Source organism: Coregonus lavaretus, assembly GCF_964263955.1.
Source record: "Coregonus lavaretus genome assembly, chromosome: 12".
NCBI classification, from domain to species: domain Eukaryota; kingdom Metazoa; phylum Chordata; class Actinopteri; order Salmoniformes; family Salmonidae; genus Coregonus; species Coregonus lavaretus.
The window spans coordinates 12,214,579-12,502,936 of record NC_139999.1 but is presented as its reverse complement, the minus strand read 5'-3'; the positions used below and the strand labels follow the sequence as shown (position 1 = coordinate 12,502,936).

Sequence of the window (288,358 nt, the reverse complement as noted above, 5' to 3'; positions counted from 1 at the left end):
AGATGGACCTTGATACCCTCATCGCCACGTCCATTCGTCTTGACAACATGTTGAGAGACCGACGGTGTTCCCAACACCTCCCGGAGCCTCAACCCTCACCCCATCTGAGCTATGGAAGCCGGCCTGCCTCTGAGTCCTCACCCATGGAGGTGGGCAGCACCCCCTACATCACCACAGACCACAGATCTCCTGGCGGCTCCCTATCTAGGCGGTATGACTCCCGTTGCCGCTCTGTGAGTGTTCCGTCATTACCTGTCACCAAACCATTGTTTTTAGTTCCCCTAACGGTGAATGGTACTTCCTTCTCTTCGCTTTCCACGGCAATGATAGATTCCGGATCAGTGGGGAACCTTCTAGATAGGAAGCTGGTCTCTGAATTGGGGTTGCCCACCGTGCCACTACCTTCTCCGCTACACATCACCTCGCTGGACAATAAACCACTTGGATCAGGTACCATTACGCACGTCACTCTCCCCATCACCATTCTCACACTACCAGCGCACCACGAGGAGCTGTCCTTCCACATCGTCATGTCACCCCTTCACCGGATCGTCTTGGGATTGCCCTGGCTCAGACTACACAACCCCACCATCAATTGGATCACCAAGAGGATCACAGCCTGGTCCCCCTCATGCCAGAGGACCTGCCTGCCGGTGGTTTGTTGTTCCAAATCAGTGGAGAGTCCGGAGTCCACCCTCCAGCCCAACATTCCACGTGAGTACGCAGATATCTCTGTCTTCTCTGCCTCCAAGGCTAAGTGTCTCCCTCCTCACAGGCCCTGGGACTGCGCCATTGACCTGATGGAGGGACAACACCCCCCGACGAGTCGCATTTACTCCCTCTCCATAGCGAAGACTGAGGCCATGGAGAAGTATGTGGCGGAGACCCTGAAACAGGGGTTCGTCAGACGCTCTGCCTCCGCCAGCTTCTACTTCATGGCCAAAAAAGACGGAGGACTGAGACCGTGCATTGACTAACAGGGGCTGAACGCAGTCCCCACCAAGTACCGGTACCCCCTCCCTCTGGTTCCGTCGGCCATCGAGCAGCTGCGAGGGGCCCGGTACTTTACCAAGTTGGACCTGAGGAGTGCCTGCAACCTGATCCGAATACGGGAAGGAGACGAGTGGAAGACGGCATTCAGCACTACCTCAGGCCACTATGAATACTGAGTCATGCCCTACGGCCTCGCCAACGCACCTTCCGTGTTCCAGTCCTTCATCAATGACGTGTTCTGAGACATTCTAAGTAGACCGGTGGTGTACATCGATGATATCCTGATCTACTCGGCTATGTTTGAGGAGCACGTCAGGTACGTCAGAGCGGTCCTACTCCGCCTCTGGGAACACAACCTGTTGGTGAAGGGGGAGAAATGCGAATTCCACCAACAGGCCATCTCCTTCCTGGGATACAGGATCAGTCCTCAGGGGGTGTTCATGGAAAGAGCGAAGACGGACGCTGTCAGGTCATGGCCAGTCCCCACCACCATCAAGGGCCTACAGAGCTTCCTGGGCTTCGCAAATTTCTACCGGCGTTTCATCAGGTCCTTCTGCTCCATAGCCGCCCCGCTCACCTCTCTCCTTAAGGGGGGGCCTCAGAAGCTGGCCTGGAACCCTGAGGCTGACGCTGCCTTCAAGAGGCTGAAGGAGAGGTTCACCACAGCGCCCCTCCTAAAACACCCAGATCCAGCTCGTCCTTTCATCCTGAAGGTGGAAGCATCTGAGGAGGGCAAGGTAAGCCAGAGAAAATGTATCCCTGTGCCTTTTTCTCGAAAAAGCTTACCCCCGCAGAGAGGAACTATGGAGTTGGAGACAGGGCGCTGTTGGCGGTGGTCCTCGCTCTGGAGGAAAGGAGACACTGGCTGGAGGGCGCAGTCCATCCATTCCGGATTCTCACTGACCACCGGAATTTGGAGCACATATGGGCAGCGAAACTGATGAACTCTCGTCAAGCCAGGTGGGCCCAATTTCTTACTCGCTTTCATTTTATTCTGTCCTACCACCCAGGATCCCAGAATGTGAAAGCCGACGCACTCTCCAGGATGCACCATACCGGAGAAAGGAAGTTCTGGGGGGTCCTATCCTGCCTCCATCTCTCATCGTGGCACCTGTCGTTTGGGATGTGGACGAAGACATCTGCCTGGCGGCTCAGGAGGACCCAGCGCCTGCCAAAACCCCTCTGGGGCTCGTGTATGTACCCACCATGGTCCGTGACCGCATGCTGATCTGGGCGCACACCACCCTTACGGCAGGGCACTCCGGTATGATGCACACCCTACATTCTCTCTCACAAAAATACTGGTGGCCCACCTTGGCTTCTGATGTCTCCCGCTATATCAACTCCTGTTCCGTATGTGCCCAAATGAAGACACCGCGGAACGCCCCGGCAGGCAAACTAGTTTCTCTCCCAGTGCCTCAGCGACCTTGGTCACACCTGTCCATAGACTTTGTCACCGACCTCCCACGTTCTGATGGCTTCACCACAGTCCTGGTGGTCGTAGATCGGTTCTCCAAATCATGCCGTTTTTTGCCACTAACTGGTCTTCCTTCTGCTCTCCAGTTCGCTGAGGTCCCGTTCCAACAGGTCTTCCGGCATTATGGACTTCCGGAGGACATCGTCTTGGACCGTGGCCCCCAATTCACCTCCAGAGTGTGGAAGGCTTTCCTGGAGAAGATCGGGGCCACGGCCAGCCTCACTTCCGGGTATAGGCCTCAATTGAATGGGCAAGAGGAGCGCATGAACCAGGAGCTGGGGAGGTTTCTTCGTTGCCACTGTCAGGACCGGCAGGGTGAGTGGGCGAGGTTTCTACCCTGGGCAGAGTATGCCCAGAACTCCCTCGTTCACTCCTCCACTGGGCTCACTCCCTTCCAGTGTGTCCTGGGGTACCAACCGGCCCTGGCCCCTTGGAAACCCAGCCAGACCAATGCGCCCACTGTCAACGAGTGGATCCGCAGGGCCGTACAGGTCTCGGACGCCGCCCATGTCCATCTCCAGAGGGCCATTCGTCGGTAGAAGGACCAAGCCGACCGCCACCGCAGTGAGGCCCCCGTATTCCATCCTGGTGATCGTGTCTGGCTGTCCACAAAAAACCTCCCTCTCCGCCTGCCCTGCAAGAAACTGAGTCCCCGGTTTGTGGGTCCGTTTAAGGTCCTCCAGCAGATAAATGAGGTATCGTACCGGCTGCTCCTTCCCCCTCACTACCGTGTCTCACCCACTTTTCATGTGTCTCTCCTCAGGCCGGTGGTTCCTGGTCCTCCCCCCGGGGTACGCCCACTCCGCCCCTGGACATCGACGGGAGTCCGGTGTATGCGGTGAGGGACCTGCTGGACTCCAGGTTCTGTGGGGGACGGCTCCGTTACCTGGTGGACTGGGAGGGGTATGGACCTGAGGAGAGGAGCTGGGTTCTGGCTGGGGACGTTCTGGACCCCAACCTAATTCGGGACTTCCACCGTCACCGGCCCGCTCCTCGTCCTCGGGGTCGTCCTCCTGGCTGGCATCCTGCGGCGGGAGCCGCGGGTACTGTCACGTCTCCTCCCGTTGCTCCACACCGGTCTGAGCGCACCACATCGGCAACACCGGAATGGAAACCCAACGCACCCTAATCACCTCCAGCGCACCTGCACCTCATCTCATCACCACCCCTATATAGCCCTGGACTGTTCAGTGTTGTGTGATTGTTAGTGTCTTGTCGTGTACTTGCTCTTTGTTGTTCTCTTGCTCAGAGTTAAATAAACCTTTACATTGTTGATTCCTGTGTCTGCGTCCTGCCTCTTCGTATCCTCAGTATTCGTCACAATATATTTATACTGAACAAAAATATAAACGCAACATGCAACAATTTCAATGATTTTACTGAGTTACAGTTCATACAGTGCCTTGCAAAAGTATTCATCCCCTTTGGCGTTTTTCCTATTTTGTTGCATTACAACCTGTAATTTAAATTGATTTTTATTTGGATTTCATGTAATGGACATTCACAAAATAGTCCAAATTGGTGAAGTTAAATGAAAATAACTTGTTTTAAAAGATTCAAATAAATAAATAACGGAAAAGTGGTGCGTGCATATGTATTCACCCCCTTCGCTATGAAGCCCCTAAATAAGATCTGGTGCAACCAATTACCTTCAGAAGTCACATAATTAGTTAGATTGCACACAGGTGGACTTTATTTAAGTGTCACATGATCTCAGTATATATACACCTGTTCTAAACGGCCCCAGAGTCTGCAACACCACTAAGCAAGGGGGCACCAACAAGCAAGCGGCACCATGAAGACCAAGGAGCTCTCCAAACAGGTCAGGGACAAAGTTGTAGATCAGGGTTGAGCTATTTAAAAAAATATCTGAAACTTTGAACATCCCATGGAGCACCATTAAATCCATTATTCAAAAATGGAAATAATATGGCACCACAACAAACCTGCCAAGAGAGGGCCACCCACCAAAACTCACGGACCAGGCAAGAAGGGCATTAATCAGAGAGGCAACAAAGAGGAGCTGCAAAGCTCCACAGCAGAGATTGGAGTATCTGTCCATAGGACCACTTTAAGCCGTACACTCCACAGAGCTGAGCTTTATGGAAGAGTGGCCAGAAAAAAAGCCATTGCTTAAAGAAAAAAAATAAGCAAACACGTTTGGTGTTCACCAAAAGGTATGTGGGAGACTCCCAAAACATATGGAAGATGGTACTCCGGTCAGATGAGAAAAAAATTGAGCTTTTTGGCCATCAAGGAAAGCGCTATGTCTGGCGCAAACCCAACACCTCTCATCACCCCGAGAACACCATCCCCACAGTGAAGCATGATGGTGGCAGCATCATACTGTGGGGATGTTTTTCATCGGCAGGGACTGGGAAACTGGTCAGAATTGAAGGAATGATGGATGGCACTAAATACAGGGAAATTCTTGAGGGAAACCTGTTTCAGTCTTCAAGAGATTTGAGACTGGGACGGAGGTTCACCTTCCAGCAGGACAATGACCCTAAGCATACTGCTAAAGCAACACTCGAGTGGTTTAAGGGGAAACATTTAAATGTCTTGGAATGGCCTAGTCAAAGCCCAGACCTCAATCCAATTGAGAATCTGTGGTATGACTTAAAGATTGCTGTACACCAGCGGAACCCATCCAACTTGAAGAAGCTGGAGCAGTTTTGCCTTGAAAAAATCCCAGTGGCTAGATGTGCCAAGCTTATAGAGACATACCCCAATAGACTTGCAGCTGTAATTGCTGCAAAAGGTGCCTCTACAAAGTATTGACTTTGGGGGGGTGAATAGTTATGCACGCTCAAGTTCTTTTTTTTGGTCTTATTTCTTATTTGTTTCACCCAAAAAAATATTTTGCATCTTCAAAGTGGTAGGCATGTTGTGTAAATCAAATGATACAAACCTCCCAAAAATCCATTTTAATTCCAGGTTGTTTGGCAACAAAATAGGAAAAATGCCAAGGGGGGTGAATACTTTTGCATGGAAATCAGTCAACTGAAATAAATTCATTAGGCCCTAATCTATAAGTTTCACATGACTGGGCAGGGGCGCAGCCATGGGTCGGCCTGGGAGGGCATAGGCCCACCTACCTTGTCCCAGACCTGTTGTTTTCAACTCTCTCTCTCTACTGCACCTGCTATTTCAACCTCTAAATGCCCTGCTATGAAAAGGCAAGTGACATTTACTCCTGATGTAGTGACCTGTTGCAACCTCTACAACCATTGTGATTATTATTTGACCCTGCTGGTTGTCGTGACGTGACTTGTGATGACTGTTATTTATCGAATCAACTATGTTTAATTGTCACTCGATTAAATTAATAATGTAACAATTATCTCATTAGGAATTTGGGGCACCACGGAAGAAGTTGTTTAACGAGTTATCATCTCCCGAATTAAACTCTTAGAAGATATATATAACAATCACTTATTAAATCATTACCTCATCAGTCTCATTCTGAACGTTACATAATCCTTGAACCTGCAAGAACCCAAACCGTATTGATTAATCAGTAATACACAAATTGGCTTAGTTATTTATTTACTAACTCATTAAATAATAACACAGAATACAAACACACACATGGTATAGGTTACTGATTACTAATGTAATACAATGAAAACAGGTCCCTAGTGGACTGGACTAACAATAGCATGACTGCTTGATTAGGGGAAGGAGGGGTCACTAGAAAGAAAAGTGAACGGGAGCGACAGAGATTCAACTTATCGTTGTAACATTTGGAAACCACCGCTCATTCGGATAAGAAATGCAATGCATATTTACGCGTAGCTGTCCTTGATCATCGTCTCTCTGTTGAACCACTTTCTCAAAAAGGGTTTGAGTGTCCATATCCCACTTCGGTGAGACTCGGCTTGTCTTCGAATGGAGTGTTTGATAGAATAGATACTTCAAATGTACCAACGGTTGTCTGAGAGGGATTGTCCTTCCCAACTCTTTAGAGAATGTTCTAGAATACTTTACATGCCAGCTGCAGACTGATATGATAAGGTCTAGTACGTTTATCTGCTTTTTCTCATGTAGAGATTGAGAGTTTCAGAGTTTCACCATTTAAAACGTATGGACTAACGTCTCATGTTTTCTGGTCTTTCTGGTCTAACCATTTTAAGCCATGTAGCCACCGCTCCACGCTTCCTGGTCTAAATGTACATTTCGTTCCCAAGGCTTTTATCCTAGGGTAAAAAGGGGCATTCCATCACGCCGACCCAATGTCTGTGCTCACTTGGGCGTGGTTACTGACTGGCAAAAGTTTATATGAAAAACAATTATCTCATTTAGAAGGATAAAATCACATTGCTATCTTCACAAACGTATTCTCATACTTAATCATGTATTTTATACAACATTTAGATGTAAACCTGATAACTGAAATGTGTACACTTTCAGAGATACAGTTATTTAGTAATACCATCCTTAATGACATCACAAAACAATAAACAATAAGACATGATTATTCTTTGGATCCCCACCAACAATTCCAAACATTTGGATCTCAACAACAATGTTCCAATGTCCAATCTTTTGATGTTAGAGTTTTTAGGCGGCAATCTGTCCCTGTAACACAGAGACATTCCGATCACCAATACTACATTTACATTTAAGCCATTTAGCAGACGCTCTTATCCAGAGCGACTTACAGGGCATAATATTTTTTATTTTTTTATACTACTAGGGACCAACAAGGAGTTGTTTGCTGCAAACCATTTAGGATTGGCGCGAGGGTCATATAACCCCCACATCAATCCTTCCTTTGTTCATAAAAATGACCACGGGAGAGAGAGAGATCTGTAGACTGTTGCTTCTCTGTATTCTGATCTTGGGCTTCTCAAGTGGGACAATCACATGAGAGTCATGACATGGTCATCTATGAACATTTGAACATCTTGGAGAAAAATCTGGCCTTAAAGGCCATGTACTGTTATAATCTCCTCCCGGCACAGCCAGAAGGGGACTGGCCACCCCTCAGAGCCTGGTTCCTCTCTAGGTTTCTTCCTAGGTTTCTGCCCTTCTAGGGAGTTTTTTCTAGCCACCGTGCTTCTACATCTGCATTGCTTGCTGTTTGGGGTTTTTTCACTAACAGGGATGTAAACACATTTCTGCACAACATTTTAGAGAAATAATATTTTTGTGCATATGGAAAATATCTGCGAACTTTTATTTCAGCTCATGAAACATGGGACCAACACTTTAAATTATGCGTTTATATTTTTGTTCAGTATATATAGACAGTATGGACAGTATATGAATAGAAAAGGTGTGTACAGTAATAGTTATATAGGATGAGCCATGACTAGAATACAATATATACATATAAAGTGGGTAAAACAGTATGTAAACATTATGAAAGTGACCAGTGTACAATGACTCTATGTACAGTGGGGCAAAAAAGTATTTAGTCAGCCACCAATTGTGCAAGTTCTCCCACTTAAAAAGATGAGAGAGGCCTGTAATTTTCATCATAGGTACACGTCAACTATGACAGACAAAATGAGGAAAAAAAATCCAGAAAATCCCATTGTAGAATTTTTTATGAATTTATTTGCAAATTATGGTGGAAAATAAGTATTTGGTCAATAACAAAAGTTTCTCAATACTTTTTTATATACCCTTTGTTGGCAATGACACAGGTCAAACGTTTTCTGTAAGTCTTCACAAGGTTTTCACACACTGTTGCTGGTATTTTGGCCCATTCCTCCATGCAGATCTCCTCTAGAGCAGTGATGTTATGGGGCTGTCGCTGGGCAACACGGACTTTCAACTCCCTCCAAAGATTTTCTATGGGGTTGAGATCTGGAGACTGGCTAGGCCACTCCAGGACCTTGAAATGCTTCTTACGAAGCCACTCCTTCGTTGCCCGGGCGGTGTGTTTGGCATCATTGTCATGCTGAAAGACCCAGCCACGTTTCATCTTCAATGCCCTTGCTGATGGAAGGAGGTTTTCACTCAAAATCACACGATACATGGCCCCATTCATACTTTCCTTTACACGGATCAGTCGTCCTGGTCCCTTTGCAGAAAAACAGCCCCAAAGCATGATGTTTCCACCCCCATGCTTCACAGTAGGTATGGTGTTCTTTGGATGCAACTCAGCATTCTTTGTCCTCCAAACACGACAAGTTCTATTTTGGTTTCATCTGACCATATGACATATGACATTCTCCCAATCCTCTTCTGGATCATCCAAATGCACTCTAGCAAACTTCAGACGGGCCTGGACATGTACTGGCTTAAGCAGGGGGACACGTCTGGCACTGCAGGATTTGAGTCCCTGGCGGCGTAGTGTGTTACTGATGGTAGGCTTTGTTACTTTGGTCCCAGCTCTCAGCAGGTCATTCACTAGGTCCCCCCTTGTGGTTCTGGGATTTTTGCTCACCGTTCTTGTGATCATTTTGACCCCACGGGGTGAGATCTTGCGTGGAGCCCCAGATCGAGGGAGATTATCAGTGGTCTTGTATGTCTTCCATTTCCTAATAATTGCTCCCACAGTTGATTTCTTCAAACTAAGCTGCTTACCTATTGCAGATTCAGTCTTCCCAGCCTGGTGCAGGTCTACAATTTTGTTTCTGGTGTCCTTTGACAGCTCTTTGGTCTTGGCCATAGTGGAGTTTGGAGTGTGACTGTTTGAGGTTGTGGACAGGTGTCTTTTATACTGATAACAAGTTCAAACAGGTGCCATTAATACAGGTAACGAGTGGAGGACAGAGGAGCCTCTTAAAGAAGAAGTTACAGGTCTGTGAGAGCCAGAAATCTTGCTTGTTTGTAGGTGACCAAATACTTATTTTCCACCATAATTTGCAAATAAATTCATTAAAAATCCTACAATGTGATTTTCTCAATTTTTTTTCTCAATTAGTCTGTCATAGTTGACGTGTACCTATGATGAAAATTACAGGCCTCTCTCATCTTTTTAAGTGGGAGAACTTGCACAATTGGTGGCTGACTAAATACTTTTTTTCCCTACTGTACATAGGGCAGAGCAGTATCTAAAGTTCAGGGCAGGGTATTGGGTGGAGGCCGGCTAGCGGTGAGTGTTTAACAGTCAGATGGCCTGGAGATAGAAGCTGTTTATCAGTCTCTTGGTCCCAGCTTTGATGCACCTGTACTGTCTCCTCCTTCTAGATGGTAGCGGGGTGAACAGGTTGTTGATCAGGTGGCTGAGCTCCTTGATGATCTTCATGGCCTTCCTCTGACACCGGATGGTGTAGATGTCCTGGAGGGCAGGAAGTGTGTCCCCGATGATGCGTTGGGCTGACTGCACCACCATCTGGAGAGCCCTGCGGTTGTGGACGGTGCAATTGCCATACCAGACGGTGATACAGCCCGATAGGATGCTCTCAATGGTGCATCTGTAGAAGTTTGTGAGGGTCTTAGGGGTCAAGCCAAATTTCTTCAGCCTCTTGAGGTTGAAGAGGCTCTGCTGTGCCTTCACCACACTGTCTGTGTGAAGGGACCATTTCAGGTCGTCAGTGATGTGCACACCGAGGAACTTGAAGCTTTTGACCCTCTCCACTGTGATTCTACAGACCCTACTGAGTACTTCCCCACCCCACTTTTACATTGGCACAAAAAATCGTTTTTCCTGTACAGTGCTATATTTGTACTGTATAGTGTCCAGGCACCCCATTTTAAGCTGTTTGACCACAGTAAAAGGCCAGAACACTCAGTATTATTCAGAGCCTCATGAAATGACACCATAGAAGATTCTACAGACCCTACTGAGTACTTCCCCACCCTACTTTTACATTGGCACAAAGAATCAGTGGTTTGCATTGGGGGCATTTTATTTATTTACATGTTTTACATTGGAGCATGTTTTAAAAGCCAGATTTAATGCAAATATCACTTAAATATAAACAAATATGAATAATTGTTACTGTTTAGACAATTATTTTGCATACATCACGAATAAATACAGGTTAACACTTTTCTACTATTACGTAGGGGACTTTTATTTGGAACGGTTCAGAAATTACGTGACCCGGAAGTACTTTTTCCAGTGTTGCTGACGAGATGCTGATCTGCTCAGGCTGTGCGGGTGAGAACATGGCAGGCATGAGTGCGACGGGTCCTCGGTCGGCTTCGGCCGCTGGACCGGTTCAACAAGGACTTAAAGAAGCCCTGATTGAGACGTTAACAGCTATCCTGTCCCCGGTTCAAGAAGTGCGAGCAGCCGCTGAGGAACAAATAAAAGTGTTGGAAGTGACAGAGGGTAAGCATGGATGCTATCATTGCGAGACCAGCTGATGTCAAGAGAGTGGAATGGCATGATGATAAATTCCATGCATATGGGCCTGTACGGAAAGATACATTGTAGCTAGCCAGCCACAACATACAACACAATTACTGTCATGTAACTAACTAACGTTCGCTTGCTATGATAAAACAGAATATGTAGCTAGCTAACTAACTAACTAGTTAAGTGGTTCTCTCATATTCAGTTGGCTAGCAAGTGGCGCAAATTAATCTTGTTAGCTAACTAACTTATTCCAACTAGCTAGTTAGCAGCTAACACGTTAGCTAGCTGACAGAACAACCATGTGTGTGAAGCACACTGTACCCCCAGGATCCTTGTTTGCTAAACTTAGCAGCAATTTGATTCCATTCTCTGTGTTGAAGTGTGTCTACACATGATGGTGGTGGACCAAATCAAGAAGACACTGGCTGAAATTAAAATGGCAATTTGACTAATACAAAGAGCTAGCTTGCTAGATGGGCTGACTATGTAACGTTACAGCAGATCAGACATTTTTTAGATAACGTTAGCTACCAAATTACTTGTGTAATGTTATCTCGGGCCCTGCGTTGCACTTGTACTTACATAAAACTGAAAAGTGTTCAGATGAATCTATAATCAAAGCTCAAATCGTGTTAGAGTCGCTATAGCAACCATTCAATCTGGAATGTCACGTTTTCCCGCGAATTTGATATCTTAGTATTCCCGCCTTGCGACTTCCAGCCTTTGTACACTGACATCAAATGTTTGTATAACGAACCCTGTCCTGACATCATCACTCATCAGTCGTTTTTACAACTTGTTTTAATATTTCAGCAAAACAACAACGTATTTTTCCTTGTTCCCCCTTTGAATGAATGAATGAATGTTCCATCTGTCAAATACGGCACATGCCGTTCAACCCTATTATCCAATGCATGTTGAATGAATTATAGCTACCAGATATGCTATTTAGTTAGGCCAACTTTTAGAATTTTGAATATTGTCTTAATTCTAGACCTTCAGTTACATAGCATTGTTTAAATATTTCACATGTAATGTTAATGGGGAGCTAACATGGCTGCCATAGAATGTTGAAGTGTCATGTAAATGCATCATCATAATGCAGAAACTGCATTGGCCCAATTCTAAATACATGACTCTAGCTATATAGCAAAATGCAGTAACTAACTAGCTAGCTACCCTAAACCAGCTTGCCACTAATCCAAAATGCAGTGGGGGGTGAATATAGGGACAGTGTGTACAGTGCCTTTGTCTGTGGCGTTCCTCCAACATGGCTAAAAGGCTGATTGTGCATGCTGTCTGTCGGGATCCACTGCAGTGTCACAGTAGCAAGAATGGGCCCGGCAGGCCTCTTTCTGAGGGAGCTTCTCTATGTAGAACTAGAGCTGTCAGCACTAACATTGTCTCCTGGACTCTGATGTCACTCTCAGTTAAAGCCGGGACAGAGCGTGGCACATTGGAGGGATGAGGGTCTAAGTTTAACTGACTAGCCTAAAACAGATTGGAAGAGTTCTCCAGTGCTTGTTGTAAATGCTCAAAGGTGCTTAATCGATGTAATGTCCTAAGTGCTGACCGATTAACCAAAATGTATTTTTTGGGTTTTTAAACAACGAATTGACCGACGTTTGTTAAATTATTTGAATTCCTTTTCATTCAGTTTTTTCCTGAGCTCGATGTGCAGTTTCTCTAGAGATACATGCCCCGTGTACCTCAGTTGGTAGAGCATGATGCTTGCAACGCCAGGGTTGTGGGTTCGTTTCCTACGGGGGGCCAGTATGGGGGGTAAAAAATAAAATAAAATGTATCCATTCACTAACTGTAAGTCGCTCTGGATAAGAGCATCTGCTAAATGACTAGAATGTAATACATCTGATCAAGCCCAAACTGTGCGATGTAGTAGGGAGTTGTAGTTTCCAACAGTCCAATATTCTACATAGTTTAGCACATAACTTGGTAATTAACTACAATGACCATAATCCATTGCACGCCTACTTGTCCGGTCTGTGTGGGGCACGGAGCTGGAGAGAAGAACGTGCGATCGAGAGGGATAGAGAGCAGTTGCTTCGCAGGGTATCTCTACCTGAAAATACATGATCTGTGATTGATAGTTGGTATTCAGCAGTCATAAAAGTATGCCTTATTAACTTTGAAGAACTACATAAGTGATTTTGTCAGACAGCATAGGCAGCAGCTCTATAGAGATGAGATGATGACTTGGAATGAAATAATAAAGTCATTAAATAAAACAAATGTAATATACACAACTGAAATACTTTATTAAAGTAATGTGAATAAATGATGGGAAATAAGTGATAAGCTGTAATGGGCAGTCACTACCATCATGGGACTTTCATTAATTGTTTTATTCTGTTACAGCATTCGTCCCACAATGCATAGTGCATTTAATGTAAAACATTTTTTATCGAAATCGAAAACCGTGTTTATTTTGTAATAATCGAACTGACCTCAAATCAGTAATCGCTCAGCACTAAATGTGATACGTATGTTTTTTTCTAAATCATATGAACATTTCGGACATTTTGCATCATAGTTTCTGATAGTGCACGTCACGTAAGGCTAATGTGATCTGATGATTGATGTGTTCCTGATGATCTGTCCACTGTGTGTTGATGTTGCTCCATTTGTGTTGAAGAGTTTGGAGTCCACCTGGCAGAGCTAACTGTGGACCCTCGGGGAGCTCTGGCCATTCGTCAGGTTAGTAAGCAGAACTGTCATTCTTGTTCTATTCTAACTAGAAGTCTAGTTCTATGGTGTGTGAGACCACATCTCAGTATCTAATTTACACTACTATATCAATAAATTATATGTGTGTGTGTTGTGTTCAGTTGGCCTCAGTCATCCTGAAGCAGTATGTGGAGACTCACTGGTGTTCCCTGTCTGAGAAGTTCAGACCCCCAGAGACCACAGACCGGGTAAGCAAAGCAACACATCATTCTTCCAACTAGATGAAATGTATCAGTTTTGATGGCTGGCTATTTGAAAACCTATTGAGAAAGAGGAGTTATGAAACCACTGTTGCTGCCTAAAATCTCTCTCTTTTCTCTCTCTTTCTCCTCTCCAGGCCAAGGCAGCCATCAGGGAGCTGTTGCCTGGGGGTCTCAGGGAGGCCATCAGTAAGGTGCGGTCCAGCGTGGCATATGCTGTGTCGGCCATCGCCCACTGGGACTGGCCCGAGGCCTGGCCTCAGCTCTTCACCATCCTCATGGACATGCTGGTCAGTGGCGATGTCAACGCAGTGCACGGGGCCATGAGGGTCCTCACAGGTAAATGTACATCCCAAATTGACCCCTTTTCCTGTGCACCGCTTCCACTCTTACCTGTTTGTATGCATGTATCGCAGTGTATTCACATCATCCCTCTGGCCTTTTCTCACAGAGTTTACCCGCGAGGTGACAGATACTCAGATGCCTCTGGTGGCTCCGGTGATCCTGCCCGAGATGTACAAGATCTTCTCCATGATGGAGATATACAGCATCCGTACCCGCTCCAGAGCCGTGGAGATCTTCTCCACCTGTGCCAACCTGATCTGTGCGATAGAGGAGCTGGAGAAGGGAGCGGCCAAGGCCCTGATCTTCCCCGTGGTGCAGCAGTTCACTGAGGCGTTCATTCTGGCCCTGCAGATGCCTGATGGACCCTCCTCAGACAGTGGCCTCAAGATGGAGGTCCTCAAGGTGAGAAGATGACCACAAGGATTTATACACCCAGGGAGGCTAGATGAAGTTGGAGTTTTGTGATCTGGAGGTCAGATGTTATTATCGGTTGTCCTGATCCATCCTTCTCTTCACCTTTATCTCTCCCCGCCAGGCCGTGACGGCTCTAGTGAAGAACTTCCCCAAACCCATGGTGTCGTCCATGCAGCAGATCCTGCCCATCGTCTGGAACACCCTGACAGAGAGCGCCGCTTTATATCCTTCACACTGCTGCAACTATGTCCTCTCCTCTTCCATCTTACGGTAGCTCAGTGTCTATTCATTCCCGTAGCATTGGTTCACATCTGTCAATAATGAATGGCAATGTTTCCTATCTGAATGTGAGCTATTCACCTAGCTGTAGAGGATGATCAGGTAAACACTGGTCTGTGTCCTGGGAATGGGGTTTCCTTAACCAGCTGTGCACTTATGTCAGAACAGAGGTCAACTACACAGAGGAGGTAGACGACCCCATTGACTCTGATGGTGAGTACAACCTTACCGTCTTGTTCTTATTTTCATGCATTTAGATCACTTGTTATAGTTCATGATTGATTGGCCATCATGATTGATTGGCTGACTGTATATGTACTTTTTAAATTGTCAAATCAATCAATATGTTACATGGGCTGATCTAGAACATATAGTAGATAGAAATAGAAAGTAGTATAGAATATAGATAGTAGTATAGAATATAGATAGTATAGAATATAGATAGTAGTATAGAATATAGATAGTAGTATAGAATATAGATAGATAGTAGTATATAATATAGATAGTAGTATAGAATATAGATAGATAGTAGTATAGAATATAGATAGATAGTAGTATAGAACATAGATGGTGAGCTATTACTATATAATTTCCTCAAGTCCTCTTGATCTGGTCCAGAAGGGGTGTATTTACAGTACATTCTGAAAGTATTCAGACCCCTTGACTTTTTCCACATTTTGTTACGTTACAGCCTTATTCTAAAATAATGACAAAGCGAAACAGGTTTTTAGACATTTTAGCAAATATATTAAAGATAAAAAACATACCTTACTTACATAAGTCTCCTGTAGCTCAGTTGGTAGAGCATGGCGCTTGCAACGCCAGGGTTGAAAATGTCAGCATCCCGGAGTCGCCTCTTTCACAGTTGACGTTGAGACTGGTGTTTTGCGGGTACTATTTAATGAAGCTGCCAGTTGAGGACCTGTGAGGCGCCTGTTTCTCAAACTAGACACTAATGTATTTGTCCTCTTGCTCAGTTGTGCACCGGGGCCTCCCACTCCTCTTTCTATTCTGGTTAGAGCCAGTTTGCGCTGTTCTGTGAAGGGAGTAGTATACAGCGTTGTACAATTTTTCGCATGGAATAGCCTTCATTTCTCAGAACAAGAATATACTGACGAGTTTCAGAAGAAAGTTATTTGTTTCTGGACATTTTGAGCCTGTAATCGAACCCACAATTGCAGATGCTCCAGATACTCAACTAGTCTCAAGAAGGGCAGTTTTATTGCTTCTTTAATCAGCACAACAGTTTTCAGCTGTGCTAACATAATTGCAAAAGGGTTTTCTAATGATCAATTAGACTTTTAAAATGATAAACTTGGATTAGCAAACACAACGTGCCATTGGAACACATGACTGATGGTTGATGATAATGGGCCTCTGTACGCCTATGTAGATATTCCATTAAAAATCAGCCGTTCCCAGCTACAATAACCATTTACAACATTAACAATGTCTACACTGTATTTCTGATCAATTTTATGTTTTAATGGACAAAAAAATTGCTTTTCTTTCGAAAACAAGGAAATTCCTAAGTGACCCCAAACTTTTGAACGGTAGTGGATGTATGTGTGTGTGTTTGTATATGTGTGTGTATATATAGATAGATATAGGTAGATATATATCTATGCATGCGCCATTTTAAGAAACGCTTTTATCCAAAGCTACTAAGTCATGATTGCATACATTTTATGTACGGGTGGTCCCGGAAATCGAAACAACTATCCTGGCGTTGCAAGCGCCATGGTCTACCAACTGAGCTACCAACTGTGCGTTTTTCTTCCAGGTGAGGTTCTGGGCTTTGAGAACCTGGTGTTTAGTATCTTTGAGTTTGTCCACACGTTGCTGGAGAACAGCAAGTTCAAGAGTACAGTGAAGAAGGCTCTTCCTGAGCTCATCTACTACATCATTCTCTACATGCAGATCACTGAGGATCAGGTACACACTCCCTCACTCCTCTGTGTGTGTGAGAGAAATTAGTCTATGATGCAGGGTTCGCACAAGGTGCTTGAGATGTTTAAAGTACTTGAATTTGGCACTCTGAAATTCAAGTACTGGAATACCTTGAAAATCAGACATTTCTGAAGTTGGTACTTGAATTAAAATGAGAGGAGAACAGAAAATGATCTAATATGAAAAATATTAGAAAAATGTATTGGACTTACTAATTAATTTCCAGGCAGACTACTGAGTTTTATTTCCTCAAGTGTTTCATGCTCTGGTTGCCAGGCGAGCATTGGTGAGTCGGCCCTGAAGGGGGGAAAGACACAATGCTGCATCCTGCGCTGGCGCCAGTTCTACATTGACTTTTTCTCTCCAGAGCTTTTTTGCCTCAATCGAGGGGCGCCCGCGATATTCCGCTTTATCAAGCAGCAGCTGTGCTCCTGCCGTTCTGATGGCTGTTCACGTGCCGTTTTCCTCACACAGACCTTCAGCCGAACGGCGACACTACAGCTGGCAGTCGGAATCAAGACGCTTTTTCGTAGCTATTAAGTAGTAGATTCCCAATAAAATTCAATACAGTCATTAAGCTGGAATTGTGTAGTAATGCGAATAGGGAATGTCTGTTCGCCGGTAGGCATGTCCCAAAACTCTGCTCATCACTACTCAAATTACAACATCATCAGTACTGACTTACTGCTCATGTATTTAGTAAATAAGTAGTAAAACACATATTATTGAGGGAAACTTGTAAGGTAGTGATGAATGGTACGTTTCTTTTTTTTATGAGGTTGTGGCGATATACTGCCATCTGGTGATGACTACAAACAATTGCATAATAGGAACTATTACAAATTGATGTTCCTTGAAAATAAATGTTAGTGCTTGAAAAAGTACTTGAAAGTCCTTGAATTTGACTTGCCACTGTCTTTAGGAACCCTGATGATGTCATGGTTGTATGTGTTCCTCATCAGTAGTCTATGATATCACGGTTGTATGTGTTCCTCATCATCAGTAGTCGTGTCTCTGTAGATCAAGGTGTGGACGGCCAACCCCCAGCAGTTTGTGGAGGACGAGGATGACGACACCTTCTCCTACTCCGTCAGGATCTCAGCCCAGGACCTGCTGCTGGTGAGAACTTTAGTCTGTGGGCAAATATCAAATGGTACCCTATTCCCCATAGTGCACTACTTTTGACCAGAGCCCTAGCGTGTGTGTGTTTCTCTGTAGAACTAAAACCCCATAGTTTAACTCCTCAGTTACTTCTGCATGTTTACGTTCTGGTCAATGTGACCTTTCTGGAGACAATACTTCTCATTCCAACCTTCCTCCTCTTCCAATAGGCTGTGGCGACAGAGTTCCAGAATGAGAGTGCGGCAGCGTTGGCGGCAGCAGCAACAAGACACCTGCAGGAAGCCGAGCAGGCCAAGAACAGCGGCAATGAACACTGGTGAGGACCACACACACACTGGCTGCATGACATGGCAAACAGTGGATGCCTCTTAATTAATAGTCATTAGTGGCTTCCTCTCCTTGTCTCCAGTTTGTCCTTGGCGCTGAACTAAATAACCGTTAGGTGAAAGCAATATGGATGCGTTTCAGGAATTTGCTTTAATCTGTCCAGGTATTGTCATGTCAGTGCAGACTGAAGAATGAAAACAAGGAGAGGAGATCACTTTCGACCAATGTCCCCTTTAAGCTGCGCGCAGGTGCTCACTTCTCCGGGACTGCCGCGCAGAAGAAATATCAGCCCGTGCAGAGAAGCATGGGGTTGAACTTCACTCAACTTTCAAGAGTTTTCCTCCTTAGTTAACACTATCAACATTTCCCTTTACTGTGGGAAATTCTGATAAAATCAACGCAATTTTAGCCTCTTTCAATGCAACATTCCAAAACAAAATGACCTATGCAAGAGATTTTGTTGTAGGCAGAACGGATCGAAGTAGGATTCTATTGCATTGACATTCTCCGACTCAGCCCCTACTCTACACAGACGGGTGTGGCATAACCAATCAGTGCTGCAGTAGGCCTATATGCAAATAGACCATTACCATATATGGAACTGTGCCATTTACTTTGAACTGGACTGTGTTTACAGCATGAGTGGTTGTGAGTAGATGCACTTGTTTTGAGATCAAAGGGAGAGCTGCATGTAGCCATGTGTCCACATTTGTTCAAATCCTTTGCTAGTTAGTGAGTTATTAGCCCAGTTATACAGTGGGGAGAACAAGTATTTGATACACTGCCGATTTTGCAGGTTTTCCTACTTACAAAGCATGTAGAGGTCTGTAATTTTTATCATAGGTACACTTCAACTGTGAGAGACGGAATCTAAAACAAAAATCCAGAAAATCACATTGTATGATTTTTAAGTAATTAATTTGCATTTTATTGCATGACATAAGTATTTGATCACCTACCAACCAGTAAGAATTCAGGCTCTCACAGACCTGTTAGTTTTTCTTTAAGAAGCCCTCCTGTTCTCCACTCATTACCTGTATTAACTGCACCTGTTTGAACTCGTTACCTGTATAAAAGACACCTGTCCACACACTCAATCAAACAGACTCCAACCTCTCCACAATGGCCAAGACCAGAGAGCTGTGTAAGGACATCAGGGATAAAATTGTAGACCTGCACAAAGCTGGGATGGGCTACAGGACAATAGGCAAGCAGCTTGGTGAGAAGGCAACAACTGTTGGCACAATTATTAGAAAATGGAAGAAGTTCAAGATGACGGTCAATCACCCTCAGTCTGGGGCTCCATGCAAGATCTCACCTCGTGGGGCATCAATGATCATGAGGAAGGTGAGGGATCGGCCCAGAACTACTCTCACAGTTGAAGTGTACCTATGATAAAAATGACAGACCTCTACATGCTTTGTAAGTAGGAAAACCTGCAAAATCGGCAGTGTATCAAATACTTGTTCTCCCCACTGTAGATACTTTGTGGTCAGCAATGGGAGAGTGATTGCTTCCTACACAAAACATGTGCATTTCTAGACATCTTTGAAAAGGGAGTCCAGTAAACGGCCCTTTAACACACAAAAATGGCGTTCTTTGTATTTTGAGACCGGCTTGAATAAACTAAGTAGCCATTAGGCAGAGGGTAGGATAATTTTCAGATTTTCTGTAATAATGGTATGGGAATAATAATGCATTTTATTTTGTAAAGTGGTTTCTTGCATCAAAGAACACAACAACATTTTCAGTCATCTCCTTGTCTGAAGAACAAGTTGATGAACAGGTTCATGTCAAGCCCTGCATGTTTTTTTCAAAAGTCTCATGGAATGTAGGCCTATGTTGAACACCACACATTGGCTGCTACTGTAGGCCGAATGATAGGACAGCTATTTCCATGTTAAAATGTTATGGGATGCATTTTCTCCATAGTTTTTTATGGTAGGCCACTCTGGTAGGCCTACATTTATGATAAAATAGCCACAGTAGCCTACTTGGCCACTGTCTGAAACTGCAACTTAAAGCGGGTACAGCCTCAGTGTTCACAGTAAACACGCGCTGGAAGTTGCACAGAATTTTCACAATGTTCAAGTTTGCGCTCAGCAGACCTGAAATTTGCTCAGTGCCTAATTTTTTTTGAGTGAACATTGCTTGCATTGAGTTGCACGCCATAGCTAAACCATCACCATGCAGTCATACTGTAGGTCAGCTCTCTCCTTACTCCTGTGTTGTACCCTCCTGCAGGTGGAAGATCCATGAGGCCTGTATGTTAGCTCTGGGCTCAGTGAAGACCATCATCACAGAGAACGTGAAGAACGGACGTGTTCAGTTTGATATGCACGGCTTCCTGGCTAACGTCATCCTGGCTGACCTCAACCTCACAGGTTAGTCAGTCTGGGATCTGTAGCTCCGCTCCGGGCAGCCGTGTTCCGTTATATTGTTCTTTCAAGAAATGTCTGATTTAGACCGGGGAAACCAGGTGGGTGGACTCCCTAGGCAATCATTGACATTGCGATCAATTGATTACATGATCAATGAAGAGTGAGGGAGAAACAATAACCTTCAGACATCGTAGGCCTGGAGGACTGGACCGTGACTCACGGTACATTACGTGCCTATATAATAACCTCCTGTCCCCTTCCTCTCTCCCCCCCAGCGGCCTCTCCGTTCCTGCTGGGCCGAGCCCTGTGGGCGGCCAGTCGCTTCACAGCAGCCATGTCCCCTGAGCTCATCCAGCAGTTCCTCCAGGCCACCGTAAGCGGCCTGCACGACAGTCAGCCCCCCTCAGTCCGCATCTCAGCCGTACGCGCCATCTGGGGGTGAGGGAGATCAAAGTTCAACACTTGGGAAAGCTTATACCTTGATAGTTCTGGCAAGCTGTAGATTACACTCCTTCAGTCATCATCATAATAACAGTAAGCTAGGCCAGGTAGAAGCAGTGATGGCATACAGTAGATAGATGGATAAATCCCTCTTTAGTTTGTCACCCAACTAGCCAGACAACACAAACCGTCACTACACCATTACAGTAAATGTGTTGGTATGCAGGTGGTAATTCTGTGTGTGCTCTCCTCAGGTACTGTGACCAGTTGAAGCTGTCCGAGAGTACCCACGTCCTGCAGCCGTTCCTTCCTGCTGTTCTGGAGGGGCTGGTGCAGCTGGCAGCCCAGTTCAGCTCCGAGGTGCTCACCCTGGTCATGGAGACCCTGTGTATCGTCTGCACCGTGGACCCTGCCTTCACCACCAGCGCAGAGAACAAGATCTGCCCCCTCACCATCGCCATCTTCCTCAAGTATAGTAACGGTAGGTAACTATAGTAACCTTGGCAGTTGGCGCTCTTGTCTTTTTATTATTAGTGTATCATAGGTGCATTGAGGTATTACCATATGGCTTACATCTATCCAATCCTAACAGATCAACACTTGTGCCTCCATATCTAACTCTCCCTCCTCTCCCCAGACCCGGTGGTGGCGTCTCTGGCCCAGGACATCTTTAAGGAGCTGGCCCAGATCGAGGCTTGCCAGGGCCCCATGCAGATGCGCCTCATCCCCACCCTGGTCAGCATCATGCAGGCCCCGCCTGACAAGATCCCCTCCGGTCTGTGTGCAGTAAGTCACCGCTGGCTTGGTGCCACCAGCTACTATGGAAGTCGTTAATTTACAGCAGCACTGTGTGTCGGGGTCTAACAGGGTTGGTGTCAGCTCCATTGGTAGTGGTCACCAAGCCAGGGCCTAGAGAATTAGGTTACAGGGGTGTGAAGGCTTTTATTCCAGCCAGGTACTTAAACATATGATTGAACTAATCAAGTAATCATTTCCTTGACTTAGTTCAATCTGGTGTGTTAGTGCAGGGCTGGAATAAAAGCCTGCACTCTCCAGGACCATGGTTGGTGACCACTCTAATCTGGCCTCCTTATTTACTATCAGCGTTTAGGGTCCTAGTCAGTCATATAGTGACAGTTGTCTCCTGTGTTCTCCCTGACAGACCGCCATAGACATCTTGACCACGGTGGTCCGACACACCAAACCCCCGCTCTCTGAGATGCTGGTCTGCCAGGCCTTCCCTGTGGTGGCCCAGTGTACCCTCCGCACGGATGACAACACCACCATGCAGGTACACACATACACACACACTGAGGACCCAAAGATGTTAATACCAACTGTTGTTATACCAGTACACTTTGTAATTATATATTTTCCCCCCCTGTATGTATTAATTCATGGAAATTAAATGAACTCTAACCCATCCTCTTCAGAACGGTGGTGAGTGTCTGCGGGCGTATGTGTCAGTGGCCCTGGAGCAGGTGGGCCAGTGGAGGGACACGGAGGGCCACAGTGGTCTGTGGTACGTGATGCAGGTGGTCAGTCAGCTACTTGACCCCAGGACATCAGAGTTCACCGCTGCCTTCGTGGGCCGCCTGGTGTCCACGCTGATCGCCCGCGCCGGCACCGAGCTGGGAGAGCAGTTAGACCAAATCCTCAGAGCCATCCTCAGCAAGATGCAGCAGGCCGAGACCCTCAGCGTCATGCAGGTAGGAAGCAACACTTCTGTTTGTCTTTCTCTGGAACTTTGCTCTCTAAATCTGTCAGAGGGAATTCAGTGTTCTCAGGGATGTTGAGGTTTCAACCCGCCAAGCTGTCAGTATTCAGTTTATACTCATCTGTTGTCTAGTGACTTGCGTCATGGTTATTCAGCAATTACTTTGACACCCATATAGACCCTGCTAATATTGGACTCCTCTCCCCACTCTCTGATAATCTCTCTCCTCCTCTCCCCCCCAGTCTCTGATCATCTCTCTCCTCCTCTCCCCCAGTCTCTGATCATGGTGTTTGCCCACCTGGTCCACTCTCAGCTGGAGCCTCTGTTGGAGTTCCTGTGCAGTCTGCCGGGTCCCACGGGGAAACCAGCCCTGGAGTTTGTCATGGCTGAGTGGATGAGCCGACAGCACCTCTTCTACGGACAGTACGAGGGCAAAGTCAGGTGAGGGCTTAGGGCCGTCCCTGGAGCATCCACAGTCCTCAAGATGGATGGTAGAGTAGAATATGACTGTTTTCCACCTGGTGAAGAAAAGGTGTGTTCCTCTCTGTATTCCCCTTTCCACCTTTATGAAAAGGGATTTATCCTTTTTTCAGTTTATAATGTTTGTGTTTCCCCCTCTCCTGTTGTCCCTGTGTAGTACGGTGGCCCTGTGTAAGCTGCTGCAGCACGGCCTCAACACCAACGACAAGCGTCTCCAGGACATCGTGGTCAAGGGAGAGGAGATCTTTGGCCCTGACGAGGGCATCCGCACACGCTCCAAGTCTGCCAAGAGTACGACCCGCAGCTCACTTGACTAATTTAGCATGTAGTACGCAAAAAATCGAATATAAGAGAATAAAACTGTTCACATTTGCGCATGGTAATTAAATTGTCTTTATGAAAGAATGACCCTCATAAGCACCCTTCTCCCCCATTGTCTTGTCTAATGTATGACAAAGACAAGGGGTGGATTGGCTATATGTTTCTGTTGGTGGGCCAACTCTTTGATCGTATGGACATCTTACAGTGTGGCTGTAAGGTCTCTGTCTGTCTTTCCCCAGATCCAGAGAAGTGGACCAACATTCCATTGCTAGTGAAGGTCTTTAAGCTGATCGTCAATGAGCTGTCTTCTGTGGTGGAGGCCAACACGACCAGAGCGGCCGCAGCAGACTGGAGTCAAGGTCAGGGCTATGGCGGTCATTACATTCTGTCAGCCGGCGATTGTCATTCAAGTAACTGCCGGTCTCACAGTAATTTACCGTGAATTAACATAAACACCTTTAGCATCTCTGGCTTCCACACATAGCCTACAACCCACTGGTGCTGACCTTTTTGAAACATTTACATTTGTAAAAAGTCTTAATATATCCATTTAATATAGCCTACAACATCGCATCATAAATCCATTATTTATTTTAGGCAGATTTAAAGAAAATGTAATCCTGATGTTAGGCCCTGATCTGGCTATGCCATATGGCTGTGGACTACACTAGTTCATTTAGCAGGCAAGATTTGCTTAGAATTCCCATGGCATTATTTTATAGTATGAACAATACAATTGAACATAGCTAAATAGAAAGCATATTTTCCCCAAACGATTTGAGGTAGTGCGCATATGCAGCTGTTCTGTGTTGAGCAGTTAACAAAGAAACAGGTCCTCCTATTATGCTTAATTTAGAGTTATTTATGCAACTTTAGTTGTGATAAACGTTGGGCTATATGTTTTGATTTTTAATACATTCTAAGGCTGCATGATGCGACGAATGACGATTTGAAAAAAGTCTCATGAAAGGGAGGCGCTCTGTTTCTTGCGCAGGCTGCACACACTTCATCAGTCTCTCATTCACAATTTGTCAAGGACTTGATAATATGCTCACGCAGTATTCTCAATTTAATATTCTCTTTACGTATAGCCTACGAAGACACATGACTAAAAGTATGTGGACACCTGCTCGTCAAACATCTCATTCCAAAGTCATGGGCATTAGTATGGAGTTGGTCCCACCTTTACTGCTATAACAGCCTCCACTCTTCTGGGAAGGCTTTCCACTAGATGTTGGAACATTGCTGCAGGGACTTAATTCCATTCAGCCACGAGCATTAGTGAGGTCGGGCACTGATGTTGGGCGTTTAGGCCTGGCTTGCAGTCGGAGTTCCAATTCGTCCCAAAGGTGTTCGATGGGGTTGAGGTCAGGCCTCTGTGCACCCCAGTCAAGTTCTTCCACATTGATCTTGACAAACCATTTCTGTATGGACCTCGCTTTGTGCATGGGGCATTGTCATGCTGAAACAAGAAAGGGCCTTCCCCAAACTGTTGCCACAAAGTTGGAAGCACAGAATCGTCTAGAATGTCATTGTATGCTGTAGCGTTAAGATCTCCCTTCACTGGAACTAAGGAGCCTGAACCATGAAAAACAGCCCTAGACCATTATTTATCCTCCACCAAACTTTACAGTTGGCACTATGCATTGGGGCAGGTAGCGTTCGCCTGGCATCCGCCAAACCCTGATTTGCCGTTGTTGCTCCTAGACATTTCCACTTCACAATAACAGCACTTCCAGTTGACCGGGGCAGCTCTAGCAGGACAGTAATTTCATGAACTGACTTGTTGGAAAGGTGGCATCCTATGACGGTGCCACGTTGAAGGTCACTGAGCTCTTCAGTAAGGCCATTTTACTGCCAATGTTTGTCTATAGAGATTGCATCGCTGTGTGCTCGATTTTATACACCTGTCAGCAACGGGTGTGGCTGAAATATCCGAATTCACTAATTTGAAGGGGTTCCACATACTTTTTTTTATATATAGTGTATATGTGTGGAATTATTTTTTATTTAGAATGACCCACAATATAATACAATGCCAGGTAGGCAACAACGTTTGTAAAGCGGGTTAATGTGCTTAATGTTTTAGAATTTAGCAATAAATATAGCAGGACTACAAAAAATGGCATCCGCTTGTATTATATAGTGGCCAGTCAAAACTCTGTTGAATTGAAATACATTTGCCAAAGTTATAGAATTACTGCTGTCTGTTCAGAAATACATTAAATCATTCATAATAGCCTACTACACCATGAGAAGGTCTATAATTTAGCCGCAGACGATCAATAGCTTCTTTTTTTACTTTTTTTGCCTACCTGTGGATTGTGTTTAGCCCAATAACAAGGCATAGCCTACAGTCGAGAATGCGCATCAAATACAGTGAACAGCATGCAGACAAAACAGGCCTTTTGCAAGATTTTAAAATACTATTGTGGAAAACCGGTTAGAAAGCAAATGGCTTCTGCAGAAAAGAGAAGTAAAATCTGTATGCTGTAGGCTAAGAAATATTTGATCATCTTCCAAATATTGTTTTACGAAGTAAAACTAGAGATCGGCTTTTGGCATGAACGCATCGGCCATCACCAGCGAGTGAGCTGCGCATCATTGGGTGAGTCAGTGAATCTGGAAAGCATTTTTAGGACTATCATTTCCTCATATTGTAGCCTACAGTATGTACCTCTCCCCACACACCTAGGCCTTGGCTATTGATGGATTCAAGACAAGGTCGTTTTTATTGATCTCAGTTTGTCAGTGTCAAAGTAGCCTGTCATTTAGATAATTTGTACAGTAATAAAATAGATTTACAATTGCATGAAATGCGTTTATAAAAGGCCACATTTTTCCAGGATCCTAGGCTACTAAAAATGTTCCCCATGTGTGCAAATTCTGTAAGTGCATCAACTCTACTGCTCTATGCCACTACGCAAATGTGATGATATGCATGCAATGCTTTATTATAAAGGTCAATGTTTGTTTTCGTTAGATTTCTTTTTTTTTAATGTGTTCCGGTACCTCAGAGCTCCCCAGGTCAACCCACTCTCAAGCTCAGTTTTTGTTCCGGCACCTCCCGATTTGACAAATTAAGCACTGGTCTTTACATATACTAAATAATGTGTGTGAAATTAGTTTTGATTTAGAATGGTCCATTATCATGCACCTGTCGGAAGAGGGGTAAAAAAATACATGTCATCCATATGCACTTGAATAGCAAATGGAGGACACTTTTCCCGTGGTTCATTTTCATGCCAGCCAGGTAGGCTACCCTGGTTGTAAAGCGAAGCAATGTGCTTAATATATGGAATGTTGAGAAATAAATATAGTAGGCCTAGCCAATAGAAAAATGACAGGATCCTCCTCATTGTAATAGAGGCCATCAAAACTCTGTTTTCTCATGTAATTGCATAGCCTATAGAAATGTTGCGGAACAGGAACACTTATTTTATTCCATGCACCAACCAGCTATGAGGAGCTAGCTCTCGCTGCGCAACAGGGGATCCTATTCCACTCAAACTCTGAATGCCAGGGCTCTCATGAAGTGTTTGATTTGATTTTCGATTGCCTTTGCATTGATGTCAGTGACAGTAGAGCGCTGATGACCATCAGAGCGCAGTTTTGGAGAAGCCTAGTTACCGTGACTCAACGGTCACATGGAAGTTGACTGCGGTCCTGACTGCAGGTGTAACGGTAATACGGTCACCGTAACAGCCCTAGTCAAGGTGATGCATCACAGCTATGCCACAGCCACACGTCACACATGTCAATGTCTCTTTTTGGCCTTGAAGATATAGTTCAGCCAAATTACACAATTATACTGAACAAAAATATAAAAGCAACATGTAAAGTGTTGGTCCCATGTTTCATGAGCTGAAATAAAAGATCCCAGAAATTGTCCATATGCACAAAAAGCTTAATTCTCTCAAACGTTGTGCACAAATTTGTTTACATTCCTGTTAGTGAGCATTTGTCCTTTGCCAAGATAATCCATCCACCTGGCAGCTGTGGCATATCAAGAAGCTGATTAAACAGCATGATCATTACACAGGTGCACCTTGTGCTGGGGACAATAAAAGACCACTAAAAAATGTGCCGTTTTGTCACACAAGACAATGCCACAGATGTCTCAAGTTTTTAGGGAGCGTGCAATTGACATGCTGACTACAGGAATGTCCACCAGAGCGGTTGCCAGAGAATTGAATGTTAATTTCTCATTTTAGAGAATTTGGCAGTACGTCCAACTGGCCTCACAACCGCTGACCACGTGTAACAACACCAGCCCAGGACCTTCACATCTGACTTCTTCACCTGCGGGATCATCTGAGACCAGCCACCTGCACAGCTGATGAAACTGAGTTTGCACAACCAAAGGATTTCTGCACAAACTGTCAGAAACCATCTCAGAGAAGCTCATCTGCGTGCTCGTCGTCCTCAGCAGAGTCTTGACCTGACTGCAGTTTGGCTTCGTAACTGACTTCAGTGGGCAAATGCTCACCTTCGATGACCACTGGCACGCTGGATTGTGCTCTTCACGGATTAATCCCGGTTTTAACTGTACCGGGCAGATGGCAGACAGCGTGAATGGAGTTGTGAGGGCGAGTGGTTTGCTGATGTCAACGTTGTGAACAGAGTGCCCCATGGTGGCGGTGGGGTTATGGTATGTGCAGGCAGGCATAAGCTACGAGCAACAAACACAATTGCATTTTATCGATGGCAATTTGAATGCACGGAGATACTGTGACGAGATCCTGATGCCCATTGTCGTGCCAAATAAAATTTTTAAATGGTGTTCTATGACCAACAGATGCATATCTGTATTCCCAGTCACGTGAAATCCATAGATTAGGGCCTAATGAATTTATTTCAATTGACTGATTTTCCTTATATGAGCATGTTGCGTTTATATGTTCAGTGTATACAGTGGGGAGAACAAGTATTTGATACACTGCAGGTTTTCCTACTTACAAAGCATGTAGAGGTCTGTAATTTTTATCATAGGTACACTTCAACTGTGAGAGACGGAATCTAAAACAAAAATCCAGAAAATCACATTGTATGATTTTTAAGTAATTCATTTGCATTTTATTGCATGACACAAGTATTTGATACATCAGAAAAGCAGAACTTAATATTTGGTACAGAAACCTTTGTTTGCAATTACAGAGATCATACGTTTCCTGTAGGTCTTGACCAGGTTTGCACACACTGCAGCAGGATTTTGGCCCACTCCTCCATACAGACCTTCTCCAGATCCTTCAGGTTTCGGGCTGTCGCTGGGCAATACGGACTTTCAGCTCCCTCCAAAGATGTTCTATTGGGTTCAAGTCTGGAGACTGGCTAGGCCACTCCAGGACCTTGAGATGCTTCTTACGGAGCCACTCCTTAGTTGCCCTGGCTGTGTGTTTCGGGTCGTTGTCATGCTGGAAGACCCAGCCACGACCCATCTTCAATGCTCTTACTGAGGGAAGGAGGTTGTTGGCCAAGATCTCGCGATACATGGCCCCATCCATCCTCCCCTCAATATGGTGCAGTCGTCCTGTCCCCTTTGCAGAAAAGCATCCCCAAAGAATTATGTTTCCACCTCCATGCTTCACGGTTGGGATGGTGTTCTTGGGGTTGTACTCATCCTTCTTCTTCCTCCAAACACGGCGAGTGGAGTTTAGACCAAAAAGCTCTATTTTTGTCTCTTCAGACTACATGACCTTCTCCCATTCCTCCTCTGGATCATCCAGATGGTCATTGGCAAACTTCAGATCGGCCTGGACATGCGCTGGCTTGAGCAGGGGGACCTTGCGTGCGCTGCAGGATTTTCATCCATGACGGCGTAGTGTGTTACTAATGGTTTTCTTTGAGACTGTGGTCCCAGCTCTCTTCAGGTCATTGACCAGGTCCTGCCGTGTAGTTCTGGGCTGATCCCTCACCTTCCTCATGATCATTGATGCCCCACGAGGTGAGATCTTGCATGGAGCCCCAGACCGAGGGTGATTGACCGTCATCTTGAACTTCTTCCATTTTCTAATAATTGTGCCAACAGTTGTTGCCTTCTCACCAAGCTGCTTGCCTATTGTCCTGTAGCCCATCCCAGCTTTGTGCAGGTCTACAATTTATCCCTGATGTCCTTACACAGCTCTCTGGTCTTGGCCATTGTGGAGAGGTTGGAGTCTGTTTGATTGAGTGTGTGGACAGGTGTCTTTTATACAGGTAACGAGTTCAAACAGGTGCAGTTAATACAGGTAATGAGTGGAGAACAGGAGGGCTTCTTAAAGAAAAACTAACAGGTCTGTGAGAGCCGGAATTCTTACTGGTTGGTAGGTGATCAAATACTTATGTCATGCAATAAAATGCTGGATTTTTGTTTTAGATTCCGTCTTTCACAGTTGAAGTGTACCTATGATAAAAAATTACAGACCGCTACATGCTTTGTAAGTAGGAAAACCTGCAAAATCGGCAGTGTATCAAATACTTGTTCTCCCCACTGTATATTTACTTCCTGGTAGGCTATAGCCCCCGTCTCCCCTGATCTGCATCAGATGTGCTCATAAATGTGCTGCTACTCACAGAATGTTTCAGAGATCTCAAGTTATGATTGACTACTGCGTGCATTTCATCAAATGCTCTGTCTAAACACCAATAATAATGTGTGCCTCTGGTTCTTTCCCTGTGTTTGGTCCGGACTACGTTCTCACCTGCAGCGAACCGCACCACGGTACGAATTGAATCGGACCGAGACCATCCTTTTTGAACGAATCACGGTGCTTTGTTTAGTGCATTCCCCAGTGCGGATGGTGTTCAAATGAATACCAGTCCAAACGAACCAAACTAAGGGGGAAAACGCGCCAGAGTTTGGGAATAATAACTGTCATCAAGGCAAAGGGTGGCTATTTGAAGAATCTCAAATGTAAAATGTATTTTGATTTGTTTAACACTTTTTTGGTTACTACATCATTCCATATGTTATTTCATAGTTTTGATGTCTTCACTATTACTCTACAATGTTGAAAATAGTAAAAATTAAGAAAAATCCTGGAATGAGTAGGTGTGTCCAAACCTTTGACTGGTAGTGTATGTGTGTTTAGTATTGTGAAGGCAAGTAGGCCCCATTGAAGATAATCCCAAGCTGTTTGGTTGTGTCACTGCAGATTCAGGTGGAATGTGGGAGGACCAGGAGGCAGAAGAGGAGGAGGATGAGGAGGATGAGGAGGATGAAGGGCTGGCCGGGCAGCTGCTGTCTGACCTCATTGCTTCCAACAAATATGGTGAGAATAGACCAAAAATAAGTTGATGCTGGATAGTAAACAATGCTGAAAAAGACTTCATATAGTGGAAAAATGTAAAAGCCCTTATTATTTACGGTTTATGTATAGTAAGAATGAAAAATGCATCGACTCGTTGTGGCTACAAAATCATCAGGGTGACAAAACGACTTCCCTCTCTCTCAGGCTCTTCCAGAGGTCTACTCCATCAGTGTAGTAGGCAGCCATCTTGGTTTTGGGGCTCTATCTGCCTTGTTTCACAGGTATCAAACTGTCTTTTTTTAATCTCTCAGATGAAGACTACTATGAGGATGATGATGAGGAGGATCCAGATGCCTTGAAGGACCCCATATATCAGATAGACCTTCAGGTAATGCCTCGCTAATCTGCTCATCTCTCATTCAGATTTAGTTCACACAAACATTACTACTTAGGGCGGATGTGGTTGTGCTCCAACTAATTGACCTTGAGGAAATGTTATAAAGTTGTATTGAACAGATTTCAACGGTGTCTTTGCAGTTGTATTTTAATGTCTTAAATTCACTTTGTTGTACTTTGTGTTCCAGGCCTACCTGACAGATTTCCTGACCCAGTTTGCCCAGTCGCCGTGCTACAGCATGTTCTCTGGCCATCTCAACGACGCTGAGAGGAGAGTCCTGCAGACTATTGGCATCTAAACCTGCCCCATCCCCTTCCCTACATCAACCCTACTAGAACACTCTCGCCCAATCACCAACCCCTGAGTGTGGGAGAGGCTCTGATTGGCCAAGCAGTTGTTGATGCTTTACCTACATCTCCAACAGAAGAACATGGGGAGGTAAAGCAGGGAGAAGAGACAGACATGACTTACCCATAACCCCCTGTCTCTCTATTCTGACTTAAAGGATGACCAGGAAAAGACTGCAGACTTGTGGAGGGATGTGACGGACGAGGTTGGAGAGAGGGTGGTGAGGGACACCCTGGTTTGTTCCCAGAGAGGGCTGGGAGACAGTTGTGGGAGACACCTCCTTAGTGTCTCCTCGCTCCTCTGCCCTATTGTACTTGTGGGAGGACTTTGGAATGTGACGGAGGGGTTGATGTTTTGCAATGGGACAGGCAGACAGGGCGGCTGTGATATATGAACAGAGTCTTTACTGTGTCCCATTTGTAACTCGACCCACTTATTTCTGTGCTTCTGTAAAAATAAAAATAAATCTTCCAAGAGACAAAAGAAAGTTCATGACGACGGACAGACAAAGAGAAACATATCTTTGAGACTGAGTAAGAAACATTGGTGGCCTTACTTTCAGAAACCATTGACTTTTCTGATTGGGATGAAAACCTTGAGGACTTCTGGTCGCTACTGGGGCCTGGGTGGTTATGGGGGATTCCCACCGTTGCCATGGTGACTCACAGCCCTTTCATTTCCTTTTACCCACCAGTTGGGATTACATTTCTCAATAAAAGTCCCAATAGGACACCATTTTTTGTTTCCATCGTTATTTGGTCACTTTCCCAGATAGTGAAAAATGGCAGTACAAGAGACATTTGTACTCCTATTTTAGGGTGTTTTCACACTTGGTCCCTTTCAGCCAATTTTTGGGTACTCAGTGCGGTTCACTTAATTTGTTGTGCTAAGTGCACACTCCAAAGAAACTTGGACCCCTCAAAAGAGCATTCGAAGCGAACCGAACGGAGACATCTCGAGAGGTGGTCTAAGTTCGGTTTGCTATAATTCCGTGGTCCGGTTCCCTATTTTAGAGCAATGTGAACACAAAGCTCCCCAGGTTCGCTTGTCACTATTCCTGCACCACACACTAGACTACTGCAACAGCGTTTCCCCTGCCATAACCCCTCACATTGGTGCCACAAAAGAGAGAAGATGATGATGTGCAGGTTCGTGGAAAAAATGTGTGCTGTTTTTGGATATTCATTAGCAATTGTCAAGGATGCACAGAAATGCCCAGATATGTGTGGCATTTTGTACAGACACTATGTTCAGATTATTTGTTTGCAATGTGTTATCTATAAACTAAGGGAGCTTCATAAACTGTTTATTCGATTTTGGGGTTTGAATAGTGTGAAGAATTAGCACTAACCACAAAGTCAACGCTAGCTCTTAAAGGGGCAGTAGCCTACATTGAGTGCAATTTTCAAGTACAGCATTATTTAATCTGCAGTATTCTGCTATATATTGTTACCAATCATATTTAAATGTTAATATTATATTTGGATTATAATTATCTAATATTTTAACTAAATACGATCTATTAGCTTCCAAAATGTAAGTAGGTATATCTAGCTGTCCGATAACACGTTCTGATGGAATGGCTTGCCCTGTACTTTGTAAAAACCCAGAGTGCATTGAGTGAACGTCGGAAAAAGATCTTGGTTCCTTTCTAAACAAAGCAATGTGAATACAAAAGAGGACTCGGGCCACAAAATAGGTGAAGTGAACTGGCAAAAGAGTTGCGCATTCAAGGGCAGAGTGAATACAAAGAGAATGGAGTAATTTTGCTTCTTTTGTTGAATCTTTCCAAATCCTGATTTGTGTTCGTTGTCTGTAGTCTATGGCTGCTCATACCGTATGTTGTGATTTCTGTTGTTGGTTTGGTTGACATTTCCTTTAGGGCCTTGAAGCATTTGACACTTCATTGCAATCTCTTTCCAGAAGAATTTGGTGAGTGTTTCTTCTTCAAATGAATGATGTGCTGTCATAAGTGTTGGCAGTCACACTGTGCCTCTAATCAAATGTGAATTATAAGGACATAAAGCTGACATGCATTACATAAATATAATTTTTAGTTGTTCTTAGATTATCCTGCTTGTAAATTGGCTTTTGTGTAAGAGAATGGCAAATGCAGGACTTATATTGGCATAATTGTTTTATGATTGCAACTTTTATTAATATTTTGAATAATAGAAAAGATGCTAAAACTGAATAACTTGAAAAAAATGCACGAGTAATTATAGGAAATATAGAACAACCATTGTATTGGAAATACTGATTTTATTTTGTGAACTACTGGTTTGGGGTAATTTACACATTTTTATACAGCGTACCCGTCTAAAAAGAACAGTCAGCTCAGCTGTCACTAAACGCAACAGGAGGGTTCTCATCCTGTGGACTGTAGGATGCTGTTCTGTCTGTTATCTTCCAAAAATGCAAGATGGAATAATGTGCAATGTATTCCTTCCACCGGAGGCGGGGGAGGCGCTAAGGAATCCCATTGGGTCTCACTGGGTGAACGGCGTCACAGGCGATGTTATTCTACCCAGATGTTGTTGATCACTAACCTATCATGTAATTCCACAATTTGATCATGATTATAGAGATTGTTATTTACAGCGGCGTATGGCGCGAAATAGCTGTTAAATCTGCCATTGGTTTTGCGGAAAAATCAACATTTTAATCATTTTGCACAGTATGTTGACAGTGGGCAAGATGTCCCTTATCGCTATGGCTCTGCCGGTGATCACCGTCCTTCTCTCCGCCTGGCAGGGTAAGTATTGACAATGCTGCTTGGTTTTTCTAACAGGCCGCACTAGGCTACATTTCTCGATACATTTTGTACGTGTTGCAAGAATGTATCCATCCGTACATTGTAGCGGTCGAATCCACTCGACACCTAGGGCTTAAATGGATCCAGATGATGTCTGAACGTTCCAAGGGGTGTCAAAGCCATAGAAATAATATACATGAATTATATTTCTATGGTCCAGACAGTATTAATGCATTTTTTGTTTTCCGCCTATTTTACCAATATTTATTTATAGACCTTTTGATATGTTTATTAAATAAATTGATTTTTCTATTTAAGAATTGCTATTCAGATATGGTGGTCTCAAATGTGAAACGAATGATAGACAGATATTCCCACGCCTACGTAGACAACTGTTCTTCTGTTAAAGGCCTAACGTTATCTATTATTATTTAATTTCGTAGTTTTATCTTGAATAGATTGACCTGTTTATTGAAAATGAATTAAGTGAATTTTATTAATCACAAAATAAGCTGTAAATCAAACAATATTAGAACCCATTGGTGTCAAAACAATACATAATTGTCAGAAGTGATCAGGAGAACAAATCTCATTTTAATTTGATTGATCAGTTGATTTAATCTAATTTACTGTTTTAATAAATGACATTATATATACAGTATATTGCACTAAATGGGGATTGACCTAATTAAATTCACATGGTTTCATATGACATGGGCTCAAAGAGATTCCTCTGTAGTCCCTTGGGCCAGAAGGAAATGACATTATTGAAGGAGGAACTTACTAATATGGGTTGGGAGGGACCTCTATGCAGGTGGCACAATGACTTATATCACCAGGCCCAAAATGACAGCCTGCTGCCTGTAACCTCTGATAATGTTTACTGTGTCATTCTCCAACCTCCTTCAAGTGTAATTACACAGTAGTTATGCGGCTGTTTGGTGTCTAAATCTATTAAGAACCCTGAGTTGTCTCAGGACGAGTGTAATCCGCTTTCTATTGCCTCTGTAAGACCACCCTTCTAAGTGTGTCTCTGTCTCTGTCTGCAGTGGGTGCCAGTGATGACTGCTTGTGGTATGTGGATAAAAATGGCACTTGGCACAACGGGGTCCCCTGTCCCCTCATGACCTTCTGTTGTGGGAACTGCCACAAGCGCTACTGTTGCCTGGATGGCCTCAAGAGGATTACTGAGAGGGAGCAGAAGCGCTGCATGCTCTTCCAGTTCAGGTGTGTGTAGGGGTGTGTGTGTGTGTGTGTGTGTGTGCGTCACTGGCTAAACGTCAGAGCCTCTTACAGTTAGTGAGTGCACACATTTTTCATACTGGCCCCCCGTGGGAAACGAACCCACAACCCTTGCGTTGCAAGCGCCATGCTCTACCAACTGAGCTACAGGAGGGCCATTTTGAGTTATCTCTCTGTATTCCCTCTCGGAGATGTTGCAACACTGAAGATTTTACACAGCATTAAAAGCTTCCATCACGTAACACTGAGCACACTGGGAGCGTTGACACCCAACTGGAGGTCAGGGTGTTGTCCAGTAAGGAGAAAACATTTAAAATGGAGTGAAACACGGAGGTACTACTTTACTTGTCCAATAAGAAAAGTTTCTTTTTTTGTTTTCCGTTCGTCCTACTGAACATGATCCAGTTAAGGTGAAGCAGAAGAACCCTCTGCACCTACTTCTATGTTACAGTGGGGGGAAAAAGTATTTAGTCAGCCACCAATTGTGCAAGTTCTCCCACTTAAAAAGATGAGAGAGGCCTGTAATTTTCATCATAGGTACACGTCAACTATGACAGACAAAATGAGAAAAGAAAATCCAGAAAATCACATTGTAGGATTTTTAATGAATTTATTTGCAAATTATGGTGGAAAATAAGTATTTGGTCACCTACAAACAAGCAAGATTTCTGGCTCTCACAGACCTGTAACTTCTTCTTTAAGAGGCTCCTCTGTCCTCCACTCGTTACCTGTATTAATGGCACCTGTTTGAACTTGTTATCAGTATAAAAGACACCTGTCCACAACCTCAAACAGTCACACTCCAAACTCCACTATGGCCAAGACCAAAGAGCTGTCAAAGGACACCAGAAACAAAATTGTAGACCTGCACCAGGCTGGGAAGACTGAATCTGCAATAGGTAAGCAGCTTGGTTTGAAGAAATCAACTGTGGGAGCAATTATTAGGAAATGGAAGACATACAAGACCACTGATAATCTCCCTCGATCTGGGGCTCCACGCAAGATCTCACCCCGTGGGGTCAAAATGATCACAAGAACGGTGAGCAAAAATCCCAGAACCACACGGGGGGACCCAGTGAATGACCTGCAGAGAGCTGGGACCAAAGTAACAAAGCCTACCATCAGTAACACACTACGCCGCCAGGGACTCAAATCCTGCAGTGCCAGACGTGTCCCCTTGCTTAAGCCAGTACATGTCCAGGCCCATCTGAAGTTTGCTAGAGTGCATTTGGATGATCCAGAAGAGGATTGGGAGAATGTCATATGGTCAGATGAAACCAAAATATAACTTTTTGGTAAAAACTCAACTCGTCATGTTTGGAGGACAAAGAATGCTGAGTTGCATCCAAAGAACACCATACCTACTGTGAAGCATGGGGGTGGAAACATCATGCTTTGGGGCTGTTTTTCTGCAAAGGGACCAGGACGACTGATCCGTGTAAAGGAAAGAATGAATGCGGCCATGTATCGTGAGATTTTGAGTGAAAACCTCCTTCCATCAGCAAGGGCATTGAAGATGAAACGTGGCTGGGTCTTTCAGCATGACAATGATCCCAAACACACTGCCCGGGCAACGAAGGAGTGGCTTCGTAAGAAGCATTTCAAGGTCCTGGAGTGGCCTAGCCAGTCTCCAGATCTCAACCCCATAGAAAATCTTTGGAGGGAGTTGAAAGTCTGTGTTGCCCAGCGACAGCCCCAAAACATCACTGCTCTAGAGGAGATCTGCATGGAGGAATGGGCCAAAATACCAGCAAAAGTGTGTGAAAACCTTGTGAAGACTTACATAAAACGTTTGACCTGTGTCATTGCCAACAAAGGGTATATAACAAAGTATTGAGAAACTTTTGTTATTGACCAAATACTTATTTTCCACCATAATTTGCAAATCAATTCATTAAAAATTCTACAATGTGATTTTCTGGAATTTCTTTTCTCATTTTGTCTGTCATAGTTGACGTGTACCTATGATGAAAATTACATGCCTCATCTTTTTAAGTGGGAGAACTTGCACAATTGGTGGCTGACTAAATACTTGTTTTCCCCACTGTAGGTGACACTGTCTCATGATTGGTGCCCGTATTCATACCACAACTCAGATCAACCCATAGAAACTCATAGCAACCCATAGAAACTCATATAAACTAGGATTAGGTCCCCACTGTCCATATACCTTCATGTATTATGATCTAAAAGGCAAATCCGATACTCTGAGAAGCTTCGTGAATAGCTGAGCTGAGGCAGAGATGGGACTTGAAAGCTGTTCATAAACCCTGAAACTGTGGGCTCAGAGTTACACTGGAAGAAAACAGTTGGTAGTTGGGAGACATTGATGCTTCTCTACTTAATGTTTAGAACGAGGTAAATCATCTCTTGCTATTACTCTGTGAATGTTTTTAGAAAGAATCAAACGTCTTCCCATCCCTCCCTCCCTCCTAGCCCTACCACCATCGCCGGCATGGCTTCGTCCGTCTTGCTCTTCGTGGCTATCATTGCTACCATGGTGAGCTGCTTCATGTGCTCCTGCTGTTACCTCTACCAGCAGCGACAGCAGCGTGGCAGGATGCCCTATGATGGTAACATGATGGATTGATATTAGCACAATGTGTTGATGTGATGAAGTACTGTATATGGTATGTGTTGTTTTTGGCAAATGTCTAATTTGGAGTTGCAGTTGTGTGTGTGGAGTTGTGTGTGTGGAGTTGTGTGTGTGTGTGGAGTGTGTGTGTGTGGAGTTGTGTGTGTGTGTGTGAAGTTGTGTGTGTGGAGTTGGGTTTGTGTGTGTGTGGAGTTGTGTTTGTGTGTGTGTGTGTGTGTGTGTGTGGAGTTGCAGTTGTGTGTGGAGTTGCAGTTGTGTGTGTGGCGTTTCAGTTGGGAAGGGTTTTACGTCTGCCTACTTTTGTATTTTATAATGTCAGGCGTATTATAATGTGAAAAGGATTTGGGGCAAAGTGAAAATGTGGGTGGGGATTCATTGAATTAGTGAGATCCCAGTGTACTGTATTTCCATATTAACTCACTGATAAGGAAGCTCACTACAACCTTTATGCTTCAACCTCAGCCCAGCACATCCCTATGGCCAGCTACCCCGTGGAGCCAATGTATGACGCTTACGGCAAGCCGCTGGTGATGGGACATCCTGGTTACCCAATGGCACCTCAGTACCATGGCATGCCCCAGCCATACCCCATGATGCACCCCGGCCCGTACCCCCCGTACCCCATGGCAGACCCTGGCTACCCTCAGGGAGGTAAGAGGACAACCACACTTAGTTATTATTACTGAGTGACATGATTTTGATTAAAAATACACGTTTTGTCCTACCTGTGGTATACGGTCTGAAATACCACGGCTATCAGCCAATCAGCATTCTGGGCTCGAACCACCCAGTTTATAAATAGTAATTGACCTTTTTACTGTTGTGTGTTACAGCACCCCCTCCTTACTCGCCACCACAGTACACTACCCACCCCGGTCCCTGATGGGATGATAACATGTACATGGTGGGAGAGGAGAAAGACGAAGGAAGGACTGCGTCAGAAAGAGAAGGCGACCACGAGATAACTCAGCTCTCCTAGTGGTTGCCCAGTGAAAGATAACCAGAGGCACTTTCCTTTATATTCTAAATCCTTTAACGGAACAGAGCATGTGTTGAGTTGGGTTATCCTGTCTGTCCTGACACTGAACTGGATTCCTATTGACAGTCTGTGGAAAATGTCACACCAAGTGAGGTAACCAACCTGTATCCATGCACTCACTACCATTTGTTTGACATTAATTCTCTGCTTAAGACGTTTGACTTGAGGAATGGTCAACATCTGTTTTCACATGTTTGCTTGGCTTTAATCTGGTAGTGGACAGACTGAGGTCATACCTGCCTGCAGATAACAGGGTGTGTGGGAGCTGATTTGATTCTTATGTTGTATAAAAGGCAGAATGCTCAGAGTTGATGGCTCCTCTCACTCTTCTGGATCCCTTTAGCCAGCTCTCACTGCAGGTTCACATTCTGTGGGGATTTCTTTGCCCTCGCACGCTCAGCTTGTCTTTCGTAATAGAATAACATTCACTTTATTCATATTAGAATGTCAGTTATACATGTTCTGCTACATCCCAATGTGTCATCATAATCAGTTGTCAAAGTTGATGTATTAGTGGAATCTGTGTAAATGTTTATTTCCTGTAATATATCAGGCCAATGTATATTTAATAACTTAAATAACAAATCTGAGCCTTATGTCATCATGAATTCAAGATGAACGATTTCAATACGTATTTTGTAAAATATATTTTATGTTTAAGGTTTACATATTAACAAATAATTATTATCGTTGTAACATACTATCGCAACTTTTAAAAACATTGTACCATTAAATGCTTTGAGCATTTGTTTTACATGTTATATTTATGATTATTACATTTCTCTGTGAGCCATCGTTGTGCCCCTTGTGCGATGTTTGAACTGCACAGTAGGACATGACGTGTAGGGCATGTGTTGTACAGTTTAGTATTACCAGCCAGTGAAAGGCTCATCCAGGTCAAGTGTGTTGGATAAGGTGACATTCTATTTTACCCTCACTGAGATTCTTGATCGATTTTTCCATTGAAAACATAGTCGTTTGAAAGCACACTGAGATTCTTGGCATGAGAAAGGTGGAACAATCATGCGAAAGATCTAGTGATTCTCCCTATTCAGCTACTGTATATCAATGTAAAACAATGATATACTATTATTTATAAACACTATTGTAACTATTTCACAATTTGAATTACTGAATTACTTTGATATTTATTGTCAACATGTAAAGTAATATGCACAGTACATACTTGACTTTCTACTGGATTTGCTGATGGATTTGCTTAATGAATGCACTTATTTTATTGTGAACATTTTACAATTTTACCAGTGTAAATCAAATCTGTTACTAGTAGAACTGTTACTAGATCTTACTTGTTGGTTGTCTGTTGTTTCATGGATGTTGTAATATAATAAGTGCTGTTTTTTTCTAATAACATAAATTATAACTTTGGATTGTAAAATGCTGTAGTAGCGGTCATTAATTGCATGCTACTTATTCAAATACCAGTAGTTAAAAAACATATTTTTGATTTGTTGCCTTGGAATCAATGATATCATTACCTTGAGTTTGTGAAACTTGAGTTTATTTGGAGGTTTTGGTGATGAAGCCCTCAAGGTGGTTTCTGAATCTGTTCGGAAGGCAGAAAAGTAATAAGTATGTTAAGCAGAGGCGATTTTTAGCATGTATATCTTGGTAGGGCAAACCATTAAAAAAAATATTATGCATGCTATCAAAGCCACTACACGACACTAAACGATACATTAATTGCACCATAACGGTGACAAACGGTGCCCACAAACTGTTAGGGCCTACATAAAGCTGTCCCGACAGCAGAGTCCCAACAGCAGGCCCAACACCTTACCACTGCTACACTTGGCTATCAGCGGAGCCTTGTCTGGCAGCGAAACAGTTCACTCAGCCTCCTTTACTGCCTTTAAAAAAAAAACATAGTTGATATGGCTGACTTGCTTAAACAAATGTGGTTTCTACTGACAATTGAGATGTACAAACTATGGGACGACGAGCGGATAAGAGTCAATCCGTAATTTTCATTAAGATGTTGATGAGTGAGCTAGGACAGACGTAGTCAATATTACTATTTGTTCAGTGCTATTGAAATGTACAGCGACAGAATTCAGAACATGGGCCGTTCTTACAGTATTCTCCCTGTACACCAAGTCAGAACCATAGGATAAATAAAGGGGGTATATAAGCAGGCAATGAAAGCTCTTACAATATTCAATGATTACATTTCTCTAAAACAGGCTATAGGCTACATGTGCACCACCAAGTCACAACAGTAGGCTCAATTAAGAGGGGGAAAAGGGACCAAATTATTAGGGTGAGGCACATGGGCTACTAACAGCTTACTACACAACATACACTTAGTATTACTTTCTTAGCTACAGTATACATATCTCCCTGGCATATTACATCATTTATGCAGCAGCGTACAATACATTTTTGGACTCGCCTTGTTGTGCTCTGCTCACTTGAACAGGAAGGTGGCGCTGCGGTCCTTCGTGGGCAAATTTTGTCATCAAAGTCTGGCATTCTCTGGATTTAGGGTGCTTTCAAGACAACTGGGAACTCTGGGGAAAAAAACAAGGTCGAATCATGATGAGGTCAGTGATCTTCAGGTCGGAGCTCTAGAAAGAGGCCTGAGTTCCTGACTTACAATTCCGAGTTGGATGACCGTTCAAAATGTAATTTATCCTTTTAAGCTTGGAAAAGAGACCCTTAAACCCAGACTTGGACCACACATCCACTCCACTGAATAGCAGGCTAGTGATTTGCTTTGCAATGCTTGCAGTTAGCCACTGATTCCTTCCAAACCACTCATTGTTGAATTTGCGATTTCCAACTTGTTGTGTAATGTTTATGTCCAATGGCTGATGAGCACCGATAGATTTTTATCTATAATTTCTCTTCATATGACAAGGATTAAAAAGGATTTGCCAGTAGATTGTTGACTTGATTCATGATGATGACTGCTAGCTAAGATTTTGAAAGTATGATGTTGACATGATCAGTCCAATCAAAGCTACTGTAGATATAACGTGATTTGATGTCATTTTATCTGTGGCCAATGACCTTGAGCCTTCTTGGATGGGCACTTCTACTGTAACTATGGCAGCACCCAAGGGGCTTGAATTTTCGAGCTCTACCTTTAGATTTGGCAGTGATGTAGTGTCCCTATGAGTGAAAGAACACTGAGCAAATCACGGCGCAACTAGAGAACATTATCAACCCCTACGCTCCGTATTTTCCACTTTCTGCCCCACAACCACAGAAAGCACTGAGCTAGGCTGAAACACCTGCATTTTGGAGCTGCCTTACTCAAGAAAGCAAAGCAGAGACAATGTTTGTATGCAGCTTTATTAAGTCAATGATTATTTTATATTTTTTTTACATTGTTTGCAAACTGATATGTGACATGTATTAATGACAAAATAGTATGTAAAACAGGCAACACAAAATAAAAATATTTGTTTAAGTTAAAAAGTTGGGGCTCTAAACAGGTGGGTCATGATAATGATGGAAGTTTACCATTTTGACCAGTAGATGTCCTCAATTTGTTACTTTGCCACCAAGTGAAAAATCACTTTTCTTTTAGTTCATAATGCGACTTTTGAATGTACAGTATTTCAGCACAGTGTTTGACTTTTCGTGTTGGAACAATGTTTCATATGTGTTTGCGTAGTCATTACCTCGTTATTAGTCATCTCATGAAACGATGTAATATAACACCTCAATAGCATGGACACATCTTATAATACAAATTCAACTTACATTTTTAAAGTTTGTTTTTATGAAGTCTGTTGATTGAACACCGAACCATCTTGAAGTAATGCTGTAATCATGAAAGAGGAAGTAGCTCTGTGTTGTACCATGCTTTGGCATTTCTGTAAACCACCGCCCTTCCCATTGCCTTTAAAGGACTATGTACCCTACACTAAATATGGACATGCAGTTTCACAGGATTTCAAAGAATGTCCCAGCCTCACAGACCAACTTTCATGATAGGCTAACACTCCGTACTGGTACCTGACTGCAAGCCCAGTCTCAAGTCCTCCCTCTTAGCACCAGGATTGATGCCTCTGGTGGCGTCTCAGTGAGAGGGACACCACCTTCGGCCCATTGGGAAATTCTGCAGGCTCCTACACTAGGAAAGCACAATATTCTAAAGGAGATACCATACAAATCGTAGGCTACAAACCATTTTCATCTGTTCTGCTCCGAGGGTATTTTCTTTGAGTGTTCTCCAGCCAGAGGCAACCATGTCCAGGAGGAAGGTGAGGGGACTGACGCGAACGGGGCGGCAGGTGAGCGAGGACCCTGATCTGGACAACCTGCTGTCCAACCTGTCCCCTGAGGAGATGGAGGAGCTGGAGAAGGAGGTGTTGGTGATCCCGGACCTGGATCCCAACGAGGGAATAGTCATAGAACAGCCTGCCACGAACACTGTCCGGGACCGGGATGCTAAGCTGGACAGCCGAGAGCGTCCGGGGAAGCTCAGCCAAAAGGAACAGTCTATTGAGGTATGATAACTGAACATCAAGTCAGTGGAACCCCACAGTTAATGTTTATTATGTGTGAGACTGAGCAGGTCTAAAGTGTGCCTTCAGAGATGCTTTACTGACACAATTTGTCACCTTAGGTGTTTATCCTATGTTTATCTACCTGGTTTATCCCTTAACTGATAAATCTGTTTAATCTCAGGGATGTTGACAAAACTGATATTAGTGGAAGTTGATCACATCCTCTCAGACCGAGACTACTCTCAACCCCCTCACATCAGCTCCACCCATTTCACATAACTGTTATACTATAATAAAACTATTTTTGGTTAATAGGACTGGCTGTTGGAAGCCAGATAAACAAATTAGAATTCACAAATGTCTAATAGATGAATAGTACATTTAGTTTTGTGTTTCTTGAACAGGTATTTTAATGATACTTCTGACATTTATTCCCCTGCCAACTGGACATTGGAAAAGATTTGAGCAGCTCATAAATCATGCTCCACTGCTTCTAATACTTATGCCAGGAAAAACCTTATTGTATACCCCTCAGAGGCTTTCACATTCTTCACTCAAGTCTCCTTTGGTAAACAGAGGAAATGCTTAAAGATACAGAAACGTCAGATTGTAGTAGCTTTGTAGTTTATAGGTCAAAGATTTGTTGTTTTTGCAGCTGACAGCTTTTTGACATAGGGCCCACCAGGTAGGGGGAAACCAAGCCAGGAGCTAGCCGTTGGAGGTGTATAAAGAAAGGGCACTTCAGATGATGGAGCCTGGGCCCTGTGGAGCATCTTAATCCCAGCCTGATGGAATTCTTTGGTTGATTGCTCCTATGTTCCTTACTGCCTTTTAAGGACACATCTGCCGGGGCCACAGCCTCGCACAGCAAAACAGATGGAGCAAGGCTCACAAATCAAACACTTAGCTACTTTGCAAATGTATTTCTGCACTATAAAAAGGCTCCCCCATGCACACTGTAAACACACAGTGTTTAACGTCAAGTTTACATTACATGCTGTGGTATTATATCATAGTTTACGTCATACTGTGCTCTCAGGGAGCCAATATGTTATTCTTCATAAATAGGCTTGAAATAAAACTAGACTGGTATTGCCAAGACTCGTTTTAATATCTAATATTTCTAGAGAACATGAATGAGCAAATGCATGTTTTTGTGTAAATCATTCAAAAACAAAGGGTTACAGGGTTACAGGGTTACATAATCAAGGATACAGACTGATTTGGAGCTGGAGCTTGATGACAGGCCTGTGATTAATCATCTTCATAGGGCTGTTGCTAGTTGACATCATAGAATGGTGGCCATGCAGGGATGACCATAACAGGCAAGGCACATTCAGACAGATGAAACACACATGAAACGTAATATGTTGATTCGAATGGGATTATACCATAGAAAACTATACTGAACAAAAATATAAACGCAACATGCAACAATTTCTAAAGTTTTACTGAGTTTCAGTTCATAGAAGGAAAATCATTAGGCCCTAATCTATGGATTTCACATGACTGGGAATACAGATATGCATCTGTTGGTCAAAGATGCCTTTAAAAAAAAGATTGGGGCGTAGATCAGAAAACCAGTCAGTATCCATCAGTGACCACCATTTGCCTCATGCAGTGTGACATCTCCGCATAGAGTTGATCAGGCTGTTGATTGTGGCCTGTCACATTCCTCTTCAATGGCTGTGCAAAGTTGTTAGATATTGCCAGGAACTGGAACACTCTGTCGATCCAGAGCATCCCAAACATGCTCAATGGGTGACATGTCTGGTGAGTATGCAGGCCATGGAAGAACTGGGACATTTTCAGCTTCCAGGAATTGTGTACAGATCCTTGCAACATGGGGCCACGCATTATCATGCTGAAACATGAGGTGATTGCGGCGGATGAATGGCACAACAATGGGCCTCAGGATCCCGTCACGGTATCTCTGTGCATTCAAATTGCCATTGATAAAATGCTATTTTATTCATTGTCCATAGCTTATGCCTGCCCATACCATAACCCCACCGCCACCATGGGGCACTCTGTTCACAACGTTGACATCAGCAAACCACTCGCCCACACGACGCCATACACGTGGTCTGCGGTTGTGAGGCCAGTTGGATGTACTGCCAATTTCTCTAAAATGACATTGGAGGCGGCTTATGGTAGAGAAATTGATATTAAATTATCTGGCAACAGCTAAAGGTGCTCCTGTGTAATGATCATGCTATTTAATCAGCTTCTTGATATACCACACCTGTCAGGTGGATGGATAACCTTGGCAAAGGAGAAATGCTCACTAACAGGGATGTAAACAAATTTGTGCTCCAAATGTTAGAGAAATAAGCTTTTTGTGTGTATGGAAAATGTCTGGGATATTTTATTTCAGCTCATGAAACATGGGACCAACACTTTACATGATGCGTTTATATTTTTGTTCAGTATATTACTGTTTGGATTGTTGTGAAGATTCTTGAAAGTCTTGTCAATGTACAGTATACTCTTCAGATTCACTTTACTGTGGAAACATCCCTACTAAATGTTTCTTCTCCTGCAGGGAGAACCCAAGAAGGAGAGCCGGAAACAAGAGTACCTGAGGAAGATGGGCCTGAGTCAGGATGGAAAGGAAGGAGGAGGGATCAGGAGGCAATCAAATATCTCCACTGAACGAGACAAGATGGTGGAGAGAAATAACAAAGGGCCGGACTGTACTAAAGAGGACAGAGCCAGCCTGTCCAGTAGATACAGGAGAGAGGAGAGCAAAGACAAAGACGTGAAAGAGACCACTAGAGAAAGCTTCAGAAGAGTTGAGAGTAGCAACGCTGATGTGAAAGATACAACTAGAGACAGATTCAGGAGAGGGGAGAGTGTAGAGAAAGAAGATGCCAAAGAAAGAGAGAGAAACGAGGATAGCAAGCTGAAGGAGAAAAGAGACAATAGATTGAGCACCAGTAATAAGACAAAAGAAATGATCTCCAAGTTACAGGAGAAAAAGGAAAAAGAGGAGATCAAGGAGAAAGAAAGAAAGGAGGAGAGTAGGAAAAGAGGTGAAAACAAGACAAGGGGACTTGTATCAAAGTTGGTGGAAAAGCAAAGTCACGTTGAAGAGAGTAAACCAGAAGATAAGAAAGCTAGAGTGGAAGAGAAGGACAAGCCTGAGAAAGACAAGTTTGACTTGAAACTTGAGCGCCAAAAGTCGGCAAAAGAGGAGGAGAGCAGAAGTGAGAAGCAAGAGGAGAAGGAAGATCCTCAGGAGAAAGAAGATGGTAAGGGTAATGAGAAAGACATGGTGTTAAAACGTAAGGAAAGTATGAAAGCCAAAGATAGGAGGAGTATCAGAGATAAGGAAACAGAAGACAAAAAGGAAACAGAAGAGGAAAAGGGAAAAGACTGGAATGAAGGACTAAAATCCATCAAGGGTGAGGAACAACGTGGGAACTGTGTGGCGAACAGGAGCACACCTAGCAAGCCCAAAGTAGAGGAGGAAGAAGACGAGGACTCCAGCATGTTCGATGACCTCATGGAGCAGGTTCGCAGCAACGACCCCACCATGACCGAGCTCAATGTCAACAACTCGGAGGTCATCAAGGCGAAAACACTCATCCAGTTCGCAGAGGCCTTGAATAAAAACACCTACATTAAGACATTTGCCTTGGCCAACTGCCGTGCTGACGACCATGTGGCCTACGCCATCGCGGGCACCTTGCGCAGCAACACGTCCATCACAAGCATCAACCTGGACTCGAACCTTCTCACCCCCAAGGGTATAATGGCCCTGATCCAGGCCTTGCAGAAAAACACTACACTCACCGAGCTGCGCTTCCACAACCAGAGGCACATCTGCGGAGGCAAGACAGAGATGGAGATGACCAAGATATTGAAAGACAACACCACTCTCCTGAAGCTGGGCTATGGCTTTGAGCTGGCCGGCCCACGCATGACCATGACCAATATCCTGAGCCGCAACATGGACAAGCAGCGACAGCGGCGCCTACAGGAGCAGAAGCTGGCCCAGGCCAACGGTGAGAAGAAAGGGGCGCTGGAGGTGCCCAAGGCTGCTGGGGGATTTCTCCGGGGTTCCCCCAAGGCTTCCCCTAAACCCTCCCCACATCCCTCACCAATTCCCTCCCCGAAGTTGACTCCTAAAGGAGGACCAGGAGGGGGACCTCCTCCACCCCCTCCTCCTGGGGGCCCACCCCTACCTCCACCCCCCATGCTGAACATAGACTCCCTGCGTAACTCCCTGACGCCTGCGTCACAGAGGAAGATGGATGATAAGGCCAACAAAGCCGGTGTTAACTCCAGGGACCAACTTCTGGACTCCATTAGAAATGCCAATATGAGGAAACTGAAGAAGGTAAGATGGGGCAAGGATCAATTATTGATAGACATAGAAAGAGTTGTAACACATTTATATATTTATATTTATATGCATATCCATACACCATCCCCTCTCTTCCTACAGGTTGCGGTACCAAAGCTGCTGCAGTAATCCTCTGGAATGGAGAGCATAAGCCAAGGAAGAGGATGTACATAGATCTCACAGGTGGTCTTGAGCGGGGATCAAAACTCCTACACATCCCATGCACAGACAGACACACAGTCTGACCACTATGCTACGGGATTGATAAGGCAGGCAAGCAGAGAATGAACAGATGATTTCTATTGGATGCACGGCTTCCACTGTGCCATGAGTTCTCTCCTTAAACTATACACTGGACCGCAGGGACCCCGTGGAGGGAGAGCAGAGTTTTTCAGCAGGACGTGCCCTGAGGTCCTATTTGTCTGCCTGTCTGTGTTGATGCTTTGCCTGTTATTTGCACTAGATTATTGAAGCCGTTCATATGGTATGTTGACAAGCATATGTGGCATGATGTGTACAGTATAATGTGGGGGCGTGGTAACTGATAAGCAGGTCAAACAGTTTTCTGTTAATTCTATACAGAACTACTTTAACATTCATTGAAAAATTGGACTGTAATTTGACAGTTTATTTATTTGTGGAGGGAATCACCTCATGGCTTGTGACATGGAATTTTGCCAAAACTGCTGATTCTCCATGACATATTATCAGGGAATTAAAATGGGGTTAGACTTCAACAATTCACAGGGGGAGGAGAGAAGGTGGTTTGTAATGTGTGCCATTGCCAAATCTCAAGACTGACATCTCAGGCAAAGTTTTCACATAAAAAGCAACCTATAATCCCAGTCTTCTTTGAAAGATTCAGGAAGGAAGTTCAGTCTTATTTGGATATAAGTATGGTCGCCCTTTTAGTAATAACAACGTTATGTATAAAGCTAATTTCATACATTTTGCTTAAAGTGCAACAACAACAAAAAATTCTAACAGAAAAAAAACGAAGGATGTCAAAACAGTTTATTTTATTAACATGTCAGAGCAGTCTTGTTGAGCTATGCAATACTTTAAAATGGGATGTGATGATGTTGTACAGAGTGGCTCGCTACTCTAAAATGTGTATGCATAATGTGGTTTCTCTGTTATATTGGACTTAACTAACTTTACTTACAGAGCCTGTATACCTTTAATAAAAAAGTACTGATATGTTTGCAATTGAAAGTGTAATATAATAAACTTTATTTTAATAACTTTGCAATCAAGTACAACAAGAATAAAGGTAAAAATACTTTGTCTAACAATAAAATACAGGATGGAGTAATATCTGTCCATTATTTGATAGTAATACAGTACTGATACAAAGAAAATGCTAGGGATACATTTACTGTATTTTGTTTAAATTTTAAACTTCTATTAGATAATATTTTCCTTTCAAGGGGACATTTCCCTGGTTTTCATCTTAATATAATTTCTACTGCTTGAGAAGTATTCAGTCGGCTATGTCTGTCTATTGCTTGGTTGACAGAATCAGGAATCATTTCAAGCATCTATATAAGATATGTTGTCTTGGTAGAGCCCTGTAACCTGCAATGATATCGAAGCTGAAGGGAGGACAGTGTGTGACTGAATGGACTATTCTGTGTGCCATGCCAAGTATACAATGTCAAATAGATCCTAATAAACTGTTTGTGTACACACACAGAGAGCATTGAAGTGTTCCTTGGGAACAGAAAGCTAATGATCAAATGCACTGTTGTGTGTATGCTGTAATGTCAATCTGATTTCCATTTCTGTACCCATGCCTGGCGGACAAGACTAAATGGAATGTGACCTTTAGTTGGAGAGTACAGTACAGTATATTCTACAGGTTCTTTCCCACAAGATCATGTCCTTCACACAACCAACAAAAGAGAGGGGACTGTCTTCTACCAGTGCTTGACTTGGGCAGGAGGTCACTGGAGCGGAGTACCGGCACCTCAATGTTTCTACTTCTAGAGCTCCTGCACCTCTTTTAGCGTATTAGCTCAAAAGTGCCTAAATATAAACAGTAGTGGCAACCCGAAGGAGTACCGGCACCTATTTCAGTCCAAGTCAAGCACTGATACTAGTTCTGACAATATCTGAGAAGTTGTGAGATGGCTCCTTTAAGGACATCATGTTCAAGGCAGTGGAATAGCATTGCTCTCTCACGGCCAGCACACTGGGGGTTGAAAGGGATAGCGACAGGTCAGTTTACATCTCGACTGCCTGGCTTAAACCTCTGCATCCATGAAATGCCTATATTTGGTCATTTCTCAATGAAGACTTGAACTGTGATTCATTCCTTTCTCGTTCCTAATAATGGGAAGTGGGCCAGCGTTCTGTCTGGCTCTCCCCATGAATGCTGGTCTGACGGGGAGAGGGAATGGAGGGGAGTGGGGTAGGAAGGAATCTGAAAAGATTGTTGGGTTAAATGCAAACAGTGGTCTATTCCTGAAATTATCAGCTTGTGTAATCACATTTTATAACTTGGGCCCTGAGTTTTTCCAGACCATATGATCTGACAAAATTGACATTTTAGCAGACGCTCTTATCCAGTGCGACTAGTGCCTTGCTCAAGGGCACGTTGACAAATTGTTTACCTAGTCGTCTCAGGGATTTGAACCAGCAACCTTTTGGTTACTGCTCTTAGCTGTTAGGCTACCTGCCGCCCCAAATTGGGTGGAAAATCTGACCTGTAGGCCTAGAGTCTTTGATGTGACTTTACCGTTTTTTCCTGGTCAGGTCACGTGGTCAGGAAAAACTCGGGGGCCCAATAATTGAAATTAGATTATTAAGAAAGAGTTTGGTCTTTGGAGAGTCTTTAAACAAAAATAGTTTTTGGACAGCTAGATGACAAACTAGTTATCAGAAAATTAATTAAAATCCAAAAGGGCCCAGAGTTTTTCTGACCATAATAGGGCCCAGAGTTTGTCCTTGGCTTTCTATTTTAGTGACGAGTTATCGACGAAGATAAAACTAAAGACAGTACAGTAGGAAGCTAGAAACTGTTTCTCCAATAGAAATCCGCGATCATGCGTGTAGGCGATTTCATGGTGACGTCACGTTGGCTAGCTAAACTCATGCCCAGAAACACGTCGTCTGGTCAGACCATAGACTATGGCCGTGTTTGAGAGCATAAAACCGTAATGTATAATGGGTAAATTGTGACTGATCTACAAATTTTAATGAGTAGTTATTTATGATGCAAGGTGATTTGTGGCCGCGGAGAACGACAGGGTGTTGACCCTGGACAACACCCTGTCGTTCTCCGCTAACATCAAGGTGGTGACCCGATCCTGTAGGTTCATGCTCTACAACATTCGGAGAGTACGACCCTGCCTTACACAGGAAGCGGCACAGGTCCTAATCCAGGCACTTGTCATCTCCCGTCTGGATTACTGCAACTAGCTGTTGGCTGGCCTCCCTGCCTGTGCCATTAAACCCCTACAACTCATCCAGAATGCCGCAGCCCGTCTGGTGTTCAACCTTCCCAAGTTCTCTCACGTCACCCCGCTCCTCCGCACACTCCACTGGCTTCCAGTTGAAGCTCGCATCTGCTACAAGACCATGGTGCTTGCCTACGGAGCTGTGAGGGGAACGGTACCTCCGTACCTTCAGGCTCTGATCAGTCCCTACACCCAAACGAGGGCATTGCGTTCATCCACCTCTGGCCTGCTGGCCCCCCTACCTTTGCAGAAGCACAGTTCCCGCTCAGCCCAGTCAAAACTGTTCGCTGCTCTGGCACCCCAATGGTGGAACAAGCTCCCTCACGACGCCAGGACAGCGGAGTCACTGACCACCTTCCGGAGACACTTGAAACCCCACCTCTTTAAGGAATACCTGGGATAGGATAAAGTAATCCTTCTACCCCCCCCCCCCCCCCCCCCCTTACCCCACCCCAAAGAAAGAAAGAAAGAAAACATATTGTAAAGTGGTTATCCCACTGGCTATAAGGTGAATTTTTGTAAGTCGCTCTGGATAAGAGCGTCTGCTAAATGACATAAATGTAATTTGCAGATCAGTCAGCCGGAAACCGCCTGCACTGTCGGCTGCAATGTCGAACAAGCCCTACAAAAAGGGTCTAACGGTTGTTCCGCGCCGAACTACGCAAGTGCAAAATGTCAAATCAAATGCACTCCTTCGATATAAAGTTGTTTTTTATAAAAATGTAAACGTGTCAGCTTGTCATGTTCACGAGATTGGAGTAAAAATATGTTCAACTACTTAAGACATTGTCTCAAATCTAAGTTGTGCATTTAGATTTCGAGAAAACTGAGAATAATTGTTCACTTCTCTCATTCGGCTTGTTTGACATGGCAGCCGACAGTGCCGTCGACTGTCGACTGATCTACAAATCACCTTGCATCATAAATAACGACTCATTATTATTTGTAGATCACAGTCACAATTTACCCACGATACATCACGGGTTTGATGCGCTCGGTCTCGAACACGGCCAGTGACTTCTCAACCCCCTGTCTGGTCTGCTTCGCAAGCATTCCCGGAAGTCTAGCGATGTTGCGCCTCTGGGTTTATAAACTCTGTGATTAAACAATAAATAAAAATGTAATAATGCAATAGCTAAATTATTTATTTAGTGATGACGTCGTCGTTCGTCCGGTTGTTGTTGGCAGTTACATTAGAGGGAACAAGCACAGACACAAAATCAAAAGTGGCTATATCCTAAAAATTCATGAAAACAAAAAAAATCGCTTTTTGGTATTAATTTAAGGTTAGGTTTAGGCATAAGTTTAGCAGTGTGGTTAAGGTTTTAAATCACATTTTTTGAAGATAAAATGGGCGGGGTTTATGACTTTGTGGCTGTGGTAACTAGTGACGACTGAGGGACCAGTGAAATAACAAAATGGAGGAATACGCACGGGAGCCATGGTGAGTCTTGGCAGCAAGCTAACTAAAGTGCAAGACAGCTTTACCGGTCTTGTTATTATGGTGTCCTAACATAATATATAATCTGTTAAAATATACAATCAATATATCGTTTATCAAAATGAATATTTAAAACCCCCAAATCCGAAGATATTCAGCTAAGCTAACGCGATGCTAGCTAATGAAATTAGCTAGCTATGACAGCTAGTAAACCATGTCCTTCGTTGCTAGCCCACTTCAGTGACCTTGTTGAGCGTTTAAACGTTGGTGTTTGGTGGTGGTGACGTTACATTCGTATAATTTCACGCATACGTTGTGTGATCCACATTATTCACCACAATTTAGTCGGATTAGATATTTCCCACGTTCACAGGTAACTAGCTAGCCCTGCTGCGTTAGCCTGCTCACGCTAACTAGTGATTGTGGTTGCTCAATCTATTCAGTGTGATGTAATGTCTGCATGCTCCATCCACATGAGAAAGTATAGCTACCTAATACATTAATATATCAAATTAAGTATAATAATAACTAACTTGCTATCTCACTAACGTTAGTCTACTCGCTAAGGTGATATGCTAGCTAGCAATTGTAAGGGCTAGCTAACAAGTACCGGTAATTTGGAAGGTATGTGTTGCTAGCTAGCTACCTGCTTAGCTACATTTCAAGCTACTACATTAGCTAAGGTTAACAAGTTAGGTAGTTAGCCTACCGATATCTAGTGGCAAACAAATATTTGTATAGCCAGTTTATACAACCCTTCAGACTACTTTACCCGTGGCTATGTATCATGCATTTTAAATGCTCCCTAGCTTCGATCCAATAGTTTTTTAGAGTTTTTACACATGTAAAAACTATCTTGGTTGCATCGAAGTTAAATGCACCCATGACCCTGAAGTGAAAAACTGGTAGAGACCTGTCACTGGTGTGGTTAGACCTGTCACTGGTGTTTATTGAACACACTGTGTTTTTGCAGTCCGTGGAGAATCGTGGATGACTGTGGTGGTGCTTTCACCATGGGGGCCATTGGAGGAGGGATCTTCCAGGCAGTCAAGGGCTTCAGAAATTCACCTTCAGTAAGTAAATCCATGTAAATAAATTCCCCCTTGTGCAAAATTAAGTTGACTGCTATGTTTGATATAACCTTTGGAATATGAAGGAACAGTTACATTTTAACTTATGAAATTGCCCGTCAGTTTACAGCCCTGTTTGACAAAGAATTTAGCGCAGTGCTGAATGAGTTGGGCATAGTGAATCGTAGCTCTCGAGAACCCAAGGTGGCTTACAGTCGTTCCCCGTCTTGGGTTCTCAGGGGATGGTATGGAGGACAGCTGGCTCCATGTGAACTACAATCCCAACGCTTTGTTTTAACATTTAGAAACTTTATTAATCCTCGCTAAAGTTACTGTTTTGGAAATCTTTGGAACTTAACTTTCATATAAGTGAGAGAGAATCTTTCAAATACAAAACATACACATTGCGCAGTTTAGCAAAGTTGCACCCAACTGTTTTCACACACCGCCTCTGCTACGGCACATCTTCTCACCTTGCGCTCGCATTTCCATTGTTCCATTCCACTTTTCTGTGGATTGCATCTGTTTCTCAAAATACAGCTGGGTGCAAAACGTTCCTAAACTGCGTACAGTAAGTGTATCTTTTGTATTTGAAAAATTATTTCTCGCTTATATGAATGTTAAGTTCCGAATGTTTCCAAAATGGTATCGCACGCGAGACGTATTTGCGTGTTAAACAGTATTTGGGCAGCGTCAGGGCATTTGCCTCACATGGCTAATGGAGACGTCTAATGGTTCAATGGAATGGAATTGGAGTCATGGAAAAGGGTTAAGTGAGGCGTGACGAATGAGGAGTTTTGATTCATCTTCTTTCTGTTCTCAGGGGATGAGCCACCGATTGAAAGGTAGCATGACTGCCATCAAAACCAGAGCCCCACAGTTGGGGGGTAAGTGCACATTCAAATTCAAACGTATTTGCCATATTTAGTTCTTATTTTATTCTCTGATTGCAAGGCATTGTTGCTTGCTCTGTCTGAAAGTGTGGATTCTGTTTTTGTTGTAGGTAGCTTTGCAGTATGGGGAGGCCTCTTCTCCATGATTGACTGTGGGTTGGTAAAGGTAAGGGAGAAAGAGGACCCCTGGAATTCCATCACAAGCGGGGCCATGACTGGAGCTATCCTCGCAGCAAGAAGTGAGTGATAATTTAACCCTATCAGTCCCGAGACCCCAGCAAAATCGCTTTTTGTTTATCTGAATTTCATTTATCTGCATGTCCAGCCCTTATATTTAGCCTCCCAATGAAGTGTTTTACCATTTTATTTTCAGGACAACCAGGGCTACAAGTAGAACACAAAACAATTTGACATAAATAATTGCATTCATAAGTTTTATTAACAAGTGTCAATAAAAAAATGTCGGCCAAAGCAAAAACCTGATAAAAATGAATTTATATGAATGCTGTAAGTACAGAAATTGTTTCCTCACTGGGAAATGAATATCCAACTAGTCAGTGACAGCTGTGCAGAGTTTGTGACGGCAACTGTGAGCTTATTACAGTATTATAGACACTATGATGATCTTCTATGTAGAAGAACCCCTTACCTTCTAACAACTCTTGTGTAGCGTGTGAGCGTCATATAGCAAAACCTGTCTCTGCTTTTCATAGATTTTTATAGTTTGTAGCTCAAACATTCATACTCTACAGAAATGTTTGTAAAAAGACCCGGCCCCTTGACTTTTTCCACATTTTGTTACGTTATTGCCTTATTCTAAAATGGATTTAAAAAATATTTTCTCAGCAATCTACACACAATACCCCATAATGACAATGCAAAAACAGGTTTTTAGAAATGTTTGCAATTTGAACTAAAATTAAACAGAAATATCACATTTACATAAGTATTCAGACCCTTTACTCAGTACTTTGTTGAAGCACATTTGGCAGCAATTGCAGCCTCGAGTCTTCTTGGGTATGACGCAACAAGCTTGGCACACCTGAATTTTGCACAGCTATTTTCAGGTCTCTCCAGAGATGTTCGATGGGGTTCAAGTCTGGGCTCTGGCTGGGCCACTCAAGGACATTCGGAGACTTGTCCCGAAAGCTACTCCTGTGTTGTCTTGGCTGTGTGCTTAGGGTCGTTGTCCTGTTGGAAGGAGAACCTTCACCCCAGTCTGAGGTCCTGAGCACTCTGGAGCAGGTTTTCATCAAGGATCTCTCTTTACTTTGCTCCGTTCATCTTTCCCCCGATCCTGACTAGTCTCCCAGTCCCTGCCGCTGAAAAACATCCCCACAGCATAATGCTGCCACCACCATGCTTCAACGTAGGGATGGTGCCATGTTTCCTCCAGACATGATGCTTGGCATTCAGGCCAAAGAGTTCTATCTTGGTTTCATCAGACCAGAGAATCTTGTTTCTCATGGTCTGAGAGTCCTTTAGGTGCCACTCTACCATAAAGGCCTGATTGGTGAAGTGCTGCAGAGATGGTTGTCCTTCTGGAAGGTTCTCCCATCTCCACAGAGGAACTCTGGAGCTCTGTCAGAGTGACCATCGGGTTCTTGGTCACCTCCCTGACCAAGGCCGTTCTCCCCCGATTGCTCAGTTTGGCCGGGCGGCCAGCTCTAGGAAGAGTCTTGATGGTTCCAAACTTCTTCTATTTAAGAATGATGGAGGCCACTGTGTTCTTGGGGACCTTTAATGCTGCAGAAATGTTTTGGTACCCTTCCCCAGATCTGTCCCTTCGACACAATCCTGTCTCGGACTCTACGGACAATTCCTTCGACCTCATGGCTTGGTTTTTGCTCTGACATGCAGTCAACTGTGGGACCTTATATAGTGTGGCTTTTCAAATCATGTCCAATCAATTGAATTTACCACAGGTGGACTACAAGTTGTAGAAACATCTCAAGGATGATCAATGTAAACAGGATGCACCTGAGCTCAATTTTCGAGTCTCATAGTAAAGGGTCTGAATACTTATGTAAATACGATGTCTGTTTTTTATTTTTAATACATTTGCCAACATTTCTAAACTTGTTTTCGCTTTGTCATAATGGGGTATTGTGTGTAGATTTGAGGGGGGGGAAATAATTGTATCCATTTTAGAATAAGGCTGTAACTTAACAATGTGGAAAAGGGGAAGGGGTCTGATTTACTTTCCCAATGCACTGTAAATGTTGTATTTTAGTATATTGGTTTACTGTCAAGTCTTTTTTTCTGATTTCTATATTGTTCAGATGGACCAGTGGCCATGGTGGGCTCTGCAGCAATGGGAGGTATACTGCTGGCGTTGATTGAGGGTGCTGGAATCCTGCTCACTAGATTTGCTTCATCACAGTTCCCAACTGGTGAGTGTCACTGAGGAACGCCGTCTTATGCTGTAGTTGATTCACAGGGCTGCATAATAAAGGCTTATCGAGAATGCAAATGACTGCCCAGTCGTCTTTTAAATAGATTATTCCTGATCTCATCTCTTCTCCTCTTTCTATAGGTCCCCAGTTTGCTGAGGAGCCAGCCCCCATGCCTGCCCCCTCCTATGGAGGAGACTACAGGCAGTACCAGTGAGAGGCCCCTCTCCCCCTCTGGGCCTTTTTGAATTCCTTGCTGAAGTTACACCGGGGAAATGGAGGGCAAATACTACACAATACGCAATTGCACCTAACATTATGGACTGGGTCAGAACTGAAGGGCAATGTAATACCCTACCCTGCAAGTGTGCCAGATATACTGGAGCTGATGTTGAGTCAAGCACACTGCCATGGCTATGTCAATGTCAAGTCAAAGATGGACTCTTCTAAACTTGTATCATGTTTTTCCATATGTATTTAAAGGCTTTCCTGCATTTGGTATGTTTTGCTTATTTGCCTTATTGTTCATTGTGTTCTGTGCTTGTGCTCACCATTTTGGTAAATGAAAAATGTAAACGGGCGTTTTATTAATTGCTATTATTGAATGGTATAAATGGCAAACAATTCATTTTTTTATAGTGACTTATTTATTTTGTAGTAGTTGATAATTATATGCTTTATAGTTTTACAGCAGGAGAGGAGCAAATTACTGCTGGCAAATGATGTTTGAGACAGAAGGATGGCGGTGCAAAACTATGGACAGGACAAACCTCACCAATTGCTCAATGATCCTCATGCAAGGGGTTGATACAACGTATCTGTATTTAAAATTGAATTAAACAAGAATAAAATTAGTTAAATACAATTATTTTGTAGCTTTTATTTCAAATTATCACAGAGTGCAACTTCATTTTCGACACCGAAAAGGCTTGAAAAGCTGTTTGATACCTGTTGGTGTATGGTTATTGAGTATGCTCATAATGACTGTAAGTCGCTTTGGATAAAAGCGTCTGCTAAATGGCATATTATTATTATTATTATTATAATCATGTGGATTGTGCAGCTACTCTTCCTGGGACCATACAAATCATGAAATGTGACATAAGAACAAGAAATATAACTAAAAGGTTCTGTACTGAGAAAAAAAAGACAAATTATTCTAGACCCCATTTAGATTCCATACCGTCTAGGCTCAGTTACATACAGTATACACAGTGCACAAAACATTAAGGACACCTGCTCTATCTATGACAGACTGACCAGGTGAAAGGTATGATCCCTTATTGATGTCACTTGTTAAATCCACTTCAATCGTGGTCAAACGTTTTGACAATGACACAAGTATTGGTCTTCACAAAGTTTGCTGCTTCAGTGCACTGTTTTTAGATATTTTTGTCAGATGTTACTATGGTATACTGAAGTATAATTACAAGCATTCCATAAGTATCAAAGGCTTTTATTGACAATTACATTAAGTTTATGCAAAGAGTCAATATTTGCAGTGTTGACCGTTCTTTTTCAAGACCTCTGCAATCCGCCCTGGCATGCTGTCAATTAACTTCTGGGCCACATCCTGACTGATGGCAGCCCATAATGGCATAATCAATGCTTGGAGTTTGTCAGAATTGGTGTGTTTTTGTTTGTACACCCGCCTCTTGAGGATCGACCACAAGTTCTCAATGGGATTAAGGTCTGGGGAGTTTCCTGGCCATGGACCCAAAATGTCGAGGTTTTGTTCCCCGAGCCTCTTAGTTATCACTTTTGCCTTATGGCAATGTGCTCCATCATGCTGGAAAAGGCATTGTTCGTCACCAAACTGTTCTTGGATGGTTGGGAGAAGTTGCTCTCGGAGGATGTGTTGGTACCATTCTTTATTCATGGCTGTGTTCTTAAGCAAAATTGTGAGTGAGCCCACTCCCTTGGCTGAGAAGCAACCCCACACATGAATGGTCTCAGGATGCTTTACTGTTGGCATGACACAGGACTGATGGTAGCGCTCACCTTGTCTTCTCCGGATGCCCCAAACAATCGGAAAGGGGATTCATCAGAGAAAATTACTTTACCCCAGTCCTCAGCAGTCCAATCCCTGTACCTTTTGCAGAATATCAGTCTGTCCCTGATGTTTTTCCTGGAGAGAAGTGGCTTCCTCGCTGCCCTTTTTGACACCAGGCCATCCTCCAAAAGTCTTCGCTTCACTGTGCATGCAGATGCACGCACACCTGCCTGCTGCCATTCCTGAGCAAGCTCTTTTATTTATTTATTTATTTCACCTTTATTTAACCAGGTAAGCCAGTTGAGAACAAGTTCTCATTTACAACTGCGACCTGGCCAAGATAAAGCAAAGCAGTGCGATAAAAACAACAACAACGCAGAGTTACATATGGAATAAACAAAACATACAGTCAATAACACAATAGAAAATCTATATACAGTGTGTGCAAATGTAGTAAGTTATGGAGGTAAGGCAATAAATAGGCCATAGTGCAAAATAATTACAATTTAGTATTAACACTGGAGTGATAGATGTGCAGAAGATGATGTGCAAATAGAGATACTGGGGTGCAAATGAGCAAAATAAATAACAATGTAAATAACAATATGGGGATGAGGTAGTTGGGTGGGCTAATTACAGATGGGCTGTGTACAGGTGCAGTGATCGGTAAACTGCTCTGACAACTGATGCTTAAAGTTAGTGAGGGAGATAAGTGTCTCCAGCTTCAGAGATTTTTGCAGTTCGTTCCAGTCATTTGCAGCAGAGAACTGTAAGGAATGGCGGCCAAAGGAAGTGTTGGCTTTGTGGATGACCAGTGAGATATACCTGCTGGAACGCATACTACGGGTGGGTGTTGCTATGGTGACCAATGATCTAAGATAAGGCGGGGATTTGCCTAGAAGTGATTTATAGATTACCTGGAGCTAGTGGGTTTGGCGACGAATATGTAGTGAGGGCCAGCCAAGCTCTGCACTGGTGGTGCCCCGATCCCGCAGCTGAATCAACTTTAGGAGACGGTCCTGGCGCTTGCTGGACTTTCTTGGGTGCCCTCAAGCCTTCTTCACAACAATTGAACCTCTCTCCTTGAAGTTCTTGATGATCCGATAAATGGTTGATTTAGGTGCAATCTTACTAGCAGCAATATCCTTGCCTGTGAAGCCCTTTTTGTCCCAATGATGACGGCAAGTGTTTCCTTGCAGGTAACCAGGGTTAACAGAGGAAGAACAATGATTTCAAGCACCACCCTCCTTTTAAAGCTTCCAGTCTGTTATTCTAACTCAATCAGCATGACAGAGTGATCTCCAGCCTTGTCCTCGTCAACACTCTCACCTGTGTTAACGAGAGAATCACTGACATGATGTCAGCTGGTCCTTTTGTGGCAGGGCTGAAATTCAGTGGAAATGTTTTTTGGGGATTAAGTTCATTTTCATGGCAAAGAGGGACTTTGCAATTAATTGCAATTCATCTGATCACTCTTCATAACATTCTAGAGTATATGCAAATTGCCATCATAATGTAGCTCAGTTGGTAGAGCATGGCGTTTGCAACGCCAGGGTTGTGGGTTCGATTATCACGGGGGGCCAGAATGAACACAAAAAAAAAGTATACACTCACTAACTGTAAGTCGCTCTGGATAAGAGCGTCTGCTAAATGACAAAAAAAAAAAATTAACAGGCAGCAGACTTTGTGAAAATTTATATTTGGGTCATTCTCAAAACTTTTGACCACGACTGTAGATGAAGGGGTGGAGACAGGTTAAAGAAGGATTGTGTGCCATTCAGAGGGTGAATGGGCAAGACAATCGATTTAAGTGCCTTTCAATGGATATGGTAGTAGGTGCCAGATCACCGGTTTGTGTCAAGAACTGCAATGCTGCTGGGTTTTACATTTTAGTCATTTAGCAGACGCTCTTATCCAGAGCGACTTACAGGAGCAATTAGGGTTAAGTGCCTTGCTTAAGGGCACATCGACAGATTTTTCACCTAGTCGGCTCGGGGATTAGAACCAGCGACCTTTCGGTTACTGGCACAACGCTCTTACCCACTAAGCTACATGCTCAACAGTTTCCCTTGTGTATCAAGAATGGTCCACCACCCAAAGGACATCCAGCCAAACAATGGAGTCAACATGGGCCAGCATCCCTGTGGAATGCTTTCGACACCTTGTAGAGTCCATGCCTTTGAAGAATTGAGTCTGTGCTGAGGGCAAAGGGGTGGGGAACTCAATACTAGGAAGGTGTACTTAATGTTTTGTACACTCAGTTTACATGTCAGTACACACATACACACAAAATATTTAGGTAAAATAGGGGAGCGGCGTTGTGCCATGAGGTGTTGCTTTATCTGTTTTTGAAAGCCAGGTTTGCTGTTCATTCGAGCAATCTGAGATGGGAGTTCCATGCAATCATGGCTCTATATAATACTGTACGTTTCCTTGAATTTATTCTAGATTTGGGGACTGTGAAAAGACCCCTGGTGTCTGGTGGGGTAGGTGTGTGTCAGTGTTGTAAGTTGACTGCAAACAATGTGGAAACATTTTTCAACACAAAGTTTCTTATAAAAACAAGAAGCGATGCAGTCAGCCTCTCCTCTACTTTTAGCCAAGAGAGACTGGCATGCATAGTATTGATATTAGCCTTCTGATTACAATGAAGACCAAGACATGCTGCTCTGTTCTGGGCCAACTGCAGTTTTTCTAGGTCCTTCTTTGTAGCACCTGACCATTTGACTGGGCAATAATCAAGATAAGATCAAACTAGAGCCTGCAAGACTAGATTTGTGGTGTGTGGTGTCAAAAAAGTAGAGCATCTCTTTATCACGGACAGACTTCTCCCCATATTTACAACCATTGAATCAATATGTTTTGACCATGACAGTTTACAGTCCAAGGTAACACCAAGTAATTTAGTCTCCTCAACTTACTCAACAGCCACATTATTCATTACCAGATTCAGCTGAGGTCTAGAACTTAGGGAATGATTTGTACCAAATACAATGTTTTAGAGATGTTCAGGACTAGTTTATTACTGGCCACCCATTCTAAAACTGACTGTTTAGGGTTGCAGTGATTTCCCCAGCCATGGTTGCTGAGGTGCACAATATTGAATCATCATTATCCATAGACATACACGCTTTACTTAAGGCTAGTGTTAGGTCATTAGTAAAAATAGAGAACATTAGAGGGCCTAGAGAGCTCCCCTTTAGTACACCACACTCTACATGTTTAACATTAGAGAAGGTTCCATTAAAGAAAACCCTCTGTGTTCTATTAGATAGATAGCTCTGAATCCACGATATGGCAGAGGTTGAAAAGCCATAACACATACAGTATGTTTATTCAATAACAGGTTATGGTCAATAATATCAAAGGCTGCACTGGAATCTAACAATACAGCTCCCACAATTTTCTTGTTATCAATTTCTTTCAACCAATCATCAGCCATTTGTGTCAGTGCAGTACATGTTGAGTGCCCTTTCTTTATTAGCATGCTGAAAGTCTGTTGTTAATTTGTTTACAGAGAAATAGCATTGTATCTGGTCAAACACAAATTTTTTCAAAGGTTTGCCAAGAGTTGGCAGCAAGCTGATTGGCTGGCTGTTAGAATCAGTAAAGGGTGCTTTACCATTCTTGGGTAGCAGAGGTCAGAGGACAAACATTTTCCTCCAGACTCAGATTAAAGATATGACAAATAGGAGTGGCAATATAGTCCGCTACCATCCTCAGTAGCTTTCCATCTAAGTTTTCAATACCAGGTGGTGGCCACGCTCGCCATACATCATGCCACTTGATCTTATGTAACCTCAATATATATTTTTTACACGATTTGCTTTGGTGTTGCATTGCTTATGTTATTCAGGAGACTGCTATCTCAGCCTGGAGAACTCTCAAGGCCTAAAACCAGAAAACCTAAAACATGTCACCCTCTAGATGGCAGTATACACTAGATATCCTGAAAGTTGTCCATGTCTCACAGTTTTATTTTCAGTGAAAATTGACTGCCAGGCGTTGTTGGAGGTTAACTCATGTGAGCATTTTTCTTCCTTTATTTACGTGAAACACAAACCTGTCCTCAGCTACAGGAAATCTGAAGTGGGGTTCTGTAAAGGCAGTGCAGCCCAATAACAGTTGGAAAAATTTTTTTCTGCTCTTGGAGGAGCATGATAGAAAGTCGTCAGTCACCGCTGTCACATGCCATCTCCATTCTCTCAAAAACCTGAACATCCATCTGCACACAATGTGCTGGTGTGCCTCTAACTCTTGCACCAGTTTGACTATATTGTCAATGTTCAAAACCAGCCTGGTTCACACAGTCGGTCACATATGTGCTGTGACCCGGTTTGTCTGTGAGGAGGAGGTCAAAGGAGGGTGAAACTAACAGAGATGGTTTGATAATAAGATTGACATATTTGCTTAAATGCTTTTGGCTGAGTTTACTGATTGGGTTTGGCAGGGACTGTCATGGCCAAGGGGCCATTTATTTATTTTTTATTTAACCTTTATTTTACTAGGCAAGTCAGTTAAGAACAAAATCGTATTTACAATGACGGCCTACGCCATGATGTTAATAAAACATATATATAAATCCTGCATGGAAAATATATCCACAAATCAGTGAATAGTGAAGCATTGCAATTATAACCTGTGAATTACCCACCTTTTCTTCCCTTCTATGGCACATCCACTACCACCACAAACGGAACACGCGCAAAATGTGACATTGCCCTTTTAAGAAAACCGAGAAATAGTTAGGAATGACTTCTACTGTGCACAGAGCCCGGAGGGGGAAACCAGAGACACAAGAGGAAGCGAGACATCCCACTCCCTCAATGCTATCGCATTGGTTTCTATGGAAGAGCCACCCCTTTAAGTAGACAGGAACTGACACATTTCTTTCCAGTGGTAAGTGGCCTGAGTGAGCCATCTTCATTTATCCAACATCTTTGGATATACACAGACTGGCGGAGTGGAGCGAGAAACGGTGAGTGTAAAAAGGCTAACTTTATTTGGCCACCAAGACTGTCAAAAAGCCACCTGCGACAAAAATGTCGGCGCAACAATTTGAGGTTAGTTAGAAAGAAAAACATGACACATAGTCAGTGAATATGCTGCATTTAGCTACTGAGATTAGGAATTGAAACACCCACTACTAGAAGCTGTATGCAGTGCACTCCCATTTTAGTCAAGGCCAGGCGGAAGGGCAGGTAGCTAGCTAACTATAGGGTTGTGGAAAACACATGCTACGTGTTGCTAGATAAGATGGCTAACAAACTTGGAATGTATTTAAAAATAATAATAACTTTATCCAAAGATGTGTACTCTGGTTTATATTTTGTATTGTGTGCCGAGGCACAGGAATGCACGGAGCTACAGCTACGTTAACTCGTGAAGCGTCGACCAATCAGTCGCGTGCTAGTTTGCTAACTATTAGCATGCTAGCAAGCTAATAAGTTTAGCTGGCATTTGTATTTTGAATTCGTTTTAGACCTACTTGATTGCTACGACACAAGTGTGCTAGCTAGTTACCGTATGTATAGCTAACGTTCGTTATGTATTAATTTGAGTTAATCAAGTTGATTCTAAATAGTTAGCCAACGTTAGTAGACCTGCGTCAACTGTTAGCTAGCTAGAGAAATTACCTTAAGTGTCGATTGTTAACTAGCCTATCTACTTGACTTGTTAGTTAGCTGTTTGTAGGCTCAGGGTATGTTAGCTAGCTAACTGGCCACGGTGCAAGAGGCCAAATCATAGCATCATCACAATAATGTTTAGGTTGATATGTGGATGTCTTTTGGTTCTCCTGATGTAGCCAAGAGACTCCCTTCCGTAAAACATCTAGGAGGGTGTCACTGGCAGGAATTACAGTAGGGAAGTCAAATGAATGGGCTGCTGCACATAACTTTTTCTAGAGGGTCCGGTTAAACTGTGCATAATTACATTTTAAAAAAATCTCTAAATGGTTAAACTTGGGAGAAATGTGTCATTATTGAACAAATATGTACGTTTGCTTGATTTACTATCATGTTAAATAAAGATTGAATTATTTTCCAATATCTCATTAATGTATATTATACGCTACTTTCCATGATGTGGACAGTACGTTTTACTACATTACACAAACGGACGTTTTGACCACATCGAATTGGGGGGAATTACATATCCCTTTTACATCAGATTGGTAATGTTAGAATAACAGTTTATAGTGAACACAATGACACAATATAAATTGTTTAAAACAGTGTTTGTACTGTTGATTTTGTCATACGCGCTGGGGGTCGCAGATCTTAGAACTCGGCTATTATTTTCTTTCTCATGGCACGGATAATTCGGGGTGGTCTCTAAAAGTAGCTGGCCACACACCAATACACTGAATTGACCGTCAAACTATCACTTAAATAGCAGCCAACGTGAATCGTTATAGTTAACTAACAGAAAAAAACGGTTTCTTCCCTTTTCTGTGATGGCAGCCTCCCGAAATCAACATCCACCATTCCAAAATATAGATAAGCTTTCTACACGTTCTCATCTAACCAATCATGTATAGGTTATTGTGGCCTTTGAATAGTGTTAGTTTAACCCTTTAGACCCCAGTAGAATTCTAGAATGCTGCTGTAGAATACTGAGGATTTTCAAGATAAAGCTCATTTTCTCACACATTTCAAACAAACAGACATAGCTCAAAAACATAGAACAAATAACAATTACAAGTTAACTTAGTTTTAAAGAGCACAACCGTTTCTTTAATGACACCACATTCATGTAAATAGGAATAACACTCATTTTGTTTTCCATTGTGTAAAGACACTCACTATCAAAAAACGATTAACACTGATCACGACAAAAAAAACTAGTATTTTAAATTGTAGTACATTTGACTAAATTACTCACTCAAAATGTACCAAGTATAATATATTATAATATTCAGAAAGTATTTCTAAACCCACACAAAGTAGGCTATTGGATTGTCAAATGATTCTTATTTCTGTAACAATGTAAAAATGCTATTCAGAGACGTCCTGGTGCCACACTCTAGGCTCACCTCTTCCTGCCACTATAGGCCATATCACAAAGTGAATGCACAAGCTGCATTTTGAATGCTTTCATGGACCTGCGCCTGCGGTTTCTGGGAAGGGGCCTTTGCAGGGTTCCCCACACACAATGTACGCATTTATGATGGCAATGTTGAGCATCCCCCAAAACACATACTTCCACAATTTTCTGCCTGTGCGTCCAACATTGTAATAGCTCCTCAGTTGGTCAAGATGGTCAACCCAGTCCATTTTCTTGTTGTAATCCATTACAAGCTCTGGAACAGAGAAGTTCCTACCACTTTTAAAAACAACTCCAAAACCCCTGCCACTGCCACTTTAGGCCCAGGCTGTGTGGTATAAGGGTTAATGGTGTGCTCTTCCTCCTCCTCCTCCTCCCTCTTCCTCCTCCTCTTCCTCCTCCTCTCCCTCTGCTTCGCCCTCTCCATGTTCCTCTCCCTCCACTCTCCTCTCCCTCCTCTTCACTCTCCTCTTCCACTCTCCTCTCCTTCACTCTCCTCTTCCTCTCTCCCTGTACTCTCCCTCCTCTTCCTCTCTCCCTCCACTCTCCTCTCGCTCCACTCCTCCCTCCTCGCTCCACATCTCTATCCCTCCAATCATCTCTAACTCCTCTTCCTCCCTGCCTTTTTCTGCTGAGCCCTGACTCTCCACATCAATTCCTTCGCGTTCACTGACCTAGAGGAACAGAGTAACAGAGGGAGAGGAGCAACAAATAGGATGCAATTGTGGTCAGGAACATCATCTCTCTCTCTCTCCCTTCCTCTTTCTTTTTTCAACCAATCAGACTTTCTTCCTAATAGGGGGTTTCCATAATAAATTGTGTGATAGTTACACGCCTCCCATTCCACACACACACACACTCTCTCTCTCTCTCCTCCAATCAACTCTTGCTTTCTTGCCTGACAGACTAACAACAGAGTTAGCCAATGTTAGCCGATTAATTAATGAAGCTGGGACAGTTTCCAATTGAATTGCGTCGTAGAAACAGGACAAAACAAGCAACTTGTTAGCTGGCTGTGCAAACAAATATCTAACTCATCATACTGCGCGGGCATCTACTACCCTAACACGACAGCTAAGCTGTCAAATAATATCAAAACTAGGCAATGTATAGCCTATGAATATCTGCAACCTAGCAAACATGACAAACCATAATCATGGCTCAACAGAAACAAATTACTCTAGCCTTCATTTTGGTGGCTAGTTAGCTAGTTGTCTGTATGGCTAGCTAGTGAAAGTGACAGTTGAGGTTGACGCTTCGTGAGTGCAATCCAAATGTAACTCTACACACAACTTTTCTTGCCTGACAGACAAACTAGTTAGCTAGCTAGCTATAGCAAGCAGCTTTGGCCGTTTCCATATGAATTACATAGGTAGAAACAAGACAAAACAACCAACTAGTTAGCTGACTAAATACAGCTAAACACTGCAACTATTTCCATGAGAGAGAGAGCAATCATTCGAGCTCCACCGCTGACGTGCTAGCCTGTACAAATTAATTTAAAGAAAGGCTGTCGACTACCGCTATGAGTTCTAAAGGGTTAGCGCTACACCCCCAAACATTTGCCCCGTTCTATTGATTTCAGTGTGATATCAATGGAAGTGATTAACAAAAAAAGTTTGGCGTTACACTTACTGCGTTGGCGACCCATTTGAATCAAAATGCTGTCTTCTGCAAATTGACCTCTAACAGTGATGAACACATTAATCCCAACGTCCGTGCATTTTTTTGAGCGGTGTTAGTTTTAACAGGACATGCAACCTCATCTCCCCCTCCCGCACAATTGATTTCAACTTGATTATCGATGAGTGAATGACAAAACAGTGTTGCGTTTCTCTTTCTGTTTTGGTGATCCCGTATCAAAATGCAACATTCCAAAATGTAGCTGACTGTGTTCTGCAGGTTGTCCTCTAACCACTGCACATCGACTCTGTACCGGTACCCCCGTATATAGCCTCCCGACTGTTATTTTATTGTACTGCTGCTCTTTAATTATTTTTTATTTTTTACTTATCAATTTTTTACTTAACACTTATTTTTCTTAACTGCATTGTTGGTTAAGGGCTTGTAAGTGGTCCTCTGTAGCTCAGCACGGCGCTTGTAACGCCTAGGTAGTGGGTTCGATCCCCGGGACCACCCATACACAAAAATGTATGCACGCATGACTGTAAGTCGCTTTGGATAAAAGCGTCTGCTAAATGGCATATTATTATTATTATTATTATTATATTATAAGTAAGCATTTCACTGTAAGGTCTACACCTGTTGTATTCGGCGCATGTGGAAAATACAATTTGATTTGATGAAAAAATATCTCCAATTTCCATGAGGTTTTTGAGTTGTGGTAGTTTCAATCATCTACTCAAACTGATACTGTTCAAATTGCCACGATAAGGTTCTCTTCCATTATTACTCATTCAAACAACTTTACCCAGAAATCCCCCTACTAAGATGTCAGGAAATTACAGAAAAATACCCCACACAGTCAGCATCAGCCAAAGAGACAAAATCACAAGGTTAGAAGAGCAGAGAATCTATCCTATTATGAGCTACAGTTTCTATCCAAGTAATTCCATACTGGCCCTTTGTTTTTGACAAGAGAAGAGTCCCATGGAACTGGCATACCATACCCCCCCCCCCTCCCCCTCCCAATTGATGAGTGATTTATTGGCACTTGTCAAAACAATAGTTTTTGGTGAGTGTGCAGTTTATATTATATACAGTGCTCATAAAAAATAAAATAAATACAAGTAATATGATCAGGGCCTAAAATTAAGACCCGCCAAATGCGGGTAGAGTTTTGGCGGGCAAGATGTCTATTTCACCAGCCACGTAGGCGGGTGGTCAGGGCTCCACAGTGCAAGCATTCATTCCAATACTACATTCTTAGTATTGGAATGAATGACTATCAAGATGACACCGTTGGAATTCTCTGGAGGCGACAAAAAAAAGGAGAAACAGAAACGGGCTCATGATTATGGCTACTACTGGTAACCCAGGAAACCAGTAGTGTGGTGTCACAGCTCACTGTTGGCAACCATCACACATCTTCACTATCTGATCTTGTTCTTAGTCAGTGATTGCATCAGCAGTTCGCTTAGACCCCCTCTGACTCAACTCACCATGGTTACTACCACCAGTTGTTGCAGCCTTGGTTAAATTCAATGACTGACTTGCCCATAGTGGAGGTTGCCCTCAACATCAACCCTAAAACCTCTAGGCCTGCTGTGAGCCAGAAGACAAAGTCGCCACATTAGAATGTTGCAGAGACAGAGAAGGACATCTGGGCTAACGCTTCAGACAAATGTTTCAATGTTAATTTAGGCTAATCCCGTTTTCCACAGTGTTTCCATGGGACTCTTCTCTTGTCAAAAACAAAGGGCCAGTATGGAATTATTTGGATAAAATCTGTAGCTCATAATAGGATAGATTCTCTGCTCTTCTAACCTTGTGATTTTGTCTCTTTGGCTGATGCTGACTGTGTGGGGTATTTTTCTGTAATTTCCTGACATTTTAGTAGGGGGATTTTGTTTGAATGAGTAATAATGGAAGACACAACCTTATCGTGGCAATTTGAATAGTATCAGTTTGAGTAAATGATTTTGCACCATTAAATGACCATAACTCTTCTGACTCCAACCGTATTCAGTGCTAGCTTTGCTAGCAGAGGGTAAAAGGGGAGCGTAATGAACGGATACTTGCTATGGAAGTGCAAAGTGGTGCCTTGCATTATAGGAGTGTAGTTTCCACTGGCCAGTCTGGTCTGGAGAGATAGAGGAACCTGCCAGTCAATGTGTTGCTGAGTCAGGGCCAGGCGCAGTGACAGCTTCACTATCATTGTCACCGGATTACCAGCAACATCATAGAAAATCCCCCCCCCCCCACACACTCCAAATAGCCTACTGAATTCTAGGCTAAATGTCAGAGTACCTATCTGCTACTACAGTATGGCTATTAACGAAATTTGAATTAATCTTCCATCCGTAATCCATATACAGTTTAGTCTAATTTGTGACACATGGCTAAGACATTGTGGAGTCTCTGTCTCTGTATGTCTGTCCAACTCCTCTTCCCAGTTTAAGCCTTACATGGAGACATACCTCCGTCCATAGAGTGTGAGTTGTATGTTGGTGATGTCATGGTTTCAGCATGTTTGTGGTGCGTGGCTCACTCTCCTTATTTCTTAGTTACTATGAGGGATAGACTATTTAGCAGTGGAGGCTGCTGAGGGGAGGACAGCTCATAATAATGGCTGGAACAGAGTAAATGGAATGACATCAAACACATGGAAACAATATGTTTGATGTATTTGATACCATTCCACCAACCTCCTGTGCTGTTTAGGCTATTTGTTTTGTGATGAGATATTGAGGACAAGTAGGGAGGGAGAGATTGAGTTTGTTAAATAGATGGCCTCATGCGTGTGAGTGCAGTGCACGTGTGTGCAATTGAGGGAATTCAGTAGGTCGTCCCAGTATGAAAGCTGGGAGTGCAGTCAGAAAGCATCTGTACTGGAGCAGACTTTCTTAACCTCTACGGGATCGGTGTCCCGTATACGGGATCGGTGTCCCGTATACGGGACTGATGAGCTAACGTGCGCTAATGTGATTAGCATGACTGTTGTAAGTAACAGCAAACTTTTCAGGACATAGACATGTCTTTAAATGTGCCGAAAGCTTAAATTCTTGTTAATCTAACTGCACTGTCCAATTTACAGTATCTATTACAGTGAAAAAATACCATGCTATTGTTTGAGGAGAGTGCACAACAACAAAAAAACGTATCACGTCAACTGGTTTGATACATTCACATCTGAAGGTAAATAATGTACTTAAATTCAGTAATCTTGCTCTGATCCTAAGGGTCCCAGAGATAAAATGTAGCATAGTTTTGTTTGATAAAATCCATTTTTATATTCAAATGTAGGATCTGGGTTCTACAGTTTGAACCCTTGCTGTCTCTGGCTCCACACCCACCCTGCCCGGCCATCTAGATGTGTGAAAGTTAGTGTATAAACTAATGATCCATCATGTATGACATTTCTGGGAGTGTGTAAACTTACATTTTGTATTACCATATCATTTTTGTATGTTCTCTATAGTTATGTACTTGAAAATGTATCAACTGACCAATTCGCCACATTTGGGCAGACTTGATACAAAATAGTCCAGTATTGCAACGCTTCACTGGATCGATCTGAAACTTTGCACACACACTGCTGCCATCTAGTGGCCAAAATCTAAATGTACGCCTAAACTGCAATATTATATTGTGGCCTTTCTCTTGCATTTCAAAGATGATGGAACAAACACAAAAATAGAAAACACATGTTTTTTTGTTTGTATTATATTTTACCAGATCTAATGTGTTATATTCTCCATTAATTTCACATTTCCACAAACTTCAAATTGTTTCCTTTCAAATGGTATCAAGAATATGCATATCCTTGCTTCATGTCCTGCGCTACATGCAGTTAGATTTGGGTATGTCATTCTAGGCGAAAATTGAAAAAAAGGGTCAGATCCTTAAGAGATTATCTATGCATAGTGACATATTACCTCAATTATCTCGACTAACCTGTACCCCCTGTATATAGCCTCGTTGTTATTTTATTGTTGTTTTTTTACTGTAATTTATTTAGTAAATATTTTCTTAACTCTTATTTTTCTTAACTACATTGTTGGTTAAGGGCTTGAAAGTAAGCATTTCACGGTAAGGTATACACGTTGTATTCGGCGCACAAATTTGTTTTGATTTGGTCATCTATTTGAAAATAGGCCTAGTTGTTGTAGTTTACAGTTGTTTTTCACACATAATTTGAAGTGGAAGTGTATTACGCTACCAGTGACATTAAATCCACATCTTCAGCATGCGTCAGCGCTAATAATCATAAAACCTAAGTCTCTGTCCTCTGCATTTAAAATGATTACAGTTTTCACATGATGACTACGATGTGTGGAACAAAAACTCCACTGACAGGTAGACTGTTTCTTCTCAGAAGAGCATAGACGTGTGTGTGTACTTTCCCTGCCCCCCCCCCCAAAAAATTTTTTGAACTCCTGTATGATGAGGAGGATTAGTCTCCATAAATGATTCATTGGTCTCATATCCAATGAGGCTGTCTCTGGTGATGGTAGTCGGGAGCTGAAGGTCTAGGAGCTCCCCCTCCGTTTTTAGCCCTAGTTGGGCTTGTGTTGTCAAAGGAAGGACACTGAGGAGCATTCCAGATGGACGGTATTGTGGTTGTGGTTCTACATTGACAATAAATAAATGATGTATTTTTATTGTCTATTACACACAAGGTCCAACCGAAACTTGACTTTCGCTTTTATCCCAACCCCTCTGAATTGGAGAGGTGCAGGGGGCTGTCACATTGGGTGCCCGGCGAGCTGCTGTTTGTGGGGGGTTAACTGCCTTGCTCAAGGGCAGAACTAAAGATTTTTCACCTTGTCGGCTCGGGTTTCGAACTAGCAACATTTCAGTTACTGGCCCAACGCTCTAACCGCTAGGCTATCTGCCAACAGATTTAGCCAGCTAGCCTCTTCGCTTTACTTTAGCAGAAAGATGGGCCTGAATATTGACCCAGTTGTCAAGCCCATGCGACGTAGGCAATGGATTTCAGTTGCTGTATTCATAAACTGAATCCGACGGGGTGTGCTGCCTGCATGCATAACAGCCAGATGGTTGTGTCATAGGAGCAGGCGGCCAAAAACTCAAGCATCTCCATTCACACCCACAGCTGGTTTGTGTTAGCTAAAGGCTGAGGTCATATACTCCTCACCTCGGAGCTCCACTTATGGGTGTTCCCATTGTTATGTTGCTACTACGATCTTACTGGGAAAACTCAGTTTACAATACTTTTCTGTCTCTTTCTCTTGTCTGTGCAGACTGTTGGGCTGTCCCGTGAAGAGATCCCGCCATGCGTGAATACAAGCTAGTGGTACTAGGCTCGGGAGGCGTGGGCAAGTCCGCTCTGGTGAGTATTTTACTCTGGCCCTGACCACTGTTGTCTCCATACCAGTATATGCGATACGATGATACCAGATTTTCCTTGGTAAAAAATAAAACACGAAGCAGACTAAACTCTATGGTCCTTTTAAAACCTACTTTTGGAAAAGATTGTGTGCTATAGCTAAACACATGTGACTCTGGGTGACAACATAAAGCTGTCTGCTTAGTGCTCAGTCCAGCTGTCTGTCTGTTTTGTGAACCAACTAGCACATGCCAGGGTTTTTCAAATCCAGGCCTCAAGGTCCACAGCACCGTGACTGAATATTCCTGCCCCTAGTGATGCATTGCGAGTTATTGATCTGACTTGTTGTGGCCCGTGTCCTCTCTTACAGACAGTCCAGTTTGTGCAGGGAATCTTTGTGGAAAAATACGACCCAACAATAGAAGACTCCTACAGAAAGGTAAGTGTCCCATAAGGGAGGAATGGCCAGGAATAAGCTGATTGCTAGCATGTTGTGTTGTGCTCTCTTTCCCTCCCTCCCTCCCTCCCGCTCTCTGTGCCTCCTCTTTAATATAGTGTTTTCTTCTCCTCTGCAGCAAGTGGAGGTAGATGGACAGCAATGTATGCTTGAAATCCTCGACACAGCCGGCACAGTAAGTGGCTGTTGCTCAGCTCCAGTCCTGTAACCCAGGCTGACCCCTGAGTCTGTGTTTTTATGAAACATTTCTCAGAACTACCAAGACTAGATCAAATGATCAGCAGCTGCTAAATAAATTCATAGAATGGATCACTTATTGTGAAATTGAGAGGCGTTGAGAAGAGGATAGCGGTGTGTTGAACTATAATGACAAATGACATCTGAGTTTAAGAGACGGAGCGGAGCTTATGGTTTACTTGTCTGTCCTACAGGAGCAGTTCACTGCGATGAGAGATCTGTACATGAAGAACGGTCAGGGCTTTGCCCTGGTATACTCCATCACAGCACAGTCCACGTTCAACGACCTGCAGGACCTGAGAGAACAGATCTTGAGAGTCAAGGACACAGAAGATGTGAGTATCTACAGGAGATGACGTAGCATATTACCCAGTGTCCTTGTACCCAGTGTCCCCCTTGGATTGTAACTAAGGCCCAGCTTTATTCCTAATCAGGCCACATGATCAGTAAAAACTCCTGCCGCTAGCTAAAACCAACCAGTATATTTGCCACAGCCCGATATAACATTTTCCCATGATCATGAACTAGTCTTTGCGGTGCGATCATAACTGAGCTCATACAGCAAGAATGAGAAAAGGAAATATAATACAATTATTATTGCAACCCCTCCACATTAACCACAGTACCATTATTATAGCAACCCCTCCACATTAACCACAGTCCCATTATTATAGCAACCCCTCCACATTAACCACAGTCCCATTATTATAGCAACCCCTCCACATTAACCACAGTCCCATTATTATAGCAACCCCTCCACATTAACCACAGTCCCATTATTATAGCAACCCCTCCACATTAACCACAGTCCCATTATTATAGCAACCCCTCCACATTAACCACAGTCCCATTATTATAGCAACCCCTCCACATTAACCACAGTCCCATTATTATAGCAACCCCTCCACATTAACCACAGTCCCATTATTATAGCAACCCCTCCACATTAACCCCAGTCCCATTATTATAGCAACCCCTCCACATTAACCACAGTCCCATTATTATAGCAACCCCTCCACATTAACCACAGTCCCATTATTATAGCAACCCCTCCACATTAACCACAGTCCCATTAACCACAGTCCCATTATTATAGCAACCCCTCCACATTAACCACAGTCCCATTATTATAGCAACCCCTCCACATTAACCACAGTCCCATTATTATAGCAACCCCTCCACATTAACCACAGTCCCATTATTATTGCAACCCCTCCACATTAACCCCAGTCCCATTATTATAGCAACCCCTCCACATTAACCACAGTCCCATTAACCACAGTCCCATTATTATAGCAACCCCTCCACATTAACCACAGTCCCATTATTATAGCAACCCCTCCACATTAACCACAGTCCCATTAACCACAGTCCCATTATTATAGCAACCCCTCCACATTAACCCCAGTCCCATTATTATAGCAACCCCTCCACATTAACCACAGTCCCATTAACCACAGTCCCATTATTATAGCAACCCCTCCACATTAACCACAGTCCCATTATTATAGCAACCCCTCCACATTAACCACAGTCCCATTATTATAGCAACCCCTCCACATTAACCACAGTCCCATTATTATAGCAACCCCTCCACATTAACCACAGTCCCATTATTATAGCAACCCCTCCACATTAACCACAGTCCCATTATTATAGCAACCCCTCCACATTAACCACAGTCCCATTATTATAGCAACCCCTCCACATTAACCACAGTCCCATTATTATAGCAACCCCTCCACATTAACCACAGTCCCATTAACCACAGTACCATTATTATAGCAACCCCTCCACATTAACCACAGTCCCATTATTATAGCAACCCCTCCACATTAACCACAGTCCCATTAACCACAGTCCCATTATTATAGCAACCCCTCCACATTAACCACAGTCCCATTATTATAGCAACCCCTCCACATTAACCACAGTCCCATTATTATAGCAACCCCTCCACATTAACCACAGTCCCATTATTATAGCAACCCCTCCACATTAACCACAGTCCCATTATTATAGCAACCCCTCCACATTAACCACAGTCCCATTATTATAGCAACCCCTCCACATTAACCACAGTCCCATTATTATAGCAACCCCTCCACATTAACCACAGTCCCATTATTATAGCAACCCCTCCACATTAACCACAGTCCCATTATTATAGCAACCCCTCCACATTAACCACAGTCCCATTATTATAGCAACCCCTCACATTACCACAGTCCATTAACCACAGTCCCATTATTATAGCAACCCCTCCACATTAACCACAGTCCCATTATTATAGCAACCCCTCCACATTAACCACAGTCCCATTATTATAGCAACCCCTCCACATTAACCACAGTCCCATTATTATAGCAACCCCTCCACATTAACCACAGTCCCATTATTATAGCAACCCCTCCACATTAACCCCAGTCCCATTATTATAGCAACCCCTCCACATTAACCACAGTCCCATTATTATAGCAACCCCTCCACATTAACCACAGTCCCATTATTATAGCAACCCCTCCACATTAACCACAGTCCCATTATTATAGCAACCCCTCCACATTAACCACAGTCCCATTATTATAGCAACCCCTCCACATTAACCACAGTCCCATTATTATAGCAACCCCTCCACATTAACCACAGTCCCATTATTATTGCAACCCCTCCACATTAACCACAGTCCCATTATTATAGCAACCCCTCCACGTTAACCACAGTCCCATATACTCTCTCAGGAGGAGGATACCCTTTTTTGGTGATCTGTAGAACCCCTTTCCTCTAGCTCTCTCTTTTCATCTCTCTCTTTCCTGTTCCCCCTCTCTCTCTCTGGGGGTGGGACTAAACTCTCTCTCTGTGTGCCAATAGAGCCCTTGGACTTTGTTGTGATTGACTCTTTTTATTGCCTTTTGCTCGTTCTTTCCCCCCTGGCTTGCTGTTCCATGTGGTCTGGTCCGAGGCTTTGTTTCCCCCCTGGCTTGCTGTTCCATGTGGTCTGGCCCGAGGCGGGTGATTTCCACAGGGATGATCTCCACTGAAATTGCCTAGTCATCAAAAACACACAGGATGGGCCGGGGAAACCTGTCTGAGGCACTTCAGATTAGAAAGCCATTACATGATGGAGGTTAGGAATTGATTGTAGGATGAGCATCACTGGCTGTCAACCGGGAGGAAAGCCCATGCGATCCCTTTCCTCATCGTTTTGTCTCCAAATACTCCCAAGACTAAACACTTGTGCTTGTCTGCCAACTACTGTACTGCAGCTGTCTGTGGCTGCTATCATTCCTCTGATTTTAAAGAGCGACTGCACACCGATTCCGCATGTGTTTCTCAGTCTGAGGAAGTCTTGAGGGTGTGGTTCGACGTGGCAGTTACTGATGTTTGTCCCCCATGAGACCATAGGAATAAAGCCAGTATGACTTCCTCAAAATAGTCTGAATGAATCCAACATCACTCAAGAAATCTGTAATAAATCGACGTTTTTGCGGAGGTTTTATTCGCACAATCTACCTAAGGTGTTTGGTGCAGTATTTATCAAGTAAGAAAATGTGTTACGTGTTGTCTTATGTAAACAAATTCCAATCCTCTGCACTGCTGGGCAGGGCCCGGTTTCTCAAAAGTTCATAGTTAGAACCTCCGCATGGTTAAATCTCAGAGCTGTTTCCCAAAACTATTGTTATTAAAGAGCCACTGAACACGCCGATTGGCACGTATGTTTTTCTGTTTCTCATTAGGAAAAAACCAGATTTCAGTCTTGGTGTGTTTCCTGACCGATTTAGATGACTGACGTTATGACCTATTATCCTATTTACACTTTGTAATACATTTGGACACTAAAATAGCTCTTTCTGACTCGTATCGATGCCACATAGGCCTTTTTCAAAGGGATTTGTTGTTTTTAAAGGCAGTCGCTCTTTAACGTTGCACTTGAAAATGCTCGTAATCTAACGTCTGCCTCAGTCCACTCATAGAGCAGCTAAGTGTGTCGTTAGATGCTTTTTTGCTTTCCTGCGTCACTTTATACACAGAAGATCTCCGCTAAACACAGAATCACATGATTTATAAATCTCTCTATGACCACTGATAACTTCAGAACAAAGTTGACTACAAATACAAAGTTGCCAATGTCTTTGCAATTGATACAAACAAGCGACATAAAGTGCCTTCAGAAAGTATTCATACCCCTTGACTTATTGCACATTTTGTTACAGCCTCAACACACAGTTCTCAATAATGACAAAGTGAAAACATGTTTTTAGACATTTTAGCAAATTTATTGAAAATCAAATACAGAAATATCTCATTTACATAAGTATTCACACCCCTGAGTCAATACTTTGTAGATGCACCTTTGACAGTCATTACAGCTGTGAGTCTTTCTGGGTAAGTCTCTAAGAGTTTTCCACACCTGGATTGTGCAACATTTGCTCATTATTCTTTTGAAAATTCTTCAAGCTCTGTCAAATTGGTTGTTGATCATTGCTAGACAACCATTTTCAGGTCTTGCCGTAGATTTAAGTCATAACTGTAACTCGGCCGCTCAGGAACATTCACTGTCTTTTTGGTAAGCAACTCCTATAGATTTGGCCTTGTGTTTTAGGTTATTGTTTTCCTCTAGAATTTTGCCTGTGCTTAGCTCCATTCCGTTCATTTTTTTTAATTCTGGGAAAACTCTCCAATCCTTAACGATTACAAGCATTACCATAACGTGATGCAGCCACCACTATGCTTGAAAATATGGAGAGTGGTACTCCGTAATGTGTTGTATTGGATTTGCCCCAAACATAACACTTTGTATTATGACAAAAAGTGAATTGCTTTGTCACATTTTTTGCAGTATTGCTTTATTGTTGCAAACTGGATGCATGTTTTGGAATATTTATATTCTGTACAGGCTTCCTTCTTTTCACTCTGTCATTTAGGTAGTATTGTGGAGTAACTACAATGTTGTTGATCCATCCTCAGTTTTCTCCTATCACAGTCATTAAACTCTGGAACTGCTTTAAAGTCACCATGGTCTCATAGTGAAATCCCTGAGCAGTTTCCTTTCTCTCCAGCAACTGAGTTAGATTGGACACCTGTATCTTTGTAGTGACTGGGTGTATTGATACACCATCCACAGTGTAATTAATAACTTCACCATGCTCAAAGGGATATTCAATGTCTGCTTTTTTTTTTACCCATCTACCAATAGGTGTCCTTCTTTGCAAGGCATTGGAAAAACCTCCCTGGTATTTGTGGTTGAATCTGTACTTGACTGAGGGACCTTACAGATGGTTGTGTGTGTGGGGTACAGAGATGAGGTAGTCATTCCAAAAATCATGTTAAACACTATTATTGCACACAGAGTGAGTCCATTCATCTTATTATGTGACTTGTTAAGCACATTTTTACTCCAGAACCTATTTAGGCTTGCCATAACAAAGGTGTTGAATACTTATTGACTCAAGACATTTCAGCTTTTCATTTTTAATTAATTTGTAAAAGTTTCAAACATTATTCCGCTTTGACATTATGGACTATTGTGTGTAGGCCAGTGACAACAAATCTAAATTGAATCCATTTTAAATTCAGGCTGTAACACAACAAAATGTGGAAAAAGTCAGTGTGAATACTTTCTGAAGGCACTGTATAAAAATATGCTTAAAATGAAAACAGAGACTACTGCATTAAGATATAAATGGTCTACACTAGGCTATAGGCCCATTTTTAATTCATATTGAAATACATTTCATGTTCAATACATTTAGTTATATTTTGCTACGGTCTAATTTGTCTCAATATATTTCATGATGTGTAGCCTAATGTGTGCAATGATGTGCCAAGTTAGTGATTTCGTGCATTTTTACTGGGTAAGCATTAGAATAAGCCACGTCAATATTTGCAGCAATATTGGTGGTAATATCGCTCTAGGAGCTGATTGTGAACTAATTCAGTATTGTGAACTAATTCTAAGGTTAAGGTAAGATTTGAACTGAGAAAGCTGATCCGAGAGCAGCTGATCCGAGAGCAGCGCTGTCTTCTTTTACGATCCTATCAGTAACACATGCTCCAACGACGCAGTTAGCCACAGTTCTCTCTGCATGCTGTTTTGGGAAATGCAAATTACATCTTCGGCCGTTGTAGGAAAGATGCATCGTTAAAACCTTCGCAAGCCTAATTTCCATCGGGAAACTGGGACCAAGTCTGTCTCACTGTCTGTGTGTTCTACGGTAGGATTGGATAGAGCTGTGTATCCCGTGTTAGTGGGCAAGTGAGCATTGTTGAAATCAAAACCCAACCCTCAAGTAAGTCTCACTTACAAAACTCTGTTTTGGACGAGACTGACTTTATGACCAACATTATCCTATTTACACTTTGTAGTCAATTTGACATTTATTTTTTATTTTTTTGACAGTAGAATAAATGTTTCTGACTAATATCAATGCCACACAGGCCATTTTCTATCAGATAATTTGTTTATTGCCTTCAGTTGCGCTTAAAGCTTTTCAGCCAGTTTCTTTCATTGACCCTTGCAGGAATGCATGACCAACGAAGTGCTTTCAGTGTTTTTTTTCCTGGAGTCGATGGATTCTTGGTTGAATTTGGGCAAAGTGAGTCCAGTGCTGCTCAGTCCAGTGCTGCTCCAAGTGCTTGATGGGAATGCCACACGCCATTTACTACCACAGGGTTGGAGAATGTGGAGACACTGAGGGCTCATGGTCTAGCCAGACTCGATTACAGACACTTTGTACACAGGGAAGACACAAGCTAAAAAAACAGAGAACCCACACAGAAAGGCTCTGAAATAGGTGCTTAGATGTCCCACTTTAATAAGTTTTGAGGATTCTTGGTAGGATTTTTTAAAAAGCTAAATGTGATACAATGTAACCATAAGATTGCTCAAAATGCAATTGCAACAGTAGCAAGTGTTTTAATCAGTAGACAATTTACCAGTGCAAACCTGGACACTACAATGAACCTGTACACCACAGGCCATTTCCTAACATTTAAACAACTAGTCTCATAAGGTGGTGAATGACGTGATGGGACCAGTGAAGGCTTTTCTCTCATTTTGTATTTTCTTTGGTTACAGTACTTACTTATGCAAGAGATCTTGTGACTCCTGCTGTCTAAGCCATCGTCTGTTCAGCCAGAGTAGTAGGCTAATGCCGGACTTGTGATTTCTCCATGTGTACGTCTCTGTGTGGATCTTGGACACGGGTGGCTTAACTTGCCTGCCTCCATGACTCTAGGTCAACCGTCGTTCAACAGACCAGTCTGAGGGTTTGTTTGGATTTGAAACTTCAGAGCTACCTCCATGGGGCTAGTCCAAACATCTGCTTCCTATCGTCTGGCCTACAGCCCTGTGAGAGAGGGCACTTTATAACGCCCGAGTAGGGTGAAGTTGCCCCCAAACGCTGTTCTTGCATTCCTGCATCATCAGTTAGGATCTGGGAATGAAAAACTTAACCTAGATCTGTGCTTATATATAGCAACTTCTACACAGAGCTGCTCTTTCTAGTAGAGATGTGAACGTTTAAACGAAATTGGGATTCTTAACGTTTAAAAAAAACCTAACCAAATGATTATTTTTGATAAAAATAATTTTTACGTAGATGCAGAAAGTAAACAGCAAAGTGGGTCAATTTCCGCACCAACTAAGAGCGTTGAAGTGCGAGGCTCAACTTCTCCACTGTTTTGGTGCCCTGGTTACCAAGTTGCGAACCCGTGCACATGCGCAGATACTGTGTGTGACTGGGTGAGAGCGAAGTGTTTCATCTCCTCGCCTATTCATTGATGATGGCCCCTACTTTACTGACGTTGCGATACATTCCAAGCCAAGAAATTGCGAGGTACAGCTTTTGATTGCTGATAGAAAGGCCTAGTGCACGGTTCTGACTGTCTGCCTGGTGACCAACCTGCCTATACTGTGCCCCTCCCCTCTCTCGCTGTCACTCGCTAGCTCGCTATGAAAGATGCAAGTGTTTATGTTCTTTTGAAGTCTCCTCCGTTCCAAAAATACTGAATCTTAGGAGTCATCTTGACACTCTGAAATGGGAGTGGACACCGGGAGTCGACGTGCAAGGAGACGAGGAATCAATATATTTGGAATTGACTCTCCACCACTATGCCATCGTCGTTAACAGTTGGGAAATGGCAGAGAAAGGCCAGCGACAGCAGTGAAGTCCTGTATGACAATACTTTGAGAAGTTAAATGAGAAGGAAATGCAAACTTTGCGAGGTGGAATTGAATTACAGTAATGGTAGTACAGGTACAATGCTTAACCATCTGAAAGGGACGCTCCGTGAGACCCAAACCATTATACACACACACACACAGTCTGCCATGGTATCATTCCATGGAGCAGCTGGGGCATGGAATGCAATGCAAACACAGAGAAGCAGGCAGGAAGCTGATTTCTATCCTGCGTGGGCGGGGTGGCCATTGTTTCCACTTTTACCCACCTCCCTAGACAGCCAGAACACTGTCAGGATGTGTATGAAAGAGACTCTATCTCACACAAACACACACACATCCATATGTTTTTCATCTGGTCCCAGTGAAATGCTTCAGAAACATTTTCATGTTATCCCTTGTGCTATTTGCTCTCTCATCCTGTTCTCTTCTCTCCTCTCCTCTCTCTTCCTGTTCTCTCTCATTCTGTTATCTTCTCTCCTCTCTCATCCTGTTCTCTCCTCTCATCTCCTCTCTCTCTCTCTCATCCTGTTCTCTTCTCTCCTCTCTCTCTCTCATCCTGTTCTCTTCTCTCCTCTCTCTCTCATCCTGTTCTCTTCTCTCCTCTCTCTCTCTCTCTCATCCTGTTCTCTTCTCTCCTCTCTCTCTCTCTCTCTCTCTCTCTCTCTCATCCTATTCTCTTCTCTCCTCTCTCTCTCTCATCCTGTTCTCTTCTCTCCTCTCTCTCTCTCTCTCTCTCTCTCTCTCTCTCTCTCTCTCTCTCTCTCTCTCTCTCTCTCTCTCTCATCCTGTTCTCTTCTCTCCTCTCTCTCTCATCCTGTTCTCTTCTCTCCTCTCTCTCTCTCTCATCCTATTCTCTTCTCTCCTCTCTCTCTCTCTCTCTCTCTCTCTCTCATCCTGTTCTCTTCTCTCTCCTCTCTCTCTCTCATCCTGTTCTCTTCTCTCTCTCTCTCTCTCTCTCTCTCTCTCTCTCTCTCTCTCTCTCTCTCTCTCTCTCTCTCTCTCTCTCTCTCTCTCATCCTGTTCTCTTCTCTCTCTCTCTCTCTCTCTCTCTCTCATCCTGTTCTCTCCCTCATCTCTGTTCTCTTGTCTCCCAGGTGCCTATGATCCTGGTGGGTAATAAGTGTGATCTGGAGGATGAGCGGGTGGTGGGCAAGGAGCAAGGTCAGAACCTGGCCAGACAGTGGAACCACTGTGCCTTTTTAGAGTCCTCCGCAAAGTCAAAGATCAACGTCCTCGACGTGAGTACTTATAATCAAACTGCTGACCAGTGATTCAAATGATGATGCTAAAGGATTGGATTTGTACGGCAAATAGGGCTTTTTAAAGCACTTAACAATGTTTTTGCCTTGCAGATCTTCTATGACTTGGTCAGACAGATAAATAGGAAAACGCCTGTGGAAAAGAAGAAGGCGAAAAAGAAATCCAACTGTGTCCTGCTTTAAAGGTCCCCTCCCCTCCACCCTGCAGCAGCTCTGAGCCAGGTGAGTAGGTGACTAACATGCTCCTCTAATACCCTGACTGGCACACCTCCAGCCTTACTGCCGGACCTCCGGCCTTACTGCCGGACCTCCGGCCTTACTGCCGGACCTCCGGCCTTACTGCCGGACCTCCGGCCTTACTGCCGGACCTCCGGCCTTACTGCCGGACCTCCGGCCTTACCGCCGGACCTCCAGCCTTACCGCCGGACCTCCAGCCTTACCGCCGGACCTCCAGCCTTACCGCCGGACCTCCAGCCTTACCGCCGGACCTCCAGCCTTACCGCCGGACCTCCAGCCTTACTAGAAGGAGCACAAACCCCTTCTCAACTCACAATATGATATGATATGTTTGATCAGCAGGTTATACACACTTTATTCTTTAATTTATTTGGTACTTTTTACCCCTTTTTCTACCCAATTTCGTGATATCCAATTGGTAGTTGCAGTCTTGTCCCATCGCTGCAACTCCTGTACGGACTCGGGAGAGGCGAAGGTCGACAGCCATGCGTCCTCCGAAACACGGCCAAACCCTCCCCTAACCCGGACGACGCTGGGCCAATTGTGCACCACCTCATGGGTCTCCCGGTCGCGGCCGGCTGTGACACTGCCCGGGATCTAACCCGGATTTGTAGTGATGCCTCTAGCCTTAGACCGCTGCGCCACTCGGAGGCCTTTATTATTGATTTTAATGGCTGCTACTACAACTCTGGCAGTAGATTTTCATGTTGTTGATTGAATTGAGATGGCCTGAGAGCATTCATGGAGAGTTGACTGCTTCCTGTCATTAGAGCTGGAAGGAAATGGCTACATCTGCTGGTAGCATGGTGTCACTGTGTCCACATGACTACATACTCATGTCCATATTGCTCAGTTGATCCAGTTTGTAGGGTAGTCGTCAAAGCATATAGGTCTAGGACCATGCTACAGTAACTGTAGAATGTGTTTAATCTGTGGTTCAGTCCCACAGTGAGGGGCCCCATTCAGTCCAGCAGCCCCCAGGCAGTGTCTGTCCCCTCTGTCCTCGGCCGGCCACGCCACCAAGAGCACTGGACTGGCACTAATGGGATTACAGACCCACTGTTTAGACCACAGGAGCTGCCAGGCTGGGACGAGGTAGAGCAGCAGAGCTGGGAGGGTGGTGTCAGGCCCCGTAGCTCTCAGGCTATATGGACCCAGTCTGGTCTGAAAACAACCCCTACAGTTCGCTATACCTGCCCGTTGGTGTTTATAGGTCAGAAGGAATTGGATTGGAGTAAGCAATATGTTGATGTCTCTGATGGGCTTTGGGGAACATCTGCCATATTTCCTGTTCCTCTCTGGTCCCTTCAGTTCTGAATGCTTAGGGCAGTTGTCTCCATGTTCCTCTACTCACTGTATTACCTGGCCCAGCTTCTTTCCCAAGCTTGCTTTGCCTCCACGCCTAATGGACTATATAGGCTCGTTTATATATTTATTTTTTTACTGTTTTTTTTATTTAGCCAATTTCTCACTTTTTAACTCTTCATTGTTGGGAAAGGGCTCGTAAGTAAGCATTTCACTGTAAAGTCTACACCTGTTGAATGAGCTGCATGTATATTTGATTTGAATGAAAACAGAAATATGCACTCCTCCAACTGGCCAGGAGAGGGCAGCACTTCAAATCAAGTGTTATTGGTCACATACACATATTTAGCAGATGTTATTGCAGGTGTAGCGAAATGCTTGTGTTCCTAGCTCCAACAGTGCAGTAGTATTTAACAATTCACAACAATACATGCATCTAAAAGTAAAATAATAGAATTAAGAAATATATCAATATTAGGACGAGCAATGTCGGAGTGGCATTGACTAGAATACAGTATATAATATGAAATGAGTAAAGCAGTATGTAAACATTATTAAAGTGACCAGTGATTCTATGTATATAGGGCAGATATATATCACTTGCTAAGTGATATAGTATAGGACGTTTCCTTGAATGAAATTGACAGTTTTATATACTCCATTAATCTTTACCCCACTCCCTCCACCTATATAGAATGCTGTAATGAAGATTGCCCAGATTGGACCGTGCCAGCATTCTGACAGCCCCGCCTCCCCCATCAGCCATAAACGGTGACGACACAAACAGCCGACTGCTGATTCGCTATTATCAAGATATCAAGGCAGGACACAAGGAGAGGGAAGACTGGTGTCCATCTCACTCAGACTTCTCTCTGATCTGACATCAGTGAGCCCTGAAGGACAATCTTCATTTCCCACATGCTGAACCACCATAAACTCTCTGAAAGTCTTTGAAATGGAAATGTCCATGCTCTGGCTGACCAAGAGCCCCCTCCTCCTTTTGAGAGTTTAAAAACGGTTACCTACGAAGAAAAAAAAATATTTCACTTGAGTATTTTAGATCTTCGCAATATAGCGTATTTGAAGACATGGAAGTTGACTTTAGTTGTATGAGTATAAATATCTTCAGACAGCATGGTCACATCTGGTATTAAGTGTAGTAAGAACTTTCAAGTGGATGTAACAACTTTTTTATAGCCATACACCCATTTCCCTGTGCCAGTCATGTCAATGGTGGACCATATGTATTTTGGTTTCGCTTACTTCCATGGACTTTCTCTTCAGCAAATATCTCTGTGACTTAATTTTATACTCAGTCACTGGGATTTCATAGTTCCCATTAAAATATTCTAATGCCATTTTTTGCATAATAATGATTGGGAAAATGGGTCTTTTATAGAAGAAATATGGGGGGGAAAGGATTAATTTCTATGTCTCTTGAAGCAGAAATATATTATACTAAACCAACTTTAATAATGCTTCTTGTGTTTTTCTGTCAAATGATCATCCAGCTTTTATGGATGATACAATTTTTAGTAAATTTTAATTATTTTGGTCATTGTATTTTGTGGATTTAACCCATCTGACTTAATAATCATACAGTGTCATTAATAACCAACTCTATGATAATTAGGGGGTTAAATCGGATGGGTACAAACTAAGTGGAATGTTGTTCCATCACCAAGAATGAGCAAACAGTTGCACAGTGGCAGTTCAATACAAAGCGATATGGCATAATGTCACTTAATTGCTCCCCCAATTTGCTTGGTAAATCCTGTCTGCAACGTGTAAATGACATTACCAAAGCTGACCACCAGAGGGTGCTGTGTGAGTGTAAAAGGGCAGCGCCATATGGGCCTACACAGTGCCTTCAGAAAGTATTCACACCCCTCGACTTTTTCCAAATGTTGTTGTGTTACAGCCTGAATTTTAAATTGATTACATTTGGGAGTTTTTGTCACTGGCCTACACATAATACCCCATAATGTCAAAGTGGGATTATGTTTTTCGAAATGTTTACAAATTAATAAAAAATGAAAAGCTGAATGTCTTGAGTCAATAAGTATTCAACCCCTTTCTTATGGCAATCTAAATAAGTTGCATGGACTCACTCTGTGTGCAATAATTGAGTTTTAAGGTGACATTTTTCAACTTCATATTCATCATCTTCAGCACCACCCCAACATCAACATGTGTGAAAATGGCACGTTTCTATGTTTGTAGTAAAAATGATGGAAGATCTGTTTCTTTCCAATGACGTTGTCAAACAGTTAGTAGGCAATGTCTACTCATAATTGGTTAAAATCATATGATGCACACCGATGTCATTGGAAACACATCTTCCTCTCGTTTTTACTACAAAACATTGAAACGTGCCATTTTCACATACACATTTGCTGCTATAACAGCCTCCACTCTTCTGGGAAGGCTTTCCACTAGATGTTGGAACATTGCTGCGGGGACTTACTTCCATTCAGCCACGAGCATTAGTGAGGTCGGGCACTGATGTTGGGAGATTAGGCCTGGCTCGCAGTCGGCGTTCCAATTCATCACAAAGGTGTTCGATGGGGTTGAGGTCAGGGCTCTGTGCAGGCCACTCAAGTTCTTCCACACCGATCTCGACAAACCATTTCTGTATGGACCTCGCTTTGTGCATGGGGGCATTGTCATGCTGAAACTGGAAAGGGCCTTCCACAAACTGTTGCCACAAAGTTGGAAGCACAGAATTGTCTAAAATGTCATTGTATGCTGTAGTGTTAAGATTTCCCTTCACTGGAACTAAGGGGCCTAGCCCGAAACATGAAAAACAGCCCCAGACCATTATTCCTACTCCACCAAATTTTATAGTTGGCACTATGCATTGGGGCAGGTAGCGTTCTCCTGGCATCTGTCAAACCCAGATTCGTCTGTCAGACTGCCAGATGGTGAAGCGTGATTCATCACTCCAGAGAACGTGTTTCCACTGCTCCAGAGTCCAATGGCAGCGAGCTTTACACCACTCCAGCCGACGCTTGGCATTGCACATGGTGATCTTAGGCTTGTAAGCTGCTGCTCAGCCATGGAAACCCATTTCATGAAGCTCCTGACGAACAGTTCTTGTGCTGAAGTTGCTTCCAGAGGCAGTTTGGAACTCTGTAGTGAGTGTTGCAACTGAGGACAGATTATTTTTACAGCGCTTCAGCAATCGGCGGTCCTGTTCTGTGAGCTTGTGTGGCCTACCACTTTGCGGCAGAGCCGTTGTTGCTCCTAGACGTTTCCACTTCACAATAACAGCACTTCCAGTTGACCGGGGCAGCTCTAGCAGGGCAGAAATTTGACAAACTGACTTGTTGGGAAGGTCGCATCCTATTATGATGCCACGTTGAAAGCCACGAAGCTCTTCAGTACGGGCCATTCTACTGCCAATGTTTGTCTATGGACATTGCATGGCTGTGTGCTCGATTTTTATACATCTGTCAGCAACGGGTGTGTCTGAAATAGCCAAATCTACTCATTTGAATTGTCCTTGATGCTGGGGTGGTGCTGAAGGTGATTAATATGAAGTAGAACAATTTAGACATTTCCCTTTAACATGATTTTCAATGACTACCTCATCTTTGTACCCCACACATACAACTATCTGTAAGGTCCCTCAGTCGATGAGTGAATTTCAAACCCAGATTCAACCACAAAGTCCAGGGAGGTTTTCCAATGCCTCGCGAAGAAGGGCACCTATTGGTAGATGGGTAAAAATAAAAAAGCAGACATTAGATATCCCTTTGAGCGTGAAGTTATTAATTACACTTTGGATGGTATATCAATACACCCAGTCACTACAAAGATACAGGTGTCCTTCCTAACTCAGTTGCCAGAGTAGAAGGAAACTGCTCAGAGACCATTGGGACATTAAAACAGTTAGAGATTTTACTAGGTGTGATAGGAGAAACATTGTAGTTACTCCACAATACTAACCTAATTGAGTGAAAAGAAGGAGAATAAACATGCATCCTGTTTGCAACAAGGCACTAAAATAATACTGCAAAAAATGTGGCAAAGCAATTAACATTTTGTCCTGAATACAAAGTGTTATGTTTGGGGCAAATCCAATACAACACTTTACTGAGTAGGGATTAACACTGGTAACCAGGATCCGGGACTGTCCCGGGACCACTCAACATTTACTGAATAAATGTAATGACAAGACCAGGGAAATTACACCATTTTCCCCCAATGTCCCACTAATGCAATTTAACAAAATGCACAAAATGTGCAGCAGCAGATCAGCAAAAAATGAAATAGCTCATTATCCAGACAGGTTGTCACATGGAAGCCTTTAGCCGAGTGTATTAACTTCACACAAAATCGCCATAAATTCAAAGCACACGCATAATTGACACTGCCGGACTGCACACAAGACCCAAATGCAGTTTAGAGTTCTCATCAGAACTGAAAATTCGATCCTGGTCCGACCCAAGCCCGGTGAGCTGAAGCTGGAGCCCAGGCCTGGTACGACATAACAGAAATTAAATGAGCCCGAACACGAAAAAAAGCCAGATTTCTAGAAAACAGTAGACTATATTGATTTAAACTGTGTTGAGAACAACACGGCGGAGGCGGGCGGCAGCGAGAGGAGACGACGAAACAGCCGTTGGGCCTAGAAAAAGCTCAGAGAGAGGAAAACTCACCGTAGTTATGATCAACTGAATAATGAACATATTGGAATAAAGTAGCCTATTGCAATTGAAGGCCTTTATCAAATTATTGCTTATACTGACACTCCCCAAATTATATCCAACCGTTATAGTAATTTAAAGCAATAGTCGTGTATGGTCACCTAGAACATAATTTCAGGAACGTTTTGTTTGGGACTGTGCCATCGCGCTGCTTTGTGACAAGCGTGGGGGACTCGTCTACATAAATCAATCAATGTCAGATTTTTGTTTTCCCTGAATCTCCGTTTGGATATTTGGTAACATGCTGGGGAAATGTTAGCTAAATTGAGGTGAGTTCTAATGATCATCTTTATTCTATTTTGCTGATCCAAACATTTTGTTAGCATGTTATACAAGTCTGCTTGCTCTTCAAACGCCAAGTAGCCTGTCCTACTCCTGTGAGTTGTCTAATAGGCCTAATCAATCAATGTGATTTTGTTTCACTGAATCAAACCGCTTGCCCACAGGACGCCATACACGCTGTCTGCCATCTGCCCGGTACAGTTGAAAGCGTGATTCATCCGTGAAGAGCACACTTCTCCAGCGTGCCAGTGGCTAACGAAGGTGAGCATTTGCCCACTGAAGTCTGTTATGACGTCGAACTGCAGTCAGGTGAAACCCTGATGAGGACGAAGAGCACGCAGATGAACATCCCTGAGACAGTTTCTGACAGTTTGTGCAGAAATTATTTGGTTGTGCAAACCCACAGTTTCATCAGCTGTCCAGGTGGCTGTTCTCAGAGGATCCTGCAGATGAAGAAGCCGGATGTGGAGGTCCTGGGGTGGCGTGGTTACACGTGGTCTGCAGTTGTAAGGCCAGTTGGACTACTGGCAAATTCTCGAAAACACTGTTGAAGGCGGCTTGTGGTAGAGAAATAAACATTACATTCTCCTGCAACAGCTCTGGTGGACATTCTTGCAGTCAGCATGCCAATTGCACGCTCCATCAAAACTTGAGACATCTGTGGCATTGTGTTGTGTGACAAAATTGCACATTTTAGAGTGGCCTTTTATTGTCCCCAGCACAAGGTGCACCTGTGTAATGATCATGCTGTTTAATCAGTTTCTTTATATGCCACACCTGTCAGGTGGATGATTATCTTGGCAAAGGAGAAATGCTCACTAACAGGGATGTAAACAAAGTTTTGCCCAACATTTTTGAGAAATAAGTTATTTGTACATATGGAGCATTTCTGGCATCTTTTATTTCATCTCATGAAATATGGGACCAACACTTTACATGTTGCGTCTATATTTTTGTTCAGTGTAATTGAAAAGTAGCTAAAATTGTAAAGTTGTCCATGATGAGATTCGAACACGCAACCTTTGGGTTGCTAGACATTCGAACACTCAACCTTTGGGTTGCTAGACATTCGCATGATACACCTACCCATCCTCCTCGAACCCCCTTTGCTATGAAGCCCCTAAGTAAGATCTGGTGCAACCAATTACCTTCAGAAGTCACATAATTAGTTAAATAAAGTCCACCTGTGTGCAATCTAAGTGTCACATGATCTGTCACATGATCTCAGTATATACAGTTGAAGTCGGAAGTTTACATACACCTTAGCCAAATACATTTAAACTCAGTTTTTCACAATTCCTGACATTTAATCCTAGTAAAAATTCCCTGTCTTAGGTCAGTTAGGATCACCACTTTATTTTAAGAATGGGAAATGTCAGAAATAATAGTAGAGAGAATGATTTATTTCAGCTTTTATTTCTTTCATCACATTCCCAGTGGGTCAGAAGTTTACAGTGGGGAAAAAAGTATTTAGTCAGCCACCAATTGTGCAAGTTCTCCCACTTAAAAAGATGAGAGAGGCCTGTAATTTTCCTCATAGGTACACGTCAACTATGACAGACAAATTGAGAATGTTTTTTCCAGAAAATCACATTGTAGGATTTTTAATGAATTTATTTGCAAATTATGGTGGAAAATAAGTATTTGGTCACCTACAAACAAGCAAGATTTCTGGCTCTCACAGACCTGTAACTTCTTCTTTAAGAGGCTCCTCTGTCCTCCACTCGTTACCTGTATTAATGGCACCTGTTTGAACTTGTTATCAGTATAAAAGACACCTGTCCACAACCTCAAACAGTCACACTCCAAACTCCACCATGGCCAAGACCAAAGAGCTGTCAAAGGACACCAGAAACAAAATTGTAGACCTGCACCAGGCTGGGAAGACTGAATCTGCAATAGGTAAGCAGCTTGGTTTGAAGAAATCAACTGTGGGAGCAATTATTAGGAAATGGAAGACATACAAGACCACTGATAATCTCCCTCGATCTGGGGCTCCACGCAAGATCTCACCCCGTGGGGTCAAAATGATCACAAGAACGGTGAGCAGAAATCCCAGAACCACACGGGGGGACCTAGTGAAGAACCTGCAGAGAGCTGGGACCAAAGTAACAAAGCCTACCATCAGTAACACACTACGCCGCCAGGGATTCAAATCCTGCAGTGCGAGACGTGTCCCCCTGCTTAAGCCAGTACATGTCCAGGCCCGTCTGAAGTTTGCTAGAGTGCATTTGGATGATCCAGAAGAGGATTGGGAGAATGTCATATGGTCAGATGAAACCAAAATATAACTTTTTGGTAAAAACTCAACTCGTCGTGTTTGGAGGACAAAGAATGCTGAGTTGCATCCAAAGAACACCATACCTACTGTGAAGCATGGGGGTGGAAACATCATGCTTTGGGGCTGTTTTTCTGCAAAGGGACCAGGACGACTGATCCGTGTAAAGGAAAGAATGAATGGGGCCATGTATCGTGAGATTTTGAGTGAAAACCTCCTTCCATCAGCAAGGGCATTGAAGATGAAACGTGGCTGGGTCTTTCAGCATGACAATGATCCCAAACACACCGCCCGGGCAACGAAGGAGTGGCTTCGTAAGAAGCATTTCAAGGTCCTGGAGTGGCCTAGCCAGTCTCCAGATCTCAACCCCATAGAAAATCTTTGTAGGGAGTTGAAAGTCTGTGTTGCCCAGCGACAGCCCCAAAACATCACTGCTCTAGAGGAGATCTGCATGGAGGAATGGGCCAAAAACCAGCAACAGTGTGTGAAAACCTTCTGAAGACTTACAGAAAACGTTTGACATGTGTCATTGCCAACAAAGGGTATATAACAAAGTATTGAGAAACTTTTGTTATTGACCAAATACTTATTTTCCACCATAATTTGCAAATAAATTCATAAAAAATCCTACAATGTGATTTTCTGAGAAAAAAAATCTCATTTTGTCTGTCATAGTTGACGTGTACCTATGATGAAAATTACAGGCCTCTCTCATCTTTTTAAGTGGGAGAACTTAAACAATTGGTGGCTGACTAAATACTTTTCCCCCCCACTGTACATACACTCAATTAGTATTTGGTAGCATTGCCTTTAAATTGTTTAACTTGGGACAAACGTTTTGGTTAGCCTTCCACAAGCTTCCCACAATAAATTGGGTGAATTTTGGCCCATTCCTCCTGACAGAGCTGGTGTAACTGAGTCAGATTTGTAGGCCTCCTTGCTCACACACGCTTTGTCAGTTCTGCCCACAAATTTTCTATAGGATTGAGGTCAGGGCGTTGTGATGGCCACTCCAATACCTTGACTTTGTTGTCCTTAAGGCATTTTGCCACAACTTTGGAAGTATGCTTGGGGTCATTGTCCATTTGGAAGACCCATTTGCGACCAAGCTTTAACTTCCTGACTGATGTCTTGAGATGTTGCTTCAATATATCCACATCATTTTCCTTCCTCATGATGCCATCTATTTTGTGAAGTGCACCAGTCCCTCCTGCAGCAAAGCACCATCACAGCATGATGCTGCCACTCCTGGCCTTCAGGGTTGGGATGGTGTTCTTCGGCTTGCAAGCCCCCACCTTTTTCCTCCAAACATAACGATGGTAATTATGGCCAAACTGTTTTATTTTTGTTTCATCAGACCAGAGGACATTTCTCCAAAAAGTACGATCTTTGTCCCCATGTGCAGTTGCAAACCATAGTCTAGCTTTTTTATGGCGGTTTTGGAGCAGTGGCTTCTTCCTTGCTGAGCGGCCTTTCAGTTTATGTCGATATAGGACTTGTTTTATTGTGGATATAGATACTTTTGTACCTGTTTCCTCCAGCATCTTCACAAGGTCCTTTGCTGTTGTTCTGGGATTGATTTGCACTTTTCACACCAAAGTACGTTCATCTCTAGGAGACAGATCACGTCTCCTTCCTGAGCAGTATGACGGCTGCGTGATCCCATGGTGTTTATACTTGCATACTATTGTTTGTACAGATGAACGTGGTACCTTCAGGCGTTTGGAAATTGCTCCCAAGGAAGAACCAGACTTGTGGAAGTCTACAAAAAACTTTCTGAGGTCTTGGCTGATTTATTTTGATTTTCCCATGATGTCAAGCAAATAGGCACTGAGTTTGAAGGTAGGCCTTGAAATACATCCACAGGTACACCTCCAATTGACTCAAATGATGTCAATTAGCCTATCAGAAGCTTCTAAAGCCATGACATCATTTTCTGGAATTTTCCAAGCTATTTAAAGGCACAGTCAACTTAGTGTATGTAAACTTCTGACCCACTGGAATTGTGATACAGTGAATTATAAGTGAAATAATCTGTCTGTAAACAATTCTTTGAAAATTTACTTGTGTCCTGCACAAAGTAGATGTCCTGACAGACTTGCCAAAACTATGGTTTGTTAAAAAGAAATTTGTGGAGTGGTTGAAAAACAAGTTTTAATAACTCCAACCTAAGTGTATGTAAACTTCCGACTTCAACTGTATACACCTGTTCTGAAAGGCCCCAGAGTCCACAACACCACTAAGCAAGGGGCGCCACCAAGCAAGCGGCACCATGAAGACCAAGGAGCTCTCCAAACAGGTCAGGGACAAAGTTGTGGAGAAATACAGATCGGGGTTGGGTTATACAAAAATATCCAAAACTTTGAACATACCACGGAGCACCATTAAATCCATTATTAAAAAATGGGCTTTACGGAAGAGTTGCCAGAAAAAAAGCCATTGCTTAAAGAAAAAAATAAGCAAACACGTTTGGTGTTCGGCAAAAGGCATGTGGGAGACTCCCCAAACATATGGAAGAAGGTACTCTGGTCAGATGAGACTAAAATTGAGCTTTTTGGCCATCAAGGAAAACTCTATGTCTGGCGCAAACCCAACACCTCTCATCACCCCGAGAACACCATCCCCACAGTGAAGCATGGTGGTGGCAGCATCATGCTGTGGGGATTTTTCATCGGCAGGGACTGGGAAACTGGTCAGAATTGAAGGAATGATGGATGGCGCTAAATACAGGGAAATTCTTGAGGGAAACATGTTTCAGTCTTCCAGAGATTTCAGACTGGGATGGAGGTTCACCTTCCAGCAGGAAAATGACCCTAAGCTTACTGCTAAAGCAATACTTGAATGGTTTAAGGGGAAACCTTTAAATGTCTTGGAATGGCCTAGTCAAAGCCCAGACCTCAATCCAATTGAGAATCTGTGGTATGACTTAAAGATTGCTGTACACCAGCGGAACCCATCCCTATTGAAGGAGCTAGAGCAGTTTTGCCTTGAAGAATTGGCAAAAATCCCAGTGGCTAGATGTGCCAAGCTTATAGAGACATACCCCAAGAGACATGCAGCTGTAATTGCTGCAAAGGTGGCTCTACAAAGTATTGACTTTGGGGGACCAGGCTGCACTATAGCCTACTCAGAGTGCACTCTGTGTCGAGATAGCCTAGGTCTACTGCTGAAATGCTCTGAATTAATTGAGGAACACGATAACGCTCTGAATTTATGAACTGTTTCGCAATTCACAACAATGTCATTGGCGATCAAAGTTACGCTATCATTACTAAATATCAGTTTCACATGCTGTGAAATCTTTAGGTCTATATAGTGGCACAGCCAAGCCGGCAATGTGGCGCAGCGACAATCTTATTTTGGGAGTCCCCTGGCATAGTGACCATACAGTGGGGGAAAAAAGTATTTAGTCGGCCACCAATTGTGCATGTTCTCCCACTTAAAAAGATGAGAGAGGCCTGTAATTTTCATCATAGGTACACGTCAACTATGACAGACAAAATGAGGAAAAAAAATCCAGAAAATCACATTGTAGGATTTTTAATGAATTTATTTGCAAATTATGGTGGAAAATAAGTATTTGGTCAAACAAGCAAGATTTCTGGCTCTCACAGACCTGTAACTTCTTCTTTAAGAGGCTCCTCTGTCCTCCACTCGTTACCTGTATTAATGGCACCTGTTTGAACTTGATATCAGTATAAAAGACACCTGTCCACAACCTCAAACAGTCACACTCCAAACTCCACTATGGCCAAGACCAAAGAGCTGTCAAAGGACACCAGAAACACAATTGTAGACCTGCACCAGGCTGGGAAGACTGAATCTGCAATAGGTAAGCAGCTTGGTTTGAAGAAATCAACTGTGGGAGCAATTATTAGGAAATGGAAGACATACAAGACCACTGATAATCTCCCTCGATCTGGGGCTCCACGTAAGATCTCACCCCGTGGGGTCAAAATGATCACAAGAACGGTGAGCAAAAATCCCAGAACCACACGGGGGGACCTAGTGAATGACCTGCAGAGAGCTGGGACCAAAGTAACAAAGCCTACCATCAGTAACACACTACGCCGCCAGGGACTCAAATCCTGCAGTGCGAGACGTGTCCCCCTGCTTAAGCCAGTACATGTCCAGGCCCGTCTGAAGTTTGCTAGAGTGCATTTGGATGATCCAGAAGAGGATTGGGAGAATGTCATATGGTCAGATGAAACCAAAATAGAACTTTTTGGTAAAAACTCAACTCGTCGTGTTTGGAGGACAAAGAATGCTGAGTTGCATCCAAAGAACACCATACCTACTGTGAAGCATGGGGTGGAAACATCATGCTTTGGGGCTGTTTTTCTGCAAAGGGACCAGGACGACTGATCCGTGTAAAGGAAAGAATGAATGGGGCCATGTATCGTGAGATTTTGAGTGAAAACCTCCTTCCATCAGCATGGGCATTGAAGATGAAACGTGGCTGGGTCTTTCAGCATAACAATGATCCCAAACACATCGCCCGGGCAACGAAGGAGTGGCTTCGTAAGAAGCATTTCAAGGTCCTGGAGTGGCCTAGCCAGTCTCCCAGATCTCAACCCCATAGACTATCTTTGGAGGGAGTTGAAAGTCCGTGTTGCCCAGCGACAGCCCCAAAACATCACTGCTCTAGAGGAGATCTGCATGGAGGAATGGGCCAAAATACCAGCAACAGTGTGTGAAAACCTTGTGAAGACTAACATAAAACGTTTGACCTGTGTCATTGCCAACAAAGGGTATATAATAAAGTATTGAGAAACTTTTGTTATTGACCAAATACTTATTTTCCACCATAATTTGCAAATAAATTCATAAAAAATCCTACAATGTGATTTTCTGGATTTTTTTTTCTCAATTTGTCTGTCATACAGTGGGGGAAAAAAGTATTTAGTCAGCCACCAATTGTGCAATTTCTCCCACTTAAAAAGATGAGAGAGGCATGCAATTTTCATCATAGGTACACGTCAACTATGACAGACAAAATGAGAAAAAAAAGTCCAGAAAATCACATTGTAGGATTTTTAATGAATTGATTTGCAAATTATGGTGGAAAATGGAGGACAGAGGAGCCTCTTAAAGAAGAAGTTACAGGTCTGTGAGAGCCAGAAATCTTGCTTGTTTGTAGGTGACGAAATACTTATTTTCCACCATAATTTGCAAATAAATTCATTAAAAATCCTACAATGTGATTTTCTGGATTTTTTTTCCTCAATTTGTCTGTCATAGTTGACGTGTACCTATGATGAAAATTACAGGCCTCTCTCATCTTTTTAAGTGGGAGAACTTGCACAATTGGTGGCTGACTAAATACTTTTTTCCCCCACTGTATCTTGGTTGTAAATGCTTTAAATGGGCACTTCCGATTTTTGTGGTATTTCCCGGGACGCTCGGGATAAATATTAATTTTTCCCTGTAAATATTAATCCCAATTACTGAGTACCACTCTCTATATTTTCAAACATAGTTGTGGCTACATCATGTTCTGGGTATGCTTGTAATTGTAAAAGGACTGGGGAATTTTTCAGGATAAAACATAAACAAAATGGAGCTAAGCACAAGCAAAATCCTAGAGGAAAACCTGGTTCAGTCTGCTTTCCACCACACACTAGGAGATTAATTCACCTTTCAGCAGGACAGTAACCTACAACACAAGGCCAAATCTACACTGGAGTTGTTTACCAAGAACACGTCCCTGAGTGGCAAAGTTACAGTTATGAGTTAAATCTACTTGAAGATCTGTGGCAAGACCTGAAAATGGTTGTCTAGCAATGATCAACAACCAATTTGACAGAGCTTGAAGAATTTTGAAAATAATAATGGCCAAATGTTGCACAATCCAGGTGTGGAAATCTCTTAGAGATTACCCAGAAAGACTCACAGCTGAAATCACTGTCAAAGGTGCTTCTACAAAGTATTGACTACTCATGTACATTTCATTTTCAATACATTTAAAAAAATGTCTAAAAACATGTTTTCACTTTGTCATTATGGTGCATTGTGTGTAGATGGGTGAGAATAAATAAAACATCTAATCCATTTTGAATTCAGGCTGTAACACAACAAAATGTGGAATAAGTCAAGGGGTATGAATACTTTCTGAAGGAAATGTATGTCGCTTGTTTGTATCAATTGCAAAGACATTGGCAACTTTGTATTTGTAGTCAACTTTGTTCTGAAGTTATCAGTGGTCATAGAGAGATTTATAAATCATGTGATTCTGTGTTTAGCTGAGATCTTCTGTGTATAAAGTGACGCGGGAGGGCAAAAAAGCATCTAACGACGCACTTAGCTGCTTGCATAACTATAACTGCTAAATATAATAGTTCATTCTATGGTTGTTGCTAAAGCAATGCAACATAAAACTGACACTATGCTTACTGTTTAATTTGGTATTTTATGTCTCTCTGGATGCAGCCGTATGAAACTGCTTTCCAACTTTATCATTTGCTGTTCATACAGAGATAAAAACAAATATTTGTGCTTACTTGGATTTTGGAAGTATGAAAAAAAAAAAAACAGATCCAGCTCTTTTTGAAGTCGGAGTCCGCTTTTGAAATTGCTGTATCATCTAAGCGTCTTACGTCTCCTAGTCAGGGGGAGTCAGGCAGCCAATCCGTCTGGCAGGGCTCAGCTGTGATGTGATTACACTATGAATCACAGCGACTTTTATCACCCAAACGGTTGATCACAACTAATCCCTTTAGTCCTGAGAGGAGCAGTAACACCGAACTCTCCTGCATTTATGATCCTCTCTAAGCTAGCTAGCCGTCATCTTAAACACCTCCCAGATTCTTAAGTTTCGCTGTATGCCGCCCGTCTCCTGGAGTATGAAATACTATAGGTGGGCTTGAGAGTTAAATATCAGCTTTCTGCACCAAAGCACATTATCCCTACCTTATACAGTGCACAGAACCATGGGTTTGAATGTCTGTGAATATATCAAAAGTGCATCACAAATATATTGATGGATTATGTATTCGCTAGCTAGCACACATGGGGCGGCAGGTAGCTTAGTGGTTAAGAGCGTTGTGCCAGTAACCGAAAGGTCGCTGGTTCTAATGCTCGAGCCGACTAGGTGAAAAATCAGTCGATGTGCCCTTGAGCAAAGCACTTAACCCTAATTGCTCCTGTAAGTCGCTCTGGATAAGAGCGTCTGCTAAATGACGAAAAAACAAAAGGTAGAGAAGCCTGATTTATAAGTATTCTTAAGTATTTTGTCTCTGGGTGTGTAGGATAGGTTAAAAATGTAAAATTTGTTGAAAAGGGACAAATGCATGTATTGTTTTACAGAACGACACTATTCAGTTTTCTCAAACTACTGTGCAGTATTTTATTCCCCTCTTCCTGTTTGCACTGTAATCCCTACTTTGACTGGAAACACGTGCAGACAGGATGAATTCTACATTTAAAGAGGAACATCTACAGTGCTAACTAAGTATCCCGCTCAAGATCCCCTAGCCCATTATAACAGATTATATATTTCTTCAGTCATAATGCCTTCCATTTCCATGGCCAGATCAATTAACAGATGAGTGACAGTGCAGGATGGATTGAGGAGCCGGGTGGGGACAGTGATGTTTGGTGTGTCTAATGCATTTTCCAAAGAGAGGGCAAATATAATCCTGACTGTAGGGGGATATTGACATGAAGTGGAGGATTAGGTGAGCCACAAGGGAATCTGTCACTCTCTCTCTCTCTCTCTCTCTCTCTCTCTCTCTCACTCTCTCGCTCTTTTTCTCTCTCTCTCTCTCGCTCTCTCTCTCGCTCGCTTTCTCTCGCTCTCTCTGAGATTTCCTCCAGATGATTCAATCCACACACATGCTACGGCACGTTGGTGAGGATTGTGGAAGAACTTTGCTTCCTCTGTCTGTATCATGATGCTGTTGTCTCCATGGCTACTGGGTTGCTAAACTTTAGAATACTTTGTTTTGGGGTAAATTTACTAGAATATATTTTCTCATGTCTGCAATATGACACACTGCTGACCCTAGGAAACTCCATGCTCACTGTCCTTCCAACTGTGAAGATTAATTGAACAGGGATGATGTCTTCCACCAGTGTTTCTTCTGCTGGTGCTATGACTGGTCAAGATGCACTCTTAAGACAGTCCTTCTGTAAATTAGACTCCTGAAGTCATGAAGTTGGTACATTGACAAATCAATGATGTCCTCAGTGTCAGGGGTGCTGAAGGTGGGTGTGGTGAATGAATCAAGCGCAGGAGGCAGAGGTACAGTCCAAAAGACTTTAGTGCAATATCCACAAGAGAAAAGCACATAATAGCCCGAAGGCGAAAATCACGGCGCATACAGGCGTCAAATAAACAGCCCACAAACATGTGCAAACAAACCTCTCCAAAACACTGGAGGGAGGAACAAAGCTCTAACACGAAAACAGAATGGGCAATCACACACAAACACAGACACACACAACGAGAACTAAATAGAACACTAACGAGGACTAACTAGACACAGGTGTACAACAACAAGACAAAACCAAACGAACATGAAACATAGATCGGTGGCAGCTAGTACTCCGGGGACGACGACCGCCGAAGCCTGCCCGAACCAGGAGGAGGAGCAGCCTCGGCCGAAACCGTGACAGTACCCCCCCCCCCCCCCCCCCTTGACGCGCGGCTCCAGCCGTGCACCGACCCCGGCCTCGGGGACGACCAGGAGGACGCGGAGCAGGGCGCGCGGGATGGTCTCAGTGGAACTCCGACAGGAGAGATGGGTCTAGGATGTCCCTCCGCGGCACCCAGCACCGCTCCTCCGGGCCGTACCCCTCCCACTCCACGAGATACTGGAGACCCCCCATCCGGCGTCTGGAGTCCAAGATGGACCGAACGGTGTACGCCGGAGCCCCCTCGATGTCCAATGGGGGCGGAGGAGTCTCTCCTATTTCATTGTCCTGGAGTGGACCAGCTACCACCGGCCTGAGAAGAGACACATGGAACGAGGGGTTAATACACTTATATTCAACAGGTAGTTGTAATTTGTAATACACCTCGTTCAATCTTCTCAGGACTTTAAAGGGCCCCACAAACCGCCGACCCAGCTTCCGGCAGGGCAGGCGGAGGGGTAGGTTTCTGGTAGAGAGCCAGACTCGATCTCCGGGTGCGTACACCGGCCCCTCACTGCGGTGGAGATCGGCGCTCGCCTTGTGACGAAGGACGGCCCGCTGCAGGTGGACGTGGGCAGCGTTCCACGTCTCTTCCGAGCGCCTCATCCAATCATCCACCGCAGGGGCCTCGATCTGGCTCTGCTGCCACGGTGCCAGAACCGGCTGGTAACCTAATACACATTGGAAAGGGGTTAGGTTGGTAGAGGAGTGGCGGAGAGAGTTCTGGGCCATCTCGGCCCAGGGAATGTAACGCGCCCACTCCTCAGGCCGGTCCTGGCAATACGACCTCAGAAACCTACCCACATCCTGGTTGACACGTTCTACCTGCCCGTTACTCTCCGGGTGGTACCCCGAGGTAAGGCTAACCGAGACCCCCAAACGCTCCATAAACGCTCTCCACACCCGGGAGGTAAACTGGGGGCCCCGATCAGACACTATATCCTCGGGGACCCCGTAATGCCGGAAGACGTGGGTAAATAGGGCCTCAGCGGTCTGTAGGGCAGTAGGAAGACCCGACATAGGGAGAAGACGACAGGCCTTAGAGAACCGGTCCACAACGACCAGGATGGTGGTATTCCCCTGAGAGAGGGGAAGGTCTGTTACAAAATCCACCGAGAGGTGGGACCATGGTCGTTGTGGAACGGGTAGGGGCTGTAACTTACCCCTGGGCAGATGTCGGGGCGCCTTACACTGGGCGCACACCGAGCAGGAGGAGACGTAAACCCTCACATCCCTAGCCAAAGTAGGCCACCAGTATTTAGTGCTAAGGCAATGCACTGTCCGGCCAATACCCGGATGTCCAGAGGAGGGTGACGTGTGAACCCAGTAAATGAGTCGATCCCGAATCTCGAGCGGAACGTACCTCCGACCCTCAGGACATTGTGGAGGGCTGGGGTCGGTACGCAACGCTCGCTCGATCTCGGCATCGACCTCCCACACCACCGGTGCCACAAGGCAAGACTCCGGTAGTATGGGAGTAGGCTCAACGGACCTCTCCTCCGTGTCATACCGCCGGGACAGTGCATCTGCCTTACCATTCTGGGACCCAGGGATGTACGTGATTTTAAATACGAACCTGGTGAGAAACATACTCCATCGAGCCTGGCGAGGGTTCAGTCTCCTAGCTGCCCGGATGTACTCCAGGTTCCGATGGTCAGTCAAACTGAGGAAAGGGTGTTGAGCCCCCTCAAGCCAATGCCTCCACACCTTAAGGGCTTGAACTACAGCTAACAGCTCCCTGTCCCCAACGTCATAGTTACGCTCCGCCGGGCTGAGCTTTTTGGAGTAAAAAGCACAGGGGCGGAGTTTAGGTGGCGAGCCGGACCGTTGAGAGAGAACGGCCCCTATACCAGCCTCAGACGCGTCCACCTCAACCTGAAAGGGAATTGTGGGATCCGGATGCGCCAGCACCGGAGCCGACGTAAACAGGTCCTTCAGTCTCCCAAAGGCCCTGTCCGCATCAGCTGACCACTGCAGGTGCACCGGACCCCCTTTCAGAAGTGACGTGATGGGAGCTGCCACCTGTCCAAAACCCCGGATAAACCTCCGGTAGTAATTCGCAAAGCCCAAGAACTGCTGCACCTCTTTTACAGTGGTTGGAGTTTGCCAATTACGCACAGCGGACACACGATCCACCTCCATTCTCACCCCTGACGCGGACAACCGACTCCTGGAAAAACAGACATTTCTCTGCCTTGACATATAGGTCGTGCTCCAACAGCCTCCTCAATACACGTCACACCAGGGTTACATGCTCGGCTCGGGTAGACGAGTACACCAGAATATCATCAATGTACACGACCACCCCTTGTCCCTGCATATCCCGGAAAATGTCGTCTACGAAGGATTGGAAGACTGATGGAGCATTCATCAACCCATATGGCATGACAAGATACTCGAAATGACCTGACGTGGTCCTAAACGCTGTTTTCCATTCATCGCCCTCCCTAATGCGCACCAAGTTATACGCGCTCCTGAGATCCAATTTTGTGAAAAACCACGCTCCATGCAATGACTCCGTCATGGTCGCAATCAGAGGGAGTGGATAACTGTATTTCACAGTAATCTGATTGAGACCACGGTAATCAATGCACGGGCGCAACCCTCCATCTTTCTTTTTCACAAAAAAGAAACTCGATGAGGCGGGGGAAGTGGAAGGCCGAATGTATCCCTGTCTCAAAGATTCGGCTATGTACGTCTCCATAGCTTTTCTCTCCTCTTGAGACAAAGGATACACATGGCTCCGTGGGAGCGCTGCTCCTGCCTGGAGATCAATCGCACAATCCCCCTGTCTATGGGGAGGCAACTGCGTCGCCCTAGTCTTGCTAAACACGAGAGCTAAATCCCCATATTCAGGCGGAATGTGCAGTGCGAGCACTTGGTTTGGACTTTCCACCGAAGTCGCCCCCACGGAAACACCCAGACATCGCCCCTCACACTGAGCAGACCACCCATCGAGAGCCCTCTGTTGCCACGAAATAGCAGGGTTATGGGTGCTTAACCAGGGAATTCCCAGCACCACTGGGTACGCAGGAGAGTCGATCAGATACAGCTGTATAGTCTCTTCATGACCCCCCTGTGCACACATCCTAAGTGGCGCTGTGACCTCCCTGATCAACCCCGACCCCAACGGGCGGCTATCTAAGGCATGAATGGGAAAAGGTTTGTCAACAGGTAGGAGAGGGATCCCTAACTCTAAACAAAACTTTCGATCAACAAAATTCCCAGCTGCACCTGAATCTACTAGCGCCTTATGCTGGGAATGAGGTGCGACCTGTGGAAAACCAGCAGGTATACAAAAGTGCGCAACAGAAAGCTCTGGGTAAGTGGGGCGTCTACTCACCTGGGAGGCCCCCCCAGTGCGTGGCCTGTTGTCTTCTCCCCCGGAGAACCCTCCCCAGCACCTGGCCGCAGTGTGCCCTCCACGACCGCACTTGGTGCAGGAGACAGACCCCCTCGGGCTCTTCCTCCTCCGTTCTCTAGCGCCGGCACCCCCGAGCTCCATAGGGCTCGGCTCGGAGGTGCCGGAGGGCGGAATGGACGGACCCCCCTCGGGACGTCCACGGGTGGCCAGCAGGGTGTCTAAACGGATGGACATATCAACCAACTGGTCGAAAGTCAGATGGGTATCCCTGCAGGCCAACTCCCGTTGAACGTCCTCCCGGAGGCTACACCGAAAATGGTCGATGAGAGCCCGTTCATTCCACCCTGCATCCGCCGCTAGAGTCCGGTACTCCAAAGCAAACGCCTGTGCGCTCCTCCTCCCCTGTCTTAAGTGGACTAGCCGCTCCCCCGCCGCTTTGCCCTCAGGTGGATGGTCAAACACGGCCTTGAAGCGGCGGGAGAACTCGGCGTAGGAGATGGTGTTGGCGTCCATCTTCCTCCACTCCGCGTTAGCCCACTCCAACCGGTGAGACAGGAGATGAGGGCGGAAACGCTCTCGTGTCCCGAGGGCGCCGGGTGTACGGTGGCAAGGTAGAGTTCCACTTGTAACAGGAACCCCTGACACCCGGCAGCGGTGCCGTCGTATGCCCTTGGGAGCGAGAGCCGAATCCCACTGGGTTCCGGTAGTTGGACGTGCGGGCTGACCGATGGTGATGGTGCGGTAGGTGGGGGTGTGGGTACCCCGCTGGTCTCCCATCTATGGAGGGTGTTCATCACTCGGTCCAGGGCGTGCCCGATTTGGTTGATACGATCCTCCTGACCACGAAGGCGCTCCTACATGATCTGAGTGGGTACGGGTGCTCCTGCTGATTCCATAAGATGGTGTGTGATTCTGTCAGGGGTGCTGAAGGTGGGTGTGGTGAATGAATCAAGCGCAGGAGGCAGAGGTACAGTCCAAAATACTTTAGTGCAATATCCACAAGAGAAAAGCACATAATAGCCCGAAGGCGAAAATCACGGCGCATACAGGCGTCAAATAAACAGCGCACAAACATGTGCAAACAAACCTCTCCAAAACACTGGAGGGAGGAACAAAGCTCCAACACGAAAACAGAATGGGCAATCACACACAAACACAGACACACACAACGAGAACTAAATAGAACACTAACGAGGACTAACTAGACACAGGTGTACAACAACAAGACAAAACCAAACGAACATGAAACATAGATCGGTGGCAGCTAGTACTCCGGGGACGACGACCGCCGAAGCCTGCCCGAACCAGGAGGAGGAGCAGCCTCGGCCGAAACCGTGACACTCAGAAATGGGTGAGACCATGGTTCATAGAGGTTCACTCTGTTCCAAGATGGCGTAGCAGTGCGGTCGCTTTTATTTTTCGTCCTGTGTAAATATCCCGTTTCTTGTTTTTTTGTCTATATTTCTCAATTTTTTACTTTCATTCTTTAACTAAATATACTTTCCTGCAACTCGCCTCACCCAACGTGGAAAGGATTCTATTATTTCTTTATAACTTTCATCAAGAACCGTAAGCTGAAAATAGTGGTTATTAGTCACCGTTAGCGTCTTCACCATTGTCCGTGGCCTACACTATCCACCAGCCAGCTCTAGCTCTAGCCTGGACAATTCGTCGGCCAGTCTGCACAGCGTGCTATCGACCCAGCGTGCTATCGACCCAGAGCTTATTGGACTTTCTGCCGGAATCACTGGACCCTAGCGCCGGATCATCACAACCAGCTAGCTAGCTGCAACCTGTTGTTGGCTGATTACCATTACCATTGCCCTATAGCAAGCACCAGTTAGCCTTGAGCTAGCCTCAGGCCCATCTCCCGGCTATCTACCTCTCTGTCAACCGGACGGGACCTCCTAGTGTTGACACTGAGCCCCGCCGATCCAACACGACTGGTTTGCCGACGAAATAGTCTGTTGTGGTTTCAACAGGCTTCCCGTTGCGACGACCACGAAGATCCATCTGCCAGCCCCGGCCCGCTAGCACACGCAAACCACAACTGTGCTCCCTGCTAGCTGTGCTGAAGCACCAATTTGAACTGCTCTCGGACTCACATATTGCTGTTCACTGGACCTTATGATCACTCAGCTGCACAGCTGATGCCTGCTGGACTGTTCCTTTACACGGTACTCTGTCCTGTTTATTCTGTTTAGTCTTAGCCCAAACGTTATCGCTATTTCCAGTTGTGTCTTAGCTCTCTCTAATAACACATGTGTCTGCTTTATGCCTCTCTCCCATGTCAATTATGCCTTGCCTATTGCTGTTTGGGTTAGTTCTTATTATACAATTTCAATGTAGAACCCCTAGTCCCTCTCAAACTGCCTCATATAGTTCCTTTGTTCCTCCCCCCATACACGCCGAGACCGGCTCAATCGATGCCTCCAATGACGCTATCTCTTTCATTGTTACCCAACGCTTAGGGTTACCTGAACTGTACTCATATCCTTCCATATCCTTTTCCGTACATAATGCCCTGAATCTTTTCTACAACGCCCGGAGAACTGCCCCCTTTATTCTATGTACCCAACGCACTAGAAGACCAGTTCTTAAAGCCTTTAGTCATATCCTTATTCTAGTCCTCCTCTGTTCCTCTGGTGATGTAGAGGCTAACCCAGGCCCTGCAGCCCCCAGTAACACTCCTACTCCCCAGGAGCTATCATTTGTTGACTTCTGTAACCGTAAAAGTCTTGGTTTTCTGCACATAAATATCAGAAGCCTCCTTCCTAAGTTTGAGTTATTCACTGCGTTAGCACACTCCGCCAACCCTGATGTTCTAGCAGTGTCTGAATCCTGGCTTAGGAAGGCCACCAAAAATTCTGAAATTTCCATCCCCAACTATAACATTTTCCATCTAGATAGAACTGCCAAAGGGGGTGAAGTTGCAATCTACTGTAGAGATAGCCTGCAGAGCTCCATCATACTATCCAGGTCTGTGCCCAAACAGTTTGAGCTTCTACTTCTAAAAATCCACCTTTCCAGAAATAAATCTCTCACTGTTGCCGCTTGCTACAGACCCCCCTCAGCCCCCAGCTGTGCCCTGGACACCATATGTGAATTGATTGCCCCCCATCTATCCTCAGAGTTCGTACTGCTTGGTGACCTAAATTGGGATATGCTTAACACCCCGGCCATCCTACAATCTAAACTAGATGCCCTCAATCTCACACAAATTATCAACGAACCTACCAGGTACAACCCTAAATCCGTAAACATGGGTACCCTCATAGATATCATCCTGACTAATTTACCCTCTAAATACACCTCCGCTGTCTTCAACCAGGATCTCAGCGATCACTGCCTTATTGCCTGCGTCCGTAACGGGTCCGCGGTCAAACGACCACCCCTCATCACTGTCAAACGCTCCCAAAAACACTTCAGCGAGCAGGCCTTCCTAATTGACCTGGCCCAGGTATCCTGGATGGATATAGATCTCATTCCGTCAGTAGAGGATGCCTGGTTGTTCTTTAAAAGTAATTTCCTCTCAATCTTAAATAGACATGCCCCATTCAAAAAATACAGAACTAAGAACAGATATAGCCCCTGGTTCTCCTCAGACTTGACTGCCCTTGACCAGCACAAAAACATCCTGTGGCGTACTGCATTAGCATCAAATAGCCCCCGTGATATGCAACTTTTCAGGGAAGTTAGGAACCAATATACACAAGCAGTTAGGAAAGCAAAGGCTAACTTTTTCAAACAGAAATTTGCATCCTGTAGCACTAACTCCAAAAAGTTTTGGGACACTGTAAAGTCCATGGAAAATAAGAGCACTTCCTCCCAGCTGCCCACTGCACTGAGGCTAGGAAACACTATCACCACCGATAAATCTACAATAATCGAGAATTTCAACAAGCATTTTGCTACGGCTGGCCATGCTTTCCACCTGGCTACCACTACCCCGGCCACCAGCTCTGCACCCTCCGCTGCAACTTGCCCATGCCCCCCCCGCTTCTCCTTCACACAAATCCAGACAGCTGATGTTCTAAAAGAGCTGCAAAATCTGGACCCCTACAAATCATCTGGGCTAGACAATCTGGACCCTTTCTTTCTAAAACTAGCCGCCGAAATTGTCGCAACCCCTATTACTAGCCTGTTCAACCTCTCTTTCGTAACGTCTGAGATCCCCAGAGATTGGAAAGCTGCCGCGGTCATCCCCCTCTTCAAAGGGGGTGACACTCTAGATCCAAACTGTTACAGACCCATATCCATCCTGCCCTGCCTTTCAAAAGTTTTTGAAAGTCAAGTCAACAAACAGATCACCGACCATTTCGAATCCCACCGTACCTTCTCCGCTATGCAATCCGGTTTCCGAGCTGGTCATGGGTGCACTTCAGCCACGCTCAAGGTCCTAAATGATATTATAACCGCGATCGATAATAGGCAGTACTGTGCAGCCGTTTTCATTGACCTGGCCAAGGCTTTCGACTCTGTCAACCACCGCATTCTTATTGGCAGACTAAATAGCCTTGGTTTCTCAAATGACTGCCCCGCCTGGTTCAACAACTACTTCTCAGATAGAGTTCAATGTGTCAAATCGGAGGGCCTGTTGTCTGGACCTATGGCAGTCTCTATGGGGGTGCCACAGGGTTCAATTCTTGGGCCAACTCTTTTCTCTGTGTATATCAATGACGTCGCTCTTGCTGCTGGTGACTCTCAGATCCACCTCTACGCAGACGACACCATTTTGTATACATCTGGCCCTTCATTGGACACTGTGTTAACAAACCTCCAAACGAGCTTCAATTCCATACAACACTCCTTCAGTAGCCTCCAACTGCTCTTAAACACTAGTAAAACTAAATGCATGCTCTTCAACCGAACGCTGCTTGCACCCGCCCACCCGACTAGAATCCCTACTCTAGACGGGTCTGACCTAGAGTATGTGGACAACTACAAATATCTAGGTGTCTGGTTAGACTGTAAACTCTCCTTCCAGACTCACAATAAGAATCTCCAATCCAAAGTTAAATCTAGAATCGGTTTCCTATTTCGCAACAAAGCCTCCTTCACTCATGCTGCCAAACATGCCCTCGTAAAACTGACTATCCTACCGATCCTTGACTTTGGCGATGTCATTTACAAAATAGCCTCCAACACTCTACTCAGCAAATTGGATGTTGTCTATCACAGTGCCATCCGTTTTGTCTCCAAAGCCCCATATAATACCCACCACTGTGACCTGTACGCTCTTGTTGGCTGGTCCTCACTACATATTCGTCGCCAAACCCACTGGCTCCAGGCCATCTATAAATCACTGCTAGGCAAATCCCCGCCTTATCTTAGCTCATTGGTCACCATAGCAACACCCACCCGTAGTCTGCACTCCAGCGGGTATATCTCACTGGTCATCCCCAAAGCCAACACCTCCTTTGGCCGCAATTCCTTCCAGTTCTCTGCTGCCAATGACTGGAACAAATTGCAAAAATCTCTGAAGCTGGAGACACTTATCTCCCTCACTAACTTTAAGCATCAGTTGTCAGAGCACCTTACCGATCACTGCACCTGTACACAGCCCATCTGAAATTAGCCCGCCCAACTACCTCATCCCTATATTGTTATTTATTTTGCTCATTTGTACCCCAGTATCTCTATTTGCACATCATCTCTTGCACATCATTCCAGTGTTAATACTAAATTGTAATTATTTTGCACTATAGCCTATTTTATTGCCTTACCTCCATAACTTGCTAAATTTGCACACTGTATATTATATGTATTTCTGTTGTATTTTTGACTTTGTTTTGTTTTACCCCATATGTAACTCTGTGTTGTTGTTTTTATCGCACTGCTTTGCTTTATCTTGGCCAGGTCGCAGTTGTAAATGAGAACTTGTTCTCAACTGGTTTACCTGGTTAAATAAAGGTGAAATAAATAAATAAATAAAAAGTTCCAGTCGGTTACCCCTCCACTGAGTGACTGTAGCCTAGCCTATATTATGATGTAGCTAATCAACGTTTACTTTAGCCCTGATTGGTACTAATTAGTTATGAGGTGTTAGAATGATTGATTAATTCACATGCATGATAATCACTGTAAAAACAGTTCCTCTGTGTAATGTGTTTGATGACCTCATTTCACCCTAGCAGAGGTTTTTGGGCCAGATGTGCCAGACAGGCACCACAGATGACTGATCTGATGATGTGGGTCCAGGGGGTCCTGTTACATTTTGATAAGCCCCCTCTTTCCTGACAGCCATTAGGCTACGTCCTTCATTGACTTGTACCATTTTTAACCTTCATTTTTGCAATATGATCCCCCTTTTCTCTTTCACTCTTCTTCTCTGTCCCCATGTCTCTCTCTCTCTCTCTCTCTCTCTCTCTCTCTCTCGCTCTCTCTTTCTCTATCTCACGCTGTCTTGTTCTCTCTCTCCCCATGTCTCTGTGTGTGTGTGTGTGTGTGTGTGTGTGTGTGTGGCAATGCGTCAGAGAAGTCTGTGTTTGTTCACCACACAGCTTATTAGAGCATGTTTACAGACTTAAGAACACAGAACACAGAGCACAGAACTCAGAACACAGAGCTCAGAGCTCAGAACTCAGAACACAGGACACAGAGCTCAGAACACAGAACACAGAGCTCAGAGCTCAGAGCTCAGAACTCAGAACACAGGACACAGACCACAGAGCTCAGAACACAGAGCTTAGAACACAGAACACAGAACACAGAGTTCAGAGCTCCGGGTCTAGTACCTCATGGTTAACCACCTCAGCATAACGCATGTACTCCAGAGTAGACATATCTGTTTGTAAATGCAAGCTGATGTGTGTAAAAACAAGATCAGGCGTTCAAGTCAGGTTGACATTTCAGTTGGAGACTTCAATGGCCTCTCAGTCAAAGCTCTCTACTTCATTTGCAGCAGCCTACATCAAGGCTATATTTGACACAGTAAACTCCAGAATAGAACAAAGACATGTGTGTTAACTTGATCTGTGTTGTCAGGATATTGCCCTGATGGAGTTTTTATTCCCCATGGTTATATTTAGAAGTTTTTTTTTTTTGGGGGGGGCAACTATGGGTTGCATAAAGCCTTTGCTCCAGGTTAAGGGTCTTTTGATTTAAGCATGATGGTTTAATTCTGATTCCTGTCTGCCTCTCTGTTTTACCAGGGTCAAAGTTGCTAAGTGCATCCCCCAATTGATTACCCAGAGACAGTCAAAGTTCTCAAGTTTCTGCTTATTGAATACTTTCTTTGCTTTGATGTCTATAAACCTGGTATACACTATTCTGATGACATCACACAATATAATTCTACAGTATCCTGTTTCTGTCTCAGATGGTCAGAGGCACATAAAGCAATTGGTGTATATTTGTAGTGTTGTGTTTTCAGATGTATTGGATGAGGAGAAGAGGTAGTCAGACAGTGATGGTTGACTGAGTCATCTGGCACAGCCATCAGAGACAAGTCAATACTCCCCAGGGTTAACCAACCAACCAACCTCACTCTGAACTCACACATTATTCCGTAACTGTTAAAAAGGTAACCGTTAACCCAAATCACTGCCTGCCTTCCATGCCCGCCTGCTCATCTTGTCGTGTTTGCTTCGTCAACACAAATGAAAAGTCACATGAAAGCTCCTCTCCTAAACAACAAAGCCCCAACAGAACACAACACAGCCCCCTCCTAATTTAACTCCCAGTGACCCCGGGGTTAAAGTTTATGACCTCTTCTAGAGCTGTGTAAACTAACAAGCCACTGCGGCCTCCTCTCCCCTCTCTGGTCTCCCCACCAAGGGAGAGAGGGAGGGAGGGAGGGAGGGAGAGAGAGAGAGAGAGAGAGAGAGAAGAGAGAGAGAGAGAGAGAGAGGAGAGAGAGAGAGAGAGAGAGAGAGAGAGAGAGAGAGAGAGAGAGAGAGAGAGAGAGAGAGAGAGAGAGAGAGAGAGAGAGAGAGAGAGAGAGAGAGAGAGAGAGAGAGAGAGAGAGAGAGAGAGAGAGAGAGAGAGAGAGAGAGAGAGAGAGAGAGAGAGAGAGAGAGAGAGAGAGAGAGAGAGAGAGGTTAGACCTTCGCCCTTTGTACTGGAGTTACAGTTCTGTTCTGCTGCAGCTGTGAGGAGGAAGACTGGTCTCTTTAATCCCCTGATGGATGGGAAGGAAGCTGGGAGAGAGAAAGAGAGAGAGAGACAATGTTTAAGGAGCTGGGTGGGGGTGGGTTGAGGAGTTGAGAGCACTCTCCTGACACAAGCACATTCTCAGCAGAATGCCACCACTTCTTTCCTCTGACACTCAACCAGACATGGTACATCCCCCCAGCACCCCTCCTGTCCAAATATATGTTTCACACGCTGTTAGAATCAGTTGACACCATGTTTTAATACACGCCGAGGTGATATCCAATTTGTCAATCAATGTAAAAGCTATTGTTATACATGATATAATAGCACCATTAGAGTCAGTGGTTGTTTGGTAGGCATACTTTACATGTTTTATTTGAAGACATGAATGGATCGAGAGACGTTGTTTAGAAACAAAGATGTTGTATATTATATTACATGCTAATAAACAGGTGCAGTCCATCTGTATTGACAAGGTCAATGGCCCATTCAGACCATAGTGTGGGTTAATTTGAGACTAACTGAGAAAATACAAAGTGTGTGTATTCATCCTAAGATAACACACCCACAGTTAAACAGTTAAACAGTGTCTGTCCTTGGTCCCCTGGGGAGAGTATTCAGTCTCTCTCTCTCTCTCATCTGCTACCACCCAATCCCTACTGGGTACATCTCAGCCCCCTCTGGCAGGTTCATAAACACCCCCTCCCTACTGGGTACATCTCATCCCCCTCTGGCAGGTTCATAAACACCCCCTCCCTACTGGGTACATCTCAGCCCCTCTGGCAGGTTCATAAACACCCCCTGCCCTACTGGGTACATCTCAGGCCCCTCTGGCAGGTTCATAAACACCCCCTCCCTACTGGGTACATCTCAGCCCCCTCTGGCAGGTTCATAAACACCCCCTCCCTGCTGGGTACATCTCAGCCCCCTCTGGCAGGTTCATAAACACCCCCTCCCTGCTGGGTACATCTCAGCCCCCTCTGGCAGGTTCATAAACAACCCTGCCCTACTGGGTACATCTCAGCCCCCTCTGGCAGGTTCATAAACACCCCTCCCTGCTGGGTACATCTCAGCCCCCTCTGGCAGGTTCATAAACACCCCCTCCCTACTGGGTACATCTCAACCCCCTCTGGCAGGTTCATAAACACCCACTCCCTACTGGGTACATCTCAGCCCCCTCTGGCAGGTTCATAAACACCCACTCCCTACTGGGTACATCTCAGCCCCCTCTGGCAGTTTCATAAACACCCCCTCCCTACTGGGTACATCTCAGCCCCCTCTGGCAGGTTCATAAACACCCACTCCCTACTGGGTACATCTCAACCCCCTCTGGCAGGTTCATAAACACCCCCTCCCTGCTGGGTACATCTCAGCCCCCTCTGGCAGGTTCATAAACAACCCTGCCCTACTGGGTACATCTCAGCCCCCTCTGGCAGGTTCATAAACACCCCCTCCCTGCTGGGTACATCTCAGCCCCCTCTGGCAGGTTCATAAACACCCCTCCCTACTGGGTACATCTCAGCCCCCTCTGGCAGGTTCATAAACACCCCTCCCTGCTGGGTACATCTCAGCCCCCTCTGGCAGGTTCATAAACACCCCCTCCCTGCTGGGTACATCTCAGCCCCCTCTGGCAGGTTCATAAACAACCCTGCCCTACTGGGTACATCTCAGCCCCCTCTGGCAGGTTCATAAACACCCCCTCCCTGCTGGGTACATCTCAGCCCCCTCTGGCAGGTTCATAAACAACCCTGCCCTACTGGGTACATCTCAGGCCCCTCTGGCAGGTTCATAAACACCCCCTCCCTGCTGGGTACATCTCATCCCCCTCTGGCAGGTTCATAAACACCCCCTCCCTGCTGGGTACATCTCAGGCCCCTCTGGCAGGTTCATAAACACCCCCTCCCTGCTGGGTACATCTCAACCCCCTCTGGCAGGTTCATAAACACCCCCTCCCTGCTGGGTACATCTCAGCCCCCTCTGGCAGGTTCATAAACAACCCTGCCCTACTGGGTACATCTCAGCCCCCTCTGGCAGGTTCATAAACACCCCTCCCTGCTGGGTACATCTCAGCCCCCTCTGGCAGGTTCATAAACAACCCTGCCCTACTGGGTACATCTCAGCCCCCTCTGGCAGGTTCATAAACACCCCCTCCCTGCTGGGTACATCTCAGCCCCCTCTGGCAGGTTCATAAACAACCCTGCCCTACTGGGTACATCTCAGCCCCCTCTGGCAGGTTCATAAACACCCCTCCCTGCTGGGTACATCTCAGCCCCCTCTGGCAGGTTCATAAACAACCCTGCCCTACTGGGTACATCTCAGCCCCCTCTGGCAGGTTCATAAACACCCCCTCCCTGCTGGGTACATCTCAGCCCCCTCTGGCAGGTTCATAAACAACCCTGCCCTACTGGGTACATCTCAGGCCCCTCTGGCAGGTTCATAAACACCCCCTCCCTGCTGGGTACATCTCATCCCCCTCTGGCAGGTTCATAAACACCCCCTCCCTGCTGGGTACATCTCAGGCCCCTCTGGCAGGTTCATAAACACCCCCTCCCTGCTGGGTACATCTCAACCCCCTCTGGCAGGTTCATAAACACCCCCTCCCTGCTGGGTACATCTCAGCCCCCTCTGGCAGGTTCATAAACACCCCCTCCCTGCTGGGTACATCTCAGCCCACTCTGGCAGGTTCATCAAATCAAATCACTTCACTACAGCCCCGTCGATGTGAATGGGGGCGTGCTCGGCCCTCCGTTTCCTGTAGTCCACGATCAGCTCCTTTGTCTTACTGACGTTGAGGGAGAGGTTGTTGTCCTGGCACCACACTGCCAGGTCTCTGACCTCCTCCCTATAGGCTGTCTCATCGTCATCGGTGATCAGGCCTACCACTGTTGTGTCGTCGGCAAACTTAATTATGTTGTTGAAGTCATGCGCGGCCACGCAGTCGTGAGTGAAAAGGGACTACAGGAGGGGACTAAGCACGCACCCTTGAGGGGTCCTGTGTTGAGGGTCAGCGTGGCGAACGTGTTGTTGTCTACCCTCACTACTTGGGGGTGGCCCGTCAGGAAGTCCAGGATCCAGTTGCAGAGGAAGGTGTTCAGTCCTAGGGTCCTTAGCTTAGTATTTGTATTTATTAAGGGTCCCCATTAGCTGCTGCGCTACTCTTCCTGGGGTCCAGCAACATTAAGGCAGTTATATACAATTTAAAATATTACATGACATTACATTTCATAACACTTTTCTCAACACATTAACTGTGTTCCCTCAGGCCACTACTCTACTACCACATATCTACAATACAAAATCCATGTGTGTGTAGAGTGTGTCTTACCATGTTTATATGTGTATGTGTGATGAGCTTGAAGGGCACCATGGTGTTGAACGCTGCGCTGTAGTCAATGAACAGCATTCTCACCTACAGTGAGGGAAAAAAATATTTGATCCCCGGCTGATTTTGTACGTTTGCCCAATGACAAAGACATGATCAGTCTATAATTTTAATGGTAGGTTTATTTGAACAGTGAGAGACAGAATAACAACAACAAAATCCAGAAAAACGCATGTAAAAAAAAAATATACATTGATTTGCATTTTAATGAGGGAAATAAGAATTTGACCCCTCTGCAAAACATGACTTAGTACTTGGTGGCAAAACCCTTGTTGGCAATCACAGAGGTCAGACGTTTCTTGTAGTTGGCCACCAGGTTTGCACACATCTCAGGAGGGATTTTGTTCCACTCCTCTTTGCAGATCTTCTCCAAGTCATTAAGGTTTTGAGGCTGACGTTTGGCAACACGAAACTTCAGCTCCCTCCACAGATTTTCTATGGGATTAAGGTCTGGAGACTGGCTAGGCCACTCCAGGACCTTAATGTGCTTCTTCTTGAGCCACTCCTTTGTTGCCTCGGCCGTGTGTTTTGGGTCATTGTCAAGCTGGAATACCCATCCACGACCCATTTTCAATGCCCTGGCTGAGGGAAGGAGGTTCTCACCCAAGATTTGACGGTACATGGACCCGTCCATCGTCCCTTTGATGCGGTGAAGTTGTCCTGTCCCCTTAGCAGAAAAACACCCCCAAAGCATAATGTTTCCACCTCCATGTTTGACGGTGGGGATGGTGTTCTTGGGGTCATAGGCAGCATTCCTCCTCCTCCAAACACGGCGAGTTGAGTTGATGCCAAAGAGCTCCATTTTGTTCTCATCTGACCACAACACTTTCACCCAGTTCTCCTCTGAATCATTCAGATGTTCATTGGCAAACTTCAGACGGCCCTGTATATGTGCATTCTTGAGCAGGGGGACCTTGCGGGCGCTGCAGGACTTCAGTCTTCATGGCGTAGTGTGTTACCAATTGTTTTCTTGGTGACTATGGTCCCTGCTGCCTTGAGATCATTGACAAGATCCTCCCGTGTAGTTCTGGGCTGATTCCTCACCGTTCTCATCATCATTGCAACTCCACGAGGTGAGAACTTGCATGGAGCCCCAGGCCGGGGGAGATTGACAGTTATTTTGTGTTTCTTCCATTTGCGAATAAAACTTTCATATTGAGTGCATTACTGGTACTTCCTGTTTGAGTTTTTGCTTGTAAGCAGGAATCAGGAGGATAGAGTTATGGTCATATTTGCCAAATGGAGGGTGAGGGAGAGCTTTGTATGCGTCTTTGTATGTGTGAAAGGTGATCTAGAGTAAAGGTGATCTAGAGTTTTTTCCTGTAGTTGCCAGGTGACATGCTGGTAGAAATGAGGTAAGACGGATTTCAGTTTTCCTGCATTATAATCACCAGCCACTACTCGGAGAAACATAAGATATTACTGTTTTTCAGATCACGTTGATAGGATAGTCTCAAACGGAGCTCATCCAGTTTATTCTCCAGTGATTGCACGTTCGCCAATAGAACAGAGGGTAGAGGCGGTTTATCCAGCGCCATTCCCTCCAGCGCCATTTTCTAAAATTTCTTCATAAACAGTCTTCAGATGTTGCACCTACTTCTAAACACAAAGGCTATAGACAATGGTGTTACAATGTGAGATTCTATAGCTTTTTACGTAGTTGAAAGACTGTTTAGCATCAGGACATAAAGAAGAGAGCTTTTAACCTTTGGAAAGTAAAAACACAAGAAAAATACATTGAGTTGCTATTCTATTTATTAACCAGGGAGAACGAGGAATAGGGCCAATGTTTTAGACTCTCGAAAACCTATATGGTCAATATGTGGAGCTGAGACGTCACTTTCTATTAACAAATCATTGTTATCTCAACTCCAGGGACAAGTCCACCCATCTTCTTAACAGACGTGTCACTCCACCCTGACTAGAAGATCAATACAAACCTACTCCATCTTTAAATAGATAGTGGTTTCAATCACTGTTGCCATGGCATGGAAAAAGAATCAGAGGTTGTAGCTGGCTGTAGCCTCTAATGGGTTGGAGGTTGGTGTTCTAGATTTCTGCACCTAAGGTGATGTGGAGTAGAGCTAGTGTTCAACCAGCACTGGCTCTCTCTGCATGTTGTGCTGTGACAGCCAGCGTCCTCACATATTCATGTGCAGAGGGAAAAGGAATTGGTTGCACTGAAAAACTAGTAAAAGTCAACCATTAAATATTTAATGGCCCTTCCAGAGCTGAACTTTGGGGATGTGGGTTAGAGAAACAAACAGGAGCGAGGTAGGAAGAGAGTGCTGTTTGCTGTGGCCGCATGAAACTGTCAGCAAATGAGGGAGGAGAGGAGGAGGAGGCATGGCATTTTTCCAAGGTCTCCTGCGACATTACCCATGCAGGCCTTCCTCCTCTCCCCAATATAAACAGGGCTTATGTGTGCATCACTGAATCACACAAAGATGGGAGCGGACGATGAGAGCCATCTTGGCCAAACACATGCGAGACGAGCTGAGACCAGAGAGTAATGTTCTCCTTCTCCCAGAGGAGCAGAGTGATCAGAGCTGCTGTATAATCACAGGATGGCCTGTATTCAGACCAAATGGAACTCAGCCAATGATGCATTGCTAAGATAACGCTAACACAGTGGATGCTTTATCAGTGTAGATTTGGACAGTGTTGTTTAAGTGGCACTTATCTGTCTATCAATATCCTGCTAGTGTGTCTGAGCACCCATTTCATTCCAATCTGTTGAGGGGGCTGAACAGTAAATGGTCTTACTTATTGAGATTCTAGCCACATACATGTATCTGGTCTCAGTTTAGCAATGCTGCATTGAGACTGGAGTGCCCTGTAATCGCCATGGAGCCACAGCAGCAGCATCTGGGCTGGCTCATACAGTCAGCGCCCGATCCACAGGGGTTAAAGTTGTAACCCACATCTATAATTTGGGATATATCCGGGGGACTTAATAACAGGCCTGTCTGACACTGATGCACACTGTTGGCCATTCATTACATACACAGCCCTCCGTTCACTGCCCTTCACCCTCCACTGTCCACCCTATGCACTGCGCCCACCAACCCCCCTAGCCCTCCTCAGGGCCAGTGGTGGTGAATGCCTCATCTCATCCCATCACAGAGCCCCCTCCACCTCCCTCCTCTTTCTACTCTGCAACCTCCTCCTCCTCCTGTTTATTTATTATTAACTTTTATATAATCAGGGGAGCCCAATTGAGACCAGGGTCCCATTTTCAATGGTTCCCTGAGGCCATAAAATAAAAGATAAAACCACAAGATACAAGATAGAATAACAAGTACTTTACATTAGAACATCACAAATATCAAACACCGGCATCATAAACAAATTATTAAAGTAAATCAAAACAATTGCACAAAGAATCCTCCTCCTCCTCCTCCTCCTCCTCCTCCTCCTCCTCCTCCTCCTCCTCCTCCTTCTACTCAACCACCTCCTCCTCCTCCTCATCCTCCTCCACCTCCTCCCCCTCCTCCGCCTCCACCTCCTCTTCATCCTCCACCTCCTGATCCTCCTCCTCCTCCTCACGAGGCAGGGTAAAACCAGAGGCCGCGATGGGCACTGGCATCGGTCTGCCTACTACGAATAGAATAGTAGAGGGGTGATATCAGCGGAGAGAGTCCAGATGGGTTCTGATGAGGGAATGGTGGTCATACAGTTTATTCTGGATGGGCTGTAGTCAATGATTTATATATACACTAGATGGCTGATAGGGGGCGCTGTGTTGAAGCCACCGCGCCTCCATCTTGGCACTCCTACAACATTGTAAAATATATTTTGGAAGCCATAGAAATGCATGTATTATTGTCTACATTTAATTTATTATTCATTTATTCTATTACTGACCCATTAATGCATACTTTTAAATCATATTATGTGAGCTAAACATGAAAATAATATATATACATATTTTTGGGAAATGACTAATGTTACTGTCCCCACTATAACAAAAAATACTTAAATACCTGTAATTATGGAGGTCTGCTTGTACTGGGGATTTGGCCGACCTGTGGCTTCAAAGCCTCTCAAGGGCCAAAGCATAGCATCAGCAATCCAGGGTTTATATACATCATTGGCTTTAGTGCCCACATTATGCCTGGTTGGGAGTGCCTCTATTTCTGAGATTAAAGACCCCTCTCCCCCACTTATTTTTCATCTCTGTGACCAGATGAGGAATAGATGAGGAAATACGATCACAATATGACTATAGACTGCAGAGGCTGTTGCTTTTATTCCGATTTGAACAATTGTGATTGTCCTCCCTATTCTGAGCATAGAGACAAACAGGAGTTGAGGGCTGGGCCATAGCTAGGACCGTTAATTAAGCCTCAAGCAGTCTTGTTTGACATTTACACCCGTTTCAACAAATAACCATTTAGTTAAATGACTGCACACACACTACACACGGATTTAGAAGGCCAGGGTCTGGGCCACTGCCTCTGATCCTAAGGGAGTTGGGAGTGGATCAAGCCCTGTGTCACATTGATGGTAAAGGTTGAGATACAAGGCAGAAAGCAAATGTCTTACCAGGATTCCCCACATTGAGACCCAGTACTACAAGGCTATACCAATGTCTTTGGGCTGTACTTTAGGTCTGTCTCTTGACAATATCTATGATAGCTAGGCTGAACTCTCCTTAGATGTAGCTCTGCTTTGACATACAGTACATATACAGTAGTACTCTCTGTTGTTGATGACTGTGGTCTATTTATGGTCATATAGTGGGGTGGATGACTACCATCCTCTGCTCGCTGCGTTGTGTAACCAGGCGTGATGATTCTCAGCCCGTTTGCTTCGTGGGGATCGGCTAGCTAGGAGACTGATCCAGTTCTGTATGTGTTCTCCTCAAGCCCTCAAATTCTTCCTCTTCAAGAGGACCTACTGGAGCAGAAACAATGTTGTCGCATGCGTGAAGCATTCTGTGTGCATGCAGCCAGCACACGCCATACTCCCCCCCCTGAGGAGGTTCTGTGACACCAGAAAGAATTGGGTCTGTGATTAGTAGTTGTGGTGGCCTCCAGGCTCCAGGCCTGATGCTGAGGCTGCAGTAGAACAACCAGGGTCTTTTTAAAGGGCACAGTGGAGGGATGGATCCTCCAGGCTAGGCATCCTGAGTCACAGGGCTCTCAGTCAGCTCTGCCCACATGTCTACACAACCAAATGTCAGCACACAGTTAGTAGCCTAGTTATATATATATATATAAATATAATGAGACAACCAACAAAGATGCAGTTTCTAGAATGGGTGTACAGTGTTTAGCTATATATATTGTATACTTAGTTATGTATAGAGTTGTGTATGGAGTCTGAAATGGGTGTAGTGTGTTTGTGATTTAAGATTGTCTTAACTGTCAGTTCTTCACTGTGTAGTTGTGGATGGACCCATCTGGCAGGCTGTATTCTACCATGCTCTTGCTAAGGGGAAATGTGAGATCCTGGTAGTAGATTACTGTAAAATAAGGCACAAGCAGAGACATTGATTTGGGAAGTGGAAGCTTGGCCCTCAGTGCAGCATCAGTATCAGATGTGGGATCTCCATGCGACTCCAATAATGGCACTTTAACCTGTAAAGGAATGCACATAATTTACAGTAATTGACTTGCACGTTATCGATAGACAAGGAACTCTGCACGTACATCGGAAGCACTATGCTTCCTCTCCCATCCTGTGGCACTTACTGAAGCGTGTATCCGGAAACACACCAAGCACCACCGGCGTCATCAAGCTCGATAATCTCTCCTTCCTTCGCTCTGTTCCTCCATGAAGAGCAAAGCGGAGAGGCAAATGTGTGTCGACAGCAAGTGCAGTCTGTCTGCTCAATCTGGAGGAGTCACTCTGCTCAGAAAGCATTGATCAACGACACAGCATGAGAAGTAGAGCTAATGGATGAACAAACTGGAGCGTGAAGTAAAACCAAACCTGTTAACAATAAAGTGGCCTTCAGAGACCTTTAAAAGCTCTCTCCAGTAAAATCAAACAAAGTGAGGTAGAGTCATTGTCCTCTGTTCAATAACACATTGTACTGTTAAATAACCGTCCACAATGATGCTGGGTGTGAGTCAATTTAGGAGATTATGTCCGTTTTAATCTGGATTAATGAAGGGCGCTGAGGAGCTACCGTTTGGAGAGGAGGAAACCGGTCTCAGGGGGACGACGGGACGTGTGAGTGCAAACAGCCTCTTTAAAGTAGCTGGACACCCCACCGAGATAAGACTGGCTAAATACGAGGCTCAATTATTTAGCGTTCAGTGGCTTTAATAGAATTGGAGGAGCTTGTGGGCATTGGGGGGAAATTGAGGCCTTTGTTGCCAGGGTGAGTTTTAAACGGTGGCCGCTGAGCCGAAGCCACAGAGGTCACTTTTAGTCTGTGTGTCGTTCATTCTCACCTCGGAAAGGTCGGAGAGAGAGGCCTCTTTTTTTCTTCCTGCTCGCCCGGCCCTCACCACCGTCCTGGTTCAGACTGACGGCTGCTAGGACACACATAAAGCAAACTAGTTCCTGTTTGCTTTATGTGTGTCCTCTGTAGCTCAATTGGTAGAGCACGGCGCTTGTAATGCCAGGGTAGTGGGTTTGATCCCCGGGACCACCCATACGTAAAAATGTATGCACGCATGACTGTAAGTCGCTTTGGATAAAAGCGTCTGCTAAATGGCATATTATTATTATTATCGTTTACTGATCGCTATCACTCCTTCAGGTCATCAGTTGGTGTTGCCTACTGAGATTACCTTATGGTTCACACTCCACAAGCTTCTGGTTTTACCCAGAACTGGTCTTGCCATATTTATAGGTATTTTTCACTTCATTTGCTGGATCCAATGAACTGAGCAGGCTGGGCTGACATGCTTATAGCTTTTGCTGGGACTTTCTTAATATGAGAATGAATCTATAATATTGTGCTGTTATTATTTCTATCAATATTATCTATTATTATTATTGTTAAAAAATCACAACATTCACTTAATATTAACCTTACAAATAGCAGTGTTGGGTGATTTGGAAAGCCGTAGTCAATCAATCAATAATATAATAATTCTCATAGGAAAGGTTTTCATCTTTAGCTCACAATCTGTGGATACATTGCGATTAGAAAGGTTCGAAATTCATGTAAAACATCACAGCACAATTGAAAAATATGTGACACATGGAAACCAAATGAGGGTGGTCTATGGTGATAGGTGGGATGGCCTGAGTGGCTGAGGGGTGGGATTAAAGAGTTTACGTTCGGTAATGTATTGTTGTTATGTGCCTGCTTTATATAAAAGTAGCATGTATGGAAAATGTATGTATATGTAGCAGAAAAGCTGTAAAAACAACAAAAAAGATATGTGTCCTCCGAAGAGGAGGGTGGTGGATGAGTTAATAAAAAATAAAAAAAAGCTGTTGTACCCATCCTGCAAATTGGTACAGATCTCTTCAAATTGAGAAGGCCGCTCAGTAACAGATTTGTCATTGCAACATGTTCAGTAGGTCTATGGGTTTTCTCTTTGATGTGGGATTGGAAATGTAAAAGAGAGTCAACAACAATTACCACCAAAGACATTGTTGGACTCAATTGCACTTCAATACATTTAAAATTGGGAGAAAAACCTTGTAGGAAAAAAAAAAGCCTCACTCCTGTATCAACATACTCTGGTGGTGGAGGAATAAACATTAGCTTAACTTAACCATACAGATGGGATTCCTTACATTGTTAAGAATGTGACTGAGCACCAGATGAAATAATCAAATCATTCCTGAGTTTCACCTGTCAGAGCACCCATCGGTCTGTCCCCCAAACTCCTTCTGGAGACCTGTGTTCATTATGTGACGCTCTAGTTGGCATATGGATAACGTTAAACCATGGCACACACTGGTCTGCTGTTTCCCAATCTATTCAAACACAAGTAACAGAGCACTCCCAGGCAGCTGCCAAATCATGTTGATTTGTGAGAACATGTTTATTTCAGTAACATGAGATTGTGCATGTTCTATTTTACATGCATCACTAGAGAGAGTGAAAGAATTATCTTGTTAGATGAACATGCACTACAAGAGGCCAGATGGCAAATCCTAAAAGAATTGACCCAGATTTAACTCTTGGTTTTATCCCCTCAAATATGGCTCTAATGGTATGACCTTGGTCTGCAGTCTTTCATTTCCAAAAGTACAGTATGGGTGTTTACATGCTGTTGCAGATGAACGTTGGTTTGCTAGTTCCTGCCTGCTATACAGTATGGGTGTGTATCGTGCTGTGGGAAGCACAGATTCTGAGCTTTTCTGAGCTGACAAATAGAAACAGTGAAATTTGAGCACATACCAGGGAGAGGAGACAGAGCAGTAGGACTGAACAGCTGAGGAGGCTATTGAAAGACCAATGTTGGTAGGTGGGAATCTGAGCCAACATGGATTCCAGGCAGCATGGCTACACTTTTATCAAGTTTCCTAACCCTGACAGTTATTCTGAATGCAAGTTGCGGGTGAATAAAAATTCCAACTGTTGGATATTCTAACTCTGGCTGAATTCCAATAGGAATTACACATCACTTTGCAAACCAACATAATGTGACTTGCAGGCCTGATGTGGCCTGTAAACCAGGAGTTTCCTAACACCACTGCCAATATGTAAGACATTATGATATATGTAATGTATTGTCATAGAGTTTTTATTGATAACATTCGCCTAGAAACTCACTTGGTGAAAGCCACAGGCCTTTAAAAGGAAATAACTATGTCTCTGTCACTAACAAATTTAGTCATGGGCGTTAACTCTACAACTTATCAAAAAGAAAAGGCACCCTGGGAAATATGAAAATTAGGCTTTACACCATACAATGTTAAAACAACACCCCAAAATGATTTACTGTGACACCACAGGTGTTCATTTCTTACACTGAGAAACTGTAACAGCGTCAGCACTAAGCAAAGTGAGTCCAATTTACTCAAAATCAAGTGTTATGTTCTACACTGTATGTGTTGCATATTACTCTACAGTAGAGCTATGAAAACACCACAATCGAGTTCCTTTGAACACCTTAAGAGTAAAGAGGGGAACAGTGCAAAAGAGTCAAATCTTTAATACTTTCAAAAATGTTATTTTAACACCAGTACAGTGGCAATCATATGTTCACAGAAAATAGTGTACATTTTTAACTTTTAGAGTTAAATTTACAACATTGATTTTTCTGTGCAGTTACATGCTAATCCCCCCACTCACTATAAAGTAATCCTTTTAATATGATCATCTCTTAATTTCTGTCGTTATATTTGGGGGGGAAAGTCAAAGTTCAACTACTATAAGCTGCGAGGGAGGCTGCCTGCTTCTTGCAAGGGGTTACATGTGTCTTGCAGGGCTGCAGGGTTGTATAGGGATGCTGTATGTGTTAAGCATTGTGCCCCAGATTTTTTATCAGGTGGTGCTGTGGCCGGGGCTGGGCTAGACAGCGACAGCTGCCTAGCTAGGGGGTTGGAGAACGGATGGGAAGGGGGGGGGGGGGGGGCTCGGGGATTGGTGGTCAGCCAGCATCCATCGCTTTTGTCCTGAGAGAAACTGGAACCAGTACGTCTATTTATTTAACACACTGATGGAATTGCGATACAGATTTAGACTTACTTTTGCCTGAGTTGATGCACAGGAGCTGACATGCTTCACACTAAAAGTGTCAGTCATGCTCCAGCACTTCTTAGGCCTATAGAGAATGCAGGGAGTAGAGTAGAGTAGGGCAAATAAAACTATTTTCAGTAAAGAGAAAGCTGGATTATCATTGATATATAAAACATATCCCCACAAAAAACAATAACTATTTCAAATCTAAATATAGCAAGACAGACTAATTCTTTAGAAGTATGTTGGGTCAATGTTAGAATCACCCAATAAAAATTGGTCACCGGTCCAAGAGTACATTTATGTTCGGAATATACAAATTCAATTTCCAGTCAAGAAACCAGAGTGGCACATCTCTACAGAAAAAAGTTTAATTTACAAAGAGCCAGTGGCAGTTTTCCAGTGCACACGTACACGCAGTAAGACTTTGAGGTTCGCAGAACCGCAGTTTTAACAACAACGCTAAAATGACAATTACAGCTGTAAATATGAATAAGACTACAGGCAGAGAGAGGCTCATAGAGGCTCTTATGGCATACCAGTTTTTGTAGAGACCATCTGTCTGTGTGTGTGTGACTTACTGAATATAATCCGACCTGAATATTGAAAAACCACCATGTGTTTTCAGTATATGGAGAGATATTTAAAGGCCCAATGCTGTCAAAAACCTGTTTTCCTGTGTTTTATAAACTCAGCAAAAAAAGAAACATCCTCTCACTGTCAACTGCGCTTATTTTCAGCAAACTTAACATGTGTAAATATTTGTATGAACATAACAAGATTCAACAACTGAGACATAAACTGAACAAGTTCCACTGACATGTGACTAACAGAAATTGAATAAAGTGTCCCTGAACAAAGGGGGGGTCAAAATCAAAAGTAACAGTCAGTACATGGTGTGGCCACCAGCTGCATTAAGTACTGCAGTGCATCTGCTCCTCATGGACTGCACCAGATTTACCAGTTCTTGCTGTGAGATGTTACCCCACTCTTCCACCAAGGCACCTGCAAGTTCCCTGACATTTCTGGGGGGAATGGCCCTAGCCCTCACCCTCCGATCCAACAGGTCCCAGAAGTGTTCAATGAGATTGAGATCCGGGCTCTTCGCTGGCCATTGCAGAACACTGACATTCCTGTCTTGCAGGAAATCACGCACAGAACGAGCAGTATGGCTGGTGGCATTGTCATGCTGGAGGGTCATGTCAGGATGAGCCTGCAGGAAGGGTACCACATGAGGGAGGAGGATGTCTTCCCTGTAACGCACAGCGTTGAGATTGCCTGCAATGATAACAAGCTCAGTCCGATGATGCTGTGACACACCGCCCCAGACCATGACGGACCCTCCACCTCCAAATCGATCCCGAATCCAGAGTACAGGCCTCGGTGTAATGCTCATTCCTTCGACGATAAACGTGAATCCGACCATCACCCCCGGTGAGACAAAACCATGATGCGTCAGTGAAGAGCACTTTTTGCCAGACCTGTCTGGTCCAGCGACGGTGGGTTTGTGCCCATAGGCGACGTTGTTGCCGGTGATGTCTGGTGAGGACCTGCCTTACAACAGGCCTACAAGCCCTCAGTCCAGCCTCTCTCAGCCTATTGCGGACAGTCTGAGCACTGATGGAGGGATTGTGCGTTCCTGGTGTAACTCGGGCAGTTGTTGTTGCCTTCCTGTACCAGTCCCGCAGGTGTGATGTTCGGATGTACCGATCCTGTGCAGGTGTTGTTACACGTGGTCTGCCACACTGCGAGGACGATCAGCTGTCCGTCCTGTCTCCCTGTAGTGCCGTCTTAGACATCTCACAGTACGGACATTGCAATTTATTGCCCTGGCCACATCTGCAGTCCTCATGCCTCTTTGCAGCATGCCTAAGGCACGTTCACGCAGATGAGCAGGGACCCTGGGCATCTTTCTTTTGGTGTTTTTCAGAGTCAGTAGAAAGGCCTCTTTAGTGTCCTACGTTTTCATAACTGTGACCTTAATTGCCTACCGTCTGTAAGCTGTTAGTGTCTTAATGACCATTCCACAGGTGCATGTTCATTAATTGTTTATGGTTCATTGAACAAGCATGGGAAACAGTGTTTAAACCCTTTACAATGAAGATCTGTGAAGTTATTTTGATTTTTACGAATTATCTTTGAAAGACAAGGTCCTGAAAAAGGACGTTTCTTTTTTTGCTGAGTTGATATATTTCCATACTATGAAGTTGGAATAATGCTGTGAAATGGTGAAGATTATGATAATGCCCTTTTAGTGTAAGAGCTGTTTGAAAACACCGCCTGAAATATCAGCCTGTTTTGGTGGGATGGAGCTTTGGCCTGCCTGGTGACCAGGCAGTAAATTAGTTAATAGACCAATAAGAACGAGAGTTCCAAACCTCTCTGCCAATAACAGCTAGTTTTCAGTTTTCCCTTCCACACTCAGTCCTAGAAAAACTATTGCTTGAGAAATTGCTCATGCTAAGAAGCTATTTTTGTTTCTTTTTGACAATTTTAATTGTTACCCAGAAATTATTTGATATAAAAACAGCTGCATTGGACCTTTAACAAATCTATTTGACATCATGACATTTAGTCCTGTATGTACATGTGGAAGGATTTCCTGTAAACGTTCTCCTCCTCAGTTCTCTGCTTTCTACTTGAACTCTCCAGGCCCTGTTTGGAATTACATTCATATTACATATACATGTAACGTCACAGCTTAGGGTTGGTTTCAAAACGCTTGACAGCCTACGCTGAATGACTGCACCTCTTGTCTGTGCTGCTGGCTTGTCCTTATGTAACTGTAGGCAACCAGATGGCACACAGCTCTCTCTCCCTCTCTCTCTGCCATGTATAATACACTACCCAGGAGGATTGGCTGTAGAGTCAAGATATGCCATCATGTCTATTCAAACAGCTCTTACACTAAAAGGGCATTATCATAATTTTCACAACCTCATAGTGTGGAAATGTATATAAAACACAGGAAAACCTGGTTTTTGACTGCACTGGGCCTTTAAACCTATCCTGTGTGTGTGTAGGTGGGTGGTGAAGGTGTAACAGAGGTGGTTCGGAACCAAGGACCCATGTGATGAGCAACCTTGCCTGAGACCTGAGTTAGCTCCCCAAGCTAATACGGAGGCTTTACCTCAGTGGGCTAACAGTCTTGTGGTGCACAGGAGATCCAGGTTTGAACCCAGTCGGTCACACAGGCCACATCCCGATCCCTGAGTGAGGCTGATGGACCAATATTACACTCTGTATGTATTCATCCAGCCGTCTGACTCTGGGCAGCGAGGCAGAGAAGCACCTGTGGTCGTGTTTAGTGGCAGTTCAGTGACTGTTTCACAATGTCATAGATAAAACATTTAGTAGTGCCCATGCAGGACGTGTCACATCTGATAGAAGTACGAGATGAGACATAAGGGTGGGGATACACTTGGGTATACAGTAGAATTCAAACATAGGAAACAGGGTTGAGGTTTGAAACCATAATGATGCTGTAACAACTCAAGAGAAATCCAGAGCATTATTATGTCCATATTTAAGTACCGTCTATTGTATAGTCCAGGGCACTTATGCACTCATTAGAATCATATTAACTTTGGTGAACCCATCTATAAGAGGAAGTCCTGCTTGCTCTCACAGTCACAGACAAAAAGGCCTTAGGATTGTCAGACAAACAGTTGCCCTGATAATCTCTCCATTGGGAAATAGTCTGGATATTCATCCCTCAGTCTGCCTGTTCTTTGGGAGAAGGAGACAGACAGACACACAAACCTCCTTGTTTCCACTCTAGAGCTCCCAGCCAAATCCTCAACACCTGCCACCACCGCAGCATCCTGGAGCAGCGTCAGCATCAGACCCACACAGCCGTGTTGTAGTCGAACAAGGGCAGCATTTTCTCCACTCTGGCCTCCTGTCTCCACTCTTGTCTCCTGTCTATGTAAAGCCCTGAGAACTGGCCCTGGCTCTGGCTCCTGCTGTGTCTCTCGTCAGCTAGCTGGGGACATGGCGGTCCCTTACCCTGCTGCTGATGCCCTACACCTGCCCAGAACGGGAGGTAGAAGCTCCCCTTGCTCTGCTGCTTGGACACTTTCTTGGGCCTCTTGAAGAGCTCAGCCTCCTGGTTCTCGGGGACCATCCAGCCTGGCCTCTCCTTAAGGAGCTTGTCCCTGTCCGGCCTCACACTGCGCAGGAACTTCTTGAAGATGTTGGTGGTCAGAGAGACCTTCCTGCAGATCTCCTGGGAGCGGCTGAGACGGAGAGGGTGGGCCGGGGAGTCGGGCCTGTCGGCTCCGTCCGCCCCCACACCAACACCCCCAATCATCTCCTCCTTCTCCAGCTCAGGCAGGTCCAGCCAGTTGCCCACCAGGTCGGCAAAAACGTTGTCCCCCAGCACCAGGGGCTGCCGGTTGCGGCTGTGGCTCATGAGCGAGGAGGTCCAGTCTCTGGAGTCGTCCATGCTGTCCTGGGAGTAGTTGCTGTCCAGCGAGGGGCCTTCCTTGGACAGGCTGTAGAGGATGCCAGGAAGATCCACCACCTGGGCTGGGTGACCTGGCTGATGCTGCTCTGGAAACACTTGGCTAAGACGTGGGCCGCAGTACTCCACCTGTGGGGCGGTGTATCCAGACACACGGCGGGGGAAAGGGAGAGGCTGGCTCTCACTCTCAGTCTCCACTGTCTCCAGGCTGGAGGAAGAGGTTGAGGTGCCCAGGCTGCTCTGGTACCCCACCCGGCTCTGCTGCTGCTCCTGGCTGGTTGTCCTGACCAGGGGGGACCTGGGGGTCTCATTGTGGCCAGGGCCAATGGTACAATTGGGGCTGGGGATAGGGCCAGGGCATGTGTCCTCTGCTGGTGGTGGGGCCGCTCTTTGGACAGACCTCCCTGAGATGTCTAGCTGCTCCAGCGCTGTCTGTACCTGTAGAAGCTTGAGTTCCTGAAGAGCCCCCATCATGGAGTTCATCTGAGCATGGAGGCCATCTCCTGCCTCCTTCATAGACAGCTGTAGGGAAAGAGAGTGAGAGTGAGAGAGGAGGAGGGAGAGAGGAGGAGGAGGAGGGAGAGAGGAGGAGGAGGAGGGGGAGAGGAGGAGGAGGAGGGAGAGGAAGACCAAAGCAACAGGGAAATGGCCAGTTAGCTTCACAAAAGGACCCACAACTCATCCATTCAAGCACTTGACCCATAACCCTCTGTCAAATATCGACCATTGTTTTCATTGCCCCTCTACGGTTTAACTTACATTAGTTCACAGCACCTCTTAGGACAACTCAATGCACTCAAGGACAAACCAAAATGTACACATGGTACTAACATATTAATGAATTCTTCCTTTAGTGTTGCTACAGTTAATCTCTCTCTGCACTGTTGCCCTTTTGTGTTTTGAGGCCACACATGGTTTGTTCAGTCATGTGACCCATTTTGAATGATAGGGCCCCCATCTGGCCTGCATATGTGAGAGGACCCTGTCGCCCGGCAGCTGTAGGGAGGAGTAGCCCAGGCTGCAGCTCTCTCTCTCTCTTTCTCTGTCTCTCTGTCCCAGCATCCTGTGGGACTGAGCTTACGTCATGTGACCCTGTTGTAACTGTTTCCCCTGCAGCCAAGTAATCCCTGAGGCAACAACCTGACCATGTCTTGACTTGTTAAAGAAGAAGCCATGCACCCTGACTCACTTTGATATGACAGTTATGTCTTTGGAATTAAGAATACACAGAGGCGAATGCAACCTATTAAAAGCAAAGCTGTGTGATTTTACATCAAATGCAGCTTTACAGAAATATACAAACATTTGGATCTATGCGGATATCCTTTTGAGAATGCCACGTTGCATATGAACATTTGAATAACGCATTGGAATAATGGATAAAATAATGGATAACATTTCGGTAGTCTGATCAACTACGGGTTTTAACTGAACACAGATCTCTCTGAATAGAGACTGCTTTCACCCTAGAACAACTCCAATTGGTCCACCATACCAACTCACATTAGAATGCAAATATCGAAACAAGTTGGATAAAGTGCTGTTCAATAAAATGACATATAGAAAACCTCTGGTCTGTCAATTTTCTTGAAACTTTTACAGGGCACACACCGTCAACATTCAACTTTATATCTCCCTCCATTCGTCCAAGATCATCAATCTATCCAAGAGTCTAAGATCCTAATAAATCATCTTACCTTGTTATAACTTTCCCTTTCTCTTTTCTCCTCTCTGTTGGCTGCTCTGTCCATCCTCTCTGCTCCCCTCTCTCACCTTTCAAACAGCCCTTCCCGTCAGCCCCTATAAGAAGCCCCTGCCAATCAGGGCCAGTGCCTGTCCTGGCAGCCAATCAGCTGTGTGTCTAGACGTTAATCCCTAACCGTGGGGGTGGGTTCACTCAAGCACACATTAATTGACAAAGACTGGGTGAGAGTCAACAGCAGTGGAAGTGGTGTTTGGGGTAACAGCAGGGTGAGTTCGGGTGCTGGGGGGTGTGAGGGGCGTTATGGGGGCGTTATGGGGGTGTTATGGGGGCCTTGCCATATGTTTAGATGGATTCAATTATTGAAGAACGGGACGGGGGTGGGTGTCATAAGTCACAAGGTCAGTGATACTGTATCTGGGGACCATTAGTGCCTAGTGGGAAAGCATTGGATTCTGTTTTACAGTAACTAACACAATAGCATATGACAGACAGGACAGTATCACCAGCAGTGATTGAGCTGTGAGAGGTGAATATAATAATTTGTAAATTTGTCCTAGTGTATGAATGCTGTTTTTATTTAACAACATGTTATATGTAACAGCGAGTAAAATGTAACAACATGTTAATAACATGTTATAATTCTTCATATGAAAAGGGCCCTCATGAATCATATTGAAAATTATTTTTCATATTGAAAGAGTAACTCAAGACAATTTGCATGAAAAATACCAACATTTTGCTGACATTCTTGTTTAGAACTGACAATAAAAATATTTTTAATAATCTGTTGAATTTTGTAATTTGTCTGCTTTCAACCGTTACAAGAGCCACTGCACTGACAACCCCTAAACTAGCCTTTCAGTCCTGCATATTCAAACTGAGATCATTATGCATGAAGAAGCACTTGAAAAGGTCTCATAGAAGATCTCGTTTTAATCTATACGCAGCTCAGCTTTCCACCGAAAATGAAAAGTAACATCAGTAGGCCTACTCTTGAAAAATACTAATATAGTGGCATAACTTAGGGTATGAATAACACTGTCAAAGGTCATATAATAAGCCTATAATAAGCCTGTCTATGCATATGCTGGAGACAAAGGAGTCTTTGTTCCTGAGTAGCCATTATAGAAGGAGAAGGTAATTGGAACGATGAGGTCGTCTCTGTGTTCTCCTGCGCTTCTCTGCGGTTCTAGGCGCTAACATCTATGGTTGACTTCATTAGGTAGAATTAGCTGGAGTCTTTAGAAGCTGGGGAACAGACTGTATATAATTACGGTTTACTTCAAGCCACATCAAAGTTCAACCAGCATTATCACGATGCACACTTTCCCAATTACTGACATCTCCATTAAACAACATGTGGCTTTTTCAATAACATTACAACAGAATGATTGAAAAGATTACGTCACAAGGTATAGAAGCTAGCCTTCTACACCTTCACTACAACCCCTGTTTGGAGATGCTACTATTCATCCTATTCACATGGAATCTAGCTGGCTAACTTGTTCATGCATGCCATTTTTTAAGGCCCTGCTTACTGCTCACATGCAACCCTTCTCCTTTTCCCCAAATACACGCACTCCCTCAAGTTATCCAAAAGCACATGTCGTTTACTCCATCTTGACTCTCTGGCTCTGTTAAATTATTCATAATGTGCCCTGCGGAGCAGTCCTATTGTTGGCCTCACTGTGCCAACTAAGGCACTTGCTCTGCCAGCGCATGGCCACAAAACTTTTAGCCCAAATATGTCAGACGTTTCCAGATCATAGCCTATAGCTGGCATCAGCTTTCTGCTGGATGACACTGACTGAGTGACTGTGTCCCCAAGGGCAGTGTGCTGTGCCACCCCAGATGTTTACTGTAATGTGTTGCAGAGATGGCTTGAGTCAGTGGCTCATAGAAATGTACTGCTATTCGCCTCCCTCTCCTATTAACCGGAACAGACAGGCGCTGCTCCACATCCTCCAGGTGTAAATCTCAGCAAATGGGGAGGAAAACTGTGAAGCAGGAGCTTCAGGGCATGAAACACTGTGTGGTACCATTAACTTAAGCCATGTCTCAAATGCTGAAGCTAAGTCGGCAGCTTTCAGGAATGTTAGTATGTTAGCATTACTTCAGCAGTGTGATCTGTTAGTGTGTACCTGTAACTGTCAGCTGTAAAAGTTTGGGGAATGACGGAGTATGTATTGAGAAGTAAGAGTGCAGGTTAAGGGCAATCCAGCCATCCTCACACACAAACTGAAGCTAATTGGCAATTAAGTACTCAATGCTCTCAAACTCGGGGAGTAATCGCTGCCAATCCTGAATTAATGTTGGATGATTAGCCATTAAAGGTCCAGTGTAGTACAAATTCTGTTTTTCCTGTGGTTTATATAATTTTGTACAATAGCTTATGAAACTAACACTGTAAATGTGTGAAAAAATGTAATCAGTGTTATTTCCTGATAGTTGCTGGTTCAACCTGGACTCAGGGGTAGAAGTAACATAGTGAAACAAAATCAGGTACCTCAAATGAGTATGATATGTTACGTTTGGTATGGTATGTATTCATTTGTAGATGTCCATCATCCATTTCGTATGATATGTTACGAATTACAATTCGTATTATATTTAACGAATTACAAATGGTATGATATATTACGAATTGCAATTCATACATATGTTAAGAATTTACAATACGGATGATATGTTACGAATTCCAATTTGAGGTGGCTAATGTTAGCTAGGCAAGGGGTTAAGGTTAGGAGTTAGGTTAAATGATTAAGGTTAGGGTTAGGGTTAGGTGAAAGTTTAGCTAACATGCTAAGTAGTTGCAAAGTTGCTAATTAGTTAAAATGCTACATTTGTCCGTGATGAGACTCAAACACGCAACCTTTGGGTTGCTAGACATTCGTGTTTTTTCCTTTCGTTTTTGCCTAACACTAACCTTCTGTCTTATGTAACCAAATGTAACATGTCATATTCATTTGAGTGTCCTGGATTTTCATTTACTATGTTACGTCTAGTCTATGAGACCAGCCTGGGTGGTTGAAAATACAATCTACACAGGACCTTCTAAATCAGCAGGTTTGCATGGGCGGGAGTTTCGGTAAATTGGTTAATAGACCAATAACAAAGATAGTTCCAAACCTCTCTGCCAATATCAGCTAGTTTTCAGTTTTCCCATCCCACTCAGACCACTCCCAGACAGTCCTAGCAAAATTCTTGCTTGAGAAATAGTTTCTTTCCAAAAACCTATTTTTGCCCATTTGAATGGAAATCGATTACAGTAAGGTCCTTAATTGTTACCCAGAAATTATTTGATATTAATATAAAAACTGCTGCATTGGGCCTTTAAAAGTTAAAAAGGTGATGTCAGTGCTTCTTTCTTCAAAGTCATATCAAACTCTTCACTAAAAGCAGGAAAGGAGTGCAAAGGAGTGTTCAGTTAACACTCACGCTAGTCATTGAATATGCATGAATGTGAATTAAATCCCACCCAGCATAAATAAACAAACACTATATTGCACTCAGTTGAGATTAGGGTCTGTGCTCTTACATGTTTTCTCATTCAGTTAAGGGGAAAACTAAATGCGCGCAAACCTGACACGTTTGGAACGGTACAATCCAGCTCCCTGTATGTGTGGTTGTTCGCAGAACCCTTATTGACATGGTTAAACTGGATTCAATGAACAAAACAGTGTTGTTGGCCAGATGCAGGGGAAATGAGAGGCCAAGGCCAGCTTATCAAACCCTGGGCAATTGGAGAGTGCATTATCACACACACATACACACACACACACACACACACACACACACACACACACACACACACACACACATCACCACAACCCCCCACACACCTCTCATTGAGTATGAATTGTAGGTTGTGTTGGTCAGGAGCAGTAATGGGATCTGTGTTGGGGGCATACAGGCCATGCCTCTGTACTACAGATGGGCAATATGGACAAAAATACATATCGCAATAAATTGCCTGAATTCATGCAATAACGATAAATAGTTTATACCATTAATGTGCATCTCAGCTGTTGTTTTTGTTTTTCTACCCTTTAAACTACTACTACTAGTTTGATTGTTGTAGCCATGAATTGTCCCATTTACAATCACCCATATTAGTAAACTTATTTCATTTCAAACTTCATATTTCTCAAGTATAGGCTACTTATCGTAATGAACGATACCAGTAACATGTCTGAGATAAGTGTTTGGTATGGTCAGTGTCAATAATTTTTGGTTTATCGTCCTAGCTCTACTCTGTACTGCCCAGAGAGCAGAGCCCTGTTGTGGTGTGAGCCATGGCTCTGTACTGCCCAGAGAGCAGAGCCCTGTTGTGGTGTGAGCCATGGCTCTGTACTGCCCAGAGAGCAGAGCCCTGTTGTGGGGTGAGCCATGGCTCTGTACTGCCCAGAGAGCAGAGCCCTGTTGTGGGGTGAGCCATGGCTCTGTACTGCCCAGAGAGCAGAGCCCTGTTGTGGGGTGAGCCATGGCTCTGTACTGCCCAGAGAGCAGAGCCCTGTTGTGGGGTGAGCCATGGCTCTGTACTGCCCAGAGAGCAGAGCCCTGTTGTGGGGTGAGCCATGGCTCTGTACTGCCCAGAGAGCAGAGCCCTGTTGTGGGGTGAGCCATGGCTCTGTACTGCCCAGAGAGCAGAGCCCTGTTGTGGGGTGAGCCATGGCTCTGTACTGCCCATAGAGCAGCGACCAGAGGTGGGGTGAGCCAGACCAGGCCTCCTGGGGCCTCTAACACTGGGAGGTGGTCTAATGGGCAGTTTCCTGGCCTGAGTGAAGCTGGAGAGACATTACCAAGCTACTTCTTTGGAAGAACTGTTTTGGAGACGGTTGGTGATCAAATCTGGAGCCTTGGCTCACAGTGACCAACAGCAGATTTGAGCCCGGAACAGAAGTCTGTACATGTTGTGTGCTGTTCAACTGAGCATTAGTTTACTATCCAAACAAAATGCATAACAATAACAATATCAAACGTTACTGCATCATTGTACTGCAAACGCTCAAGATAACTGTAATTACTTGATCTATAACCATGAAATTAATTAGGTCTTGAGCAACTTGTTTATATTTTCTGTTGAAGAATTTACTTTCACTGTGAATCACATTCATGAGATCTCTGTGCAGATTGGAATGGCATAAATAAAGTAGACCTTGTGGGAGGTTATCAGTGATCTCTGAAACACAATGATCACATCATGCAGCTGCCAACGTGACCCCGGACAATTTTAGCTGAGGGGAAGGAAGGGCCGGCTGGAGAATGGAACCACATGAGAGACTCCAAACAAACGAACTGAGACCACTGCTCCGACTCTGAAGCGTACCACTACCAGCCCTACGCCCTCGAGGTAACAAAGAATAAACAAACTCTGTGAGCACAGTAGCTTGACTAGCCACCTCAGGACGTAACGGCATTGGCAGAGTTTTTCTCTCAGAAGTTCCATGATCTTGTCTCCTGAGGGGAAAACTTGTCTCCTATGTCTCCTGAGTGGCACAGTGGTCTAAGGCACTGCACCGCAGTGCTAACTGTGCCACTAGAGATCCTGGTTCGAATCCAGGCTCTGTCGCAGCCGGCCGCGACCGGGAGACTCATGGGCGGCGCACAATTGGCCCAGCGTCGTCCAGGGTAGGGGAGGGAATGGCAGGCAGGGATGTAGCTCAGTTGATAGAGCATGGCGTTTGCAACGCCAGGGTTGTGGGTTCGATTCCCATGGGGGGCCAGTATAAAAAAATAAAAAAATATGTATTCACTAACTGTAAGTCGCTCTGGATAAGAGCGTCTGCTAAATGACTAAAATGTAAATGTAAATGTAATCTTTACGGCTCACGCACACCTTCCTTTGAATAGAATTCCAAATTGACAGTTCAAATGTCTTGAAGCTATAGAAGAACCATAAAATAGAAATTAGTGTTAGTATCGATATCAAAAGCTTTGATATCCTTTAGTCTCACAGATAACAGCACCATGCAGGTACTCTGGGGAACATTGAAAAGGATTGACTCTTAGTATGACTCATGATGAATCATCGTCGCTTAGCAACGTTGCATTGTTGTAAACTGAAGAATTTGTTTTGCCATGCAGGACTTCCATATTAAAGAAAATGTAAGTAAAGAGTCAAGGTTAGGAGATCTATCAGGCTCTGGTATGTTTCCAGCAGTCAGCAGAGGTTTAAACAGTCCCAGATATACGGGCGGCTGGTAGCCTAGCAGTTAGAGCGTTGGGACAGTAACCTTTTTCGAATCCCTGAGCTGGCAGGTTGGAAAAATCTGCTGATCTGCCCTTGAGCAAGGCAGTTACCCTCACAACAACTGCGCCGATGATGTCGATTAAGGCATCCCCCTGCACCTCTCTAATTCAGAGGGGTTGGGTTAAATGCATTCAGTTGTGCAATTGACTAGGTATCCCCTTTCCCTCAAAGTCCACTGTTCAGCTTGACCTCTTGACACCACACTATCCCACACATAGTGCTGCACTACCTACCAGTTATGGTGGGTGGATTAGAGGGTCACATCAGGCTCTGTTGCAGACTTTGGTCATTTTCTTGACATTACAGAGACCCTAGATGATAAAACAGTCCATAACATGAGACATAACATGGACTAGCTCTTAGAAAACTTTGCGGTGTTTAAAAAAAAAATCTATTCTTTTTTATATTATTAGCTCAGAAAATGTTTTGTATCATTACATACAGCAGGGAAAAACTATTGGATATCAGAGCTGCGGTAACTGCATGCCGCTCTGTCATTGCTCGTCCATATATGTATATATTCTTAATTCCATTCCTTACTTAGATTTGTGTGTATTGGGTATATGTTGTGAAATTGTTAGATCTCACTTGTTAGATAGTACTGCACTGTCGGAGCTAGAAGCACAAGCATTTCGCTACACCCTCATTAACATCTGCTAAACACGTGTATGTGACAAATAAAATGTGATTTGATCATCAGGCTAATTTACAGCCCTTATTCTATTTTATTCCCCTCTATTCTGTTGCCCTTATTCACACCCTTGCTTTTTCCCTTCACTGGCATAATGGTACAGTGTAACTCTGTGCCATGGGTTTTCAGGGGAACCAGGATCGGCAGACACAGACAGACGTGTCAACATTGGCATGGGCAACACAAGCGAATTCAGTGCAGACAACCCAGAAGCCACAGAAGCGTAATGTTGCACACCTTGCATGCTTTGCCCTGGCCATGTGGGTTAAAGAACATTCTACCCATTCGAAGAGCGTTCCAATAGGAGTTATGCCAGTAATTCTGCTTTGATAATGCTGTGTGTGCAGCTGCCAAAAGATCTGGAATGATGAGCAGTGAGTAACCAGAATGTGGTTCTTACATTTCAAATACAATTTTTATTTTTATTTTTACCAGAGTACCTAATAATGGCCCTATGAAAACAGAATGAGCCTAAAAAAACGATTTTGGTGGTTCCAACTGGATTTGATACAATAGCCTATTTAAACGTTTTGCATTTATTACAGTAGACTTTCAGGGCGTTTTCACATGAAATTCGGTACCCTGGTCCTGGAGCGTTTGTGAGAATTCTACAGGATACGTTTTCCTTTCACAAGACCTGAAAATTACAGTTTCTGTGTGCGATTAGCAAGACGCACATTCTACATGACGTTAGCGAGCTAGCTTGTTTACAACGAGCAAAAAAGTTCCACGCGACTCGCGCTTCCGCGTCACATTACCTGGTACTCAGGTCCTGGATCTTGGACCCACTACTCACGCAGGTCCAGGATTCGCTTCAATCAGGGTTCGTTTGCGTATCATAAGGGGATATGTGAAAGCGCCCTTAATTAACTTTAAATTAACATCCTTCACAGTTTAAAAGGTGTTTAAAGAGAGTGTACAGCCTATACATACCTCAGTGGTTAGGAATATTAATTGAAGAATATGAATAGAGGCAGCAGTTTAATATGAAAAGAAAAGAGAGCAGGAAGCTTGATCATTCATTCTACTGTACCATTTCTTCCCGTTCATGGCGCCCAGACGCATGCACAACGGTCTGCAAAAAGTATATGATATGATGTTCGCACTGAGCTATTTGATTTACTTGAGTAAATCATTTATAAACGTTGTCAATTGCACTGTGCCTTATTATGCAACCTCCCCACTGTGCAAAAACTGGTTGAATCAACGTTATTTACACGTCATTTCAACAAAATAATTCAATATGATGACGTTGAATCAACGTGGAAAAGTGATTGGATTTGCAAAAAGTCATCAACGTAAGAGAATGTAGTCTTTTGGATGTTTTATTTTTTATTTTTTATATTTTAACCTAAATCCAATGACATGGTGACATTTGTTGTTGATTTCACGTTGAATTCACGTTAGTTGACAACTCAAACAAAAAACGAAACTTTGAAATGTCTGTGCCCAGTGGGTCAGTTGTAAAACAATAACAATAACTAAATATTATAATTTATATTTTAGCAGCTGTTTACTTATTTTGTAACCCAGTTGCATTTTAACATGCAAATATCTGAATGCAAAATCTGAATGCATTAAATTGTATATCAGAACAGTAGTTACAGAAAAAACAGAAAACAAACATTGTATACTATAACGAGCAGAAAACTCAAATAAGACAACATACCAGTTCCTGCTTCAGACGTCTTAAGCAAGTATCCATATTTTTTTGCTCTGACTTGGGAAGCTATCGTTCTATTTTTGTAGATGTAAGTAGGCTTTTTCAACTAAAATACTTGCTCGTTCTTTCAAGCATGCCTCTAACAAATGTCACACACATAGTATAGGCCATTAAATTGTGCGCAGAAAAAAATAAACTTTGATAAAGAGACGACTATCGTCCTGACGGTGGAACGCTGCAAAGACGCTGATCTTGTTCTTGTTCGCGCGCGCCTCTTGTCATGTGGATTCCACAGGCATAAACGCTCGAATCTGTTGCTCTGTGTATATTTAGGCCTACTCCAAAAATTATTGCTAAATCCAAAGCATGCTTTAGGTTTGCACGGCTGCCTGTCGATATCTCTGACTTGTCATCCCCTGCTTTGCTTACAGTGTGCAACCTATATTTTTTCTCATTCATGAGAAGCGCTTCGGTTGAACATCCAATGAGGTTGCGATGTTTTCTATCGCACAGTGCTGACGCGGTTGGAGCTGTAATTCAAAAGGCTTGTATTTGCAATAGAGGTCAGGTTATGAGTTATGTCCATGTGGTATTGAAATGAATCAATCTACATTTAGTTGAAAATATATAGCATGTCTATCTGTCGACAGTGTTTTAGACTAGACCTAATACACATTTCAATGAACTACAGTAGCAATTGCAATGGTGTGTAGACACCTGTTCATTTGAAATTATTTAAATGTCATTGAAATGGAAATGTCATTTAAATTGAAATGGAATGTAATTGTGCCTACTCTCGAAGGACGGATTTAACTCTTGAAAGCCTCCACATTCGATACACAGACGACGATTGGTTGAAAGCGAGTTGGGTTATGCATTAAATTAGTGCTACTCAGAAAAAGAACCCAAACAAGCATAATTCACATGACCAGTTCCACATGTGGGTAAGAAGACCCCCAAGCCACTGCGGGCCCTCATGATGAGTTCAGTTCTTTTGTGGCCCCCACCCCCATCAAAGTTGCCCATCCCTGACTGTAAAAAGCTGCAAAAAGGTTTTACTCAGAGGAAGTGTTGAAGGAAGTGTCCGCTAAAAGAAGCAGTACATAGGTTATCTCAGGAGGGCAGAACATTGTCACCCTCACAGTTAGCAAGGAAGCACCTGAGTGACAGTCCTTTGTTGTGTGACCCCTGACCCGGATACAATACTAACTCAGTGGAGGAAGGAAGGGGTTGAACCTGACCTGCACCCCATTTATAAGTATTCCGCTCTTGCACAAGTGACATGCCTCTTGTATTGCAGACAGAGACACTTGGACCAGACTTCAGAAATGGAACTGGGAGTGGGAGCTCCAGAGCTATTATCATCTTGGTGTTTGTATCTGCCACGTTGGGCTTTCCCAGATGGATGCGAGAGGAGGAAGTAGCTCTGACTCCAACTCCAAAAGCAAGGAAATGGGGCAGGATGTATGAATTAATTATCTGAAACATCAGTGTGCTTTAGAGAGAAAGAGAGCTGGCTGCTGCCTTCAACTCGCTGTGTCCTAAAACATCAGTGTACTTTAGGGAGAAAGAGAGAGGCTGCTGCCTTCAACTCGCTGTCTCCTAAAACATCAGTGTACTCTAGGGAGAAATAGAGAGGCTGCTATCTTCAACCTGCTGCCTCCTAAAACATCAGTGTACTTTAGGGAGAAAGAGAGAGGCTGCTGCCTTCAACTTGCTGTCTCCTAAAACATCAGTGTACTTTAGGGAGAAAGAAAGAGGCTGCTGCCTTCAACTCGCTGTCTCCTAAAACATCAGTGTACTTTAGGGAGAAATAGAGAGGCTGCTGCCTTCAACCTGCTGCCTCCTAAAACATCAGTGTACTTTAGGGAGAAAGAGAGAGGCTTCTGCCTTCAACCTGTTGCCTCCTAAAACATCAGTGTACTTTAGGGAGAAAGAGAGAGGCTGCTGCCTTCAACCTGCTGCCTCCTAAAACATCAGTGTACTTTAGGGAGAAAGAGAGGCTGCTGCCTTCAACCTGCTGCCTCCTAAAACATCAGTGTACTTTAGGGAGAAAGAGAGAGGCTGCTGCCTTCAACCTGCTGCCTCCTAAAACATCAGTGTACTTTAGGGAGAAATAGAGAGGCTGCTGCCTTCAACCTGCTGCCTCCTAAAACATCAGTGTACTTTAGGGAGAAAGAGAGAGGCTTCTGCCTTCAACCTGCTGCCTCCTAAAACATCAGTGTACTTTAGGGAGAAATAGAGAGGCTGCTGCCTTCAACCTGCTGCCTCCTAAAACATCAGTGTACTTTAGGGAGAAAGAGGGAGGCTGCTGCCTTCAACCTGCTGCCTCCTAAAACATCAGTGTACTTTAGGGAGAAAGAGAGAAGCTTCTGCCTTCAACCTGCTGCCTCCTAAAACATCAGTGTACTTTAGGGAGAAAGAGAGAGGCTGCTGCCTTCAACCTGCTGCCTCCTAAAACATCAGTGTACTTTAGGGAGAAATAGAGAGGCTGCTGCCTTCAACCTGCTGCCTCCTAAAACATCAGTGTACTTTAGGGAGAAAAAGAGAGGCTGCTGACTTCAACCTGCTGCCTCCTAAAACATCAGTGTACTGTAGGGAGAAAGAGAGAGGCTTCTGCCTTCAACCTGCTGCCTCCTAAAACATCAGTGTACTTTAGGGAGAAAGAGATCGGCTGCTGTCTTCAACCTGCTGCCTCCTAAAACATCAGTGTACTTTAGGGAGAAAGAGAGAGGCTGCTGCCTTCAACCTGCTGCCTCCTAAAACATCAGTGTACTTTAGGGAGAAAGAGAGAGGCTGCTGCCTTCAACACGTTGTTTCCTTTTATAAGCCAGCTTGATTTCTCACCATTGTTATTATGGTTATTATGTAGGCCCCTGTAGCTCAGTTGGTAGAGCATGGCGCTTGCAACACCAGGGTTGTGGGTTCGTTTCCCACGGGGGACCAGTATGAAAATGTATGCACTCACTAACAGTAAGTCGCTCTGGATAAGAGCATCTGCTAAAAAAAAGAAAGAAAAAAAAAGGAAAAAAAATGTTAGAGAGATCACAGTTGTTGTTATGGTATTATGCTAGAGAGATCACAGTTGTTGTTATGTTAGAGAGATCACCGTTGTTGTTATGGTATTATGTTAGAAATCACTGTTGTTATTATGGTATTATGCTAGAGATCACCATTGTTATTATGGTATAATGCTAGAGAGAGAGAGAGATCACCATTGTTATTATGGTATTATGCTAGAGAGAGAGAGATCACTGTTGTTATTATGGTATTATGCTAGAGATCACCATTGTTATTATGGTATAATGCTAGAGATCACCATTGTTATTATGGTATAATGCTAGAGATCACCATTGTTATTATGGTATAATGCTAGAGAGAGAGAGAGAGATCACCATTGTTATTATGCTATTATGCTAGAGAGAGAGAGAGAGATCACCATTGTTATTATGGTATTATGCTAGAGAGAGAGCGAGATCACCGTTGTTAATATGGTATTATGTTAGAGATCACCGTTGCTATTATGGTGTTATGCTAGAGAGAGAGAGATCACGTTGTTATTATGGTATTATGTTAGAGAGCGATCACCGTTGATAGGATAAAGTAATCATTCTACCCCCCCTTACCCCACCCCAAAGAAAGAAAAAAAGAAAAAAAGTAAAGTGGTTATCCCACTGGCTATAAGGTGAATGCACCAATTTGTAAGTCGCTCTGGATAAGAGCGTCTGCTAAATGACGTAAATGTAAATGTAAATGTTGTTATTATGGTATTATGTTATATATCACCGTTGTTATTATGGTATTATGCTAGAGAGAGAGAGAGAGAGAGATCACCGTTGTTATTATGGTATTATGCTAGAGAGCAAGAGATCACCATTGTTATTATGGTATTATGCTAGAGAGAGAGAGAGATCACTGTTGTTATTATGGTATTATGCTAGAGAGAGAGAGATCATTGTTGTTTCTATGGTATTATGCTAGAGAGAGAGATATCATTGTTGTGTCTATGGTATTATGCTAGAGAGTGAGAGCGTGATCACTGTTGTTTCTATGGTATTATGCTAGAGAGAGAGAGCGAGAGATCACCGGTGTTTCTAGGGTATTATGCTAGAGAGAGAGAGATATCACCGTTGTTTCTATGGTATTATGCTAGAGAGAGAGAGAGAGAGAGAGAGAGAGAGAGAGAGAGAGAGAGAGAGAGAGAGAGAGAGAGAGAGAGAGACGAGAGAGAGAGAGAGAGAGCGAGAGAGAGAGAGAGATCACTGTTGTTTCTAAGGTAGTATGCTAGAGAGAGAGAGATCACTGTTGTTTCTAAGGTATTATGCTAGAGAGAGAGAGAGATCACAGTTGTTATTATGGTATTATGCTAGAGAGAGAGAGAGATCACAGTTTTTTCTATGGTATTATGCTAATATGTTTGTAAGATAAACTTGTTTTGTACAGTCGGTCTTCTTGTTGCATGTTGCATTCATTCAGATGTAATGAGAAGCTCTGTTACTGTTGTAACAGTATTCAGAGTTTCTTGCCCACCGCCATAATGTAATGGGATGTATGTCACATATGACAACCTTACTTTCTTTTAGTAAAGAATGTGAACACATGCGTGACCCTGACCTGCAGCTGCCCGCCTGTATGTTCCCACTTCCCCCAGCTATCTCCAGGACTAAGATGTCTGAGGAAAGTGCCAGATCACACAACAACTGTTCTCCATCCATCATCCATTGTCCCATTGCAGAGCAAAAGAACATGCTTTTAGACAGTGGATACTGAGTTGAGTACTGGGCAGTGCATCGTCTTCAGTTTCTGGTCAACCACCTGCTTCAAACCCAGTTCCATGTACTCTTCTTTCTAATCTTAAAGGGATCACTGCAACAGCCCCTCCCCGTCTGGTGAGCTGAGGGCCACGTCAAGTCACAGTTAGTTAGTGGCCAGATATCAGTATGCTTATATTAGCATTCATACATGACGCATTGCGGTAGCCTCTGAGTCTTTTTAAATTGCTGTCCTCTGTGCTGTATTGAACCAAAGCCATATTGTCATCAGTTTATGTTGGAGTGAGTGCTCACCCAGTGCGAGCAAAATTGTCTTGCACAGTTTCTCCTCATCATCATCGACTGTCCCTGTAACTCTCATGAAGGGATTAAGGGAGTTGATAGGGACTGATTGGATGTTACCTTGTTTTGAAATTAATATGATCTCCACAAGCTGCTTTCTAAAATGTAGCAAAGTTGGCTCAATGGTTGAAGACAGGCCTAACCTGACCCCTTGTGGCTGTCATTGGAATAATTTACAGTAATATCGGAGGGCTATATGATTCTCATTGCACTATTTGACATTGAAGGTCAATCTAACCATTTCAACCATTAATTGAATCATTTGAACCACCAAGAAGAAATGCACTTGTAAAATAACCTTATATGCCTCAGCTAGTAATAACTTCTAATCATTGCCTCTGAACTTGTGGCGCTCACCAAATCCTCTTCACTTTTCTCTCTCATATACTTAACAAGCTGCTCAGTAGTTGTGTGGTCCCACCAAAGATGGTGGATAAATGAAGATATGTTACTCAGGCCGTTTAACATTGAAAGAAATGGTCACAGTTCCGGTCTACTTATGGGGTGGCTCTCCCATTGACACCAATGCGATAGTAGCTGGGTCTGGTCTACTTAATTCATTGACTGTATATGAACCAGAAAAAATTAGGGAGTGGAATTTTCTTGCTTCCTCTTCTGTGTCTGGTCACACTGTCAAATTATCCACAATCTGGCCACAGGCAGCCCAATTCTGAAAATGTTCTCACTAATTGGTCTTTTGAACAACCAGATCAGTTCTGAAAAAGATCTGATGTAAAAAAAGTTCTGATGTGATTGGTCAAAAGACCAACTAGTGGAAAAAATATCAGAATTGGGTTGCCTGTTTTAATGCAGCCATTGAGTTTTGGGGATATGCGATTATATACATTTAAATAGAGAAGGGGACAACCAAGAAATCATAAGCCTGTCATATCACACATGATGTGATACACGCTACCACATCTGTATTTAAAGACTGGGTGTATTTAGCAAAAGTGAGTAAAATGAACGTTTTTGCCCCTTAGTTTACCTGCAAATTGCCATATGACTCAATCTGTTCCAGATGTGGTTTCACTCGGGGTAACAACAGCCAGATTGAGGAATTAACCTATTGACTTTTAATGAGGCAGGATGCTAAACACCTGAAGAACAGAACACATGACATGAGCTGCGGTAATATGCCTCAGACATCTCCATTACTTCTCTGTTGTAGTTCTTTGTACCAACTTCATGTGTGAAAAATGACATGGAAATGTCCACATCAACCACTGTTTGCGAGAAAGAACGCTCACAAGTCATGTTTGGGTGGCAGATGTAAATCTTTATCTGACACTACTTCATAGTCATTATGACACAAGACAAAGGCAAATGATAAACAACATCGGACAGAGAATACGGAGCAGACAGAAAAACCCAATTAAAAAAGAACCAAACCTAAGAAGGCGAAAACGTAGTAAACAAACGACAACACAAATCCTTTTTTGACAAGCGACCTTTTCCATTCCGTCTCGAATGGTTAAATGTGTCCATTATCATCCCATCACAACACAGTAATGAGACTACGTCAGTGTTTTCTGTAGAGGTTAGCTTCGTATTCTCTGATGACCTCGCTAAGCATGAAACACTACACTGAATGTGTAATAGGTCTACTGTTGAATTCACGAGAAAAACTCCAGGCCCTAGTCATAGGCTATAATTTGGGCTCTATTCAATCCGTATCACGGAAGTTCAGCTTTATAGCGCGATTGACAAAAGGCAATGTTCCCGCGGTCGCGGAGACTGCATTCACGGTAAACGCTGCATGTCGGCTCAATCGAAATTACCTTTACATTTCTAGAGCGCAATCTTTTAACACTTCAGTGATACAGATTGAATAGAGCCGTTGGTCAGCTTGGTCAGCATAACCCTGGTCAGCTCATATGGCCAGGAAAAACTCCTACACATTACACATCATGGACCCAGATGTTAACCAGATGAGTGAGCAGTATTCTTTAAAGGGTGTGGTAAATGTGACAAGGCCTAAACCAGCTTGGAGACAAATTATGATTGTTGAGAACCCCCCCCCCCCCCAATAGATATGGGTTTGTAGTATACCATTGATATTAATTTGACTCATCTTTTCACGTTACATGGTCATGTTAAAACATCTATTTCTAACATCCACATTACACATAGACTCACAACAATGGATTAGGTGGGGGTAGTATAACTGTATGCCCTTACCTCTGTCTACGACATGGCTGAGTACACAAAGTCAATACAAAAACATACAGATACCTCCAATGCAACATGGTATTTTCATATTCATTATTCAAAAACCTACAGAGTGAAATAATAATTGACACAAAAAAACGTGTTTATCCGTTATAATTTTACTGTAGCACATCTTGGCAAGTAGTCACAAGCTATTCCGAAACACCAGGTACCTACAGTATGGACCTCCAATGGACAACAGTTAATGTAACCTGTAGAGGAGGCCTGTTCACATCATAGTAGGGCAATGACATGGACATTCATCGTTGCCATGGTGATTATACTGTCTTCCACTGAGCTGAAACAACAACAACTAAACTGCTAGTCTTAAAAATGAAGACAGTTTGGAAGAGAAAGAGAGAGTGACAGAGAGATAGAGAGAGAGAGCGAGGGAGAGAAAGAGAGAGAGAGAGAGAGTACTTGTGTGAGTGTAATATTTACTGTTAACTTTTTATTGTTTATTTCACTTTTTTTTATCCATTTCACTTGCTTTGGCAATGTAAACATATGTTTCCTATGCCAATAAAGCCCCTGGAATTGAATTGAATTGAGAGAGAGAGTGAGAGCGAGGGAGGGAGAGATAGAGAGAGAGAGAGGGAGTGAGAGAGAGAGACAGAGAGATAGCGAGAGAGACAGATTTGGGAAAGCAGCAATATTGTAGTGTGTCTGATGGAACATTTGTCAGAGTACCAGTAGGCATTTATGTTATTTAGATTTTAAGGACATTGTGGACAGATGGAAATGTACGTTTAAAACCCACTAAAATATGAACATTTCATAAAAGTATCACACACACACACACACACACACACACACACACACACACACACACAGTGAAAATAGATAAGACAACGCAAAACATAAACACCTAAAGTTAAAACATTGATAGCTGTCTTCATCGTTCTTCAAACCTTATCTTTCAGACATTTAGGGTTGAGCTGTAGGCAGATCAAAACAATAATATGTAGGTGCAAAGTGCACAAAGACACAGTGACTTCCTTTGTCCTGTCATAATCCCACAATGCACACATACTGGCCCGTTTTAGGAAAATGCACACACCGTAGCCTACTGTACCATCAGCTGCCTTGCAGCAGTTCACTCAGTATAGCCTATCCCCTTGCTGCCTACAAGGCCATATAATCCTTGGTACACGGGGAGTTCCCTCCCATTTCTCTATCTCTGAAACGGGCGACAGGGGTCCTTCAAGGTAGAGTTCTAGTGAAAGCCTCCCTTCACCACTCCTCCTGCTCAGTCAGTCTGTGGAGTGGGTCAGTCACACAGTCACAGAGCGGACACTTTGAAGACATTGGAGCTGGCTGTGGTGTTAATACTGGCGACCTCTGGGCCGGTGGAGGGTGGGGGGGGTCTGCGCTGGGGGGGTCCGTGGAGACCGTCCCCGTCCGGGGTGGCAGAGTGGGGTGTGGGGATGCTGATGATCGCTGTGGTGATCTGACCGCCCTTGCAGTTGATCAGACCCATCTCGTCTGTCTTCATGTTGAGACTAGAGCGACTGAGAGTGAAGAGAGAGAGAGACAGAAAGTGGAGAGAGAGAGAGAAAGAGAGAGTAAGAAAGATAGAGAGAGAAAGACAGAAAGACAGACAGACAGAGAGGGTGGAATAATAATGTAAAAGTACTGTCATTTTACAAATGGCCCAACAACTTGTAACAAAAGCGCTAGATACAACCCTACAGCGACATCTAGTGTTTTCTATGGGGACTGCAGGTGTGCATGACGCATGTCTGTGCCGAGTATGATTAAGTTGCACTATGACACTGATCTAAGATCAGCTTAGTCCAGTTAAAGTTGATTGTAGACCTCTGCCTAAGGAGAGGCAACTTGGATAGGATACAACCTGCAATGGATACGTTTTAGGTTTTATTTATTCACACCAAAGAAAAGAAGGCAAAGACAAAACAGTACAGAAAAAAAACCCCGGGTAAAAACGGTGTTCAGGTGAGGTTGGAAGCCCAAAAGGGCTTATATGAAAACAACACCACAAATATAAGTACAAAAAAAATGTACTGGCCCAGACAATATTACAGTAAATGAGAGATGGGTAAATTAAGCTATAGTATAGAGTTAGGAAGCAAGCCTGATGAACCAAACCACTAATCTTTCTGATGATACCAACAGATTTCATCACTTTGCTACAGACATATTGAATATGATCTTTCCATGATAACTTTTCATCAATTAGAACTCAAAGGAATCTAGTGGATGTGACTTGTTCCATTTCATTCCCTTTCTTTCTTTTCTTAGTCTTACTAGTGAATACAATAAAGTTGGATTTTTTTTACATTTAAAGATAATTTGTTTATCTGGAACCATTCAGAAAATGTGGCCATACCTGAGTTGGCTTCATTAATTAGTGAATACAAATTATTGTGTGATAAAATCTAATTGGTGTCATCAGCAAAGAGAATGGGAAGTACGGTAGAAGACACAGCAGCAAGGTCATTGATATAGATTAGGAATGACAAAGGTCCAATTATCGAACCCTGTGGCACACAACAGGATATCTTGGCCCTGGTAGATGCACAGCCATTTGCATTAACACATTGTTCTCTATCATAAACATAACTAAATAAACAATTGTATAATCATGAAAACCGTAATAATGCTAATTTTAAAGTAATATTTCCATGATCAACCGTGTCAAACGCTTCGGATAATTCTAAAAAGATGCCAAGAGCGTATTCAACCTGTCTCCATGTGCCTGGCTGCCTGCAGTCTCTAACCTGGTGGTGTGGGGTGGCTTGTCCCCACACTGGATGTGGAGGGCTCTGAGCTCCTGTAGTGGGCCCTGCTGATGGCTGGGCTGGAGGGGCATGCTGGAGTTGGGCAGGGGGGAGTTCCTCTTCACCCGGCGGGTACAGCAGGTGCCTATGGGCCCGTCTTGGCTGGAGAGGGAGGGGCTACGGGAGGTGTAGCTCTGGACCGTGGTCTCCAGACAGTTCTGTTCATACAGCTGTTCATCCATAAACTCATGGGCCTGTGGAGGAGGAGGGGCATTATATAAGTGAATATATAAGGTTTATATAGTGATATAATAGTTGTTATAAGATTTATATAGTGATATAATAGTTGTTATAAGGTTTATATAGTGATAGAATAGTTGCTATCACTGTATAATAAAACAAGATCTCAAAGGATGTGGGGCATGTCAACTCCTCTCAATAACAACATTGGATAACATGTTTCCTTTATTTGAATAATGAATAAGACTATGTTTCAGTATGGCTGGACTATTGTTTTCTAGTCATTGAGTATGTTAGAGTATGGTTAGAGTATGGTTTTCTAGTCATTGAGTATGTTAAGAGTATGATTAGATGGAGGGCTCTCCAACCCTGTTCCCGGAAAGCTACCCTCCTGTAGGTTTTCGCTCTAACCCCAGTTGTAACTAGATTAGGGTTGGAGCGAAAACCTACAGGATGGTAGCTCTCCTGGAAGAGGATTGGAGAGCCCTGGGTTAGAGTATGGTTTTCTAGTCATTGAGTATGTTAGAGTATGGTTTTCTAGTTATAAAGTATGTTAGAGTTTGATTAGAGTATGGTTTTCTAGGCATAGAGTATGTTAGAGTATGCTTTTCTAGTTATCGAGTATGTTAGAGTATGGTTTTCTAGTCATAGAGTACAGTGGGGAAAAAAAGAATTTAGTCAGCCACCAATTGTGCAAGTTCTCCCACTTAAAAAGAGGAGAGAGGCCTGTAATTTTCATCATAGGTACACGTCAACTATGACAGACAAAATGAGAAAAAAAAATCCAGAAAATCACATTGTAGCATTTTTAATGAATTTATTTGCAAATTATGGTGGAAAAAAAGTATTTGGTCAATAACAAAAGTTTCTCAATACTTTGTTATATACCCTTTGTTGGCAATGACACAGGTCAAACGTTATCTGTAAGTCTTCACAAGGTTTTCACACACTGTCGCTGGTATTTTGGCCCATTCCTCCATGCAGATCTCCTCTAGAGCAGTGATGTTTTGGCGCTGTCGCTGGGCAACACAGACTTTCAACCCTCCAAAGATTTTCTATGGGGTTGAGATCTGGAGACTGGCTAGGCCACTCCAGGACCTTGAAATGCTTCTTACGAAGCCACTCCTTCTTTGCCCGGGCGGTGTGTTTGGGATCATTGTCATGCTGAAAGACCCAGCCACGTTTCATCTTCAATGCCCTTGCTGATGGAAGGAGGTTTTCACTCAAAATCTCACGATACATGGCCCCATTCATTCTTTCCTTTACACGGATCAGTCGTCCTGGTCCCTTTGCAGAAAAACAGCCCCAAAGCATGATGTTTCCACCCCCATGCTTCACAGTAGGTATGGTGTTCTTTGTATGCAACTCAGCATTCTTTGTCCTCCAAACACGACGAGTTGAGTTTTTACCAAAAAGTTATATTTTGGTTTCATCTGACCATATGACATTCTCCCAATCCTCTTCTGGATCATCCAAATGCACTCTAGCAAACTTCAGACGGGCCTGGACATGTACTGGCTTAAGCAGGGGGACACGTCTTGCACTGCAGGATTTGAGTCCCTGGCGGCGTAGTGTGTTACTGATGGTAGGCTTTGTTACTTTGGTCCCAGCTCTCTGCAGGTCATTCACTAGGTCCCCCCGTGTGGTTCTGGGATTTTTGCTCACCGTTCTTGTGATCATTTTGACCCCACGGGGTGAGATCTTGCGTGGAGCCCCAGATCGAGGGAGATTATCAGTGGTCTTGTATGTCTTCCATTTCCTAATAATTGCTCCCACAGTTGATTTCTTCAAACCAAGCTGCTTACCTATTGCAGATTCAGTCTTCCCAGCCTGGTGCAGGTCTACAATTTTGTTTCTGGTGTCCTTTGACAGCTCTTTGGTCTTGGCCATAGTGGAGTTTGGAGTGTGACTGTTTGAGGTTGTGGACAGGTGTCTTTTATACTGATAACAAGTTCAAACAGGTGCCATTAATACAGGTAACGAGTGGAGGACAGAGGAGCCTCTTAAAGAAGAAGTTACAGGTCTGTGAGAGCCAGAAATCTTGCTTGTTTGTAGGTGACCAAATACTTATTTTCCACCATAATTTGCAAATAAATTCATAAAAAATCCTACAATGTGATTCTCTGGATTTTTCTCTCTCAATTTGTCTGTCATAGTTGACGTTTACCTATGATGAAAATTACAGGCCTCTCTCATCTTTTTAAGTGGGAGAACTTGCACAATTGGTGGCTGACTAAATACTTTTTTCCCCCACTGTATGTTAGAGTATGGTTAGAGTATGGTTGTCTAGGCGTAGCGTATGTTAGAGTATGGTTTTCTAATCATACAGTATGTTAGAGTATGGTTATAGTATTGTTTTCTAGTCATAGAGTATGTTAGAGTATGGTTAGAGTATGGTTCTCTAGTCATCTAGTCATAGACTATGTTAGAGTATGGTTAGAGTATGGTTTTCTATTCATAGAGTATGTTAGAGTATGGTTAGAGTATGGTTTTCTAGTCATAGAGTATGGTTGGACTAGAGACTTACAGTGGTCTTCTCCAGACAGTGCAAAAGATGGTGGTGTTGGCTCTCTAATAATGACATGCTCTTGCTGAGCTGCAGTTCCTCCTCCTCTGAGCCCTTAGTGGAGACACACAAAACACACAGAAACACACAGAAACACATACAGAAACACATAAAACACACAAAAAATTAACATTAACAGTCACATACATGGCATACAGATGTAGGATCTTAATTTGAGCCAGTCTGCTACAGCAGGAAAATAATCCTGCAGCAACAGGAAATGCACATTTTTATGGGATTATAATTAATATACATTTTCTTAGGGGTTGACACATTTTCCGTTTGGGCAAATCAAGTCTGAAATTTCAACGTGGAAATAACAAACTTTAGAAGCCTTTTTAAACCTCAAATACACTATAGGTTTGCATTGCTCTGCAGGAAAATTCTCAGCAACAAAATAGTGATCAAATTAAGATCCTACATCTGTACAATGGTACAAGTGTGTGGTTTAGCCAATTGAACTCAAGGCATTTTGTTTCATTATCAATAGCTACCAGACAGGTAAAGATTGTATGTGTCACTGATGTTTCAGTCTTTGCTGACAGAATTCAAGTGGATAGAGGATGTTGCATGTGTAGGTTTTCATTGTAACCTCATGTGATGGCTGATTAAATACCTCGTGGATATTGTTTTGCTTGTAAGGTTGTTGCTTCAAAGAGTTGAAGAGGAGAGAAGAGACAGCGACAGAAAAAAATTAAGACAGAAATGGCTTTACTTCTCATATGGATCATTCTCTACAATTTCTTTTTTTAACCCCCTTTTTCTCCCCAATTTCGTGATATACAATTGCGATCCAATTACGCTCTTGTCTCATCGCTGCAACTCGAGTCATGCGTCCTCCGAAATATGACCCGCCAAACCGCGCTTCTTAACACCCGCCCTCTTAACCCGGAAGCCAGCCGCACCAATGTGCCGAAGTCGGCCTCCTGTAGCTCAGTTGGTAGAGCATGGCGCTTGCAACGCCAGGGTTGTGGGTTCGATTCCCACGGGGGACCAGTATGAAAAATGTATGCACTCACTAACTGTAAGTTGCTCTGGATAAGAGCGTCTGCTAAATGACTAAAATGTAAAATGAAGTCAGCATACAGGCACCCAGCCCGCCACAAGGAGTCGCTAGAGCGCGATAAGCCAAGTAAAGCACCCCCGGCCAAACCCTCCCCTAACCCGGATGAAGCTGGGCCAATTGTGCGCCGGCCTATGGGATCCCCGGTTGTGACACAGCCTGGGATGGAACCCTTAAACCGCTGCGCCACTCGGGAGGATCCCATTCTCTACCATTTCAATGAAACATCATTTGATCTAGCAGTTAAACATTTAACTGTTTTCAACAACAATTATGGTAAAACACATTTTGAAAACAATATGCAGACACACCTCCTGTTTGCAACAAATGCTGCTAGGCACAACATTGGACAAAATCTGGAAATACTTTTGTCTCCATCAACAGAGATCTGTTCCATTTAGTCTCATTCAAATTCCACACACAGTCAGTTCAGTGGACAGTTAACACAGCGTTTCTCTGAAGGATTACTCTATGAAGGTTTTTAAGTTGGATGAATTAATCTGGAAGTATAGCCTATCTCCTGTGAGTTACTTTTGCTTGTTGATGTGTGGGGTAGTAGCAAACAAATTACAAAGAAGATAAAACCAAACAGAGCTTGTCATCTGACTGAGAAAAACCACAAGGGGAGACAATCTTCACAACTCCGTAGAGGACAGAGTTAGCCAGTTCTTCTTTCAGCTATAGTATGTGGGCCCACACAGCCCTAACTGCGGTGACAAGACAGTAATTCAAAGTGCCAGAGCGCTGGCAGCCGTATCACAGCCCTGGTAAAACCACTGACTAAATGAAGCCTCTGAATGCTTTAGCTTTACAGATGGCATTTATATGATCATTTTTACTTTTCCAAAACTCGCATGGACATTGTGCTCCAAGTCTATTACACAGTAGATGTAAAGGGCCGTGCTACAGTTAACCAGAGTGTTGCTGAGAGCATGCCAGTCATGTCCGTCTGTGACATTTATTATGGTAATCCATCCACCACTCCCTAAGAAGAGATATGGGACGTTTGTCCATAAATGCCTGCTGTGATGCACCCCTATCGTTTAATTTCTCACACAACATGAATCCTACCATATTTAAATTAATCCCACAACATGAATACTAATATTGTTTAATTTCTCCCACAACATCCCACAATGAATACTAATGCCTGCTAAATCGATGGCATAATTTAGAGCCATTTGCTACTGTAATCTTTCAATGTAGCAGCCAGCACATTCATGGACAATAACAAAATGTGACACATACAAAAGCAAAGCAGGTGCTTTCAACACAATAACAGTTTTCCTTCTCCCCTTTGACCATGTTTAATTAGGGCTACAGAGAAGACAACATGCCTGACTTGGCTTCATAACCTGGAAAACAAGACACAACAGACTTGTGAACTGAAAGGAGACTCAAGACAACAGAGAGAACTAAAACTGACAGCAGAGAGCACTAAAACTGACAGCAGAGAGAACTAAAACTGACAGCAGAGAGAACTAAAACGGACAACAGAGAGCACTAAAACTGACAGCAGGGAGCACTAAAACTGACAGCAGAGAACTAAAACTGATAGCAAGGTGAAATGGGAGCAGGCCAAGACAGTAAAGACATAGGAGATACTGTCTGGTTAATAATAAAGAAGCCCAGACAATCACAATAATCAGTCTAGTCAAAGACATTACAGCAACACGATGCCTCAAAGAATGGATTCACTGCTGTTAAATTCTGCTGTTCTGATGAGTAACCGGGCCTGTGATCTGAAGACTTGCGTTAGCTCCCCAAGCTAATGCTTGAGCTTTAGTTCAGCGGGCTAACTCAGCCTTGTGGTATTCACCACCTGGTGCAGACATCCTGGGTTCAAACTGAGTTGGTCACATGTGCATATCTCAAACTAGGACTGGGTCCTTTAGCTCAGTGGGCTAATGCAGTCTTGGGCCCTCAGAGGTCAAAGGTGAGCCTTACCGTGAGCTCCAGCAGGTCGTTGAGGAGGTCGTTGCGTTTGCTCTGGAGGAAGCCTGTGCAGGAGCTGCCCGCCTGGGCTATTCTTATCCTGGCCAGTCTGGCTTTCTGTGTGGGGAGAGGTCAACGTGTCAGACCCAGACAGGTATGAGATATGTCTTATCATCTAATGGTGAGAATGTGCAGCCTCATCACCCCTTCCCTGGATGATGTAAAATTATGACTTGTATTATTATGGCTTGAAAGGTTTTAGAGTTTCCTATGGTTCGATCTATTTCATGTTAGCTATTATGGTCTATTTAATCTTAGTGCAATTTCTGCTTTTGGCAGGATACTGAGGCACTTCCAATGGATCCTTGCTGGGGCATAACAATACACAAAAAAGCTAAACAGAAGCTAATTGTAGACGGAAATCCTGCTGCCAAATCTATCAGTGTAAAAACATTGACATGCTGATAATGATGAGGATGAAGATGATGGTAAAGTGTGTTTTGAGTCTGTCAATCCATGCAAGACTTCCAAAGTTCTCTCTTGTTCTAAATCCTAGAGATCTTTTCTTGATCTTGTTGTGTCCGTGACTTATGAAACGGCTTTACAGTATGGTGAATGCATTTGATGCAAAAGCGTATTCAGTATCAAGAGAGTGTAAAGAGGTGGATAGAATTGATTCACATGTCTCTTGTCTGACAAAGATAATAGATTACCTCAATATTATGACTGTAACAAAGGGTTAGATCCACACTATAATGTACTACCACCTACATTGCATGTACCATTTTGAAAAAGCATTATTGCAAAGGTTTTCTGTTGAGAGCAAGACATTAGCTTGAAATACAGTATACTGTCTTACCAGTGTAAGATTGTACAGTGGTGGTGATTAATCTATTTTTCAGTCCTGTTCATATCACAATTTATCAAACTATCCTTCAGCCCCAGTCTCCCTTGTAGCTAAAGCAGCAGGTTTTCCTCTCATAGTCTCTTTATATACTGTCGTTTTCTCTCAGCAATCATGATTCATTCTCCATCTCTATGACGGAATCATAAGTGAAGTTATTGGTAAAACAAAGAGTAAGTCGAGATCACAGGGGACATCTGAGAGAGAAAATAAAGGTGAGATTCAAGTGACTACCTGAGATACAGTGCATTCAGAAAGTATTCAGACCCCTTGACTTTTTCCACATTTTGTTATGTTACAGCCTTATTCTAAAATGGATTAAATAAATAAATAAAATCCTCAGCAATCTACACACAATATCCCATAATGACAAAGCGAAAACAGGTTTTTAGACATTTTTGCAAATGTATTAAACATAAAAAACAGAAATACCTTATTTACATCCTGTTTCCATTGATCATCTTGAAATGTTTCTACAACTTGTGTGGAGTCCACCTGTGGTAAATTCAATTGATTGGACATGATTTGGAAAGGCACACACCTGTCTATTTAAGGTCCCACAGTTGCCAAGCCATGAGGACGAAGGAATTGTCCGTAGAGCTCTGAGACAGGATTGTGTCGAGGCACAGATCTGGGGAAGGGTACCAAAATATGTCTGCAGCATTGAAGGTCCCAAAGAACACAGTATCTTCCATCATTCTTAAATGGAAGAAGTTAGGAACCACCAAGACTCTTCCTAGAGCTGGCCGCCCGGCCAAACTGAGCAATCGGGGGAGAAGGGCCTTGGTCAGGGAGGTGACCAAGAACCTGATGGTCACTCTGACAGATCTCTAGAGTTCCTTTGTGGAGATGGGAGAACCTTCCAGAAGGACAACCATCCCTGCAGCACTCCACCAATCAGGCCTTTATGGTAGAGTGGCCAGACGGAAGCCACTCCTCAGTAAAAGGCACATGACAGCCCGCTTGGAGTTTGCCAAAAGGCACCTAAAGACTCTCAGACCATGAGAAACAAGATTCTCTGGTATGATGAAACCAAGATTGAACTCTTTGGCCCGAATGCCAAGCGTAACGTCTGGAGGAAACCTGGCACCATCCCTACGGTGAAGCATGGTGGTGGCAGCATCATGCTGTGGGAATATTTTTCAGCGGCAGGGACTGGGAGACTAGTCAGGATCGAGGCAAAGATGAATGGAGCAAAGTACAGAGAGTTCCTTGATGAAAACCTGCTCCAGAGCGCTCAGGACCTCAGACTGGGGCGAAGGTTCAACCTTCCATCAGGACAATGACCCTAAGCACACAGCCAAGACAATGCAGGAGTGGCTTCGGGACAAGTCTCTGAATGTCCTTGAGTGGCCCAGCCAGAGCCCGGACTTGAACCTGATCAAACATCTCTGAAGAGTACTGAAAATAGCTGTGCAGCAACGCTCCCCATCCAACCTGACAGAGCTTGAGAGGATCTTCAGAGAAGAATGGGAGAAACTTCCCAAATACGGATGTGCCAAGCTTGTAGTGTCATACCCAAGAAGACTGTAGGCTGTAATCGCTGCCAAAGGTGCTTCAACAAAGTACTGAGTAAAGGGTCTGAATACTTATATAAATGTAATATTTCCATTTTTGTCATTATGGGGTATTGTCTGTAGATTGATGAGGAAAAAAAACAATTTAATCAAGTTTAGAATAAGGCTGTAATGTAACAAAATGTGGAAAAAGTCAAGGGGTCTGAATACTTTCCAAAGGCACTGTAACAGTCTAATGTGCTTTTCAATCGTTCAAGGTGAGTGTAATTTCTTTAACCTTGGTCCGGGCGATGGCTTTGCACAAACACACTTTAGAAATCCTAAAAAGAGTTGGAGCATCGCTTCTCCCTGAAGACTCCTGTGATGTAATGGAACCCATTTGCTGGTTTAGAGGTTTGGTGATTCAACCTGTGAGACAACCTGTGTTGTCCTTGGGGATTACAGAGCGTGTGGCTATGTGTGACTGAGCCAGCACCTATAGCCTGGTCCCAGATCTGTTTGTAATATCTTGCCAACTCCTACGTCATTGACAAGACAGCACAAACAGATCCGGGATCAGGCCAGCACTTCTATGCTGCTGCTTTCTCTGCCCCTCACCAGTGGGAAATATAGGACATGTAATTTAAATGAGCAGGCTGCCTGTCTCATGGCATTTGCTTTACTCAGACATTGATCAAAGGCTTCATTTGACGCAGGAAAAACTTAAATGAATAAAATGAAAAACTGGAGCAGTATCTAACTGAAAGGAGGCTTTGGAAATGTTAGTGATGTGCACTGATGGTTTCTTTAACAAAAAAAGAACAAAAAACTTTCAAACTGAATCCTGTTCAACTTCCTTCCATCTCTCTTCACTCTGTGCTGTCTGGGGGAGTGGATGTTTCACTCATTCAGCTGTGGCCATACTGCATCCCCAGCCACAGCTCATCCACAGCTCATCCACAGCTCATCCACAGCTCATCCATAGCCCAGCTACAGCTCATCCACAGCCCAGCCACAGCCCAGCCACAGCTCATCCACAGCCCAGCCACAGCCCAGCCACAGCTCATCCACAGCCCAGCTACAGCTCATCCACAGCCCAGCCACAGCTCATCCACAGCTCATCCACAGCCCAGCTACAGCTAATCCACAGCCCAGCCACAGCCCATCCACAGCTCATCCACAGCTCATCCACAGCTCATCTATAGCCCAGCTACAGCCCAGCCACAGCCCAGCCACAGCTCATCCACAGCTCATCCACAGCTCATCCACAGCCTAGCCACAGCTCATCCACAGCTCATCCACAGCCACAGCCCATCTACAGCTCATCCACAGCCCAGGAGTAAAGCAGAGTGTTTGTCTGAGCTAATTTAATGGAGCCCACATTGTCTCTCTCTCTGGCCCTGAAGGCACACTGTCTCTCTCTCTGGCCCTGAAGGCACACTGTCTCTCTCTCTGGCCCTGAAGGCACACTGTCTCTCTGGCCCTGAAGGCACACTGTCTCTTTCTCTGGCCCTGAAGGCACACTGTCTCTCTCTCTGGCCCTGAAGGCACACTGTCTCTCTCTCTGGCCCTGAAGGCACACTGTCTCTCTGGCCCTGAAGGCACACTGTCTCTTTCTCTGGCCCTGAAGGCACACTGTCTCTCTCTCTGGCCCTGAAGGCACACTGTCTCTCTCTCTGGCCCTGAAGGCACACTGTCTCTCTCTCTGGCCCTGAAGGCACACTGTCTCTCTCTCTGGCCCTGAAGGCACACTGTCTCTCTCTCTGGCCCTGAAGGCACACCGTCTCTCTCTCTGGCCCTGAAGGCACACTGTCTCTCTGGCCCTGAAGGCACACTCTCTCTCTCTGGCCCCGAAGGCACACTGTCTCTCTGGCCCTGAAGGCACACTGTCTCTCTCTCTGGCCCTGAAGGCACACTGTCTCTCAAAAAAAAAAAAAAAAACGTTCAAACTGAATCCTGTTCAACTTCCTTCCATCTCTCTTCACTCTGTGGTGTCTGGGGGAGTGGATGTTTCACTCATTCAGCTGTGGCCATACTGCAGCCCCAGCCACAGCTCATCCACAGCTCATCCACAGCTCATCCACAGCTCAGCTACAGCTCATCCACCGCCCAGCTACAGCTCATCCACAGCCCAGCCACAGCTCATCCATAGCCCAGCTACAGCTCATCCACAGCCCAGCCACAGCCCAGCCACAGCCCAGCCACAGCTCATCCACAGCTCATCCACAGCCCAGCCACAGCTCATCCATAGCCCAGCTACAGCTCATCCACAGCCCAGCCACAGCCCAGCCACAGCTCATCCACAGCTCATCCACAGCCCAGCCACAGCCCAGCAACAGCTCATCCACAGCTCATCCACAGCTCATCCACCGCCCAGCTACAGCTCATCCACAGCCCAGCTACAGCTTATCCACAGCCCAGCCACAGCTCATCCACAGCTCATCCACAGCTCACCCACAGCCCAGCCACAGCTCATCCACAGCCCAGCTACATCTTATCCACAGCCCAGCCACAGCTCATCCACAGCGCAGCTACAGCTCATCCACAGCCCAGCCACAGCTCATCCACAGCTCATTCACAGCCCAGCCACAGCTCATCCACAGCCCAGCTACAGCTCATCCACAGCTCATCCACAGCCACAGACCAGCTACAGTCCAGCCACAGCCCAGCCACAGCTCATCCACAGCTCATCCACAGCTCATCCACAGCCACAGCCCAGCCACAGCTCATCCACAGCTCATCCACAGCCCAGCTACAGCTCACCCCAGCCCAGCCACAGCTCATCCACAGCTCATCCATAGCCCAGCTACAGCTCATCCACAGCCCAGCCACAGCTCATCCACAGCCACAGCCCAGCTACAGCCCAGCCACAGCCCAGCCACAGCTCATCCACATCTCATCCACAGCCACAGCCCAGCCACAGCTCATCCACAGCCCAGCCACAGCTCATCCACAGCTCATCCACAGCTCATCCATAGCCCAGCTACAGCTCATCCACAGCCCAGCCACAGCTCATCCACAATTCATCCACAGCCACAGCCCAGCCACAGCTCATCCACAGCCCAGCCACAGCTCATCCACAGCTCATCCACAGCTAATCCACAGCCCATCCACAGCCCAGGAGTAAAGTAATAGTCTTCTCTGAGCAGAGTGTTTGTCTGAGCTAATTTAATGGAGCCCACACTGTCTCTCTCTCTGGCCCTGAAGGCACACTGTCTCTCTCTCTGGCCCTGAAGGCACAATGTCTCTCTCTGGCCCTGAAGGCACACTGTCTCTCTCTCTGGCCCTGAAGGCACACTGTCTCTCTGGCCCTGAAGGCACACTCTCTCTCTCTGGCCCTGAAGGCACACTCTCTCTCTGGCCCTGAAGGCACACTGTCTCTCTCTCTGGCCCTGAAGGCACACTGTCTCTCTCTGGCCCTGAAGGCACACTGTCTCTCTCTGGCCCTGAAGGCACACTCTCTCTCTGGCCCTGAAGGCACACTGTCTCTCTCTCTGGCCCTGAAGGCACAATGTCCCTCTCTCTGGCCCTGAAGGCACAATGTCTCTCTCTCTGGCCCTGAAGGCACACTGTCTCTCTGGCCCTGACGGCACACTGTCTCTCTCTCTGGCCCTGACGGCACACTGTCTCTCTCTCTGGCCCTGAAGGCACACTGTCTCTTTCTCTGGCCCTGAAGGCACACTGTCTCTCTCTCTGGCCCTGAAGGCACACTGTCTCTCTCTCTGGCCCTGAAGGCACAATGTCTCTCTCTCTGGCCCTGAAGGCACACTGTCTCTCTCTCTGGCCCTGAAGGCACACTGTCTTTCTCTCTCTGGCCCTGACGGCACACTGTCTCTCTCTCTGGCCCTGACGGCACACTGTCTCTCTCTCTGGCCCTGACGGCACACTGTCTCTCTCTCTGGCCCTGAAGGCACACTGTCTCTCTGGCCCTGAAGGCACACTGTCTCTCTCTCTGGCCCTGAAGGCACACTGTCTCTCTGGCCCTGACGGCACACTGTCTCTCTCTCTGGCCCTGACGGCACACTGTCTCTCTCTCTGGCCCTGAAGGCACACTGTCTCTCTGGCCCTGAAGGCACACTGTCTCTCTCTCTGGCCCTGAAGGCACAATGTCTCTCTCTCTGGCCCTGAAGGCACACCGTCTCTCTGGCCCTGAAGGCACACTGTCTCTCTCTCTGGCCCTGAAGGCACAATGTCTCTCTCTCTGGCCCTGAAGGCACACTGTCTCTCTCTCTGGCCCTGAAGGCACACTGTCTCTCTCTCTAGCCCTGAAGGCACACTGTCTCTCTCTCTGGCCCTGAAGGCACACTGTCTCTCTCTCTGGCCCTGAAGGCACACTGTCTCTCTCTCTAGCCCTGAAGGCACACTGTCCCTCTCTCTGGCCCTGAAGGCACACTGTCTCTCTCTCTCTGGCCCTGAAGGCACACTGTCTCTCTCTCTGGCCCTGAAGGCACACTGTCTCTCTCTCTCTGGCTCTGAAGGCACACTGTCTCTGGCCCTGACGGCACTCTGTCTCTCTCTCTGGCCCTGAAGGCACACTGACTCTCTGGCCCTGATGGCACACTGTCTCTCTCTCTGGCCCTGAAGGCACACTGACTCTCTGGCCTTGAAGGCACACTGTCTCTCTCTCTGGACCTGAAGGCACACTGTCTCTCTCTCTGGCCCTGAAGGCACACTGTCTCTCTCTCTCTGGCCCTGTAGGCACACTGTCTCTCTGACCCTGACGGCACACTGTCTCTCTTTCTGGCCCTGAAGGCACACTGTCTCTCTCTCTGGCCCTGTAGGCACACTGTCTCTCTGGCCCTGAAGGCACACTGTCTCTCAGGCCCTGAAGGCACACTCTCTCTCTCTGGCCCTGTAGGCACACTGTCTCTCTCTCTGGCCCTGAAGGCACACTGTCTCTCTCTCTGGCCCTGAAGGCACACTGTCTCTCTCTCTGGCCCTGAAGGCACACTGTCTCTCTCTCTGGCCCTGAAGGCACACTGTCTCTCTCTCTGGCCCTGAAGGCACACTCTCTCTCTCTGGCCCTGAAGGCACACTGTCTCTCTGGCCCTGAAGGCACACTGTCTCTCTCTCTGGCCCTGAAGGCACACTGTCTCTCTCTCTGGCCCTGAAGGCACACTGTCTCTCTCTCTGGCCCTGTAGGCACACTGTCTCTCTGGCCCTGAAGGCACACTGTCTCTCTCTCTGGCCCTGAAGGCACACTGTCTCTATCTCTGGCCCTGAAGGCACACTGTCTCTCTCTCTGGCCCTGTAGGCACACTGTCTCTCTGGCCCTGAAGGCACACTGTCTCTCTCTCTGGCCCTGAAGGCACACTGTCTCTCTAGCCCTGAAGGCACACTGTCTCTCTCTCTGGCCCTGAAGGCACACTGTCTCTCTCTGGCCCTGAAGGCACACTGTCTCTCTCTGGCCCTGAAGGCACACTGTCTCTCTGGCCCTGAAGGCACACTGTCTCTCTCTCTGGCCCTGAAGGCACAATGTCTCTCTCTGGCCCTGAAGGCACACTGTCTCTCTCTCTGGCCCTGAAGGCACACTGTCTCTCTCTGGCCCTGAAGGCACACTGTCTCTCTCTGGCCCTGAAGGCACACTGTCTCTCTGGCCCTGAAGGCACACTGTCTCTCTCTCTGGCCCTGAAGGCACAATGTCTCTCTCTGGCCCTGAAGGCACACTGTCTCTCTCTCTGGCCCTGAAGGCACACTGTCTCTCTGGCCCTGAAGGCACACTGTCTCTCTCTCTGGCCCTGAAGGCACACTGTCTCTCTCTCTGGCCCTGAAGGCACACTGTCTCTCTCTCTAGCCCTGAAGGCACACTGTCCCTCTCTCTGGCCCTGAAGGCACACTGTCTCTCTCTCTCTGGCCCTGAAGGCACACTGTCTCTCTCTCTGGCCCTGAAGGCACACTGTCTCTCTCTCTCTGGCTCTGAAGGCACACTGTCTCTGGCCCTGACGGCACTCTGTCTCTCTCTCTGGCCCTGAAGGCACACTGACTCTCTGGCCCTGATGGCACACTGTCTCTCTCTCTGGCCCTGAAGGCACACTGACTCTCTGGCCTTGAAGGCACACTGTCTCTCTCTCTGGACCTGAAGGCACACTGTCTCTCTCTCTGGCCCTGAAGGCACACTGTCTCTCTCTCTCTGGCCCTGTAGGCACACTGTCTCTCTGACCCTGACGGCACACTGTCTCTCTTTCTGGCCCTGAAGGCACACTGTCTCTCTCTCTGGCCCTGTAGGCACACTGTCTCTCTGGCCCTGAAGGCACACTGTCTCTCAGGCCCTGAAGGCACACTCTCTCTCTCCGGCCCTGTAGGCACACTGTCTCTCTCTCTGGCCCTGAAGGCACACTGTCTCTCTCTCTGGCCCTGAAGGCACACTGTCTCTCTCTCTGGCCCTGAAGGCACACTGTCTCTCTCTCTGGCCCTGAAGGCACACTGTCTCTCTCTCTGGCCCTGAAGGCACACTCTCTCTCTCTGGCCCTGAAGGCACACTGTCTCTCTGGCCCTGAAGGCACACTGTCTCTCTCTCTGGCCCTGAAGGCACACTGTCTCTCTCTCTGGCCCTGAAGGCACACTGTCTCTCTCTCTGGCCCTGTAGGCACACTGTCTCTCTGGCCCTGAAGGCACACTGTCTCTCTCTCTGGCCCTGAAGGCACACTGTCTCTATCTCTGGCCCTGAAGGCACACTGTCTCTCTCTCTGGCCCTGTAGGCACACTGTCTCTCTGGCCCTGAAGGCACACTGTCTCTCTCTCTGGCCCTGAAGGCACACTGTCTCTCTGGCCCTGAAGGCACACTGTCTCTCTCTCTGGCCCTGAAGGCACACTGTCTCTCTCTGGCCCTGAAGGCACACTGTCTCTCTCTGGCCCTGAAGGCACACTGTCTCTCTCTGGCCCTGAAGGCACACTGTCTCTCTGGCCCTGAAGGCACACTGTCTCTCTCTCTGGCCCTGAAGGCACACTGTCTCTCTGGCCCTGAAGGCACACTGTCTCTCTCTCTGGCCCTGAAGGCACACTGTCTCTCTCTCTGGCCCTGAAGGCACACTGTCTCTCTCTCTAGCCCTGAAGGCACACTGTCCCTCTCTCTGGCCCTGAAGGCACACTGTCTCTCTCTCTCTGGCCCTGAAGGCACACTGTCTCTCTCTCTGGCCCTGAAGGCACACTGTCTCTCTCTCTCTGGCTCTGAAGGCACACTGTCTCTGGCCCTGACGGCACTCTGTCTCTCTCTCTGGCCCTGAAGGCACACTGACTCTCTGGCCCTGATGGCACACTGTCTCTCTCTCTGGCCCTGAAGGCACACTGACTCTCTGGCCTTGAAGGCACACTGTCTCTCTCTCTGGACCTGAAGGCACACTGTCTCTCTCTCTGGCCCTGAAGGCACACTGTCTCTCTTTCTCTGGCCCTGTAGGCACACTGTCTCTCTGACCCTGATGGCACACTGTCTCTCTTTCTGGCCCTGAAGGCACACTGTCTCTCTCTCTGGCCCTGTAGGCACACTGTCTCTCTGGCCCTGAAGGCACACTGTCTCTCAGGCCCTGAAGGCACACTCTCTCTCTCTGGCCCTGTAGGCACACTGTCTCTCTCTCTGGCCCTGAAGGCACACTGTCTCTCTCTCTGGCCCTGAGGAACGGTCTCTCTCTTGGCATTGAAGGCACAATGTCTTCTAAAAACCGTCTTCTGATCACCTTAGTTGTAGTTGCTGTCTGGATATTCTCCTCTCCAATTCAATTAGGGCAGGAGATAAGAGCTCTCTCTGGCCCTGAAGGCACACTGTCTCTCTCTCTGGCCCTGAAGGCACACTGTCTCTCTCTCTGGCCCTGTAGGCACACTGTCTCTCTGGCCCTGAAGGCACACTGTCTCTCTCTCTGGCCCTGAAGGCACACTGTCTCTATTTCTGGCCCTGAAGGCACACTGTCTCTCTCTCTGGCCCTGTAGGCACACTGTCTCTCTGGCCCTGAAGGCACACTGTCTCTCTCTCTGGCCCTGAAGGCACACTGTCTCTCTGGCCCTGAAGGCACACTGTCTCTCTCTCTGGCCCTGAAGGCACACTGTCTCTCTCTGGCCCTGAAGGCACACTGTCTCTCTCTGGCCCTGAAGGCACACTGTCTCTCTCTGGCCCTGAAGGCACACTGTCTCTCTGGCCCTGAAGGCACACTGTCTCTCTCTCTGGCCCTGAAGGCACAATGTCTCTCTCTGGCCCTGAAGGCACACTGTCTCTCTCTCTGGCCCTGAAGGCACACTGTCTCTCTGGCCCTGAAGGCACACTGTCTCTCTCTCTGGCCCTGAAGGCACACTGTCTCTCTCTCTGGCCCTGAAGGCAGACTGTCTCTCTGGCCCTGAAGGCACACTGTCTCTCTCTCTGGCCCTGAAGGCACACTGTCTCTCTCTCTGGCCCTGAAGGCACACTGTCTCTCTGTATGGCTCCACTTAACTTTGCCGTGCCATTAACGATGTGACCCCAGCCCAGTCAGAACCTGCTGTGCTGTGGGTGAGAGCCCTCCCTATTGCTCAAGCAACTACATTTGTGATTTGTGTTACACTAAAATAAAACCTTGACTGTCGTGACTCTGGGCTCCAGTTGCATGTCACCAGTGAATAAGACTTGCCACAACGTTATACTTGTCCTCCTTGTGTGGCTGGTCAAGCTAGTGGCGACCCTCAGTTAGAGCAAATGGGATGGTGCATTAGGGGAGCCCGCCACACAGGGTTGATGGGTAACAATACCAATCTTCTTGGTACCCTTCTTACATATTATTGTACCTTACTTAGCTATGATAATAGAATAACTATCAACCTGTCTGTTAGATGTAGTTAAAGGTCTGTACTAGGACGAGAAAGATAGGATACATGAGAAGTTCGTTTTTTTCCAGCGTTGGCCCCAGATGGCCAGTTAATTGTACTGGGAGCCTGGAGCAGCCAGCCCGCTATTAGAGTGGGATGAAGACGGATGAGGGGGAGGGAGGGAGGGAGGGAGGGAGGGAGAGGTGAACACGGCTAATTTGAGAGACACCCGCTCTGGCTCGTCAGCGCACGTGGACCAACCCACTGGGCACAGACGTCAGTTAAACATCTATTCCACGTTGATTCAACAACATTTCATAGCAATGACGTAGAAACAACGTCGATTCAACCAGTGTGTGCCCAGTTTGAAGTTGCATGCAGTGCACATTTCAGGAGCCTGGCATAAGAGAGTAATAACTGTTAGCAGGTACGCTGTAGGAGGTAGGGGGTAGGGGGTAGGGGGTAGGAGGTAGGGGGTAGGGGGTAGGGGGTAGGAGGTAGGGGGTAGGGGGTAGGAGGTAGGAGGTAGGGGGTAGGGGGTAGGGGGTAGGGGGTAGGAGGTAGGGGGTAGGGGGTAGGAGGTAGGGGGTAGGGGGTAGGGGGTAGGAGGTAGGGGGTAGGAGGTAGGGGGTAGGGGGTAGGGGGTAGGAGGTAGGGGGTAGGGGGTAGGGGGTAGGAGGTAGGGGGTAGGGGGTAGGGGTCGTGAGGGATTAACCACTGCAGTGTTATAACTCTTTAGAGGCTGATTAGCACCATGTCTATGACAGGTTTCCACTGCAATTAGAAGAAGATAAAATGTAAATGTTACTCACTGTAAAAGACCATAGGAAAGCATACACTAGCTATTTGCCTTAACAGTTGACCTCAGGAATGTAACCACAGGAGTGTGACCACAGGAGTGTAACCACAGGAGTGTAACCACAGGAGTGTGACCTCAGGAATGTAACCACAGGAGTGTAACCTCAGGAGTGTGACCACAGGAGTGTGACCTCAGGAGTGTAACCTCAGGAGTGTAACCTCAGGAGTGTAACCACAGGAGTGTAACCACAGGAGTGTGACCTCAGGAATGTAACCACAGGAGTGTAACCACAGGTCTTAACCCGAGGAGTGTAACCACAGGAGTGTGACCACAGGAGTGTAACCACAGGAGTGTGACCACAGGAGTGTAACCACAGGTCTTAACCTGAGGAGTGTGACCTCATACTGGCCTCACCTGCACTCTGCCTTGATGGACACTTAACGTTCTTATGAAAGGTCAACACCACTGGGGCTGTGGTGAGAGTGGTTAGACACCACTACTTAATGCTTGGTGTGTGTGTGTGTGTGTGTGTGTGTGTGTGTGTGTGTGTGTGTGTGTGTGTGTGTGTGTGTGTGTGTGTGTGTGTGTGTGTGTGTGTGCATGTGTGTGCACTTAGCGTTTAATGTGTGTGGTCAGAGCACCTGTGAAGGGTCTCTCTCCAAGGCACTCTGAGAACACACAGGATGTGTGCAGGCTGACGGACAAAGATCTGCTACTCAGACGCTGAGTACGTACTTAATGGGAGAACACTCAGCTCAAAATGGCTAAAATGGCCTTTCTGCCTTTCATAAAAAAAGCAGATTTGTCATCAGATCTTTGCTACTGCCATTAAACTAATGATCCTTTGCTAAATGGTGGTTTGATTGTGTGATGCTGGACCAAGGGCATGCAGTCCCATCCCATCGACCCCCCAGCAATTCCCAGTGCGTAACCTATCACATCTGTCTGTCTGCTGCATGCCAGGGGTTAGTGAAACCTCTGAAGTCAGGGGGGCGAGGGGTGTCGTATCCACACACACACACACACACACACGAACGAACGCAGCCACACATGCACACACACGCGCATCCCCCCCCTCGCCTCCCTACAGCCGGATGCAGGTAATCTATCAGGTGAATGGTGTTTACCTGCACCTTCTGAGCACGCCGTTTGTCAGCTCTCTGGTTCTGGTGATAGATGCGGCTAAAGTTGGACACGATGACTGGAACAGGCAGGGCGATTACCAGCACCCCGCTCAGAGAACAGATAGAACCAAAGATCTTCCCCGCGATCGTCTTCGGCACCATGTCCCCGTAACTACAGAGAGAGAGAAAGAGAGAGAGCGAGAGAGAGGGGCGGGGGAGAAAGAGAGAGAAATAGGGAGAGAGAAGGAGTAGAAAATATGAAATACTGTATTGGATACATTTAAAATGCAGTCTACAGTTCTGAGTCTGTACACGTGACCTTCCAAAGGGTCAGCGTCTCAGCAGGTTGTGTGTGTGTTTACAGTATATTCGGAAAGTATTCAGACCCCTTGACTTTTTCCACATTTTGTTACGTTACAGCCTTATTCTAAAATTGATTAAATTGCTTTTTTCCCTCATCAATCTACACACAATACCCCATAATGACAATGCAAAAACAGTTGTTTTTGACATTTTTGCAAATTTATAGAAAACCCCCCGGAAATATTCAGACCCTTTACTCAGTACTTTGTTGAAGCACCTTTGGCAGCGATTACAGCCTAGAGTTTTCTTGGGTATGACGCTACAAGCTTGGCACACCCATATTTGGGAAGTTTCTCCCATTCTTCTCTGCAGATCCTCTCAAGCTCTGTCAGGTTGGATAGGGAGCGTCGCTGCACAGCTATTTTCAAATCAAATCAAATTGTATTGGTCACATACACGTGTTTAGCAGATGTTATTGCGGGTGTAGCGAAATGCTTGTGTTTCTAGCTCCGACAGTGCAGTATATCTAACAAGTAATATCTAACAATTTCACAACATATACCCAATACACACAAATTTAAGTAAAGCAAAGGAATTAAGAATATATAAATAAATATATGGACAAGCAATGTCAGAGCGGCATAGACTAAGATACAGTAGAATAGTATAGAATACAGTATATACATATGAGATGAGTAATGCAAGATATGTAAACATGATTAAAGTGACTAGTGTTCCATTTATTAAAGTGGCCAGTGATTTCTAATCTATGTATATAGGCAGCAGCTTCTAATGTGCTAGTGAAGGCTATTTAACAGTCTGATGGCCTGAGAAAGAAGCTGTTTTTCAGTCTCTCGGTCCCAGCTTTGATGCACCTGTACTGACCTCGCCTTCTGGATGATAGCGGGGTGAACAGGCAGTGGCTCGGGAGGTTGTTGTCCTTTATAATCTTTTTGGCATTCCTGTGACATCGGGTGCTGTAGGTGCCTCTGGAGAGCGCTGCGGTTGTGGGCGGTGCAGTTGCTGTACCAGGCGGTGATACAGCCCGACAGGATGCTCTCAATTGTGTATCTGTAAAAGTTTGTGAGGGTTTTAGGTGCCAAGGCAAGTGCTGTTGTGCCTTCTTCATCACACTGTCTGTGTTGGTGGACCATTTCAGTTTGTCAGTGATGTGTACGCCGAGGAACTTGAAGCTTTCTACCTTCTCCACTGCGGTCCCATTGATGTGGATAGGGGAGTGCTCCCTCTGCTGTTTCCTGAAGTCCACGATCATCTCCTTTGTTTTGTTGACGCTGAGTGAGAGGTTATTTTCCTGGCACCACACTCCCAGAGCCCTCACCTCCTCCCTGTAGGCTGTCTCGTCATTGTTGGTAATCAAGCCTACTACTGTTGTGTCGTCTGCAAACTTGATGATTGAGTTGGAGGCGTGCTTGGCCACACAGTCATGGGTGAACAGGGCGTACAGGAGGGGGCTGAGCATGCACCCTTGTGGGGCCCCTGTGTTGAGGATCAGCGAAGTGGAGATGTTGTTTCCTACCTTCACCACCTGGGGGCGGCCAGTCAGGAAGTCCAGGACCCAGTTGCACAGGGCGGGGTTCAGACCCAGGGCCTCGAGCTTAATGATGAGCTTGGAGGGTACTATGGTATTGAATGCTGAGCTATAGTCAATGAACAGCATTCTTAAATAGTATTCCTCTTGTCCAGATGGGATAGGGCAGTTTGCAGTGTGATGTCTGTGGATCTATTGGGGCGGTAAGCAAATTGAAGTGGGTCTAGGTTGACAGGTAATGTAGAGGTGATATGATCCTTGACTAGTCTCTCAAAGGACTTCATGATGACATAAGTGAGTGCTACGGAGCGATAGTCATTTAGTTCAGTTACCTTTGCTTTCTTAGGTACAGGTACAATGGTGGCCATCTTGAAGCATGTGGGGACAGCAGACTGGGATAGGGAGAGATTGAATATGTCTGTAAACACAGGTCTCTACACGGGGCCCCGTGTAGCTCAGTTGGTAGAGCATGGCGCTTGCAACGCCAGGGTTGTGGGTTCGTTTCCCACGGGGGGCCAGTATGAAAATGTATGCACTCACTAACTGTAAGTCGCTCTGGATAAGAGTGTCTGCTAAATTACTAAAATGTAAAAATGTAATGTCTCTCCTGAGATGTTTGATCGGGTTTAAGTCTGGGCTTTGGCTGGGCCACTCAAGGACATCCAGAGACTTGTCCCGAATCCACTCCTGCGTTGTCTTGGCTGTGTGCTTAGGGTCATTGTCCTGTTGGAAGGTCAACCTTCTCCCCGATCTGAGTTCCTGAGCGCTCTGAAGCAGGTTTTCATCAAGGATCTCTCTGTACTTCGCTCTGTTCATATTTCCCTCGATCCTGACTAGTCTCCCAGTCACTGCCGCTGAAAAACATCCCCACAGCATGATGCTGCCACCACCATGCTTCACTGTAGGGATGGTGGCAGGTTTCCTCCAGACGTGACGCTTGGCATTCAGGCCAAAGAGTTCAATATTGGTTTCATCAGCCCAGAGAATCTTGTTTCTCATGGTCAGAGTCCTTTAGGTGCCTTTTGGCAAACTCCAAGCAGGCTGTCACGTGCCTTTTACTGAGGAGTGACTTCCGTCTGGCCACACTACCATAAAGGTAGTTCTGCATAGATGGTTGTCCTTCTGGAAGGTTCTCCATCTCCACAGAGGAACTCTGGAGCTCTGTCAGAATGACCATCGGGGGCCTCCTGAGTTGCGCAGCGGTCTAAGGCACTGCAGTGCTTGAGGTGTCACTACAGATCAGGGTTCGATCCCGTGCTGTGTCGCAGCCGGCCGCGACCGGGAGACCCATGAGGCGACGCAGAATTGGCCCAGCACCGTCCGGGATAGGGGAGGGTTTGGCTGGCCGGGATGTCCTTGTCCCTTCACGCTCTAGTGACTCCTGTGGCGGGCCGGGCGCATGCGCGCTGACACGGTCGCCAGCTGTACCGCGTTTCCTCCGACACATTGGTGCGGCTGGCTTCCGGGTTAAACGAGCAGTGTGTCAGGAAGCAGTGCGCCTTGGCAGGGTTGTGTTTCAGAGGATGCATGGCTCTCAACCTTCGCCTCTCCTGAGTTCGTACGGGAGTTGCAGCGATGGGACAAGACTTTAACTACTAGTTGGATATCACGAAATTGGGGAGAAAACATAAATAAAAGAGTGACCATCGAGTTCTTGGTCTCTTCCCTGACCAAGGACCTTTTCCCTTGATTGCTCAGTTTGGCTGGGCGGCCAGCTCTAGGAAGAGGCTTGGTGGTTCCTAACTTCTTCCATTTAAGAATGATGGAGGCCACTGTGTTCTTGGGGACCTTCAATGCTGCAGACATTTTTTGGTACCCTTCCCCAGATCTGTGCCTCGACACAATCCTGTCTTGGAGCTTTACGGACAATTCCTTTGACCTCATGGCTTGGTTTTTGCTCTGACATGCACTGTCAACTGTGGGACCTTATATAGACAGGTGTGTGCCTTTCCAAATCATGTCCAATCAATTGAATTTACTACAGGTGGACTCCAATCAAGTTGTAGAAACATCTCATGGTTGATCAATGGAAACAGGATGCACCTGAGCTCAATTTTGAGAATCATAGCAAAGGGTCTGAATGCTTATGTAAATAAGGTATTTTTTTATTTTTTTGCAAAACATTTTAAAAACCTGTTTTTGCTTTGTCATTATAGGATATTGTGTGTAGATTGATTAGGACTATTTTTATTTTAATCTATTTTAGAATAAGGCTGTAACGTAACAAAATGTGGAAAAAGGGAAGGGGTCTGAATACTTTCCGAATGCACTGTCTGGGTGTATGTATGTGTATGTTTATGTGTGTGTAGGTATGTGTGTGTGTGTATGTGTGTGTGGGTGTGTGTGGGTATGTGTGCGTATGTGTGTGTGGGTATGTGTGTGTATGTCTGTGTATTGTGTACCAAGATGCTCTCTACTGTTCGGCTTGGGGGCTAAACCCATATCAACAGCTACTCTCTTTCATTCCCAGTCTTTCCTTTTGTTTCTTGCTATGCAATTACGTGTTGCTTTCTGAGTTCCTTTGGCTGGGGCTAATTTGATTACACAGGTGGAGGAGGCAGTGACAGGCTTAGTAACAGGTGGGGAGAGGCAGCGAGATAGAGGCGCTATCTGGGCTGCTCAGACAGGGCGCAACAAAGTCATGCCAGCACAGCTCCCTTCTTGTCAGTTCAGGGGCAGGCAGGGTGAGCACAGGGGAACAAATCACTTTATCAATGGACACTTCAGGTACAAGCTCTCATGAAGTTGAGCCAAAACAGAGGTGTGTGTGTAGGGGGAAGGGAGGTTAAGGGGGGGGGGGGGGTTATCGGGGTTGAGAGCATGTTACTTGGCAGACCTACTCTGAATCAATAAACAAAAAAAGCCCTGAATTGTAAAATAAAGTTGTGGAGTTTGGAGAATGTCAGACACACACAGCCCAGTTGATATTTCACTGCAAACCAATCATAGGAGGTAATGTTCCTGTGACTTCCTTTGTTTCCTGTGTCATTTGCCCTGATTGAGAAATGTGTAGTCAACTGTACATGTATTCTGACAATCTATTTACAACCTTTTTACCGAACAACACAACCTCATAATGTATTCCTTATGTATTCCATGTATTCTCCTAAACAACAGAGCAATGCCTTCAAGCTCACTTTTACAAATTAATAGCATAGAGAGAGAGCGAGAGAGAGAGAGAGAGAGAGAGAGAGAGAGAGAGAGAGAGAGAGAGAGAGAGAGAGACAAAGTCAGACAGACAGAGAGAAGAATATTAATGCTAACTTTTCTGTAAAGCAACAACTATTTTTCCAGCTGTCACTTCTAAATCTAATTAAAAGCAAAATATTGTCGGTTTGACTCGGATACTCTGTAAGTGTGTTAGTAGAGTACTCATGACAGACCAGAGTTTCCGTCAGGAAAATATGGCGCTGCACAACGTGACCGGGAAGATTTTAATTTACTAGGATGGGTTGCTAATATGACTAGGATTGTGCCTTTGGCTTCTGGACAATGAAATAAGTTGATATGAAAACCAATAGAACAGGAGAGAAATGTTGAGACAAGAAGAAGGGGAGGGGTGTGTGGCGAAGATATAGGCGAGTCTTCTCTCCCGCCAATTATTGTGCATTCATTGTTTAATTGTTTAATTGTTTAATTGTTTCATTGTGTGAATTGTTTCATTGTGTGAATTGTTTCATTGTTTCATTGTGTGAATTGTTTAATTGTTTAATTGTTTGAATTGTTTCATTGTTTCATTGTTTCATTGTGTGAATTGTTTCATTGTTTCATTGTGTGAATTGTTTCATTGTTTCATTGTGTGAATTGTTTCATTGTTTCATTGTGTGAATTGTTTCATTGTTTCATTGTGTGAATTGTTTGCCCTTTGTTTTTGTTTTGTAATGATCTTTTAACAGGGGTTACATAGACAACCAAACAAAGACCACCACACAGACTAACTACAAAGACCATCACACAGACTAACTACAAAGACCACCACACAGACTGACTACAAAGACCACCACACAGACTGACTACAAAGACCACCACACAGACTAACTACAAAGACCACCACACAGACTGACTACAAAGACCACCACACAGACTGACTACAAAGACCACCACACAGACTGACTACAAAGACCACCACACAGACTAACTACAAAAACTACCACACAGACTAACTACAAAGACCATCACACAGACTAACTACAAAGACCACCTCACAGACTGACTACAAAGACCACCACACAGACTAACTACAAAGACCACCACACAGACTAACTACAAAGACCACCACACAGACTGACTACGAAGACCACCACACAGACTGACTACAAAGACCACCACACAGACTGACTACAAAGACCACCACACAGACTGACTACAAAGACCACCACACAGACTAACTACAAAAACTACCACACAGACTGACTACAAAGACCACCACAAAGACTAACTACAAAGACCACCACACAGACTAACTACAAAAACCATCACACAGACTAACTACAAAGACCACCACACAGACTAACTACAAAAACCACCACACAGACTGACTACAAATACCACCACACAGACTAACTACAAAGACCACCACACAGACTAACTACAAAGACCACCACACAGACTAACTACAAAAACCATCACACAGACTAACTACAAAGACCACCACACAGACTAACTACAAAAACCACCACACAGACTAACTACAAAAACCAACACACAGACTGACTACAAAGACCACCACACAGACTGACTACAAAGACCACCACACAGACTAACTATAAAAACCACCACACAGACTAACTATAAAAACCACCACACAGCCGAGGAAGGATATTCATCCTGACCACATTAATCCTGCCAAAAAGAGAGTTTGGTAGGGTAGACCAGTTAACCAGGTCCTGTTGAATCTTTGTGAACAAAGGCATATCATTTGAAGTGAACAGGTCTTTAAGATTTGGAGTAACATACACTACCGTTCAAAAGTTTGGGGTCACTTAGAAATGTCCTTGTTTTCCATGAAAACATACATGAAATGAGTTTGAATAGGAAATATAGCAAAATGCATAGGAAATGTAGTCATTGACAAGGTTAGAAATAATGATTTTTAATATAAATAATAATTGTGTCCTTCAAACTTTGCTTTCGTCAAAGAATCCTCAATTTGCAGCAATTACAGCCTTGCAGACCTTTGGCATTCTAGTTGTCAATTTGTTGAGGTAATCTGAAGAGATTTCACCTCATGCTTCCTGAAGCACCTCCCCACAAGTTGGATTGGCTTGATGGGCACTTCTTACGTACCATACGGTCAAGCTGCTCCCACAACAGCTCAATAGGGTTGAGATCCGGTGACTGTGCTGGCCACTCCATTATAGACAGAATACCAGCTGACTGCTTCTTCCCTAAATAGTTATTGCATAGTTTGGAGCTGTGCTTTGGGTCATTGTCCTGTTGTAGGAGGAAATTGGCTCCAATCAAGCGCCGTCCACAGGGTATGAGTGATAGCCTTCCTTCTTCAAGATCCCTTTTACCCTGTACAAATCTCCCACTTTACCACCACCAAAGCACTACCAGACCATCACATTGCCTCCACCATGCTTGACAGATGGCATCAAGCACTCCTCCAGCATCTTTCATTTGGTCTGCGTCTCACAAATGTTCTTCTTTGTGATCCGAACACCTCAAACTTCAATTCGTCTGTCCATAACACTTTTTTTCCAATCTTCCTCTGTCCAGTGTCTGTGTTCTTTTGCCCATATTTTCTTTTTATTGGCCAGTCTGAGATATGGCTTTTTCTTTGCAACTCTGCCTAGAAGGTCAGCATCCCGGAGTCGCCTCTTCACTGTTGACGTTGAGACTGGTGTTTTGTGGGTACTATTTAACGAAGCTGCCAGTTGAGGACCTGTGAGGCGTCTGTTTATCAAACTAGACACTCTAATGTATTTGTCCTCTTGCTCAGTTGTCCACTCCTCTTTCTGTTCTGTGAAGGGAGTAGTACACAGCGTTGTACGAGATCTTCAGTTTCTTGACAATTTCTCGCATGGAATATCCTTCATTTCTCAGAACAAGAATAGACTGACGAGTTTCAGAAGAAAGTTATTTGTTTCTGGCCATTTTGATTCTGTAATCGAACCCACAATTGCTGATGCCCCAGATACTCAACTAGTCTCAAGAAGGCCAGTTTTATTGCTTCTTTAATCAGCACAACAGTTTTCAGCTGTGCTAACATAATTGCAAAAGGGTTTTCTAATGATCAATTAGCCTTTTAAATGATAAACTTGGATTAGCAAACACAACGTGCCATTGGAACACAGGACTGATGGTTGCTGATAATGGGCCTCTGTATGCCTATGTAGATATTCCATAAAAAATCAGCTGTTTCCAGCTACAATAGCCATTTACAACATTAACAATGTTTACACTGTATTTCTGATCAATTTGATGTTATTTTAATGGACTAAAAAATTGCTTTTCTTCTGAAAACAAGGACATTTCTAAGTGATCCCAAACTTTTGAACGGTAGTTTATATGCCCAAGTATTTAAAGCCTGTTCAGTCAATTGGAATGGAGATGTTGTTTCTAAATTGATTGTAGAGGGGATATTCAAAGGTCTCTTATGACCGAAAATAACTTCTGGACAGCGATTACTCACCTCGAACTGGACAAAGATTTTTTCTTTAACGAGTCCGACGCGAAGGATATACTGCTTCTCTGGAACGGGCCCAAATCCCCGTCATTTGTGTGAAGAAAAGACGGAGAAAAAGGATGATCTACGATCAAGAATATCCTACGGTTATCCTACGGTTATCCTACCAACGGGACATTAAAAACTGTAATATCTTATATTTAACCGAGTCGTGGCTGAATGACGACAAGGATAATATAGAGCTGGCGGGATTTTCCATGCATCGGCAGGACAGAGAAGCTACGTCTGGTAAGACGAGGGGTGGGTGTGTGTGTCTATTTGTCGATAACAGCTGGTGCACGATGTCTAACATTAAAGAAGTCTTGCGGTATTGCTCGCCTGAGGTAGAGCTTATGATAAGCTGTAGACCACACTATCTACCAAGGGAGTTCTCATCTATATTATTCGTAGCCATCTATTTACAACCACAAACCGATGCTGGCACTAAGACCGCAGTCAATGAGCTGTATAAGGCCATAAGCAAACAAGAAAATGCTCATCCAGAAGCTGCGCTCCTAGTGGCCGGAGACTTTAATGCAGGCAAACTTAAATCCGTTTGACCTAATTTCTTCCAGCATGTCACATGTGCAACCAGAGGAAAAAAAACTCTAGACCACCTTAACTCCACACACAGAGATGCATACAAAGCTCTCCCTCGCTCTCCATTTGGCAAATCTGACCATAATTCTATCCTTCTGATTCCTGCTTACAAGATAAAACTAAAGCAGGAAGTACCAGTGACTCGCTCAATATGGAAGTGGTCAGATGACGCGGATGCTAAGCTACAGGACTGTTTCGCTAGCACAGACTGGAATATGTTCCGGGATTCATCCAATGGAATTGAGGAGTATACCACCTCAGTCATCGGCTTCATCAATAAGTGCATCGACAACGTCATCCCCACAGTGACCGTACGTACATATCCCAACCAGAAGACATGGATTACAGGCAACATCCGCACTGAGCTAAAGGCTAGAGCTGCCACTTTCAAGGAGCGGGGCACTAATCCGGACGCTTATAAGAAATCCCGCTACACCCTAAGACGAACCATCAAACAGGCAAAGCGTCAATACAGGATAAAGATTGACTCCTAGTACACCGGCTCTGATGCTCGTCGGATGTGGCAGGGCGTGAAAAATATTACGGACTACAAAGGGAAACCCAGCCGCGTGTGCGAACCTACCAGACGAGCTAAATGCCTTTTATGCTCGCTTCGAGGCAAGCAACACTGAAACATGCATGAGAGCACCAGCTGTTCGACGACTGTGTGTTAACGCTCTCGGTAGCCGATGTGAGCAAGACTTTTAAACAGGTCAACATTCACAAAGCCACGGATTACCAGGACGTGTACTCAAAGCATGCGCGGACCAACTGGCAAGTGTCTTCACTGACATTTTCAACCTCTCCCTGACCGAGTCTGTAATACCTACATGTTTCAAGCAGACCACCATAGTCCCTGTGCCCAAGGAAGCAAAGGTAACCTGCCTAAATGATTACCGCCCTGTAGCACTCACGTCGGTAGCCATGAAGTTCTTTGAAAGGCTGGTCATGGCTCACATCAACCGCATCATCCCGGATACGACCCACTCCAATTCTCATACCGCCCCAACAGATCCACAGATGACGCAATCTCAATCGCACTCCACACTGCCCTTTCCCAACTGGACGAAAGGAACACCTATGTGAGAAAGCTGTTCATTGACTACAGCTCAGCGTTCAACACCATAGTGCCCACAAAGCTCATCACTAAGCTAAGGACCCTGGGACTAAACACCTCCCTCTGCAACTAGATCCTGGACTTCCTGATGGGCCGCCCCCAGGTGGTAAGGGTAGGCAACAACACGTCTGCCACGCTGCATGTTGCGTTTATATTTTTGTTCAGTATGAAACTATAGTTCCTATTTGAAAAATCTTTCCAACAATCTCCCCCTCGATAATCACCAATCCAATTTGACATCTTTGGTGTGAAAGAGCAATGGAAGTTATAGGCCTAATGCTGCATTGGCCTATAGGCTATGAGATCCATGCGCCCACTTCTTTAGCCGCCAATGGATCACAGTGTATCAATGTGTCCATATGGCAGAGGCTGGTGCTCTCGCATTAGTTTACTTTGAGATTTTATCATTGTTATGATTAACCACGTGTCAATGATTTTGAGAAACAAAAACATTATTATTGAAATGGAACTGTTCCACAAAAATGTGCATATGAAAATCATAACTGGCACGCAGATCAGTAGAAATGGTAGGATAAATAGTTTGCTTCCCCAAACTTGAAACTCACGCGTAGTCTATGAAGTATTTGAAAATAATAGCTTCCATGTTTCCATGGTCGGATTTGGCCTATAGGCTACTTTGAAGCTAGGTAAGACATGCCTCATAATATGAAATAAAACATTCAGGTTTCAAACAATTAAGTATGTTTTCAAAATGCATACTGTTTCCAGCTCACATTGTAAAGTGGTGGGTTACGCACTGATAGCCTGTTACCTGCACTTGAATGGTGAATGGGAGGCTTGCTTCAATTACCAGTTGAGAAATAAAAATAGTAGCTCTTTTTAATCGTGCACCAAAACAGTTTTTAACACGCAATTGCATTTACAATTGTTGCGCAATGAATGTGCTTATAAAAGCATGTTTTACTTCAGCAGCAACCAGCTGAGGAGCAGCAGGAGAAATCCCTCTCAAAATAGGCTCTGTATGCTGTGTGCGTGTGATAGTTGTGTTGGACCACTGCGCCTGAGTGGCGCAGTGGTCTAAGGCACTGCATCGCAGTGCTAACTGTGCCACTAGAGATCCTGGTTCAAATCCAGGCTCTGTCGCAGCCGGCCGCGACCGGGAGACTCATGGGCGGCGCACAATTGGCCCAGCGTCGTCCAGGGTAGGGGAGGGAATGGCCGGCAGGGATGTAGCTCAGTTGATAGAGCATGGCGTTTGCAACGCCAGGGTTGTGGGTTCGATTCCCACGGGGGGCCAGTATTAAAAAAAAAATGTATTCACTAACTGTAAGTCGCTCTGGATAAGAGCGTCTGCTAAATGACTAAAATGTAATGTAAAAATGATAAATAAGATACATGAAGGTTAATGAAAACATAGGCCAATTTAATTCCACTAAATTATGCCAATTAACGTATAGACCGTTAGGCATGACGGTCAAATGTATTTCCATCTCTGCATGACAGCTCTACAGACAGACATCAATGAATAAAAAGCATTATTTTGCAATGGGATTTATATATTTTTTATCATTTTGGCAGTCAACAATTTTATTTATTGGGTTTTCTTTTCTTTTTTATCGGCCAAAAGCCGGTAATTGCCGCTACAGGAAACCCTGTGACAGAAGCATCCTCTGACTGCTCGGATTCTGGCCATTAACTTTCCTGTCCACTGCGTCCTGCACAGATTGGACTCCTGACAGGTAACACATGGGCAATTGCCTCCACTGGCTCTCAGGGGACTCTCAGGGCCTTCAGGAAGACGCACGCCACTGACGTGGGCACTGGCATCAAACTTTTCCTGATGGGCATTGTCTCACATAAACCATTTCCAAATGTCTTCTGCAGACACCCTCTGCCTGAAACACTCACTGAATTCCCACCGACTTCTTCTCTGAGCGAAATGGTATGGTGTAATAACCAAGGGGTACTCCTGGTGGTGGACTGAGAGATCCACCACTGGCTGCCAAGTGGTGGATCTCTCAGTCCATGCTTTCTGTCTGTCTCTCTATTACTGATGACACCCCTTCGGCTCCGTCTCTGCATGACAGCTCTACAGACAGACAGAAATGTGAAAAATAACCCCTCACAAATTGTTGTTTTCTCTTTACCTCTCTCTGTGTTTAGTAAAAGAGAAATAGGCATTTAGAAAATCTCTGGCGGTTATGATCTGGTCAATTTAATTTCCTTACGAACCAACCATTTAGAGAACAGCAAACGTTAGATTGGAGGTGGAGGCTTGGAAAGTTGGATGTCCCCTCTCTGTAACATCCAAGCTGTACAGTACCTAACAATATGAAAAACCACATTCACTATTTACTACAGAAATTATTCATTGATGGTGTGGTTTCATTTGGAAGACATCCTTTGTTAGAGTTCAAGGAAAACAATACAGTGTGTTACTGTGAAACAGTAAAGCCAGTACTGTGAAGCCATTTGGCTAATCTATGGAGTGTGATTTTCAGACACAAATATATTAATTAGTATCCATTCCACACAACCATAGAGGAAGACAGAGGGAATTAGGAGAAGAGAGATAAACAAAGCTGCACTGAGACTCACAGAGAGACAGAGAGACAGAGACAGAGAGAGAGAGAGAGAGAGAGAGGTGAGCTCCTAAAACACAGTGTGAATGCCACTGGAATGGAACCTCATTATAACTAGGTGATTATAATTAATCAGGAAGTTAGCGGCTCGTTTTATGATGGAAAGAAAGCAAATTAAACATTTGAACATGCATACTGCAAGCTAATCTAACTCATACAGGTCAATAAAGTGAACATGTGACACAGCAAATGGTCTATGGTTATGATTTTGACAATTATTTACAAAGGACATTTTCGAGTGAGAAAAGCAGAGACTAAAAAGGAAACATATATTTGTCAGAGAAACAAATAGTGTGGTTACAAGAGGCAGAAGAGAAAGCTAAAGATTCTCAACTACTGCATGCAGTCATTCCTTTGGCAAATTAGCTTCTTCAGACATTATATTGGTATTGTGGGATGTTCCATATTGGCATTATCTATTGTCCATTTTGCAGAGGAATGAGAGGAGGACGGGGAGGAGAAAATCAATTGTGAAGAAATGTATTCAGTACGTGTTTTATCCCTCCAATTTCTACTTTACTGTGGTCTTCATTAAAGAAATGTCTGCAATTGTTTCCACAACAAGGTCGAAATCTTTTAAAGCAGGTTCCTCTTGATTGTATTCTGATGAACATGAAATTAAATACATTGAATCGATCGTTTCAAAAAGATGCAGCACAACCAAAACAATCAATTTAACTCAATGATTTCAACTTGTTTGGGTACCGAATGAAAGCATTGGAGATCTGTCAAACATAGTTACTACTGTGATTTGCTTATAAATCAAATCAAATTTTATTTGCCACATGCGCCGAATACAACAGGTGTAGAGATTACCATGAAATGCTTACTTACAGCCCTTAACCAACAATGCATTTCTTTTTTTATAAAAAAGTATTAAAAAAACAACAACAACAAAAAAGTGTTGAGAAAAAAAGAGCAGAAGTTAAATAAAATAACAGTAGGGAGGCTATATATACAGGGGGGTAGCGGTGCAGAGTCAATGTTCGGGGGCACCGGCTAGTTGAGGTAGTTGAGGTAATATGTACATGTGGGTAGAGTTAAAGTGACTATGCATAAATTATTAACAGAGTAGCAGCAGCGTAAAAATATGGGGGGGGGGGGGGGGGCAGTGCAAATAGTCCGGGTAACCATGATTAGCTGTTTAGGAGTCTTATGGCTTGGGGGTAGAAGCTGTTGAGAAGCCTTTTGGACCTAGACTTAGCGCTCCGGTACCGCTTGCCGTGCGGTAGCAGAGAGAACAGTCTATGACTAGGGTGGCTGGAGTCTTTGACAATTTTGAGGGCCTTCCTCTGACACTGCCTGGTATAGAGGTCCTGGATGGCAGGAAGCTTGGCCCCAGTGATGTAATGGGCCGTACGCACTACCCTCTGTAGTGCCTTGCGGTCGGATGCCGAGCAGTTGCCATACCAGGCAGTGATGCAACCAGTCAGGATGCTCTCGATGGTGCAGCTGTATAACTTTTTGAGGATCTGAGGACCCATGCCAAATCTTTTCAGTCTCCTGAGGGGGAATAGGCTTTGTCGTGCACTCTTCACAACTGTCTTGGTGTGTTTGGACCATGATAGTTCGTTGGTGATGTGGACACATTTACATTTACATTTTAGTCATTTAGCAGACGCTCTTATCCAGAGCGACTTACAGTTAGTGAGTGCATTCATTATTTTTTCATACTGGACCCCCGTGGGAATCGAACCCACAACCCTGGCGTTGCAAACGCCATGCTCTACCAACTGAGCTACATCCCTCCCTACCCTGGCCAATTGTGCGCCGCCCCATGGGTCTCCCGGTCGCGGCCGGCTACGACAGAGCCTGGATTCGAACCAGGATCTCTAGTGGCACAGCCTTAGACCACTGCGCCACAAGGAACTTGAAGCTCTCAACCTGTTCCACTACAGCCCCGTTGATGAGAATGAGGGTGTGCTCAGTCCTCTTTTTTTCCCTGTAGTCCACAATCATCTCCTTTGTCTTGGTCACGTTGAGGGAGAGGTTGTTATCCTGGCACCACACGGCCAGGTCTCTGACCTCCTCCCTATAGGCTGTCTCATCGTTGTCGGTGATCAGGCCTACCACTGTTGTGTCATCAGTAAACTTAATGATGGTGTTGGAGTCGTGCCTGGCCATGCAGTCATGGGTGAACAGGGAGTACAGGAGGGGACTGAGCATGCACCCCTGAGGGGCCCCCGTGTTGAGGATCAGCGTGGCAGATGTGTTGTTACCTACCCTAACCACCTGGGGGCGGCCCGTCAGGAAGTCCAGGATCCAGTTGCAGAGGGAGGTGTTTAGTCCCAGAATCCTTAGCTTAGTGATGAGCTTTGAGGGCACTATGGTGTTGAACGCTGAGCTGTAGTCAATGAATAGCATTCTCACGTAGGTGTTCCTCTTGTCCAGGTGGGAAAGGGCAGTGTGGAGTGCAATAGAGATTGCATCATCTGTGGATCTGTTAGGGCGGTATGCAAATTGGAGTGGGTCTAGGGTTTCTGGGATAATGGTGTTGATGACCAGCCTTTCAAAGGCTACAGACGTCAGTGCTACGGGTCGGTAGTCATTTAGGCAGGTTATCTTAGTGTCCTTGGGCACGGGGACTATGATGGTCTGCTTGAAACATGTTGGTATTACAGACTCAGTCAGGGACATGTTGAAAATGTCAGTGAAGACACTTGCCAGTTGGTCAGCACATGCTCGGAGTACACGTCCTGGTAATCCGTCTGGCCCTGCAGCCTTGTGAATGTTGACCTGCTTAAAAGTCTTACTCACATCGGCTACGGAGATCGTGATCACAGTCATCCGGAACAGCTGGTGCTCTCATGCATGTTTCAGTGTTGCTTGCCTCGAAGCGAGCATAGAAGTGGTTTAGCTCGTCTGGTAGGCTTGTGTCACTGGGCAGCTCGCGGCTGTGCTTCCCTTTGTAGTCTGTAATAGTTTTCAAGCCCTGCCACATCCGATGAGCGTCAGAGCCGGTGTAGTAAGATTCAATCTTAGTCCTGTATTGACTCTTTGCCTGTTTGATGGTTCGTCGGAGGGCATAGCGGGATTTCTTATAAGCGTCCGGGTTAGAGTCCCACTCCTTGAAAGCGGCAGCTCTACCCTTTAGCTCTGTGCGGATGTTGCCTGTAATCCATGGCTTCTGGTTGGGGTATATACGTACGGTCACTGTGGGGACAACGTCATCGATGTACTTATTGATGAAGCCAGTGACTGATGTGGTGTACTCCTCAATGCTATCTGAAGAATCTCGGAACATGTTCCAGTTTGTGCTAGCAAAACAGTCCTGTAGCTTAGCATCTGCGTCATCTAACCACTTTTTTACTTACCGAGTCACTGGTGCTTCCTGCTTTAGTTTTTGCTTATAAGCAGGAATCAGAAGGATAGAGTTATGGTCAGATTTGCCAAATGGAGGGCGAGGGAGAGCTTTGTATGCGTCTCTGTGTGTGGAGTAAAGGTGGTCTAGAGTTTTTTTTCCTCTGGTTGCAGATTTACAGTGGGGAAAAAAAGTATTTAGTCAGCCACCAATTGTGCAAGTTCTCCCACTTAAAAATATGAGAGAGGCCTGTAATTTTCATCATAGGTACACGTCAACTATGACAGACAAAATGAGAAAAAGATATCCAGAAAATCACATTGTAGGATTTTTTATGAATTTATTTGCAAATTATGGTGGAAAATAAGTATTTGGTCACCTACAAACAAGCAAGATTTCTGGCTCTCACAGACCTGTAACTTCTTCTTTAAGAGGCTCCTCTGTCTTCCACTCGTTACCTGTATTAATGGCACCTGTTTGAACTTGTTATCAGTATAAAAGACACCTGTCCACAACCTCAAACAGTCACACTCCAAACTCCACTATGGCCAAGACCAAAGAGCTGTCAAAGGACACCAGAAACAAAATTGTAGACCTGCACCAGGCTAGAGACCACTGATAATCTCCTTCGATCTGGGGCTCCACGGAAGATCTCACCCAGTGGGGTCAAAATGATCACAAGAACGGTGAGCAAAAATCCCAGAACCACACGGGGGGACCTAGTGAATGACCTGCAGAGAGCTGGGACCAAAGTAACAAAGCCTACCATCAGTAACACACTACGCCGCCAGGGACTCAAATCCTGCAGTGCCAGACATCTCCCCCTGCTTAAGTCAGTACATGTCCAGGCCCGTCTGAAGTTTGCTAGAGTGCATTTGGATGATCCAGAAGAGGATTGATGAAACCAAAATAGAACTTTTTGGTAAAAACTCAACTCGTCGTGTTTGGAGGACAAAGAATGCTGAGTTGCATCCAAAGAACACCATACCTACTGTGAAGCATGGGGGTGGAAACATCATGCTTTGGGGCTGTTTTTCTGCAAAGGGACCAGGACGACTGATCCGTGTAAAGGAAAGAATGAATGGGGCCATATATCGTGAGATTTTGAGTGAAAACCTCCTTCCATCAGCAAGGGCATTGAAGATGAAACGTGGCTGGGTCTTTCAGCATGACAATGATCCCAAACACACCGCCCGGGCAACGAAGGAGTGGCTTCGTAAGAAGCATTTCAAGGTCCTGGAGTGGCCTAGCCAGTCTCCAGATCTCAACCCCATAGAAAATCTTTGGAGGGAGTTGAAAGTCCGTGTTGCCCAGCGACAGCCCCAAAACATCACTGCTCTAGAGGAGATCTGCATGGAGGAATGGGCCAAAATACCAGCAACAGTGTGTGAAAACCTTGTGAAGACCTACAGAAAACGTTTGAACTGTGTCATTGCCAACAAAGGGTATATAACAAAGTATTGAGAAACTTTTGTTATTGACCAAATACTTATTTTCCACCATAATTTGCAAATAAATTCATTAAAAATCCTACAATGTGATTTTCTGGATTTTTTTCCCTCATTTTGTCTGTCATAGTTGACGTGTACCTATGATGAAAATTACAGGCCTCTATCATCTTTTTAAGTGGGAGAACTTGCACAATTGGTGGCTGACTAAATACTTTTTTCCCCACTGTAACATGCTGGTAGAAATGAGGTAGAACGGATTTAAGTCCCCGGCCACTAGGAGCGCTGCCTCTGGATGAGCGTTTTCCTGTTCACTTATGGCCTTATACAGCTCATTGAGTGCAATCTTAATGCCAGCATTGGTTTGTGGTGGTAAATAGACAGCTATGAAAAATATAGATGAAAACTCCCTTGGTAAATAGTGTGGTCTACAGCTTATCATAAGATACTCTACCTCAGGCGAGCAAAACCTTGAGACTTCCTTAGTATCTGATTTTGTGCACCAGCTGTTGTTTACAGATATACACAGACTGCCACCCCTTGTCTTACCGGAGTCAGCCGTTCTATCCTGCCGATGTAGCGTATATCCCGTCAGTTGTATGTTGTCCATGTCGTCGTTCAGCCACGACTCGGTGAAACATAAGATATTACAGTTTTTAAGTTCCCATTGGTAGGATAACCGTAGGTCCAATGCAGCCGTTTTCATCTCAATATCAAATAATTTCTGTGTGTCAATTAGGTGCCTTAGTGTGACTGTTCTTAGCTATTTCTCAAACAGGAATTGTGCTTGGACTGTCTGGGAGTGGTATGAGTGAGCGGCCTAATTAGAAGAGCCTAATGGGAGGGATGTGTAACCTGACAACTAGCTGTTATTGGCAGAGAGGAGGGCAAACTCTCTTTGTTATTGGCCTATTAACTTATACTGCCTGATGATGTCACCAGGCGGTCCAAAACCCCAAGCTGAAATTTCAGGCGGTCTTTTAAAACAGCTCTTACACTAAAATGGCATTATCATAATTTTTACAATTTCACTCCAACCTAATAGTGTGGAAATATACACTGAGTGTACAAAACATTAGGAACACCTTCCTAATATTGAGTTGCACCCCCTTTTGCCTTCAGAACAGCCTCAATCTGTTGGGGTATGGACTACAAGATGTCGAAGTGTTCCACAGGGATGCTGGCCCATGTTGGCTCCAATGCTTCCCACAGTTGTGTCAAGTTGGCTGGATGTCCTTTGGGTGGTGGACCATTCTTGATACACACGGGAAACTGTTGAGTATGAAAAACCCAACAGCGTTGCAGTTCTTGACACACTCAAACTGGTGCACCTGGCGCCTACTACCATACCCTGTTCAAAGGCACTTAAATATTTTGTCTTGCCCATTCACCCACTGAATAGCACACATACACAATCCATGTCTCCAGGCTTAAAAATCCTTCTTTAACCTGTCTCCTCCATCTACACTGATTGAAGTGTATTTAACAAGTGACATCAATAACCGATCATAGCTTTCAACTAGATTCACCTGGTCAGTCTATGTCATGGAAAGAGAAGGTGTTCCTAATGTTTTGTACACTCAGTGTATATAAAACACAGGAAAATCACATTTTTTAATGCACTGCCCCTTTAATGATCAAAACTCTGTTGCCATCAGTAGCCAATCAGGACCCATATCCAGGACATGGGTGTGTCATTGTCATCAGGATTTTCAGCTACTGTGACAAGGTATCATACATCCTTACATACTGTGAGAGTCATACCATAGACTAGTAGAATATCACAATATAAATTAGATTACATCTAAACCTTGTGTATCCATGCCAAGCAACTTCAGTCTGCACATGTAGATTATGAGAGAATAATCATCAGCAATGTCAACATTTGAGTATCATTACTGGTCAGCCCCCTGTACTGTGTTTGGCAGCCACTCCATACTAAAGTGTGAGATTCAGCCCCCTGTACTGTGTTTGGCAGCCACTCCATACTAAAGAGTGAGATTTCAGGGGCAGAGATCCATTCTCATCATACCAGTGTTAAAGGGTCAATCTGGAGCTGCTTCATCCATTTTTGGAAATATAAATGAATGCTAGGTACCCCTTGATTCTTGAAGAATATAACTTATAAATGCCGCATAAGCTTAGTTCAACTGTCGTACCCCATCAGAACCTCAAAACATAAGCTTGTTTTACTCCAATGTTTATAAACAAAGTAAATGTAAACAAACACTATATAGCCTCAAAACATGGTTGAAACTATAATTTTGATATCATGGATGGTCAGTCCATGCATCAATAGCTCTGTCTATGAATTTGAGAGTGGTTACATTTCTCCAGCCCCATCCCTACATTTTTTACCAAAACAGGGGCGGGAAGGGCGGTGAGAATGCTTAGTTTTGTTTCAACTGCTGATTGCCACTTTAAATTGACACCAGTGTGCTGGGAAAGTTTTAACACCATTTTAAATTATTCAACATACAATTAATTTTATGCTTAATTTAATCTTACTGATAAAGAGGATTCAATTTAGAATCATAAAAACGACAAATCTCCAAAGCGTTATTAAACTGCATAAACCTGACGTCAGACATGTCACCAAGGTGACTGCAAAAAAATTAATAGAAATCAATAAAAAGGTGACTGCTAATCTTCTAATGTATTGTCAGGCTTCCTCAACAGTCATACACCAGTGGTGCCATCGCAGGATAATAGTCGGTTTAAAGAAATGCATGGCAGATCTGTTTGTCTGCATGTTATTAACATAATCTGGATTATATCAATTGCCTGAAAATAACCCTCATCTCCTCAAACAAATGGTACTTTTATAATTTAAGGATTGGAACAACTCCCCCACAGCGTTTTGCTTATTGGTTCTTATTTCACTCTTCAAGGTACATTTGTAACCCACCTCTCTGGCCTAATCATTGTACTGCCAACACAGAAACCAATCTAGTCCACTAAGCGACCCTCAACAAAGTGAACACAAGCATTAAGTGAAAAACTACCCAAGGGGAATTACAGGTTACACAACCTTCTGTGTTAATCTTCTCTGACTCACCATACAATATCTCCTTTCAATTCAGCAGAGGAGAAGGAGAAGGAGGAGGAGGAGGGGGAGGAGGAAGAGGAGGAGGAGGAAGTGGAGGAGGATGAGGAAGAGGAGGAAGAGGAGGAAGAGGAGGAAGAGGAGGGGGAGGAAGAGGAGGAGATAACGGAAAACAGAGGAAAAACTCCCTCTCCTCTGTGGGGGAAAGCTGGAGAGACTGGAGGTCTGTGTATTGTAACCAACCAGGTATCAAACACAGGTATCCCGTTTATATAGCCAAGTTATCATTACTTGTGTATTTATTCCTTGTGTTATTATTTTTTGTATTATTTTTCTAATTCTCTCTTGTTGGGAAGGACCCATAAGTAAGCATTTCACTGTTAGTCTACACCTGTTGTTTATGAAGCATGTGACAAATAACATTTGATTTGATTGTAACCAGGTATCAAACACAGGCCATGGGTGTGTGGTCATTCAACTGAGACTGCTCTTCTCTGTGTCACGGAGGCTCTCCGCACTGCTAAAGCTAACTCTCTCTCCTCTGCTCTTATCATTCTAGACCTATCCGCTGCCTTTGATACTGTGAACCAGCAGATCCTCCTCTCCACCATCTCCCCGAGTTGGGCATCTCCGGCGCTGCTCACTCTTGGATTGCGTCCTACCTATAATAATAATAATAATATGCCATTTAGCAGACGCTTTTATCCAAAGCGACTTACAGTCATGCGTGCATACATTTTTGTGTATGGGTGGTCCCGGGGATCGAACCCACTACCTTGGCGTTACAAACGCCGTGCTCTACCAGCTGAGCTACAGAGGACCACAGGTTGCTCCTACCAGGTGGCGTGGCGAGAATCTGTCTCCGCACCACGTGCTCTCACCACTGGTGTCCCCCAGGGCTCAGTTCTAGGCCCTCTCCTATTCTCTCTATACACCAAGTCACTTGGCTCTGTCATATCCTCACATGGTCTCTCCTATCATTGCTACGCAGATGACACACAATTAATTTTCTCCTTTCCCCCTTCTGATAACCATGTGGCGAATCGCATCTCTGGCAGACATATCAGTGTGGATGTCGGATCACCACCTCAAGCTGAACCTCGGCAAGACGGAGCTGCTCTTCCTCCCGGGAAGGACTGCCCGCTCCATGATCTCGCCATCACGGTTGACAACTCCATTGTGTCCTCCTCCCAGAGTGCAAAGAGCCTTGGCGTGACCCTGGACAACACCCTGTCGTTCTCCGCTAACATCAAAGCGGTGACCCGATACTGCAGGTTCATGCTCTACAACATTTGCAGAGTACGACCCTACCTTACACAGAAAACGGCACAGGTCCTAATCCAGGCACTTGTCATCTCCCGTCTGGATTACTGCAACTCGCTGTTGGCTGGGCTCCCTGCCTGTGCCATTAAACCCCTACAACTTATCCAGAACGCCGCAGCCCGTCTGGTGTTCGACCTTCCCAAGTTCTCTCATGTCATTCCGCTCCTTCGCACACTCCACTGGCTTCCAGTTGAGGCTTGCATCTACTACAAGACCATGCTGCTTGCCTGCGGAGCTGTGAGGGGAACGGCACCTCCTTATCTTCAGGCTCTGATCAGACCCTACACCCAAACGAGGGCACTACGTTCATCCACCTCTGGCCTGCTAGCTCCCCTACCTCTACAGAAGCACAGTTCCCGCTCAGCCCAGTCAAAGCTATTTGCTGCTCTGGCACCCCAATGGTGGAACAAGCTTCCCCCACGACGCCAGGACAGCGGAGTCACTGACCACCTTCCGGAGACACTTGAAACCCTACCTCTTTAAAGAATACCTGGAATAGTATAAAGTCATCCTTCTACCCCCCCCCCCACCCCCCCCCCCACAAAAAAAAGAAGAAAAAAAGTGGTTGTCCCACTTGCTATCATAAGTTGAATGCACCAATTTGTAAGTCGCTCTGGATAAGAGCGTCTGCTAAATGATGTAAATGTAAAATGTAAAATGTGTGTCAGAAGAGCTTAGCTAAAGCTCAATCATCATTCAGGGCTTTGAGCAACCCATCTGTTAAGTTAAAAAATAAATACATAATATATATATATTTTTTGTTGTTGCCTGTTTTGCATGGTATTTTGTCATTAATACGTGTCACATATCAGTTTGCAAACAATGTAAAAAAATAATAATATTTGAGTTAATAAAGCCCCATACAAACATGGTCTCTTTTTTGCTTTCTTGAGTAACGCAGCTCCAAAATGCAGGTGTTTCAGCCTAGCTCAGTGCTTTCTGTGGTGATGAGACAGCCAGCGGAAAATACGGAGCGTAGGGGTTGGTAATGTTCTCTAGTTGCGCTGTGATTGGCTCAGTGTTCTGTCACTAACGTGGACACTACGTCACCGCAAAATCTACAGGGAGAGCTAGAAAGTTCAAGCCCCTTGGGTGCGGCCATAGATTTACATTAGAAGTGCCCACCCAAGAAGGTTCAAGGTCATTGGCCACAGATAAAATTACATCAAATCACATTATATCTACTGTAGCTTTGATTGGACTGATCATGTCAACCTCATACTTTCAAAATCTTAGCTAGCAAGCTAGACAAGCAGTTATCATCATGAATCAAGTCAACAATCTACTTGGCAAATCCTTTTCAATCCTTGTCATATGAAGAGAAATCACAGATAAAACATATTGGTGCTCATCACCCATTGGACATAAACATTACACAACAAGGTGGAAATCACAAATTCAACAATGAGTGGTTTGGAAGGAATCAGTGGCTAACTGCAAGTGTGGTCCAAGTCTGAGTTTAAAGGTCTCTTTCCAAGCTTAAAAGGATAAACATTCACATGCAACACCATGGGCCAGAAAAGGTTGAATACATTGGCCATGCTGTCAATCCAGCATGACTTCTGCCGCATTGAAAACAACTGGAAATTCAGAACTGGGAAATCTCAGACTTCAGTGAGTTCAAGACAACTGGGAACTCTGAAAAAAACCAGCTCCGACTGGGAAAATATGTTTTGAACGGTCATTCCAAGTCAGGAACTCAGGCCTCTTTCTAGAGCTCCGACCTGAAGATCACTGACGTCATGATTCTACCTTGTTTTTTCAGAGTTCCCAGTTGTCGTGAAAGCACCATAAATCCAGAGAATGCCAGACTTTGATGACAAAGTTTGATGACAGAATTTGCCCACAAGAAGGACCGCCGCGCCACCTTCCTATTGAAGTGAGCACAGCACAACAAGGTGAGTCCAAAAATGTATTGTATGCTGCTGCATAATTATGTAATATGCCAGGGAGATATGTATACTGTAGCTAAGAAGGTAATACTAAGTGTATGTTGTGTAGTAAGCTGTTAGTAGCCCATGTGCCTCACCCTAATAATTTGGTCCCTTTCCCCCTCATAACTCAGCCTACTGTTCTGACTTGGTGGTGCACATGTAGCCTATAGCGTGTTTTAGAGAAATGTCATCATTGAATATTGTAAGAGCTTTGATTGTCTGCTTATATGCCCCCTTTATTTATCCTTGTCACGACTTCCGCCGAAGCTGCCTCCTCTCCTTGTTCGGGCATGCTTCGGTGTTCGTCGTCACCGGCCTTCTAGCCACTGCCGCTCCTCTTTTCATCATTCCATTTGTTTTGTCTTGTTTTCACACACACCTGATTCATATCCCCTCATCAGTGTCTGTATAAGTATTCCCTCTGCTCCCCATGTCTTTGTGTGTTATTGTTTCCATGTGGAGGTGTCGATAGCTCGGTGGAGCATATTGTACTTTATCGCTGGGATATTCACCCATGTGTTTTGTTTTTCCCAGTGCGCCGTTAAGTCGCACTGTAGTTGTTTTACGCATTGCTGTGAACCGCTGTATTGGCCGAATAAACCATTATTCTGTGATTTACACCTCCTGCGCCTGACTCCATCCAAATCACCAGCTACAGAATCACCCAACAGCATGGAGTCAGCAGGAGAGGGGAATATGCCTGGAGTCGTTGAGCGGGTCCGGGAGCATTCCAACATGTTAGCCAGCTTGGGCGAAGCGATGGATCGGGTTCTCCAGGCGATGGATCGAGGACCCGACCCTGCGGAACCAGCTGAGCGACCGGATCCAGCCACCCACACAGCAGCACCCAGAGGTATTCACCTGTCTCGACCGAGGGAATACGACGGGACAGCGGCCCGCTGCCAGGGTTTCCTCCTGCAGCTGGACCTCTATTTCAACACCATCAGCCCTGCTCCATCGGATCAGGAGAAGGTGTCTGCCCTTGTCTCTTGTCTCTCTGTCTCTCGGGGGAATGCCCTGGAGTGGGCCAACGCGGTCTGTAGTGAAGGAGGAGACGCGTTGGACAACTACGGAGAGTTCGCTCGTCTCTTCCGGACAGTCTTCGATTATCCCCCCGAAGTAAGAGAGGCGGGCAAGCGTCTGGTCCATCTGAGGCAGGGGACGAGGACCGCTCAAGACTTTGCCCTGGAGTTTAGAACTCTAGCGGCTGGGTCCGGGTGGAACGAGCGGGCCCTCATCGACCACTTCCGATGCAGCCTGCGTGAGGACGTACGAAGGGATACCACGTTGACCTTCAACCAACTGGTGGACATGGCCAACCTGCTGGCTTCGAGAGGACGTCCTGGAAGGGGCCTGCCCGTTTCACCCCCTTCAACCCGGATCATGTTCCGATGGAGCTGGGTGGTGCAGCGTTCTGGGAGAACGGAGGACGACAGATCCAGTGTCACTCTTGTGGCAAGAGAGGACATTCTGCTGCACGATGTCATCAGAGTTCTGGTTCTGGAGGCGGCAGGCAGGGCACTCTCGCGTCACCCCAGGTAGCGCAAACCCACACTCGTTCAGAGCCCTCTGCTGCACAGTTCCCCAGTGTAAGGCGCTGGTAGATTCATGCCCAGCTGGGAACTTTATGGACAGGTCTTTAGCTCTTAGTCTATGTATTCCATTGGTTCCCCTGTCCATTCCATTACCCATCAAAGCACTTGACAATCGACCATTAGGGTCAGGTTTTGTTAGGGAGGTTACAGCACCAGTCACTATGATTACGCATGAGACCCATAATGAGCAAATCACGTTTCACATTATTGAGTCCCCTGATTTCCCTGTTGTGTTGGGCCTTCCCTGGCTAGCACTACACGACCCCACCTTTTCATGACCACAGAGGGCTCTCACGGGGTGGTTGCGAGAGTGTCAGGGTAGGTGTCTAGCTGTTTCCGTTGGTGCAACCACGGTGGAAAGTTGTGGTGGTCTACATCGATGACATCCTTGTGTATTCCGCTACGCGCGCCGAGCATGTGTCCCTGGTTCGCACAGAGTGCTTGGCCGACTGTTGGAGCATGACCTGTATGCCAAGGCTGAAAAATGACTGTTCTTCCAACATCCGTCTCCTTCCTCGGATACCACATCACCACCTCAGGTGTGGAGATGGAGGGAGACCGCATTTCAGCCGTGCGTAATTGGCCGACTCCAACCACGGTAAAGGAGGTGCAGCGCATCATTGGCTTTGCCAATTACTATCAGAGGTTTATCCGGGGCTTTGGCAAGGTCGCAGCCCCATCACCTCTCTGTTGAAGGGTGGGCCGTCCCGTCTCCGCTGGTCTGCTGAGGCTGACAGGGCTTTAAGTAACCTGAGGGCTCTGTTCACCTCAGCCCCGGTACTGGCCCATCCCGATCCATCATTACCGTTCGTAGTGGAGGTGGACGCGTCCGAGGTAGGGGTAGGCGCTGTCCTATCCCAATGCTCGGGTACGCCACCCAAGCTCCGCCCCTGTGCCTTCTTATCTAAGATGCTCAGCCCGGCGGAGCAGAACTATGACGTTGGTGATTGGGAGCTGTTGGCTTTTGTCAAGAGCCCTGACAGCGTGTAGGCACTGGCCCGAGGGGGCGAAACACTCTTTACTCGTCTGGACTGACCACCATAACCTGGAGTACATCCGGGCAGCGAGGAGGCTGAACCCTCGCCAGGCCTGGTGGGCCTTGTTCTTCACCCGGTTTGATTTCACGCTGTCCTATATACCAGGCACGAAGAACGTGAAGGCAGACGCACTGTCACGGCTGTACGACAGAGAGGAGAGGCCCATTGACAACACCCCCATACTCCCAGCCTCCTGCATTGTGGCGCCGGTGGTATGGACGGTGGATGCGGACATAGAGCAGGCGTTACGCACAGAGCCATCTCCACCTCAGTGCCCCGCTGGGCTTCGGTACGTGCCGTCTAGTGTCCGTGATCGTCTTATCTATTGGGCACACACGTCCCCCTCCTCTGGTCACACAGGCATTGGCCGTACAGTGCGCTGCCTGACCGGGAAGTACTGGTGGCCTACCTTGGCTAAGGACGTGAGGGTGTATGTCTCCTCCTGCAGTAAGTTACACCCCTTACCAGTTCCACAACGGCCATGGTCCCACTTATCCATTGATTTCCTAACCGATCTTCCCCTCTCTCAGGGTAACACCACCATCCTGGTCGTTGTGGACTGCTTCTCTAAAGCCTGCCGCCTCCTTCCTCTGCCCGGTCTCCCCACGGCCCTGCAAACTGCGGAAGCCCTGTTTACTCACGTATTCCGGCACTAAGGGGTGCCAGAGGACATAGTGTCTGACCGGAGTCCCCAGTGTACGTCCAGGGTCTGGAAGGCGTTCATGGAACGTCTAGGGGTCTCGGTCAACCTGACCTCTGGGTTTCACCCTGAATCTAATGGGCAGGTGGAACGGGTGAATCTGGATATGGCTAGGTTCCTGCGGTCCTACTGCCAGGACTGGCCGGGGGAGTGGTCGGTGTTCTTGCCATGGGCCGAATATGCACAGAACTCTCTCCGTTACTCCTCCACTAACCTGTCACCATTTCAATGTGTTTTAGGGTATCAGCTGGTCCTGGCACCGTGGCATCAGAGCCAGACCGAGGCTCCTGCGGTGGACGACTGGTTTTGGCACGCAGAGGAGATGTGAAACGCTGCCCACGTCCACCTCCAGCTCGCCGTGCGTTGCCAGAAGGCCAACGCTGACCGCCTCCGCAGTGAGGCCCCGGTCTTTGTACCAGGTGATCGGGTCTGGCTCTCGATCCGGAACCTGCCCCTCTGCCTGCCCTGCCGGAAGCTGAGCCCGCGGTTTGTGGGGCCGTTCAAAGTCCTGAGGAGAGTAAACGAGGTTACGTATAGGTTGCTACTCCCTCCTGATTACCGTATTCACCCCTCGTTTCATGTCTCTCCTCAGGCTGGTGGTGGCTGTTCCGCTCCAGGAGTCTGAGGTGCGGGAGGTCCCTCCGCCCCCTCTGGAGGGGGCCCCGGCATACTCCGTCCGTTCCATCCTGGATTCGAGGCGTTGGGTGGGGGGTACAGTACCTCGTGGAGTGGAATGGGTACGGTCCGGAGGGGCGGTGCTGGGTCCCGGTGAAGGATGTCCTTGATCCCTCCCTGTTGCGGGATTTCCACCGTAGGCATCGCCCTATCCGCGTCCTCCTGGCCGTCCCCGAGGCCGGTGTCGGCGCACTGCTGGAGCTGTGCGTCAAGGGTGGGGGGTGCTGTCACGACTTCCGCCGAAGCTGCCTCCTCTCCTTGTTCGGGCAGGCTTCGGCGTTCGTCGTCACTGGCCTTCTACCCACTGCCGCTCCTCTTTTCATCATTCCATTTGTTTTGTCTTATTTTCACACACACCTGGTTCATATCCCCTCATCAGTGTCTGTATAAGTATTCCCTCTGCTCCCCATGTCTTTGTGTGTTATTGTTTCCATGTGGAGGTGTCGATAGCTCGTGGAGCATATTGTAATTTATTGCCGGGATATTCACCCGTGTGTTTTGTTTTTCCCAGTGCGCCGTTAAGTCGCACTGTAGTTGTTTTACGCATCGCTGCGAACTGCTGTATTGGACGAATAAACCATTATTCTGTGATTTACACCTCCTGCACCTGACTCTGTCCAAATCACCCGCTACAATCCTACGGTTCTGACTTGGTGTACAGGGAGATACTGTAAGAACGGCCCATGTTCTTAGTTCTGTCGCTGTACATTTCAAAAGTGCTGAACAAAATAGTTATATTGACTACGTCCGTCTTAGCTCGCTCATTAACATCTTAATCGAAATTACGGATTGTCTCTTATCCGCTTGTCGTCTCCTTATGCCATAGTTTGTACATCTCAATTGTCAGTAGAAACCACATTTGTTTAAGCAAGTCAGCCATATTAGCTATGTTATTTTAAAAGTCAGTAAAATGAGGCTGAACAAACTGTTTAGCTGCCAGACAAGGCTCCGCTGATAGCCAGGTGTAGCGGTGGTAAGGATTCACTCCATGGTGCTGAAAAGAAAGCTCTGCTGTTGGACAGCTTTATGTAGGCCCTAACAGTTTGTGGGCACAATTTGTCACTGTTATAGTGCAATTAATGTATTGTTTAGTGTTGTGGTTTGCTGGCAGCATGCATCTAAAAAATGTGTTTTGAGTTTGCACCACCAACATTTACATGCTAAAATCGCCACTGATCCTATACTGTAAGTTTTAGCTCTGGAAGCCATCACGTTTTCTACACTGAACAAAAATATAAAATGCAATATGTAAAGTGTTGGTCCCATGTTTCATGAGCTGAAATAAAAGATCCCAGAAATGTTCCATACTCACAAAAAGCTTATTTCTCTCAAATGTTGTGCACAAATTTGTTTACATCCCTGTTAGTGAGCATTTCTCCTTTGCCAAGATAATCCATCCACCTAACAGGTGTGGCATATCAAGAAGCTGATTAAACAGCATGATCATTGGGGGGGGGGGGGGGGGAGTATTTCTGTCTGTATTTCTGTATGCTGAGGAGTATTTCTGTCTGTAATAAAGCCCTTTTGTGGGAGAAAACTCATTCTGATTGGCTCCCAGGCCCACCCATGGCTGCGCCCCTGCCCAGTCATGTGAAATCCATAGATTCAGTCAGTCAATTGACTGACTGAACAGTCAATGGTTGGATTCTTTAACGATTTTCCGGGCCTTCCTTTCACACCGCCTGATATAGAGGTCTGTAGCACCATGCGATCGAGAACAGTGCTATTGCCATAACAAGTAGTAATGCAGCCAGTCAAGATGCTCTCAATAGTACAGCTGTAGAACTTTTTTAAGATTTGAGGGCCCATGCCAAATCTTTTCAACCTCCTGAGGGAGAAGAGGTGATGTCACGCCTTCTTCACGACTGTGTGCGTGTATGTGGACCATTTTAAGTTCTTAGTGATTTGGACTCAAAGGAACTTGAAGCTCTAGGTCGATGTGGATGGGGGAGTGCTTTCCCCCCTCTTTCCTGTAGTCCACGATCAGCTCTTTGATCTTACTGACATTGAGGGAGAGGTTGTTGTTCTGGACCCACACTGCCAGGTCACTGACCTCCTCCTGTAGGCTGTCTCGTCGTCGCCGGTGATCAGGCCTACCACCGTCGTGTCATCAGCAAACTTAATGATGGTGTTGGAGTCGTGAGCGGCCCCAGAGTCGCGGGTGAACAGGGAGTACAGGAGGGGACTGAGCCCGCACCCCAGTGGGGCCCCCGTGTTGAGGGTCAGCGTGGCTGATGTGATGTTGCTTACCCTCACCGCCTGGGGTCGGCCCGTCAGGAAGTCCAGGATATCACCAGAATACTATAAGATGACAGCAAAACTGTCAAGACGAAAGAGGAGAGATAGGAGCTCCTATTTTCACTTACACATGGTTAAAACTACATTGGGTCTCTTAATGCATTTGTAATTCCCTTCATTCTCCTGGTTTATCTCTGCATATCACTGCTCATTGTCCTTCTACCTTATTCCAATCCAATACCAATGCTGCATCAGCTCCTTGACTGAGTTTTCTCCCCATCAAATTGGAAGGCATGCTGTCACACTTTATTCATTGAAAATGTCGGCTACGCAATCAGCCAGAGTAATGGAGCATGGCATTCAGAGAATGTGATGGAAATGTATATTTGTCTTCTGTTTTACTCTGACTGGTGCCATGCTCCTGAAATGCTGTGGCGGCAGCAGTACACTCACGAGCAATGTGTGTCGGTGCTGAACCATACACGATTGGTGCTATTGCCTTCTCTTATGTCAATGTCCTGCGTGGTGGACTGAACTATAGTATGGTGTTATTACTGTATATAACAGTATCAAGCAAAATATATCAAATGTTTCAGTGACTATGAATGGGATCTAATGCGTACAAGGCATCAGATCTGACAAAGCTATAAAAGCTATGTAGCTCCTCTTAAATCAGGACAATGGCTCAACAGAAGAAAAAAAGAGGTTTGGCTAATTAGGATTTTAATACAAATTATTCACCATTGTCAGTAGTCTCATGGTGCTGTGCAGATCACAGGATCCACACACAGCCACAACCTCCTAGCTCATTACCAATTTGAACAATAGCCGGGCTATATGGCAGACTGCCAAGCCACTTCATATGTCATCAAGCACCTGCATCTATTCACTAAGATTATTGGCGTACTGTATTTGGCACTTCGTCTGTCTCCTTTCCTATCACTTGTTACCTCAGAATCCTTATAACGTCAACCACAAAAAGCCTAACATGTTAATCTGCATATACTATTATTTTATCAAGTCTTTCTTCATGTACATGCCCCTCTAAAGGCCTACAGAAAACACATTCATTTACAATCCACATGGTGTGTTAGTTAGCTAGTCGTCCCAATGCTAATTCATTAGACTCTCTTTCATAGGAGACTCTCCCTTTGACTTACTCAGGGGAAATCAGTACAGGTGGGACTATATTAGTGTGGTATATCTGGTGGGACTAAATCAGTGTGGTATATCTGGTGGGACTATATCAGTGTGGTATATCTGGTGGGACTATATCAGTGTGGTATATCTGGTGGGACTAAATCAGTGTGGTATATCTGGTGGGACTATATCAGTGTGGTATATCTGGTGGGACTATATCAGTGTGGTATATCTGGTGGGACTATATCAGTGTGGTATATCTGGTGGGACTATATCAGTGTGGTATATCTGGTGGGACTATATCAGTGTGGTATATCTGGTGGGACTATATCAGTGTGGTATATCTGGTGGGACTATATCAGTGTGGTATATCTGGTGGGACTAAATCAGTGTGGTATATCTGGTGGGACTATATCAGTGTGGTATATCTGGTGGGACTAAATCAGTGTGGTATATCTGGTGGGACTATATCAGTGTGGTATATCTGGTGGGACTATATCAGTGTGGTATATCTGGTGGGACTAAATCAGTGTGGTATATCTGGTGGGACTATATCAGTGTGGTATATCTGGTGGGACTAAATCAGTGTGGTATATCTGGTGGGACTATATCAGTGTGGTATATCTGGTGGGACTAAATCAGTGTGGTATATCTGGTGGGACTATATCAGTGTGGTATATCTGGTGGGACTATATCAGTGTGGTATATCTGGTGGGACTAAATCAGTGTGCTATCTGGTGGGACTATATCAGTGTGGTATATCTGGTGGGACTATATCAGTGTGGTATATCTGGTGGGACTAAATCAGTGTGGTATATCTGGTGGGACTATATCAGTGTGGTATATCTGGTGGGACTAAATCAGTGTGGTATATCTGGTGGGACTATATCAGTGTGGTATATCTGGTGGGACTATATCAGTGTGGTATATCTGGTGGGACTAAATCAGTGTGGTATATCTGGTGGGACTATATCAGTGTGGTATATCTGGTGGGACTATATCAGTGTGGTATATCTGGTGGGACTATATCAGTGTGGTATATCTGGTGGGACTATATCAGTGTGGTATATCTGGTGGGACTATATCAGTGTGGTATATCTGGTGGGACTATATCAGTGTGGTATATCTGGTGGGACTATATCAGTGTGGTATATCTGGTGGGACTAAATCAGTGTGGTATATCTGGTGGGACTATATCAGTGTGGTATATCTGGTGGGACTAAATCAGTGTGGTATATCTGGTGGGACTATATCAGTGTGGTATATCTGGTGGGACTATATCAGTGTGGTATATCTGGTGGGACTAAATCAGTGTGGTATATCTGGTGGGACTATATCAGTGTGGTATATCTGGTGGGACTAAATCAGTGTGGTATATCTGGTGGGACTATATCAGTGTGGTATATCTGGTGGGACTATATCAGTGTGGTATATCTGGTGGGACTAAATCAGTGTGCTATCTGGTGGGACTATATCAGTGTGGTATATCTGGTGGGACTATATCAGTGTGGTATATCTGGTGGGACTATATCAGTGTGGTATATCTGGTGGGACTATATCAGTGTGGTATATCTGGTGGGACTAAATCAGTGTGCTATCTGGTGGGACTATATCAGTGTGCTATCTGGTGGGACTATATCAGTGTGGTATATCTGGTGGGACTATATCAGTGTGGTATATCTGGTGGGACTAAATCAGTGTGCTATCTGGTGGGACTATATCAGTGTGGTATATCTGGTGGGACTAAATCAGTGTGGTATATCTGGTGGGACTAAATCAGTGTGGTATATCTGGTGGGACTATATCAGTGTGGTATATCTGGTGGGACTATATCAGTGTGCTATCTGGTGGGACTAAATCAGTGTGGTATATCTGGTGGGACTATATCAGTGTGGTATATCTGGTGGGACTATATCAGTGTGGTATATCTGGTGGGACTAAATCAGTGTGGTATATCTGGTGGGACTATATCAGTGTGGTATATCTGGTGGGACTATATCAGTGTGCTATCTGGTGGGACTATATCAGTGTGGTATATCTGGTGGGACTATATCAGTGTGGTATATCTGGTGGGACTAAATCAGTGTGCTATCTGGTGGGACTATATCAGTGTGGTATATCTGGTGGGACTAAATCAGTGTGGTATATCTGGTGGGACTAAATCAGTGTGGTATATCTGGTGGGACTATATCAGTGTGGTATATCTGGTGGGACTATATCAGTGTGGTATATCTGGTGGGACTATATCAGTGTGGTATATCTGGTGGGACTATATCAGTGTGGTATATCTGGTGGGACTAAATCAGTGTGGTATATCTGGTGGGACTATATCAGTGTGGTATATCTGGTGGGACTATATCAGTGTGGTATATCTGGTGGGACTAAATCAGTGTGGTATATCTGGTGGGACTATATCAGTGTGGTATATCTGGTGGGACTATATCAGTGTGGTATATCTGGTGGGACTATATCAGTGTGGTATATCTGGTGGGACTATATCAGTGTGGTATATCTGGTGGGACTATATCAGTGTGGTATATCTGGTGGGACTATATCAGTGTGGTATATCTGGTGGGACTATATCAGTGTGGTATATCTGGTGGGACTATATCAGTGTGGTATATCTGGTGGGACTATATCAGTGTGGTATATCTGGTGGGACTATATCAGTGTGGTATATCTGGTGGGACTATATCAGTGTGCTATCTGGTGGGACTAAATCAGTGTGGTATATCTGGTGGGACTAAATCAGTGTGGTATATCTGGTGGGACTATATCAGTGTGGTATATCTGGTGGGACTAAATCAGTGTGGTATATCTGGTGGGACTAAATCAGTGTGGTATATCTGGTGGGACTATATCAGTGTGGTATATCTGGTGGGACTAAATCAGTGTGGTATATCTGGTGGGACTATATCAGTGTGGTATATCTGGTGGGACTATATCAGTGTGCTATCTGGTGGGACTATATCAGTGTGGTATATCTGGTGGGACTATATCAGTGTGGTATATCTGGTGGGACTAAATCAGTGTGCTATCTGGTGGGACTATATCAGTGTGGTATATCTGGTGGGACTAAATCAGTGTGGTATATCTGGTGGGACTATATCAGTGTGGTATATCTGGTGGGACTATATCAGTGTGGTATATCTGGTGGGACTATATCAGTGTGGTATATCTGGTGGGACTATATCAGTGTGGTATATCTGGTGGGACTAAATCAGTGTGGTATATCTGGTGGGACTATATCAGTGTGGTATATCTGGTGGGACTAAATCAGTGTGGTATATCTGGTGGGACTATATCAGTGTGGTATATCTGGTGGGACTATATCAGTGTGGTATATCTGGTGGGACTATATCAGTGTGGTATATCTGGTGGGACTATATCAGTGTGGTATATCTGGTGGGACTATATCAGTGTGGTATATCTGGTGGGACTATATCAGTGTGGTATATCTGGTGGGACTATATCAGTGTGGTATATCTGGTGGGACTATATCAGTGTGGTATATCTGGTGGGACTATATCAGTGTGGTATATCTGGTGGGACTATATCAGTGTGGTATATCTGGTGGGACTAAATCAGTGTGGTATATCTGGTGGGACTAATACTGGACAAGACAAGTCCTAATTGCTCCAGAGGCTTGAACTCGAAATCGTTTCTCTTCTCTGTTTCTCTTACTTCCTCTCCGGTCCTAATCTTTATCTTTTATCGAAGGACTCCTACCATACTATCTATGACAGTTTGAATCTCTCCGCAACACGATGGGAGAGTGAACCATTAGTCATTAAACAGGGGACTTGCCTCAGTCAGAGTTGCGTCAGGGGAAAAGTAAGGTGGGAAATGAAAAGATGGCAATTAAGAGAGAGCTTGTCCAGCTCTACCTTTCTCTTTCTCTCTGTAATGGCCCAATCTGGCAGCTCTGATCAGTACCTTTCTCTTTCTCTCTGTAATGGCCCAATCTGGCAGCTCTGATCAGTACCTTTCTCTTTCTCTCTGTAATGGCCCAATCTGGCAGCTCTGATCAGGCTTTGCGTACCTTAGCTGTGACGGGAGCCACACACTGGGCTGTCCCTGTTGAACTATAAAACGGGATTAAAAGACACATTGGGTTTTGATATATTAGGATCTCCCGCAGATGTAAAGATGTTAAAAAACACTTCCTGTCACACTCAGACTCCACCCAGACATTTAGAGCTGATGTCTTCACTTGCTCACTTAAAGTTAACGAGGAGGACGCCAACAATATAAGTTGGGACACTTCTCCAGACTCACTCATAAGAATGTCTCGTGACTAGTACGAACGTCTCTTTGAGTATGCGTCTCCAAAATGTTAAGTAGAGGGTTGTACTTACTACAACTGGATGTTTTAGGTCACCTCAGTCCACCAGCATCCAGAGATGTGGGCTGGGGCAGTGGATAGGGACCTGGGCAGGGGCGGACTGGCCATATGGCATTTAGGGCAATGTGCGGGTCTCTAGGAAAAAAATTGGCCGATGTGTTATAAATTCCAAGGGAGCGATTTTGGGTCCCAGTACACCCCTGGACCTGGGTAAAGATGGAGGTAGGTGTCTGGGGCTGGTGGCTGTAAGGAAAGCAGTTCAGAGATCAGCGTCCTGTGTCTGCTGCAGATGGTCTGCCAGACGGACACTAACAGGAATGGGCCATGGTGTTCTGGTGGAGTACACACACACACTCACACTCACACTCACACACACACACACCACACACACCACACACACCACACACACACACACACACACACACACACACACACACACACACACACACACACACAGCTGCTTATTTAATTTATATAACAACTTTTCTGATTCATCAACTTCAAAACCTTATGTATAATGAACTACATTGTGTTGGTAGGTGTCTGTGAGATAACCCTAAAGCAGACTACACAACCCTAAAGCAGCCACAGCGTAGAGTCAGAGACTATTCAATTATTATTTACCTTAGTGAGCCTCAGTAACAGTGATTCATGTCATATCCCCCTTTGTCCAGGTGAGAGACAGAGCAGACACACCTGGCCACTGATCAATCCACCCCTGGGGTATCCAGACACTTCTCCCTCCCTCCCTACCTCCATCCACCTCCATTTCAATTCTCCACTCTTTAATTAATAATGCTCCCTTCAACCTCCCACCTCCCATCATCTTGGAGAACGAGGAGAAAAGAGATGAACAGCTTCGCTATGTTCCCATGCTGGCTTTTTAAAAAGCTCCTAAACTAGGTTACAGGCAAAAGTAGGCTGCCAGCGAGGCTCAGGAGACCTGAGGAGCTACTGTTGTACCACTCCAGAGGGCCCCATCCCACTTCAAGAGTCCACATGGAGGGAACGAATGAACCAACGAATGAGAGAGACAGAGATGATGTGTGATGCAGCAGGTATACAATAAGCTAAGAGGTTGTTGTCAGCTGTAAGAGAAGATCAGTCTCATGTTGGTTCACTCAGTCATGGTCATTAGGATATACTATAGAATGTGGTAGGTACTGTCCACAGTAACAGAGGTGGATCGGTGAAACACGCTCATGTGACGAGTAACCTTGCCTGGGACGTGAAGACTTGTGTTAGCTCCCTGAGTTAATGCCCAGGCTTTAGCTCAGCGGGCTAAGCAATCTTGTGGCGTGCATGACACCTGTGTTCGAAACTCGGTAGGTCACACCAGAATAACCACGTCTCGGCCCAATGAGGGTCAATGTGACCAGTACCAGTAGTATCCCTGTACACTTCACTTTGCTGATTGCTGAATCCATTACGATCAACCAACACTGCTAATAAACCAATCAGTAACCACCAATACAATGTCAACATGAGGCCAAGAACAAACCATTCGAGAGATGGTGTAATTCAATCACTTGATTGAAGTCTTGAGACGGAACAAAGCTCATTAAATGATCACCACTTCTCTTTTGTTGGCTTGTCTAAATGATCTTCAAAGCTCCATCTCTGTAGTACTGTGCATAGTAACAGCAAGATTCTGATTGGTCCCTGACTCCATCTGGTGGTAACACCTAGTCAATCTCAGGTCCAATTAATAATCCAGATCCCATACCCTCTTATGGTAATCTACTGAGAGTTTACTAATTGCAACATCCAGTGCATGTTATATCACAAATGGATTGGTTGCCTGTCAAAACAGAATACAAATATAGTAGCTACATATACTAGTATTTGGTTGTCTTGCAGTGTTGGGATTTTAGTAGATTAGAGCAGTGGCGGTTGGTGCCGTTTAAGATTAGGGAGGACGACTTATTTTTATGAGCATGGCCTTATTTCTATTACAGCACATTGGCTGACTGTCATATTCCATTCACCCAGCTCAATGTAACATCGATAGGTTTAGGCCACTACATGACACTATAATTTGCCCTGAAGCGGCTGGTGGGAGAAGCTATAGGAGGATGGGCTCATTGTAATGGCTGGAATAGAATCAATGGAATGGTATCAAACACATCAAACATATGGAAACCACATGTTTGACTCCATTCCATTAATTCCATTCCAGCCATTACAATGAGCCCGTCCTCCTATAGTTCCTCCCACCAGCCTCCACTGAATTTGCCCTATATAATACCCATTATGAGGTTGCTACAACCTAGCCTACAAATCAAAGTTTATAACGTAGGTGCACAGGTCTAGAGCTAAATTGGAGTGATCAAGGTGACAGAAAGTGACCAATTCAATACCGACTTGCACAGTCTTGCCTGCATCTAGCTGATCTGGGTAATCATTAGTCCAAACAGTTGCAAAAAAAAACAACAGTTTCTATTGGACAAATACAGGTAGGTCCCTTTTCTTCCGTTTAAGAAACGTTTTGCAACAGAATCGGCAGAATGATAGGGGAGAGCCGGGACAAAAGTAAGGCGGGGCGAAAATAACACACCCATTTTCTCAAATAACAAAGAAGCTAGAATGACATGGTGAAGTCAGCACGTTCCTAATGTGGAGGACGAGCTCCCTGCCGAATGACATGGTGAAGTCAGCACGTTCCTGATGTGGAGGACGAGCTCCCTGCCGAATGACATGGTGAAGTCAGCACGTTCCTGATGTGGAGGACGAGCTCCCTGCCGAATGACATGGTGAAGTCAGCACGTTCCTGATGTGGAGGACGAGCTCCCTGCCGAATGACATGGTGAAGTCAGCACGTTCCTGATGTGGAGGACGAGCTCCCTGCCGAATGACATGGTGAAGTCAGCACGTTCCTAATGTGGAGGACGAGCTCCCTGCCAAAAAACTGCCCAGTCCGACCATGTTCCGCCCAGTTGGCAACAAAAAGTGATTTTGAGTGATGTAAGTAAAAAAAAAAAACAGAACTGGAAGTGTTTGTTGGTTGTAGAGTTGTGTTTAGTTGATTAAGGTTCCAAACCTATTTTATTTACGTAACCGCACTAGTGACTAAATGACAGCATAGGTTTCAAGTATCATGCTAGCTAGCCTTGGGTGTTAGCCTGGGAGAAGTTAAAGGAGGAACGTAACACAATGTATACTGATGACCTGGAATAAAATAAAACTCTAGTTCATATTGCATTTATAATGTTAGCAAAATATTAACATGTGACTGAATGTTTGAAAATAATATATGACATCATTTGAATTATGCCTTAATCAATTGACTTGATGGATTAGCTACTCACATAAGCTTTTATCGACAGGTTAGTCGATAACATCTCTTACTACTTACCCAATAAGGTGAGATGAGAAAATGATGGATAATATGGCTGTTATGTGATCCATTTCAGTCCGATTAATATTGTAATGCAAAATATTGTGGTTGCGCGACATTACACATGGTTAATTTTCATACATTTCAAACCTATAGCATTAATTATTCAAATCAACGCAAACATGAAATTATGACTCATAGTACATTTGTTGAAAGTAAAACGCAATACAAACCAGAAACATGGAGATAAGATAAGACTTCTCGCCAGTTAGCTGTTACTTCTGTCCCAAGGCTGTGTTACTCCTGCCCCGCCGGCAGGTACAAAAGTAACGTTGCGGTAGTTCTGTTCTCGGCCTATTTAATTTCAACTAATTTACCCTAGAAATGAAATTACAGTTGCTAATGGTAGAGGACATACAGTGCCTTCGGAAAGTATTCAGACCCCTTGACTTTTTCCACATTTTGTTATGTTACAGCCTTATTCTAAAATGGAATAAATATATTTTTTATCTCAGCAATCTACACACAATACCTCATAATGACAAAGCAAAAACAGGTTTGTAGAAATTTTGCAAATGTATTAAAATAAAAAACAGAAATACCTTATTTACATAAGTATTCAGACCCTTTGCTATGAGACTCGAAATTGAGCTCAGGTGCATCCTGTTTCCATTGATCATCCTTGAGATGTTTCTACAACTTGATTGGAGTCACCTGTGGTAAATTCAATTGATTGGACATGATTTGGAAAGGCACATACATGTCTATATAAGGTCCCACAGTTGACAGTGCATGTCAGCGCAAAAGTCATGAGGTCGAAGGAAATGTCCGTAGAGTTCCGAGACAGGATTTTGTCGAGGCACAGATCTGGGGAAGGGTACCAAAAAATGTCTGCAGCATTGAAGATCCACAAGAACACAGTGGTCTCCATCATTCTTAAATGGAAGCAGTTTGGAACCACCAAGACTCTTCCTAGAGCTGGCCCCCGGGCCAAACTGAGCAATCGGGGGAGAAGGGCCTTGGTCAGGGAGGTGACCAAGAACCCCATGGTCACTCTGACAGAGCTCTAGAGTTCCTCTGTGGAGATGGAAGAACCTTACAGAAGGACAACCATCTCTGCAGCACTCCACCAATCAGGCCTTTATGGTAGAGTGGCCAGACGGAAGCCACTCCTCAGGAAAAGGCACATGACAACCCGCTTGGAGTTTGCCAAAAGGCACCTAAAGACTCTCAGACCATGAGAAACAAGATTCTCTGGTCTGATGTAACCAAGATTAAACTCTTTGGCCTGAATGCCAAGCGTCACATCTGGAGGAAACCTGGCACCATCCCTACGGTGAAGCATGGTGGTGGCAGCATCATGCTGTGGGGATGTTTTTCAGCGGCAGGGACGGGAGACTAGTCAGGATCGAGGGAAAGATGAACAGAGAAAAGTACAGAGAGATCCTTGATGAAAACCTGCTCCAGAGCGCTCAGGACCTCAGACTTGGGTGAAGGTTTACCTTCCAACAGGACAACGACCCTAAGCACACAGCCAAGAAAACGCAGCAGTGGCTTCAGGACAAGTCTCTGAATGTCCTTGAGTGGCCCAGCCAGAGCCCGGACTTGAACCCGATCGAACATCTCTGGAGAGACCTGAAATTAGCTGTGCAGCAACACTCCCCATGCAACCTGACAGAGCTTGAGAGGATCTGCAGAGAAGAATGGGAGAAACTCCCCAAATACAGTTGTGCCAAGCTTGTAGCGTCATACCCAAGAAGACTCGACACTGTAATCGCTGCCAAAGGTGCTTCAACAAAGTACTGAGTAAAGGGTCTAAATACTTATGTAAATGTGATATTTCAGTTTTATATTTTTAATACATTTGCAAACATTTATAAAAACCTGTTTTTGCTTTGTCATTATGGGGTATTGTGTGTAGATTTATGAGGAAAAAAACTATTTAATAAATGTTAGAATAAGGCTGTAACGTAACAAAATGTGGAAAAAGTGAAGGGGTCTGAAAACTTTCCGAAGGCACTGTATATAAGTTTATCATAAAATATGATGTCTCTAGCTGTATCGATCTTTGAGTAATTAGGAAAAAACCTAAAAGTGTTACTTTCATCCCAGTTCTCCCCTACAACCCCACGTTCACTTTCATAGCAGCCACATACAGCATCATCACTTAGCTCATTGTATAATTCCTTCTCGCATCTATGCGCTCTCCTCCTCTCACCTTTTCCCTTCGCTTGTGGAGTGGACTTTAGTGCACAACACAACAGGTGTCTGTGACCAGGTGCAAAAACCTCTCCAAGCCAAACCTTCTTCCATAACTGCTAACTGCTACACAGCCTACATCGTTGTCACCATATTAACGTTATAGTCAACCAACTAGAACTAACACGCTAGTAAACCCACAATCCAATCCATGTGTACAATCACACAGTACAGTTTACAGCAAGCAGTGACACTGGCAAGCCCCGGTGGCAATAAATGAATAAAACCGAAAGCTAACCTTGACTTTAAAGAGTTGCAGTGTTGGATAGCCTTAGCCAGCTAGCTAACATAAATAGCATTCCTCTCTGTTTAAGTCAGGTTGTTAAGTAGGCTAAATTAGCTGCATTTGCTTTGTAAGTGAACAGTAAACTAATACAATGAACTATAGCTAGCTCTCCCTAGAGGGTGTTGTTGAGTCTGCTGTAAACCATCGAAAACCGTGTGTTTGAAATGTAATCAGTTATTTGGTGACGTTAACATATTTAGTTGTTTTATCGTATCATTTTTTTGTGTTTCACTATTTTTACTTTTATGAAATTCACTAAGTAGGATGGTCCTCCCCTTCCTTGTCTGAGGAGCCTCCACTGGACTAGAGGAACCACAAGCTTACTGCTTGGCAAAACATGCAAACAGTGAAGCGCCACTGTGTTCAGCAGTGCAAGTCTGCCAGAGCAAAAGCCGGGACTGGACGTCTGGCATGAGGGGCCACTGGCATGAGCACTAAAGGCATGGGCTGAATCATCTGGCTTCTAACGAAATGGGCCTAAAACAGCTCTGTCCCCAGACGGTCTGCCAAGATTTCATGCTTGTGAGATAGACGGATCAAAACATGTTCCTCTCTCTACAAAGAACCTGGCTGGGGCTGCACACCATAATAAGTGTGGAGAGATACCACTTTAAAAGGGAGGAGGAGAGGTTAGAGTTGGTACAGGAGTTTATAACACATCATTAGTATAGGGGACAAAAAGGCAATGTGTGTCAGAGTACACCCATCTTCCATCATTCTATAGCCATGTTCCAATCTGCTCCCTCCACGAGAAGAGACTCCAGATTCATGTTTTCCCCTGGGGTTTTTTAATGAGTGGGAGACAGTGAGAAAGGTTTGAAAAACTTTTAATGAGTAAGTTGGGCATTTATAACCCATGTTAGGCTTGTCTTTGCCCAAAAAGAGTGACCTCGGGTCATTATCTGTAATTTGATATCATTTCTGACGGCTCTGGATACTTCATTAAGAGCCTTGGCGAGAACAAGAGCAGCGAAGACTGGATATGATCCTATTGGTGTAAAAAAAAAAAAATGATTAAGAAAAACGTTTCACTTTCCACATCACTTCCCATTTATCGCTTTCCCTGCAAACAAAACTGGAGCTAGTGTAATTTAACGTGTGGCAAAACCTGTATTGTACATCAGATAACCATCTTATCACCATGCAGGTTGGCTTAAAGTGCTTACTGACACATAGCGCCGGGGACAACATACCATAAGAGTCAATTACAGAGATAATCACTTATACCTGTTATTTACTATGGTTGCCGTGGTGCCGACACAAAACATCACCTTTATTTTCCAAGTCTTGTCGAACGCATTATATGGTTATCTCTTTCTAATAGGTGAATGGCACTATGGCAACACTTCTGTGCTTATCTGGCTAGTACATGCCATGCGAAATGTAGTCTGAATTCTACATTATACCCAGCAGGCATGCATATTGCTCAATCCTAGCAGCACCGATTCTCTACAGTCAATTAGTACTTCTAAGACACGTTCATTAAGACTCTGTGGTGTATTTCCATTGAAGAGCGAGACAGAGCTCCGGGCTCAGTGTTTTCCCCTGTTGGCTCCAAGCTCCTCACTAATCCCTGCTTGTTCTTTTGAAACATCACAGCGGGAATGTAAAATTCTTTGAACAGTGTGTGTGGATTCAATAACAACCAAAAACACTACAAACAATGTTAGATTACAATACTTCTGTGGTGAAATAATGGATGAACTTTGGTTTCAATTAATATGTCAGTAAAATGGAATGTCTTTTTAAAGGACTTTAATAATAACCTTTACCAAGTATAATGGAATGTCTTTATAAAGAGACTTTAATAATAACCTTTACCAAGTATAATGGAATGTATTTATAAAGGGACTTTAATAATAACCTTTACCAAGTATAATGGAATGTCTTTATAAAGGGACTTTAATAATAACCTTTACCAAGTATAATGGAATGTCTTTATAAAGGGACTTTAATAATAACCTTTACCAAGTATAATGGAATGTCTTTATAAAGGGACTTTAATAATAACCTTTACCAAGTATAATGAAATGTCTTTATAAAGGGACTTTAATAATAACCTTTACCAAGTATAATGGAATGTCTTTATAAAGGGACTTTAATAATAACCTTTACCAAGTATAATGGAATGTCTTTATAAAGGGACTTTAATAATAACCTTTACCAAGTATAATGGAATGTCTTTATAAAGGGACTTTAATAATAACCTTTACCAAGTATAATGGAATGTCTTTATAAAGGGACTTTAATAATAACCTTTACCAAGTATAATGGAATGTCTTTATAAAGGGACTTTAATAATAACCTTTACCAAGTATAATGGAATGTCTTTATAAAGGGACTTTAATAGAATCCTTTACAAAATGATTCTTAAGGTAGCTAACATACACTACCAGTCAAAGGTTTGGACATACCTACTCATTCAAGGGTTTTTCCTTATTTTTAAAATTTTTACATTGTAGATTAATAGTAAAGACATCAAAACTATGAAATAACACATATGGAATCATGTAGTAACCAAAAAAGTGTTAAACAAATCAAAATAGATTTGAAATTCTTAAAATAGCCCCCCTTTGCATTGATGACAGCTTTGCACACTCTTGGCATTCTCTCAACCAGCATCACCTGGAATGCTTTTCCAACAGTCTTGAAGGAATTCCCACATATGCTTAGCAGTTGTTGGCTGCCACAGTGGCACAACGTGTCTCCCACATTTAACCCAACCACTCTGAATCAGAGAGGTGCAGGGGGCTGCATTAATCAACGTCCGTGGAGCAGTTGTTGGCGGTTAACTTGCTCAAGGGCAGAACAGCAGGTTTTTCCACCTTGTTTGCTTGGGGATTTGAACCAGCAACCTTTTGTCATCTTACATCATGGAATGTGTTTACTGGTCCAACGCTCTTAACCGCTAGGCTACCTGCCGCCCCTAACTGTGTATTGAGAGCCTACTGCTCTTTCCTCGTCTGATCATGTGTTCTCGCATACCCCGAGAGCATCTGGTCAGCGCGGCGGTGGTACAGGAATCCTCATCTCTCCCAAGTGGACATTCTCTCTTTTCCCCCTGACCCATCTGTCCATCTCCTCATTTGAATTCCATGCTGTCACAGTCACTAGCCCATTCAAGCTTAACATCCTTATCATTTATCGCCCTCCAGGTTCCCTTGGAGACTTCATCAATGAGCTTGACGCCTTGATAAGTTCCTTTCCTCTTTTGACCTCACCCTCTCACCGTCCCCCCCTACGCACAAGGCAGGCAATACGCTTGACCTCATCTTTACTAGATGCTGTTCTTCTACTAACTTCACTGCAACTCCCCTACAAGTCTCCGACCACTACATTGTATCCTTTTCTCTCTTGCTCTTCTCCAACACTACTCACTCTGCCCCTACTCAGATGGTAATGTGCCGTCGCAACCTTCGCTCTCTCTCACCCGCTAAACCCTTCTCCCTCCGATCTCCTGATTCTGTCCCCTCAACCCTCTCCTCCCTTTCTGCATCTTTTGACTCTCTATGTCCCCTATCCTCTCGGCCGGCTCGGTCCTCCCCTCCTGCTCCGTGGCTTGACGACTCATTGCGAGCTCACAGAACAGGGCTCCGGGCAGCCGAGCGGAAATGGAGGAAAACTAGACTCCCTGCGGACCTGTCATCTTTTCACTCCCTCCTCTCTACATTCTCTTCCTCTGTTTCTGCTGCTAAAGCCACTTTCTACCACTCTACATTTCAAGCCTCTGCCTCTAACCCTAGGAAGCTCTTTGCCACCTTCTCTTCCCTGCTGAATCCTCCTCCTCCGCCCCCTCCCTCCTCCCTCTCTGTGGATGACTTTGTCAACCATTTTGAAAAGAAGGTTGACGACATCCGATCCTCATTTATTAAGTAAAATGACACCGCTGGTCCTGCTCACACTGCCCTAACCTATGCTTTGACTTCTTTCTCCCCTCTCTCTCCAGATGAAATCTTGCGACTTGTGATGGCTGGCCGCCCAACAACCTGCCCGCTTGACCCTATCCCCTCCTCTCTTCTCCAGACCATTTCCGGAGACCTTCTCCCTTACCTCACCTCGCTCATCAACTCATCCTTGACCGCTGGCCCTGTCCCTTCCGTCTTCAAGAGAGCGAGAGTTGCACCCCTCCTCAAAAAACCTACACTCGATCCCTCCGATGTCAACAACTACAGACCAGTATCCCTTCTTTCTTTTCTCTCCAAAACTCTTGAGCGTGCCGTCTCAAGCCAACTCTCCTTCTATCTCTCTCAGAATGACCTTCTTGATCCAAACCAGTCAGGTTTCAAGACTGGTCATTCAACTGAGACTGCTCTTCTCTGTGTCACAGAGGCTCTCCGCACTGCTAAAGCTAACTCTCTCTCCTCTGCTCTTATCCTGTGGTCCTCTGTAGCTCAATTGGTAGAGCATGGTGCTTGTAATGCCAGGGTAGTGGATTCGATCCCCGGGACCACCCATTCGTAAAAATGTCACATGACTTTGGATAAAAGCGTCTGCTAAATGGCATATTATATTATTATCCTTCTAGACCTATCTGCTGCCTTTGATACTGTGAACCATCAGATCCTCCTCTCCACCCTCTCCGAGTTGGGCATCTCCGGCGCTGCTCACTCTTGGATTGCGTCCTACCTGACAGGTCGCTCCTACCAGGTGGCATGGTGAGAATCTGTCTCCGCACTACGTGCTCTCACCACTGGTGTCCCCCAGGGCTCAGTTCTAGGCCCTCTCCTATTCTCTCTATACACCAAGTCACTTGGCTCTGTCATATCCTCACATGGTCTCTCCTATCATTGCTACGCAGACGACACACAATACATTTTCTCCTTTCCCCCTTCTGATAACCAGGTGGTGAATCGCATCTCTGCATGTCTGGCAGACGTATCAGTGTGGATGTCGGATCACCACCTCAAGCTGAACCTCGGCAAGATGGAGCTGCTCTTCCTCCCGGGGAAGGACTGCCCGCTCCATGATCTCGCCATCACGGTTGACAACTCCATTGTGTCCTCCTCCCAGAGTGCAAAGAACCTTGGCGTGACCCTGGACAACACCCTGTCGTTCTCCGCTAACATCAAAGCGGTGACCCGATCCTTCAGGTTCATGCTCTACAACATTTGCAGAGTACGACACTACCTTACACAGAAAGCGGCACAGGTCCTAATCCAGGCACTTGTCATCTCCCGTCTGGATTACTGCAACTCGCTGTTGGCTGGGCTCCCTGCCTGTGCCATTAAACCCCTACAACTTATCCAGAACACTGCAGCCCGTCTGGTGTTCAACCTTCCCAAGTTCTCTCATGTCACCCCGCTCCTCCGCACACTCCACTGGCTTCCAGTTGAGGCTCGCATCTACTACAAGACCATGGCGCTTGCCTACGGAGCTGTGAGGGGAACGGCACCTCCTTACCTTCAGGCTCTGATCAGACCCTACACCCAAACGAGGGCACCTCTGGCCTGCTAGCCCCCCTACCTCTACGGAAGCACAGTTCCCGCTCAGCCCAGTCAAAGCTATTCGCTGCGCTGGCACCCCAATGGTGGAACAAGCTCCCCCACGACGCCAGGACAGCGGAGTCACTGACCACCTACCGGAGACACTTGAAACCCTACCTCTTTAAGGAATACCTGGAATAGTATAAAAGTAATCCTTCTACCCCCCCTCCCCCACCCCCCCATAAAAAAAAAGTGGTTGTCCCACTGGCTATCATAAGTTGAATGCACCAATTTGTAAGTCGCTCTGGATAAGAGCGTCTGCTAAATGACGTAAATGTAAATGTAAATGTAAATGCAATGAAGTTTGTCTAAAATGTTAGCTCTTTGGGAAAGCCAGATTGACATTAAAACCTTTAAAAACTCAGATAAAAACCTGTACACACATTCCACTATGTAAGATAACAGTGAATCTGGTTTTCATCAGTAGTGTTCAGCTGTAGATGATTAGACAGTGAAAAAATACATTGCTGAGTGACAGTGGCATTTCAAAGTGGCAAATCTGAATTAGCTGCATAAAGGTTTCACATAATTATATTAAAACCAGGGATTTTGTCGCTGAAGCCCCTACAGACACATGTAGCTGTAATTCCCAGTCATTACCATCTGGTTGGGCTTGTCTTTACATGTTTTAGGCCTCAAAACAAACATCCTTTACTTTGCCATTTCCCTCAGCAAACAGCTGCACAGCAGAGATAGGTTTTATGTATTAGGCATTAAGATTCACAAGCTGCTCAATATTCCCCAAATAAATTATAGCTGACATTTTACAGGTGTCAATACTAGGCTATGTGCTTCAGCAAAAGCAAGTATTTTTTTCTAAACCATTTTTTAATTTGTGTTTTGTTGCTCACACATTCCAATCTTTCTCTTTCAGAATCTATGCTACAGTTATAATTACTGAATGGATCTCATTGCTATCATCGGACTGGCCATAACAACAGCAGGGTTTTCTTAGTAGGATTTCTCTCTCATGAATGTAGAGAGGCAGGCAAAAGGTGATGGGGACAAAAAGCCTTGGCCAGTGGAAAATACAGACAGACTCTTGCCTCCTAGAGGAAAGGCATTGTAGCACTTTGCTGTTTCTGCCCCACTCACCAGCAGAGCCTCAGAGACACTTAACTAATTGTGACAGTGACATATGTGGCAACTAACATATTAACGGTTCAGTGTAGTCCAGTGTGTTTTATAAATATTTCCACACTATAGCTTGGAATAATACTGTGAAATTATGATAATGCCCTTTTAGTGTAAGAGCTGTTTGGAAAGAAAGCCTGACATTTCTGCCTGTTTTGGTGGGATTTAGTTTTGGCCTGCCTGTTGACATCACCAGGCGGCAAATGAGTTAATAGACCATTATGATAGAGAGTTCCAAACCTCTCTGCCAATAACCGCTAGTTTTCCGTTTTCCCCTCGCCACTCAGACCACTCCCTGACTGTCCTAGTATAATTCTTGCTTGAGAAATTGCTCTTGGCTAAGAAGCTATTTCTGTTTCTTTTTTGACCATTTTAATTTAATACAATCACAATAAGGTACTTAATTGTTACCAAGAAAGGATTTGATATTGAGGTAAAAATGGCTGCATTGGACCTTTAAGTGCTATCAACATGACCTAACATTGGACGGAGGCAGGAGCTGCTTCTCCCCTTGAGAGATGAGCCCTATCATTTGTCATCATGCCCATCCATCAACTGTTGAACACTGTAAATGCCTTACTAGAGACAGACAGCTGGAGGGAGAGGTAACATGCTGGCAGCGGCCCGACACTGATTCCCCTGGTGATGTCATAGAGGTAGAGGTCGCGCCGCATGACGCATCCGTGTGTGTGTCTGTGTGTGTGTGTCAGTGCCTCAGGCTGAGGGGAACATGGAGGGGGCTGCCTGTAGGGACGGACGACTTATGGGCTGAAGAACGGAAACTAGGGAAAGGAGAGAGTTGAAGATGGGAGGATGACAGAGGGGAGAGATGGAGAGAGAGATGGAGAGAGAGATTGAGGGGCCTTGTCTCTCACTCCCAATGGGGAAACCTGCTTGGACGGATAGAGCTGGAATTACGTACATCATTTTTTTTAGATGTACTGTCGTGTTTTCAATGCATCGCTATTAGGGAATGTGAAATCCAGTTTATCTAGGACAGGGATGGGCAACTTTGATTGGGGTGGGGGCCACAAAAAATCTGAACTCATCATGAGGGGCCGCAGTTTCGAAGCCACCATAATTTTGTGCAATTCTACACATTTTGCCATGGGGTGTAGAGAAAATGTTGCCGCTTAAAGCAAGTTTGCTGGAATTCTACACATTTTGCCATGGGTCGAAGAGAAGATTTTGCAATTTTATAACTCATTCCGTACAATTGTACACATTTTGCCATAAGGTGGAGAGAAATGTTTGCAGTTTTTAATATGATATCTGAGTGAGTCTGACTAACAAAATCAATGGGGGCCCCCCGGTCAGTAATTTGACCATGCTTACTACAAGATTAGATAGCTGGCCGCTAGATTAATTTACCAATCTAAAAACATTTAGCTGACATGGGCTAATTGAGTGACTATCAGTGACTGACATAACAAGAGAAAAACTGCTGATGCATAACACATTTGATCTGAGGTCCAGTTGCCCATCCCTGATCTAGGATCTGGAAACCCTAAACATGAACATAGGCCAAAACAAGGTACTGTTCCTATGACAGGCTATCCTGTCCAGCTATCCTTTTTCTCTGTGAATTACTGCTAGGGGGATTTTTTTTATCTCCAACAGCAACACTGACTGACTGTTCAGTATCCGACTCCATCTCTATTCACTCAGCACTATAAGGGTAATGGCTGTCCCTGTGCAGACAGAAAAAAGGAGACTCCAGCACACTGGCAGTCTTGAATGCTCCACAACATTTAACCAATGTTTCAATCAAAAGACCTTGGTCACTCCCTGTGTGGAGTGGATACCAGAATCTGACAGATCCATTGGTATGGCTCAGTCAGCTCTATCCAGGGAGAAACTTCCTGAGATGGCTCTTTGGCTCGCAGAAAATACATCTTCTTTGTGATGGCAGAGATAATCCTGGATCGTTTGTAAAGGGGATTGTGACAAAGAATAAGCTGTTAGTGCGTATCCCTGAGAGGAATCCTAACTTAAAGACAAAGCGAGACTCAAAAGCTGATCCTATGGCATTTAGCAGGAGATGGTTCTGAATTGAAGTGCGTGCCTTCAGCTTCAGCTCAGCTTTGTGATAGCTGCAGTTCCGAGCCTTAAAACATTACATTTCCCATCCAATTTGCTGTGGTAGGCAGAGCACCTTCTCATAACTAAACATTATATTGCAAGACAGGAAGGTTTCTATTATCTGTATTTCCAGAGTATACAATGTCACAAGTAAAGAACTGTTCAGAACAATAAAAAACAACAATAAAAAAGAAAAAACATCCACTCTCTCTATTCCCCTTCACCCCTCCTTTCCCTCTCTTCCTCCTTTCATCCCACTCAGTTGGAAGGGTCAGAGATGGAACAGAAAGTGGTCCATGCTATTCACAGCTCTCCGCCCACTGAGCCCCAGTAAGGGAGTCTGCAGCCCGCCTGGCCCCTATTGCACCCTGGCTTTGAGGCCTCACCCCGGCCCCTTTCATGCCTGACCTGACCTTTTCCACACACAGACAGGTGGAGAGACTGGCTCTCTCCATCTCTGTACTTTCACTGAAGCATTTCATTTCTTCAGAGGAGATAGATCTTGGTAAAAGAAGCTTCTAGAACTGTATTTCTGGTTTGCAATTGAAGTGTCCTACACATGGAAATCTCTGTGAGCCTGATGTTCTGTATTCCAGTGGCAAGAGAGCCACAGACAGATCATGCTTCTGAAATGTTCAACTTCTGTTTTTAATGCAGATACATTTAGATAAGCTTATTCCTGGTCAAGGAAGAATGCAGAGAAAAAAATAGAGATCAATTCTAAAGCACCTTCCTGAGCATAAAAATATAATCTATAGATAGATTCTATTTCTATGGTTCTGAGGCCTTTAGTGCTGAGCGTTTTGTGCTTTTTGAGGTCGGTTCGGTTTCGGTTCAATTATGAAAAAATAATCACAGTTTTCGATTTTTGGGGTTGAATGCTGTAACAACACAGAATTAAACAATTAATAAAAGTCCCATGATGGTAGTGACTGCCTATTACTGCTTATCGCTTATTAACCATCAATTATTCACATTACTTTACTTCAATAAAACATTATATTTATTGTGTATATTACATTTGTTTTATTTGATGAATTTATTATTTCATTCCAAGTCATCATCTCATCTCTATAGAGCTGCTGCCTATGCTGTCTGACAAAATCACTATTTTAGTAGTTCTTCAAAGTAAACAAGGCATTCACTATATATACAGAAGTATGTGGACACCCCTTCAAAATAGTGGATTAGGCTATTTCAGCCACACCCGTTGCTGACAGGTGTATAAAATTGAGCACACAGCCATGCAATCTCCATAGACTCTGGAACAGAGGAAACGCGTTGTCTGGAGTGATGAATCACGCTTCACCATCTGGCAGTCCGACGGATTAATCTGGGTTTGGCGGATGCCAGGAGAACGCTACCTGCCCCAATGCATAGTGCCAACTGTAAAATTTGGTGGAAGAGGAATAATGGTCTGGGGTGGTTTTTCATGGTTCGGACTAGGCCCCTTAGTTCCAATGAAGGGAGATCTTAACGCTACAGCATACAATGACATTCTAGACGATTCTGTGCTTCCAACTTTGTGCCAACAGTTTGGGGAAGGCCCTTTCCTGTTTCAGCATGACAATGCCTCCGTGCACAAAGCGAGGTCCATACAGAAATGGTTTGTCGAGATCGGTGTGGAAGAGCTTGACTGGCCTGCACAGGGCCCTGACCTCAACCCCATCGAACACCTTTGGGATGAATTGGAACGCCGACTGCGAGCCAGGCCTAATCGCCCAACATCAGTGCCCGACCTCACTAATGCTCTTGTGGCTGAATGGAAGCAAGTCCCTGCAGTAATGTTCCAACATCTAGTGGAAAGCCTTCCCAGAAGAGTGGAGGCTGTTATAGCAGCAAAGGGGGGACCAACTCCATATTAATGCCCATGATTATGGAATGAGATGTTTGACAAGCAGGTGTCCACATACTTTTGGTCATGTAGTGTACTTTTATGACTGCTGAATACCATCTATCAATTACTTAGATAATGTATTTTCAGGTAGAGATACTGTACCTCACGAAGCAACCGCTGCTCTCTATAGAGCACGCCAGCTTGTAATGTAGTCCTAAAACCTGGAAATGAGTTACCTCTGGTTCGTTCAGCCTTTCCTATGGGGAAAATGAATGAGTAAGGAATAGGGTTTTGGGATAAACACCGGAAATAAGGTCTGAGGTTATACTTTTTGTTCTATGAGATAATATCAGTCAGTTAACATGACCTTTATGAATTATCAAGCCTTTATGTGCTTTGTGCTTCAAAATTCACAAAAAGTGACGTTAGCAGATGAAGATTATCTCATAGAACAAAACGTATAAGATCTCCTAAGCCTGTGTTTACCACAGACCTTATTTTTGGCGTTCATCTAAAAACCCTACAAAAACGGTATTCATTTCTACATAGGTTTTGACCAACGAGCCATGGCGGAGTTAGTGCCTACAAAAATACGCTATTACTATTTCTCTCTATATCCCCTGATGATCACGCATTCTTCTGTCTCTTCTGTAGCAGGCGTAAAAGAAACACAGACCGGACAAGTAGATGCGCAATGGTCATTGTAGTTAATTACCACATGTCATGCGCTAAACTATGTAGAATATTGGCCTGTTGGAAACTACAACTCCCTACTACATCGCACAGTTCAGGCTGGAACTGATTTATCTCTAGAGAAACTGTGCAATGTGCGCATTGAGCTTACAGAATTATTATTTTTTTTAACTAACCTCCATCAATTAGTTGTTAATTTTTTTTTTTAATAACCAACATTCCGGTTAATCGCTCAGCACTAGACGCCGTTGATGTAGACCTACAATACATAATCATTCAATGGGATTTAGCTTTTGTGTGCCTGTTACAAAGTCAACATTTTCATTAAATCGTTTTGGGGTCAACAAGCGGCGTCAACAAATAAAGAGAACTGGAACTGCAAATATTGTTCTGTTGTGCTCTTTTGAAAGGTGTGCAGACACTGAAATCAAATCAGCCAGTCAATCTATTCACTCTCCATTGCATTGAGTGCAATTTACCTGGAGAGTGGCGATATAATCTGTGAGTCACCTCTGTTTCCCCGTCTAGGCTCTGGCTACCTGCAGTGTTCAGCTGTTGCTGTCTCTGCGCTGCCATTTATTTACTGCAATCAGACAAGGTGAGAGGAGAGCCACAGTAGAATCCACAATTACGTCAGGCCAGTTTGAGAGGCTTACACATCGTCTAAAGATACATGAAAACATATTAGAACAACTAGTCAGGACCAAGGCTCAACAACTGGTTTTTAACATGCAGTCTCTAAATGAATCAGATGTGGAGGATTAATAAAACATATTTAAAAGATGTATTTCATCCCTGCCACAGAAACAAGGTGCCTGAGGTGTTCTGTGGTTGGAACATATTAACATCTCCTCTGTGTTTCTTTTTGTTCTCTTTCACGAAACATTAATTCAAATAAAACACGTCTGAAGGTCTGTCTCTCTGCAGAGTGCCATGTGTCGTTGATGAAATAACAGCCTTCATCCTGAAATATGAGGGAACAAGAAGCAATAGACAAAATGTAATCATTAACAAAGCTGAAGCAGTCCTTACTGATTCCTGGGCCTTTAAGTGACTACAGAGAGAATTGCGCTAAGAGAGGCATGCAATTAGGGAGTGAGAAAGAATAACATAAAAGATCTAATCGAATACCTTGCACTTAACATCAGTGTTCAGACCAATATCTAGACAAAGATGTACTTGTTAAAAACAAGGTCTGTAATTTTAGCCACCAGCAGCAAGTGTAAGTCAGTCTGGGGGTGTTAAAAACATCACCATAACATTCAAGATGTCTTAGCTTAAGTCTGTTCAATGGTCTGCCCATTAGTCCTTTCCCACATTTCTTTAGCTAAACAGAGCGAGAGAGAGGCAGAGAGAGAGAGGCAGAGAGAGAGAGAGAGGCAGAGCGAGAGAGAGGCAGAGAGAGAGGCAGAGAGAGAGAGAGAGAGAGAGGCAGAGAAGGAGAGGGAGAGAGAGAGGCAGAGAGAGAGAGAGAGAGAGAGAGAGAGGCAGAGCGAGAGAGAGGCAGAGAGAGAGGCAGAGAGAGAGGCAGAGAGAGAGAGAGAGAGAGAGAGGCAGAGAAGGAGAGGGAGAGAGAGGCAGATAAGGAGAGGGAGAGAGAGGCAGAGAGGCAGAGAAGGAGATGGAGGGAGAGAGAGAGAGAAAGAGAAAGAGAAAGAGAGAGAGAGAGCGAGACAGACAGACAGACAGACAGACAGAGAGAGAGGCAGAGACAGACAGAGAGAGAGAGAGGCAGAGAAGGAGAGGGAGAGAGAGAGGCAGAGAGAGAGAGAGAGAGAGAGAGAGCAGAGAGAGAGAGAGAGAGAGAGAGAGGAGAGAGAGAGAGAGAGAGAGGAGAGAGAGAGAGAGAGAGAGAGAGAGAGAGAGAGAGAGAGAGAGAGAGAGAGAGAGAGAGAGAGAGAGAGAGAGAGAGAGAGAGAGAGAGAGAGAGAGAGAGAGAAAAAAGAGACAATTAAAATGTGTCCTTTCCTTATCCGACTGAATTCTTTACAACAAGCAATGCACAATTAATACTGCATTGATTTGGTTGCCTGGGCTACCTCACTTTTTCATTTTAACACTACCCAGGCCTGTCAATCTCCTTCTGCTGAACGACTTATCATCAAACATAGTTAATACATGGTGGTGTTAAATTATACACAGCCGTCATTTCTTTTCAAATCAAAATCAAATCAAATTGTATTTGTCACATGCGTCGAATAAAACAGGTGTAGACTTTACCATGAATTGCTTGCTTACAAAAACTTCCCAACGGTGCAGAGCTAAAAAATAATTGTATAGTCAATCTTGGTTTATAGGCAGCTGAGGGCAATTCCATTTCATGTGCGAATTTCTCTGGCCTTTCTGATGAAAACGATTAACAACAGACACAAGACTGTTAGCACTAATGCAATGTGACAAACCCAATGATAGGTGGGGTCAGCTTGAGTAATGTAATTTAATGGCCATTGCATAGCTTGACCTTAAATTGCTTTAGTAACTGATATATTTTTCAATGTCCTCACAATTACAGTGCTGCTGCCTGGCACTGAAAAAAAAGCTGCATTGATCTGAAGTCGGAGTCCATGACATTTTTCAACTCCCGTGACTGAACAACTCAAATAACCCTGGCTAACATGGCTAGCTTGTTGCTACAGTCCAAGCTCTACATACCAATTAGACTTCATACAGTACCATAGACTGGCTCTTGGTACGTGGCAATACACTGCATACAGTACAATAGACTGGCTCTTGGTACGTGGCAATACACTATGTAGCAGAGAGAGGAGAGAGCTGGAGATCCATGGAGAGATGGAGATGGCTGGAGATCCATGGAGAGATGGAGATGGCTGGAGATCCATGGAGAGATGGAGATGGCTGGAGATCCATGGAGAGATGGAGATGGCTGGAGATCCATGGAGAGATGGAGATGGCTGGAGATCCATGGAGAGATGAAGATGGCTGGAGATCCATGGAGAGATGGAGATGGCTGGAGATCCATGGAGAGATGGAGATGGCTGGAGATCCATGGAGAGATGGAGATGGCTGGAGATCCATGGAGAGATGAAGATGGCTGGAGATCGATGGAGAGATGGAGATGGCTGGAGATCCATGGAGAGATGGAGATGGCTGGAGATCCATGGAGAGATGAAGATGGCTGGAGATCCATGGAGAGATGGAGATGGCTGGAGATCCATGGAGAGATGGAGATGGCTGGAGATCCATGGAGAGATGGAGATGGCTGTGAACTGAGGAACACCAGTGAGCTTTCCTATTCCTCAGGGGACCAGCCAGTCTCCAATGGATGTCCATTAGAGATGTAGGAGGCCAGTGATGATGGCCAGGGTCAAGGGCATCGATGTACCGGAGCAATTGGTAGATTTAACAGATTTAACCAAGTCCAGGCCTGATGTTCTGACAGAGACCCGAAAACCCATTCTCCAGGTACCTCTCAAACATACCTCTCAAACCAGTGCATAATGGCTCCAGTTTTAAAGCTGGGAAACTATTAAGTTTTTGTTAATTGATACTCAGATAAAGCATCTTCAGTTTTCTTGGTGAAAATCCAATCCGCTTCTTCTCTCTTTTACATAAATAAAATCAATTTTCAGTAACGTAAGGCATGAAAAATGGATTAGAACCAATCCTCAGTCAGTGTGGTTTTCAATTAGACCAGAGACGCCGGGGACAAAACGTCACCTGGCTACTGTATGATAATTCGCCTTAGATTAAGATCCAATCTATCAAGATCAAAACATATTACCTAGTGATATTGGTCAAGCTAAGCCCCAAGCCAACAACATACAGTATTATACATAGGTAACACCTATCCTATATAGTATCTCTAGAATAACGTATCCCATGACCATGACATACATCCAGCTTTTACAGTCCAATCTGAATACGGCCAAGGCCACCTCAAATTCTATATATTATTCCAATGCTCATTAGCTAAGAATACACCACAGGCTTCAATACGTGTTCAATATGTTCAATATGGTCCATCCAGCGAGAGCCAGCAGCTGCTGCAGACCAAGTGCTAATCTGGTTGTGTGGCTGCAGGCCCAGGTGGATCCAGGGATGAGTTAACCCCTGGTGAACAGGAAGTGAGCTGAGGAGTGAGCTGAGGAAGTGTGCTGGGCTGGGTAGGGCTGGGCTGGGTAGGGCTGGGCTGGGTAGGGCTGGGCTGGGTAGGGCTAGGTAGGGCTGGGCTAGGTAGGGCTGGGTAGGGCTGGGCTGGGCTGGGTAGGGTTGGGCTGGGTAGGGCTGGGCTGGGTAGGGCTGGGCTAGGTAGGGCTGGGCTGGGTAGGGTTGGGCTAGGTAAGGCTAGGTAGGGCTGGGCTGGGCTGGGCTGGGTAGGGTTGGGCTGGGTAGGGCTGGGCTAAGTAGGGCTGGGCTAGGTAGGGCTGGGCTGGGTAGGGTTGGGTTGGGCTAGGTAGGGCTAGGTTGGGCTGGGCAGGGTAGGGTTGGGCTGGGTAGGGTTGGGATGGGTAGGGCTGGGCTGGGTAGGGCTGGGCTAGGTAGGGCTGGGCTAGGTTGGGTAGGGCTGGGTAGTGTTGGGCTGGGTAGGGCTGAGCTGGGTAGGGTTGGGTTGGGTAGGGTTGGGCTGGGTAGGGTTGGGTTGGGTAGGGCTAGGTTGGGCTGGGTAGGCCTGGGCTGGGTAGGGCTGGGCTGGGTAGGGCTGAGCTGGATAGGGCTGGGTAGGGCTGGGCTGGGTAGGGCTGGGCTGGGTAGGGCTGAGCTGGATAGGGCTGGGTAGGGCTGGGCTAGGCTAGGTAGGGCTGGGCTAGGTAGGGCTGGGCTGGGTAGGGCTGGGCTAGGGCTGGGTAGGGCTGGGCTGGGTAGGGCTGGGCTGGGTAGGGCTGGGTAGGGCTGGGTAGGGCTGGGTAGGGCTGGGCTAGGTAGGGCTGGGCTAGGTAGGGCTGGGCTAGGTAGGGCTGGGCTGGGCTGGGCTAGGTAGGGCTGGGCTGGGTAGGGCTGGGCTAGGGCTGGGTAGGGCTGGGCTGGGTAGGGCTGGGCTGGGTAGGGCTGGGTAGGGCTGGGTAGGGCTGGGTAGGGCTGGGCTAGGTAGGGCTGGGCTAGGTAGGGTTGGGCTGGGTAGGGTTGGGCTAGGTAGGGTTGGGCTGGGTAGGGTTGGGCTAGGTAGGGTTGGGCTGGGTAGGGTTGGGCTAGGTAGGGTTGGGCTGGGTAGGGTTGGGCTAGGTAGGGTTGGGCTAGGTAGGGTTGGGCTGGGTAGGGCTGGGCTAGGTAGGGTAAGGCTAGGTAGGGCTGGGCTAGGTAGGGCTGGGCTAGGTAGGGTTGGGCTAGGTAGGGTTGGGCTAGGTAGGGTTGGGCTGGGTAGGGCTGGGCTGGGCTGGGTAGGGCTGGGCTAGGTAGGGCTGGGCTAGGTAGGGTTGGGCTGGGTAGGGCTGGGCTGGGTAGGGTTGGGCTGGGTAGGGCTGGGCTAGGTAGGGCTGGGCTAGGTAGGGCTGGGCTAGGTAGGGTTGGGCTGGGTAGGGCTGGGCTGGGCTGGGCTGGGTAGGGTTGGGCTGGGTAGGGCTGGGCTGGGTAGGGCTGGGCTAGGTAAGGCTAGGTAGGGCTGGGCTAGGTAGGGCTGGGCTAGGTAGGGCTGGGCTAGGTAGGGCTGGGCTAGGTTGGGTAGGGCTGGGTAGTGTTGAGCCAGAAATCTTGCTTGTTTCTAGGTGACCAAATACTTATTTTCCACCATAATTTGCAAATAAATTCATAAAAAATCCTACAATGTGATTTTATGGATTTTTTTTCTTTTCAATTTGTCTGTCATAGTTGACGTGTAACATTCTCACCAGTCAACCAATCAAAATGTATTTCTGTATTCTGTAACGTTACCTCACCAATCAACCAATCAAAATGTATTTCTGTATTCTGTAACGTTACCTCACCAATCAACCAATCAAAATGTATTTCTGTATTCTGTAACGTTACCTCACCAATCAACCAATCAAAATGTATTCAAAGACATCTCTTGTTTCGTTGATTGAATAACAAACGCTAATTTTCAAAGAGATTTATTCCGAAAAAAATGTATTGTCTGTGAATCATGTTATCCATATCGTGCATATTGCACCTGTTATAATTCACGTTACTGAATGAAGACACCAAACAGCCTTCTATGAGTCATATACAGAAGACTAAAAGGGCTGGATTCAATCCAAAGATCCGCGTTAAAACTGAAAGGGAATTTCCGATTGCGCCGACATATGCAGCGTTTACCAAGAACGCAGTCTCCGTGAACGCGGGAACATTGCCTTTTAATTTAAATCGAGCTACTAACGTGGAACTTCTGCGATACGGTTTGAATCCAGCCCTAAATGTGCTCCTTTCAGGTAATCTGACATAAACAATAAGAATCCAAATTCCTGCGATTTTACAGGAAATAGCTTTCCACAAGAAACCTGAGCACAACACAAAGAAGAAAAAACACCACGTCGTTTCACTTGAGGATTCAGCCACTATCTGCCTTTTTAGCGGTCAACAAAGTGACGGGAAGCCCAAAACAGAGGTCTATCAAGAGCTACATTCATGAATTCAAATTTCCACCACTCTAATCTCAGCTCCTTGATCAACGCATTGTAATCTTTTTCATCTGCATGCATTATCTAGTACTTGCTCTCAGTGTCCTTCAGACTCAAATTGAAATGTGCTTTTCATAAGAAGTTCAGCTTCTCCTCAGACACATTATCTATCTACTAATCACCCTGATAGCGGCGTACCATGCCTGGGTTCAAATAGTATTTGTTTTCTTTCATATACTTTAGCTGTGCTTGATTGAGCTTGCCTGGTGCAATGGAACTAATGGAATAGTCCCAAAAGTACAAACCCCGCTTATCTGGCATTCCAGGCAGACTCAATCAATCAAACGCTCACAGTATTTGAAAGAAAACAAGTACTTGAACCGAGGTCTATGGTCACACGCATATAGAGACTCACTTATCACATTGCTGATTTGTAAGAAACGTAAATAGCAACCATTTATCAGTTCAGTTCCTTTGTCAGTATACAGTATGAAAACCAAACCCATCCATACCCCACATAAACACAACTGCTTTCGGAGTACTTACTGTATTTTAGCACATACAATTCAATTAGCAAGCCATTTTGAGTGCTACGTCTCCCACCCCATCCAGGAAAAAGCAAGTGCTACGTTTAACTGATATGCTTACAAGCCCTAAAAATAGAGTTCAGTTTAATCTTGCACTCTATTGGGATGTACTTGAAGAGAAGAAAAACAAACAAATTGTGTTGTTTAAGAATAAACCGACTGAATCTACCTTTACAACACTGATTAGGGCCTGTACTTATATTGCTGCAGGGCAGGCAGGCGGTGTAGTTGAGTAATGAATCATCAATGCAAATGACTGAAGATAGATCATCAAACGTCATTGAACCTACAAGCACCATTCAAACAAGAGGAGCCCCAGGATTCATTGTTTTCCTGATACTAAGCAGAAATGTGTTTGGAACACCAGCATGCAGAATCTATTTCCCTCTCTGTGTCTTCCTGGAGGTTGTATGGCATATATTTCAAGTTTCAAGTTGTATTAGTCGTATGTACAGGATACACATGTTATACACCGTACAACGAAATGGTTACTTGCAGGTTCCTTCTCGACAATGCAACAAAAATAAAAATGTAATAAAAGATAAGAATACGAACATAAAATAAATGGCTCAGTAAAATAGAATGAACATTTTAGCAAGTATAATACAGGAAGGCACAATTTATAGTCCAATATTTACACGTGTATCAGGGAAGGAGGGATTGGGGGGCAAGTGTTTAAATTGTGCAGGTAATAAAATAATGAGGGTGTGTGTGGGTGTCAAGACACAGGGAAAGGTGACAGCCTCTATGGGGCTTCATGTCTATTCCACTGTAGGAGTAATATAGGAGCTTACTTACAGTAGTTACTGCTCCAATGCAAACAGATACAGTTCTCGAACATAACACATTCATCTGCCTAAGATAACCAATGCATTGTACAGACTGCCAATAACTAGGAGGCAGAGTTTTCCTTGGTAAGAGAGGAAACACACCAGAACGATGGACGAACGAGTGCCTCTGACGAGCATATCGCCCGTCATTTTCTGTTCATTTCCTGATGGTTCTACATGTCGAATAGGCACAAACAGCCACCGTTCGCCAGCACTCAGTAGGTGGTCGCTATAAACACACCGTGGCGACAGCAAGCGATAGGACGGCCACTCGCTGCTTTAAGTGGTTGGACGGTGCGGTGTGTCCACCCCCTAAAGTAACATGGTCAGGGAAACGGCTGTCCCTAATCATGACCGTTCAGAACAGACTGGCGCTCAGCAATAAAAGTCACCAGACTAGTCAGTATGATAGTCTAGTCGTCCCTAAAGGTCACATGGCTAATTAGCTCTGTTCTCGTTTATGACCATGGAATGGATGCACTGTTGGACCTCCACTGGTGTCTGCTCCCTCATTGTTAACCATGCTGCACTGCCCTGTAGGCTTCTGGAAGGAGAACATGCATGCATATCCCACTGGTTCTGCTGCTGAAGGACAACATTGAAAAAAGGAATGAAGTCGAATTGAATACAATTTTATTTGGGAAAAGGACATATACAATAATATATTGTATGTACAAATATGTACAATGTGTTCCTATAGGATAGCACTTAAAAGTATTTATTAAAGATGCACTCCGGGATGTTAAGTATAACAAATTTGTAACATATCACACAAATTGCAATTTTTGGGAGATATCATCCGAATTGCACAATTCGTAACATATCACACAAAATGGATGACCTAGTACATAATTGGATGACGTAGTACACAAAAAACAGGGACCAGTTTTGGCTTGTGAGGACCAGTTTCAAAACTACTGGCTGAAACTATACAAAAGTTTGAGAGTACATCTTTAAAACACTTATTTTCAAAGTGGTCCTGGAGAAGTCTGCAACATGTACAGTATGCCTCAATCCATGATTTCAGTCACTGTTGAGAGTATGTCAGATTTGAGGATATTGCACACAAAGTGGCATCATGTGCTCTCATACTATTGGCAGACGCCAAGGTGGCCTGTCTTTATTCTAGCATTTACTTCCTGAGAGAGCTGATGGGTTGACATGGATCAATGGGTAAATAGAGAACAAAGTGGAGTTGGCAGAGCCACTGAAAGCCTGGTTCATCAATGGTTGAGTGAATCAGCACTGTTTGAGTGGCAATGTTGAATGATGACTCACCCTGGGATGGCTGTATGTTTTCTCTGTGTAGCATGACAGACGATGCAATTGCCATCACACTGCACACTGTCCTATCCCATCTGGACAAGAGGAATACCTATGTAAGAATGCTGTTCATTGACTATAGCTCAGCATTCAACACCATAGTACCCTCCAAGCTCATCATTAAGCTCGAGGCCCTGGGTCTGAACCCCGCCCTGTGCAACTGGGTCTTGGACTTCCTGACTGGCCGCCCCCAGGTGGTGAAGGTAGGAAACAACATCTCCACTTCGCTGATCCTCAACACTGGGGCCCCACAAGGGTGCGTGCTCAGCCCCCTCCTGTACTCCCTATTCACCCATGACTGCGTGGCCAAGCACGCCTCCAACTCAATTATCAATGACACAACAGTAGTAGGCTCGATTACCAACAATGATGAGACCGCCTACAGGGAGGAGGTGAGGGCTCTGGGAGTGTGGTGCCAGAGAAATACTCAATGACAATGACTCAACGTCAACAAAACAAAGGAGATGATCGTGGACTTCAGGAAACAGCAGAGGGTGCACCCCCCATCCACATAGACGGGACCGCAGTGGAGAAGGTGGAAAGCTTCAAGTTCCTTGGCGTACACATCACTGACAAACAGAAATGGTCCACCCACGCAGACAGTGTGGTGAAGAAGGCCCAACAGAGCCTCTTCAATCTCAGGAGGCTGAAGAAATTTGGCTTGGCACATAAAACCCTCACATACTTTTTCAGATGCACAATTGAGAGCATCCTGTCGGGCTGTATCACCGCCTGGTACAGCAACCGCAGGGCTCTCCAGAGGGTGGTGCGGTCTGCTGAATGCATTACCGGGGGCAAACTACTGGCCCTCCAAGACACCTACAGCACCCGATGTCACAGGAAGGCCAAAAAGATCATCAAAGACATCAACCACCCGAGCCACTGCCTGTTCACCCCACTATCATCCAGAAGGCGAGGTCAGTACAGGTGCATCAAAGCTGGGGCTGAGAGAATGAAAAACAGCTTCTAACTCAAGGCCATCAGACTGTTAAATAGCCATCACTAGCACATTAGAGGTTGCTGCTGCCTATTGAAATCACTGGCCACTTTAAGAAATGGGACACTAGTCACTTTAATAATGTTTACATATCTTGCACTACTCATCTCATATGTATATACTGTATTCTATTCTATAATATTCTACTGTATCTTAGTCCATGCTGCTCTGTCATTGCTTGTCCATACATGTATATATTCTTAAATTCCATTCCTTACTAGATTTTTGTGTATTGGGTATATGTTGTGAAATTGTGAGATATTACTTGTTAGGTATTACTGCACTGTCAGAGCTAGAAGCACAAGCATTTCGCTACACCCGCAATAACATCTGCTAAACACATGTATGAGACAAATAAAATTAAATAGGTGTGTTTGAAGACAGTGGAAATAGATGGCTGCTAAACCTCCCTCTATGGATTCATACTGTAGGTGGGGTCTCAGTTTCAGGTAGAATTAATGGCATCATCTCACAATGTAAAGAGACCACTTACTTTAGATCCACAGTAATTTATTAAAGACATGCTCCGGAGCTTTGGCGACTACAAAGTATTTTTTAAACCTCCCGCTTTGGGCTGTACGTGTCAATGTGCAGTTCATACATGCATAATCTATGAGCAGAATTACTGTTACTTCAATTAGCCATGAAATCCCTAGTTTGAAAGCAACTGTTTTTCTGGAAGCTGTGCTACGCCATTTTCCCCCATGTGGGGCAGCCCCCTAGCAATTTGAGCTCAACTAGTGAGCTTCAACCCCTCATCATCTGAGAGACAGCTAGCAAGATGCAACCACAGCTGAGTGAGAGAGAGAGAGAGCAATGACGTGATGCACATATCTGCATGTGACATAGTACGCAATTTCCGGGGATCACTTTTGGCTCGTGGGCGCTAATTTCAAAACTACTGGCTAAAAAGTATACAAAAGTACCAGAGAATCCTTTTAACAAGCATGTATGAAATTCATAAATTACATGGAAATGACAAAGACATTGAAAAGATATGGAAAAAAGACATGGCAAAGTGTGAAGTGAAGTCCAATGACATAAACAACAGTAGGAGGAAAAGGAGCATGTGGATCTGCTGCAGACAGAGGCAGGAGAAAAAAGGCCACAGCGATTTAGGACGACCCCTCAGTCCTGGCCGACTGAACGACTCCGCCAGTGTGACTTATTGCTAACGAGATACTTGGGACGCTGCAGTCTAAACACACAAAGCCACAGACGACAGTCAAAGGCTCTTTTAGGATCAACATGAGTTATTGGAACAGTAAACCGTTTATCTTAGGGAGTTATCTATCTGCAAGGGGAAAAACGTTTATCTGTCTGAATCTTTCCCTATTTGTTATACTGTAGTGAAACTAGGTCTCCTCAGTGATACTGTCATCTGTGCTATTAGCTGATAGACAGGGAAAGTAGGTGCTGCAGAGAGTTTTTAATGATAGGGATCTGTCTATATTTCTCCTTGAAATGGACACCCCTAGTGAGATTGTGATCCTGTTGAAAATGCTGGTTTAATTATTTCAGTCCGACTGATTCATCATTATGGGATTAACTATATATAGAGCGGTTTGAAGCTCTCAAGTAACCTCATAAAAATGATGTCAAGGATGTTCCAGGATGAGGAGACAATGCCGCTGAGGAAGAGAGATATTTGAAGGTATGAGAGGAGGAGAAAACATCCACAGGCCACCGGCTCAACAGGTAGCTAGCTGCTCATTTATCAAGAGCTGCAGAGACATAATACAACTATTTCCCAACAAATAAATCACACCAAAGTGTTACTGATAAAGTTCACTCCTTTTGAAAATAGGACCTGACCATGAACAATAGCCAGTAACAATGTCTGAAAAGCCATAGAGGACTGCATGTTGTGTAGGGAGGTCTAATTGGGTTAGTTTAGCCATCCCTCCAAGAGTGATTTTTCTATCCCTTGTCATTTTCAATAAAATGACTAATTCTCTGTCATCATGCTCATGATGACTGTACTAGTGAGGGTGTAGCCTACAATACGAAACAGACAGTCTGTACTAGTGAGGGTGTAGCCTACAATACGAAACAGACAGTCTGTACTAGTGAGGGTGTAGCCTACAATACGAAACAGACAGTCTGTACTAGTGAGGGTGTAGCCTACAATACGAAACAGACAGTCTGTACTAGTGAGGGTGTAGCCTACAATACGAAACAGACAGTCTGTACTAGTGAGGGTGTAGCCTACAATACGAAACAGACAGTCTGTACTAGTGAGGGTGTAGCCTACAATACGAAACAGACAGTCTGTACTAGTGAGGGTGTAGCCTACAATACGAAACAGACAGTCTGTACTAGTGAGGGTGTAGCCTACAATACGAAACAGACAGTCTGTACTAGTGAGGGTGTAGCCTACAATACGAAACAGACAGTCTGTACTAGTGAGGGTGTAGCCTACAATACGAAACAGACAGTCTGTACTAGTGAGGGTGTAGCCTACAATACGAAACAGACAGTCTGTACTAGTGAGGGTGTAGCCTACAATACGAAACAGACAGTCTGTACTAGTGAGGGTGTAGCCTACAATACGAAACAGACAGTCTGTACTAGTGAGGGTGTAGCCTACAATACGAAACAGACAGTCTGTACTAGTGAGGGTGTAGCCTACAATACGAAACAGACAGTCTGTACTAGTGAGGGTGTAGCCTACAATACGAAACAGACAGTCTGTACTAGTGAGGGTGTAGCCTACAATACGAAACAGACAGTCTGTACTAGTGAGGGTGTAGCCTACAATACGAAACAGACAGTCTGTACTAGTGAGGGTGTAGCCTACAATACGAAACAGACAGTCTGTACTAGTGAGGGTGTAGCCTGCAATACGAAACAGACAGTCTGTACTAGTGAGGGTGTAGCCTACAATACGAAACAGACAGTCTGTGATGCCCTCAGTCAACTAATGTCTACACAGCATAATGGATGCCAAACCCTTCCATTTAGGTTGTTCATTTCAATTAAGCGTTAACCCAGTGTGCACAGACATCATTTCAATTTGGTTGAGTTGTCAACTAACTTGAATTCAATGTGAAATGAACCAAAAATATCACCATGTCATTAGATTTAGGTTAAAAGTTTGGTGAAAAAAAGAAAAATTCATGACTTTTTGCAAATCCGATCAGTTTTCCACGTTGCTTCAACGTCATCACATTGAATTTTTTGGGTTGAAATTCAAACTGTTTTTGTACAGTGTTATGAATGTAACCAAGTGGAAAATGTTTTCTCTACAAAAAAGGCATGAGTGGATTTTATAGTCTAGTCAACCTTTTATCATTTTTTAAGGGGAACCGTTCATCCCAAGCGAAGTTACTATGGGAACAGCTGTTGCTAGGATGAGACGGATGGGAAGGATGAGCGAGCAATCCAATTTGGAAATATGCATAACAGTCTGCAGACCTAGACCATGCCAACAAGGTCTGCCAACAAGCACAACCTAATTGATTTGAATACAAGGACTTTTAATATCCAATCAACTCTCACTGGATAGATAGAGGATAGCTAACTAAAAGGCCTCTAGTTCAAACACATGTCCTTGGTGTGTCTGTCTGGCCATCATTTAGGCTACCCTTCCTCTCTCTTATTGAGGTAAAAATAAACCTTGAATTATATTATATACCCTATATATACAAAAGTATGTGGACACCCCTTCAAATTAGTGGATTCGGCTATTTCAGCCACACCCGTTGCTGACAGGTGTATAAAATCGAGCACACAGCGATGCAATCTCCATAGACAAACATTGTCAGTAGAATGGCTTTACTGAAGAGCTCAGTGACTTTCAACGTGGCACTGTCATAGGATGCCACCTTTCCAACAAGTCAGTTCGTCAAATTTCTGCCCTGTTAGAGCTGCCCCAATCAACTGTAAGTGCTGTTATTGTGAAGTGGAAACGTCTAGGAGCAACAACGGCTCAGCCGCGAAGTGGTAGACCACACAAGCTCACAGAACAGGACCTTCCGATTGCTGAAGCGCTGTAAAAATCGCCTGGCCTCGGTTGCAACACTCACTACCAAGTTCCAAACTGCCTCTGGAAGCAACATCAGCACAATAGCTGTTCGTCGGGATCTTCATGAAATGGGATTCCATGGCCGAGCAGCGTTGGCTGGAGTGGTGTAAAGCTCGCCGCCATTGGACTCTGGAGCAGTGGAAACGCGTTCTCTGGAGTGATAAATCACACTTCACCATCTGGCAGTCCGACGGACGAATCTGGGTTTGCGGATGACAGGAGAACGCTGCCTGCCCAAATGCATAGTGCCAACTGTAAAGTTTGGTGGAGGAGGAATAATGGTCTGGGGCTGTTTTTCATGGTTCGGGCTAGGCCCCTTAGTTCCTGTGAAGGGAAATCTTAATGCTACAGCATACAATGACATTCTAGATGATTCTGTGCTTCCAACTTTGTGGCAACAGTTTGGGGAAGGCCCTTTCCTGTTTCAGCATGACAATGCCTCCGTGCACAAAGCGAGGTCCATACAGAAATGGTTTGTCGAGATCGGTGTGGAAGAATTTGACTGGTCTGCACAGAGTCCTGACCTCAACCCCATCGAACACCTTTGGGATGAATTGGAACGCCGACTGCGAGCCAGGCCTAATCGCCCAACATCAGTGCCCGACCTCACTAATGCTCTTGTTGCTGAACGGAAGCAAGTACCCGCCACAATGTTCCAACATCTAGTGCAAAGCCTTCCCAGAAGAGTGTCCTGAATACAAAGTGGTATGTTTTGGGCAAATCCAATACCACACATTACTGAGTACCACTCGCCGTATTTTCAAGCATAGTGGTGGCTGCATCATGTTATGGTATGCTTGTAATCGTTAAGGACTGGGGGAGTTTTTCAGGATAAAAAATAAACGGAATGGAGGCAAAGGCAGAATCCTAGAGGAAAATCTGGTTCAGTCTGCTTTCCACCAGACACTAGGAGATGAATTCACCTTTCATCAGGACAATAACCTAAAACACAAGACCAAATCTACACTGGAGATGCATACCAAGAAGACAGGTAATGTTCCTGAGTGGCCGAGTTACAGTTTTGACTTAAATCTACTTGAAAAAAATATGTGGCAAGACCTGAAAATGTCTGTCTATCAATGATCAACAACCAATTTGACAGAGTTTGAAGAATTCTGAGAAGAATAATGGGAAAATATTGCACAATCCAGGTGTGGAAAGCTCTTAGAGACTTACCCAGAAAGACTCCCAGCTGTAATCGCTTCCAAAGGTATTTCTACAAAGTATTGACTCAGGGGTGTGAATACTTATGTAAATTCGATATTTCTGTATTTCATTTTCAAGACATTTGCCAAGAAATGTCAAAACATGTTTGCACTATGTCATTATGGGGTGTAACACAACAAAATGTAATACAACAACATGTGGAATAAGTCAAGGGCTATGAATGCTTTCTAAAGGCACTGTATATATATATATATATATATATATATATATATATATATATATATATATATATATATATATATATATATATATGCTTACTCTACCATGCACCTTAGAGGCTGCTGCCCTATGTACATAGTCATGGAACACTGGTCACTTTAATAATAGAACACTGGTCACTTTAAATAATGTTCACATACTGTTTTATCCACTTCATATGTACAGTTGAAGTCAGAAGTTTACATACACATTAGCCAAATACATTTAAACTCTTTAAATCCTAGTAAGGATTCCCTGTCTTAGGTCAGTTAGGATCACCACTTTATTTTAAGAACGTGAAATGTCAGAATAATAGTAGAGAAAATGATTTATTTCAGCTTTTATTTCTTTCATCACATTCCCAGTGGGTCAGAAGTTTACATACACTCAATTAGTATTTGGTAGCATTGCCTTTAAATTGTTTAACTTGGGTGAATCGTTTCGGGTAGCATTCCACAAGCTTCCCACAATAAGTTGGGTGAATTTTGGCCCATTCCTCCTTCACAGAGCTGGTGTAACTGAGTCAGGTTTGTAGGCCTCCTTGCTTGCACACGCTTTTTTAGTTCTGCCCACAGATTTTCTATAGGATTGAGGTCAGGGCTTTGTGATGGCCACTCCAATACCTTGACTTTGTTGTCCTTAAGCCATTTTGCCACAACTTTGGAAGTATGCTTGGGGTCATTGTCCATTTGGAAGACCCATTTGCGACCAAGCTTTAACTTCCTGACTGATGTCTTGAGATGTTGCTTCAATATATCCACATCATTTTCCTTCCTCATGATGACATCTATTTTGTGAAGGGCACCAGTCCCTCCTGCAGCAAAGCACCCCCACAGCATGATGCTGCCACCCCCGTGCTTCACGGTTGGGATGGTGTTCTTTGGCTTGCAAGCCTTCCCCTTTTTCCTCCAAACATAACGATGGTCATTATGGCCAAACAGTTATATTTTTGTTTCATCAGACCAGAGGACATTTCTGCAAAAGGTACGATCTTTGTCCCCATGTGCAGTTGCAAACCGTAGTCTGGCTTTTTTATTGCGGTTTTGGAGCAGTGGCTTCTTCCTTGCTGAGCGGCCTTTCAGGTTATGTTGATATAGGACTTGTTTTACTGTGGATATAGATACTTTTGTACCTGTTTCCTTCAGCATCTTCACAAGGTCCTTTGCTGTTGTTCTGGGATTGATTTGCACTTTATGCACCAAAGTACATTAATCTCTAGGAGACAGAACGTGTCTCCTTCCTGAGTGGTATGACGGCTGTGTGGTCCCATGGTGTTTATACTTGTGTACTATTGTTTGTATAGATGAACGTGGTACCTTCAGGCATTTGGAAATTGCTCCCAAGGATAAACCAGACTTGTGGAGGTCTACAATTTTTTTTCTGAGGTCTTGGCTGATTTCTTTTGATTTTCCCATGATGTCAAGCAAAGAGGCACTGAGTTTGAAGGTAGGCCTTGAAATACATCCACAGGTACACCTCCAATTGACTCAAATGATAAGAAGCTTCTAAAGCCATGACATAATTTTCTGGAATTTTCCAAGCTGTTTAAAGGCACAGTGTTTGTAAACTTCTGACCCACTGGAATTGTGATACAGTGAATTATAAGTGAAATAATCTGTCTGTAAACAATTGTTGGAAAAATTACTTGTGTCATGCACAAAGTAGATGTCCTAACCGACTTGCCAAAACTATAGTTTGTTAAAAATAAATTTGTGGAGTGGTTGAAAAACAAGTTTTAATGACTCCAACCTAAGTGTAAATAAACTTCCGACTTCAACTGTATATACTGTATTCTAGTCAAGGCCTATCCTATTTAACTATTGCTGTATTTATACTATTATTCAGATATACTACATATTCTATCCATATACTGTGCATATTGTCTATACATTCTATCACATACTGTATATATATATATATATATATATATATATATATATATATATATATATATATATATATATATATATATATATATATAAATAAATAAATTGAGTTTGGGTTGATCAGTCATCTTGCACTTCCAACCGGAAAATGTAGACTGAGTGTCTGTTGTTTTGTACTGTATTATTGCCAATATGCTAATTATGCTAATTATGCTAATTCTTATGTCCGCCAATGACTCAACTGAAGAACAGATCTGCCTGTTCTGCTAATCCCAGCTGTCGTTATACATGTACCAGTTGAGGTCGGTGCTGTTTAAGATGAGGGAGGACGATTTTTGTTTTTCATGAGCATGGCCTTATTTCTATTAAAGCATATTGGATGACTGTCATTCATTTCCATTCACCCAGTTCAATGTAACAGCAATAGGTTTAGGCTACTACATGATACTCACATTTTCCCTATACCCATCATGAGGTTGCTAAAACCTATCCTATTAAAGAAAGTTTACAACGTAGGTGCACACAGGTTGAAGAACATTTTGAGGTGACAGACAGTGACACATTCAATTCAACAGTTGCAAATGAGAGTTGCTTTTGGACTAATTCAGGTATGTTTATCCCCGTTTCGGAAATAAATGAGTAAAACCAAAAGCTTACCTTGACTTGGAAGAGTTCCAGTGTTTTACATTTACATTTTAGCAGTGTTGTGTTGGATAGTCATAGCCAGCTAGCTAACACTGTAAACACTGTAAAGTCCATGGAGAATAAGAGCACCTCCTCCCAACTGCTCCCACCTCCTCCCAACCCCCTCCCCCCCCCCGCTTCTCCTTCACACAAATTCAGACAGCTGATGTTCTGAAAGAGCTGAAAAACCTGGACCCCTACAAATCAGCTGGGCTAGACAATCTGGACCCTTTCTTTCTAAAATTAGCCGCCGAAATTGTCGCAACCCCTATTACTAGCCTGTTCAACCTCTCTTTCGTAACGTCTGAGATCCCCAGAGATTGGAAAGCTGCCGCGGTCATCCCTCTCTTCAAAGGGGGTGACACTCTAGATCCAAACTGTTACAGACCTATATCCATCCTGCCCTGCCTTTTGAAAGTATTTGAAAGCCAAGTTAACAAACAGATCACCGACCATTTCGAATCCCACCGTACCTTCTCCGCGATGCAATCCGATTTGCGAGCTGGTCATGGGTGCACCTCAGCCACGCTCAAGGTCCTAAACGATATTATAACCGTGATCGATAAAATACAGAACTGCGCAGCCGTCTTCATCGACCTGGCCAAGTCTTTCGACTCTGTCAACCACTGCATTCTTATTGGCAGACTAAATAGCCTTGGTTTCTCAAATGACTGCATCGCATGGTTCACCAACTACTTGTGTCAAATCGGAGGGCCTGTTGTCTGGACCTCTGGCAGTCTGTATGGGGTGCCACAGGGTTCAATTCTCGGGCCGACTCTATTCTCTGTGTATATCATTGATGTCACTCTTGCTGCTGGTGACGCTTGGATCCACCTCTATGCGGACGACACCATTTTGTATACATCTGGCCCTTCATTGGACACTGTGTTAACAAACCTCCAAACAAGCTTCAACGCCATACAACAATCCTTCCGTAGCCTCCAACTGCTCTTAAACACTAGTAAAACTAAATGCATGCTCTTCAACCGAATGCTGCTTGCACCCACCCACCCAACTAGAATCACTACTCTCGGCGGGTCTGACCTAGAGTATGTGGACAACTACAAATACCTAGGTGTCTGGTTAGACTGTAAACTCTCCTTCCAGACTCACATTAAGCATCTCCAATCAAAAGTTAGATCTAAAATCGGCTTCCTATTTCGCAACAAAGCCTCCTTCACTCATGCTGCCAAACATGCCCTCGTAAAACTGACTATCCTACCGATCCTTGACTTCGGCGATGTCATTTACAAAATAGCCTCCAACACTCTACTCAGAAAATTGGATGTAGTCTATCACAGTGCCATCCGTTTTGTCACCAAAGCCCCATATACTACCCACCATTGTGACCCGTACGCTCTTGTTGGCTGGCCCTCACTACATATTCGTCGCCAAACCCACTGGCTCCAGGTCATCTATAAATCAATGCTAGGCAAATCCCCGCCTTATCTTAGCTCACTGGTCACCATAGCAACACCCACCCGTAGTCTGCGCTCTAGCAGGTATATCTCACTGGTCATCCCCAAAGTCAACACCTCCTTTGGCCGCCATTCCTTCCAGTTCTCTGCTGCCAATGACTGGAACAAACTGCAAAAATCTCTGAAGCTGGAGACTCTTATCTCCCTCACTAACTTTAAGCATCAGTTGTCAGAGCAGCTTACCGATCACTGCACCTGTACACAGCCATTCTGAAATTAGCCCACCCAACTACCTCATCCCCATATTGTTATTTTTTTACTAATTTGCACCCCAGTATCTCTATTTGCACATCATGTTTTTCACATGTATCATTCCAGTGTTAATACGAAATTGTAACTATTTTGCACTATGGCCTATTTATTGCCTTACCTCCATAATTTACTACATTCACACACACTGTATATATATTTTCTGTTGTATTTTTGACTTTATGTTTTGTTTACCCCATATGTAACTCTGTGTTGTTGTTTTTATCACACTGCTTTGCTTTATCTTGGCCAGGTCGCAGTTGTAAATGAGAACTTGTTCTCAACTGGCTTACCTGGTTAAATAATGGTGAAATAAAATAAAACATAAAATAGCATCCCTCTGTTTGAGCAGGGTGTTTCAGTAGGCTAAACTAGCTAGCTGCATTTGCTAGCTAAGTAAGTGAAACTCAAAGTAAAAAAAAAAAATCTCTCTCTATCTCTCTAGCTTTTCCTTAATTTTGGAAGAAATTAATTTGTTCAAAACTGTTCAACTATTGTCTTTCTCTCTCGTTGAGTCAACTACTCACCACATTTTATGCACTGCAGTGCTAGCTAGCTGTAGCTTATTCTTTCAGTACTAGATTCATTCTCTGATCCTTTGATTGGGTGGACAACATGTCAGTTCATGCAAGAGAGCTCTGATAGGTTAGAGGACATCCTCCGGAAGTTGTCATAATTACTGTGTAAGTCTATGGAAGAGGGTGAGAACCATGAGCCTCCATGGTTTTGTATTGAAGTCAATGTACCCAGAGGAGGACGGAAGCTAGCTGTCCTCCAGCTTCACCGTGGTGCTACCCTACAGAGTGATGTTGAGGCTACTGTAGACCTTATTTGCAAAACAGTGTGTTTTAATCAATTATTTGGTGACATGTGAATATATTTAGTATAGGTTTATCTATACTAGGATGGTCCTCCCCTTCCTCTGAGGAGGAGCCTCCACTGACATGTACAGTCAGTTAATCTTCTGTCTTTTGGTTCGAATGTGCTGATGGGTCTAACCATGCAATGTGAACCTTTGAGTTATAACTGTTTATTAATGGCTTTTGCTCAGAGTTCACAGACGCGAAGTGAGCTAGGAATATATGAAATAAACAAACATAAAGTACAGATCTGATTCATAAATTAATTTCAAATAAAGTTGCGTGAAATGAATCAAATTGGTCAAGACAAGCTGTATGCCCTCAACCCAGGGCTGCAGAACTCAGGGCTGCAGAACTCAGGGCTGCAGAACTCAGGGCTGCAGAACTCAGGGCTGCAGAACCCAGGGCTGCAGAACCCAGGGCTGCAGAACCCAGGGCTGCAGAACTCAGGGCTGCAGAACCCAGGGCTGCAGAACCCAGGAGGAGTGCTGTGCTAATCTGTGTGTATCAGTCGTTCTGTTTCAACTATGTCTCCTGCTGTGGCAGGTTGGAGGCCAGGTCACAATAGCCCTGCTTGATGCAGATGCACTGCTGGAGACACAGACAGTATGGGAATTGTCATCTCACGCCAATGTCAGTATGACCATGCAATACTTGACAGTGTTTTCAAAGTGGAAACCACAGACCAGTTGCCATGGCCCTGAGAAACGTCAACAACAGACTTGTTAAGTCAAACTGTAAACTGTTAAGTTGGGGATGGTTGCCAAGGCTCTGCATGCGGTCTCTTCCCTCCTGATGGATCCGCTCCAAGAGGCTGTTCAATTCCTATTATGGTCTAGAAGAGACACCATGACTCAATACTGGAACACACATGGGTTTCATCCTTAAATCAGCCACCTACTAGATTCTCTGCTAGTTATGAGTACACGAAAAGTGTTTCCTGGGGTGGTTGTCCGTGGCAACACTTTTGACATTGAGGGAAACTGCTCAGCTGATGGGAGCACAGAGTTGAGAGAGGGAGATCTGTGTCCAGTACTGCTGGAAATGGGCAGCTGAGGTTTCAGACAATCTCATGGATGTTCCACATGCTGAATGGATCCCATACCAAGGTCATGTCACTTATTGTGTTGGGTGGAAAAAGTATATTCTAAAATAGAATTGCAAATCTATTATAAGAAACAAGCAAATGGCTCTTTCGATTTGTGCCGTTGCATCAAAAACTAAACCGACAAAAGGTGATGGGCCTTTGTGTGAAATAATTGTTTTGTGTCAGCCAACTCCATTCAAACTTTGATTGAATTTACCCACCTGCGTAAGTAGACCGTGATTAAGCAAGATAATTGCCAGAAAATGTCAGGTTGCCGTCTGTGCCCCCGATTTTCATCCATCACGCTCGCCAGATGAGCGGCCATCATTCCATCTAGTATAACAGCCAACTAGTTAAGACTGAAAGCATCAATGCTTCAGGCCGTGGAAGATGACAGTGACACCTGTGTTCTCCTCAACAGCAATTAATATTTATATTAACATATTATCGTGTCCGACAGCAGCAAATGCCACTATGATTTTATATGAAGAACATGTAGTATAAGAAATGTCTTGCTTCAGGCTCCCTATGAAGGAGTAGGAGAACCGATTAAGAAATGTCTTGCTTCAGGCTCCCTATGAAGGAGTAGGAGAACCGATTAAGAAATGTCTTGCTTCAGGCTCCCTATGAAGGAGTAGGAGAACCGATTAAGAAATGTCTTGCTTCAGGCTCCCTATGAAGGAGTAGGAGAACCGATTAAGAAATGTCTTGCTTCAGGCTCCCTATGAAGGAGTAGGAGAACCGATTAAGAAATGTCTTGCTTCAGGCTCCCTGTGAAGGAGTAGGAGAACCGATTGTGCTCGGTAAATTAACCTTGTCAAATGATACTTGTCAAAATGTGAAAGAAATTGAGATTTCAGATTTCATAAAGAAACTGGACATACCTTTATGTCTCTGGCTTTCATAGCTTTGTACCGTAATACCATATTTTTCTATTTTCCACATTATACTGAACAAAAATATAAATGCAACCTGTAAAGTGTTGGTCCCATGTTTCATGAGCTGAAATAAAAGATCCCAGAAATGTTCCATAAGCACAAAAAGGGCCTAATACATTTATTTCAATTGACTGATTTCCTTATATGAACTGTAACTCAGTCAAATCATTGAAATTGTTGCATGTTGCATTTATATATATATTTTTTTTACAATTGTATTTTACCCCCTTTTTCTCCCAATTTCAATTACGATCTTGTCTCATCGCTGCAACTCCCCAATGGGCACGGGAGAGGCGAAGGTCGAGTCATGCGTCCTCCAAAACATGACCCACCAAACCGTGTTCCTTAACACCCGCCCGCTTAACCCAGAAGCCAACTGCACCAATGTGTTGGAGGACACACCGTTCAACTGACGACCGAGGTCAGCCTGCAGGCACCCGACCCGCCACAAGGAGTCACTAGAGCGCGATGAGCCAAGTAAAGCCCCCCCCCCATCGGCTACAGTAACTACCTGCCCAGTGAGTCTGTGTCTTAATACAGGGATCATCAACTACATTCAGCCTCGGGCCGATTTCTTTCTTGAACGGATGGTCAGGGGGCCGGACCATAATTACAAATTATTTCAAGACTGCCAATTGACCGCAAGAAGCCCAAACAGATATAATATTTGACTAAAACATAATAATTTCAAACCTTGCTTACGTTTGTATATGATCACATATACACTACATGACCAAAAGTATGTGGACATCTGCATGTCGAACATCTCATTCCAAAATCATGGGCATTAATATGGAGCTGGTCCCCCCTTTGCTGCTATAACAGCCTCCACTCTTCTGGGAAGGCTTTCCACTAGATGTTGGAACATGGATGCAGGGACTTGCTTCCATTCAGCCACAAGAGTATTATTGAGGTCGGGCACTGATGTTGGCCGATTAGGCCTGGCTCGCAGTCGGCGTTCCAATTCATCCCAAAGGTGTTCGATGGGGTTGAGGTCAGGGCTCTGTGCAGGCCAGTCAAGTTCTTCCACACCGATCTTGACAAACCATTTCTGTATGGACCTCGCTTTGTGCACGGGGGCATTGTCATGCTGAAACAGGAAAGGGCCTTCCCCAAACTGTTGCCACAAAGTTCGAAGCGCGGAATTGTCTAGAATGTCATTGTATGCTGTAGCGTTAAGATTTGCCTTCACTGGAACTAAGGGGCCTAGCCCGAACCATGAAAAACAGCCCCAGACCATTATTCCTCCTCCACCAAACGTTACAGTTGGCACTTTGCATTCGGCAGGTAGCGTTCTCCTGACATCTGCCAAACCCAGATTCATCCGTCAGACTGCCAGATGGTGAAACGTGATTAATCACTCCAGAGAACGTGTTTCCACTGCTCCAGAGTCTATTATGTGTGGGAATACTTTGGAACAGAATTCCCTAAATAAAATCACTTGGAGCTGATTTGCTGGTGTTTTTAAAGTATTTTATTTTAGCAAAAACTAACAAATAAAATCACCTGCGTGCCAAATTTGGCCCGTGGGCCACCAGTTGGGAACCCCGTCTTAATAGATTTAAAAAATGTCAACAGGGATGAAAAATTAAATAAGTGATGGGAGCTAAACGTCTCTCCTTATCTTTTGTGCGGAGATTCAGCACGGAGTTCCCCACCCACGGCTATCCTGCCAGACACCTATTAGCTGCCTGGTGCTAGCTAGCAGTATTGTTACAGTGTCTTCACAGGACTGTGTCGTGACGAACAAAGCAACCAGGCTGTATCTTCCGGAGGAATAACATGCCAGAGGAAATTGGAGAGGCACAGTGATCTTCAGAGACACAAGGGTAACAGTGTCATACTGGAAATATCAACATAATTGGCATATACAGTACATTAACAACACTATTGATTCACTTCAAGGTACTGTGGGGACTACTGAGGTGGCAGATTGAGTGCTCATGTGGTCTGGAAGGGAGAAACCTGCCTATGTGATGTAAATACTGATTTTCATTTTTATATCAGTTTCTCTCAGTGCGAGTGTGAGGGAATTCTAGCCTCAGACTTCTATCCACATCTACAATACTTGTTGTTGAGAGGTGACCTGACATTTTCCTACAAGCTCTTATCCAACAAGTTTATAAACAACTTGAATTGCAATAGCCATGGATAGGGCTGTGGCGGTCACAACATTTTGTCAGCCGGTGATTGTCAAGCAAATAACTGTCGGTCTCACGGTAATTGACCGTTAATTAACATAAACACATTTAGCATCTCCTGGCTTCCACGCATAGCCTACAAGCCACTGATGCAGACCTCTGGAACATCTACATTTAAAAGTCTAATAAATCCATGTAATATAGCCTACACCTTCACAATAAATCCATCATTTATTTTAGACAGGTCTAAAGAAGCATGATATGAAGAAAATGTAGTCTATTTCATTCATTTAGCAGACGCTCTTATCCAGAGCGACTTACAGGAGCAATTAGGGTTAAGGGCCTTGCTCAAGGGCACATCGACAGATTTTTCACCTAGTCGGCTTGGGGATTAGAACCAGCGACCTTTCGGTTATTGGCACAACGCTCTTAACCACTAAGCTACCTGCCTCCCCATTTCAGAAGAACAGAATAGCATCCTCTGAGTTGTCCTTATGTTAGGTCCTGATCTGGCTATGCCAAATGGCTGTAGGCTACACTAGTTCATTTAGCAGACAAGATTTGCTTAGAATTCCGGGGCATTATTTTATAGTATGAAGGCCATCACTCTGTTTTCTCGCGCAATTGCATACCCTATAGAAATGTTGTGCAACAGGAGCTCATGGGCTCTCATGAAGTGTTATATTAGATTTTCGATTTCATTTGCATTGATGTCAGAGTGATTAGAGCGACAATAGAGTGCTGAGTACCAGGCAGTTAGCAAGTTTGGTAGGCTACTAATGACCATCAGCAGCATCAGAGCTTGGAGAAGCCTAATTACCGTGACTAAACGTTCACATGGAATTTGAATGCCTTCATGACTCGTGACCAGCGGTGTGGCGTTACTACGGTCACCGCAACAGCCCTAGCCATGGATAATAACAACCCACAAGACATATCCAAAACAACATAATCAACGAAATCAACATAATCAACATCTCTGTAGCTCAGCTGGTAGAGCACGGCGCTTGTAATGCCAAGGTAGTGGGTTCGATCCCCGGGACCACCCATACACAAAAATGTATGCACGCATGACTGTAAGTCGCTTTGGATAAAAGCGTCTGCTAAATGGCATATTATATTATTATTATTATATCTCCAGTCCCAACTGACAGATGGAAGACATTGTACATATGCTAAATTCCGCATATAAATTGATATTTGAGGCCAACTCAGCTGAAGAGGGTGACTTCTGACTTCCACTCTCCGGCTGTATTGATGATGGAAATGGAAAGCCATAAGCTCACCATAAATAAACATGCCGGCAGCATATAATAACGTAAAGTAGGAATATGCACCAGAGGCAGGGGTAAACACACAAACAAGGCTGAGCAGAGAAGCAATAAGTAAACTGCACACACTACAATCACCTTCAGCGGAATGGAACAACCATTTCCATGTAACGTACCCTTGGGAGAGATGAGAACTGCATTAAAAAGCTTGTAAATGGGGCTATTAGATTCATGAATAAACATTTAATGCATTACATTGATACAGTTAAATCCACAGGGGAATATGAAAATAGCGCTAGTGTATTGCAGTGCATATTTGTTCACTTCAAGATGCTGGCTGTTGCAAGATTCATTTTGGTTCATCGAGTGTGCTGTGCTGAATATGAATTTGATCTATCTGAGAGTGAAATCATTAATGAAAAAATGCTCACAAAACGTGTACAAATATGTGTTTCTCAAATTATTATTTGGCCCTGAGAGACGGAAAGAGACCCAACCGTTACCAGGACAATCAGTCCACTTCACATTGATATTGTAGATCCCACTAACATATACAGACAGTTTCACCCATACTATAAACAACATAACATCTAGTTTATTTTAGTTTATCTGACAACAATGCTTTTATGAAACCTGAAGGTTCATTCAGACTGACCCGTCTGACCCCTAGCTGACCCCTAGCTGACCTCTGGGCTGACGCCTGCCAGCTGTTAGGAAAGATAAGGCTCCAAAAATAAATAGTCTGCCTATTTTGGGGAAAGCGTGCTATCATGCTATAACGTCAACATCTTGAGAGGAAAAAGCCTAGCCAGGGTTGGGGTCAATTCAATTTCAACTCGAGGAAGTTCGTCATGAATTGAACAAAAATAATGGGTGATTTTCAATTGATTAATTGAATTAATTGAATTCCAATTCATCTTTTTGAACTGACTGAAGAGGAATATAATTGGCCCCCGCCTGGCTGTTTACAGTACAGTCAACTCCCTCCTTCCTCCAAGTCTCTGGCATGACCTATGCCTGTCTCACCAAGCCAGCAAGTGTCTACAGTGAGAGCTCGGCTGATCTTACATTTATTCCCACTGAACGTCTGCACATCTATCTGTCTCTGGCCCAACACTGTACGCAACCCAAAGTAAGCCCACATTACCTCACGCAGCAATCTGAATACATTAACCCTTTCTCATCTCTCACAGACTCATGGTGCAGGACCAGACACTGTAAACTGATGGTGCCTGCCGGTGCTTGTACAGTAGCATGTTGCGTTAATGGCACCGGAGAAGATGGCTGCCGTTTTACAGCCCTCTAACAAATTGTACTATTATGTGTGTTTTTTCGCGTTATTTGTCATTTATTCTGTACATAATGTTTCTGATTTTTTCTTCAACGAGTCGGACGCAAAGGATATCCTACAGACACCCAACAAGGCCTAAATCCCCGTCATTCGTATGAGAAAGAGACTGAGATATCGTGGACGGAGGTCGGTGTGCCTTGTAAGGATCCGACGGCGAGCGAGTAAACTGCCTCTTCCATCAATCCTATTAGCCAATGTTCAATCACTTGAAAACAAATTGGATGACCTACGATTACGATTATCCTACCAACGGGACATTAAAAACTGTAATATCTTATGTTTCACTGAGTCGTGGCTGAACGATGACATGGACAACATACAGCTGACGGGATATACGCTACATCGGCAGGATAGAACGGCTGACTCCGGTAAGACAAGGGGTGGCGGTCTGTGTATATTTGTAAACAACAGCTGGTGCACAAAATCCAATACTAAGGAAGTCTCGAGGTTTTGCTCGCCTGAGGTAGAGTATCGCATGATAAACTGTAGACCACACTATTTACCAAGAGACTTTTCATCTACCACCACAAACCGATGCTGGCATTAAGATTGCTCTCAACGAGCTGTATAAGGCCATAAGTAAACAGGAAAACGCTCATCCAGAGGCAGCGCTCCTAGTGGCCAGGGACTTTAATGCAGGGAAACTTAAATCCGTTCTACCTCATTTCTACCAGCATGTTAAATGTGCAACCAGAGGAAAAAAAAACTCTAGACCACCTTTACTCCACACACAGAGACACATACAAAGCTCTCCCTCGCCCTCCATTTACAAATCTTACCATAACTCTATCCTCCTGATTCCTGTTTATAAGCAAAAACTAATGCAGGAAGCACCAGTGACTCGGTTAATAAAAAAGTGGTCAGATGACGCAGATGCTAAGCTACAGGACTGTTTTGCTAGCACAGACTGGAATATGTTCTGGGATTCTTCAGATAGCATTGAGGAGTACACCACATCAGTCACTGGTTTCATCAATAAGTGCATTGATGACGTCGTCCCCACAGTGACCGTACGTACATACCCCAACCAGAAGCCATGGATTACAGGCAACATCCGCACTGAGCTAAAGGGTAGAGCTGCTGCTTTCAAGGACTCTAACCCGGATGCTTATAAGAAATCCCGCTATGCCCTCTGACGAACCATCAAACAGGCAAAGAGTCAATACCGGACTAAGATTGAATCGTACTACATAGGCTCTGACGCTCGTCGGATGTGGCAGGGCTTGAAAACTATTACAGACTACAAAGGGAAGCACAGCCACGAGCTGCCCAGTGACACAAACCTACCAGATGAGCTAAATCACTTATATGCTCGCTTCGAGGCAACACTGAAACATGCATGAGAGCACCAGCTGTTCCGGATGACTATGTGATCACGCTCTCCGTAGCCGATGTGAGTAAGACTTATAAGCAGGTCAACATTCACAAGGCCGCAGGGCCAGACGGATTACCAGGACGTGTACTCTGAGCATGTGCTGACCAACTGGCAAGTGTCTTCACTGACATTTTCAACATGTCCCTGACTGAGTCTGTAATACCAACATGTTTCAAGCAGACCACCATAGTCCCTGTGCCAAAGGACAATAAGATAACCTGCCTAAACGACTACCAACCCGTAGCACTCATGTCTGTAGCCATGAAGTGCTTTGAAAGGCTGGTCATGGCTCACATCAACACCATTATCCCAGAAACCCTAGACCCACTCCAATTCGCATACCGCCCTAACAGATCCACAGATGATGCAATCTCTATTGCACTCCACACTGCCCTTTCCCACCTGGACAAGAGGAACACCTACGTGAGAATGCTATTCATTGACTACAGCTCAGCGTTCAACACCATAGTGCTCTCAAAGCTCATCACTAAGCTAAGGATCCTGGGACTAAACACCTCCCTCTGAAACTGGATCCTGGACTTCCTGACGGGCCGCCCCCAGGTGGTAAGGGTACGTAACAACATATATGCCTTGCTGATCCTCAACACGGGGGCCCCTCAGGGGTGCGTGCTCAGTCCCCTCCTGTACTCCCTGTTCACCCATGACTGCATGGCCAGGCACGACTCCAACACCATCATTAAGTTTGCTGATGACACAACAGTGGTAGGCCTGATCACCGACAACAATGAGACAGCCTATAGGGAGGAGGTCAGAAACCTGGCCGTGTGGTGCCAGGATAACAACTCCTCCCTCAACGTGATCAAGACAAAGGAGATGATTGTGGACTACAGGAAAAAAAAGAGGATTGAGCACGCCCCCATTCTCATCGACAGGGCTGTTGTGGAACAGGTTGAAAGCTTCAAGTTCCTTGGTGTCCACATCACCAACGAACTATCATGGTCCAAACACACCAAGACAGTCCTGAAGAGGGCATGACAAAGCCTATTCCCCCTCAGGAGACTGAAAAGATTTGGCATGGGTCCTCAGATCCTCAAAAGTTATACAGCTGCACCATCGAGAGCATCCTGACTGGTTGCATCACCGCCTGGTATGGCAACTGCTCGGCCTCCGACCGCAAGGCACTACAGAGGATAGTGTGTACGGCTCAGTACATCACTGGGGCCAAGCTTCCTGCCATCCAGGACCTCTATACCAGGAGGTGTCAGAGGAAGGCCCTCAAAATTGTCAAAGACTCCAGCCACCCTAGTCATAGACTGTTCTCTCTGCTACAGCACGGCAAGCGGTACCGGAGCGCCAAGTCTAGGTCCAAAAGGCTTCTTAACAGCTTCTACCCCCAAGCCATAAGACTCCTGAACAGCTAATCATGGCTACCTGGACTATTTGCACTGCCCCCCCCCCCACCCCCTCTTTTACACTGCTGCTCCTCTGTTTATTGTTTATGCATAGTCACTTTAACTCTACCCACATGTACATATTACCTCAATTACCTCGACTAGCCGGTGCCCCCGCACATTGACTCTGCACAGGTACCCCCCTGAATATAGCCTCCCTACTGTTATTTTACTGCTGCTCTTTAGTTATTTGCTTTTATTCTTTTAAAAATTGAATCTTTTTTTTATATATATTTTAATGCATTGTTGGTTAAGGGCTTGTAAGTAAGCATTTCACTGTAATGTCTACACCTGTTGTATTCGGCGCATGTGGCATTTTTTTTTTGATTTGATGTTGGTACCACAGGTACCTTTGTGAAGTACAGGTAACCGCCAAAATAAAGGACACACTTGATTAAATGAGGGCAAAGACTATGGATATCCTGAAAAGATACATGTCTCTCCGTCCTAACAATGGGTGTCGTTATCCACAAAGCGGCACGGTGGGCTGTCTAGCTCCCGCCTATCCTTTCTTTGGATTGGTGGATACAGCTCATTATTGTCATCCTTTTTTGAATATTCAATGAGGATTGTTGACGTCAACCGCCTGTATTGAATGGAGAGAGATGCTAGCCTCATACCATGAATATGCATAGCCATCTCGAGACAACTCCGGTATAAAGCGTTTTTTCTCAAAGTTGCCGGGATGTTACGTGTCCTACTTATATCAGTACACTCATAACAACTTAAGCGTTACGAAACTTCTATTCGATCACATAAACCTCACAAAGCAAATAAGCCATACCTTTTTTTGTTGACCAAATTTGACAATCTCTCATTGACCTCCATACAAAAACTCCTTGCTTGGTGGGCGAAACAACAAGAAATCACCACCTGCTGGAGGGAGAAAGATTTTCTGCCACGTTGGGCCTCTCTCTTCCTCTTCCTCTCTGATGAGGTATACAAAATCTATTGAAAGCAGGTGCATCCACACAGGTGTGGTTCCTGAGTTAATTAAGCAATTGACGTCCCATCATGCTTAGGGTCATGTATAAAAATGCCCAGTTGCCCATTATTTTGGCTACCATGGCTAGAAGAGTAAGTATAATTATTTTTAAATGAGTTTAGGTGCTAAATGAATCTCCGACAGAGCTAAATTAAATTCCACAGCTATCATTAGAAAGGTCCCAATTAAAGAGGGCTGTGTTGGGAAATTGGTTCCAGGTTTCTTGGCCAGATAAAGGGGATCATCTTAATTTCCTACTAGGTTTGCTCATTCTGTTCAGGCTGTAGGGCAGCAAAACGCACCATTAATTCCATTTTGAAGCCAGGTTGCCATTGAAGATATCTTAGCTAAGATGATGAGGGTGAAACTTCCTCCTAGTGCTTATAAAACATGTAACAGTGCATTTCACTTGTGTTTCATCTAGCTACCGATACACTACATTATTCACCAATAATGTACAGTACGCCATGCCGTTCAAGAAGACATTAAAGAAATAAAGCCATTGACAGATTGCGTTTAACCAATCCACACCTCCAGTCTTCTATCTCCACTCATTCATTCCCTAGTTTTCTCCTGGTGAAATAATAATCCAACACCCAACAATTTCATAAATTATTGTAAATTATTTAAGTATATGACTTGATACATGTGCAGACAGCAGTCAATCAAAAACATTAAACGTTCCAAAATGGTGGTGGTAAGTGGCTTGTTTTGTGACTTGCTGGTGAAGTTCTCAGACAGACTGACAGTGAAGATTGGGAGACTGATGGACTCTGAGAGAAAGGAAGCCATATTGGCTTTCATCATAACTAACCATGAGGTTATTGGTTTTCTTTCCCTACCCCTGGCTAATGGCTGTCACGTTCACTCAGCTCAGTGGCACAGTGCCATGGGGATCAATGGTCAAAAAAGGCAAGTAACCTAATTTGCACATTATACTTTTTTCATGAGCGACATAGAAAACAGTCGGGGAGCCTGACAGATGCAGCAAGCCACTCATCTCTGGTGGAAGAAGCCACTCTTTAAAGACATCATCCAGTGATTTTGTAACTTTTCCTGCTTGAAAAGCGATACCCCACATATAAATAGTCCATTTTATTAAAGGGTAATTATTTTTATATGTTTTACAAAATATAGTATTTTTGTTAAGTAAATCGGGTCATAAATGTGACCCGTTTCAAGTAGCTAGGTGTATGTCGCACATCAATACAGGAGAGGCATTTGAATGTTTTATTTTATTTTATTTTTTATCAAAATGTGTTTTCTGGCCTAGTTGGTTTAGCCACGGAAAAAGACAGGAACCTTCCCGCTAGCCATGATTGGCTGAGATAATGGATGGGCTAGACATGCCGAGAGATGAGTTCGGATTGGTCTGCCATGTAGCACGCTTCTGTCGATAACATTCGCTGCTCAGTATGTGTAGATAATCCTTGCTATCGCAGATTTTTTTTAAAGATATAACATTAACCATGGAGATCTGCAAAAGTGTTGCTACTGCTCTCAACAACATTGCTGCCCAGAATTTAGCAGGCACTATCGACAAAGATCAGTGGGAAAAAGTGGATGGACTACTTTCTGCACAAGGTCAGTGTGAACCAGAGTGACTTGACACAACAACGGGCCAAACAACCTGTAGCTAGCCACAAACCAAACGGAAAAGACACGCTGCCGTGAAGCGTTCATCCATGTATACAGGTAAGAGTCTAGCTACATTTTCAGATATTATACGTTTCTAATTTTGTTAGAAAGTCATTTTCATTGCAAGTTAAAGCGTACTGTTAGCTAGTTAGCGAATGTTAGCTTGCTGGTGCGCTAGCTAACGTTACGTGTATGATCTGTGTAGTAATATTATTAGTATCTTAGAAAGCCAATTGCATTGCTAGTTATAGCCTACTGTTAGCTAGCTTTAGTTACCTGAAGATTCATACTCTAGCATTTCATGCATAGTGGCTAGCTATGACAATCCGCTTGTACTGTAGCTATGGGTTGGGATTATGGTTCATTGTTTAGCTAGCTAGCTACATGTCTAAACAAAAAACTCCACATCGCAAGAGACTGATTACATGACCCATCAAGTTAGCCAGGTGTGTCTGGGGGTGATTACGGCCATCTACTGTATTTCATGAACATGTGTACATGTCTAAACAATAGTGACCCATCCACTTAGCTAGATGTGGCTGCGGGGGGTGCTTATAGCATTTCTTTCCCATAATATCAGATTAGGATATAGGCCAAGGACTAGGTAAAGTGTATTTTTACCTGGAGTTTTTCCGTATTGTAGGCTACTACATTCAGCACTTTTAGTCTTGAAATCTTTGGTTGTTTACTACACTCTGTTTAGCACATGGCCTCAGATGTGTATTCTTAAAGAGATGGGTGGGGCTAAGGCTTAAGAGGGTGTGAACAATGGTGCAGACAAAGAAGAACTCTCCAGTAGGTACCAAAACATTCAAGGGCCATTTTCTAAAAAGTGGGGTTACAAGTTTATCAACTTTCAAAGCATAATTACTTTCCCATTGTTCCTCAACTGCAGTGTATGATATACCATTATGTAGTTCTGAGTCTCTACTTTTATCCAATGTAGAAAAAAACAAAACAAAAAACAATTTCAAACTTTGCTACATAAGACCGAATCGAGGCAGTGGGTCACAAATGAGGTGAAAAGGAGACTGGAGTGAAAGATACATACTGGTTGTTACTGAGACATGGTAGGGAAAACACAGAGGTAAGAAAGTGTGTGTGTGTGTGTGTGTGATGTTCACAAGGCACATGCTGTAAGTGGTCCACTCTCTCTCTCTCTCTCTCTCCTCTCTCTCTCTCTCTCTTACCTCTCTCTCTTACCTCTATCTCTCTCTCTCTCTCTCTCTCTCTCTCTTACCTCTCTCTCTCTCGCTTACCTCTCTCTCTCTCTCTCAATTCAATTCAATTCAATTCAATTTAAGGGCTTTATTGGCATGGGAAACGTGTGTTAACATTGCCAAAGCAAGTGAAGTAGATAGTAAATAAAAGTGAAATAAACAATAAATAGTAACAGTAAACATTACACTCAGAAGTTTCAAAAGAATAAAGACATTTCAAATGTCATATTATGTATATATACAGTGTTGTAACAATGTGCAAATAGTTAAAGTACAAATGGGAAATTAAATAAACATAAATATGGGTTGTATTTACAATGGTGTTTGTTCTTCACTGGTTGCCCTTTTCTTGTGGCAACAGGTCACAAATCGTGCAGCTGTGATGGCACACTGTGGTTTTTCACCCAGTAGATAAGGGAGTTTATCAAAATTGGGTTTGTTTTCGAATTCTTTGTGGATCGCTGTAATCTGAGGGAAATATGTGTCTCTAATATGGTCATACATTTGGCAGGAGGTTAGGAAGTGCAGCTCAGTTTCCACCTCATTTTGTGGGCAGTGTGCACATAGCCTGTCTTCTCTTGAGAGCCAGGTCTGCCTACGGCGGCCTTTCTCAATAGCAAGGCTATGCTCACTGAGTCTGTACATAGTCAAAGCTTTCCTTAAGTTTGGGTCAATCACAGTGGTCAGGTATTCTGCCACTGTGTACTCTCTGTTTAGGGCCAAATAGCATTCTAGTTTGCTCTGTTTTTTTGTTTGTTCTTTCCAATGTGTCAAGTAATTCTCTTTTTGTTTTCTCATGATTTGGTTGGGTCTAATTGTGTTGTTGTTGTTGTCCTGGGGCTGTGTGGGGTCTGTTTGTGTTTGTGAACAGAGCCCCAGGACAAGCTTACTTAGGGGACTCTTCTCCAAGTTCATCTCTTGGTAGGTGATGGCTTTGTTATGGAAGGTTTGGGAATCGCTTCTTTTAAAGTGGTTATAGAATTTAACGGCTCTTTTCTGGATTTTGATAATTAGCGGGTATTGGCCTAATTCTGCTCTGCATGCATTATTTGGTGTTTTACGTTGTACACAGAGGATGTTTTTGCAGAATTCTGCATGCAGAGTCTCAATTTGGTGTTTGTCCCATTTTGTGAATTCTTGGTTGGTGAGCGGACCCCAGACCCCAGAACCATAAAGGGCAATGGGTTCTATAACTGATTCAAGTATTTTTAGCCAGATCCTAATTGGTATGTCAAATTTTATGTTCCTTTTGATGGCATAGAAGGCCCTTCTTGCCTTGTCTCTCAGATCGTTCACAGCTTTGTGGAAGTTACCTGTGGTGTTGATGTTTAGGCCGAGGTATGTATAGTTTTGGTGTGCTCTAGGGCAACGGTGTCTAGATGGAATTTGTATTTGTGGTCCTGGCAACTGGACCTTTTTTGGAACACCATTATTTTTGTCTTACTGAGATTTACTGTCAGGGCCCAGGTCTGACAGAATCTGTGCAGAAGATCTAGGAGCTGCTGTAGGCCCTCATTGGTTGGTGACAGAAGCACCAGATCATCAGCAAACAGAAGACATTTGACTTCAGATTCTAGTAGGGTGAGGCCGGGTGCTGCAGACTGTTCTAGTGCCCTCGCCAATTCGTTGATATACAGTGAGGGAAAAAAGTATTTGATCCCCTGCTGATTTTGTAAATTTGCCCACTGACAAAGACATGATCAGTCTATAATTTTAATGGTAGGTTTATTTGAACAGTGAGAGACAGAATAACAACAAAAAAATCCAGAAAAACGCATGTCAAAAATGTTATAAATTGATTTGCATTTTAATGAGGGAAATAAGTAGTCAAATGTCTTCTGTTTGCTGATGATCTGGTGCTTCTGTCACCAACCAAGGAGGGCCTACAGCAGCACCTAGATCTTCTGCACAGATTCTGTCAGACCTGGGCCCTGACAGTAAATCTCAGTAAGACAAAAATAATGGTGTTCCAAAAAAGGTCCAGTTGCCAGGACCACAAATACAAATTCCATCTAGACACCGTTGCCCTAGAGCACACAAAAAACTATACATACCTCGGCCTAAACATCAACGCCACAGGTAACTTCCACAAAGCTGTGAACGATCTGAGAGACAAGGCAAGAAGGGCCTTCTATGCCATCAAAAGGAACATCAAATTTGACATACCAATTAGGATCTGGCTAAAAATACTTGAATCAGTTATAGAACCCATTGCCCTTTATGGTTCTGAGGTCTGGGGTCCGCTCACCAACCAAGAATTCACAAAATGGGACAAACACCAAATTGAGACTCTGCATGCAGAATTCTGCAAAAACATCCTCCGTGTACAACGTAAAACACCAAATAAAGCATTTTCTGGATTGTTTTGTTGTTATTCTGTCTCTCACTGTTCAAATAAACCTACCATTAAAATTATAGACTGATCATTTCTTTGTCAGTGGCCAAACGTACAAAATCAGCAGGGGATCAAATACTTTTTTCCCTCACTGTATATGTTGAAGAGGGTGGGGCTTAAACTGCATCCCTGTCTCACCCCACGGCCCTGTGGAAAGAAATGTGTGTGTTTTTTGCCAATTTTAACCGCACACTTGTTGTTTGTGTACATGGATTTTATAATGTCGTATGTTTTTCCCCCAACCCCACTTTCCATCAATTTGTATAGCAGACCCTCATGCCAAATTGAGTCAAAAGCTTTTTTGAAATCAACAAAGCATGAGAAGACTTTGCCTTTGTTTTGGTTTGTTTGTTTGTCAATTAGGGTGTGCAGGGTGAATACGTGGTCTGTCGTACGGTAATTTGGTAAAAAGCCAATTTGACATTTGCTCAGTACATTGTTTTCACTGAGGAAATGAACTAGTCTGCTGTTAATGATAATGCAGAGGATTTTCCCAAGGTTGCTGTTGACGCATATCCCACGGTAGTTATTGGGGTCAAATTTGTCTCCACTTTTGTGGATTGGGGTGATCAGTCCTTGGTTCCAAATATTGGGGAAGATGCCAGAGCTAAGGATGATGTTAAAGAGTTTAAGTATAGCTAATTTAAATTTGTGGTCTGTATATTTTATAATTTCATTGAGGATACCATCAACACCACAGGACTTTTTGGGTTGGAGGGTTTGTATTTTGTCCTGTAGTTCATTCAATGTAATTGGAGAATCCAGTGGGTTCTGGTAGTCTTTAATAGTTGATTCTAAGATTTGCATTTGATCATGTATATTTTTTTGCTGTTTGTTCTCTGTTATAGGGCCAAAAAGATTGGAGAAGTGGTTTACCCATACATCTCCGTTTTGGATAGATAGCTCTTTGTGTTGTTGTTTGTTTAGTGTTTTCCAATTTTCCCAGAAGTGGTTAGAGTCTATGGATTCTTCAATTACATTGAGCTGATTTCTGACATGCTGTTCCTTCTTTTTCCGTAGTGTATTTCTGTATTGTTTTAGTGATTTAGTCTCTCTCTCTCTCTCTCTCTATCTTACCCCTCTCTCTCTCTCTCTCTCTCTCTTACCTCTCTCTCTCTCTCTCTCTCTTACCTCTCTCTATCTCTCTCTCTTACCTCTCTCTCTCTCTCTCTCTTACCTCTCTCTCTCTTACCTCTCTCTCTCTCTCTCTCTCACCTCTCTCTCTCTCTCTCTTACCTCTCTCTCTCTCTCTCTCTCTCTTACCTCTCTCTCTCTCTCTCTCTCTCTCTCTTACCTCTCTCTCTCTCTCTCTCCCGTCCTCTCTCTCTCTCTCTCTCTCTCTCTCTCACCTCTCTCTCTCTCTCTCTCTCTGGCATCCAGCACCATTCAGTCCAATCTTTAAATGTCTCAGAATGACAGTCCTAACACAGGAGAGAGGGCTAAATGTCTCTCTGAAGCAGATTATATATAGCCAGTGATTAAGGCAGACGGGAACATGACCTACATGCATAACAACATTCTTCTCACTTCTGCTGCTCTGCCACAGAGTACGTTGGTTCAGGACTTTACAACTGGGAGAATCAGACTAATTATAACACTGGAGTCATACTACAGTTCACATCACACCTCATTATTAATATAGCACTCATTATTGGGTTAATGTTTTGGGGAGTCAATGACACAACCCGGTGAAGCTCTTGTGCCTGGCCTGCCTGTGCCTTGTAGGTGCTCAGGTAAAACGACTGCTCCCTACTACACTAGTGGGTCCATCGTCATATTGTATTTTGAATGAGATATCAGACTGTTGATGGGCCCAAAATAGCCACCCTCCCCCAGGAAGCACTAGGGGGTGGGAGAGAGGGAGATAGAAAGAGCTTCCTCCATCCCATCAATGTTTTGGGTCCAGTCCCACTGCCTGCCACTGGCTGGGTATCTATCTATCTATCCATCTAACCATCTATCCATCTATCCATCTATCCATCTATCCATCCATCCATCCAGCCAGCCAGCCAGCCAGCTTGCTAGCTCAGAGCGGCTCCTGCTGTGATTCAATGGAGATCCTTTTATCAGCTACCTGAATTTGATTGAACAGCCCTGTTCCTCTGTAGCCAAGGTGTGATTATCAGTCACCTGAATTTGATTGAACAGCCCTGTTCCTCTGTAGCCAAGGTGTGATTATCAGTCACCTGAGTTTGATTGAACAGCCCTGTTCCTCTGTAGCCAAGGTGTGATTATCAGTCACCTGAGTTTGATTGAACAGCCCTGTTCCTCTGTAGTCAAGGTGTGATTATCAGTCACCTGAATTTGATTGAACAGCCCTGTTCCTCTGTAGCCAAGGTGTGATTATCAGTCACCTGAGTTTGATTGAAATAGCCCTGTTCCTCTGTAGCCAAGGTGTGATTATCAGTCACCTGAGTTTGATTGAACAGCCCTGTTCCTCTGTAGCCAAGGTGTGATTATCAGTCACCTGAATTTGATTGAACAGCCCTGTCCCTCTGTAGCCAAGGTGTGATTATCAGTCACCTGAGTTTGATTGAACAGCCCTGTCCCTCTGTAGCCAAGGTGTGATTCCCCCATCTCCAGCCCCCTGTACACCCCATTAACCAGGCTGCACTGTCTGCTCTCTGACAGGGACGGAGCAGGGGGGCAGTCGGCCACAGAGAGGAGACAGGATCAAAATTGGTTGCAAAAAAATGGTTGCATAGATGTAGGTGGCTGACCACAGAACTGACAGGTTTATTGCTGAATGTGGAGGGTCTGGGATGGAGGGTGGAGGGTCTGTGTCACGGTCGAGGTAAGGAGTAGACCAAGGCGCAGCGTTGAAAGTGAACATATCCCTTTATTTTACTGATCACACGATCAAAAAACAATAAACGATAACGTGACGTCTACGGTTTAACACGAACCGAAATGAACAAGAAACCACAACACAAAGTGAAAAGACCGATAGTTAAATATGGCTCCCAATCAGAGACAACCAGCTGACACTCGTTGCCTCTGATTGGGAGTCACTCAGGCCAACATAGATTTACCAACATAGACTTACACACCCTGGCTCAACATAACATAGTCCCCAGAGCCAGGGCGTTACAGTCTGAGAATCTGAGGAAGGTTAAATATTTATTCTAACTTCTCCACAGTCTAGGAAACTGAACAGGGTAAAATGGAGGGCCAGACTGAGAGAAGAGATTGAACAGTCTTGTAACAAATGAATCACCCAGGATTATAGGCAAACAAAATACAGTCTACATCTTCCAATAATTGTGTCAGAGAGGTTATTAGTGACATATATACTGTATGTTTTTGAAGAGATGTTACAACTACTATATTCTATGATAAAACACAATGCATTATTAACCAGTCTGGGACCTTTCCTACTTAGTGATATATGGTTCCGTTCACACCTTGTAGAACAGAGCCCTTCTCTCTCTCTCTCTCTCTCTCTCTCTCTCTCTCTCTCTCTCTCTCTCTCTCTCTCTCTCTCTCTCTCTCTCTCTCTCTCTCTCTCTCTCTCTCTCTCTCTCTCTCTCTCTCTCTCTCTCTCTCTCTCTCTCTCTCTCTCTCTCTCTCTCTCTCTCTCTCTCTCTCTCTCTCTCTCTCTCTCTCTCTCTCTCGCACACGCACACGCACAAATGCACAAGTACACACCCAAATTGCTTCTTTAATAGTCAATCTGGTACCATTGACATTGAAAGCCATCATTAATAGTGACACACAGGTAATGGTCATTCTGGTATTGATAATGGAGTTGGGATGGAGAGGAATATTTACCACACATATACGTATAATCACAGCTGATGGTATGCTGATGAGTTTTAGTACTCCAGTATACAGATTTTTAGGCCCTCATTTTAGCTTGCCAGAGAATAACAGCATACATTCCCTGTATATGTAATTATTTTGTAAAGTCCCATCTAACAAAACACCTACTAAAACATAAGGGAAATCAATAAAAAAGTTAACACTATCTCTACTTCCACAAAAGCCTTAATCTGAACACCTAAATTGGAAGATTTGCTGGTAAAATGTGTTTGGGGCGGAGAAGGTTGCTTGGTTTGCACCCATGGTTCTTACATAAAGAGACAGATGGGAAATGGGTGACCTCATCACCTGAGCATATGCCCCTTCAGCAGGTGAGCAAAGTGACAGGCTTTAGAAACGCTGTGTCGGAACAAGATGGTTGACTGACTACTGAGTTTCTGTGGTGATCCATTCTGTAATAATGAGAAGCTTTATCCTCACTTACAGTAAATTATTGAAGATTGGGTTTATTCATATTTTATTATATTACCTTTATTTTTTTTGGAGGAGAACAAATTTATTTATTAGACAGACGTGTTGAAAATGCAAACCCAAATATCCATGTATCCTAGTTATTTAGCTTTACAAGATTTTGACGAAAAGGGTAACCTTAACCCAAAGCTAAACTAAGTGATAGAAATGAAGGACACTGCTATTAGAGTGTGAAATCTCAAGGTCAACAACTGTGTCAATCAAAGATGAAGCAGCAGGTGAGTTTGCAGAAAACAGAACTGAAACAAGGCTGAACTGGGTGTCTGTTATAAAAAGATGTTCTGCGTTTTTGACACAGAAATCAACTGTCCTAGTTGTTAAGGTTCTGGTCTTGTCCAATCTTGATTACTGTCTGGTAATATGGTCAAGTACAGCAAAGAAAGATCTAGCAAAGCTGCAGCTGGCTCAAAACAGAGCAGCACACCTTGCCATTAACTGCACATACAGAACTAACATTAACAACATGCATACCATGTCTTTCCTGGTTGAGGGTTGGCAAGAGATTAACTGCTTCTCTTCTAGTTTTTACGAGAAATATTACTGTGACGAGAATTCCAGACTGTCTGCATAATCAAATAACATTCAGCTCAAACACCCATACATACCCCACAAGACATGCCACCAGGTGTCTGTTCACAGTCCCCAAATCCAAAACGAATTCACGGCAACGCACAGTTTTATACAGAGCCATGATCACATGGAACTCCCTTCCATCTCCAATTACTCAAGCAAACAGGAAAAGGACCTTTAAAAAACAACTAATGGAACGGGGGGACTGTGAGGACACACACATTCAAACACACGCACACACAGGTACACTCTAACACACATCATTTTTGTTGTTGTATTGTTTGTATATCATTGTATTTCACATTTCTGTGACTGTCCTTGTCTATCCGTGTGTCAGTGTTTTGTTACTTGTCATGTTTTGTGTTTTTTTTGTCCCCAGGAAGAGTAGCGGCTGCTTCTGCAAAAGCTAATGGGGATCCAATTAAATGTCTCCACTGGCACTATTTTTTGGAGAGACTTCCTGGCTGCTTGGCGAAATAAGCATCAAGGTCACTTTATTAGCTGACCAGTGAAGAATCAGAACAGCACCAGTCTACCAGTGAGACATTAGAGGTCATTGTCAATGACTAACACGATGTGGAGATGGACAGAGCCCAATGATTAACACGATGTGGAGATGGACAGAGCCCAATGACATACACGATGTGGAGATGGACAGAGCCCAATGACTAACACGATGTGGAGATGGACAGAGCCCAATAACTTACACGATGTGGGGATGGACAGAGCCCAATGACTAACACGATGTGGAGATGTAGAGAGCCCAAAGACTAACACGATGTGGAGATGGACAGAGCCCAATGACATACAAGATGTGGAGATGGACAGAGCCCAATGACTAACACGATGTGGAGATGGACAGAGCCAAATGACTTACACAATGTGGAGATGGACAGAGCCCAATGACTAACACGATGTGGAGATGGACAGAGCCCAATGACTTACACAATGTGGAGATGGACAGAGCCCAATGACTAACACAATGTGGAGATGGACAGAGCCCAAAGAGAAGTCGGCAGAAAGAGACAAAGTATAAATAAGAGGAAAATAGAGTTTTAAAAAGTATGAAATCTTCATAAATACCTATAGACGGTTCTTGAAAACATAGAAAATAATGAACAGTTATTTCCATCTAGTAAGGAGAAAAATGTAAACTTCACCGGCATTCAGGGTCCTAAATCTTATCACAAGCATTGTTTTCTGGGACTATGTGTTCCAGAGTAAACCGTGATAAATGGCAGATTAAGAAAATGTTAGAAATGACAGTAGACACAAAACACCCACTAGACGAAGACAACATGAGAACACACATCTCTCACTACTGTCACAAAACATTCAGGCGAGCACACACGCACACACACACACACACACACGCACACACACACACACTGTCCCAGCAGCTACTGTATGTCTGTATTCGGCCACCCTGCAGTAAGGTAAACACTTTATGTCATGAGAGTTTATACTGGTAGGCCTGGAAGGTGGTGGTACCCCTCCATTACTCACAGTGGCAGCAGCCTCATACCTCATTCACCCACTAGTCTATTGAAGACATGAGGAAGCTGTCTTCATGCATGCTTCAATTTCAAATTTAGCACAGTGCTGTTGGCTTTTATCCATATTCCATAACAGCAGAACACATACAGTATCCAGGACACCCATTACAAAAATACATCAAAACAATAGCCTTGAGGTATTACATTTTTTGTAAAACACAGGCAAGCATTTTGGCATAAGATCAAATCTAGTAATCAACCTTTTAAGGTGAGTTAATTATAGTTGTATAACTAATGAAATCCCTTTTAGAACATAATTATTGTTTGGATTCAACCTTGAAGGATTTACTTCTTTACTTTTTAGAATGCACTTTTTAGAATGCCAAGCAAGGTTTTTGGAGAGCTCCTGATTTGAAGATATTATTTGGGCACCATCTTGAATTCTCTTGGGGTCATTATTCCAATGGAGAAGACACACACGAGTGGAAGGAGAGAGAACTAAAACTGTAGAGAGAAAGCGAGGGAGAGAGAACTAAAACTGTAGACAGAGCGGGAGAGAGAACTAAAACTGTAGAGAGAAAGAGAGGGAGAGAGAACTAAAACTGTAGAGAGAAAGAGAGGGAGAGAGAACTAAAACTGTAGAGAGAAAGAGAGGGAGAGAACTAAAACTGTAGACAGAAAGAGAGGGAGAGAGAACTAAAACTGTAGAGAGAAAGAGAGGGAGAGAACTAAAACTGTAGAGAGAAAGAGAGGGAGAGAGAACTAAAACTGTAGACAGAAAGAGAGGGAGAGAGAACTAAAACTGTAGAGAGAAAGAGAGGGAGAGAACTAAAACTGTAGACAGAAAGAGAGGGAGAGAGAACTAAAACTGTAGAGAGAAAGAGAGGGAGAGAACTAAAACTGTAGACAGAGCGGGAGAGAGAACTAAAACTGTAGCCAGAAAGAGAGGGAGAGAGAACTAAAACTGTAGAGAGAAAGAGAGGGAGAGAGAACTAAAACTGTAGAGAGAAAGAGAGGGAGAGAGAAGCGAGAGATAGGGATGAGAAAGAAAGAAAGAAAGAACGAATGAAAGAAAGAAAGAAAGAAAGAAAGAAAGAAAGAAAGAAAGAAAGAAAGAAAGAAAGAAAGAAAGAAAGAAAGAAAGAAAGAAAGAAAGAAAGAAAGAAAGAAAGAAAGAAAGAAAGAAATAACGAAGGAAAGAGGGAGAGAGAGAGAGGGAGGACTTACCCCAACGTGGTCATTGTGACAATGGTGTACCAGAAGGAGGCTGGGATGCTGGTGAACTTGGTCGACGACGACCCCTTCTCTGCGTAAAACATGACGGTGGCGAAGATGATGATGGCCATGGTGAGGGAGAAGAGGAGGAAGCCCAGCTCCGAGGCGCAGCTCTTCAGCGTGTACCCCAGGATCCTGAGGCCCTGTGAGTGGCGGGAGAACTTGAAGATGCGGAACACACGGAACACACGGAGCGTGACAAAGGCTCCGCTCACGTCCTCGTTGTCTGTCATCACCAGGCCGATGTAATAGGGAAAGATGGCCACCACGTCGATGATGCTCATCACGCTGCGCATGAATTGGTAGCGGCTGGGCGCGGCGAACAGTCTCATGAGGTACTCTACGGTGAAGATGAGGACACAGGCCGTGTCCATGCAGAAGAAGGCTACGGTGTAGCGCTCACCACACGGCATGTCCTTCTGGGAAGGCGTAGCACCGCACGGAACCGTCTCTATCACGTTGGTGAGGACTGAGATGGCGATGAAGAAGCCGGTGACGTAGTAGAACACCAGGGCCATGGTGGAGGTGTGAGGGTTCTCAAAGGCCCTCCACATGGTCTCTCTGTATGTCATGTTGGGCAGCTTGCAGTCCTTGTTGTCATCCTGGTCGTCCTGGAGACGTTCAGCATTCTCCCGCTTCCGATCCTTGTACTCTTCGTAGCAGCAGTCACCAATGATCTCCGGGATGATGCCGAAGAAGGTTAGCTCTTCGTCGTAGGCCGAGATGCACTCGTAGCGAGGATAGTGCAACTTGCCCGTCCGGTAGAAGTTGAGAATGCTACGGAAGGAGTCTGGGTCCCGGTCGAAAAAATACTCCTTGGTCTCCTCATCGTAAAAAAACTGTTTCTCAGAGCTGCCCAGCAGGGTGTCTGGGTAACGGTCCAGTGTGGTCCTCCAGGTCTGGAAGCGTCGTCCACTCACGTTCAGGATGATCAGCTCATCATGTCTCTTTGTGTGGTCTCTAGGAGCGATAGGCATGGGGCAGTTGGCCACAGGCATCCAGCCAATAGCTGCTGCCCGGGCGAAGGGAAGCCATGCAGCCACTCCTGCCGCCATGGCGACTTACTCTGGTTTCCTGCTTGCCTTAAAATGGCCTGTCATCTTAAACAGAGAAACAGACAACACAAAAACAGTAACTCATGAATAAAGCATTTCAATGATAAGGTGGTTGCATGGTAGGTGGTTTGCACTATAAGCTACTATAGTAAATCATAGTATTAAAGTATTTCCATTATAAACCAAAGAGCCTAATGCGTTCTAAAGAACTCAAACAAATATTTGATGATCGGTTACATTGCTGATGCTAGTCTACTGTGATCTCATGACTGTTGGAGCCACAATCCTGACTCTGTTTTCCAACCCAACAGCAGCCCCACCACTTGGTGTGCTGGTATAAAAGGAAATGTAGCCACTCTGGAATTCATAGATGGAGCTATGGATGCAAGGACTATAACGACAATCCCTCTGCCAGAACCACAACACCACAAGACCTCTAAGCAGGCGGTCAAATTCCCTGTAATTTCCAGAGCTCACTGAACAGAAGGTTTAAGAAAGAGAGGATAATGTGAAGTCTCTTTAGGAAGCTCTATTAAACATATATGAAAAATATAAGTTGTCTCGCCTGAATAGAGAGAGACCTGTTGAGTCAGAAGTGCCATTTTGCTAGGTCTGTATCAGATTTAAGGATAATATGAAGAAAGATTATGTCAAATGATAGAAAATCAAGTTTACCTCTGCCTATTTATTGCTAATTTAGATTGAAAATGTTGAAGAAAAAATATCGATAGGAGTGTATGCTCTAGCGCTAGTTGAATACAATTCAGTATTTTGATGCATAAGTAAAACAGTATTGCTGCTTTAACATTCTGATTACGATGATCAACTCCACATGTTAGGCTACTTGTAGAAGAAAGAAAGAAAAAACAGACCAGCACATTAGAAAGAAATATAGAGAACTCATCAGGTGCATCTTCAAAGCTTTCTTTATCACTTACCTCCAAACTAGGAAAGATCCAAACAATTTCAATGCGCGATCCTCCAGCAAGATAACTCCTCTGGGGAAAAGCTACAGAAATTGAAGGACGCATTGACAAAGGACCTCTGTGTGAACGAGCGAAACAAGCATAGATGCACACGAGATGGGGATCTCGATGCGTTGAACGACGGTAAACGTTTTGATGAAATTCACTAAAACCTCAAAGTCGTTTCTTTAAACCACACCTGCATCTAGATGCACCTGCGGTTTGGACAGACAGCACAGATTCATTTCGCAGCCTTCAGGATGATATTCACACCTACCTCATGACTGTGATGATGACTAGAAAAGTGGGTGATGGACATGAGTCAGGCTCCGTAATCTCTCTCTCTCTCTCTCTCTCTCTCTCTCTCTCTCTCTCTCTCTCTCTCTCTCGCTCTCTCACTCTCTCGCTCTCTCACTCTCTCACTCTCTCGTCACACAATTTTACGGTTATAAATCGGTCCACTCGACCGACTAAATGGACGGATGTGTCAACTACACTTTCTTTCTTATTTACTTTTTATAGTTAATTTGAGAAAATATATACATTTAGCTTCTGCACGCTTTTAATGAGGCAGTTGGTGTTACTGGAAAATGTCCTCATTCAATTATGCGCAGCGCAGTGACGGGAAGTTGCCTTCTAGAGAAATAGTATGACATGACAGGATGCTATAACTCAAGGGGGGACAAAGTACGGCCGCGCAGGGCACTTCAATCAGGCCCGCGAGACATTTTTAAAATGTATTAAATGTTATTATATTTGAGTTACGATTTTTGGCCTAAAATTACTCATACCATGATATACAAACAACCTCCAATAGATGGCGCTGTAGCCTGGCAGCGCGCTCTGTATTTGGGCCTACAGTCAGATTCAGAATGCGCTCAGTCATCATAGCCACTTCATTGCTTGACGACTTTTGACGTGAAAAATTAGTGCTGCGAAAATGAGAAAAGTGGACTCTGAATGTCGAAGCAGATGGCTTCGATCTTTTTTTCTATAGCACTGGATGAGAGTACTGACATCAGAGACACTTCTCACATCAGAGACACTTCTTTACATTTTTGTCAGAGGAATAAATGAGAACTTTGAAATAACAGAGGAACTTCTTGCAATGGAATCAATGATGGGAACAACCAGAAGCTCTGATTTATATGACAGGCGATCTGCCTGCTTGGAAAAAATGAATCTACTGTGGAGCAAACTGACAAACATCACAACAGATGGGATCACCAAATCTAACCGGTAAAAACATTGGCCTACTAAAAAGATTACAAGACAAAGTAAAAGAAGAAAGCCCTAACTTTGAGGAATTGATATTTCTTCACTGTATTATTCATCAGGGAGCCCTGTGTAAAAGTGTGTTAAAGCTGGAAGATGTTGTCAAAGTGGTTGTAAAACTTTATACGGGCAAGAGGGCTTAACCATCGTCAGTTCCTTCAGCTGCTCAATGACACAGAGGCAGAGCACCAGGACTTGTTGTACCATTCAAATGTGCGCTGGCTAAGCCTGGGAAAAGTATTTTGATGTGTGTGGGAACTGAGAGGGGAGATAGGTATGTTCCTCGATATGGTTGGTAAAGCTGACGACTTCTCAGAGTTGAAAGACACAGACTGGCTGGGCGACTTTGCTTTCGGTGTGGACATATTTGGGCATCTGAACGATCTAAATGTGAAACTGCAGGGAAATGGTGTTCTTGTGCATGAAATGTATTCCAACGTGAAAGCATTCAAGGCCAAACTTATGTTGTTCTCCAGACAAATAAGCAGCCGGTCTCTTGCTCAATTTCCGACACTGGCTGCACTGAACACGCCCACATCGCAGTGCCACACTGAGACATACAGTAGCACTTTGATCGACCTGCATGCTGAGATTTCCCGCCGCTTCTCAGACTTCACCAAGATTGAGACTGAGCTGGAGCTTGTATCATGCCCCCTGTCTTTCGACAGTGAGAAAGCACCACCAGACACACAATTGGAGGTCATCGACATCCAATGTGACAGTGCTTTGAAGGAGCAGTACAAAACAGCAACAATAGACCAGTACTATGGCAAACTGAATGAAACAAAGTTTCCAAACAAAAAAAAGCACGCCCAAAGGATGCTTGTTTTATTCGGGTCCACATATGTGTGTGAACAAACATTCTCACTCATGAATTACAACAAATCCTGTCACAGGTCAAATTGAACAAATGACCACTTGTCAGCTGTTCTGAGAATCTCTACATCAAAGATGACACCAGACTTTGATGCCCTTGCCAAGAGAGGTGACCAGACCCATTGTTCAAACATGTATGCACTTCACGCTCCGCCTTGGTCTGACCCGTCCTTCAACAAACGTGACACACCTTTTGTTTGAGATTTTGTGTCACTGGCCTACACAATGAATGATCAATGACCCAAGCCCAGCTCATTTAATCCCTACCATTGTGTCGCTGAGTTGTCATAATGCTTAATGAAATGTACATTATCCTAGGGGCGCTGGAAAACACAATGTAAGTATCCTAATTTATGTCCCTCTTACTGCCCTGAATGCCTCTGCTGATCCTACAGCTATTGTATCCAGTAATCATGTGCCTATGAGCCAGAGTTAAATTGTTAGCACTGAGGTGGTGTGCCCTAGCAGGAAGTTCACTGTGTGCAGCTCACCCTGCACTAACATACATAACCTGAGCATGTCTACCTCTGCTAAGCTTCCCAGTAAATTAATAAAAACAATCAAGCATCCCAGAAAAGTGCTAAAAATAACATATGTCGCTTAAGAAACAAGGTTCATGAAATCAATAATTTGCTAGTAATTGATGACATTCATATGACAATCTCTGAAACTCACTTAGATAATAACTTTGATGATACAGTGGTAGCAATACATGGTTATAAGATCTACAGAAAAGACAGAAATGCCAAGGTGGAAGTATGGCCGTTTTGTCACACCCTGGCTCTGGGACTCATTATGTTGAGCCAGGGTGTGTTCATTCTATGTGTTCTGTTTCTATGTTGGGTGTTCTAGGTTGTTTATTTCTATGTTTGACTGAGTGACTCCCAATCAGAGGCAACGAGTGTCAGCTGTGTGCTGGTTGTCTCTGATTGGGAGCCATATTTAACTGTCTGTGTTTCACTTTGTGTTTGTGGGTTTTTGTTCCTTGTCGGTCTTTGTCACCGTGGACTTCACGAGTCGTTTATTGTTTCGTTATTTCGTGTGTATGCTTTAATTAAATAAAGCAAGTATGTTCGCAACTAACGCTGCGCTTTGGTCCACTCCTTCATACGACGTTCGTGACAGAAAAACCCACCATAAAAGGACCAAGCAGCATGTCCAGGAGCAGGCAGACTGGACATGGGAGGAAGCGCCAGGAAAGGAGATGGAGAGGCTGGCGATGGCCCAGGTGGGCAAATCGTGGTTCTGGGAGGACATGCTCGGGGGCAAGGGACCTTGGGGTAGGATTAAGGCCCTGGCGAGAGAGGAGCAGCGGCGTCAGCAGTGCCATCGTCGGACGGACGAGAGGCACCCCCAATAATTTTTTAGGGGGGGGCACACGGCATGGGCGACTGGGCAGCAGGAGGCTGCCACAGGGCGAAATGGGAGACGAGGAGAGAAGGCCACCGGGTTACGGGAGCCATTGGCGAGAGGAGGGAAGGAAGTTGTAGAGGCACGGCGAGAGGTACTGAGGTGTATTGCCAGTCCGGTCCGGCCCGTTCCTGATCCCCGTTTAAGGCCAGTGGTGTGTGTTCCCAGTACGGTCCGGCCTGTTCCTGCTCCACGCACCAAGCCTACGGTGTGCGTCGCCAGCCCAGCCCGGCCTGTCCCTGCTCCACGCACCAAGCCTACGGTGTGCGTCGACAGCCCAGCCCGGCCTGTCCCTGCTCCACGCACCAAGCCTACGGTGTGCGTCGACAGCCCAGCCCGGCCTGTCCCTGCTCCACGCACCAAGCCTACGGTGTGCGTCGACAGCCCAGCCCGGCCTGTTCCTGCTCCACGCACCAAGCCTACGGTGTGCGTCGCCAGCCCTGTCCGGCCTGTCCCTGCTCCACGCACCAAGCCTACGGTGTGCGTCGACAGCCCAGCCCGGCCTGTCCCTGCTCCACGCACCAAGCCTACGGTGTGCGTCGACAGCCCAGCCCGGCCTGTCCCTGCTCCACGCACCAAGCCTACGGTGTGCGTCGCCAGCCCAGCCCGGCCTGTCCCTGCTCCACGCACCAAGCCTACGGTGTGCGTCGACAGCCCAGCCCGGCCTGTTCCTGCTCCACGCACCAAGCCTACGGTGTGCGTCGCCAGCCCTGTCCGGCCTGTCCCTGCTCCACGCACCAAGCCTACGGTGTGCGTCGCCAGCCCAGCCCGGCCTGTCCCTGCTCCACGCACCAAGCCTACGGTGTGCGTCGCCAGCCCAGCCCGGCCTGTCCCTGCTCCACGCACCAAGCCTACGGTGTGCGTCGCCAGCCCAGCCCGGCCTGTTCCTGCTCCACGCACCAAGCCTACGGTGCGCGTCGCCAGCCCGGCCCGGCCTGTTCCTGCCACTCGCACCAAGCCAGGGGTGCGAGTCGTCAGCCTGGTCCAGCCCGTTCCTGCCACTCGCACCAAGCCAGGGGTGCGAGTCGTCAGCCTGGTCCAGCCCGTTCCTGCTACTCGCACCAAGCCAGGGGTGCGAGTCGTCAGCCTGGCAAGGCCCGTCGCTGCTCCACGCACCAAGCCAGGGGTGCGAGTCGTCAGCCCGGTGAGGCCCGTTCCGGCTCCACGCACCAAGCCAGGGGTGCGCATCGTCAGCCCGGTCCGGCCCGTTGCTGCTCCACGCACCAAGCTAGGGGTGCGCATCGACAGCCAGGTCCGGTCCTTTCCTGCCTCACGCACCAAGCCTGGGGTGCGCGTCGTCAGTCCGGCACAACCCGTGCCTGGGTCATCGGTGCCAGATCAGGTACCGCTTTATTGCTCCCCAACGGAGCTGAAGCTAGCCGCTCCTGCTACGTCCAGGTCAGCTCCAGCCAGCGGAGCCAGACTAGACCAGGGGCGCTATGGGGGGTTTATTGGAGGGTGGTGGTCAAGGCCGGAGGCAGAACCGCCGCCGAGGAGGTATGCCCGCCCAGCCCTCCCCTGTTTTGTTTTAGTTGAGGCGCGGTCGCAGTCCGCGCCTTTAGGGGGGGGTACTGTCACACCCTGGCTCTGGGACTCATTATGTTGAGCCAGGGTGTGTTCATTCTATGTGTTCTGTTTCTATGTTGGGTGTTCTAGGTTGTTTATTTCTATGTTGGCCTGAGTGACTCCCAATCAGAGGCAACGAGTGTCAGCTGTGTGCTGGTTGTCTCTGATTGGGAGCCATATTTAACTGTCTGTGTTTCACTTTGTGTTTGTGGGTTTTTGTTCCTTGTCGGTCTTTGTCACCGTGGACTTCACGAGTCGTTTATTGTTTCGTTATTTCGTGTGTATGCTTTAATTAAATAAAGCAAGTATGTTCGCAACTAACGCTGCGCTTTGGTCCACTCCTTCATACGACGTTCGTGACACGTTTATATTCAGAACCACATTCCTGTAAAGCTTAGAGAGGATCTCATGTTAAATACGGTTGAAGTAATATGGCTACAGATTCATCTGCCTCACCTAAGAAGCTGCTATAGACCACCAAGTGCTAACAGTATCTGGATAATATGTGTAAAATGCTTGATAATGTACGCGATATCAACAGAAAGGTATATTTTCTGGGTGATTTCAATACTGACTGGCTTTCCTCAGGCTGCCCACTCAAGAGAAAGCTTCAAACTGTAACTAGTGCCTGCAACCTGGTTCAGGTTATCAGTCAACCTACCAGGGTAGTTACAAACAGCACAGGAATGAAATCATCAACATGTATTGATCACGTTTTACTAATGCTGCAGAAATTTGCTTGAAAGCAGTATCCAAATCCATTGGATGTAGTGATCACAATATAGTAGCTATATCTAGGAAAACCAAAGTTCCAATGGCTGGGCCTAATATAGTTTATAAAAGGTCATACAATATGTTTTGTAGTGATTCCTATGTTGTTGATGTAAATAATATTTGTTGGTCCGTGGTGTGTAATGAGAAGCAACCTTGATGCTGCACTTGACACATTTATGAAATTGCTTATCCCAGTTACTAATAAGCATGCACCCATTAAGAAAATGACTGTAAAAACTGCTAACTCCCCGTGGGTTGATGAGGTATTGAAAAATTGTATGATTGAGAAGGATGAGGCAAAAGAAAAGGCAAATAGGTCTGGCTGTACAACCGATTGACAAACGTACTGCAAATTGAGAAATCATGTGACTAAACTGAATAAAAAGAAGAAGAAACTACACTATGAAACAAAGATAAATGACATAAAGAATGATAGTAAAAAGCTTTAGAGCACCTTAAATTAAGTTTTGGGCAAAAAGGCAAACTCAACTCCATCATTCATTGAATCAGATGGCTCATTCATCACAAAGCCCACTGATATTGCCAACTACTTTAATGATTTTTTCATTGGCAAGATTAACAAACTTAGGCATGACAGGCCAGCAACAAACGCTGACATCAGACATCCAAGCTGACATCAGACATCCATCAGACATCCAAGTATATCTGACCAAATTATGAAAGTTTGAATTTTGAATTCCGTAAAGTGAGTGTGGAAGAGGTGAAACAATTATTGTTGTCTATCAACAATGACAAGCCACCGGGGTCTGACAACTTGGATGGAAAATGACTGAGGATAATTGCAGACGATATTGCCACTCCTATCTGCCTTCTTAACAGCACTATCAACAAGGCAGGTCCTACAGGCCATCGTTTTGTCGCACCTGGACTACTGTTCAATCGTGATCAAAGAGGGACTTAGAAAAATTGCAATTGGCTCAGAACAGGGCAGCACGGCTGGCCCTTAGATGTACAAAGAGAGCTAACATTAATAATATGCATTTCAATCTCTCCTGGCTCAAAGTGGAGGAGAGATTGACTTCATCACTACTTGTATTTGTGATAGGTATTGACATGTTGAATGCACCGAGATGTCTGTTTGAACTACTGGCACACAGCTCGGACACCCATGCATACCCCACAAGACATGCCACCAGAGGTCTCTTCACAGTCCCCAAGTCCAGAACAGACTATGGGAGGCGCACAGTACTACATAGAGACATGACTACATGGAACTCTATTCCACATCAAGTAACTCATGCAAGCAGTAAAATTAGATTACAAAAACTGATAAAAATACACCTTATGGAACAGCAGGGACTGTGAAGCAACACAAACCTAGGCACAGACACATGCATACACACGCTAACATACGCACTATACACACATATACATGGATTTTGTCTTGTAGATATGTGGTAGTAGAGTAGAGGCCTGAGGTCACACACTTAATGTATTGTGAAATCTGTTGTGAATGAATTGTAATGCCTTAATTTAGCTGGACCCCAGGAAGAGTAACTGCTGCCTTAGCAGCAGCTAATGGGGATGCTTAATAAATAAAAATAAAAATACACAATACCCCATATTGTCAAAGTGGAATTATGTTTTTAGAAATGTTTACAAATTCATAAAAAATGAAAAGCTGAAATGTCTTGAGTCAATAAGTATTCAACCCCTTTGTTATAGCAAGCCTAAATAAGTTCAGGAGTAAAAATGTCACGCCCTGGCTCTGGGGACTCTTAAATGTTGAGCCAGGGTGTGGATTTTCTATGTTTAGTTTTCTATGTTTTTGTTCTAGATCGTGTTGATCTACAGTGGGGAAAAAAAGTATTTAGTCAGCCACCAATTGTGCAAGTTCTCCCACTTAAAAAGATGAGAGAGGCCTGTAATTTTCATCATAGGTACACGTCAACTATGACAGACAAAATGAGGAAAATAAATCCAGAAAATCACATTGTAGGATTTTTTATGAATTTATTTGCAAATTATGGTGGAAAATAAGTATTTGGTCAATAACAAAAGTTTCTCAATACTTTGTTATATACCCTTTGTTGGCAATGACACAGGTCAAACATTTTCTGTAAGTCTTCACAAGGTTTTCACACACTGTTGCTGGTATTTTGGCCCATTCCTCCATGCAGATCTCCTCTAGAGCAGTGATGTTTTGGGGCTGTCGCTGGGCAACACGGACTTTCAACTCCCTCCAAAGATTTTCTATGGGGTTGAGATCTGGAGACTGGCTAGGCCACTCCAGGACCTTGAAATGCTTCTTACGAAGCCACTCCTTCGTTGCCCGGGCGGTGTGTTTGGGATCATTGTCATGCTGAAAGACCCAGCCATGTTTCATCTTCAATGCACTTGCTGATGGAAGGAGGTTTTCACTCAAAATCTCACGATACATGGCCCATTCATTCATTCTTTCCTTTACACGGATCAGTCGTCCTGGTCCCTTTGCAGAAATACAGCCCCAAAGCATGATGTTTCCACCCCCATGCTTCACAGTAGGTATGGTGTTCTTTGGATGCAACTCAGCATTCTTTGTCCTCCAAACACGACGAGTTGGGTTTTTACCAAAAAGTTCTATTTTGGTTTCATCTGACCATATGACATTCTCCCAATCCTCTTCTGGATCATCCAAATGCACTCTAGCAAACTTCAGACGGGCCTGGACATGTACTGGCTTAAGCAGGGGGACACGTCTGGCACTGCAGGATTTGAGTCCCTGGCGGCGTAGTGTGTTACTGATGGTAGGCTTTGTTACTTTGGTCCCAGCTCTCTGCAGGTCATTCACTAGGTCCCCCCGTGTGGTTCTGGGATTTTTGCTCACCGTTCTTGTGATAATTTTGATCCCACGGGGTGAGATCTTGCGTGGAGCCCCAGATCGAGGGAGATTATCAGTGGTCTTGTATGTCTTCCATTTCCTAATAATTGCTCCCACAGTTGATTTCTTCAAACTATTGCAGATTCAGTCTTCCCAGCCTGGTGCAGGTCTACAATTTTGTTTCTGGTGTCCTTTGACAGCTCTTTGGTCTTGGCCAAAGTGGAGTTTGGAGTGTGACTGTTTGAGGTTGTGGACAGGTGTCTTTTATACTGATAACAAGTTCAAACAGGTGCCATTAATACAGGTAACGAGTGGAGGACAGAGGAGCCTCTTAAAGAAGAAGTTACAGGTCTGTGAGAGCCAGAAATCTTGCTTGTTTGTAGGTGACCAAATACTTATTTTCCACCATAATTTGCAAATCAATTCATTACAAATCCTACAATGTAATTTTCTGGATTTTTTTTTCTCAATTTGTCTGTCATAGTTGACGTGTACCTATGATGAAAATTACAGGCCTCTCTCATCTTTTTAAGTGGGAGAACTTGCACAATTGGTGGCTGACTAAATACTTTTTTTCCCCACTGTATGTTGGCCAGGGTGGTTCCCAATCAGAGACAGCTGTAGCTTGTTGTCTCTGATTGGGGACCATACTTAGGCAGCCTGTTGGCACCAGTTAGTTTGTGGGATCTTGTTCCGTAAAGGTTTGTGTTGTGTAACCTCAGGACTTAACGTATCGTTTTGTTGTTTTGTTCGTGTGTTGTGTACGAAATAAAATGTACGCTTATCACGCTGCGCCTTGGTCCGTCTCTTCCTGTAACGATCGTGACAGAAGATCCCACCTAAAGAGGACCAAGCAGCGTGTCCAGGAACAGACAGCCTGGACTTGGGAGGAGATCCTGGACGGGAAGGGATCCTGGACTTGGGAAGAGATTCAGGCCGGAATGGATCGCCGTCCTTGGGAGGAGACTGTGGAGGCACGCTACAGAGAGGAGCAGCGGCAACGCAGAGGGTACCGGCCGAGGAGGAAGCCCGAGAGACAGCCCCAATATTTTTTTTGGGGGGGGGGGGGCTAAAAGGGTGGTTGGCGGAGCCTAGAGTTAGAGCAGAGCCAACTCCCCGTACTCAGGCTAGGAAGCGTGAGACTGGGCAGGCTCCGTGTTATGCGGAGCCACGTACTGTGCCGTGAGTGTTCCGGCACAGTCCTGTATGTCCGGTGCTAGCACCACGCACGTGTCGTGCTAAGATGGGCATGCAGCCAGGACGGGGTGTGCCGGCTCAACGCTCATGGCCTCCAGTACGCCTCCTCGGTCCCGTATATCCTGCGCCAGTGCCACGTGCTGTAGCGCCAGTACGAGTGCACAGCCCTGTACGTCCTGTGCTGATGCCTCACACATATTGTGTGGAAATAGGCATTCAGCCAGGACGGGTTGTGTCAGCTCTCCGCTCCAAACATCCAGTCCGCCTCCCCGGCCGACTCGGATCCCGAGCCGATGGAGCAGGGTGGAACCGCCATCCGAGAGAGCGGAGGATGACAGCGACAGTGTCACACTGGTGGCACGAAGGGACAGTACACCACACGTTGTCGTCAGCGCTCTTTTGGGTCTGGAGGCGGCAGGCAGGGCACACTCACATCACCCCAGGTATCGAACACCCACACTCGTTCAGAGCCCTCTGCTGCGCACTGTACCCTACCCATCTACTTTCCCGATCACATGGTAGTTCCCCAGTGCAAGATGCTACTCGATTCAGGCGCAGCTGGGAACTTGATGGACAGGGCATTCTCACACCGGCTAGGCATTTCATTGGTTCCCCTCTCCATTCCACTCCCCATCAGAGCACTTGATAGTCGACCATTAGGGTCCGGGTTTGTTAAGGAAGTTACTGCACCAGTCACCATGATTACCCAGGAGACTCATTGTGAGCAGGTCACTTTTTATATTATTGAGTCTCCTACTTTCCCTGTGGTATTAGGTTTCCCTTGGTTGGCACTCCACAACCACACCTTCTCATGGCCGCAGAGGGTTCTCACGGGGTGGTCGCGAGAGTGTCAGGGTAGGTGTCTAGGTGTTTCCGTTGGTGCAACCACGGTGGATAGTCCAGACAGTACCTCCACCATGCGCATTCCCCCCGAATACCTCGATTTGGGGCACGCGTTCTCTAAATCGCAGGCTACCAAGTTACCACCTCATCAGGCGGGGGATTTTGCGATAAACCTCTGGGTAGACACTGTACCTCCCAGGAGCCATGCGTACCCACTGTCGCAGGCTGAAATGGCGGCTATGGAAACATACGTCACCGAGTCCCTGCGCCAGGGGTATATACGTCCCTCCACTTCACCCGCCTCCTCGAGTTTCTTCTTTGTGAAGAAGAAAGACGGTGGTCTGCTCCCTTGCATTGATTATCGACCACTGAACAAGGAGACGGTAAGATTTAGTTATCCTCTCCCTCGCATTCCGTCAGTGGTCGAGTCAATGCATGGGGCGCGCTTCTTCACCAAATTAGATCTCAGGAGTGCGTACAACCTGGTGCGTGTTCGAGAGGGGGATGAGTGGAAGACAGCATTCAGCACAACCACGGGGCATTATGAATACCTAGTGATGCCCTACGGTTTGATGAATGCTCCATCTGTCTTCCAGTCCTTTGTGAACGAGGTGTTTCGGGACATGCTTGGTCACGGTGTAGTGGTCTCCTTGTTCGGGCAGGTTTTGGCGTTCGTCATCACCGGCTTACTAGCCACTGCCGCTCCATACAGTGGGGAAAAAAAGTATTTAGTCAGCCACCAATTGTGCACGTTCTCCCACTTAAAAAGATGAGAGAGGCCTGTAATTTTCATCATAGGTACACGTCAACTATGACAGACAAAATGAGGAAAAAAAATCCAGAAAATCACATTGTAGGATTTTTAATGAATTTATTTGCAAATTATGGTGGAAAATAAGTATTTGGTCAATAACAAAAGTTTCTCAATACTTTGTTATATACCCTTTGTTGGCAATGACACAGGTCAAATGTTTTCTGTAAGTCTTCACAAGGTTTTCACACACTGTTGCTGGTATTTTGGCCCATTCCTCCATGCAGATCTCCTGGCTAGGCCACTCCAGGACCTTGAAATGCTTCTTACGAAGCCACTCCTTCGTTGCCCGGGCGGTGTGTTTGGGATAATTGTCATGCTGAAAGACCCAGCCACGTTTCATCTTCAATGCCCTTGCTGATGGAAGGAGGTTTTCACTCAAAATCTCACGATACATGACCCCATTCATTCTTTCCTTTACACGGATCAGTCGTCCTGGTCCCTTTGCAGAAAAACAGCCCCAAAGCATGATGTTTCCACCCCCATGCTTCACAGTAGGTATGGTGTTCTTTGGATGCAACTCAGCATTCTTTGTCCTCCAAACACGACGAGTTGAGTTTTTACCAAAAAGTTCTATTTTGGTTTCATCTGACCAAATGACATTCTCCCAATCCTCTTCTGGATCATCCAAATGCACTCTAGTAAACTTCAGATGGGCCTGGACATGTACTGGCTTAAGCAGGGGGACACGTCTGGCACTGCAGGATTTGAGTCCCTGGCGGCGTAGTGTGTTACTGATGGTAGGCTTTGTTACTTTGGTCCCAGCTCTCTGCAGGTCATTCACTAGGTCCCCCCGTGTGGTTCTGGGATTTTTACTCACCGTTCTTGTGATCATTTTGACCCCACGGGTGAGATCTTGCGTGGAGCCCCAGATCGAGGGAGATTATCAGTGGTCTTGTATGTCTTCCATTTCCTAATAATTGCTCCCACAGTTGATTTCTTCAAACCAAGCTGCTTACCTATTGCAGATTCAGTCTTCCCAGCCTGGTGCTGGTCTACAATTTTGTTTCTGAAAATCCTGAAAAAAATGATTTTCTGGAGAAAAAAAATCTCAATTTGTCTGTCATAGTTGACGTGTACCTATGATGAAAATTACAGGCCTCTCTCATCTTTTTAAGTGGGAGAACTTGCACAATTGGTGGCTGACTAAATACTTTTTTCCCCCACTGTATATGTTTATTCCATTTGCCTTGTCTTGTCAATTACACACACCTGGTTCATATCCCCTCATTAGTCCGTGTATAAGTGTTCCCTATGCCCCCTTGTCCTTGTGGGTGATTGTTTTATGTGAAGATGAGTGTAGCTCGGTTGAGCTACCCGTATTTTGTATTGCCGGGGTTATTTCTCCCAGTGTGCCTGTATTGTTTTCCAGTGCGCCTGTATTACACACTGTGCTGTCGACGCTATCCAGCGTAACTGTGTACTACGGAATAAACTCTGTATTCGGTTATTTACCCTCCTGCGCCTGAGTCCTGCAAATCACACTCTCACACCAATGGTAACTTTTTAAAACAGTTACAGGGTTTAATGGCTATGATAGGAGAAAACTGAGGATGGATGAACAATATTGTAGTTACCCCACAATATTAACCTAATTGACAGAGTGAAAAGAAGGAAGCCTGTACAGAATACAAATATTCCAAAACATGCATCCTGTTTGCAACTAGGAACTAAAGTAATATTGCAAAAAATTGGCAAAGCAGTTCACTTTTTGTGCTGAATATTTTACATTTACATTTACATCATTTAGCAGACGCTCTTATCCAGAGCAACTTACAAATTGGTGCATTCAACTTATGATAGCCAGTGGGACAACCACCTTTTTTTAAATTTATTTTTTTATGGGGGGTGGGGTAAAAAAGATTACTTTATACTATTCCAGGTATTCCTTAAAGAGGAAGGGTTTCAAGTGTCTCCGGAAGGTGGTCAGTGACTCCGCTGTCCTGGCGTCGTGGGGGAGCTTGTTCCACCATTGGGGTGCCAGAGCAGCGAATAGCTTTGACTGGGCTGAGCAGGAACTGTGCTTCCGTAGAGGTAGGGGAGCTAGCAGGCCAGAGGTGGATGAACGCAGTCCCCTCGTTTGGGTGTAGGGTCTGATCAGAGCCTGAAGGTAAGGAGGTGCCGTTCCCCTCACAGCTCCGTAGGCAAGCACCATGGTCTTGTAGTAGATGCGAGCCTCAACTGGAAGCCAGTGGAGTGTGTGGAGGAGGGGGGTGACATGAGAGAACTTGGGAAGGTTGAACACCAGACGGGCTGCAGCGTTCTGGATGAGTTGTAGGGGTTTAATGGCACAGGCAGGGAGCCCAGCCAACAGCGAGTTGCAGTAATCCAGACGGGAGATGACAAGTGCCTGGATTAGGACCTGTGCCGCTTTCTGTGTAAGGTAGGGTCGTACTCTGTGAATGTTGTAGAGCATGAACCTGCAGGATCGGGTCACCGCTTTGATGTTAGCGGAGAACGACAGGGTGTTGTCCAGGGTCATGCCAAGGTTCTTTGCACTCTGGGAGGAGGACACAATGGAGTTGTCAACCGTGATGGCGAGATCATGGAGCAGGCAGTCCTTCCCCGGGAGGAAGAGCAGCTCCGTCTTGCCGAGGTTCAGCTTGAGGTGGTGATCCGACATCCACACTGATATGTCTGCCAGACATGCAGAGATGCGATTCGCCACCTGACTATCAGAAGGGGGAAAGGAGAAAATTAATTGTGTGTCATCTGCGTAGCAATGGTAGAAGAGACCATGTGAGGATATGACAGAGCCAAGTGACTTGGTGTATAGAGAGAATAGGAGAGGGCCTAGAACTGAGCCCTGGGGGACACCAGTGGTGAGAGCACGTGGTGTGGAGACAGATTCTCGCCACGCCACCTGGTAGGAGCGACCTGTCAGGTAGGACGCAATCCAAGAGTGAGCAGCGCTGGAGATGCCCAACTTGGAGAGGGTGGAGAGGAGGATCTGATGGTTCGCAGTATCAAAGGCAGCGGATAGGTCTAGAAGGATAAGAGCAGAGGAGAGAGAGTTAGTTTCAGCAGTGCGGAGAGCCTCCTTGACACAGAGAAGAGCAGTCTCAGTTGAATGACCAGTCTTGAAACCTGACTGGTTTGGATCAAGAAGGTCATTCTGAGAGAGATAGCAGGAGAGTTGGCTAGAGACGTCACGCTCAAGAGTTTTGGAGAGAAAAGAAAGAAGGGATACTGGTCTGTAGTTGTTGACATCGGAGGGGTCGAGTGTAGGTTTTTTGAGGAGGGGTGCAACTCTCGCTCTCTTGAAGACGGAAGGGACATGGCCAGCGGTCAAGGATGAGTTGATGAGCGAGATGAGGTAAGGGAGAAGGTCTCCGGAAATGGTCTGGAGAAGAGAGGAGGGGATAGGGTCAAGCGGGCAGGTTGTTGGGCGGCCGGCCGTCACAAGTCGCAAGATTTCATCTGGAGAGAGAGGGGAGAAAGAAGTCAAAGCATAGGGTAGGGCAGTGTGAGCAGGACCAGCGGTGTCATTTGACTTAATAAATGAGGATTGGATGTCGTTCAAGAAGTCATCCACAGAGAGGGAGGAGGAGGAGTATTCAGCAGGGAGGAGAAGGTGGCAAAGAGCTTCCTAGGGTTAGAAGCAGAGGCTTGAAATTTAGAGTGGTAGAAAGTGGCTATAGCAGCAGAAAAAGAGGAAGAGAATGTAGAGAGGAGGGAGTGAAAAGATGACAGGTCCACAGGGAGTCTAGTTTTCCTCCATTTCCGCTCATCTGCCCGGAGCCCTCTGGTCCTCTGTAGCTCAGCTGGTAGAGCACGGCGCTTGTAACGCCAAGGTAGTGGGTTCGATCCCCGGGACCACTCATACAAAAAAAATATAAAATAATGTATGCACGCATGACTGTAAGTCGCTTTGGATAAAAGCGTCTGCTAAATGGCATATTATTATTATTATTCTGTGAGGTCGCAATGATTCGTCAAGCCACGGAACAGGAGGGGAGGACCGAGCCGGCCGGGAGGATAGGGGACATAGAGAGTCAAAAGATGCAGAAAGGGAGGAGAGGAGGGTTGAGGTGGCAGAATCAGGAGATCGGAGGGAAAAGGATTTAGCAGAGGGAAGAGATGATAGGATGGAAGAGGAGAGAGTAACGAAGGTTGCGACGGCACATTACCATCTGAGTAGGGGCAGAGTGAGTTGTGTTGGAGAAGAGCGAGAGAGAAAAGGATACAAAGTAGTGGTCGGAGACTTGGAGGGGAGTTGCAGTGAGATTAGTAGAAGAACAGCATCTAGTAAAGATGAGGTCAAGCGTATTGCCTGCCTTGTGAGTAGGGGAGGGACGGTGAGAGGGTGAGGTCAAAAGAGGAAAGGAGTGGAAAGAAGGAGGCAGAGAGAAATGAGTCAAAGGCAGACGTAGGGAGGTTAAAGTCACCCAGAACTGTGAGGGGTGAGCCATCCTCAGGAAAGGAACTTATCAAGGCGTCAAGCTCATTGATGAACTCTCCAAGGGAACCTGGAGGGCGATAAATAACAAGGATGTTAAGCTTCAATGGACTAGTGACTGTGACAGCATGGAATTCAAATGAGCAGATAGACAGATGGGTCAGAGAGAAGAGAGAATGTCCACTTGGGAGAGATGAGGATTCCTGTGCCACCGCCGCGCTGACCAGATGCTCTCGGGGTATGCAAGAACACATGGTCAGACGAGGAAAGAGCAGTAGGAGTTGGGTTAGTTTTGACAGTTTGAGTGAGTACGTCGTCAACTTATTCAGCCAGTTAGTTAGCTAGAATAGTTAGCATACTAGCTAGCCATTGCTCTCTGCCAATGAACCAACCCCTCCTCCCACGGCACGAAACACACAGAGAGAGCCAAGCTAACGTTAACTAGTCACCCATGTCCCGAATTCCCTTGAACGTCTCTGGTTACCAGTATGTAAAAACAAAACAAAAACAAATGTAGGTTATAACTTACCCTTAGTAGCTACTGTTAGCCAGTTAAGTGCAAAGCTAGCCACTGAATCGATTCAGCCAGTTCGCGTCTGTCCCAACGGAGAGAAAGCGTCTCCAAATATTACAGCTAGGTCGTTCCAGCTATTGTTTAGTTAGCTATCCAGGTAGCAACAAGCTAGCTACATTTCGAGTACAGTAGCTCCTGTATATAAAGTGTTATGTTTGGGGCAAATCCAATACAACACATTACTGAGTATCACTCTCCATATTTTGGGTATTATGGGTATGCTTGTAATCATTAAGGACTGGGGAGTTTTTCAGGATAAAGAAGAAACTAAATGGAGCTAAGCACAGGCAAAATCCTAGAGGAAACCTGTTTCAGTCTGCTTTCCACCAGACACTGGGAGATGAATTCACCTTTCAGCAGGGCAATAACCTAAAACACAAGGCCAAATATACACTGGAGTTGCTTACCAAGATGACATTGAATGTTCCTGAGTGGCCTAGTTACCGTTTTTACTTAAATCTGCTTGAAAATCTATGTCAGGACTTGAAAATGGCTGTCTAGCAATGATCAACAACCAACTTGATAGAGCTTGAAGAATTATGAAAATAATAATGTGCAAATATTGTACAATCCAGGTGTGCAAAGCTCTTAGAGACTTACCCAGAATTGACTAACAGCTGTAATTGCTGACAAACAAACACCATGCACGCAGTCGTCATACTGCTCAGGAAGGAGACGCGTTCTGTCTCCTAGAGATGAACGTACTTTGGTGCGAAAAGTGCAAATCAATCCCAGAACAACAGCAAAAGGACCTTGTGAAGATGCTGGAGGAAACAGGTACAAAAGTATCTACAGTAAAACGAGTCCTATATCGACATAACCTGAAAGGCCGCTCAGCAAGGAAGAAGCCACTGCTCCAAAACCTCCATAAAAAAGCCAGACTACGGTTTGCAACTGCACATGGGGACAAAGATCGTACTTTTTGGAGAAATGTCCTCTGGTCTGATGAAACAAAAATATAACTGTTTGGCCATAATGACCATCGTTATGTTTGGAGGAAAAAGGGGAAGGCTTGCAAGCCGAAGAACACCATTCCAACCGTGAAGCACGGGGGTTGCAGCATCATGCTGTGGGGGTGCTTTGCTGCAGGAGGGACTGGTGCACTTCACAAAATAGATGGCATCATGAGGAAGGAAAATGATGTGGATATATTGAAGCAACATCTCAAGACATCAGTCAGGAAGTTAAAGCTTGGTCGCAAATGGGTCTTCCAAATGGACAATGACCCCAAGCATACTTCCAAAATTGTGGCAAAATGGCTTAAGGACAACAAAGTCAAGGTATTGGAGTGGCCATCACAAGGCCCTGACCTCAATCCTATAGAACATTTGTGGGCAGAACTGAAAAAGCATTTGCAAGCAAGGAGGCCTACAAACCTGACTCTGTTGCACTAGCTCTGTCAGGAAGAATAGGCCAAAATTCACCCAACTTATTGTGGGAAGCTTGTGGAAGGCTGCCCGAAACCTTTGACCCAAGTTAAACAATTTAAAGGCAATGCTACCAAATACTAATTGAGTGTATGTAAACTTCTGACCCACTGGGAATGTGATGAAAGAAATAAAAGCTGATATAAATCATTCTCTCTACTATTATTCTGACATTTCACATTCTTAAAATAAAGTGGTGATCCTAACTGACCTAAGACAGGGAATTTTTACTAGGATTAAATGTCAGGAATTGTGAAAAACTGAGTTTAAATGTATTTGGCTAAGGTGTATGTAAACTTCCGACTTCAACTGTATGTAAGTTAGATATTGCTGTATTTCATTTTCAATACATTTGCTAAAATGTCTTAAAACTTGTTTTCACTTTGTCATTATGGGATATTGTGTGTAGATGGGTAATTTAATAAATGTTGAATTCAGTCTGTAACACAACAAAATGTGGAATAATTGAAGGGGTATGAATACTTTCTGAAGGCACTGTATATTGGGACTAGATGTGAAGCTTTGCACTGTACATCTTGGTCTTTGTCTAACAATCATTATAACAACATATTTTTCACACATTTTGTGATTCTTGAGATTCCCTGTCTGACTACAGCAGATCAGATTACACTGCATGATTCAAAGGAGGAAGAGTGAACTTTGATGATTTATGTCTTAGTCTAACATGCTTCACATTTGGAATCAGTCAATAGTTACTTTATGACTGTGCCATGTCATTATATTCTCTAATACCAACTTTGGTGTTTAAATAGATTTGTATTCATGGCAGGTTTATCACCCTGCTCCTGTGCCAGTCGTGTTATTGGTTCAACAGCCCCTACTGTGTGTTAATGAATTGGAAATTAAGTTTGTTGAGTGGAAATATGGATCCTTAGATAAAAAAATATAAATCCAGTTATTTCTTAATAATATATACCCATTCATTCTTGAATAATATAACTTATAAATGCCTCATGAGCTTAGTTTAACTGTCGTACTCAATCAGAACTCAAAATATAATCTTGTTTTACTAAAATGTTTGTAAACAATGTAAATGTAAACAAACACTGTATAGCCTCAAAACATGGTTAAAAGTCCTGCACAGTCATCCTATTTCCCAAGTAAAAACAACCTTTAAATGACCAAAACATCACCCATAATATTTGTACACTGTTAATATGCTCAGAATTGAAGACATTTGACCTTTTCTCTCATCTCTTTCAAGATGCCTGAATGAACAGGCTGAATGGGCGGGGAGCTTATAATCATGAGCTCGCCTTGACTGACATCTCTTTGAAACACCCTTGTGGTCGTTGCCAGGTAACAAGGTAAACAATGGGCCACATGTCATTCTGAGCCTAAATAGTATGCCTCAAACAATTTTTCCTGCAAAATACTCTCATGGTCAATAGAGCTTATCATGGACTGTTGGATATCTGACAGACAGCAGCAATATACAAGTGCATTTATATTGTTTTGTAACTAATTACAGAATACAGTTCACTTCTTCACAATAATGAGTAAAGCCTGAGTCACCTTAGCAGCTTAGACATAAGGAAATGTACATGAAAACAAGCATACAATAAGTGTACTGGAAAATGTATTGCTGCCTCTGCATTAGCGTTATGAATGACAATATGTTCAGAATTGTATGTATTGATCAGACATTTATTTGATCATTTACAATAGGCCAGCATAGCTGAAATATTGATCAACATGAACACTGATGAGAAATAAAGGTGAGAAATAATGGTGAGACATCGTTTGACATAAAAATTAATTAGAGCCATAAGTCTAATATAGGCACCCGGCCGCCCCACAGTGTGCAGGATCCATTGATTAGGCTTTAGGAAATGCATCCAACTATAGAGATTGATGGGGAGGGGAGCGGGTGAAGAGGGGGACCCATGTACCCCACTTCAATCAAGCAGGCTTCAGTCACCCACTTGGCTTCAGTCACCCCCAAGATTGAAGCGGGAGACAAATCCAGTTATGGCCTCCTCCTTGTCAGGCCTCTCACACTGGGAAGACAGGGGTCCTGGGATGGACAGCTCGCACAGCTTACCCACATACAGTACCTCGAAGAGGAGATCCAGGAGCCTGTCTACGTAGCCTGTAATGTTTTTGAAAAGGGAAATGTTTGTTAAATGGGTAGTGAAATGGGACGCTATCAATTCCTTGATGTAGTGATCTACTCATTCTACAGTGTGTTTTCTGGTGTTTTTAAAATACTCAATTTGAAATATGCAGTATTTGGTTGTGCACTTTTTTGTGAAACTTTTCAATGTTTGTATTTGGAATTTTTCTGTGCCTGAAATGCTCAATTGATGCAGATTTTAAATGAATAATTATGACTTACAGTATAGTATGTTAGGTCTGTCTTCACAGGCTT

At 44.6% G+C, this 288,358-nt stretch overlaps 7 protein-coding genes across 8 annotated transcripts; 5 read left to right on the top strand and 2 right to left on the bottom strand.

Annotated features, from left to right (window-relative positions):
• Window positions 1-10,504: 10,504 nt before the first annotated feature.
• On the top strand, window positions 10,505-32,164 carry LOC311138893 (importin-9). The gene is made up of 22 exons (XM_084173684.1): window positions 10,505-10,706; window positions 13,387-13,448; window positions 13,580-13,666; window positions 13,816-14,017; window positions 14,130-14,425; window positions 14,559-14,659; window positions 14,871-14,929; window positions 16,500-16,651; window positions 17,687-17,785; window positions 17,998-18,104; window positions 20,360-20,499; window positions 20,772-20,934; window positions 21,192-21,418; window positions 21,575-21,723; window positions 22,100-22,228; window positions 22,371-22,646; window positions 22,929-23,095; window positions 23,292-23,425; window positions 23,695-23,814; window positions 30,589-30,705; window positions 30,996-31,072; window positions 31,269-32,164. The coding sequence occupies exons 1-22, from the start codon at window positions 10,508-10,510 to the stop codon at window positions 31,377-31,379; spliced, it is 3,174 nt and encodes a 1,057-aa protein (XP_084029810.1). The 5' UTR covers window positions 10,505-10,507; the 3' UTR covers window positions 31,380-32,164.
• Window positions 32,165-33,920: 1,756 nt separating this feature from the next.
• LOC311138900 (protein shisa-4-like) lies at window positions 33,921-40,498 on the top strand. The gene is made up of 5 exons (XM_084173695.1): window positions 33,921-34,184; window positions 35,234-35,411; window positions 37,863-37,999; window positions 38,485-38,673; window positions 38,856-40,498. The coding sequence occupies exons 1-5, from the start codon at window positions 34,109-34,111 to the stop codon at window positions 38,903-38,905; spliced, it is 630 nt and encodes a 209-aa protein (XP_084029821.1). The 5' UTR covers window positions 33,921-34,108; the 3' UTR covers window positions 38,906-40,498.
• Window positions 40,499-43,058: 2,560 nt separating this feature from the next.
• LOC311138896 (uncharacterized protein) lies at window positions 43,059-49,585 on the top strand. Its single transcript, XM_084173688.1, has 3 exons — window positions 43,059-43,542; window positions 46,088-47,887; window positions 47,996-49,585. The coding sequence occupies exons 1-3, from the start codon at window positions 43,282-43,284 to the stop codon at window positions 48,020-48,022; spliced, it is 2,088 nt and encodes a 695-aa protein (XP_084029814.1). The 5' UTR covers window positions 43,059-43,281; the 3' UTR covers window positions 48,023-49,585.
• Window positions 49,586-52,697: 3,112 nt separating this feature from the next.
• LOC311138903 (mitochondrial import inner membrane translocase subunit Tim17-A-like) lies at window positions 52,698-58,016 on the top strand. 2 transcript variants are annotated; one of them, XM_084173699.1, is made up of 7 exons: window positions 52,698-52,798; window positions 53,769-53,868; window positions 54,689-54,752; window positions 54,869-54,997; window positions 57,041-57,151; window positions 57,295-57,371; window positions 57,835-58,016. In XM_084173699.1, the coding sequence occupies exons 1-6, from the start codon at window positions 52,773-52,775 to the stop codon at window positions 57,366-57,368; spliced, it is 504 nt and encodes a 167-aa protein (XP_084029825.1). In that variant the 5' UTR covers window positions 52,698-52,772; the 3' UTR covers window positions 57,369-57,371; window positions 57,835-58,016. The 2 variants fall into 2 exon arrangements, with proteins under 2 accessions (XP_084029825.1, XP_084029824.1); XM_084173698.1 differs by having other exon boundaries at window positions 57,295-58,016.
• Window positions 58,017-64,070: 6,054 nt separating this feature from the next.
• On the top strand, window positions 64,071-86,883 carry LOC311138901 (ras-related protein Rap-1A-like). Its single transcript, XM_084173696.1, has 8 exons — window positions 64,071-64,122; window positions 73,079-73,167; window positions 73,535-73,603; window positions 73,740-73,796; window positions 74,053-74,193; window positions 83,138-83,281; window positions 83,396-83,524; window positions 85,539-86,883. Exons 2-7 carry the CDS (start codon window positions 73,111-73,113, stop codon window positions 83,483-83,485), a joined length of 558 nt encoding a protein of 185 aa, XP_084029822.1. The 5' UTR covers window positions 64,071-64,122; window positions 73,079-73,110; the 3' UTR covers window positions 83,486-83,524; window positions 85,539-86,883.
• A 42,155-nt stretch (window positions 86,884-129,038) lies between these two features.
• Window positions 129,039-140,016, bottom strand: LOC311138097 (PAK4-inhibitor INKA2-like; the record flags this gene model as incomplete). The annotated part of the gene is made up of 3 exons (XM_084172762.1): window positions 129,039-130,184; window positions 139,345-139,386; window positions 139,981-140,016. The coding sequence occupies 3 exons, from the start codon at window positions 140,014-140,016 to the stop codon at window positions 129,039-129,041; spliced, it is 1,224 nt and encodes a 407-aa protein (XP_084028888.1).
• An 8,565-nt stretch (window positions 140,017-148,581) lies between these two features.
• On the bottom strand, window positions 148,582-267,028 carry LOC311138030 (A-type voltage-gated potassium channel KCND3-like; the record flags this gene model as incomplete). The annotated part of the gene is made up of 6 exons (XM_084172679.1): window positions 148,582-148,810; window positions 150,041-150,294; window positions 152,808-152,900; window positions 155,857-155,961; window positions 168,943-169,105; window positions 265,926-267,028. The coding sequence occupies 6 exons, from the start codon at window positions 267,026-267,028 to the stop codon at window positions 148,582-148,584; spliced, it is 1,947 nt and encodes a 648-aa protein (XP_084028805.1).
• Window positions 267,029-288,358: the final 21,330 nt, after the last annotated feature.

Coding starts and splice junctions, on each gene's coding strand:
- LOC311138896 (XM_084173688.1), top strand. CDS start 43,282: ATGTCCAGGAGGAAGGTGAGGGGACTGACGCGAACGGGGCGGCAGGTG. Junction 43,543..46,087: donor AAAAGGAACAGTCTATTGAG/GTATGATAACTG, acceptor CTTCTCCTGCAG/GGAGAACCCAAGAAGGAGAG. Junction 47,888..47,995: donor ATATGAGGAAACTGAAGAAG/GTAAGATGGGGC, acceptor CTCTTCCTACAG/GTTGCGGTACCAAAGCTGCT.
- LOC311138903 (XM_084173699.1), top strand. CDS start 52,773: ATGGAGGAATACGCACGGGAGCCATG. Junction 54,753..54,868: donor CAGAGCCCCACAGTTGGGGG/GTAAGTGCACAT, acceptor TTTTTGTTGTAG/GTAGCTTTGCAGTATGGGGA. Junction 57,152..57,294: donor TTCATCACAGTTCCCAACTG/GTGAGTGTCACT, acceptor CTCTTTCTATAG/GTCCCCAGTTTGCTGAGGAG.
- LOC311138900 (XM_084173695.1), top strand. CDS start 34,109: ATGTTGACAGTGGGCAAGATGTCCCTTATCGCTATGGCTCTGCCGGTG. Junction 34,185..35,233: donor CCTTCTCTCCGCCTGGCAGG/GTAAGTATTGAC, acceptor CTCTGTCTGCAG/TGGGTGCCAGTGATGACTGC. Junction 38,000..38,484: donor TGGCAGGATGCCCTATGATG/GTAACATGATGG, acceptor CTTCAACCTCAG/CCCAGCACATCCCTATGGCC.
- LOC311138901 (XM_084173696.1), top strand. CDS start 73,111: ATGCGTGAATACAAGCTAGTGGTACTAGGCTCGGGAGGCGTGGGCAAG. Junction 73,797..74,052: donor TCCTCGACACAGCCGGCACA/GTAAGTGGCTGT, acceptor TCTGTCCTACAG/GAGCAGTTCACTGCGATGAG. Junction 83,282..83,395: donor CAAAGATCAACGTCCTCGAC/GTGAGTACTTAT, acceptor TTTGCCTTGCAG/ATCTTCTATGACTTGGTCAG.
- LOC311138893 (XM_084173684.1), top strand. CDS start 10,508: ATGCTGATCTGCTCAGGCTGTGCGGGTGAGAACATGGCAGGCATGAGT. Junction 14,018..14,129: donor GGCCATGAGGGTCCTCACAG/GTAAATGTACAT, acceptor CTTTTCTCACAG/AGTTTACCCGCGAGGTGACA. Junction 14,930..16,499: donor CGACCCCATTGACTCTGATG/GTGAGTACAACC, acceptor TTTTTCTTCCAG/GTGAGGTTCTGGGCTTTGAG.